The 283,625-nt window shown below is 48.2% G+C and overlaps 2 protein-coding genes, 4 long non-coding RNA genes, 50 other non-coding genes and 5 pseudogenes across 56 annotated transcripts; 26 read left to right on the forward strand and 35 right to left on the reverse strand.

The window, feature by feature from the left end:
* The first annotated feature begins 3,186 nt into the window (after nt 1–3,186).
* trnah-gug (transfer RNA histidin (anticodon GUG)) lies at nt 3,187–3,258 on the forward strand. Its single transcript has one exon. It is a non-coding gene; the product is annotated as a tRNA-His (tRNA).
* A 13,208-nt stretch (nt 3,259–16,466) lies between these two features.
* LOC148664421 (uncharacterized) lies at nt 16,467–17,163 on the reverse strand. Its single transcript, XR_015936488.1, has 2 exons — nt 17,033–17,163; nt 16,467–16,753 (listed from the first exon to the last, which is right to left on the reverse strand). It is a non-coding gene; the product is annotated as an uncharacterized LOC148664421 (long non-coding RNA).
* Nucleotides 17,164–29,771: 12,608 nt separating this feature from the next.
* LOC148664422 (uncharacterized) lies at nt 29,772–32,173 on the forward strand. Its single transcript, XR_015936486.1, has 5 exons — nt 29,772–30,074; nt 30,468–30,530; nt 31,106–31,166; nt 31,452–31,514; nt 32,042–32,173. It is a non-coding gene; the product is annotated as an uncharacterized LOC148664422 (long non-coding RNA).
* LOC148664423 (uncharacterized) lies at nt 31,683–35,132 on the reverse strand. The gene is made up of 3 exons (XR_015936487.1): nt 35,038–35,132; nt 32,984–33,057; nt 31,683–32,135 (listed from the first exon to the last, which is right to left on the reverse strand). It is a non-coding gene; the product is annotated as an uncharacterized LOC148664423 (long non-coding RNA).
* A 13,104-nt stretch (nt 35,133–48,236) lies between these two features.
* LOC148664424 (uncharacterized) lies at nt 48,237–51,254 on the reverse strand. The gene is made up of 3 exons (XR_015936489.1): nt 51,193–51,254; nt 48,872–48,919; nt 48,237–48,299 (listed from the first exon to the last, which is right to left on the reverse strand). It is a non-coding gene; the product is annotated as an uncharacterized LOC148664424 (long non-coding RNA).
* Nucleotides 51,255–81,489: 30,235 nt separating this feature from the next.
* On the reverse strand, nt 81,490–81,561 carry trnah-gug (transfer RNA histidin (anticodon GUG)). The gene has a single exon. It is a non-coding gene; the product is annotated as a tRNA-His (tRNA).
* A 694-nt stretch (nt 81,562–82,255) lies between these two features.
* trnav-cac (transfer RNA valine (anticodon CAC)) lies at nt 82,256–82,328 on the forward strand. The gene has a single exon. It is a non-coding gene; the product is annotated as a tRNA-Val (tRNA).
* Nucleotides 82,329–82,949: 621 nt separating this feature from the next.
* trnad-guc (transfer RNA aspartic acid (anticodon GUC)) lies at nt 82,950–83,021 on the reverse strand. The gene has a single exon. It is a non-coding gene; the product is annotated as a tRNA-Asp (tRNA).
* A 1,024-nt stretch (nt 83,022–84,045) lies between these two features.
* Nucleotides 84,046–84,118, forward strand: trnaf-gaa (transfer RNA phenylalanine (anticodon GAA)). Its single transcript has one exon. It is a non-coding gene; the product is annotated as a tRNA-Phe (tRNA).
* A 109-nt stretch (nt 84,119–84,227) lies between these two features.
* On the forward strand, nt 84,228–84,300 carry trnav-aac (transfer RNA valine (anticodon AAC)). Its single transcript has one exon. It is a non-coding gene; the product is annotated as a tRNA-Val (tRNA).
* Nucleotides 84,301–84,874: 574 nt separating this feature from the next.
* trnah-gug (transfer RNA histidin (anticodon GUG)) lies at nt 84,875–84,946 on the reverse strand. The gene has a single exon. It is a non-coding gene; the product is annotated as a tRNA-His (tRNA).
* Nucleotides 84,947–85,640: 694 nt separating this feature from the next.
* On the forward strand, nt 85,641–85,713 carry trnav-cac (transfer RNA valine (anticodon CAC)). Its single transcript has one exon. It is a non-coding gene; the product is annotated as a tRNA-Val (tRNA).
* A 621-nt stretch (nt 85,714–86,334) lies between these two features.
* trnad-guc (transfer RNA aspartic acid (anticodon GUC)) lies at nt 86,335–86,406 on the reverse strand. Its single transcript has one exon. It is a non-coding gene; the product is annotated as a tRNA-Asp (tRNA).
* A 1,026-nt stretch (nt 86,407–87,432) lies between these two features.
* On the forward strand, nt 87,433–87,505 carry trnaf-gaa (transfer RNA phenylalanine (anticodon GAA)). Its single transcript has one exon. It is a non-coding gene; the product is annotated as a tRNA-Phe (tRNA).
* Nucleotides 87,506–89,681: 2,176 nt separating this feature from the next.
* Nucleotides 89,682–89,755, reverse strand: trnan-guu (transfer RNA asparagine (anticodon GUU)). The gene has a single exon. It is a non-coding gene; the product is annotated as a tRNA-Asn (tRNA).
* A 1,559-nt stretch (nt 89,756–91,314) lies between these two features.
* trnaw-cca (transfer RNA tryptophan (anticodon CCA)) lies at nt 91,315–91,386 on the reverse strand. The gene has a single exon. It is a non-coding gene; the product is annotated as a tRNA-Trp (tRNA).
* A 5,950-nt stretch (nt 91,387–97,336) lies between these two features.
* trnal-uag (transfer RNA leucine (anticodon UAG)) lies at nt 97,337–97,418 on the reverse strand. The gene has a single exon. It is a non-coding gene; the product is annotated as a tRNA-Leu (tRNA).
* Nucleotides 97,419–101,209: 3,791 nt separating this feature from the next.
* trnay-gua (transfer RNA tyrosine (anticodon GUA)) lies at nt 101,210–101,298 on the reverse strand. The gene is given in 2 exon segments: nt 101,210–101,246; nt 101,262–101,298. It is a non-coding gene; the product is annotated as a tRNA-Tyr (tRNA).
* A 750-nt stretch (nt 101,299–102,048) lies between these two features.
* Nucleotides 102,049–102,360, forward strand: LOC148664438 (histone H4-like). Its single transcript, XM_088631500.1, has one exon. The coding sequence runs from the start codon at nt 102,049–102,051 to the stop codon at nt 102,358–102,360; it is 312 nt and encodes a 103-aa protein (XP_088487626.1).
* A 306-nt stretch (nt 102,361–102,666) lies between these two features.
* LOC148664439 (U7 small nuclear RNA) lies at nt 102,667–102,722 on the reverse strand. The gene has a single exon (XR_015938945.1). It is a non-coding gene; the product is annotated as a U7 small nuclear RNA (small nuclear RNA).
* Nucleotides 102,723–116,735: 14,013 nt separating this feature from the next.
* Nucleotides 116,736–116,854, reverse strand: LOC148664440 (5S ribosomal RNA; annotated as a pseudogene).
* Nucleotides 116,855–124,628: 7,774 nt separating this feature from the next.
* trnah-gug (transfer RNA histidin (anticodon GUG)) lies at nt 124,629–124,700 on the reverse strand. The gene has a single exon. It is a non-coding gene; the product is annotated as a tRNA-His (tRNA).
* A 640-nt stretch (nt 124,701–125,340) lies between these two features.
* trnav-cac (transfer RNA valine (anticodon CAC)) lies at nt 125,341–125,413 on the forward strand. Its single transcript has one exon. It is a non-coding gene; the product is annotated as a tRNA-Val (tRNA).
* Nucleotides 125,414–126,029: 616 nt separating this feature from the next.
* trnad-guc (transfer RNA aspartic acid (anticodon GUC)) lies at nt 126,030–126,101 on the reverse strand. Its single transcript has one exon. It is a non-coding gene; the product is annotated as a tRNA-Asp (tRNA).
* A 6,698-nt stretch (nt 126,102–132,799) lies between these two features.
* On the forward strand, nt 132,800–132,918 carry LOC148664444 (5S ribosomal RNA). The gene has a single exon (XR_015938416.1). It is a non-coding gene; the product is annotated as a 5S ribosomal RNA (ribosomal RNA).
* Nucleotides 132,919–134,561: 1,643 nt separating this feature from the next.
* Nucleotides 134,562–134,680, forward strand: LOC148664445 (5S ribosomal RNA; annotated as a pseudogene).
* A 12,106-nt stretch (nt 134,681–146,786) lies between these two features.
* On the forward strand, nt 146,787–146,858 carry trnap-agg (transfer RNA proline (anticodon AGG)). The gene has a single exon. It is a non-coding gene; the product is annotated as a tRNA-Pro (tRNA).
* A 2,117-nt stretch (nt 146,859–148,975) lies between these two features.
* On the forward strand, nt 148,976–149,047 carry trnap-agg (transfer RNA proline (anticodon AGG)). Its single transcript has one exon. It is a non-coding gene; the product is annotated as a tRNA-Pro (tRNA).
* Nucleotides 149,048–151,164: 2,117 nt separating this feature from the next.
* trnap-agg (transfer RNA proline (anticodon AGG)) lies at nt 151,165–151,236 on the forward strand. Its single transcript has one exon. It is a non-coding gene; the product is annotated as a tRNA-Pro (tRNA).
* Nucleotides 151,237–153,351: 2,115 nt separating this feature from the next.
* trnap-agg (transfer RNA proline (anticodon AGG)) lies at nt 153,352–153,423 on the forward strand. Its single transcript has one exon. It is a non-coding gene; the product is annotated as a tRNA-Pro (tRNA).
* A 2,117-nt stretch (nt 153,424–155,540) lies between these two features.
* trnap-agg (transfer RNA proline (anticodon AGG)) lies at nt 155,541–155,612 on the forward strand. The gene has a single exon. It is a non-coding gene; the product is annotated as a tRNA-Pro (tRNA).
* A 2,115-nt stretch (nt 155,613–157,727) lies between these two features.
* On the forward strand, nt 157,728–157,799 carry trnap-agg (transfer RNA proline (anticodon AGG)). Its single transcript has one exon. It is a non-coding gene; the product is annotated as a tRNA-Pro (tRNA).
* Nucleotides 157,800–159,916: 2,117 nt separating this feature from the next.
* On the forward strand, nt 159,917–159,988 carry trnap-agg (transfer RNA proline (anticodon AGG)). The gene has a single exon. It is a non-coding gene; the product is annotated as a tRNA-Pro (tRNA).
* Nucleotides 159,989–162,105: 2,117 nt separating this feature from the next.
* trnap-agg (transfer RNA proline (anticodon AGG)) lies at nt 162,106–162,177 on the forward strand. Its single transcript has one exon. It is a non-coding gene; the product is annotated as a tRNA-Pro (tRNA).
* Nucleotides 162,178–164,292: 2,115 nt separating this feature from the next.
* trnap-agg (transfer RNA proline (anticodon AGG)) lies at nt 164,293–164,364 on the forward strand. The gene has a single exon. It is a non-coding gene; the product is annotated as a tRNA-Pro (tRNA).
* Nucleotides 164,365–170,551: 6,187 nt separating this feature from the next.
* Nucleotides 170,552–170,660, reverse strand: LOC148664455 (5S ribosomal RNA; annotated as a pseudogene).
* Nucleotides 170,661–182,879: 12,219 nt separating this feature from the next.
* Nucleotides 182,880–182,951, reverse strand: trnap-agg (transfer RNA proline (anticodon AGG)). The gene has a single exon. It is a non-coding gene; the product is annotated as a tRNA-Pro (tRNA).
* Nucleotides 182,952–185,068: 2,117 nt separating this feature from the next.
* trnap-agg (transfer RNA proline (anticodon AGG)) lies at nt 185,069–185,140 on the reverse strand. Its single transcript has one exon. It is a non-coding gene; the product is annotated as a tRNA-Pro (tRNA).
* Nucleotides 185,141–187,258: 2,118 nt separating this feature from the next.
* trnap-agg (transfer RNA proline (anticodon AGG)) lies at nt 187,259–187,330 on the reverse strand. Its single transcript has one exon. It is a non-coding gene; the product is annotated as a tRNA-Pro (tRNA).
* A 2,117-nt stretch (nt 187,331–189,447) lies between these two features.
* On the reverse strand, nt 189,448–189,519 carry trnap-agg (transfer RNA proline (anticodon AGG)). Its single transcript has one exon. It is a non-coding gene; the product is annotated as a tRNA-Pro (tRNA).
* Nucleotides 189,520–191,636: 2,117 nt separating this feature from the next.
* On the reverse strand, nt 191,637–191,708 carry trnap-ugg (transfer RNA proline (anticodon UGG)). Its single transcript has one exon. It is a non-coding gene; the product is annotated as a tRNA-Pro (tRNA).
* A 2,117-nt stretch (nt 191,709–193,825) lies between these two features.
* trnap-agg (transfer RNA proline (anticodon AGG)) lies at nt 193,826–193,897 on the reverse strand. Its single transcript has one exon. It is a non-coding gene; the product is annotated as a tRNA-Pro (tRNA).
* Nucleotides 193,898–196,014: 2,117 nt separating this feature from the next.
* On the reverse strand, nt 196,015–196,086 carry trnap-agg (transfer RNA proline (anticodon AGG)). The gene has a single exon. It is a non-coding gene; the product is annotated as a tRNA-Pro (tRNA).
* Nucleotides 196,087–198,203: 2,117 nt separating this feature from the next.
* Nucleotides 198,204–198,275, reverse strand: trnap-agg (transfer RNA proline (anticodon AGG)). Its single transcript has one exon. It is a non-coding gene; the product is annotated as a tRNA-Pro (tRNA).
* Nucleotides 198,276–200,392: 2,117 nt separating this feature from the next.
* trnap-agg (transfer RNA proline (anticodon AGG)) lies at nt 200,393–200,464 on the reverse strand. Its single transcript has one exon. It is a non-coding gene; the product is annotated as a tRNA-Pro (tRNA).
* A 4,302-nt stretch (nt 200,465–204,766) lies between these two features.
* Nucleotides 204,767–204,838, reverse strand: trnap-agg (transfer RNA proline (anticodon AGG)). Its single transcript has one exon. It is a non-coding gene; the product is annotated as a tRNA-Pro (tRNA).
* Nucleotides 204,839–206,955: 2,117 nt separating this feature from the next.
* On the reverse strand, nt 206,956–207,027 carry trnap-agg (transfer RNA proline (anticodon AGG)). Its single transcript has one exon. It is a non-coding gene; the product is annotated as a tRNA-Pro (tRNA).
* A 2,117-nt stretch (nt 207,028–209,144) lies between these two features.
* Nucleotides 209,145–209,216, reverse strand: trnap-agg (transfer RNA proline (anticodon AGG)). Its single transcript has one exon. It is a non-coding gene; the product is annotated as a tRNA-Pro (tRNA).
* A 2,117-nt stretch (nt 209,217–211,333) lies between these two features.
* trnap-agg (transfer RNA proline (anticodon AGG)) lies at nt 211,334–211,405 on the reverse strand. The gene has a single exon. It is a non-coding gene; the product is annotated as a tRNA-Pro (tRNA).
* A 2,117-nt stretch (nt 211,406–213,522) lies between these two features.
* trnap-agg (transfer RNA proline (anticodon AGG)) lies at nt 213,523–213,594 on the reverse strand. The gene has a single exon. It is a non-coding gene; the product is annotated as a tRNA-Pro (tRNA).
* Nucleotides 213,595–215,711: 2,117 nt separating this feature from the next.
* Nucleotides 215,712–215,783, reverse strand: trnap-agg (transfer RNA proline (anticodon AGG)). Its single transcript has one exon. It is a non-coding gene; the product is annotated as a tRNA-Pro (tRNA).
* An 11,833-nt stretch (nt 215,784–227,616) lies between these two features.
* On the reverse strand, nt 227,617–227,735 carry LOC148664471 (5S ribosomal RNA; annotated as a pseudogene).
* A 1,643-nt stretch (nt 227,736–229,378) lies between these two features.
* Nucleotides 229,379–229,497, reverse strand: LOC148664472 (5S ribosomal RNA). Its single transcript, XR_015938417.1, has one exon. It is a non-coding gene; the product is annotated as a 5S ribosomal RNA (ribosomal RNA).
* Nucleotides 229,498–236,178: 6,681 nt separating this feature from the next.
* On the forward strand, nt 236,179–236,250 carry trnad-guc (transfer RNA aspartic acid (anticodon GUC)). The gene has a single exon. It is a non-coding gene; the product is annotated as a tRNA-Asp (tRNA).
* Nucleotides 236,251–236,866: 616 nt separating this feature from the next.
* Nucleotides 236,867–236,939, reverse strand: trnav-cac (transfer RNA valine (anticodon CAC)). Its single transcript has one exon. It is a non-coding gene; the product is annotated as a tRNA-Val (tRNA).
* Nucleotides 236,940–237,579: 640 nt separating this feature from the next.
* trnah-gug (transfer RNA histidin (anticodon GUG)) lies at nt 237,580–237,651 on the forward strand. Its single transcript has one exon. It is a non-coding gene; the product is annotated as a tRNA-His (tRNA).
* Nucleotides 237,652–245,383: 7,732 nt separating this feature from the next.
* Nucleotides 245,384–245,502, forward strand: LOC148664476 (5S ribosomal RNA; annotated as a pseudogene).
* Nucleotides 245,503–259,521: 14,019 nt separating this feature from the next.
* Nucleotides 259,522–259,577, forward strand: LOC148664477 (U7 small nuclear RNA). The gene has a single exon (XR_015938946.1). It is a non-coding gene; the product is annotated as a U7 small nuclear RNA (small nuclear RNA).
* Nucleotides 259,578–259,883: 306 nt separating this feature from the next.
* On the reverse strand, nt 259,884–260,196 carry LOC148664478 (histone H4-like). The gene has a single exon (XM_088631498.1). It carries the CDS (start codon nt 260,193–260,195, stop codon nt 259,884–259,886), a length of 312 nt encoding a protein of 103 aa, XP_088487624.1. The 5' UTR covers nt 260,196.
* A 776-nt stretch (nt 260,197–260,972) lies between these two features.
* trnay-gua (transfer RNA tyrosine (anticodon GUA)) lies at nt 260,973–261,060 on the forward strand. The gene is given in 2 exon segments: nt 260,973–261,009; nt 261,025–261,060. It is a non-coding gene; the product is annotated as a tRNA-Tyr (tRNA).
* A 2,641-nt stretch (nt 261,061–263,701) lies between these two features.
* On the forward strand, nt 263,702–263,775 carry trnan-guu (transfer RNA asparagine (anticodon GUU)). Its single transcript has one exon. It is a non-coding gene; the product is annotated as a tRNA-Asn (tRNA).
* Nucleotides 263,776–283,625: the final 19,850 nt, after the last annotated feature.

The raw sequence follows: 283,625 nt of genomic DNA on the forward strand, positions 1-283,625 counted from the left end.
CACTCTGACCTTGGGGTTGTAAACCACTTGGGATGAGACTCTCCCTTGGAATCTCCCAGACAGTGAGATTACCGTGGTTCAACAACGACATTCGCAATAAAATAAAAGATAGATCCATCGCATTCAAATCGGGGGACAAAGAGCTGTACAAGAAATCACGGTATGCATTACAGGAAGCCATAAAACGCGCCAAACGGAGCTACAGAGTGCGGCTTGAAACGCAGTGCGCTGACACCCGGAGGCTGTGGCAGGGATTACAGTCAATCACAGGCTACAAGGGCTGCAGCCAGGAGATTGACACGAACAACGCATCCCTGCCTGACAAGCTGAACCACTTCTATGCCCGCTTTGACGCTCTGAACACGGGCAATGCTGAGAAGACCCCAAGTGTGCAGGGCGAGTTTGTTCTGAAACTCTCAGAGCAGGACATGCAGAAGACTCTGAGCAGGGTGAAAATCCGTAAGGCTGCAGGGCCTGATGGGATACCACCTCGAGTCCTAAGGACATGTGCAGCCCAGCTGACCACAGTGTTTACGGACATCTTTAACTCCTCCCTGTCACAGTCCATGGTCCCCTTCTTCTTCTTCTTCTTTTTCACAGCCTTAGTCCCAGACTGTCCTGGGGTCAGCTGCTTTGGTTGCTCTTCTCCATTTGTCTCTGTCGAGCACATCTTCCTCACTCACTTCACATACCTCCATATCTTTTCTCACACAATCTATCCATCTCTTTCTAGGCCTGCCTCTTCCTCTGTTACCTTCCACCTCAAATTCCATTACCCTCTTTGTTACTTCCTCAACGTCCCTCCTCATGATATGTCCATACCACCGTAACCTCGCTTCTCGCATCTTCTCAACCACATCCACCACCCTACATCGTCTACGGATTTCTTCATTTCTGATCTTATCCTTCATTGAAATCTGCAGAATCCATCTCAACATCCTCATTTCAGTTCTTCTCATCAAGAGTCCATGGTCCCCACCTGCTTTAAAAAAAACACTATTGTTCCAACCCCCAAAAAGACAAAAGTGACATGCCTGAATGATTACCGCCCAGTAGCATTAACATCTGTGGTGATGAAATGCCTGGAGAAGCTGGTGTTGTCACACATCAACTCCTCCATCACAGAGTCCCTGGACCCCTTGCAGTTCGCCTACCAGAACAACAGATCAGTGGATGATGCTGTCTTCCTGGCTCTGCATACAGCCTTGGAACACCTGGACACTAAGAACTCGTATGTGAGAATGCTGTTTGTGGACTACAGTTCAGCATTCAATTCCATCATACCCAGTCAACTGGTGACAAAGCTCAGGGGATTAGGTCTGTGCAACTCTGTCTGCAACTGGCTGCTGGACTTTCTTATCGAGAAACCACAGGTGGTGCGGATAGGCAATAAAACATCAACTCCACTCACCCTGAGCACTGGAACCCCACAAGGCTGCTGTCTGAGTCCAAGGTTGTACTCCCTATTTACTCACGACTGCACAGCAAGACACAGCAACAACCGCATCATTAAGTTTGCCGATGACACCACTATAATAGGACTGATCAGTGATGATGATGAGTCCACTTACAGGGATGAAGATGTACAGCTGCTTAGGTGGTGTCATAGCAATAACCTGGACTTGAACATAAAGAAAACGAAAGAGCTAATAGTGGACTTTCGGAGACACAGGCCACACACTCACAGCCCACTCAGTATTGATGGAACGGAAGTGGAAACAATCACCAGCTTTAGGTTTTTGGGAATTCACATCTCTAAAGATCTAACCTGGACTGTGAACACTGACTCTATCATGAAGAAGGCTCAGCAGCGCCTTTATTTCTTGAGGTGCCTCAAGCGATGGGGGATGCCAATACATGTGTTGGTGAACTTCTACCGCTGCACTATCGAGAGCGTCCTCACCAATGGGATCACCATGTGGTATGGCAACACCTCTTCGGGAGAAAAAAAGGCACTGCAGAGAATGGTCAAGATGGCCCAGAAGATCATCGGCTGCAGTCTCACCGAGATTAAACAGCTCTATGAGGACCGCTGCCGTGGTAGAATTCTGGCCATCACAGAGGACAGTCACCACCCCGGGCATGAGCTCTTCACCCCACTGCCCTCAGGCAAGAGATATAAGAGCATACGGTCACTTACCACTAGATTCTTCAATAGCTTCTATCCACAAGCAGTGAGACTGGCGAACACATTTAGCCTTCCCCCTCGGACCACACCCACACCATCACCATCTACCTCATTGTAATTTATTTATTGTACGTCTCCAGTCATTGTTTACACGTCTGTATTGTTTACATTCAAACTGTCTGCATGTTTACTTGCACATTGTCTATTGTTTGTTTGTACATTGTCTTGATGCACTGTTTGCACTTTGTTTTGTTTTTTACACTTGTTTTACAAACGAGAGACTTTCTGTAAGTAAGAATTCCATTGTACCAGTACCAGTTACATATGGCAATAAAGTTCAAGTTCAACCACTACACTACGGAAACGGTGGTAAGATGTGCCCAGCGGCCCAGCGCTGAGCTTCGCCAATGCGATTCAGCTGCTTCCAGTGCCTTTATTGGAGTGCGCTGATGGACCGTGCTCTCTCTCCAGAGACCAGCACGCCTGTCATGGACGGAGCAGGAAAGGCGGCGCCACATTCTACAGCCCTCTCCACGCAATCGACGAAATCGGGCTACTGAAGTGGAGAAAATCGCCTCTCCAGAAAGTGCAAATATCATCTTGGAGACTATAAATCCTATTGCCGAAGGTCAGCCCTGTCTACCAGAGTAACCCTCCCACAGCGATGATCAGCTCGTCTCACACGCGAGAAGTTTCGGTTGGAAACAAGCGCCCCCTCTTCTCGCACGTTTTGCATGTTCGAGTAGTTTTAATGCGGCTCTTTCGTACACGGTGCTGATCTTTTGGAAAGCAGGAGGAAAAACCGAGTCAACCGCCTGGGTGAAATCCAGGAACCCTAACCGCTAGACTATGTGGCAGCGAACAACCATGCTGTTCCCGGCATCATGCAAGCAAACTACATAACTATGAGAAAACACGCAAGAGAGTTGTCACTCAGAGTGTCGAAGGGTCGATGTATAATGGGGCTCAGTTGAAATGCAACGTCAGGACTTTTCCGAATTATGTCACACGAAGAGAGCACAGCCCTTTCCGCCCTGCCGCGTGTGTCTCGGTAGCTCGCTGTGATCGTATAGTGGTCAGTACTTTGCGTTGTGGCCGCAACGACCCCGGTTCGAATCCGGGTCACGGCAGAATAGGGGCGTCTGCTTTTACTACTCGCACGAATGAAGGCAAAAAAAAGCCAATCGATGTGAACGAACGGCGCTTTACAGAGGAGTACTGCCTGACTGGATCGTTGATGAACGACAGAGGCCACTCCGACCTCTTCTCGGTTTTCTTCAATTACTTACTAAGGATCTTCTTCACATTCACCCATGCAGGGGAAGCCAGTTACACCAAAGCAAACGCAGGAAAGTGCATTTCAAGCAGAGACCAGGAGGGACTTGTTTACACTGAGAGTGGGCGGAGAATGGAACAATGCGCCCAGCCCTGTTGCTGGAGCCGATTCTTGATGAGCTCTTGGGCTCACTAAGAGGCCCCCGCTGGATGCTAATCTTTCTGTTGTTCTTGCAGGTCCTGCCCTGCTTTTGAGCCGACAGAGCTCGTCCTGGTCTTTCGGCACAGCCCAATTGCAAATGATCGGCTCCGCGTACAGAAGGAACGTGCGTTTGGTACAAGAGTGCACGAAGGCACCGGAAATACATTGGGAACAAATGACCGGTCGCTCAAGACCTCTGTGAAGTACAGGAGCGTGCAAAACGAGGCTGTTTCCGCCCGGTCTCGAACCGGGGACCTTTCGCGTGTTAGGCAAACGTGATAGCCGCTACACTACGGAAACCTGCAGGGAGTCTCGCTTGCGTTTCGGGCTGAGAAAGGGAAGCGACACTTTAGGCAGGGGGCGCTGGAGAGAGGAACAAAGGGCGCGATGAAACAAAATGCCGAAACCCGGGATCAAACCAGGGACCTTCAGAGCTTCAGTCTAACGCTCTCCCAGCTGAGCTATTTCGGCAGTGCGCAAAGCCCACAGCCACCTGCTCCAGCCTTCCTGTGTTGCGGCATGAGCGCACCAAGAGGAGCGGGAGAGTGTTGCAGGAACGTCACTCAGAAGGAAAGGAACATGTGACCGGTCGCTCAAGACCTCTGTGAAGTACAGGAGCGTACAGAAAGAGGCTGTTCCCGTCCGGTTTCGAACCGGGGATTTTTCGCGTGTGAGGCAAACGTGATAACCGCTGCACTACGGAAACGGTGAGAAAAGGGACCCACTGGCAGTGAGTATTGAACCTTATTGCATTACTGCTCCCAACCAGTTGATATCAATTTAATTCCTAAGGGTTATGTTCTTGTTTTGAGTATCTCATGTAGACGTTGTAAACAAGTTCAATTACGAAACGGTCTAAATGAATGATATACTTATGTCCTCTTGATATGTGTAACTCTTTGTAACTGAATGAATTTATATCTTTTGTATTCTGTTAAGCCTTACGATAAGATCTGTTAGGTTTGCATGCATATTATATATATTAACAAATGTATCCTCGTGTATTAGTACCTGTGTGTGCATTGTTTGAGTTATGTCGCATGGTTGGATTCTAAACCATTAAAATAATCAATTTTGTGATTTACTGCCACAAAAATAATTGTCCCAGTAAATGCCCAAACCCCTACAGAACTACAGGAGCAGACAGCGAGCCTGTCTCTTAATAATGCTAATAATACAGTGTGTGATTCCCTCCCCCAGCCAGAGGAACAGACAGTGAGCCTGTCTCTCAATAATAATACAGTGTGTGATCTCCTGTCCCAGCCTGAGGAACAGACAGTGAGCCTGTCTCTCAATAATAATAATAAAGTGTGTGATTCCCTGCCCCAGCCAGAGGAACAGACAGTGAGCCTGTCTCTCAATAATAATACAGTGTGTGATCCCCTGTCCCAGCTTGGGAAACAGTGAGTCAGCCTCTCAATAATTATAATACAGTGTGATCTACTGTCCCAGCCAGAGGAACACACAGTGAGCCTGTATCTAAATAATAATAATACAGTGCGTGATCTCCTGTACTAGCCTGAGGAACAGACAGCGAGCCTGTCTCTCAATAATGATAACCTAGTATGGAATGTCCTGTCCCAGTCTGAAGGACAAACAGTGAGCATGTCCCTCAGTTATAATAGAACAGTGTGTGTTCTCCAGTCCCAGCAGGAGGAACAGACAGTGAGTCTGTATCTCAATACTAATAATACAGTGTGTGATATCCTGCCCCAGCCTGAGGAACAGACAGTGAGCCTGTCTCTCAATAATAATAATACAGTGTGTGATTTCCTGTCCCAGCCTGGGGAACAGTGAACCAGATACTCAATAATAATAATACAGTGTGTGATCTCCTGTCTCAGCCTGGGGAACACTGAGCCTGTCTCTCAATACTAATTATACAGTGTGTCATTTCCTGCCCCAGTCAGAGGAACAGACAGTGAGCCCGTCTCTCAATAATAATAATACAGTGTGTGATCTCCTGTCCCAGCCTGAGGAACAGACAGGAGTGAGCCAGTCTCTCAATAATAATAAAGCAGATTATGATCTGCTGTCCCAGCCTAAGGAACAGTCAGGAAAGAGCAGGTCTCTCTATAATAATAATACAGTTTGTGATCTCCTGTCCCAGCCTGAGGAACAGACAGTGAGCCTGTCTCTCAATAATAATAATACAGTGTGGGATCTCCTGTCCCAGCCTGAGGAACAGTGAGCCTGTCTCTCAATAATAAAAATACAATGTGTTATCTCCTTTCCCGGCCTGGGGAACACTGAGGCTTTCTCTCAATACTAATAATACAGTGTGTGATATCCTACCCTAGCCTGAGGAACAGACAGTGAGCCTGTCTCTCAATAATAATAATAGAGTGTGTGATTTACTGTCCCAGCCTGAGGAACAGACTGTGAGCCTGTCTCTCAATAATAATAATAGAGTGTGTGATCTCCTGTCCCAGCCTGAGGAACAGACTGTGAGCCTGTCTCTCAGTAATAATAATAGTGTGTGATTTCCTGTCTCAGCCTGAGGAACAGACTGTGAGCCTCTCTCAATAATAATAATCCAGTGTGTGATCTCCTGTTCAAGCCCAAGTGAAGACACAGTGAGCCTATCTGTCAATAATAGTAATACAGTGTGTGATCTCCTGTCCCAGCCTGAGAAACAGTGAGCCTGTCTCTCAATAATAATAATACAGCGTGTGATCTCCTGTCCCAGCCTGAGGAACAGACAGTGAGCCTGCCTCTCAATAACAAGCCAATGTGTGATCTCCTGTCCCAGCCTGAGGAACAGAGAGTGAGCCTGTCTCTCAATAATAATACAGTGTGTGATCCTCTGTCCCAGCCTGAGAAACAGACAGTGAGCCTGTCTCTCAATAATAATACAGTGTGTGATCCTCTGTCCCAGCCTGAGGAACAGACAGTGAGCCTGTCTCTCAATAATAATAATACAGTGTGAATTCCTGTCTCAGCTTGTGGAACATACAGTGAGCCTGTCTCTCTATAATAATAATATAATGTATGACCTCCTGTCCCAGCCTGGGGAATATACAGTGAGCCTGTCTCACTATAATAATAATACAGTGTCTGATCTCCTGTCCCAGCCTGAGGAACAATGAGCCTGTCAATAAATAATAATACAGTATGTGATGTCCTGTCTTCGCCTGAGGAACAGAGAGTAAGCCTGTCTCTCAATAATAATAATTCAGTGTGGGATCTCCTGTCCCAGTCTGATGAACAGACAGTGAGCCTCTCTCTCAATAAAAATAATACAGTGTGTGATCTCCTGTCCCAGCCTGAGGAACAAACAGTGAGCCTGTCTCAAAATAATAATAATACAGTGTGGGATCTCCTGTCCCAGCCTGGGGAACAGTGTGCCAGACTCTCAATAATATTAATAATAATAATACAATGTGATCTACTGTCCCAGATTGAGGAACAGACAGTGAGCCTGTCTCAATAATTATACAGTGTGTGACCATCTGTCCCAGACCGAGGAAAAGACAGTGAGTCTGTCTCTAAATAATAATAATACAGTGTGGGATCTCTTGTCCCAGCCTGGGGAACAGTGAGCCAGACTCTCAATAATAATAATACAGTGTGATCTACTGTCCCAGCCTGAGGAACAGACAGTGAGTTTGTCTCTCAATAATAATACAGTGTTATCTCCTGTCCCAGCCTGGGGAACAGACAGTGAGCCTGTCTCTCAATAATAATAATACAGTGTGTGATCTCCTGTCCCAGACTGAGGAACAGACAGTGAGACTGTCTCTCAATAATTATAATAATACTGTGTGAGCTCCTGACCCAGCCTGGGGAACATACAGTGAGCCTGTCTCTCTAAAATAATAATATAATGTATGACCTCCTGTCCCAGCCTGGGGAATATACAGTGAGCCTGTCTCACTATAATAATAATACAGTGTCTGATCTCCTGTCCCAGCCTGAGGAACAATGAGCCTGTCAATCAATAATAATACAGTATGTGATGTCCTGTCTTCGCCTGAGGAACAGAGAGTAAGCCTGTCTCTCAATAATAATAATTCAGTGTGGGATCTCCTGTCCCAGTCTGATGAACAGACAGTGAGCCTCTCTCTCAATAAAAATAATACAGTGTGTGATCTCCTGTCCCAGCCTGAGGAACAAACAGTGAGCCTGTCTCAAAATAATAATAATACAGTGTGGGATCTCCTGTCCCAGCCTGGGGAACAGTGTGCCAGACTCTCAATAATATTAATAATAATAATACAATGTGATCTACTGTCCCAGATTGAGGAACAGACAGTGAGCCTGTCTCAATAATTATACAGTGTGTGACCATCTGTCCCAGACCGAGGAAAAGACAGTGAGTCTGTCTCTAAATAATAATAATACAGTGTGGGATCTCTTGTCCCAGCCTGGGGAACAGTGAGCCAGACTCTCAATAATAATAATACAGTGTGATCTACTGTCCCAGCCTGAGGAACAGACAGTGAGTTTGTCTCTCAATAATAATACAGTGTTATCTCCTGTCCCAGCCTGGGGAACAGACAGTGAGCCTGTCTCTCAATAATAATAATACAGTGTGTGATCTCCTGTCCCAGACTGAGGAACAGACAGTGAGACTGTCTCTCAATAATTATAATAATACTGTGTGAGCTCCTGACCCAGCCTGGGGAACATACAGTGAGCCTGTCTCTCTAAAATAATAATTCAGTGTGGGATCTCCTGTCCAACTCTGAGGAACAGACAGTGAGCCTGTCTCTAAATAATAATAATACAGTGTGTGATCTCCTGTCCCAGCCTGAGGAACAGTGAGCCTGTCAATCAATAATAATACAGTATGTGATGTCCTGTCTGAGCTTGAGGAACAGAGAGTAAGCCTGTCTCTCAATAATAATAATACAGTGTGGGATCTCCTGTCCCAGCCTGGGGAACAGTGAGCCAGACTCTCAATAATCTTAATAATAATAATACAGTGTGATCTACTGTCCCAGCCTGAGGTACAGTGAGCCTGTCTCTCAATAATAATATAGTGTGTGACCATCTTCTGTGGTCTGTTTCAAATCCGCCCGCGATGAGACACCGAGGAGAAATGAAGAGCCCCAGTCGCGCTAGAAAATCACCCGGGAAAGAGACTTTCAATGTAGGAAAAAAAAGTCGTTAGTAACAGACATAATATGTTTGTTTTGTTTTTTTAATCGCTGCGATGTGTGACTAAGCTCATACGACTAAGAGTTGCCCCCTTTGTCTAGATCTGGTAACCTGCTCGTCGCTGGTGGGCCAGATCGTGTCCCCCGTCACTACACTGGGGCATTAAGACCCACACAGAGCGCAGGGTGAGTGCCCCCTGCTGGCCCCACTGAGAGGTTGTATCCAACCTCCTCCGCTCTCTGCGAAAAGCAGTATCTTCAGGCCCTGACATCCCACCCCTGCCACTCTCTGCGTAAATAAGTATCGTCAGGCCCTGACATCCCACCCCCGCCACTGTCTACGTAAAGTAGTATCGTCAGGGCCTGACATCCCACTCCCGCCACTCTCTGTGTAAAGTAGTGTCATATGGCCCTGACACCAATCCCTCCACTCTCTGCATAAAGCAGTGTCTTATGGCCCTGAAACCCTCCCCTCCACTCTCTACATAAAGCAGTGTTGTCAAGCCCTGACATCCCTCCCCCACCACTCTCTGCGTAAAGCACTGCCGTATAACCCTGACACCCACCCCTCCACACTCTGCGTTAAGCTGTGTTGTCAGGCCCTGATATCCCACCCCCGCCACTCTCTGTGTAAAGCAGTGTCATATGGCCCTGACATCCCACCCCCACCACTCTCTGTGTAAAGCACTGCTGTATGGCCCTGACATCACACCGCCACCACTCTCTTCGGAAAGCACTGTCATATAGCCCTGACACCCACCCCTCCATTTTTTGCATAAAGCAGTGTCGTCAAGCCCTGCCACTCTCTGCGTAAAGAAGTGTCGTATGGCCCTGAAATCCCACCCCCACCACTAACTGTGTAAAGTAGTATCGTCAGGCCCTGACATCCCACCCCTGCCACTCCCTGCGTAAAGAAGTGTCATATGGCCCTGACATCACACCCCCACCACTCTCTGTCGAAAGCACTGTCGTATAGCCCTGACATCCCACCCCTCCACTCTCTGCATAAAGCAGTGTCGTCAAGCTCTGACATCCCACCCCCACCACTCTCTGTGTAAAGCAGTGTCATATGGCCCTGACATCCTAGCCCCGCCACTCTCTGTGTAAAGCAGTGTCATATGGCCCTGACATCCCACCCCCACCACTCTCTGTGTAAAGCACTGTTGTATGGCCCTGACATCACACCCCCACCACTCTCTGTGGAAAGCACTGTCGTATAGCCTTGACACCCACCTCTCCACTCTCTGTGTAAAGCAGTGTCATCTAGCCCTGACATCCCACCCCCTCCACTCTCTGAATAAAGAAGTGTCGTATGGCCCTGACATCCCACCCCTCCACTCTCTGCGTAATACGGTATCGTCAGGCCTTGACATCCAACCCCCGCCACTCTCTGCGTAAAGCAGACACGTTACAGACATTTACAACAAAGACATATTATAAAATATTGACATATACTGTAGGCGGCTGGAGCATTATTGGGAGACAGACTCACTGTTCCTCAGGCTGTGACAGGAGATCACATACTGGGCTGCCAGATCAACTGAGTTCACTCCTCCCTCTCCCAGTAGGATTGGGACCCGTTGTGATTCTGGCAGGTGTGGGAACTCTGGGATTAGATTTCTGAATTTCGGGAAGAATGTTTCTCTAATCCCAGAGTATCTGTCACAGTGCAGTAGGAAGTGCACCTCTGTCTCTATTTCTCCCCGCTGGCAGTGGGAGCACAGCCTGTCCTCTCTGGGCAGCCAGGTCTGCCTGTGTCGCCCAGTTTCTATGGCCAGGTTGTGGTCACTGAGCCTGTACTTCGTCAGGGTCTGTTTCTGTTTGTTATTTTTTATTTTGGTCAAATATTCACCTAGTGTGTATTGTCTGTTTAAGGTTCTGTAGCATTCCAGTTTATGTTGTGTTTGTGTGTGTGTGTCCCAGTGTGTGAGATATTGCTGTTTGATCTGTGCTGTGATGTGGTTGAGTCTGGGTTGTGGTGCTCTAGCAGTGCTGTCCTGAGGCTGGTTAGTGTCGGTGTCACTCACTGCGAGTGTGATCTCAGCAGAGTCTCTGTACTCTTGGGACACTTGACTCACCTGTCTCTCTCTTTCTCTCCCTGTGCTGTCCCTCTCCTGCCCCCTCTCTCCCTCCTCGGACTCCAGCTGGAGGAGGTCCAATCACCACCTCCTGTGAGACAGAAGAAAAATAAGGTGGGTAATGCTCTGATCCTCTCTTTACATCTGTCCAGTGTCCAGTCAGTATCCAGTCAGTGTGTCTGTATGAACCCCTCTCTCTCTCTCAGTGCAGTGTTCATGTACTGGAGTGTCCAGTCAGTGTGTCTGTATGAACCCCTCTCTCTCTCAGTGCAGTGTTCATGTACTGGAGTGTCCAGTCATGTGTCTGTATGAACCCCTCTCTCTCTCTCAGTGCAGTGTTCATGTCCTGGAGTGTCCAGTCCGACTCTTAACGTGACTCTCCTGTCTCTGCTTCAGAAGCACTGGTGCGTCTTTTTAAAGTCCCTGAGCTGCGTGTCGGTGGAGACAGATGATCAGGACGAGCTGATGGAGGCGGCGGAGACCGTGGGTCAGGAGAGGAAGAGCGAGGGAGAGGAGGAGCAGGATGCCGGGAAGGACAAGTAGAGGAAGAGGAGGTGCAGGTGAGCAGACAGGGGGGCGCCGCCCGGTCATGTCTGTGATTCAAGGAGGAGTCTCCTCTTGCTGTTTGATGTCATGGTGACGTCTGTGTCTGTGTCCCTCACACCTGCAATAACAATATTCTTTCCAGGTTCCTTTCCTGGTTCTGTGCCAGCTAAGATCTGGACTGGACTGGACTGGACTGGACTGGAGTGGAGCTGAGGGACGCCAGACTGGACTGCACTGAAGCTGAGGGGCCCCAGACTGAACTGGACAGGAGCTGAGGGACACCAGACTGGACTGGACTGGAGCCTAGGGACACCAGACTGGACTGGACCGGAGCTGAGAGACACCAGACTGGACTGCACCGGAGCTGAGAGACACCAGACTGGACTGGACTGGAGCTGAGGGACCCCAGACTGTGCTGGACCGAAGCTGAGGGACACCAGACTGTGCTGGACCGAAGCTGAGGGAACCCAGTCTGTGCTGGACCGAAGCTGAGGGACCCCAGTCTGGACTGCACTGGAGCTGAGGGGCCCCAGACTGGACTGGACTGAAGCTGAGGGGCCCCAAACTGGACTGGACTGAAGCTGAGGGACCCCAGACCCCAGTCTGGACTGAAGCTTGTAATTTTTGTTCTTTTGTTAAGCATCAATAAATTTTTTTTTAAAAAAATCTATTTAGCTTTTGGTTTTTTCCCTCCCCCCCCCCCAAAGTTGCTGCTGGGAGAGGTGTGAGTGGGGCCAGCAGGGGGCGCTCTCACCCTGCGGTCTGTGTGGGTCCTGATGCCCCAGTATAGTGACGGGTGACACTGGACTGTAAACAGGCGCCGTCCTTCGGATGGGAGGTCAAACCAAGGTCCTGACTGTGCTCATTAACAATCCCGGGGTGTCTCTGGAGAAGAGTAGGGGTGTTACCCCAGTGTCCTGGCCTGATTCCCCCCCTGGTCTTGACCCATCATGGCCTCCTACTCACCCCCCTCTCTGAACTGGCTCCATCCCTCTGTTCCCTCTGCTGTGTGCTGAGCGGACTGGAGCATCATCCAGGTGGGGGCTGCACACTGGGGGGGCTGGAGGGGATCCCCCTGACCTGGGAAGAGCTCTGAGTGGAGAGTCCAGACGAATTAATTATTATTATTATTCGTGCTGCACTGGGCTTCAGTCCTGGCAGTGAGAGGGGGACTCTGTGATCAGTACAGATACTTATGACTGTATAATAATACACGATAGAAATGGAAAACAGGGTAGCGCTGTAGTCTCTTCGAAACGTTTTGAACTGTCAGAAGAAGTTTTCAGAACCCGGACTCGTGAAAGTACAGGTCTTCTCCCTTCGTCCGGAGCAAGGTGTATCGTGTCCTGGTGATTTCTCCCGTTTCGAACGGAGTTTAATGTCGCATTTCTACTTTATTAGAGAGAGGCACTGAACATCCTGTGATGGACTGGTGTCCTGTCCAGGGTGTGTGAGGGTGTGTGTGTCCAGTGATGGACTGCTGTCCTGTCCAGGGTGTGTGTGTGTCCTGTGATGGACTGGTGGATCACAATATTAATTCTCCTCCTTGATTCCCTCCTTCATCGCCAGAGTGAAAGCGGGACACGGCAGTAAAAGCTCAGCCCTGCGGGTGGTGGTCCTCTCGGCCACACGGGGGCACTGTGGCTCCACGGGGGGGGGTTATGTTCAAGTCCCGCTGGGAATCGCACCGACGCGGCGGAGTTTGTGAACGTCCCAGACACCAAGAAAACGAGAGAGAGAGAAAAAAGGTCGTTTTCGGGGTTCAAGAAGCAACCCCGAGATTCAGGGAGTTTCCCCGCTGAGCTTACTCTGCCGAAAACACGCAGGTTTTATTTTTTTCCCGTGCCCCCCCCTCACACAGGCCGTTTCTGTAGCGTGAAGTTGTGTTTTTTTGCGCGGCGGTCGGTGAAGGGCGAAATTTAATTTATTTTTTTCTCACGGTTTGAAACAGAAACAGCCGGGTGGTGTTGTAGAGAGGTCGACGTGCCTGGGTTTCCTCGTCTGCGAAGCCCGTTTTTTTTTTTTGGGGGGGGGGGGGTCGTGAGGTCCCACGCAGCGCTCGGAAAAGAAAATGGCGTCTCTTTTCCCCGCAGGACGGGGGGAACCCGTGTTTTTTGGACGTGGCGTGGCCCGAAATTTCCGCCCTTGGGCGCTAGAGGGGAGTGGAGGTTGGTCTTTCTTTGATTTGGGGGTCGGCGGGGGGGGTCTAATTTCACTGAACCAAACCCCACGGAAACCCGTGTTGGACGTGGGGGTGCTGAATGCGCCCTCGACGTGATTTTGTCTTTAAATTCAAGTGCAGCTTTTGTAACCCTTGGGCCGGAAACAGCTGGACCCGTTTCCCCTGCCTGTCCGAGGTGGCGACTACCGGGGTGGTACAGGGACACCCGGCTGGCCGCTGAGAGTTGGATAAATAACATTTCCACCCCAAAAAAAATGTGGACCCGGCGGCCATTTTTGTTTCACGGCGACGTCACGGGGGCGTCACAGTGAGCCGCCTGACGTCACAGAGCGGCGGATTCTAGCGGGGGGCGGAGCTGGAGCCCCGTGAGCTCAGAGGAGTGAAGAGAGAGGAGGAGGAAAGGACTATATAGCGCTTAATAAACACGTGTTTCTTCAAAAAAAGATTTGCGGGTTACTTCGATCAAATCACAGTTTCAGCTTCAGATTCGCTCTGAAGTATCCCTGTGAAATCGGTAAGTCGCTCAAAAGCGCCGCTGGGGAAAAATAACAAAATAAGTTGAGAAATAAGTTGTTTTTTTTACCGTTACTCCACTCTTATGGGTGTGATCGTGCTGTAAAAAGATATTGAGAGGAGGTGCACCTCTACACAGAGAGTGGCGGAGGTGTGGAACAAAGCCGATACCCTGGCTTCTCTCCAGACACAGCTGGGTGAGCTCCTCCAGTCAGGACAGGAGGCTCTACTGTACACAGAGGGGGGCGGGGTTGGGGAACAAGCCGCCCAGCTGTGTGGCTCCGCCCCCTCCCCTCCCCACTGTGACTCTGCTTGTCTCGGCAGGACGATGCACCAACAGAGATGCCGCACGGCCGTGCGCGGTCGCAGCAGGACCTGGGCCCGGCGAGGCGTCGTAAGTCCACCCCTCCCGCCCGCCGTCCTGCGTCCAGCGTCCAGCCCTCCACCGACTGACCTCTCCGCCCCCAGCAGCGCTCGCTGTATTATAATAATAATAATAAAGCTCCACACTCTGACCCCTAAACTTCCGATACCCTACAGCTCCCCACACTGACCCCTAAACTCCCGATACCCTACAGCTCCCTACACTGAACCCCACAGTCCTGATGGCCGAAAGGTCTCTGCTTGCTGTAGTGATTGAGTGAGCTCTGTGGACCTGACCTCTGTCTTGTGTCCTCGTTTCCAGCGTCTCCTTGTGGTCCGTCACTTCACCAGACCTGAAGGTGAGATCTGGGGAGGAGACAGAGCACCCCCTAACACCCCTGAGCTGGGTTACAGGGTAAGACAGCTTCTTACTGTTGGACACACCTGTCCACACTCTTTCTGGACACACTCGCCTGTCCGGACTCTTACTGGACACACTGTACACACTCGCCTGTCCAGACTCTTACTGGACACACTGTACACACTCACCTGTCCAGACTCTCACTGGACACACTGTACACACACACCTGTCCACACTCTCACTGGACACACTGTAGAGACTCACCTGTCCGGACTCTTACTGGACACACTGGACATACTCACCTGTCTAGGCATAGTCTCTGCTCCTCATCCCCCCTGCGTTGTGTCTCCCCCGCTCCCCGCTGGACAGAATCCTGTGGTGTCTTCCTGTTTCCCCGAGCTCGTCCAGAAGCTGGAGAGGGCGGCCGAGCTGCAGCTGGAGCTCCCGGGGTCGCCTGGCTCGTCCCGCTCGGGCTCGCCCGGCTCGTTCCGCTCGGTGTCCCCCCCCTCCGCTCCCCGCCCCCCGGCCCCCCCCCTCCGGCCCCTGCCCGCCCCGCCCCGCCGCCCCCCCTTCCTCCCCGCCATGCCCCTCGAGCCCCCACCTGTCCTGCCCCCCATCGCCCGCCTGGCCCCGCCAGGCCCCGCCTGGGGCTCCCTGGTGCGGAGGGCAAGGAGAGAGGCTGAGATGTCTGACAAGGCCAGTGGGGCAGAGTCTGTCCGTCTGTCCTTTTCTCCTTCTATCCGTCTGTCCTTCTGTCCTTTTCTCTGTCCATCTGTCCCTCTGTCTTTCTTTCTTTTTCTCTGTCCTGTCCTTCTGTCCATCTGGCCTTCTGTTTTTCTGTCCTTTTCTGTCCTTCTGTCTTTCTGTTCTTTTCTGTCCTTCTGACTTTCTGTTCTTTTCTCTGTCCATCTGTCCTTTTCTGTCTTTCTGTCCATCAGTCCATCTGTCCTTTTCTCTGTCTTTTTGTCCGTCTGTACTTCTCTCTTTCTGTCTTTCTGTCTGAGTCTCTCTTTTTCTCTGTGTCTGTCCCTCTCTCCCTGTCTCTCTCCCTGTGTCTTTCCATGTCTCCCTGCTCTCTGTCTGTCCTCCATTGTCCCAGCTGGGTCTCTCTCTCTGTGTCTCTCCGTGTGTCTCCCTGTCTGTTTCTCTGTCTGTCCTGCGTTGTCCCAGCTGGGCCTTTCTCCCCGGCTCTCTGCCTTCAGCTCTGTTCCCCGATGTCCCGCTAGCCCGTCTCTCTCTCAGCCTGTCTCTTGACTTGCAGGAGGAAGAGGAGGTGGAGACAGCTCCTCCGGCAGGAGAGAGGAAGGAGGTCAGTGCTGGTCCCACCCTGCCTCCTGTCCTGTATGTCCCTGGGTCTCAGTGTCTCTCTCTCTTTCAGCCCTGTCTGTCAGTCTGTCTGTTCCTCGATCTCAGTGTCTCTCTCTCGGCCTGCTGTTTGTCTGTCCCTACCTCTCTGTCTCTCTCTCTTTCAGCCCCGTCTGTCAGTCTGTCTGTCCCTCGATCTCAGTGTCTCTCTCTCGGCCTGCTGTCTGCCTGTCCCTGCCTCTCTGTCTCTCTCTCTTTCAGCCCTGTCTGTCAGTCTGTCTGTCCCTTTGATCTCAGTGTCTCTCTCTCGGCCTGCTGTCTGTCTTTCCCTGCCTCTGTGTCTCTCTCTTTCACTCTCTCTCTCTCGGTTTGTTTGTCCCTCAATCTCAATCTTTCTCTTTGCCTGCTGTCTTTCTGTGCCATCATCTTTGTCTCTCTCTCTCCTTCCTTTCTGTCTCTCTCTGTCCTGTGGTGTCCAGGCAGTGTGTCTCTCTCCTCCTCCTCTCTGTCCTGTGGTGTCCAGTGGGTCAGTATTAGTGGGCTACACCCAGGTCACTCACTGCGAGTGTGATCTCAGCAGAGTCTCTGTGCTCTTGGGACACTTTACTCAGCTATCTCTCTCTTTCTCTCCCTGTGCTGTCCCTCTCCTGCCCCCTCTCTCCCTCCTCGGACTCCAGCTGGAGGAGGTCCAATCATCACTTCCTGTGAGACAGAAGAAAAAGAAGGTGGGTAATGCTCTGATCCTCTCTTTACTCCTGTCCAGTGTCCAGTCAGTGTGTCTGTATGTACCCCTCTCTCTCAGTGCAGTGTTCATGTACTGGAGTGTCCAGTCAGTGTGTATGTATGAACCCCCCCTCTCTCTCTCTCAGTGCAGTGTTCATGTACTGGAGTGTCCAGTCAGTGTGTCTGTATGAACCCCTCTCTCTCTCAGTGCAGTGTTCATGTACTGGAGTGTCCAGTCCGACTCTTAACGTGACTCTCCTGTCTCTGCTTCAGAAGCGCTGGTGGGTCTTTTTAAACTCCCTGAGCTGCGTGTCGGTGGAGACAGAAGATCAGGACGAGCCGATGGAGGCGGTGGAGACCGTGGGTCAGGAGAGGAAGAGCGAGGGAGAGGAGGAGCAGGCTGCCGGGAAGGACAAGAAGAAGAAGAGGAGGTGCAGGTGAGCAGACAGGGGGGCGCCGCCCGGTCATGTCTGTGATTCAAGGAGGAGTCTCCTCTTGCTGTTTGATGTCATGGTGATGTCTGTGTCTGTGTCCCTCATACCTGCAATAACAATATTCTTTCCAGGTTCCTTTCCTGGTTCTGTGCCAGCTAAGATCTGGACTGGACTAGACTGGACTAGACTGGACTGGAGCTGAGGGACACCAGACTGGACTGGACAGGAGCTGAGGGACACCAGACTGGACTGGAGCTGAGGGGCCCCAGACTGGACTGGAGCTGAGGGGCCCCAGACTGGACTGGACCGGAGCTGAGGGACCCCAGTCTGTGCTGGACCGAAGCTGAGGGACCCCAGACTGTGCTGGACCGAAGCTGAGGGACCCCAGTCTGGACTGCACTGAAGCTGAGGGGCCCCAGACCCCAGTCTGGACTGCACTGATGCTGAGGGACCCCAGACTGGACTGTGGAAAACTTTCACATTATCTCCACCTGAGTCCTCAGACCGTCTGCATGACCTTGTATTATTAAGTATTATTTTAAGGTCCTGTGATGATCGTAAGATGGGGGGGGGGGGGGGGGGTCACTAAATAAACCCTTGACATTGATCTGTATTGTAATTTTTGTTCTTTTGTTAAGCATCAATAAAAAATTTAAAAAAAAAATCTGTTTAGCTTTTGTTTTTTCCCTCCCCCCCCCCCGGAACAACGAACAGAGTCTGTCCTTCTCTTTCATCCCGGAGAGTTTGTGGTTGATGGATTGAGGCCGAGAGCCCTCGTCTTCGGCGTGCCACCAGTTGGCGGGGATATAGCAGAGGGGGCATCGTGTCCAATACTCCTTGAAACGAGACAGATTTCAAGCCACCTCCGTCTGAAGAGCAGGAAGTCGACCACGAAGTCCAGGGTGTCCTAGGAAGCTCTTTAGCCATCTTTTGCCCAGCAGCCATCTCACCCTGCAGCTCCCAGCTGGCAGCCCCCTCCCCACTGGAGCCCAGCAGGTGGGAGCTTGGTCAGTACCTGGAGGGGAGACTCCTGGGAAAAACTAAGGTTGCTGCTGGGAGAGGTGTGAGTGGGGCCAGCAGGGGGCGCTCTCACCCTGCGGTCTGTGTGGGTCCTGATGCCCCAGTATAGTGACGGGGGACACTGGACTGTAAACAGGCGCCATCCTTCGGATGAGACGTCAAACCGAGGTCCTGACTCTCTGTGCTCATTTACAATCCCGGGGTGTTTCTGGAGAAGAGTAGGGGTGTTACCCCAGTGTCCTGGCCTGATTCCCCCCCTGGTCTTGTCCCATGATGGCCTCCTAATCACCCCTCCTCTCTGAACTGGCTCCATCCCTCTGCTCTCCTCCCCACTGAGAGCTGCTGTGTGCTGAGCGGACTGGAGCATCATCCAGGTGGGGCTGCACACTGGGGGGTCGGGAGGGGATCCCCCTGACCTGGGAAGAGCTCTGAGTGGAGTGTCCAGAACTGGACCGGGGACACATACCCCTGGACTGACTGGACCGGGGACACAGACCTCTGGACTGACTGGACCGGGGACATAGACCTCTGGACTGACTGGACCGGGGACACAGACCTCTGGACTGACTGGACCGGGGACACAGACCCCGTGGACTGACTGGACCAGAGTCACAGACCCCGTGAACTGACTGGACCAGAGTCACAGACCCCCGGACTGACTGGATCAGAGTCACAGACCCCCGGACTGACTGGACCAGGAACAGCCTGGGATAAATCAGTGAATCGATCTGTGAGATCAGCCAACCCTCTGACAACCCAGCAAGCAATTAGATCAGTCAAAAATCGAGTTAGTTAATGAACAAGTTAGTTGAGTTAGTTAATGATCAATTAATCAGTCTGGGCTGTCAAATGATTTTTTAAAAGCTCTCCCTGCAAAACCAAAGTCAGCTCTCCCACTGGTTTCTGGAGCTGGTGCTGAACTAATGTCTTTCATTCATTGCCAGACTTAACAACATCCAGCACCACCACTCCTGCTCCCACAAGTCACAGTGAGTATGGCTGGAACACCACTTCAAGGGTGTGCACTGGGAACACTGGGTATCCTCTGAACACTGGGCGTGCACTGGGAACACTGGGTATCCACTGAACACTAGGCACTAGGGAACACTGGGCCAGGATGGCTTTGCTGTACCTAATCAAACTCTGTTTCTCTTTCAGATTTTAATAAAAGCAGCGCTAATTGTTCAGGTGAGAAAGTATATAACTTCATTAAGGGTCTCTGACCTCTATATGAATTAAAAATAAATTATATGCTGTTTAAAGGGGACAGCGGGGGCTGAAGTAGACAGGATGGCTGTGCAGGGCATCATCAAACTCTGTTTCTCTTTCAGATTGTGATGCATGTTGCACTGATTGTTCAGGTGAAAAAGTATATAACTTCATTAAGGGTCTCCAGCCTCTACATAAATGAGGAATAAAAGATACGTTGTTTGCACATTGGTTAAAGGGGACAGAAGGGATGCCTTTGTTGTTCCCTGATGTCGTGGGCAGAGCCCAGACACAATTATCCCTGATACTCACAATACTACATCATGCTTGTGTTACATAACGCTCATATTACATTACATTTGTATTTCCTTCAGAAAAACGCAGGATATGTTGGTGGAGACCTATTAAGGGTTTCTGAAGTCTACACTGGGCAGGTCAAACTCTTGCTCAAGATGTCCTCTTCGACAGGAAGCAGGCCTGTGCAAACTGCAATGACCCAAAAGTACGACCTTTATTAAAAATGGCTAATGACGGTAGCTAGCGATTGTTAAACAAGGTAACAGATATAGAAGACAGACAAAAAAAAAACACCATAGATCAGAGAAGGACTGTTTTCCCCTCTGGGTAAGAAAGGCCGACTGCATTTCCGGGGGAGGAAAGCTGCTTTAGAGGAAACACCGGAGAAGCAGAACTCAAACACTGGGAACACTGGGTATCCTCTGAACACTGGGCATGCACTGGGAACACTGGGTATCCTCTGAACACTAGGCGTGCACTGGGAACACTGGGTATCCTCTGAACACTAGGCGTGCACTGGGAACACTGGGTATCCTCTGAACACTAGGTGTGCACTGGGAACACTGGGTATCCTCTGAACACTGGGTGTGCACTGTGAACACTGGGTATCCTCTGAACACTAGGTGTGCACTGGGAACACTGGGTATCCTCTGAACACTGGGTGTGCACTGGGAACACTGGGTGTGCACTGGGAACACTGGGTGTGCACTGGGAACACTGGGTATCCTCTGAACACTGGGAGTGCACTGGGAACACTGGGTATCCTCTGAACACTAGGTGTGCACTGGGAACACTGGGTATCCTCTGAACACTGGGTGTGCACTGGGAACACTGGGTGTGCACTGGGAACACTGGGTATCCTCTGAACACTAGGTGTGCACTGGGAACACTGGGTGTGCACTGGGAACACTGGGTATCCTCTGAACACTGGGTGTGCACTGGGAACACTGGGTATCCTCTGAACACTGGGAGTGCACCGAGAACACTAGGTATCGGTGTACAGATGCAGCCATTCAAAATGGGTGAGGTATTTCGCGGCATACCGCGACACGCCCACCGGGGTATCACGCGGTTCACGTGTGTCACGTGACTAACTATCCGGCGTCGCCTTGTAAAACCGCCAGGGGGAGCTTAACCTCTCATGTACAGCATTTGAGCCTTTAATTTTGAACTGTGTATTACAGCATGTTAATCATCAGTCATTAAAATGTTGGTATATTTTATGAAAGCAAGATTGCTCAGTTGGACAAAAGTACACAACCTACCTTTATCAGAAATATTTATGCATCAAAGCCTTTACTGAAGATATTACTAATAGTATTAATAATGGATGACTTTGGACAAGCTGTATACTCAAAGTATAATTTCTTTAGCACATTTGTACAAGCACTTGGAATCTGTCCAAGCCATACTTTGTCAGGCTTTTTGTTTTACTTCAACGGGCATAAAACCTTCCTTGCTTTTAACAGGGCGTTTCATAATTTCTAACTACGAAAATGATTTAAAATGCGACACCTATCATTCAACTAGAGCTTAAAATATCACAAGGATCCTCAAGAGCACAGCAAAGAGTGTATTAAAAGACACTTGTATTTATCAACGCTTTCTTTTCTTATGGAACCACTTCAGAGGGGTGTTCCAGGAATCGGCACTTTAAAGAAAAAAATACACACCAGTAATCCATTTCTCCCTAAACATTGTAAGCTTCGAAGTCTTTAACTAACGTGATACCGGAGTCAACAAGCATACTTTTAGAATTTGATTAAAAGGGAATATAATATGGAATCGCGTATCTCAAGAATTTAATAACGGTATGATTATATCCGTGTACTGCGGCAGGGCTGTGTAGGGCTGTTTCCCCTGCCTGTTCATGCGAGCTGTCTTGTAGCCTACTGGTCTATGTGCGTGACTACCAACTGGCAGGTTGTGTGTTTGAATCCAGCTGGTGCTGGACTTTTCATTTTTATTTATTTATTTTTTAATCGCATAACATAAACATATTACCGTATGCAAACTGTACTGTATACAGTATGTATATGTATATTTAATGTCTTAACTGTGCCCGTTTAAGTATTGAATATTCATATCTAATTTTACCACTGAAGGGAAATCTTAGTAGCTGAGCATAAAAAAATAGGAGCATACTGTAACGCGTGTGAAGGCCATAAACGGTATTAATTTTGGAACATAAACATACAGTATATGGCTGGTCTCGGTACTTTAAAGAAAACATACACGAAACATGGTTTCATTATGAGCAGAATCGGTCTTGAGATATTTTTAACTTGATTTACAGTATTTGAGAGGTATGTCTTAACACCGATACTACAGTGCTTAAGTACTGCTCACGTATATGTTTCTAGGTTTATATTATGCATTTCATACGGTCAAATTACTTTTGAGCAACTAATAAGAACCGCGAAACGGTATGCGTTTTAGTTTCGTTTTGTGCTGGGACCCGTGGATTGATTAGAGATATCAAGTACATACAAGTCATTTTTTAAATGTTGTAGTTCGTCTTGAAAAAATGTTACGAGTACATAATCTATCAACAATTACACAGGTTATGTTTCCATATTGCGGATTTTGGTTAAATAATATTATTTTCTAGATTTCACGTTGTGAATATGATGGGATGTCTGATGGGATGTTTCTAAAAATCCATCCTCTGTAAAACGTCTTCTCTAGTTGTCCTGCATATGTATTCGCTAATGAAGCTGTGTGTTCTGAGCCTGGATCTCTACATTTCTGTATGAACCAGCTTAGAGGGCTAAAGATAGCTTGTGTTTAAATTGAGTGTAAGGCAATTTATGCTTCTAAAGTCATGGTCAGCATTTATTTTTGTACTGTGCTGTAAACTTGTTCTGTGCTAAGTCACATTATTTTATAGCGTTTTTATAGCGTTATCAAATACGGTGTTACTGTAGTTTACTGAGTCCCATGTCACATGGTCTGTGATTGAAACCTGTAAAACCGGTTTAATTCGTCACAGCCAGCACTCTTCAGGTGTGAGGGTCTTCTGCTCAGAATGAAACGCTAAAATGTTTGTGTATATTCTAATGGTAGTGGGGGCAGGGTGTGTGGGAACAGGTTTGGTTGAAATTGCATTGGAGATCTATGTTCTTCACACCTGAAACATTTTCTCTGAAAGCATTTTCTTCGCAGTTTAACCGATCTCGTTACAGCATATTTCAGTTTACTATTATTAACCATATTAATTTTTAGTGCTTAATGTAAAATCTTGTAAAAATATATTTTCATTGTTCAAATATACATTAAGTCTGACTATCATATAATAAGTTAAATACAAAACTAAAGAAAAAATATGGTTAAATATAATTCAAAATATTTTGCTAACAATGTTAACTGTTTTTGAATAATAAAATGTATTAACTAAGGAGTAGGATGGCACAGTTGTTTGTATGTTTTTTGTTTTGTTTCTTTTTCATAAATACAACAGTAGTACCTGATGTTTAAGTGGCTTTCAAAATTAAATTATGCATGCAAACCTGTGAACTAGAAAGATAACTAAGATATCCATCCATTATATTCCATAATATCCATGAAATATATGGCGCTGAAATATGTGTGACGCAGTGGTGGCCTGACACGGTGAGGTGCGCTGGCAGCTGTATGATGCAGTGGTGGCCTGGCACGGTGAGGTGCGCTTGCAGCTATGTGACGCAGTGGTGGCCTGGCACGGTGAGGTGCGCTGGCAGCTGTGTGATGCAGTGGTGGCTGGGTATGTAGAGGTGCACTGGCAGCTGTGTGTTGTGACGCAGTGGTGGCCTGGCACTGTGAGGTGCGCTGGCAGCTGTGTGATGCAGTGGTGGCCTGGCACGGTGAGGTGCGCTGGCAGCTGTGTGATGCAGTGGTGGTCGGGTATGTAGAGGTGCACTGGCAGCTGTGTGTTGTGATGCAGTGGTGGCCTGGCACTGTGAGGTGCGCTGGCAGCTGTGTGATGCAGTGGTGGCCTGGCACAGTGAGGTGCGCTGGCAGCTGTGTGGTGTGACGCAGTGGTGGCCTGGCACGGTGAAGTGCGCTGGCAGCTGTGTGGTGTGACGCAGTGGTGGCCTGGTACGGTGAGGTGCGCTGGCAGCTGTGTGGTGTGACACTGTGGTGGCCTGGCACGGTGAAGTGCGCTGGCAGCTTTGTGATGCAGTGGTGGCCGGGCACGGTGAGTTGCGCTGGCAGCTGTGTGGTTTGACGCAGCTGGTGGCCTGGCATGGTGAGGTGCGCTGGCATCTGTGTGATGCAGTAGTGGCCTGGCACGGTGAGGTGCGCTGGCAGCTGTGTGATGCAGTGGTGGTCGGGTATGTAGAGGTGCACTGGCAGCTGTGTGGTGTGACGCTGTGGTGGCCTGGCACGGTGAGGTGCGCTGGCAGCTGTGTGGTGTGACGCAGTGGTGGCCTGGCACGGTGAGGTGCGCTGGCAGCTGGGTGATGCAGTGGTGGCCTGGCACGGTGAGGTGCGCTGGCAGCTGTGTGTTGTGACGCAGTGGTGGCCTGGCACGGTGAGGTGCGCTGGCAGCTGTGTGGTGTGACGCAGTGGTGGCCTGGCACGGTGAGGTGCGCTGGCAGCTGGGTGATGCAGTGGTGGCCTGGCACGGTGAGGTGCGCTGGCAGCTGTGTGGTGTGACGCAGTGGTGGCCTGGCACGGTGAGGTGCGCTGGCAGCTGCGTGGTGTGACGCAGTGGTGGAAATGTTCACCATGTTTCACCATGCTGAAAATGTTTGTACCAGACTTTTTTGAGGCCTGTTTAATTGTGTTTGAAGTCTGATGTTGTAAATTTTATTGTTAAAAAGATCCATGAAAATGTCACTACTGAAGTTAGCTGGTACTGTTGGTATTGTAAGTGGCAAGTAGAGCTCATATTTTAGATTTTGTGTAGTTGTTAGCTGAACTGTGTGTTGGATGCACATGAATATATTCATTATATGCCAGCGCACCTCACCGTGCCAGGCCACCACTGCGTCACAACAAACAGCTGCCAGTGCACCTCTACATACCCAACCACCACTGCATCACACAGCTGCCAGCGCACCTCACCGTGCCAGGCCACCACTGCGTCACACAGATGCCAGCGCACCTCACCGTGCCAGGCCACCAGCTGCGTCACACAGCTGCCAGCGCACCTCAGCGTGCCCGGCCACCACTGCGTCACACAGCTGCCAGCGCACCTCAGCGTGCCCGGCCACCACTGCGTCACACCACACAGCTGCCAGCGCACCTCACCGTGCCAGGCCACCACTGCATCACACAGCTGCCAGCGCACCTCAGCGTGCCCGGCCACCACTGCGTCACACCACACAGCTGCCAGCGCACCTCACCGTGCCAGGCCACCACTGCGTCACACAGCTGCCAGCGCACCTCAGCGTGCCCGGCCACCACTGCGTCACACCACACAGCTGCCAGCGCACCTCACCGTGCCAGGCCACCACTGCATCACCCAGCTGCCAGCGCACTTCACCGTGGCAGGCCACCACTGCGTCACAACACACAGCTCCCAGTGCACCTCTACATACCACACCACCACTGCATCACACAGCTGCCAGCGCACCTCACCGTGCCAGGCCACCACTGCATCACACAGCTGCCAGTGCACCTCACCGTGCCAGGCCACCACAGCGTCACACCACACAGCTGCCAGCGCACCTCACCGTACCAGGCCACCACTGCATCACACAGCTGCCAGCGCACCTCACCGTGCCAGGCCACCACTGCATCACACAGCTGCCAGCGCACCTCACCGTGCCAGGCCACAACTGCGCCACACCACACAGCTGTCAGCGCACCTCACCGTACCAGGCCACCACTGCATCACACAGCTGCCAGCGCACCTCACCGTGCCAGGCCACCACTGCGTCACAACACACAGCTGCCAGTGCACCTCTACATACCCGACCACCACTGCATCACACAGCTGCCAGCGCACCTCACCGTGTCAGGCCACCACTGCGTAACACCACATAGCTGCCAGCGCACCTCACCATGCCAGGCCATCACTGAGTCAGAGATTAAATAAAACCTCACTCGCACCAAACAAATTTATATTTCTAAATATCACAACATGATCGAATTTAAGTCACTTTAATAACAATGAATAGTCACCTAGGCGTTACAATATAAACATTTATATTGATTTAAATAACGTTTTGATTTAAATCGCAAATGCGGGTTTAAATATATGTGTTTTTTGATTCACAATCAGACAAATGCAACATAAATTGATATCTTTGTCTTCTAAGTATCTTAATAAACTTTCAGCATAGCTTTCTCCCTGTTTAGATTTATTTTGGGATCAAACGTGGAAAGATTAGATTGTAATCGTTTTTATTTTTTAAATACATTTTAGAAAAGTGTAATCTATACTAAAAAGCTGTAGTATAGAGCTGCTATAAAGATACATATTGTAATACTTTCGGGTTCGGATAGGACAGACACAAGAACTCAGACTTGCGGAGTTAAAGCAAGTTAAAGCTTTGATTTTATATATCACCTTTAAAAGTGGCATCTCAAAGCAAAGTAAATACCCAACACTGATTGTACCCATCTGTCATGCTAATAAAGCAGCTTGAATTGAATTGAGAGGGGGGGGGGTATATTTGCTTTGTGTATAAAGTACATTGTGAATGTTTTCACAGCCTTCACTTTGTCGTTTTTATGCCATTTTTTGACCACGCACGAATATTCCTATGTCCGTATCTTCGCAAGGGAATCAGTGTGAATTTTAATACTAATTAAATGACCGCGGGCACTTTCCACCCCCTCTACATTCTCAGAGTAGAACAGACTAACCTTCTAATGAAAGACGGTCCACCCCCCACGGACAGGAAAGTGCCCACAGGCACTTAAACTTAATATGGTCAGTAACAGTAAACAGTAACATGGTCAGAAGGAGCACGTACAAACGTTTCCCAAATAACCATATGTAAGACTCTAATGCTTAAAATGTTTAGGGAGAAAGTGGAATACTGGTGTGTATATTTTCTTTAAACTACCAATACCAGCCATATACAGTCTGTAACGTAGGGATTTCTATATGTCTTTATTTAGTGGTTACATTAGTGACAAAGGCTAAACTTTTAGCTTCAGTAATGTGTACATATCTCCCCTTTTTATAAAACGACATGGTTGAAAACTGTTCCAGAGCCACTGTTGTTTCATCAGTGAAAAGTACATCATGAAATGCCTCTCCCTGTTCAATCCACTGGAAAAAAGAAAAGGAGCATAAAGCTTCTGATGGTCATAAACGATATTCATTTAGGAGCAGCATCAGAGGTATGTTTTTAACTGCACTCCATTGGAGAGAATACCATAGTGTGTTTTTTTTTTTACTCCCTGGCGGAAACTGGCTTCCAGAAGAATCAGTATGGCTCAGAGATTAAATAAAACTTCACTCGCACCAAACAAATGTATATTTCTAAATATCACAACATGATCGAATTTTAGTCATTTTAATAACAATGAATAGTCACCTATGCGTTACAATATAAACATTTATATTGATTTAAATCGCGTTTAAATCACCTTTATTTAAAACCCATAAATAAAGCTGATACTGTTTAGACTTTTAATTATTTAAAACTGTATTAAAGCAGCACGATACACAATGCAACGTAAATTGCTATCTTTGTCTTCTGTGTAATAATGTTCACCTCTCTGTCCAGCAAATTTACAATAGTAATAATAATGAACTTTATTGTATATGGCGCCTTTAAAGGTGGCTCCTCAAAGCGCTTTACAGGTTAAAAACAATACTGTTAGGCTGGGAAAACGATTTTTTTTTAAGAAATACAAAATTAGATTTAATGATATGTTCCGGCTTAGACATTAACGAAGAGCATAACGCGTGTACTGTATACACTGCAAGTACAACCCCCCTCTCTGCAGGAGTGCTGGCTGTGACGAATTGAACCGGTTTCACGGGTATTTTCAAAGTAGGAGGCGAGATTTCCAGCGAAAGACACCTCCCCCCCCCTCAAAAACCCAGTAAGTACAGTACTTACTAGTTAAAGGCTAGGCTCCCGACTACGGCGAAAGGAACCCTTCTTTCATTAGAAGACAATGAACATATTTTAGCCCTGAATGAATTAATAGCAAACATGGTTTACATAAAAGACATTTTTCCAAGAAAGTTTAGCCTTTGTCACTAATGAAACCACTAAATAAAGACATAAATATAAAAATCTTAAGATTTTTAAAATACATGACTTTGCTAAAATTTATTTGAAAATAAAAACAATTACAACCGCCAGGGGAGAGAGAGAACAGGGGAGGGATGTTGGTTTTGCATAAGGGGCGGGGCTATGGAAATTAGGTCTGTTTGGGAATGTGTAGTTACATGTTCTGGCTGTTTGTGAATTATCGTTGTTGAGTATGGAGTGTTGAGGTATTGATTTTGTGTAATGCTTTATGTTGAAAATTGAGGTGAATTTTGTTTATGAGAAACAGGATAAACTGGGATGGGAGGAAGGTTTGGTTTGCATAAGGGGCGGGATTATGATAATTGGAGGACTTTGCGAGAGTAAAATGGTTTGATTATTTGATTTTGTATTGTGGTTGTTATCTATGTTTTTGGTTGGTATTATATTTATATGGTTGTTTTTGTTGGTTGGTTGTTATTATGGTTATTAATAATACGATCTATAGTTGAAATCTGAGCCTAAATAAAAAGAAAAAGCAAGTGATTAGGTTTATGAGCAATCTAATTACTTATTCGTTTAAAACGCTATATAAAATAAAGTTTATTATTAATTTGCTGGACAGAGCGGTGAACATTATTATGCATAAGACAAAGATAACGATCCTGATCAGTTTAGAAATCTGTGTACGCTGTAAGGTTTTTACTTCTTAAACTTTTAAAATACACGTTTTGAATAGAAAGAAATCCTCTTCCTGGTACAGTATGTATAGCAAACCAGCATGTCTTTTTTCTCCAATCAGAGGGGTGTCAGATGGTGTCAGCCAATCACCATTCTGAAGCCCTACCATAATCTCTGGTATGGGGAGACCCCAGAATTCTGTCCCACAGTTTAGACAGATGATAGATACTTTTATTGATCCCGTGAGGGAAATAAAGTAAATATTTTCATTTTAGGAAATTATTAAACGCTCGGTTAAAAGCAAAGGAGATTGTCTGTTATAGTGGACATAAAAACAAGAGTTCGCTGGCATTATATCCTGGAAGACACAGACCGGCGCCAGACCGGTAAATGCTTGATGAACTAGGTATTGGACAGTTTCCAACTGCTTGTACAATCGATGGAAATGTTCAAATAAATGTGCAAAAGAAATAAACAAAATAATCATTTATTTCTTTATCATATTGGGTAGCTAATGTCCTCTCTTTGCTAGGTAGTGGCTGTGTTTCTGCGTTGGGTAGCAACGGGTGACTGTTCTCAGGCGGAAGATGTAAACAGCTTAATGTTCGTGTTAAATAATTTTTTAAATTAAAATTCATTCTATACAGCAATCGCATATTTGGGTACCGTTTCATAAAACTTTCATGCTTAAAATGTTTAGGGAGAAATGGAAGACTGGTGTGTATTTTTTCTTTAAACTACCAAGACCAGCCATACACAGTACAGTTTACATACATACAGTAATGTTTATGTTCCTAAATTAATATCGTTTATGACCTTCAGATGCGTTATGCTCCTCTTCTTTTTATGCTCAGCTACTAAAATTTCCCTTTAGTGGTAAAATCCATATAAATATTCAAAACGGATTAAAATGTGCACAGTAAAGACATTAAATGATTAAATCTTTGCACTACCAACCAATGCACCACGAGTGCCCCTGTCGGTCATTTTGGCCAGCCAATCACTTGCCCTGCGGTGCCCTCCGGTGCCCCGCGGTGGCTTGTGGGTAGGTTACTGTACCGCGGGTTTTTACCGCGCATTTTGAATGGCTGCATCTGTATCTGATCTCCTCCATGAGGACTCCTTCACCGTCCTGACTCTCCCCTGTGTCTCTGATCCTGTCTCTGTCTGACTGTGGCTCTTCTGTGAGTTTGACCTTGAGAGATCTGTAATGCGGAGTTCTCACTGGAGCAGTCCGATATGATGGTCAATAAAAGGTCCAGCAAAGTCAAAGCTGGTCGCTCCCAGAACAGGACAACGCAAGCTCAAGTATCAATTCATGAAGTTTGTGGGTTTTAATGGATCCGGCCTGAGCAAGCCTGGTTCAGTTAGCAAACGGGCGGCCAACAATCGGCTTTTAACTCATTTCACAACTGCGGTCTCACACCCTGTGTTTTGGGTTTTTTCAGAATGCCTGGAGAAAACGGACTCCGACTACTGCCTAGCGCAAACCCCACTCCCAGCCGGTAACGGTGAGATCCGAAGACCTTTTAGAACAGGACTTGTAAATATTCCCATTCCATCGTCGTCAGAAGTATGAAGTGGCTCTGCGGGTTTTTTTAAAAAACCCAGCGACGCCGACTTTGTCTTCACCCGCAGAGGAGCAGGTCAAGGTTTATCCCTGAAAGGACAGGAAAAGAGACGCGGCGTTTCGGCCGCGGAGCCTCCTTCGGGCGCGTGAAGCCGGAAAAGACCACAGTCGAAATGTCGCGTCTCTTTCCCCTCTCTCTCGGCCGCGTGGAACGATCCCGTACCTGCTGCCTCTGCGGCCTGCGGGTGGCCAACACGGCCCCCTCCCTGACCGTTATCCCTACCTGCCGCGCGTCTTCAGCAACGCTTCCCTGACCGTTATCTCTCTCTTTCAGGAACTGCAGCACCGCAGGAATGCCATTACTCCGTGATCCAGGATCCCGGGCCCGCGGGCGGAAGTAGGTTTTGCCTTCTCGCGTGTAAGGGCTCGCAGGGCTCAAACGGCAGCGGCGGGGGGCGGCGAGACGCCTGTGGTGCACGGGCTTGCTAGGTCAGTGCGAGGTGAAGTCGGGGCAGAGCCCCTGGACCACAGCCCCACCACCGGGAGCTCTGCTAAGTGGTGGGTTGGGCAATCAGTGCTGGATACGAGTGTCAAGTGTCGACACGAGTGTGAGCAGCGTCGATTCGAGTGTGAACGGTGTCGACACGAGTCCTGTTGGTCAGTACAGTGTCAATACGAGTGCGAACAGTGTCGACAGGAGTGTGAACAGTGAGTCCTGTTGATCAAAAAAGTATCAATAAAAGTGTGAACGGTGAGTCCTGTTGTTCAGTATAGTGTCAATACGAGTGTGAACAGCGAGTCCTGTTGTTCATTACAGTGTCAATACGAGTGTGAACAATGAGTCCTGTTGTTCAGTACAGCGTCAATATGAGTGTGAACAGTGAGTCCTGTTCTGTACAGTGTTAACTCATTGAATTCCCTCTTGCTCTGCACAGTGTTAACGGGTGAGAACATGTGTTTTATTCTTTGCAGAATTAACACAGACAGATATTGCTGTTGAATACTCCAGTCAACAAACCCCGAGCCGCACAAAGTGAGGATCTTTTACTTCTATCTATTAAACTAGCAGAAATAAAACATCATGATAACTTCTTGCTGCTCTGTCCAGTTTTAACACAAGTGTGAACATTTGTAATAATAGTGAGTCCTGCTGTTGTGTACAGCGTGAATACAAGCGTGAACAGTGAGTCCTGTCGTCTGAACAGTGTCAATACGCGTGTGAACAGTGAGTCCTGTTGTTCAGTATGGTGTTAATGTAAGTCTTATCCTGTATAGTATAAGTTAACATAAGTATTGACCCGTATCCTGTTCTCTACAGACATCACACTACCCAACAGTGATGTGGAGTACGCCATCGTCAACAAACCGAGAGCAGCACAAAGTGAGGACTTTTTTAACTCTTTACCACAGTATAAAACCCACAGGAGTAATGAGAATGACACTAAAAACAACAACACTGATAGTGAACAAGAGATTTTGAACAATACACATTCTAGTCAGATTTAAATACCCACAGACCTGACCGTTGGAAGTAGTCAAAAAATGCAAATTATTTTTTTTTCTGCGTGCAGGTTTTCTAAGAACTGAAGAAAGGTTAATAATGAGAGAACGCCATTCGGTTTTTCAAGCCTGTCTGGTAGTTAGTGATTAATTGGACCCATGATTTAATCCACCTGTATCTGGAGAGAAGCCAGGGTACGGGCATCACCAACAAGGCTGGGCAGCTTGTTCCCCACCCGCCTCTGTGTAAAGACGCGTCACCCATTCTTGGTTTTATTTTCACCTTTCACTATACGTGAAGAATTCCAAAAGGTGCACAAATGCTCTGGAGCTATTCTGTGGTTCGGCGATGTCTCTGGAGCCTTTTGTCACAGTGTGCGACTTCCCTGTGTGTCTCCCCGAACACAGGGTCTGACTGAAGGGGCACTGACCTGCAGGAATGGGAGGAGACCGAGCTGGGACGGTTCTGCCACGTCAGCGAAACTCTGGACCCCGACTTCATCTGCCAAAGAAACAGCAGCGTCAATTAACTCCGCCAGCGAGTTCAACTGTCGCCTCCCTTCTCTCCATCTCTGTGTGTCCCATCTCTTCATAACCCGTCTCCTATCAATCCTACTGTGTTTCATTTACTCTTCCTCACTCTGTCTCCTGTCCGGTTGTCTGCACTTAAAACTGAGGTATTTCCTGTGATCTCCTCTCTCTCGCTGTATCTCCTGTCCTGTGGGTTTGTTACTGAGGGATTCTCTGTGATCTCCTCTCTCTCGCTGTGTCTCCTGTCCTGTGTGTTAGTATGTTTGTTACTGAGGTATTTCCTGTGATCTCCTCTCTCTCACTGTGTCTCCTGTTCTTCAGTGTTTTAATCCTCTTAAATAATTTAGCTCATTCCTCTCTCACTCACTGCGACTCCTATCCATTCTGTGTTCAGTTCCTCTGACTTGCCTCTTGCATCAGCGCTAGCAATATCATGCATCTATTTAATTTAAAATTATTGATCTGTCACCTTGATAGTTCGATCTTGGCTACAGTTAGCATAGATGGCACAATTAAAAGGACGATGAGCTCAACATCTGTGCGCGTCTAATTAACTGAACCGTACAGAACATCCTGCCTCAGCTAGTCTCTCGCTGGCGGGGTCGCCCATCGGCGAGACCACGTCTCCAGGAAATTCTGCGGACTGGACACTGCGGGAGGGTGGGGCTGTGTTTCCGCACGAACGCCGGAAATCACTCAGGATCTCCAGAGAGACTCCTGTAGCCTTACAGCATCACAGTCACAGGCCTCAGCATTGCAACTGTATAATATCAAACGCCCAGTCACCCTGAGGTGAGGCCGACCAGTCTGAAGTATTACCTGTAAACACCAGGCACACTGGAACCTGACTTCATCGTCCACTTAGCGCAGAGGTGGGGTGGACAGTCAGTTTTCTGGGGAGAAAAAAAACAACACCAGGAATTTAGCATACTGAAAGGATCATGGAGTGATGATCTGGCTGAACCCACTTGGCTGAGGGCTCCTGGCCAGAGGACGAGGTGGCTGGGACCCCCCCTGCACAGCGAGGAGGAGTGACCAGGGGGGGCAGCTACACAGGTGGAGACGGGGTGGGAGAGGGACGCGAGGGAGAGAGGGGGATCACGTGCAGTATTGACAGTGTTTCAGGAGAGGAGTCAGGAGTGATTGCTAAAATATCGACAGCCGAGTCAGACCGAACTAGGGTGTGGCCATCCCTCTCGAACTTTCATCACAAACTCCTGTCTTCCTGCGGTGTCTCTGAGGAAGCTACCATTTTTCATTGGCTAATAAGAGGTGGAAGAGGTGTTAGTGGGACAGCAGGGGGGCGCTGCTGTGTGGGGAGCGTTCTGGCGCACTATGGCTGCCGTCGCATCATCCAGGTGGGGGCTGTACATTGGTGGCGGTAGTGGGATTCCCCATTCCCTGTGCAGCGCTTTGAGTGGAGTGTCCAGAAAAGTGCTATATAAGTGTAAGCAATTATTAATAAAGCCCCTCTGTTATACCCATCTAGAAACATGCAATCAGCATGTTATTGATGAAGCAATAGTCACAACATTATTCCACACCTCTAACCCTGCACTAGGGGGCATGCTTCAGGCTCGGGCCAGGGTGAGAGGCGGGTTATGATGACAGTCATGCTTTCTACACCTTATACTGAGCTCAGAAATGGACCGAGCGGACATCTCACGAGCAGATCCCTCCGCGTATAAGAAAGGCAACTTGTCTCAGGAAAAATACCACGGATTCACATCCAAAATATGATAAAAAGGCAAAAACCCCACACTTGGAATGCAAACGTACCCTAAAAAGGAAACACAGTTTTAAAACCAACTTGATTTTCCCCTGGAGAAACCGTTTTATGGACACACATCGCATCTATTACACATGTATAACTAAATATAAAGATAAAACTTAATATAAGAAGTCATGACATATCACACATGACGAAGTCTGATCCAGAATAAACAGTTTACACTGACCCACCTTTATTTACCCTGGTCACTCACTTCTATTAACTGTTTTAATAAGGGTAACAAATGAATATTTGTTTCAATTTGGGATCTACATCTGGGAGCCCTGAAATGTTGGCCAGAGGGGAGAAGCTGATATTCAGACGTGAGAATATATTATGATGTTGTTTTTCACCTGTCTAATCAAAGCTTGTTCAAAAATGATCTGATTATAGGACACACGAGTTTATAATCATACTCATTCCACTTTTTAACCCCGTATATATGCACAATATGAAACGTATATACACTAAATCTCACGTGTGACTCCCATAATATACATTTCTTTACGAAAATTAGGAACACTTATTACAATTCTCAACCCCCCATGACGAGGCAATATTTCATACCTTTGTTTCTTTGTGGGTTCAAAGTTCTGTCCTGTTGTTTCACACGTAATGTTTTGGTAGTTATCTCAATTTTCCTTTGCAATTATCTCCAAGATCATCATCAACTTTTTGTAAAACTATGCACAACTGATATATAAAGAAAGTCCTGTACCAAAAGGTCTTCGTAGGGAAAGACAACTTTTTTTTTCCTTACGTCAGTCGCTACACGGTTACTCTTAAAATCCATTCATCGCCTTTAAAAAAAAGTTTCGTTTTTTATTGTGTTTCACTGACATTTCTGTCACAATTCTGAGGGACCCCAAATAAAATTCACTTGCCGGTATAAAGACGCCGGCGAGGTTAAGACAGGTATCGAGCCACCTGCGTATCTAACGGACGTTTAAAATAAAAAAAATGGCGTGTAATGTTGCGAAGGCCTACTGTTTTTTTATAGTTTGTCGATTGTAAGGGACGTGGGCCGCGACAGAAATACTGGTCGGGGTGGGAAAAGGTTTATTGATGGTTTATTGTACCGCAACGGTCACAATTGACTCACCAGCAAAGATGGCGCCGAGGCCACATCGACTCCCTCCCGCCCTGCCTCGCACCGAAGCTCGAGCTGCGGAGCGCGACGCCGAACCGCCAGTCCGCGGGCGCGGGCGCCGGACATAGACGTCATAACCCCTTCCGAGGCGCAGGAATTTTAGATCACTGTAGTTTCTTCTGGACCCGGGTTAGGGACAGTGTGCCCTCCGTGAGAGTCTTCTGAGGAAGCCAGTGTCTCATGGGTGTCCAGGCTGGGTACCATCTGTCCATCACAGGACACACAGACACACACACTCACACATCCTGGACAGGACACCAGTCCATCACAGGACACACACACACTCACTCACACACCCTGGACAGGACACCAGTCCATCACAGGACACACACACACTCACACACCCTGGACAGGACACCAGTCACTCACAGGACACACACACACAACCTGGATAGGACACCAGTCCCGGTGTCCCGGTTTTCCCGGTGTACGCTTCTCTTTCGGAGACCGTTTCTCTCTGGTGTTGTTTTGCTGTTGGAATAAATGCCGAGGTGACCCTTCTGTGTGGAGTCTGCGTGTTCTCTCCAGCGGGTCGTTTCCTCCACCGCAGGGGCTGGTCGAACCATGGTCTCCCAATCGTCACAGAAGTGTGTGTCGTTTTGGGTGGTGGGGGGTGGGGGGTGCATCGGGGATACTGCGCCCCGAGGGGGTGGCCTCTCACCTTGCTCCGGACGATGGGAGAAGACCTGTACCTTCACGAGTCCGGGTTGTGAAAACTTCTTCTGGCAGTTCAAAACGTTTCGAAGAGACTACAGCGCTACCCTGTTTTCCATTTGTATCGTGTATTATTATACAGTCATAAGTATCTGTCCTGATCACAGAGTCCCCCTCTCACTGCCAGGACAGGAGCCCAGTGCAGCACGAATAATAATAATAATTAATAAGTCTGGACCCTCCCCTCAGAGCTCTTCCCAGGTCAGGGGGATCCCCTCCAGCCCCCCTCAGTGTGCAGCCCCCACCTGGATGATGCTCCAGTACGCTCAGCACACAGCAGCTCTCAGTGGGGAGGAGAGCAGAGGGATGGAGCCAGTTCAGAGAGGGGGGGTGATTGGGAGGCCATGATGGGTCAAGACCAGGGGGGGAATCAGGCCAGGACACTGGGGTAACACCCCTACTCTTCTCCAGAGACACCCCGGGATTGTTAATGAGCACAGAGAGTCAGGACCTCGGTTTGACGTCTCATCCGAAGGACAGCGCCTGTTTACAGTCCAGTGTCCCCCGTCACTATACTGGGGCATCAGGACTCACACAGACCGCAGGGTGAGAGCGCCCCCTGCTGGCCCCACTCACACCTCTCCCAGCAGCAACCTTGGGGGGGGGGAGGGAAAAAACCAAAAGCTAAATAGATTTTTTTTAAAAACATTTTATTGATGCTTTACAAAAGTCCAGTCCAGTCTGGTGTCCCTCAGCTCCAGTCCAGTCCAGTCTGGGGCCCCTCAGCTCCAGTCCAGTCTGGTGTCCCTCAGCTCCAGTGCAGTCCAGACTGGGGTCCCTCAGCTTCGGTCCAGTCCAGTCTGGGGTCCCTCAGCTTCGGTCCAGCACAGACTGGGGTCCCTCAGCTTCGGTCCAGCACAGTCTGGGGTCCCTCAGCTTCAGTCCAGTCCAGTCTGGGGCCCCTTAGCTCCAGTCCAGTCCAGTCTGGTGTCCCTCAGCTCCAGTCCAGCACAGACTGGGGTCCCTCAGCTTCGGTCCAGCACAGTCTGGTGTCCCTCAGCTTCGGTCCAGACTGGGGTCCCTCAGCTTCGGTCCAGCACAGTCTGGGGTCCCTCAGCTTCGGTCCAGCACAGACTGGGGTCCCTCAGCTTCGGTCCAGCACAGTCTGGTGTCCCTCAGCTTCAGTCCAGACTGGGGTCCCTCAGCTTCGGTCCAGCACAGTCTGGGGTCCCTCAGCTCCAGTCCAGTCCAGTCTGGTGTCTCTCAGCTCCGGTCCAGTCCAGTCTGGTGTCCCTAGGCTCCTGTCCAGTCCCGTCTGGTGTCCCTCAGCTCCAGTCCAGTCCAGTCCAGTCCAGTCCAGTCCAGTCCAGTCCAGTCCAGATCTTAGCCGGCACAGAACCAGGAAAGGAACCTGGAAAGAATATTGTTATTGCAGGTGTGAGGGACACAGACACAGACGTCACCATGACATCAAACAGCAAGAGGAGACTCCTCCTTGAATCACAGACACGACCAGGCGGCGCCCCCCTGTCTGCTCACCTGCACCTCCTCTTCCTCCTCTTGTCCTTCCCGGCAGCCAGCTCCTCCTCTCCCTCGCTCTTCCTCTCCTGAGCTACGGTCGCCACCTCCATCGGCTCGTCCTGGTCTTCTGTCTCCACCGACACGCAGCTCAGGGAGTTAAGAAGGGCGCACCAGCGCTTCTGAAGCAGAGACAGGAGAGTCACGTTAAGAGTCGGACTGGACACTCCAGTACATGAACACTGCACTGAGAGAGAGAGGGGTTCATACAGACACACTGACTGGACACTCCAGGACATGAACACTGCACAGAGAGAGAGAGAGGGGTTCACACAGACACACTGACTGGACACTCCAGTACATGAACACTGCACTGAGAGAGAGAGGGGTTCATACAGACACACTGACTGGACACTCCAGTACATGAACACTGCACTGAGAGAGAGAGAGGGGTTCATACAGACACACTGACTGGACACTCCAGGACATGAACACTGCACTGAGAGAGAGAGAGAGGGGTTCATACAGACACACTGACTGGACACTCCAGTACATGAACACTGCACTGAGAGAGAGAGGGGTTCATACAGACACACTGACTGGACACTCCAGTACATGAACACTGCACTGAGAGAGAGGGGTTCACACAGACACACTGACTGACTGGACACTCCAGTACATGAACACTGCACTGAGAGAGAGAGGGGTTCATACAGACACACTGACTGGACACTCCAGTACATGAACACTGCACTGAGAGAGAGAGGGGTTCATACACACACACTGACTGGACACTCCAGTACATGAACACTGCACTGAGAGAGAGAGAGAGAGAGGGGTTCACACAGACACACTGACTGGACACTCCAGGACATGAACACTGCACTGAGAGAAAGAGGGGTTCATACACACACACTGACTGGACACTCCAGGACATGAACACTGCACTGAGAGAGAGAGAGGGGTTCATACAGACACACTGACTGGACACTCCAGTACATGAACACTGCACTGAGAGAGAGAGAGGGGTTCATACAGACACACTGACTGGACACTCCAGGACATGAACACTGCACTGAGAGAGAGAGGGGTTCATACAGACACACTGACTGGACACTAGACAGGAGTAAAGAGAGGATCAGAGCATCACCCACCTTCTTTTTCTTCTGTCTCACAGGAGGTGGTGATTGGACCTCCTCCAGCTGGAGTCCGAGGAGGGAGAGAGGGGGCAGGAGAGGGACAGCACAGGGAGAGAAAGACAGAGACAGGTGAGTCAAGTGTCCCAAGAGTACAGAGACTCTGCTGAGATCACACTCGCAGGGAGTGAGCCTGGGTGTAGCCCACTAATACCGACCCACTGGACACCATAGGACAGAGAGGAGGATGAAAGAGACACACTGAGGACGGAGAGGAGGAGGAGAGAGACACTGACAGACAGGGCTGAAAGAGAGAGAGACAGAGAGGCAGGGACAGACAGACAGCAGGCCGAGAGAGAGACACTGAGATCGAGGGACAGACAGACTGACAGACAGGGCTGAAAGAGAGAGAGACAGAGAGGCAGGGACAGGCAGACAGCAGGCCGAGAGAGACACTGACAGACAGGGCTGAAAGAGAGAGAGACAGAGAGGCAGGGACAGACAGAAAGCAGGCCGAGAGAGAGACACTGACAGACAGGGCTGAAAGAGAGAGAGACACTGAGACCCAGGGACAGACAAGACGGCGAAACTCCACCACAGACAGGACAGGGGGCAGGGTGGGACCAGCACTGACCTCCTTCCTCTCTCCTGTCGGAGGAGCTGTCTCCACCTCCTCTTCCTCCTGCAAGTCAAGAGACAGGCTGAGAGAGAGACGGGCTGGCTGGACATCGGCGAACAGAGCTGAAGGCAGAGAGCCGTGGAGACAGGCCCAGCTGGGACAACGCAGGACAGACAGAGAGACAGCCAGGGAGACACACGAAGAGACACAGGGAGAGAGACCCAGCTGGTACAACGCAGGACAGATAGAGAGCAGGGAGACACACGGAGAGACACAGGGAGACAGGCCCAGCTGGGACAACGCAGGACAGACAGAGAGCAGGGAGACACACGGAGAGACACAGGGAGACAGGCCCAGCTGGGACAACGCAGGACAGACAGAGAGCAGGGAGACACACGGAGAGACACAGGGAGAGAGACAGGGAGAGAGGGACAAACACAGAGACTCAGACAGAAGGACAGAAAGACAGAAAGAGAGAAGTACAGACGGACAAAAAGACAGAGAAAAGGACAGATGGACTGATGGACAGAAAGAGAGAAAAGGACAGAAAGACAGATGGACTGAAGGACAGATGGACAGAGAAAAGAACAGAAAGTCAGAAGGACAGATGGACAGAGAAAAGAACAGAAAGACAGAAGGACAGTGAAAGGGACAGATGGACAGAAGGAAAGATGGACAGAGAAAAGGACAGAAGGACAGAGGGACAGATGGACAGACAGACAGATGGACGGACAGACAGATGGACAGAGAAAAGAACAGAAAGTCAGAAGGACAGATGGAAAGAGAAAAGAACAGAAAGACAGAAGGACAGTGAAAGGGACAGATGGACAGAAGGAAAGATGGACAGAGAAAAGGACAGAAGGACAGATGGATAGAAAGATAGAAGGATAGACGGACAGACGGACAGAAAGACAGAAGGACAGATGGACAGAGAAAAGAACAGAAAGTCAGAAGGACAGATGGAAAGAGAAAAGAACAGAAAGACAGAAGGACAGTGAAAGGGACAGATGGACAGAAGGAAAGATGGACAGAGAAAAGGACAGAAGGACAGATGGATAGAAAGATAGAAGGATAGAAGGACAGACAGACAGAAAGACAGACGGACAGATGGACAGAGAAAAGAACAGAAAGTCAGAAGGACAGATGGACAGAGAAAAGAACAGAAAGACAGAAGGACAGTGAAAGGGACAGATGGACAGAAGGAAAGATGGACAGAGAAAAGGACAGCAGGACAGATGGACAGAAGGACAGACAGACAGACAGACAGACGGATGGACAGACAGACAGACAGACGGACAGACGGACAGACGGACAGACGGACGGACAGACAGATGGACAGACAGACAGACAGACGGACAGACAGACGGACAGATGGACAGATGGACAGACGGACAGACAGACAGACAGACAGATGGACGGACAGACAGACGGACAGAAGGACAGACGGACAGACTCTCCCCCACTTGCCTCGTCAGACATCTCCGCCTCTCTCCTTGCCCTCCGCACCGGGGAGCCCCAGGCGGGGCCTGGCGGGGCCGGGCGGGCGATGGGGGGCAGGACGGGTGGGGGCAGGGGCAGGGGCACCGCCCCGGGCAGCAGGGGGGGCTCGAGGGGCATGGCGGCGAGGAAGGGGGGGCGGCGGGGCGGGGCGGTCAGGGGCCGGAGGGGGCCGGAGGGGGGGGGCGGGGGCGGGGAGCGGAGGGGGCTCTCGGGCGAGGAGGGGGGGGACACCGAGCGGAACGAGCCGGGCGAGCCCGAGCGGGACGAGCCGGGCGACCCCGGGAGCTCCAGATGCAGCTCGGCCGCCCTCTCCAGCTTCTGGACGAGCTCGGGGAGACACGAAGACACCTCGGGATTCTGTCCAGCGGGGAGAGGGGGAGACACAACGCAGGGGGGATGAGACTACGCCTGGACAGGTGAGTGTGGACAGTGAGAGTGTGGACAGGTGAGTGTGGACAGTGTGTCCAGTGAGAGTCTGGACAGGTGAGTGTGGACAGTGTGTCCAGTGAGAGTCTGGACAGGTGAGTGTGTCCAGTGTGTCCAGTGAGAGTCTGGACAGGTGGGTGTGTCTCTACAGTGTGTCCATTAAGAGTCTGGACAGGCGAGTGTGTCCAGTGTGTCCAGTAAGAGTGTGGACAGGTGTGTCCAACAGTAAGAAGCTGTCTTACCCTGTAACCCAGCTCAGGGGTGTTAGGGGGTGCTCTGTCTCCTCCCCAGATCTCACCTTCAGGCCTGCTGAAATGCCGGACCACTAGGAGACGCTGGAAACGAGGACACAAGACAGAGGTCAGGTCCACAGAGCTCACTCAATCACTACAGCAAGCAGAGACCTCTCGGCCATCAGGACTGTGGGGGTCAGTGTGGGGAGCTGTAGGGTATCGGGAGTTTAGGGGTCAGTGTGGGGAGCTGTAGGGTATCGGGAGTTTAGGGGTCAGAGTGGGGAGCTGTAGGGTATCGGGAGTTTAGGGGTCAGTGTGGGGAGCTGTAGGGTATCGGGAGTTTAGGGGTCAGTGTGGGGAGCTGTAGGGTATCGGGAGTTTAGGGGTCAGTGTGGGGAGCTGTAGGGTATCGGGAGTTTAGGGGTCAGTGTGGGGAGCTGTAGGGTAGATGTGGGGCACCGGGCCCACCACAGGGCGGCCGGTCCAGTCTCGCGGAAGGCGACCGGGTCAGACTTACGGAAAAGCACCGGGACTTGGGCCGGGACCTCTCCCGCTGCCAGTCCGGGTTCGGCCTGACCGGTGTGACCTGTGAAGACGCCAGACAGCCCATCTCTGAGACAGCTCTAACCACACAGCCCAGCCCAGTCGTGTCGAGACTAGGGGCCTTGGGCAGTCTCTACAGTGTGTCCAGTGAGAGTGTGGACAGGTGAGTGTGTACAGTGTGTCCAGTGAGAGTGTGGACAGGTGAGTGTGTACAGTGTGTCCAGTGAGAGTCTGGACAGATGAGTGTGTCTCTACAGTGTGTACAGTAAGAGTCTGGACAGGTGAGTGTGTACAGTGTGTCCAGTGAGAGTCTGGACAGGTGAGTCTCTACAGTGTGTCCAGTGAGAGTCTGGACAGGTGAGTGTGTCCAGTGTGTCCAGTGAGAGTCTGGACAGGCGAGTGTGTCCAGTGTGTCCAGTAAAAGTCTGGACAGGCGAGTGTGTCCAGTGTGTCCAGTAAGAGTCTGGACAGGTGAGTCTCTACAGTGTGTCCAGTGAGAGTCTGGACAGGTGAGTGTGTCCAGTGTGTCCAGTGAGAGTCTGGACAGGTGAGTGTGTCCAGTGAGAGTCTGGACAGGTGAGTGTGTACAGTGTGTCCAGTAAGAGTCTGGACAGGCGAGTGTGTCCAGTGTGTCCAGTGAGAGTCTGGACAGGTGAGTGTGTCCAGTGTGTCCAGTGAGAGTCTGGACAGGTGAGTGTGTACAGTGTGTCCAGTAAGAGTCTGGACAGGCGAGTGTGTCCAGTGTGTCCAGTGAGAGTCTGGACAGGTGAGTGTGTACAGTGTGTCCAGTGAGAGTCATGACAGGTGAGTGTGTACAGTGTGTCCAGTGAAAGTCTGGACAGGTGAGTCTCTACAGTGTGTCCAGGAAGAGTCTGGACAGGTGAGTGTGTACAGTGTGTCCAGTAAGAGTCCGGACAGGTGAGTGTGTACAGTGTGTCCAGTAAGAGTCTGGACAGGTGAGTGTGTCCAGTGTGTCCAGTGAGAGTGAGGACAGGTGAGTGTGTACAGTGTGTCCAGTGAGAGTCTGGACAGGTGAGTGTGTCCAGTGTGTCCAGGAAGAGTCTGGGACGTCCAGAGGCAATCTGTACTCTCAGAAGGGCCATAATGGACCCGCGACCCTGTCTCTTGAGCCGAGGCGTGTCCTCAGTCAAGATCACCACTGGAAGTGTCTCTCCTCGTCTGGAGGTGTTACCGTGAGACCTGGTCTGTCAAGCGCTTTGCGCTGCTATGTGTGTGAAAGGTGCTCTATCAGTGAAGTTTATTATTATTATTATTATAATACAGCGAGCGCTGCTGGGGGCGGAGAGGCCAGTCGGAGGAGGGCTGGACGCTGGACGCTGGACGGTGGGCGGGAGGGGTGGACTTACGACGCCTCGCCGGGCCCGGGTCCTGCTGCGACCGCGCACGGCCGTGCGGCATCTCTGTCGGTCCATCATCCTGCCGAGACAAGCAGAGTCACAGAGGGGAGGGGAGGGGGCGGAGCCACACCGCTGGGCGGCTTGTTCCCCACCCCCGCCCCCCTCTGTGTACAGAAGAGCCCCCTGTCCTGACTGGAGGACCTCACCCAGCTGTGTCCTGAGAGAAGCCAGGGTATCGGCTTCAACCACACGGACTGGGCGGCCTGTTCCCCACCCCCACCACCCTCTGTGTAGAGGTGCAGCTCCTCTCAATATCTTTTTACAGCACGATCACACCCATAAGAGTGGAGTAACGGTAAAAAAAAAACAACTTATTTCTCCACTTATTTTGTTATTTCTTGCCAGCGGTGCTTTTGACTGACTTACCGATTTCACGGGGATACTGAAGAGCGATTCTGTTTATTACTATATAGTTCTTTCCTCCTCCTCTCTCTTCACTCCTCTGAGCTCACGGGGCTCCGGCGCCGCCCCCCGCTAGAATCCGCCGCTCTGTGACGTCAGGCGGCTCATTGTGACGCCCCCGTGACGTCGCCCCCGACGCGCTCACGGCTCGGCCGCGAAACACAAATGGCCGCCATTTTTCGCGGTTGTTTTTTTTGGGGGGGCGGACATTTTATTTTTCCAACTCTCGGCGGCCAGCCGGGTGTCCCTGTACGACCCCGGTAGTCGCCACCTCGGACAGGCAGGGGAAACGGGTTCAGCTGTTTCCGGCCCAAGGGTGACAAAAGCTGCACTTGAATTTAAAGACAAAATCACGTCGAGGGCGCATTCAGCACCCCCACGTCCAACACGGGTTTCCGTGGGGTGGGGTTCAGTGAAAGTAGCACCCCCCCCGACCCCCAAGTCAAAGAAAGACCAACCTCCACCCCCCTCTAGCGCCCAAGGGCGGACATTTCGGGCCACGCCACGTCCAAAAAACACGGGTCCCCCCCCCCGTCCTGCGGGGAAAAGAGACGCCATTTTCTTTTCCGAGCGCTGCGTGGGACCTCACGACCGCCCCCCCCAAAAAAAAACGGGCTTCGCAGACGAGGAAACCCAGACACGTCGACCTCTCTACAACACCACCCGGCTGTTTCTGTTTCAGACCGTGGGAAAAAAATAAATAAATAAAATTTCGCCCCTCACCGACCGCCGCGCAAAAAAACAACTTCACGCTACAGAAACGGCCTGTGTGAGGGGGGGCACGGGAAAAAAATAAAACCTGCGTGTTTTCGGCAGAGTAAGCTCAGCGGGGAAACTCCCTGAATCTCGGGGTTGCTTCTTGAACCCCGAAAACGACCTTTTTTCTCTCTCTCCCTCTCTCGTTTTCTTGGTGTCTGGGACGTTCACGAACTCCGCTGCGTCGGTGCGATTCCAAGCGGGACTTGAACATAACCCCCCCCCCCCGTGGGGCCACAGCGCCCCCGTGTGGCCGAGAGGACCACCACCCGCAGGGCTGAGCTTTTACTGCCGTGTCCCGCTTTCACTCTGGCGATGAAGGAGGGAATCAAGGAGGAGAATTAATATTGTGATCCACCAGTCCATCACAGGACACACACACACCCTGGACAGGACACCAGTCTTTCACAGGACACCAGTCCATCACAGGACACACACACACCCTGGACAGGACACCAGTCCATCACAGGACACACACACCCTGGACAGAACACCAGTCCATCAAAGGACACACATACAAACCCTGGACAGGACAGCAGTCCATCACAGGACACACACACACTCACACACCCTGGACAGGACACCAGTCCATCACAGGACACACACACACTCACACATCCTGGACAGGACACCAGTCCATCACAGGACACACACACCCTGGAAAGAACACCAGTCCATCACAGGACACCAGTCCATCACAGGACACACACACCCTGGACAGGACACCAGTACATCACAGGACACACACACCCTGGATAGAACACCAGTCCATCACAGGACACCAGTCCATCACAGGACACACATACAAACCCTGGACAGGACAGCAGTCCATCACAGGACACACACACACTCACCCACCCTGGACAGGACACCAGTCCATCACAGGACACACACACACACTCACACACCCTGGACAGGGCAGCAGTCCATCACAGGACACACACACACACTCACCCACCCTGGACAGGACACCAGTCCATCACAGGACACACACACACACTCACACACCCTGGACAGGACACCAGTCCATCACAGGACACACACACACTCACACACCCTGGACAGGCCACCAGTCCATCACAGGACACACACACCCTGGAAAGAACACCAGTCCATCACAGGACACCAGTCCATCACAGGACACACACACCCTGGACAGGACACCAGTACATCACAGGACACACACACCCTGGATAGAACACCAGTCCATCACAGGACACCAGTCCATCACAGGACACACATACAAACCCTGGACAGGACAGCAGTCCATCACAGGACACACACACACTCACCCACCCTGGACAGGACACCAGTCCATCACAGGACACACACACACACTCACACACCCTGGACAGGGCAGCAGTCCATCACAGGACACACACACACACTCACCCACCCTGGACAGGACACCAGTCCATCACAGGACACACACACACACTCACACACCCTGGACAGGACACCAGTCCATCACAGGACACACACACACTCACACACCCTGGACAGGCCACCAGTCCATCACAGGACACACACACACTCACACAACCTGGACAGGACACCAGTCCATCACAGGATGTTCAGTGCCTCTCTCTAATAAAGTAGAAACGCGACATTGGACTCCGTTCGAAACGGGAGAAATCACCAGGACACGATACACCTTGCTCCGGACGATGGGAGAAGACCTGTACCTTCACGAGTCCGGGTTGTGAAAACTTCTTCTGGCAGTTCAAAACGTTTCGAAGAGACTACAGCGCTACCCTGTTTTCCATTTCTATCGTGTGTTATTATACAGTCATAAGTATCTGTCCTGATCACAGAGTCCCCCTCTCACTGCCAGGACTGAAGCCCAGTGCAGCACGAATAATAATAATAATAATGAATAAGTCTGGACCCTCCACTCAGAGCTCTTCCCAGGTCAGGGGGATCCCCTCCAGTCCCCCCCAGTGTGCAGCCCCCACCTGGATGATGCTCCAGTCCGCTCAGCACACAGCAGCTCTCAGTGGGGAGGAGAGCAGAGGGATGGAGCCAGTTCAGAGAGGGGGGGTGATAAGGAGGCCATGATGGGTCAAGACCAGGGGGGGAATCAGGCCAGGACACTGGGGTAACACCCCTACTCTTCTCCAGAGACACCCCGGGATTGTTAATGAGCACAGAGAGTCAGGACCTCGGTTTGACGGCGCCTGTTTACAGTCCAGTGTCCCCCGTCACTATACTGGGGCATCAGGACCCACACAGACCGCAGGGTGAGAGCGCCCCCTGCTGGCCCCACTCACACCTCTCCCAGCAGCAGCCTTGGGGGGGGGGGGGGGAGGGAAAAAACCAAAAGCTAAACAGATTTTTTTTTATTTTTTTTTTATTGATCCTTAACAAAAGAATAAAAATTACAAGCTTCAGTCCAGTCCAGTCTGGTGTCTCTCAGCTGCGGTCCAGTCCAGTCTGGGGCCCCTCAGCTCCAGTCCAGTCTGGTGTCTCTCAGCTCCAGTCCAGTCCAGACTGGGGTCCCTCAGCTCCAGTGCAGTCCAGACTGGGGTCCCTCAGCTTCGGTCCAGCACAGTCTGGGGTCCCTCAGCTTTGGTCCTGTCCAGTCTGGTGTCTCTCAGCTCCAGTCCAGTCTGGTGTCTCTCAGCTCCGGTCCAGTCCAGTCTGGGGCCCCTCAGCTCCAGTCCAGTCTGGTGTCTCTCAGCTCCAGTCCAGTCTGGTGTCCCTCAGCTCCAGTGCAGTCCAGACTGGGGTCCCTCAGCTTCGGTCCAGCACAGACTGGGGTCCCTCAGCTTCGGTCCAGACTGGGGTCCCTCAGCTTTGGTCCAGCACAGTCTGGGGTCCGTCAGCTTCGGTCCAGCACAGACTGGGGTCCCTCAGCTTCGGTCCAGCACAGTCTGGTGTCCCTAAGCTTCGGCCCAGCACAGACTGGGGTCCCTCAGCTTCGGTCCAGCACAGTCTGGGGTCCCTCAGCTTCGGCCCAGACTGGGGTCCCTCAGCTTCGGTCCAGCACAGTCTGGGGTCCCTCAGCTCCAGTCCAGTCCAGTCTGGTGTCTCTCAGCTCCGGTCCAGTCCAGTCTGGTGTCCCTAGGCTCCTGTCCAGTTCCGTCTGGTATCCCTCAGCTCCAGTCCAGTCCAGTCCAGTCCAGATCTTAGCCGGCACAGAACCAGGAAAGGAACCTGGAAAGAATATTGTTATTGCAGGTGTGAGGGACACAGACACAGACGTCACCATGACATCAAACAGCAAGAGGAGACTCCTCCTTGAATCACAGACACGACCAGGCGGCGCCCCCCTGTCTGCTCACCTGCACCTCCTCTTCCTCCTCTTGTCCTTCCCGGCAGCCAGCTCCTCCTCTCCCTCGCTCTTCCTCTCCTGAGCTACGGTCTCCATCGGCTCGTCCTGGTCTTCTGGCTCCACCGACACGCAGCTCAGGGAGTTAAGAAGGGCGCACCAGCGCTTCTGAAGCAGAGACAGGAGAGTCACGTTAAGAGTCGGACTGGACACTCCAGTACATGAACACTGCACTGAGAGAGAGAGGGGTTCACACAGACACACTGACTGGACACTCCAGTACATGAACACTGCACTGAGAGAGAGAGGGGTTCACACAGACACACTGACTGGACACTCCAGTACATGAACACTGCACTGAGAGAGAGAGGGGTTCATACAGACACACTGACTGGACACTCCAGGACATGAACACTGCACTGAGAGAGAGAGAGAGAGGGGTTCATACAGACACACTGACTGGACACTCCAGGACATGAACACTGCACTGAGAGAGAGAGGGGTTCATACAGACACACTGACTGGACACTCCAGGACATGAACACTGCACTGAGAGAGAGAGGGGTTCATACAGACACACTGACTGGACACTCCAGGACATGAACACTGCACTGAGAGAGAGAGGGGTTCATACACACACACTGATTGGACACTGGACAGGAGTAAAGAGAGGATCAGAGCATCACCCACCTTCTTTTTCTTCTGTCTCACAGGAGGTGGTGATTGGACCTCCTCCAGCTGGAGTCCGAGGAGGGAGAGAGGGGGCAGGAGAGGGACAGCACAGGGAGAGAAAGAGAGAGACAGGTGAGTCAAGTGTCCCAAGAGCACAGAGACTCTGCTGAGATCACACTCGCAGGGAGTGAGCCTGGGTGTAGCCCACTAATACTGACCCACTGGACACCACAGGACAGAGAGGAGGAGGAGGAGAGAGACACACTGCCTGGACACCACAGGACAGAGAGGAGGAGGAGGAGAGAGACACACTGCCTGGACACCACAGGACAGAGAGGAGGAGGAGAGAGACACACTGAGGACAGAGAGGAGGAGGAGAGAGACACTGACAGACAGGGCTGAAAGAGAGAGAGACACTGAGACCCAGGGACAGGGAGACAGCAGGCCGAGAGAGAGACACTGACAGACAGGGCTGAAAGAGAGAGAGACAGAGAGGCAGGGACAGACAGACAGCAGGCCGAGAGAGAGACACTGACAGACAGGGCTGAAAGAGAGAGAGACACTGAGACCCAGGGACAGACAAGACGGCGAAACTCCACCACAGACAGGACTGGGGGCAGGGTGGGACCAGCACTGACCTCCTTCCTCTCTCCTGCCGGAAGAGCTGTCTCCACCTCCTCTTCCTCCTGCAAGTCAAGAGACAGGCTGAGAGAGAGACGGGCTGGCGGGACATCGGCGAACAGAGCTGAAGGCAGAGAGCCGGGGAGACGGGCCCAGCTGGGACAACGCAGGACAGACAGAGAGCAGGGAGACACAGGGAGAGAGACCCAGCTGGGACAACGCAGGACAGACAGAGAGCAGGGAGACACAGGGAGAGAGACAGGGAGAGAGGGACAAACACAGAGACTCAGACAGAAGGACAGAAAGACAGAAAGAGCGAAGTACAGACGGACAAAAAGACAGAGAAAAGGACAGATGGACTGATGGACAGAAAGAGAGAAAAGGACAGAAAGACAGATGGACTGAAGGACAGATGGACAGAGAAAAGAACAGAAAGTCAGAAGGACAGATGGACAGAGAAAAGAACAGAAAGACAGAAGGACAGTGAAAGGGACAGATGGACAGAAGGAAAGATGGACAGAGAAAAGGACAGAAGGACAGACGGACAGAAAGACAGACAGACAGAAAGAGATGGACAGAAGGACAGATGGACAGAGAAAAGAACAGAAAGTCAGAAGGACAGATGGACAGAGAAAAGAACAGAAAGACAGAAGGACAGTGAAAGGGACAGATGGACAGAAGGAAAGATGGACAGAGAAAAGGACAGAAGGACAGATGGACAGACAGACAGATGGACGGACAGACAGATGGACAGAGAAAAGAACAGAAAGTCAGAAGGACAGATGGAAAGAGAAAAGAACAGAAAGACAGAAGGACAGTGAAAGGGACAGATGGACAGAAGGAAAGATAGACAGAGAAAAGGACAGCAGGACAGATGGACAGACAGACAGACAGATGGACAGACGGACAGACAGACAGAGAGACAGACAGACAGACGGATGGACAGACAGACAGACAGACAGACAGACGGACGGACAGACGGACAGACGGACAGACAGACAGACAGACAGACAGACGGACAGACGGACAGACGGACAGACGGACAAACAGACAGACAGACGGATGGACAGACAGACGGACAGACAGACAGACGGACGGACAGAAGGACAGACGGACGGACAGACAGACAGACAGACGGACAGACGGACAGACGGACAGACGGACAGACGGACGGACAGACGGACAGACGGACAGACGGACGGACAGACTCTGCCCCACTTGCCTCGTCAGACATCTCCGCCTCTCTCCTTGCCCTCCGCACCGGGGAGCCCCAGGCGGGGCCTGGCGGGGCCGGGCGGGTGGGGGCAGGGGCAGGGGCACCGCCCCGGGCAGCAGGGGGGGCTCGAGGGGCATGGCGGCGAGGAAGGGGGGGCGGCGGGGCGGGGCGGTCAGGGGCCGGAGGGGGCCGGAGGGGGGGGCCGGGGGCGGGGGGCGGAGGGGGCTCTCGGGCGAGGACGGGGGGGACACCGAGCGGAACGAGCCGGGCGAGCCCGAGCGGGACGAGCCGGGCGACTCTGGGAGCTCCAGATGCAGCTCGGCCGCCCTCTCCAGCTTCTGGACGAGCTCGGGGAGACACGAAGACACCTCGGGATTCTGTCCAGCGGGGAGAGGGGGAGACACAACGCAGGGGGGATGAGACTACGCCTGGACAGGTGAGTGTGGACAGTGAGAGTGTGGACAGGTGAGTGTAGACAGTGTGTCCAGTGAGAGTGTGGACAGGTGAGTGTGTACAGTGTGTCCAGTAAGAGTCTGGACAGGTGAGTGTGTCCAGTGTGTCCAGTGAGAGTCTGGACAGGTGAGTGTGTCCAGTAAGAGTCTGGACAGGTGAGTGTGTCCAGTGTGTCCAGTGAGAGTCTGGACAGGTGAGAGTGTACAGTGTGTCCAGTGAGAGTGTGGACAGGTGAGTCTCTACAGTGTGTCCAGTGAGAGTCTGGACAGGTGAGTGTGTCCAGTGTGTCCAGTGAGAGTCTGGACAGGTGAGTGTGTACAGTGTGTCCAGAAAGAGTCTGGACAGGTGAGTGTGTACAGTGTGTCCAGTGAGAGTCTGGACAGGTGAGTGTGTCCAGTGTGTCCAGTGAGAGTCTGGACAGGTGAGTGTGTACAGTGTGTCCAGTGAGAGTGTGGACAGGCGAGTCTGTACAGTGTGTCCAGTGAGAGTGTGGACAGGTGAGTGTGGACAGTAAGAGTCTGGACAGGTGAGTGTGTACAGTGTGTCCAGCAAGAGTCTGGACAGGTGAGTGTGTCCAGTGTGTCCAGTAAGAGTCCGGACAGGCGAGTGTGGACAGTGTGTCCAGTAAGAGTGTGGACAGGTGTGTCCAACAGTAAGAAGCTGTCTTACCCTGTAACCCAGCTCAGGGGTGTTAGGGGGTGCTCTGTCTCCTCCCCAGATCTCACCTTCAGGTCTTGAGAAATGACGGACCACTAGGAGACGCTGGAAACGAGGACACAAGACAGAGGTCAGGTCCACAGAGCTCACTCAATCACTACAGCAAGCAGAGACCTCTCGGCCATCAGGACTGTGGGGGTCAGAGTGTGGAGCTGTAGGGTATCGGGAGTTTAGGGGTCAGTGTGGGGAGCTGTAGGGTATCGGGAGTTTAGGGGTCAGTGTGGGGAGCTGTAGGGTATCGGGAGTTTAGGGGTCAGAGTGGGGAGCTGTAGGGTATCGGGAGTTTAGGGGTCAGAGTGTGGAGCTGTAGGGTATCGGGAGTTTAGGGGTCAGTGTGGGGAGCTGTAGGGTATCGGGAGTTTAGGGGTCAGTGTGGGGAGCTGTAGGGTATCGGGAGTTTAGGGGTCAGTGTGGGGAGCTGTAGGGTATCGGGAGTTTAGGGGTCAGTGTGGGGAGCTGTAGGGTATCGGGAGTTTAGGGGTCAGAGTGGGGAGCTGTAGGGTATCGGGAGTTTAGGGGTCAGTGTGGGGAGCTGTAGGGTATCGGGAGTTTAGGGGTCAGTGTGGGGAGCTGTAGGGTATCGGGAGTTTAGGGGTCAGTGTGGGGAGCTGTAGGGTAGATGTGGGGCACCGGGCCCACCACAGGGCGGCCGGTCCAGTCTCGCGGAAGGCGACCGGGTCAGACTTACGGAAAAGCACCGGGATTTGGGCCGGGACCTCTCCCGCTGCCAGTCCGGGTTCGGCCTGACCGGTGTGACCTGTGAAGACGCCAAACAGCCCATCTCCGAGACAGCTCTGACCACATAGCCCAGCCCAGTCGTGTCGAGACTAGAGGCCTTGGGCAGTCTCTACAGTGTGTCCAGTGAGAGTGTGGACAGGTGAGTCTCTACAGTCTGTCCAGTGAGAGTCTGGACAGGTGAGTGTGTACAGTGTGTCCAGTGAGAGTGTGGACAGGTGAGTGTGTACAGTGTGTCCAGTGAGAGTCTGGACAGGTGAGTGTGTACAGTGTGTCCAGTGAGAGTGTGGACAGGTGAGTGTGTACAGTGTGTCCAGTGAGAGTCTGGACAGGTGAGTGTGTCCAGTGTGTCCAGAAAGAGTCTGGACAGGTGAGTCTCTACAGTCTGTCCAGTGAGAGTCTGGACAGGTGAGTGTGTACAGTGTGTCCAGTGAAAGTGTGGACAGGTGAGTGTGTACAGTGTGTCCAGTGAGAGTGTGGACAGGTGAGTGTGTACAGTGTGTCCAGTGAGAGTCTGGACAGGTGAGTCTCTACAGTGTGTCCAGGAAGAGTGTGGGACGTCCAGAGGCAATCTGTGCTCTCAGAAGGCCATAATGGACCTGCAGCTTGGTTTTCCTCGGACCCGCGACCCTGTCTCTTGAGCCGAGACGTGTCCTCAGTCAAGATCACCACTGGAAGTGTCTCTCCTCGTCTAGAGGTGTTACCGTGAGACCTGGTCTGTCAAGCGCTTTGCGCTGCTATGTGTGTGAAAGGTGCTCTATCAGTGAAGTTTATTATTATTATTATTATTATAATACAGTGAGCACTGCTGGGGGCGGAGAGGCCAGTCGGAGGAGGGCTGGACGCTGGACGGCGGGCGGGAGGGGTGGACTTACGACGCCTCGCCGGGCCCGGGTCCTGCTGCGACCGCGCACGGCCGTGCGGCATCTCTGTCGGTCCATCATCCTGCCGAGACAAGCACAGTCACAGAGGGGAGGGGAGGGGGCGGAGCCACACAGCTGGGCGGCTTGTTCCCCACCCCCGCCCCCCTCTGTGTATAGAAGAGCCTCCTGTCCTGACTGGAGGACCTCACCCAGCTGTGGCTGGAGAGAAGCCAGGGTATCGGCTTCAACCACAGGGCTGGGCGGCTTGTTCCCCACCCCCACCACCCTCTGTGTACAGTAGAGCCTCCTGTCCTGACAGGAGGAGCTCACCCAGCTGTGTCTGGAGAGGAGCCAGGTTATCAGCTTTGTTCCACAGCCCCGCCACCCTCTGTGTAGAGAAGAGCCTCCTGTCCTGACTGGAGGAGCTCACCCAGCTCTGTCTGGAGAGGAGCCAGGGTATCAGCTTTGTTCCACACCCCCGCCACCCTCTGTGTACAGAAGAGCCTCCTGTCCTGACTGGAGGAGCTCACCCAGCTGTGTCTGGAGAGAAGCCAGGGTATCGGCTTCAACCACAGGGCTGGGCAGCTTGTTCCCCACCCCCACCACTCTCTGAGTAGAGGTGCACCTCCTCTCAATATCTTTTTACAGCACGATCACACCCATAAGAGTTGAGTAACGGTAAAAAAAACAACGTATTTCTCCACTTATTTTGTTATTTCTCACTTTTGACTGACTTACCGATTTCACGGGGATTCTGAAGAGCGTTTCTGAAGTTGAAACTAACGATCTAAGTCGAAGTAACTTTATTGGAAGAAACACGTGTTTAGAAAGGACTATATAGCGCTTTCCTCCTCCTCTTCTCTCTTCACTCCTCTGAGCTCATGGGGCTCCGGCGCCGCCACCCGCTAGAATCCGCCGCTCTGTGACGTCAGGCGGCTCATTGTGACGCCACCGTGACGTCACCCCCGACGCGCTCACGGCTCGGCCGCGAAATAAAAATGGCCGTCATTTTTCACGGTTGTTGTTTTTTTTGGGTGGACATTTTATTTTTCCCAACTCTCGGCGGCCAGCCGGGTGTCCCTGTACGACCCCGGTAGTCGCCACCTCGGACAGGCAGGGGAAACGGGTCCAGCTGTTTCCGGCCCAAGGGTTACAAAAGCTGCACTTGAATTTAAAGACAAAATCACGTCGAGGGCGCATTCAGCACCCCCACGTCCAACACGGGTTTCCGTGGGGTTTGGTTCAGTGAAATTAGACCCCCCCCGCCGACCCCCAAATCAAAGAAAGACCAAACTCCACCCCCCTCTAGCGCCCAAGGGCGGAAATTTCGGGCCACGCCACGTCCAAAAAACACGGGTTCCCCCCCCCCCCCCGTCCTGCGGGGAAAAGAAACGTCATTTTCTTTTCCGAGCGCTGCGTGGGACCTCACGACCCCCCCCCCCCCCCCCCCAAAAAAAAACGGGCTTCGCAGACGAGGAAAACCGGGCACGTCGACCTCTCTACAACACCACCCGGCTGTTTCTGTTTCAGACCGTGAGAAAAAAATAAATTAAATTTCGCCCTTCACCGACCGCCGCGCAAAAAAACACAACTTCACGCTACAGAAACGGCCTGTGTGAGGGGGGGGCACGGGAAAAAAATAAAACCTGCGTGTTTTCGGCAGAGTAAGCTCAGCGGGGAAACTCCCTGAATCTCGGGGTTGCTTCTTGAACCCCGAAAACGACCTTTTTTCTCTCGTTTTCTTGGTGTCTGGGACGTTCACGAACCCCGCCGCGTCGGTGCGATTCCCAGCGGGACTTGAACATAGCCCCCCCCCGTGGGGACACAGTGCCCCCGTGTGGCCAAGAGGACCACCACCTGCAGGGCTGAGCTTTTACTGCCGTGTCCCGCTTTCACTCTGGCGATGAAGGAGGGAATCAAGGAGGAGAATTAATATTGTGATCCACCAGTCCATCACAGGACACACACACACCCTGGACAGGACAGCATTCCTTCACAGGATACCAGTCCATCACAGTACACACACACACCCTGGACAGGACAGCAGTCCATCACAGTACACACACACACTCACACACCCTGGACAGGACAGCAGTCCATCACAGGACACACACACTCACACACCCTGGACAGGACACCAGTCCATCACAGGACACACACACTCACACACCCTGGACAGGACAGCAGTCCATCACAGGACACACACACACTCACACCCTGGACAGTACACCAGTCCATCACAGGATGTTCAGTGCCTCTCTCTAATAAAGTAGAAATGCGACATTAAACTCCGTTCGAAACGGGAGAAATCACCAGGACACGATACACCTTGCTCCGGACGATGGGAGAAGACCTGTACCTTCACGAGTCCGGGTTGTGAAAACTTCTTCTGGCAGTTCAAAACGTTTCGAAGAGACTACAGCGCTACCCTGTGTTCCATTTCTATCGTGTATTATTATACAGTCATAAGTATCTGTACTGATCACAGAGTCCCCCTCTCACTGCCAGGACTGAAGCCCAGTGCAGCACGAATAATAATAATAATAATAATAATAATAATAATAATAATAATTATTATTATTATTAATAAGTCTGGACCCTCCAGTCATGGCTCTTCCCAGGTCAGGGGGATCCCCTCCAGCCCCCCCAGTGTGCAGCCCCCACCTGGATGATGCTCCAGTCCGCTCAGCACACAGCAGCTCTCAGTGGGGAGGAGAGCAGAGGGATGGAGCCAGTTCAGAGAGGGGGGGTGATTGGGAGGCCATGATGGGTCAAGACCAGGGGGGGAATCAGGCCAGGACACTGGGGTAACACCCCTACTTTTCTCCAGAAACACCCCGGGATTGTTAATGAGCACAGAGAGTCAGGACCTCGGTTTGACGTCTCATCCGAAGGACGGCGCCTGTTTACAGTCCAGTGTCCTCCGTCACTATACTGGGGCATCAGGACCCACACAGACCGCAGGGTGAGAGAACCCCCTGCCGGCCCCACTAACACCTCTCCCAGCAGCAACCTTAGTTCTTATTGTCAAGAAGGAAAGAATATTAGGAACATGAAAAGGCTGAATGTCTTAAATGCATTTTTTTATACTGAAACAGAGGAGCACACACACGTCATTACAAACGCACACCCGCACAGAGACGTTCTCAAGTGCCTTGTTCATATTTATGGGCTCCAACAGGAACAAAAAACGCCAGCCTGACAACTCGAGCATTCAAACCAAGAACCCAACACGTACTCACGTTGGCAGCCTGTGCATCCAGAACGTATCATTTCTTGAAAGGGATTGCTGTCCGAATGCACATCTGAATCCCAAACAGAATCTCTAGTAAAATACGATCATTTGTGAAACAGGCAAATGACTGTCTCAGGGGCCCATTCCTCATTCTCAAGACACATGTATGCAGTACGTACACCATGCATTGAGCAATAGGGACTGAAGACACCACAGGTAAGGTTAGAAGTCATTCTGAGGTGCCACATGTGAGGGATACAGCTAGGCATCTGAAATGCAGGGTTTGAGAGCCCCTCCAGGAGCACTGCATCCTTTGAGACAGACCCGTGCATATTAAACAAATGATTATTTCTTTCAGCATTAGGGACTAAATATACTAAACGTATGATGCTAAAATGTTATTTTCACATATATTAATGTAATAAATGATTGTTTATGCTTAATAAACAAATCTAATTAAAATAAAAGCTTAAGTTTTGTATTCATCTTGTACCATAGAACATGATTTTCTTTGTATTTCAAGCCCACAAAGTGTCCAAATGACACACTACATGATATAAGGAAGATTATCACATGCATATCGGTATTATCTTTCTTATGAAAATGCATTCCTATCATTACCTTTTACTTTTTAAAATGAACTCAAATTGTGTATAATGTAATAATTTAAGTAGAGGACGCCTTCACTGTCCTGACTCTCCGCTGTGTCTCTGATCCTGTCTCTGTCTGTGGCTCTTCTCTCTGTGTATCTGATCTCCTCCATGAGGACGCCTTCACTGTCCTGACTCTCCCCTGTGTCTCTGATCCTGTCTCTGTCTGTGGTTCTTCTCTCAGTGTATCTGATCTCCTCCATGAGGACTCCTTCACTGTCCTGACTCTCCCCTGTGTCTCTGATCCTGTCTCTGTCTGTGGCTCTTCTCTCAGTGTATCTGATCTCCTCCATGAGGACTCCTTCACTGTCCTGACTCTCCGCTGTGTCTCTGATCCTGTCTCTGTCTGTGGCTCTTCTCTCAGTGTATCTGATCTCCTCCACGAGGACGCCTTCACTGTCCTGACTCTCCACTGTGTCTCTGATCCTGTCTCTGTCTGTGGCTCTTCTCTCAGTGTATCTGATCTCCTCGATGAGGACGCCTTCACTGTACTGACTCTCTCCTGTGTCTCTGATCCTGTCTCTGTCTGTCTGTGGCTCTTCTGTGAGTTTGACCTTGAGAGATCTGTAATGCTGAGTTCTCACTGGAGCAGTCCGATATGATGGTCAATAAAAGGTCCAGCAAAGTCAAAGCTGGTCACTCCCAGAACAGGACAACGCAAGCTCAAGTATCAATTCATGAAGTTTGTGGGTTTTAATGGATCCGGCCTGAGCAAGCCTGGTTCAGTTAGCAAACGGGCGGCCCACGATCGGCTTTCAACTCATTTCACAACTGCGGTCTCTCATCCTGTGTTTTGGGTTGTTTCAGAACGCCTGGAGAAAACGGACTCCGACTACTGCCTGGCGCAAACCCCACTCCCAGCCGGTCACGGTGAGATCCGAAGACCTTTTAGAACAGGACTTGTAAATATTCCCCTTCCATCGTCGTCAGAAGTATGAAGTGGCTCTGCGGGTTTTTTTTAAAAACCCAGCGACGCCGACTTTGTCTTCACCCGCAGCGGAGCAGGTCAAGGTTTATCCCTGCGCTGGAAGGACAGGAAAAGAGACGCGGCTTTTCATCCGCGGAGCCTCCTTCGGGCGCGTGAAGCCGGAAAAGACCACAGTCGAAATGTCGCGTCTCTTTCCCCTCTCTCTCGGCCGCGTGGAACGATCCCGTACCTGCTGCCTCTGCGGCCTGCGGGTGGCCGACACGGCCCCCTCCCTGACCGTTATCCCTACCTGCCGCGCGTCTTCAGCGACGCTTCCCTGACCGTTATCTCTCTTTCAGGAACCGCGGCACCGCAGGAATTCCACTACTCTGTGATCCAGGATCCCGGGCCCGCGGGCAGAAGTAGGTTTTGCCTTCTCGCGTGTAAGGGCTCGCAGGGCTCAAACGGCAGCGGCGGGGGGCGGCGAGACGCCTGTGGTGCGCAGGCTTGCTAGGTCAGTGCGAGGTGAAGTCGGGGCAGAGCCCCTGGACCACAGCCCCACCACCGGGAGCTCTGCTAAGTGGTGGGTTGGGCAATCATTACTGGATACGAGTGTCAAGTGTCAACACGAGTGTGAGCAGCGTCGATTCGAGTGTGAACGGTGTCGACACGAGTCCTGTTGGTTAGTACAGTGTCAATGCGAGTGTGAACAGTGAGTCCGGTTCTGTACAGTGTTAACTCATTGAATTCCCTCTTGCTCTGCACAGTGTTACAGGTGAGAACACGTGTTTTATTCTTTGCAGAATTAACACAGACAGATACTGCTGTTGAATACTCCACAGTCAACAAACCCTGAGCCGCACAAAGTGAGGATCTTTTACTTCTATCTATTAAACTAGCAGAAATAAAACATCATGATAACTTCTTGCTGCTCTGTCCAGTTTTAACACAAGTGTGAACATTTGTAATAATAGTGAGTCCTGCTGTTGTGTACAGCGTGAATACAAGCGTGAACAGTGAATCCTGTCGTCTGTACAGTGTCAATACGTGTGTGAACAGTGAGTCCTGTTGTTCAGTACAGTGTCAATACGCGTGTGAACAGTGAGTCCTGTCGTCTGAACAGTGTCAATACGCGTGTGAACAGTGAGCCCTGTTGTTCAGTATGGTGTTAATGTGAGTCTTATCCTGTATAGTATAAGTTAACATAAGTATTGACCCGTAACCTGTTCTCTACAGACATCACACTACACAACAGTGATGTGGAGTATGCCACCGTTAACAAACCGAGAGCAGCACAAAGTGAGGACTTTTTTAACTCTTTACCACAGTATAAAACCCACAGGAGTAATGAGAATGACACTGAAAACAACAACACTGATAGTGAACAAGAGATTTTGAACAATACACATTCTAGTCAGATTTAAATACCCACAGACCTGACCGTTGGAAGTAGTAAAAAAAATGCAAATTATTTTTTTTCTGCGTGCAGGTTTTCTAAGAATTGAAGAAAGGTTAAAAACGAGAGAACGCCATTCGGTTTTTCAAGCCTGTCTGGTAGTTAGTGATTAATTGGACCCATGATTTAATCCACCTGTATCTGGAGAGAAGCCAGGGTATCGGCATCAACAACAAGGCTGGGCAGCTTGTTCCCCATCCGCCTCTGTGTAAAGACGCGTCACCCATTCTTGGTTTTATTTTCACCTTTCACTATACGTGAAGAATTCCAAAAGGTGCACAAATGCTCCGGAGCTATTCTGTGGTTCGGCGATGTCTCTGGAGCCTTTTGTCACAGTGTGCGACTTCCCTGTGTGTCTCCCCGAACACAGGGTCTGACTGAAGGGGCACTGACCTGCAGGAATGGGAGGGGACCGAGCTGGGACGGTTCTGCCACGTCAGCGAAACTCTGGATCCCGACTTCATCTGCCAAAGAAACAGCAGCGTCAATTAACTCAGCCAGCGAGTTCAACTGTTGCCTCCCTTCTCTCCATCTCTGTGTGTCCCATCTCTTCATAACCCGTCTCCTATCAATCCTACTGTGTTTCATTTACTCTTCCTCACTCTGTCTCCTGTCCGGTTGTCTGCACTTAAAACTGAGCTATTTCCTGCGATCTCCTCTCTCTCGCTGTGTCTCCTGTCCTGTGTGTTTGTTACTGAGGGATTCTCTGTGATCTCCTCTCTCTCGCTGTGTCTCCTGTCCTGTGTGTTAGTATGTTTGTTACTGAGGTATTTCCTGTGATCTCCTCTCTCTCACTGTGTCTCCTGTTCTTCAGTGTTTTAATCCTCTTAAATAATTTAGCTCATTCCTCTCTCACTCACTGCGACTCCTATCCATTCTGTGTTCAGTTCCTCTGACTTGCCTCTTGCATCAGCGCTAGCAATATCATGCATCTATTTAATTAAAAATTATTGATCTGTCACCTTGATAGTTCGATCTCGGCTACAGTTAGCATAGATGGCACAATTAAAAGGACGATGAGCTCAACATCTGTGCGCGTCTAATTAACTGAACCGTACAGAACATCGTGCCTCAGCTAGTCTCTCGCTGGCGGGGTCGCCCATCGGCGAGACCACGTCTCCGGGAAATTCTGCGGACTGGACACTGCGGGAGGGTTGGGCTGTGTTTCCACACGAACGCCGGAAATCACTCAGGATCTCCAGAGAGACTCCTGTAGCCTTACAGCATCACAGTCACAGGCCTCAGCATTGCAACTGTATAATATCAAACGCCCAGACACCCCGAGGTGAGGCCGACCAGTCTGAAGTATTACCTGTAAACACCAGGCAAACTGGAACCTGACTTCATCGTCCACTTAGCGCAGAGGTGGGGCGGACAGTCAGTTTTCTGGGGAGAAAAAAAACAACACCAGGAATTTAGCATACTGAAAGGATCATGAAGTGATGATCTGGCTGAACCCGCTTGGCTGAGGGCTCCTGGCCAGAGGACAAGGAGGCTGGGACCCCCCCTGCACAGCGAGGAGGAGTGACCAGGGGGGGCAGCTACACAGGTGGAGACGGGGTGGGAGAGGGACGCGAGGGAGAGAGGGGGATCACGTGCAGTATTGACAGTGTTTCAGGAGAGGAGTCAGGAGTGATTGCTAAAATATCGACAGCCGAGTCTGACCGAACTAGGGTGTGGCCATCCCTCTCAAACTTTCATCACAAACTCCTGTCTTCCTGCGGTGTCTCTGAGGAAGCTACCATTTTTCACTGGCTAATAAGAGGTTGAAGAGGTGTTAGTGGGACAGCAGGAGGGCGCTCACCCTGCGGTCTGATACCCCAGTATAGTGGCAGGGGACACCATACTGTAAAGAGGCGCCGTCCTTCGGATGAGACGTAAAACCGAGGTCCTGACTCTCTGTGGTCATTAAAAATCCCAGGGCGTCTCTCGAAAAGAGTAGGGGTGTAACCCAGGCGTCCTGGCCAAATTTCCCATTGGCCCTTACCAATCATGGCCTCCTAATAACCCCCCTCTCTGAACTGGCTTCATCCCTCTGCTCTCCTCCACACTGAGAGCTGCTGTGTGGGGAGCGTTCTGGCGCACTATGGCTGCCGTCGCATCATCCAGGTGGGGGCTGTACATTGGTGGCGGTAGTGGGATTCCCCATTCCCTGTGCAGCGCTTTGAGTGGAGTGTCCAGAAAAGCGCTATATAAGTGTAAGCAATTATTAGTAAGGCCCCTCAGTAGTTGAGATCTCTGTTATACCCATCTAGAAACATGCAATCAGCATGTTATTGATGAAGCAATAGTCACAACATTATTCCACACCTTTAACCCTGCACTAGGGGGCATGCTTCAGGCTCGGGCCAGGGTGAGAGGTGGGTTATGATGACAGTCATGCTTTCTACACCTTATACTGAGCTCAGAAATGGACCGAGCGGACATCTCACGAGCAGATCCCTCCGCGTATAAAAAGGAAACTTGTCTCGGCAAAAATACCACGGATTCACATCCGAAACATGATAAAAAGGCAAAAACACCACACTTGGAATGCAAACGTACCCTACAAAGGAAACACGGTTTTAAAACCAACTTGATTTTCCCCTGGAGAAACCTTTTTATGGACACATCGCATCTATTACACATGTATAACTAAATATAAAGATAAAACTTAATATAAGAAGTCATGACATATCACACATGACGAAGTCTGGTCCAGAATAAACAGTTTACACTGACCCACCTTTATTTACCCTGGTCACTCACTTCTATTAACTGTTTTAATAAGGGTAAAAAATGAATATTTGTTTCAATTTGGGATCTACACCTGGGAGCCCTGAAATGTTGGCCAGAGGGGAGAAGCTGATATTCAGACGTGAGAATATATTATGATGTTGTTTTTCACCTGTCTAATCAAAGCTTGTTCAAAAATTATCTGATTATAGGACACACGAGTTTATAATCATACTCATTCCACTTTTTAACCCCGTATATATGCACAATATGAAACGTATATACACTAAATCTCACGTGTGACTCCCATAATATACATTTCTTTACGAAAATTAGGAACACTTATTACAATTATCAACCCCCCATGAAGAGGCAATATTTCATACCTTTGTTTCTTTGTGGGTTCAAAGTTCTATCCTGTCGTTTCACACGTAATGTTTTGGTAGTTATCTCAATTTTCCTTTGCAATCATCAACTTTTTGTAAAACGCTATGCCCAACTGATATTTAAAGAAAGTCCTGTACCAAAAGGTCTTCGTAGGGAAAGACAACTTTTTTTTCCTTACGTCAGTCGCTACACGGTTACTCTTAAAATCCATTCATCACCTTTAAAAAAAGGTTTCGTTTTTTATTGTGGTTCACTGACATTTCTGTCACAATTCTGAGGGACCCCAAATAAAATTCACTTGCCGGTATAAAGACGCCGGCGAGGTTAAGACAGGTATCGAGCCACCTGCGTATCTAACGGACGTTTAAAATAAAAAAATGGCGTGTAATGTTGCGAAGGGCTACTGTTTTTTTATAGTTTGTCGATTGTAAGGGACGTGGGCCGCAACAGAAATACTGGTCGGAGTAGGAAAAGGTTTATTGATGGTTTATTGTACCGCAACGGTCACAATTGACTCACCAGCAAAGATGGCGCCGAGGCCACATCGACTCCCTCCCGCCCTGCCTCGCACCGAAGCTCGAGCTGCGGAGCGCGACGCCGAACCGCCGGTCCGCGGGCGCGGGCGCCGGACATAGACGTCATAACCCCTTCCGAGGCGCAGGAATTATAGATCACTGTAGTTTCTTCTGGACCCGGGTTAGGGACAGTGTGAGAGTCTTCTGAGGAAGCCAGTGTACCATCTGTCCATCACAGGACACACAGACACACACACTCACACACCCTGGACAGGACACCAGTCCATCACAGGACACACACACACACCCTGGATAGGACACCAGTCCATCACAGGACACACACACACTCACACACCCTGGACAGGCCACCAGTCACTCACAGGACACACACACACTCACACACCCTGGACAGGACACCAGTCCCTCACAGGACACACACACACAACCTGGATAGGACACCAGTCCCTCACAGGACACACACACACACACACTCACACACCCAGGACAGGACACCAGTCCATCACAGGACACACACACACTCACTCACACACCCTGGACAGGACAGCAGTCCATCACAGGACACACACACACCAGGGCCAGTTTTCCCAGAAGCCAATTAGCCCAAAAGCCTGTGTTTGGACCCGGAGAACACAGGGAGACCATGCAGACTCCACACAGACAGTCCCCCCCCGGGTCCAGACCCCAGAGCCCCCCCGCGCTGAACCCCTCCGTACAGACGGCCGCACACAGCTCCGTTGTTCCCGATTCCCTAGGTGATCTGTTAAAAGAAGCCGGTGTGTTGCCTCCAGGTGAGGCCCGCGGCCCGACGCCGGTGGTGGCGGTGGTGGCGGTGGCAGAGAACGCGGCGCCGGTGCCGACGACGAGCGGGGTGCCCCCCCCCCGAAAGCCCCTCGACGTAGGGGGCCGCGGCCCGCCCCGGCGACAGCGCCCCCCGATCCGGCAGGCGGCCGGTCTCCCGCAGGGAGAAGACGATGAAGCAGCTGGGGAAAGTGTCTTCCATCCGAGGTAGGAGCAGCAGGGCTGGGCGTTTTGTTGGAGAGAAATCCCCCTCCAGATAACCCATGAACCCCGTCTCTACTGTCACTCCAGTCAGGACAGGAGGCTCTTCTGTACACAGAAGGGGGTGGGGGTGGGGAACAAGCTGCCCAGCCCTGTGGTTGAAGCCGATACCCTGGCTTCTCTCCAGACACAGCTGGGTGAGCTCCTCCAGTCAGGACAGGAGGCTCTACTGTACACAGAGGGTGGTGGAAGTGGGGAACAAGCCGCCCAGCCCTGTGGTTGAAGCCGATACCCCGGCTTCTCTCCAGACACAGCTGGGTGAGCTCCTCCAGTCAGGACAGGGGGGCTCTACTGTACACAGAGGGTGGCGGGGGTGTGGAACAACTCCTTTGTTCGGGGCCTTGGGGCATTCTTGTTGTGAAAGGCGCTATATAAAAAAAACTGAATTGAAATTGAATCTTACAGGTTTGGGTTTCAAAAACGTAACGACACTCCTCACGTCTGAGCGCCGCCAGTCTGTGACGTAACGTATCCTTACACAACCATGACGGTTTCATCATGGACAGCACGAAAGCCCGAAAAGTGGTTGACGTTTTAATTTGGCAACGCCACGATGGATCCCAGTTTCTTTTTTTATTTTGGAGGCCAAAGAGGACAAAAAAGGAAACGTCCGGAGTGGATCGATGGTCATCTCTGCAGTTGTTCTGATGTTCTGAAAAAAACAAAACAAAAAAAAACCGTCTCGCTTGCCCGGTCGTGTAGTGTTTCCACACCCCACGCAAATCAGCTTCTCTTCGCCCCCGGGGGCTCGTCGCCCGCCGCACCCCTCTCACGTGATAGGGGCTTCCCCCGGCTGTGACGTATTACCCTACCCCCTTCGGCCAACGTCATACCGAAGGTCGCGCTTCGGGCCGCGGCGATGTTGACGGACTGTCTTGTAGCGTGAGAAGGGTTTAAATTTCGACTTAAGGAGTTGGCCATCGTTATATTTCGCGAGGTATAATACAGGGGGATAAAGAACATTTATATTTATCAACCTACTAGTAATACTGGGTGGATGTCACGTTCCCCAAAGTTCGGTGCCTCTCTCTAATAAAGTAGAAACGCGACATTAAACTCCGATCGAAACGGGAGAAATCACCAGGACACGATACAACTGACGTCCAGAAAAGAAAAAAAGAACTCCTATTCCCATTTGTAATGACCCCGTCGTGTTTTTCCCGGTGTACGCTTCTCTTTCGGAGACCGTTTCTCTCTGGTGTTGTTTTGCTGTTGGAATAAATGCCGAGGTGACCCTTCTGTGTGGAGTCTGCGTGTTCTCTCCAGCGGGTTGTTTCCTCCACCGCAGGGGCTGGTCGAACCGATCTCCCTGCAGGGGCTGGTCTCCCAATCGTCACAGAAGTGTGTGTCGTTTTGGGTGGTGGGGGGGGGTGCATCGGGGATACTGCGCCCCGAGGGGGTGGCCTCTCACCTTGCTCCGGACGATGGGAGAAGACCTGTACCTTCACGAGTCCGGGTTGTGAAAACTTCTTCTGGCAGTTCAAAACGTTTCGAAGAGACTACAGCGCTACCCTGTTTTCCATTTGTATCGTGTATTATTATACAGTCATAAGTATCTGTACTGATCACAGAGTCCCCCTCTCACTGCCAGGACTGAAGCCCAGTGCAGCACGAATAATAATAATAATTAATAAGTCTTGACTCTCCACTCAGAGCTCTTCCCAGGTCAGGGTGATCCCCTCCAGCCCCCCCAGTGTGCAGCCCCCACCTGGATGATGCTCCAGTCCGCTCAGCACACAGCAGCTCTCAGTGGGGAGGAGAGCAGAGGGATGGAGCCAGTTCAGAGAGGGGGGTGATAAGGAGGCCATGATGGGTCAAGACCAGGGGGGGAATCAGGCCAGGACACTGGGGTAACACCCCTACTCTTCTCCAGAGACACCCCGGGATTGTTAATGAGCACAGAGAGTCAGGACCTCGGTTTGACGTCTCATCCGAAGGACAGCGCCTGTTTACAGTCCAGTGTCCCCCGTCACTATACTGGGGCATCAGGACTCACACAGACCACAGGGTGAGAGCGCCCCCTGCTGGCCCCACTCACACCTCTCCCAGCAGCAGCCTTGGGGGGGGGGGGGAGGGAAAAAACCAAAAGCTAAACAGATTTTTTTTTAAAACATTTTATTGATGCTTTACAAAAGTCCAGTCCAGTCTGGTGTCCCTCAGCTCCAGTCCAATCCAGTCTGGTGTCCCTCAGATCCAGTCCAGTCCAGTCTGGGGCCCCTCAGCTCCAGTCCAGTCTGGTGTCCCTCTACTCCAGTGCAGTCCAGACTGGGGTCCCTCAGCTTCGGTCCAGTCCAGTCTGGGGTCCCTCAGCTTCAGTCCAGCACATTCTGGGGTCCCTCAGCTTCGGTCCAGCACAGTCTGGGGTCCCTCAGCTTCGGTCCAGCACAGACTGGGGTCCCTCAGCTTCGGTCCAGCACAGTCTGGTGTCCCTCAGCTTCGGCCCAGCACAGACTGGGGTCCCTCAGCTTCAGTCCAGTCCAGTCTGGGGTCCCTCAGCTTCAGTCCAGCACAGTCTGGGGTCCCTCAGCTTCAGTCCAGCACAGTCTGGGGTCCCTCAGCTTCGGTCCAGCACAGTCTGGTGTCCCTCAGCTTCGGTCCAGCACAGACTGGGGTCCCTCAGCTTCAGTCCAGCACAGTCTGGGGTCCCTCAGCTTCGGTCCAGCACAGTCTGGTGTCCCTCAGCTTCGGTCCAGCACAGACTGGGATCCCTCAGCTTCGGTCCAGCACAGACTGGGGTCCCTCAGCTTCGGTCCAGCACAGACTGGTGTCCCTCAGCTTCGGCCCAGCACAGACTGGGGTCCCTCAGCTTCAGTCCAGTCCAGTCTGGGGTCAGTCAGCTTCAGTCCAGCACAGTCTGGGGTCCCTCAGCTTCGGTCCAGCACAGTCTGGTGTCCCTCAGCTTCGGCCCAGCACAGACTGGGGTCCCTCAGCTTCGGTCCAGCACAGACTGGTGTCCCTCAGCTTCGGCCCAGCACAGACTGGGGTCCCTCAGCTTCAGTCCAGTCCAGTCTGGGGTCCCTCAGCTTCGGTCCAGCACAGACTGGGGTCCCTCAGCTTTGGTCCAGCACAGTCTGGTGTCCCTCAGCTTCGGCCCAGCACAGACTGGGGTCCCTCAGCTTCGGTCCAGCACAGACTGGGGTCCCTCAGCTTCGGTCCAGCACAGTCTGGGGTCCCTCAGCTTCAGTCCAGACTGGGGTCCCTCAGCTTCGGTCCAGCACAGTCTGGGGTCCCTCAGCTCCAGTCCAGTCCAGTCTGGTGTCTCTCAGCTCCGGTCCAGTCCAGCCTATTGTCCCTAGGCTCCAGTCCAGTCGTCTGGTGTCCCTCAGCTCTGGTCCAGTCCACTCCGGTCTAGTCCAGTCCAGATCTTATCAGGCACAGAACCAGGAAAGGAATCTGGAAAGAATATTGTTATTGCAGGTGTGAGGGACATAGACACAGACGTCACCATGACATCAAACAGCAAGAGGAGACTCCTCCTTGAATCACAGACACGACCGGGCGGCGCCCCCCTGTCTGCTCACCTGCACCTCCTCTTCCTCTTCTTGTCCTTCCCGGCAGCCTCCTCCTCCTCTCCCTCGCTCTTCCTCTCCTGAGCTACGGTCTCCGCCGCCTCCATCGGCTCGTCCTGATCTTCTGTCTCCACCGACACGCAGCTCAGGGACTTTAAAAAGGCGCATCGGCGCTTCTGAAGCAGAGACAGGAGAGTCACGTTAAGAGTCGGACTGGACACTCCAGTACATGAACACTGCACTGAGAGAGAGAGGGGTTCATACAGACACACTGACTAGACACTCCAGGACATGAACACTGCACTGAGAGAGAGAGGGGTTCATACAGACACACTGACTGGACACTCCAGGACATGAACACTGCACTGAGAGAGAGAGGGGTTCATACAAACACACTGACTGGACACTCCAGTACATGAACACTGCACTGAGAGAGAGAGGAGTTCATACAGACACACTGACTGGACACTCCAGTACATGAACACTGCACTGAGAGAGAGAGGGGTTCATACAGACACACTGACTGGACACTGACTGGACACTGGACAGGAGTAAAGAGAGGATCAGAGCATTACCCACCTTATTTTTCTTCTGTCTCACAGGAGGTGGTGATTGGACCTCCTCCAGCTGGAGTCCGAGGAGGGAGAGAGGGGGCAGGAGAGGGACAGCACAGGGAGAGAAAGAGAGAGACAGGTGAGTCAAGTGTCCCAAGAGCACAGAGACTCTGCTGAGATCACACTCGCAGTGAGTGAGCCTGGGTGTAGCCCACTAATACTGACCCACTGGACACCATAGGACAGAGAGGAGGAGGAGAGAGACACACTGAGGACGGAGAGGAGGAGGAGAGAGACACTGACAGACAGGGCTGAAAGAGAGAGAGACAGAGAGGCAGGGACAGACAGACAGCAGGCCGAGAGAGAGACACTGAGATCGAGGGACAGACAGACTGACAGACAGGGCTGAAAGAGAGAGAGACAGAGAGGCAGGGACAGACAGACAGCAGGCCGAGAGAGACACTGACAGACAGGGCTGAAAGAGAGAGAGACACTGAGACCCAGGGACAGACGAGACGGCGAAACTCCACCACAGACAGGACAGGAGGCAGGGTGGGACCAGCACTGACCTCCTTCCTCTCTCCTGCCGGAGGAGCTGTCTCCACCTCCTCTTCCTCCTGCAAGTTAAGAGACAGGCTGAGAGAGAGACGGGCTGGCGGGAAATCGGCGAACAGAGCTGAAGGCAGAGAGCCGGGGAGACAGGCCCAGCTGGGACAACGCAGGACAGACAGAGAGGCAGCCAGGGAGACACACGAAGAGACACAGGGAGAGAGACCCAGCTGGGACAATGCAGGACAGACAGAGAGCAGGGAGACACACGGAGAGACACAGGGAGAGAGACCCAGCTGGGACAACGCAGGACAGATAGAGAGCAGGGAGACACACGGAGAGACACAGGGAGACAGACCCAGCTGGGACAACGCAGGACAGACAGAGAGCAGGGAGACATGGAAAGACACAGGGAGAGAGACAGGGAGAGAGGGACAGACACAGAGACTCAGACAGAAGGACAGAAAGACAGAAAGAGAGAAGTGCAGATGGACAGATGACAGAGACAGAGAAAAGGACATATGGACTGATGGACAGAAAGACAGAAAAGGACAGAAAGACAGATGGCCAGAAGGACAGATGGACAGATGGACTGAAGGATAGACGGACATAAGGACAGATGGAAGCACAGACAGATGGACGGATAGACGGACAGACTCTGCCCCACTTGCCTCGTCAGACATCTCCGCCTCTCTCCTTGCCCTCCGCACCGGGGAGCCCCAGGCGGGGCCTGGCGGGGCCGGGCGGGCGATGGGGGGCAGGACGGGCGGGGGCAGGGGCAGGGGCACCGCCCCGGGCAGCAGGGGGGGCTCGAGGGGCATGTCGGGGAGGAAGGGGGGGCGGCGGGGCGGGGCGGGCAGGGGCCTGAGGGGGCCGGAGGGGGGGGCCGGGGGCGGGGAGTGGAGAGCGGAGGGGGCTCTCGGGCGAGGAGGGGGGGGACACCGAGCGGAACGAGCCGGGCGAGCCCGAGCGGGACGAGCAGGGCGACCCCGGGAGCTCCAGCTGCAGCTCGGCCGCCCTCTCCAGCTTCTGGATGAGCTCAGGGAAGCACGAAGACACCACAGGATTCTGTCCAGCTGGGAGAGGGGGAGACACAACGCAGGGGGGATGAGGAGCAGAGACTACGCCTGGACAGGTGAGTATGTCCAGTGTGTCCAGTAAGAGTCTGGACAGGTGAGTGTGTACAGTGTGTCCACTGAGAGTTTGGACAGGTGAGTGTGTACAGTGTGTCCAGTAAGAGTCTGGACAGGTGAGTGTGTACAGTGTGTCCACTGAGAGTGTGGACAGGTGAGAGTGGACAGTGTGTCCAGTGAGTGTGGACAGGTGAGTGTGTACAGTGTGTCCAGTGAGAGTCTGGACAGGTGAGTGTGGACAGTAAGAGTCTGGACAGGTGAGTGTGTCCAGTGCGTCCAGTAAGAGTCTGGACAGGCGAGTGTGTCCAGTGTGTCCAATAAGAGCCCGGACAGGTGAGTGTGGACAGTGTGTCCAGTAAGAGTCTGGACAGGTGGGTGTGTACAGTGTGCCCAGTGAGAGTGTGGACAGGTGAGTGTGTACAGTGTGTCCAGTGAGAGTGTGGACAGGTGAGTCTGTACAGTGTGTCCAGTAAGAGTCTGGACAGGCGAGTGTGTCCAGTGTGTCCAGTAAGAGTCCGGACAGGCGAGTGTGTCCAGTGTGTCCAGAAAGAGTGTGGACAGGTGTGTCCAACAGTAAGAAGCTGTCTTACCCTGTAACCTAGCTCAGGGGTGTTAGGGGGTGCTCTGTCTCCTCCCCAGATCTCACCTTCAGGCCTGCTGAAATGCCGGACCACTAGGAGACGCTGGAAACGAGGACACAAGACAGAGGTCAGGTCCACAGAGCTCACTCAATCACTACAGCAAGCAGAGACCTCTCGGCCATCAGGACTGTGGGGGTCAGAGTGGGGAGCTGTAGGGTATCGGGAGTTTAGGGGTCAGTGTGGGGAGCTGTAGGGTATCGGGAGTTCGGTGGTCAGTGTGGGGAGCTGTAGGGTATCGGGAGTTTAGGGGTCAGTGTGGGGAGCTGTAGGGTATCGGGAGTTTAGTGGTCAGTGTGGGGAGCTGTAGGGTATCGGGAGTTTAGGGGTCAGTGTGGGGAGCTGTAGGGTATCGGGAGTTTAGGGGTCAGTGTGGGGAGCTGTAGGGTATCGGGAGTTTAGTGGTCAGTGTGGGGAGCTGTAGGGTATCGGGAGTTTAGTGGTCAGTGTGGGGAGCTGTAGGGTATCGGGAGTTTAGGGGTCAGAGTGGGGAGCTGTAGGGTATCGGGAGTTTAGGGGTCAGAGTGGGGAGCTGTAGGGTATCGGGAGTTTAGGGGTCAGTGGGGGGAGCTGTAGGGTAGATGTGGGGCACCAGGCCCACCACAGGGCGGCCGGTCCAGTTTCGCGGAAGGCGACTGGGTCAGACTTACGGAAAAGCACCGGGACTTGGGCCGGGACCTCTCCCGCTGCCAGTCCGGGTTCGGCCTGACCGGTGTGACCTGTGAAAACGCCAAACAGCCCATCTCCGAGCCAGCTCTGACCACATAGCCCAGCCCAGTCGTGTCGAGACTAGGGGCCTTGGGCAGTCTCTACAGTGTGTCCAGTGAGAGTGTGGACAGGTGAGTGTGTACAGTGTGTCCAGTGAGAGTCTGGACAGGTGAGTCTCTACAGTGTGTCCAGGAAGAGTCTGGGACATCCAGAGGCAATCTGTGCTCTCAGAAGGCCATAATGGACCCGCGACCCTGTCTCTTGAGCCGAGGCGTGTCCTCAGTCAAGATCACCACTGGAAGTGTCTCTCCTCGTCTGGAGGTGTTACCGTGAGACCTGGTCTGTCAAGTGCTTTGCGCTGCTATGTGTGTGAAAGGTGCTCTATCAGTGAAGTTTATTATTATTATTATTATAATACAGCGAGCGCTGCTAGGGGCGGAGAGGCCAGTCGGAGGAGGGCTGGACACTGGACGCTGGACGGCGGGCGGGAGGGGTGGACTTACGACGCCTCACTGGGCCCAGGTCCTGCTGCGACCGCGCACGGCCGTGCGGCATCTCTGTCGGTCCATCGTCCTGCCGAGACAAGCAAAGTCACAGAGGGGAGGGGAGGGGGCGGAGCCACACAGCTGGGCGGCTTGTTCCCCACCCCCACCACCCTCTGTGTACAGTAGAGCCTCCTGTCCTGACTGGAGGAGCTCACCCAGCTGTGGCTGGAGAGAAGCCAGGGTATCGGCTTCAACCACAGGGCTGGGCGGCTTGTTCCCCACCCCCACCACCCTCTGTGTACAGTAGAGCCTCCTGTCCTGACTGGAGGAGCTCACCCAGCTGTCTGGAGAGGAGCCAGGGTATCAGCTTTGTTCCACACCCCCGCCACCCTCTGTGTACAGAAGAGCCTCCTGTCCTGACTGGAGGAGCTCACCCAGCTGTGTCTGGAGAGAAGCCAGGGTATCGGCTTCAACCACAGGGCTGGGCGGCTTGTTCCCCACCCCCACCACCCTCTGTGTACAGTAGAGCCTCCTGTCCTGACTGGAGGAGCTCACCCAGCTGTGTCTGGAGAGAAGCCAGGGTATCGGCTTCAACCACAGGGCTGGGCAGCTTGTTCCCCACCCCCACCACTCTCTGTGTAGAGGTGCACCTCCTCTCAATATCTTTTTACAGCACGATCACACCCATAAGAGTTGAGTAACGGTAAAAAAAACAACGTATTTCTCCACTTATTTTGTTATTTCTCGCCAGCAGCACTTTTGACTGACTTACCGATTTCACGGGGATACTGAAGAGCGATTTTGAAGCTGAAACTAACGATCTAAGTCGAAGTAACTTTATTGGAAGAAACACGTGTTCAGAAAAGACTATATAGCGCTTTCCTCCTCTTCTCTCTTCACTCCTCTGAGCTCACGGGGCTCCGGCGCCGCCCCCCGCTAGAATCCGCCGCTCTGTGACGTCAGGCGGCTCATTGTGACGCCTCCGTGACGTCGCCCCTGACGCGCTCACGGCTAGGCCGCGAAACAAAAATGGCCGACATTTTTCACGGTTGTTGTTTTTTTTTGGGTGGACATTTTATGTTTCCAACTCTCGCCGGCCAGCCGGGTGTCCCTGTACGATCCCGGTAGTCTAGACAGGCAGGGGAAACGGGTCCAGGTGTTTCCGGCCCAAGGGTTACAAAAGCTGCACTTGAATTTAAAGACAAAATCACGTCGAGGGCGCATTCAGCACCCCCACGTCCAACACGGGTTTCCGTGGGGTTTGGTTCAGTGAAATTAGCACCCCCCCCCCCCCCCGACCCCCAAATCAAAGAAAGACCAACCTCCACCCCCCTCTAGCGCCCAAGGGCGGAAATTTCGGGCCACGCCACGTCCAAAAAACACGGGTACCCCCGGGTAACCTGCGTGTTTTCGGCAGAGTAAGCTCAGCGGGGAAACTCCCTGAATCTCGGGGTTGCTTCTTGAACCCCGAAAACGACCTTTTTTCTCTCTCTCGTTTTCTTGGTGTCTGGGACGTTCACGAACTCCACCGCGTCGGTGCGATTCCCAGCGAGACTTGAACATAACCCCCCCCCCCCCGTGGGGCCACAGCGCCCCCGTGTGGCCAAGAGGACCACCAGCCGCAGGGCTGAGCTTTTACTGCCGTGTCCCGCTTTCACTCTGGCGATGAAGGAGGGAATCAAGGAGGAGAATTAATATTGTGATCCACCAGTCCATCACAGGACACACACACACCCTGGACAGGACAGCAGTCCATCACTGGACACACACACCCTCACACACCCTGGACAGGACACCAGTCCATCACAGGATGTTCAGTGCCTCTCTCTAATAAAGTAGAAACGCGACATTGGACTCCGTTCGAAACGGGAGAAATCACCAGGACACGATACACCTTGCTCCGGACGATGGGAGAAGACCTGTACCTTCACGAGTCCGGGTTCTGAAAACTTCTTCTGACAGTTCAAAACGTTTCGAAGAGACTACAGCGCTACCCTGTTTTCCATTTCTATCGTGTATTATTATACAGTCATAAGTATCTGTACTGATCACAGAGTCCCCCTCTCACTGCCAGGACTGAAGCCCAGTGCAGCACGAATAATAATAATAATTAATTCGTCTGGACTCTCCACTCAGAGCTCTTCCCAGGTCAGGGGGATCCCCTCCAGCCCCCCCAGTGTGCAGCCCCCACCTGGATGATGCTCCAGTCCGCTCAGCACACAGCAGAGGGAACAGAGGGATGGAGCCAGTTCAGAGAGGGGGGTGAGTAGGAGGCCATGATGGGTCAAGACCAGGGGGGGAATCAGGCCAGGACACTGGGGTAACACCCCTACTCTTCTCCAGAGACACCCCGGGATTGTTAATGAGCACAGAGAGTCAGGACCTCGGTTTGACGTCTCATCCGAAGGACGGCGCCTGTTTACAGTCCAGTGTCCCCCGTCACTATACTGGGGCATCAGGACTCACACAGACCGCAGGGTGAGAGCGCCCCCTGCTGGCCCCACTCACACCTCTTCCAGCAGCAACTTTGGGGGGGGGGGGGAGGGAAAAAACCAAAAGCTAAATAGATTTAAAAAAAAAAAAATTTATTGATGCTTAACAAAAGAACAAAAATTACAAGCTTCAGTCCAGACTGGGGTCTGGGGTCCCTCAGCTTCAGTCCAGTCCAGTTTGGGGCCCCTCAGCTTCAGTCCAGTCCAGTCTGGGGCCCCTCAGCTCCAGTGCAGTCCAGACTGGGGTCCCTCAGCTTCGGTCCAGCACAGACTGGGGTCCCTCAGCTTCGGTCCAGCACAGACTGGGTTCCCTCAGCTTCGGTCCAGCACAGTCTGGGGTCCCTCAGCTTCAGTCCAGACTGGGGTCCCTCAGCTTAGGTCCAGCACAGTCTGGGGTCCCTCAGCTCCAGTCCAGTCCAGTCTGGTGTCTCTCAGCTCCGGTGCAGTCCAGTCTGGTGTCTCTCAGCTCCGGTCCAGTCCAGTCTGGTGTCCCTAGGCTCCAGTCCAGTCCAGTCTGGTGTCCCTCAGCTCCTGTCCAGTTCAGTCTGGGGCCCCTCAGCTTCAGTGCAGTCCAGTCTGGCGTCCCTCAGCTCCAGTCCAGTCCAGTCCAGCCCAGTCCAGTCCAGATCTTAGCTGGCACAGAACCAGGAAAGGAACCTGGAAAGAATATTGTTATTGCAGGTGTGAGGGACACAGACACAGACGTCACCATGACATCAAACAGCAAGAGGAGACTCCTCCTTGAATCACAGACATGACCGGGCGGCGCCCCCCTGTCTGCTCACCTGCACCTCCTCTTCCTCTACTTGTCCTTCCCGGCATCCTGCTCCTCCTCTCCCTCGCTCTTCCTCTCCTGACCCACGGTCTCCGCCGCCTCCATCAGCTCATCCTGATCATCTGTCTCCACTGACACGCAGCTCAGGGACTTTAAAAAGACGCACCAGTGCTTCTGAAGCAGAGACAGGAGAGTCACGTTAAGAGTCGGACTGGACACTCCAGGACATGAACACTGCACTGAGAGAGAGAGAGGGGTTCATACAGACACATGACTGGACACTCCAGTACATTAACACTGCACTGAGAGAGAGGGTGGTTCATACAGACACACTGACTGGACACTCCAGTACATGAACACTGCACTGAGAGAGAGAGGGGTTCATACAGACACACTGACTGGACACTCCAGTACATGAACACTGCACTGAGAGAGAGAGAGGGGTTCATACAGACACACTGACTGGATACTGACTGGACACTGGACAGATGTAAAGAGAGGATCAGAGCATTACCCACCTTATTTTTCTTCTGTCTCACAGGAGGTGGTGATTGGACCTCCTCCAGCTGGAGTCCGAGGAGGGAGAGAGGGGGCAGGAGAGGGACAGCACAGGGAGAGAAAGAGAGAGACAGGTGAGTCAAGTGTCCCAAGAGTACAGAGACTCTGCTGAGATCACACTCGCAGTGAGTGACACCGACACTAACCAGCCTCAGGACAGCACTGCTAGAGCACCACAACCCAGACTCAACCACATCACAGCACAGATCAAACAGCAATATCTCACACACTGGGACACACACACACAAACACAACATAAACTGGAATGCTACAGAACCTTAAACAGACAATACACACTAGCTGAATATTTGACCAAAATAAAAAATAACAAACAGAAACAGACCCTGACGAAGTACAGGCTCAGTGACCACAACCTGGCCATAGAAACTGGGCGACACAGGCAGACCTGGCTGCCCAGAGAGGACAGGCTGTGCTCCCACTGCCAGCGGGGAGAAATAGAGACAGAGGTGCACTTCCTACTGCACTGTGACAGATACTCTGGGATTAGAGAAACATTCTTCCCGAAATTCAGAAATCTAATCCCAGAGTTCCCACACCTGCCAGAATCACAACGGGTCCCAATCCTACTGGGAGAGGGAGGAGTGAACTCAGTTGATCTGGCAGCCCAGTATGTGATCTCCTGTCACAGCCTGAGGAACAGTGAGTCTGTCTCCCAATAATGCTCCAGCCGCCTACAGTATATGTCAATATTTTATAATATGTCTTTGTTGTAAATGTCTGTAACGTGTCTGCTTTACGCAGAGAGTGGCGGGGGTTGGATGTCAAGGCCTGACGATACCGTATTACGCAGAGAGTGGAGGGGTGGGATGTCAGGGCCATACGACACTTCTTTACACAGAGAGTGGAGAGGTGGGTGTCAAGGCTATACGACAGTGCTTTCCGCAGAGAGTGGTGGGGGTGTGATGTCAGGGCCACACAACAGTGCTTTACACAGAGAGTGGTGGGGGTGGGATGTCAGGGCCATATGACACTGCTTTACACAGAGAGTGGCGGGGCTAGGATGTCAGGGCCATATGACACTGCTTTACACAGAGAGTGGTGGGGGTGGGATGTCAGAGCTTGACGACACTGCTTTATGCAGAGAGTGGAGGGGTGGGATGTCAGGGCTATACGACAGTGCTTTCGACAGAGAGTGGTGGGGGTGTGATGTCAGGGCCATATGACACTTCTTTACGCAGGGATTGGCAGGGGTGGGATGTCAGGGCCTGACGACACAGCTTAACGCAGAGTGTGGAGGGGTGGGTGTCAGGGTTATACGGCAGTGCTTTACGCAGAGAGTGGTGGGGGAGGGATGTCAGGGCTTGACAAAACTGCTTTATGTAGAGAGTGGAGGGGAGGGTTTCAGGGCCATAAGACACTGCTTTATGCAGAGAGTGGAGGGATTGGTGTCAGGGCCATATGACACTACTTTACACAGAGAGTGGCGGGAGTGGGATGTCAGGCCCTGACGATACTACTTTACGTAGACAGTGGCGGGGGTGGGATGTCAGGGCCTGACGATACTTATTTACGCAGAGAGTGGCAGGGGTGGGATGTCAGGGCCTGAAGATACTGCTTTTCGCAGAGAGCGGAGGAGGTGGGATACAACCTCTCAGTGGGGCCAGCAGGGGGCACTCACCCTGCGCTCTGTGTGGGTCTTAATGCCCCAGTGTAGTGACGGGGGACACGATCTGGCCCACCAGTGACGAGCAGGTTACCAGATCTAGACAAAGGGGGCAACTCTTAGTCGTATGAGCTTAGTCACACATCGCAGCGATTAAAAAAACAAAACAAACATATTATGTCTGTTACTAACGACTTTTTTTTCCTACATTGAAAGTCTCTTTCCCGGGTGATTTTCTAGCGCGACTGGGGCTCTTCATTTCTCCTCGGTGTCTCATCGCGGGCGGATTTGAAACAGACCACAGAAGATGGTCACACACTATATTATTATTGAGAGACAGGCTCACTGTACCTCAGGCTGGGACAGTAGATCACACTGTATTATTATTATTAAGATTATTGAGAGTCTGGCTCACTGTTTCCCAGGCTGGGACAGGAGATCCCACACTGTATTATTATTATTGAGAGACAGGCTTACTCTCTGTTCCTCAAGCTCAGACAGGACATCACATACTGTATTATTATTGATTGACAGGCTCACTGTTCCTCAGGCTGGGACAGGAGATCACACACTGTATTATTATTTTAGAGAGACAGGCTCACTGTATGTTCCCCAGGCTGGGTCAGGAGCTCACACAGTATTATTATAATTATTGAGAGACAGTCTCACTGTCTGTTCCTCAGTCTGGGACAGGAGATCACACACTGTATTATTATTATTGAGAGACAGGCTCACTGTCTGTTCCCCAGGCTGGGACAGGAGATAACACTGTATTATTATTGAGAGACAAACTCACTGTCTGTTCCTCAGGCTGGGACAGTAGATCACACTGTATTATTATTATTGAGAGTCTGGCTCACTGTTCCCCAGGCTGGGACAGGAGATCCCACACTATATTATTATTATTTAGAGACAGACTCACTGTCTTTTCCTCGGTCTGGGACAGATGGTCACACACTGTATAATTATTGAGACAGGCTCACTGTCTGTTCCTCAATCTGGGACAGTAGATCACATTGTATTATTATTATTAATATTATTGAGAGTCTGGCACACTGTTCCCCAGGCTGGGACAGGAGATCCCACACTGTATTATTATTATTTTGAGACAGGCTCACTGTTTGTTCCTCAGGCTGGGACAGGAGATCACACACTGTATTATTTTTATTGAGAGAGAGGCTTACTCTCTGTTCCTCAGGCGAAGACAGGACATCACATACTGTATTATTATTGATTGACAGGCTCATTGTTCCTCAGGCTGGGACAGGAGATCAGACACTGTATTATTATTATAGTGAGACAGGCTCACTGTATATTCCCCAGGCTGGGACAGGAGGTCATACATTATATTATTATTATAGAGAGACAGGCTCACTGTATGTTCCACAAGCTGAGACAGGAATTCACACTGTATTATTATTATTGAGAGACAGGCTCACTGTCTGTTCCTCAGGCTGGGACAGAGGATCACACACTGTATTATTATTGAGAGACAGGCTCACTGTCTGTTTCTCAGGCTGGGACAGAGGATCACACACTGTATTATTATTGAGAGACAGGCTCACTCTCTGTTCCTCAGGCTGGGACAGGAGATCACACATTGGCTTGTTATTGAGAGGCAGGCTCACTGTCTGTTCCTCAGGCTGGGACAGGAGATCACACGCTGTATTATTATTATTGAGAGACAGGCTCACTGTCTGTTTCTCAGGCTGGGACAGGAGATCACACACTGTATTACTATTATTGACAGATAGGCTCACTGTGTCTTCACTTGGGCTTGAACAGGAGATCACACACTGGATTATTATTATTGAGAGAGGCTCACAGTCTGTTCCTCAGGCTGAGACAGGAAATCACACACTATTATTATTACTGAGAGACAGGCTCACAGTCTGTTCCTCAGGCTGGGACAGGAGATCACACACTCTATTATTATTATTGAGAGACAGGCTCACAGTCTGTTCCTCAGGCTGGGACAGTAAATCACACACTCTATTATTATTATTGAGAGACAGGCTCACTGTCTGTTCCTCAGGCTAGGGTAGGATATCACACACTGTATTATTAGTATTGAGAGAAAGCCTCAGTGTTCCCCAGGCCGGGAAAGGAGATAACACATTGTATTTTTATTATTGAGAGACAGGCTCACTGTTCCTCAGGCTGGGACAGGAGATCCCACACTGTATTATTATTATTGAGAGACAGGCTCACTGTCTGTTCCTCAGGCTGGGACAGGAGATCACAAACTGTATTATTATTATAGAGAGACCTGCTCTTTCCTGACTGTTCCTTAGGCTGGGACAGCAGATCATAATCTGCTTTATTATTATTGAGAGACTGGCTCACTCCTGTCTGTTCCTCAGGCTGGGACAGGAGATCACACACTGTATTATTATTATTGAGAGACGGGCTCACTGTCTGTTCCTCTGACTGGGGCAGGAAATGATACACTGTATAATTAGTATTGAGAGACAGGCTCAGTGTTCCCCAGGCTGAGACAGGAGATCACACACTGTATTATTATTATTGAGTATCTGGTTCACTGTTCCCCAGGCTGGGACAGGAAATCACACACTGTATTATTATTATTGAGAGACAGGCTCACTGTCTGTTCCTCAGGCTGGGGCAGGATATCACACACTGTATTATTAGTATTGAGATACAGACTCACTGTCTGTTCCTCCTGCTGGGACTGGAGAACACACACTGTTCTATTATAACTGAGGGACATGCTCACTGTTTGTCCTTCAGACTGGGACAGGACATTCCACACTAGGTTATCATTATTGAGAGACAGGCTCGCTGTCTGTTCCTCAGGCTAGTACAGGAGATCACGCACTGTATTATTATTATTTAGATACAGGCTCACTGTGTGTTCCTCTGGCTGGGACAGTAGATCACACTGTATTATAATTATTGAGAGGCTGACTCACTGTTTCCCAAGCTGGGACAGGGGATCACACACTGTATTATTATTGAGAGACAGGCTCACTGTCTGTTCCTCTGGCTGGGGCAGGGAATCACACACTGTATTATTATTATTGAGAGACAGGCTCACTGTCTGTTCCTCAGGCTGGGACAGGAGATCACACACTGTATTATTAGCATTATTAAGAGACAGGCTCGCTGTCTGCTCCTCAGGCTGGGACAGGATATCACACACTGTTGTAGTGTTCTCTCACGAGGCACCAGTTCTGTAGGGGTTTGGGCATTTACTGGGACAATTATTTTTGTGGCAGTAAATCACAAAATTGATTATTTTAATGGTTTAGAATCCAACCATGCGACATAACTCAAACAATGCACACACAGGTATTAATACACGAGGATACATTTGTTAATATATAGAATATGCATGCAAACCTAACAGATCTTATCGTAAGGCTTAACAGAATACAAAAGATATAAATTCATTCAGTTACAAAGAGTTACACATATCAAGAGGACATAAGTATATCATTCATTTAGACCGTTTCGTAATTGAACTTGTTTACAACGTCTACATGAGATACTCAAAACAAGAACATAACCCTTAGGAATTAAATTGATATCAACTGGTTGGGAGCAGTAATGCAATAAGGTTCAATACTCACTGCCAGTGGGTCCCTTTTCTCACCGTTTCCGTAGTGCAGCGGTTATCACGTTTGCCTCACACGCGAAAAATCCCCGGTTCGAAACCGGACGGGAACAGCCTCTTTCTGTACGCTCCTGTACTTCACAGAGGTCTTGAGCGACCGGTCACATGTTCCTTTCCTTCTGAGTGACGTTTCTGCAACACTCTCCCGCTCCTCTTGGTGCGCTCATGCCGCAACACAGGAAGGCTGGAGCAGGTGGCTGTGGGCTTTGCGCACTGCCGAAATAGCTCAGCTGGGAGAGCGCTAGACTGAAGCTCTGAAGGTCCCTGGTTTGATCCCAGGTTTCGGCATTTTGTTTCATCGCGCCCTTTGTTCCTCTCTCCAGCGCCCCCTGCCTACAGTGACGCGTCCCTTTCTCAGCCCGAAACGCAAGCGAGACACCAGCAGCGGTCCCTGCAGGTTTCCGTAGTGTAGAGGCTATCACGTTCACCTAACACGCGAAAGGTCCCCGGTTCGAGACCGGGCGGCAACAGCCTCGTTTTGCACGCTCCTGTACTTCACAGAGGTCTTGAGCGACCGGTCATTTGTTCCCAATGTATTTCCGGTGCCTTCGTGCACTCTTGTACCAAACGCACGTTCCTTCTGTACGCGGAGCCGATCATTTGCAATTGGGCTGTGCCGACAGACCAGGTCGAGCTCTGTCGGCTCAAAAGCAGCGCAGGACCTGCAAGAACAACAGAAAGATTAGCATCCAGCGGGGGCCTCTTAGTGAGCCCAAGAGCTCATCAAGAATCGGCTCCAGCAACAGGGCTGGGCGCATTGTTCCATTCTCCGCCCACTCTCGGTGTAAACAAGTCCCTCCTGGTCTCTGCTTGAAATGCACTTTCCTGCGTTTGCTTTGGTGTAACTGGCTTCCCCTGCATGGGCGAATGTGAAGAAGATCCTTAGTAAGTCATTGAAGAAAACCGAGAAGAGGTCGGAGTGGCCTCTGTCGTTCATCAACGATCCAGTCAGGCAGTACTCCTCTGTAAAGCGCCGTTCGTTCACGTCGATTGGCTTTTTTTTGCCTTCATTCGTGCGAGTAGTAAAAGCAGACGCCCCTATTCTGCCGTGACCCGGATTCGAACCGGGGTTGTTGCGGCCACAACGCAAAGTACTGACCACTATACGATCACAGCGAGTTACCGAGACACACGCGGCAGGGCGGAAAGGGCTGTGCTCTCTTCGTGTGACATAATTCCGAAAAGTCCTGACGTTGCATTTCAACTGAGCCCCAGTATACATCGACCCTTCGACACTCTGAGTGACAACTCTCTTGCGTGTTTTCTCATATTTATGTAGTTTGCTTGCTTGATGCCGTGAACAGCATGGTTGTTCGCTGCCATATAGTCTAGCGGTTAGGGTTCCTGGTTTTCACCCAGGCGGTTCGACTCGGTTTTGCCTCCTGCTTTCCAAAAGATCAGCACCGTGTACGAAAGAGCCGCATTAAAACTACTCGAACGTGCAAAACGTGCGAGAAGAGGGGGCGCTTGTTTCCAACCGAAACTTCTCGCGTGTGAGACGAGCTGATCATCGCTGTGGGAGGGTTACTCTGGTAGACAGGGCTGACCTTCGGCAATAGGATTTATAGTCTCCAAGATGATATTTGCACTTTCTGGAGAGGCGATTTTCTCCACTTCAGTAGCCCGATTTCGTCGATTGCGTGGAGAGGGCTGTAGAATGTGGCGCCGCCTTTCCTGCTCCGTCCATGACAGGCGTGCTGGTCTCTGGAGAGAGAGCACGGTCCATCAGCGCACTCCAATAAAGGCACTGGAAGCAGCTGAATCGCATTGGCGAAGCTCAGCGCTGGGCCGCTGGGCACGTCTTACCACCGTTTCCGTAGTGTAGTGGTTATCACGTTCGCCTCACACGCGAAAGGTCCCCGGTTCGAAACCGGGCGGAAACAGACATCTTTTGTCGCCAGGCACAAAAGGGGATTGGGGATTCGCCTAGCGCTGTGATCGAACAGACCCACTGGACCCACCTCTTAGTGTGGCGGGATCTGCACAGTGCATGTCACAGCGCATCCTGCTTTCACTTCAAGGCGCGTCCTGATGCACCCCAGTCTCCCGCGTGACAGGTGGGGACAGGTGACAGGTCCTATACTAACGAGGAAGACATCGCTCTCTCCGACCCCCGGCATCGTGTCCCGACCCACCGTGCTGGAAGCCGACGCGTGCTGTGATCCCTTTACGGAGCAGAAATGACAACCGAGGAGCCGAGAGATCATTTCAGCATTTCGCGTCTGAACGGAAAACACAAACGACCAACTCGGAATGACTTGCCTTTGACGCTTCTCAAAGCGTTCTTTGTGCATCGAACAGACCCACTCACCTCTTAGTGTGGCGGGATCTGCACAGTGCATGTCGCAGCGCTTCCTGCTTTCACTTCAATGTGCTTCCTGATGTCGAGTCGACTGCCGTGCGGAGGCTCTGAAAGCGAGAGCAATGAAAAGGTGCACGACGCTGTGAAAGAAAACAGAGAAGTGAAAGGCAGTCATTTCTCTAAGGAGGTGAAAGAAAAGCTACTCCCCGTCGGGGAATCGAACCCCGGTCTCCCGCGTGACAGGCGGGGATACTTGCCACTATACTAACGAGGAAGACATCGCTCTCTCCAACCCCCGGCATCGTGTCCCGACCCAGCATGCTGGAAGCCGACGCGTGCTGTGATCCCTTTACGGAGCAGAAATGACAACCGAGGAGCCGAGAGATCATGTCAGCATTTCGCGTCTGAACGGAAAACACAAACGACCAACTCGGAATGACTTGCCTTTGACGCTTTTCAAAGTGTTCTTTGTGCACGACGACTGCGCCGCCTAGCAGATACAAAGGGGTTGTACAACTTTGAACTAGCAAATGGAAGAGGGCTAAGCCCCCTCTCTTTTAGCCCAGGTTCGATCTGTCTCCCAGAATCACCAGGGCGCACACACACACACACCCGTGCCGTTGAAGTGCTCTGCTTCATTTCTAAGGGCAACTCAACATTCACTCCTACCCCGAGTGCAGAAAAGACAGCATCCACAGCAACAACAGCTCAGGTCTCTGCACAGGAGCTAAGCTGCCCTCATCTCCTCTGCTCTGCGGCTCCTGCGGAGTGGAGTCCTGCCTGGAGCCGTGTTTGCAGGCGGCGGCTCCCCGCGCCCTGTCTGGGCGTCGTGTCCAAGAGCTCCTGGGAGGAAGAGCGAGCCCTCCCACTCGGGGGCTTTTCCACGGTCTGTGTGAGGAGGGGCGGGTGTGTCCAGTAGCTTATCGAGCGGAAGCCTGGGGCGGCGGAGAGCTGTGATCGTGCAGACCTTGAGGTGTCACCTCTTTGTCTGCTTTCCCGCCCCCCCTCCGCCCAAGCTCTGCTCCAAAGTAGCCCGGCAACCCCTCACACCTGCACGTGTCACAACCTAAGGTGCGGTCATGAGACACCCATGGCGTGTCGTTCTGTTCTTGCTAATTGTTTCCTGCCCGTCGCAGGCAGGAGTCCATGCGAGGAAGATGCGCTGGACAGAGCTCAGAGGGCGCAGCTGGGTGGCTTTCCTTCTGAGTGACGTTCCTGCAACACTCTCCCGCTACTCTTGGTGCGCTCATGCCACAACACAGGAAGGCTGGAGCAGGTGGCTGTGGGCTTTGCGCACTGCCGAAATAGCTCAGTTGGGAGAGCGTTAGACTGAAGATCTAAAGGTCCCTGGTTCGATCCCGGGTTTCGGCATTTTGTTTCATCGCGCCCTTTGTTCCTCTCTCCAGCGCCACCTGCCTAAAGTGACGCGTCCCTTTCTCAGCCCGAAACGCAAGCGAGACACCAGCAGCAGTCCTTACAGGTTTCCGTAGTGTAGCGGCTATCACGTTCGCCTAACACGCGAAAGGTCCCCGGTTCGAGACCGGGCGGAAACAGCCTCGTTTTGCACGCTCCTGTACTTCACAGAGGTCTTGAGCGACCGGTCATTTGTTCCCAATGTATTTCCGGTGCCTTCGTGCACTCTTGTACCAAACGCACGTTCCTTCTGTACGTGGAGCCGATCATTTGCAATTGGGCTGTGCCGACAGACCAGGTCGAGCTCTGTCGGCTCAAAAGCAGCGCAGGACCTGCAAGAACAACAGAAAGATTAGCATCCAGCGGGGGCCTCTTAGTGAGCCCAAGAGCTCATCAAGAATCGGCTCCAGCAACAGGGCTGGGCGCATTGTTCCATTCTCCGCCCACTCTCGGTGTAAACAAGTCCCTCCTGGTCTCTGCTTGAAATGCACTTTCCTGCGTTTGCTTTGGTGTAACTGGCTTCCCCTGCATGGGCGAATGTGAAGAAGATCCTTAGTAAGTCATTGAAGAAAACCGAGAAGAGGTCGGAGTGGCCTCTGTCGTTCATCAACGATCCAGTCAGGCAGTACTCCTCTGTAAAGCGCCGTTCGTTCACGTCGATTGGCTTTTTTTTGCCTTCATTCGTGCGAGTAGTAAAAGCAGACGCCCCTATTCTGCCGTGACCCGGATTCGAACCGGGGTTGTTGCGGCCACAACGCAAAGTACTGACCACTATACGATCACAGCGAGTTACCGAGACACACGCGGCAGGGCGGAAAGGGCTGTGCTCTCTTCGTGTGACATAATTCGGAAAAGTCCTGACGTTGCATTTCAACTGAGCCCCAGTATACATCGACCCTTCGACACTCTGAGTGACAACTCTCTTGCGTGTTTTCTCATATTTATGTAGTTTGCTTGCTTGATGCCGTGAACAGCATGGTTGTTCGCTGCCATATAGTCTAGCGGTTAGGGTTCCTGGTTTTCACCCAGGCGGTTCGACTCGGTTTTGCCTCCTGCTTTCCAAAAGATCAGCACCGTGTACGAAAGAGCCGCATTAAAACTACTCGAACGTGCAAAACGTGCGAGAAGAGGGGGCGCTTGTTTCCAACCGAAACTTCTCGCGTGTGAGACGAGCTGATCATCGCTGTGGGAGGGTTACTCTGGTAGACAGGGCTGACCTTCGGCAATAGGATTTATAGTCTCCAAGATGATATTTGCACTTTCTGGAGAGGCGATTTTCTCCACTTCAGTAGCCCGATTTCGTCGATTGCGTGGAGAGGGCTGTAGAATGTGGCGCCGCCTTTCCTGCTCCGTCCATGACAGGCGTGCTGGTCTCTGGAGAGAGAGCACGGTCCATCAGCGCACTCCAATAAAGGCACTGGAAGCAGCTAAATCGCATTGGCGAAGCTCAGCGCTGGGCCGCTGGGCACGTCTTACCACCGTTTCCGTAGTGTAGTGGTTATCACGTTCGCCTCACACGCGAAAGGTCCCCGGTTCGAAACCGGGCGGGAACAGACATCTTTTGTCGCCAGGCACAAAAGGGGATTGGGGATTCGCCTAGCGCTGTGATCGAACAGACCCACTGGACCCACCTCTTAGTGTGGCGGGATCTGCACAGTGCATGTCACAGCGCATCCTGCTTTCACTTCAAGGCGCGTCCTGATGCACCCCAGTCTCCCGCGTGACAGGTGGGGACAGGTGACAGGTCCTATACTAACGAGGAAGACATCGCTCTCTCCGACCCCCGGCATCGTGTCCCGACCCACCGTGCTGGAAGCCGACGCGTGCTGTGATTCCTTTACGGAGCAGAAATGACAACCGAGGAGCCGAGAGATCATTTCAGCATTTCGCGTCTGAACGGAAAACACAAACGACCAACTCGGAATGACTTGCCTTTGACGCTTCTCAAAGCGTTCTTTGTGCATCGAACAGACCCACTCACCTCTTAGTGTGGCGGGATCTGCACAGTGCATGTCGCAGCGCTTCCTGCTTTCACTTCAATGTGCTTCCTGATGTCGAGTCGTGTGCCGTGCGGAGGCTCTGAAAGCGAGAGCAATGAAAAGGTGCACGACGCTGTGAAAGAAAACAGAGAAGTGAAAGGCAGTCATTTCTCTAAGGAGGTGAAAGAAAAGCTACTCCCCGTCGGGGAATCGAACCCCGGTCTCCCGCGTGACAGGCGGGGATACTTGCCACTATACTAACGAGGAAGACATCGCTCTCTCCAACCCCCGGCATCGTGTCCCGACCCAGCATGCTGGAAGCCGACGCGTGCTGTGATCCCTTTACGGAGCAGAAATGACAACCGAGGAGCCGAGAGATCATCTCAGCATTTCGCGTCTGAACGGAAAACACAAACGACCAACTCGGAATGACTTGCCTTTGACGCTTTTCAAAGCGTTCTTTGTGCACGACGACTGCGCCGCCTAGCAGATACAAATGGTTTGTACAACTTTGAACTAGCAAATGGAAGAGGGCTTAGCCCCCTCTCTTTTAGCCCAGGTTCGATCTGTCTCCCAGAATCACCAGGGCGCACACACACACACACACCCGTGCCGTTGAAGTGCTCTGCTTCATTTCTAAGGGCAACTCAACATTCACTCCTACCCCGAGTGCAGAAAAGACAGCATCCACAGCAACAACAGCTCAGGTCTCTGCACAGGAGCTAAGCTGCCCTCATCTCCTCTGCTCTGCGGCTCCTGCGGAGTGGAGTCCTGCCTGGAGCCGTGTTTGCAGGCGGCGGCTCCCCGCGCCCTGTCTGTGCGTCGTGTCCAAGAGCTCCTGGGAGGAAGAGAGAGCCCTCCCACTCGGGGGCTTTTCCACGGTCTGTGTGAGGAGGGGCGGGTGTGTCCAGTAGCTTATCGAGCGGAAGCCTGGGGCGGCGGAGAGCTGTGATCGTGCAGACCTTGAGGTGTCACCTCTTTGTCTGCTTTCCCGCCCCCCCTCCGCCCAAGCTCTGCTCCAAAGTAGCCCGGCAACCCCTCACACCTGCACGTGTCACAACCTAAGGTGCGGTCATGAGACACCCATGGGGTGTCGTTCTGTTCTTGCTAATTGTTTCCTGCCCGTCGCAGGCAGGAGTCCATGCGAGGAAGATGCGCTGGACAGAGCTCAGAGGGCGCAGCTGGGTGGCTTTCCTTCTGAGTGACGTTCCTGCAACACTCTCCCGCTACTCTTGGTGCGCTCATGCCACAACACAGGAAGGCTGGAGCAGGTGGCTGGGGGCGCTGCACACTGTCGAAATAGCTCAGTTGGGAGAGCGTTAGACTGAAGTTCTAAAGGTCCCTGGTTCGATCCCGGGTTTCGGCATTTTGTTTCATCGCGCCCTTTGTTCCTCTCTCCAGCGCCCCCTGCCTACAGTGACGCGTCCCTTTCTCAGCCCGAAACGCAAGCGAGAAACCAGCAGCGGTCCCTGCAGGTTTCCGTAGTGTAGCGGCTATCACGTTCGCCTAACACGTGAAAGGTCCCCGGTTCGAGACCGGGCGGAAACAGCCAGCCTCGTTTTGCACGCTCCTGTACTTCACAGAGGTCTTGAGCGACCGGTCATTTGTTCCCAATGTATTTCCGGTGCCTTCGTGCACTCTTGTACCAAACGCACGTTCCTTCTGTACGCGGAGCCGATCATTTGCAATTGGGCTGTGCCGACAGACCAGGACGAGCTCTGTCGGCTCAAAAGCAGCGCAGGACCTGCAAGAACAACAGAAAGATTAGCATCCAGCGGGGGCCTCTTAGTGAGCCCAAGAGCTCATCAAGAATCGGCTCCAGCAACAGGGCTGGGCGCATTGTTCCATTCCCCGCCCACTCTCGGTGTAAACAAGTCCCTCCTGGTCTCTGCTTGAAATGCACTTTCCTGCGTTTGCTTTGGTGTAACTGGCTTTCCCTGCATGGGCGAATGTGAAGAAGATCCTTAGTAAGTCATTGAAGAAAACCGAGAAGAGGTCGGAGTGGCCTCTGTCGTTCATGAACGATCCAGTCAGGCAGTACTCCTCTGTAAAGCGCCGTTCGTTCACATCGATTGGCTTTTTTTTGCCTTCATTCGTGCGAGTGGTAAAAGCAGACGCCCCTATTCTGCCGTGACCCGGATTCGAACCGGAGTTGTTGCGGCCACAACGCAAAGTACTGACCACTATACGATCACAGCGAGTTACCGAGACACACGCGGCAGGGCGGAAAGGGCTGTGCTCTCTTCGTGTGACATAATTCGAAAAAGTCCTGACGTTGCATTTCAACTGAGCCCCAGTATACATCGACCCTTCGACACTCTGAGTGACAACTCTCTTGCGTGTTTTCTCATATTTATGTAGTTTGCTTGCATGATGCCGGTGAAGTGGAAATCTAATAAGTAAATTGATTCTTAAAAATGTAGAGAGCTTTGAAAAAATATATTGGTGCTTTTAGATAATATATTTCAAGGATGTAACTGCTGTGCTACAGTGCGTGCAGAATTTTAGAAAACAGTTCGTCAACAAAGTACACTGTTTAGGTTAGTTTAGAAGACAATGTACCAAAACAATATATGCTGTCTGGGTCATTAGAATTAGCTGAAAGTAACTGATAAGCTTTGAATAACAAATCTAGTTTTTCTTCTCTCGCTCTATGATGTAATCTGTTTTCTCTTAGAGAAAGGGGAAGTTTTAGAAGGGACCAAGTGCTGAATTTTTTTACAGCGCAACGTCTTATAAAAACCCTGTACTGCTTGTAACAAATTGAGTCTCTGGTTGCACTTTGCAGGGCTCCCAATATTGCAATATTGAAATAAAGACCTTACTCAGGTGAGAACTCTCTCTTGTGGCTTCCTTGATAGTTATATTTCCATGACAATTTGGGGGCTCGTCCGGGATCACAAACCTGAGCGCGAACGGCTGCTGAAACTCCATCCGGACCCGGACAATTTTAGCAAATTGGACGAACCTCGGAGGATAAACTGTTTATCCTTCCAGAGACGCGTCTGGAGAATTGGCAGCTGTCTGACGTCAGTAAGTGATCCTTTAAAATTAATAGTTATATTTCCATGACAAGAGAAAAACCATCAACACCCCTACCACCTCCACCAATCCTAACCTCGTTTTTACTATACCCTTTGACCTTTCCCTTTCAAGCCTTTGCATCCTCAGCTAACATATTTTAAAATTACAATAGACTGTATAGTATTTATGTTTAAAATTAAGGTAAATATGTCAAAATATCAAAATCCAACTGCACAGTGCTATTGTAAGAATGCTTGTCAAGTTCTCAAACAAACCTGCATTGTATTTTTAAAATATTTCAGCAGAGGATTCAACTGGAGTATAAATGAAGATTCGACGATAATTTTTTTTGAGTGAATATGGTTTTCTGGGGAGTTGCAATGTTGGGCATTATTGGACATTTCCCGGTGACCCTGACACGTGTTAAACACTCGCATTTCCTGCAAATATTAAAATGGTTAAGGTTTCGCTGAGAAATCCAACCGACTGACGACAACGTTTACATCGCAGAAGAACCCCGTCCCTGGGTGGACTCGAACCACCAACCTTTCGGTTAACAGCCGAACGCGCTAACCGATTGCGCCACAGAGACTGACTGGTAAGGTCATTTCTCGAATCACAAGTTTTCGGTTAAAAAAAAATCTCTTCCCGTTTATTTTGCCAGCCTGTAATATTTCTTCTGCACTGATAACCAAGAATTGAATTTCATTTTTCGCAAGCTGTGTGAATTTCATCAAAAACAAGTTTTCCAGAAAGGAAATGAACACATGCATTTAACGAAATCAAGCCCTTTGTGATTGCCCGAAATGATACGTTCTGTACTACAAGATAGGAAGAAAGACACGGCTGGGATTTGAATCTCGGTTCTTTTGTTTAATAGAGAAGCGCTTTAACCAACTAGGCTACGGTGACAGGACAATCTTCACCTTTTACAGCCGCTTGGACACACCGCTCTGAGACATCTGCGTTCAGTAAGCGCTGAACCTGCGCTCAGAGCAAATTGCCTCTTTTACATAGCAGCCCCGACACTGAGAAACGAAGAGAACTGGCTTTTATCTGCCATTTTCATGTCCAATGCGTTTGACATCTCCCAAGGGCGACAGAGTTCTTTTGCAACACTATTTCTTCTTCTTTTTTTTTTCTGTACGCTTTGATAAAAAACGAGAAATCGTGCAACGGAAAAATGTCTTTTTTTCATAGAGAAAACGTGCACCAGGAAATGTTGTGTTGAGAAGAAATGATTTAACATGATACGTGACCTAATTTATCGGAGCAATTGCTCGACCAGCAAGATCTGGAGAGGTTGGAGAGTCTGGTGGATGTGATAATTATACGGTGTTGTGGAAGAAAACAGTCTTTCTTTGAATTCTCAGTCAATCGGAATTTCAGTGCGAAACATAAACCCCTTGTCTGATTTAAAGAGATTATATTTTAAAACTCATAAAAAATCAGAAAACACATGTTTCTCACTTTGAAATTTTAGACGGAGCGGTGCATTACTAGTAGCGGCGCTGAGCACACTATGGGGGAATTCAGGTCATGTGAAATGCCAGCGGTTTAATAAACAACGCGTCTGATTTCGGATCATAAGATTGTAGGTTCGACTTCTACCTGGCTCGTGTAAATTTTATTCAAGCTCCTCAGTAATAGATGTATATTATGTAATGAACCGCACCTGAAAGCAAACGTTGGGTCTGTTTCCTTTGTTTTCCAGCATGAAATAGCAAATCGTTACAAAAAGCACCTGCTAATGTCCAATAGCGGGTTTTGTTTTCAAATTACAGTTTCAGGCTTCAGACACTTTTTAATAAAACAAAAGTGTCCGGAAACTCATTAACTTTCAGGTTTGCTTGAACCTGTATTAAAAAAAAGTTATCTGAAACTTCCGGGATTCCATTATCTGATGTAGCTGTCTCTAAAGTTGGACGTGATGTTAAGCAGATGTGAACTGTGCCTTTTCTCTTAAAAAAAAACAAAGTTCTTTTTTCCCCTCCACTCCAATGCTGGAGACTGTAAGCCTGTGTGAGCTCCACACTGCGTGTCCTGTACTGCTCTATTTTGTTTTGATTATCTATGTGGTGTACAGATAGAACTCAACTGCATGGGGTGAATTCCGTGTTCAGGACCAGCAGAACCTGAAAAAGTAACAGCTGACCTCGACATGATTTGAACACACAGCCTTCTGATCTGGAGTCAGGCGCGCTACCGTTGCGCCACGAAGTCACGGTTGTCAGTGCTGTTGAATTTCCCAAAGGAGACAAATTAGCTTCACAAAAAAAAAAATCTCCTGTGAAGAGCGCAGCTCTCCGAAGAGAGTCTCTTCTTCACAGACCACATTTTATTCTTCCTGCGCAGCTCTTGTGCAGGTGTTGTTCTCAATTACAGATCCAGGAACACTGATTTTTTTTCTATTTTTTTTAATTAAGTACTCCATGGTGCAACGGTAGCACGTCTGACTCTAAATCCCCAAGTTCATTTTCAAAGTATATCGGAGTCAACTGATACTGATCAGGTTCTGCTGCTACTGAACCCGCAGTCTTCACCTTAAGGTTCAATTCCTCAAGCCTTTTGACCTTATATGTCCATCCCTTCTCGTCAAAACTCGTATTTTCACAGAGTACCCTTCAGAAATCGCAGTGTAGAATGAAAAAACTCCAGTAGATCTTGGCCGCTGTTGGTGATTTTCCTTTAAAAATAAATGAATCTCTGGAAATTTTACGGAGTGTATCACTTTCACTGAGACCGAGAAGTGTTAAGCTGTACATGAGTCTTTGTGGTTCGGTTGTTAACCAAAAGGGTGGTGGTTTGAGCCCTCCCAGGGACACTATGAGCCTTTTAATGTACACACCCGTCTCACTTTATCTCCACGGCCGGTCTTGTACCGCAATCAAATACAGAGCCCGTAGGAGGCAGTAAGCTCGCATATATAGCTCACTGTGTATATAATGAAGAAGCAGAGGTTAGTTTCTCATCTGCGCGTTACAGAGCCTTACGCAACTCGTACTGTACCAACAGCTAGGGTTTGATCCCTGCACGGGCTATTAGTTGAAAAGCCATTGTAAATGACGTGTAAGAGATTTATAGATACTGTAGATCAGTGGTTCTCAAACTGTGGTACGCGTACCGGCAGTGGTACGTGGAGTGCCACCAGGTGGTACGCCAAATGACCCTGGAACTGTGTAGTGTGCACTGAAAAATCGGGACGGGTTTTCATATTTTGTATTTTAATACTTGTCGAATACGCAGCCTACATACTACGATACAGTGCGTGCTAATACTTCAGTGGACACAAGAGATACTCTGTAATTCTATACCACTCTATAGGAATGCGTGCTACGGATGCAAGTGACCAATTGTATTTAAAAAAAGCTATTGTATCTCCAGCAAATAGGGAGAAAGGAGAATGTGCGTGATTTTGGAACAATGCCAACATTGTAAACACAGGAATGCATAGAAATACATGCTACGAACGCAGGCAATCTTGTGAGCACACGAAAGCGTGATAGAAAAATATTTAAGAACTGTTCGAATTTGAGAAAAATACACCGAGCGTCTCTGTGTTTCGCTCCCATGCGCATGAAATAAAACTTTAAATAAATACGGAAATAAAAACGGAAACGCGGAAAAAGCTTGCGGATTGCTAAAGCAGGTAAGCTACACTATTTTTGAAGAACCTTATTTACCGTTGGCAAAAGAGCTGACACGTATTATGTGTGGAAAAAAAGCTGCTAAACAGCTCGACCTGCTGCCCCCCTCCCCCTGAAAGACACAGTCATTCATAGAATTATTGAAATGAAGGATTATATCAAAAGTACACTGATAGAGCGCGTTAAGATGAGCAGATGTTTTTCACTGCAATTAGATGAGTCTGTAGTCGATTTGGCCAATTTGCTCGTTTACGTTAGATACGAGTTTGAGGGTATGTCCCATGAAGACCTTCTGTTCTGTAAACCGCTACCAACAGGAACTACAGGAGAGCACATATTTCAGCTTCAGAATGAATTTATCGAAGAGAATGACCTCGACTTGATAAAATGCATCTGAGTTTGTATAGACGGTGCTAGAGCAATGACAAGCCGACATAACGGTGCAGTTGCACGAATTAGAGAGGTTGCTCCAGAAATTAATGTACGCATTACAACATCCACCGCGAGACCTTTGCCGTCAAGAAAATGCCTGATAATTTAATATCTGTTAGACTCTGTTGTGAATTGTATCAAGGCTCGAAAAATTAATTCACATCTCCTTTGCTCAACTAAATAGGCTCACCCCTCTCACTGAAATGGTGCTTTTTTATTAGTTGTTGTTAATGTTTTTTTTTCTGTAAAATACTTTGAGAAGCCACCTTTAAAGGCGCTATATCAAATAAAGTTCATTATTATAATATTTATTATATGTATGTGTGAGTATGTGCACGTACACTCATGTTGGTCATTGAGAATTTCTGGGGTTCCTATGAGATGATGACTTGTAGGTGGTACTTGGATGCTTTGGTTGGATTAGGGGTGGTACTTGGTCCAAAAAGTTTGAGAACCACTGCTGTAGATACTTTATTGATCCCATGAGGGAAATTAATAAAGCTTATTCAGCTGGCTTTTATGTTTCACACTAAATTGCGATCTTGAAACCAAAATAATTAGAAATATGGAACACAACCATTGTTCTCCAAGAAGGAAAGCTGTTTAACACTGACGTCACTCCTTTTTATTTAACCCAGATTGTGAAGACAACTCCACCCTATCAAAGGAAAATGTTGCACAAAAGTTGGAAAGCACACTCTGAATCCATCTGTACTGTATATTTGATTTCCGCGATCCGTTCAAGGCTGCTTGGTGCTTCGCAAGCAAGTCATGTTCAGGGAAGAAACTCAGCTTAGAGAACTACTGGTGCATTTTCACTCATTGAATTTGATCTTTGTACTCTCTTTTCATTCTCAGCTATAATATTTCAAAATTACAGTTCGGATTTGTTGGAAAACTTCACAGGCATTATTAAGTTAGGACTGTACAATTGTATTTTAATATCTTGGTATATTTACCTTCATTTTAATATGGATGTAACCATAAATGTTGTACTTTTGTCGTACATTTTAACTGAGGACGCACGACGACTATTATACCTTGTGATACATGCAAGACATCTGTAAACGAAGATGTAATTAGTCAAATTGGCAATTAACAGAAAACCACAATTGTATAATATTATTTCTCTATGTCGATGATCAGTTGAAGGATTTGAAGAAACTATATATTATTCCTCGATATCGATGATCAGTTGAAGGATTTGAAGAAACAGCAGCGATAGCAGGTGATTTTGGTTTTGAACCCATCTTTACACCTCAATAATCCATTTGTCCTCGAAAAAAGAAAAGACAGGCATGTTTTGAGTCTCATAATGATCATCTTCTCGATCCAAAGAAACATATAAATTTGATTCCTTCCGTAGTATTTTGGATTTTCTTACGAAGATCTCACGAAGTATTGCCAGGATCTATATTTAGCATTCGGTAGCGATAACACTGCTGATATTGATTGAGTAGAAATCTATGATGTATTGACAACTTTATCTGAAGCGAGAAGTCCTAGAACGCTGTCTATGAAGTGTTAGGATTCATACCAAGATATACTTTTTGTTTTCAACCCAAAATGCTGCTATTGCATTACACATTATATGAACATTACCAGTTTTGGTAGCTTCTCTGCATGATTTTTCAAAACTGAAACTAATTACAAAATTATTTAAGATCAACCATGACAAAAAAATTATAAATCAGGACTAATATTAATATCAACTGATGTTACTACAGAAAAAAAGATTTAACTGAAATATTAATAAGACTATGCAAGCCTAAAAAGTAGAACAATTCAATTTATATAACTTTTTTTTTTTAGAAATGGGCTCACACACCGGAAGACACTAACGTTTCTCTTCGTTAGAGTATGTGAATAACAGTTTAACCCAAAATATTTGGAGTCCAGAGGGAGGACTTGCTCGCTGAATGATCTCTCAAGAAATCCCTGGTGAGATTCAACAGGTGTTTTCTTCAACAGCCACTAAAAGTCTGATGACCTTCTCTGGATTTCCTGAATATGACGTAAAATTAGTTCAAATCATTTGGTAGTTAACACAACGAAATGCTTTGGAGGTACATTTAAAACAGCAGAGCAAGACTGTAGCACTTCGTGTGTGACTGAATTTAATTGTGTAAACCTGGCTCTCTATGAACACGAGCAAAGAGTTCTTACTCAACAGAAGATTGCGATGTGAGCACAATAATATAAGACCTCTGGAGACGCCAGAGATTGAACTCAGGACTTCATACATGAAAAGCATGCACGCTACCACTGAGCTACATCCCCTATGGCACAGATGGTGGAACTGACTTAAAGATGTGCATATGTTTACTGACCACAATCCACCCTTCATGAATAATTGAAATGAATAATTTATTTTTATATCCAGTCACATGGGCGACGGTGGTTGATTCTTCAATGGGGGAGTGCGTTTTTCTACCTCCTTACTCGACTGTCTTTCAATTATGTTTTCTTTGAAACCTTTTTGCATCTTTTAAGTGCTTGCAATTAAATTACGCATAGAAAAACAGCAGTACAGTTGATGTTCATGGACTGATGCACACAACTCCAGTGATAAAGCCCTTTTGTAAATATTGTAGAAGAATGTTAAAGGGCGAAACAACGCTCCAACCACGTGAATGGTAACAAGAAGGATCGTGTTCTTATTTAATATGTGCTTTTGAATTGCCTTGTCAATACACACAGGCTTTAGAGATGGACAAATAATTGAGTGAATCAAATTAGTTTTTGTTGGTCGTCTGTGTCTTCATAACTTTGTAGGTGAGAGAGAGGATTGCGAAAATGTGCAGGTGCTTCTCAGAAGTGCGTTGGTGGTATAGGTTCCTTCAAATAACTGAGCCAGTGCATCCCAAATCTTTTCAAGATGATCTGTGATCTGGTAACACATCTCCTGAAACTAACATTCGAGGTAGGAAGTGTGCTCTTAAACACCAAAACACTCAAAAAGGAAGAAGCAGATCTCTGTACACAAGACGGTAGTGCGATATTAGAATTTCAGAGTTCTTGACGGATTCAGGCTCCTTCTCAGAGGTCCTTGCTCGCCAAATAACTTTGCATCTGAGGAAGAGCACCACGGAAAAAACCCAACTCAACAAGAGAGCGCGTTGGTTGCTCTTGCTCTTAATGCAAGGAGCTGTTTTTTTTTCCTCGCAATAATAATTATTAACCAGAAACAGCAGCACAGGTAGGTCGCATTTGTGATTATGTCATTTCTCTGCTTCAGCAAGGTCAATAAAAGACTCTGAAAGTAGTAAAGCAAAACTGAACTCAAAATCATATTAGGAATTCTGAGCGATATCTCCATACAGGTAATCCAATAAGAACGTTGAAATATTTGAATATCATCTCTCTGTAGATTGCGCTGCTTTTAACCCAGAGTAAAACTATTGGATTGAAGGAATGCTAACCGCTGGGTTAAAATGTATAGTTGTTATTTGGAGAAATCTGTAAACTCGTGATCTTATATGTTTTAAAAGACAGCACAGGAAAAAACAGTGCTGATTATTTTCCGGAGACGGAGCACTGATGACCTATCCGAGCTAATCGATAAAGCCCACCCAGTGGATACTCTAGCAGAACGTCAAAGAACATTCACCTTTGTATCCAAAGAAACCACAGGAACAACATCAGGAAGCACAATCAATTCCCCTTTTAAATCTTTCCTGTAAGGTATGCTATGTGAATTCATGAAGTTAATCCTCTGATCTCTTTTGATCACGAACAAAGTACTTCTGATGGAGCGCTATGTTCAAAGATTTAATAAGCTTTACCCCTGCCAACGATTCGGCGTGAAGAATTAAAAGTTTCACAGACAAAAGCAGCTCACCACCACAGCCAATATTGAATGTACTGTACTTGCCGGTACACTATCATGTGCACTGCCTCAAAAGTGATCTTGGCAGATGTTGTTCCCTACATAAAGCTGAACGTGCCAAAGAGAATTTCTGTTGAGAAAACAAAATATTTTTTCTGCCTTGATGTTAAGCCTGTCTTTTAGAAAGTCTATCTCTTAACACCTCCTGCAGCCTAACAAAAAGCACTTTTACTGATCGTATTGCAGGTCTTAAAACATTAACATTTGGCAGCGGTGGGATTCGAACCCACGCCCCCAGAGAGACTGGAGCCTAAATCCAGCGCCTTAGACCGCTCGGCCACGCTACCTTCCTCCATGTCCATCTTCCTCACATTGCTGGCTTGGACTGGGGGGCTTCAGCTCTTGTCGTCGGATCTAATGATATCATGACATGTGGAAGTGACTGCACCTTCATCTTCCGAGATGCTTTCAATAGCACAAACGCTACTTTCACCGGCACAAACATAGCAATAACGAAGGAGGTGGGTTTCATCCTTTGTGCTGTTTGTAGGGGCGCAACTCTACGTCAATCTACTGACTTGAAGAGCAAAAATCAAAATCCTCTCCTACTACAATTTTTTTTAATAGTTTCTTCAAATCCTTCATTTGAACGTCGATTTTGAAGGATATTGATGATAATACCACATAAATTGTGGTTTTCTTGTGATCGCAAATTTTATTCAAATATCAGCCTTTTTTACGGTTCCTTGCGTGTTTCACAAGGTATAATAGCCCCCCTCGCATCCTCAGCTAACATATTTTAAAATTACAATAGCTTATACAGCATGCATGTTTACATTTATATTAAAATTAAAGTAAATATACAAGAATACATACAGTACTAACCCAATAATTCTTGTCAGGTTCTCCAACAAATCTGCGTTGTTATTTTAACATGTTTCAGCTGAGGGTGCAAAAGGAGTATAAATGAATTTTCCCGCCAGCCATTCAAAGACCAAATTCCATGAGTGAACATTATTTTCTCAGAAGTTGCCGGCATTGGACTTTGCCGGTGGTATTGAATTATGTCCAAACTGTTGTAGTAGTTCCTTCTTGAAATTCGACACGTGCAAAGCACTCGTAATATCATAGGTGTTAAAGTTCGCTGAGTCTATTCGAGTCATGGTGTGTATCCCTGCCTATCATTGGGAGACAGGTAGCTTTTTTACACTCAGATTCCAATCTTCAATGCTTTGTGTGAGAGCTTACATAACTTTCATTTTCTCACATTTTCTGACGACTGTTCCAAAGGGGCACCCTGTCAATTCCGAATACTTTTCAAAAATCTGCCTGCATGTTTGATTATTGTCATTTCATTTAAAAAAAGTTCAATATTGATCATAACTAAAGAAAATAATGATCATGAACAAAAAAGGGATAAAGATGCGAGTCGATCTTGAATCACAGCTGGGTGACACGGGCTTCTGTTCTGATATGGTTGTATGAGAAACAGGAGGAATCGCCAATCTCCTATAGAACATGAGTTGAATCAGGAGTGAGACATTTCGTATACTCGTGCATATGTCAACGCCTGACCTACATCGTAAAACTAACATTAAGTTGTCAGAGACATTCATTTATATACAAACAAGAGACAGACCAAGTAATAATTCTACATTAGTTCAGGTGGGTAAACCTGAACTAACTAACTAATAAACCTATTAATAATTCTACATTAACGTAGACTGATCAGACTAATTGACATGGTCTGATTCAGAGCCTGTGCAGTTCGTGCTAATTACAACAACGACAGTTCTGAACCCTCATCACCGAACTGAGCACAAGTTCAGCTGTTCTCCAGTTTTGTTACGCATGGTTTTTCATTGCAATTGAGTTCAGAGCTGGAGCTGATCTCCAGACAGTACAGTGTTTTGGGTAAGTTGTCGACGCAGGAGGCTGCAGACAACTTACCCAAAGTGTTTTCTATAGCTTTCAGGTGCAGTTCATTTATATAAAAGAATGTAAGTGGTATAAACTCAACAAGCCAGATGGCAGTCGAACCTATAATTTTCTGACACGAGGCCTAATGCGTTATTCATTACGCCACTGACCCTGCTATTATAGTGTTAAAAAAACGCGTTTTCTACGTCTGTTTAAAAATCACTAAAAAAGACAAAGGGCTTGTGTGTTGCGCTAAAATTCCGCTTCATTTCGAATGCAAATAAAAACCGTTTTGTTCCGTGAAATCATACATTTGTCACATCCTTCATACTATACTTCTCTCTTGTATTAGTAAAGCATTTTGATTTAAACTGAACAATATATTGTAACGCAACAAGGGCTCAGGCGGGCGCCGTCGCCGCATTAGGTCGGCCCCCCACCGCCGGGGGCTCGAACCCGGGACTCCCATGTCTCTCTGCAGCGACCCAGCCCGGTGAGCTAAAGAGAGATCTCCCCACAACCCACGGGCTGTGGTCCTGCTATCACAGGGAAGGGCAGTGACGTCACCTGCTCTGGTACACCGGCTCTTACACAGTGCCTGTCGGCCGTAAGCGTTACACTATGAAAGGTTTCATCTATACACTTACACATAATAAGTATACGAATAAATACTCGGAAGAAGCCGCAGCTTAGGTATTAGAGAGATTTAAAATCGGATCGGAGGATTTAGAGTCCAGACTGCAAACCAACAGCTGACACAGGTCTTTTATAGAACCGTTTTGATTTCCTCTACTTTGTCCCCGTGACGTCATTGTCCTGCTCGCAGCCGAGCCCGACACACGTCTGGTTTCTGTCGCTGGGCGCATACCCTGCGGTCCATGCGGGTCCTGATACCCCAGTACAATGACGGGGACGCTAAACTGTAAACAGGTGCCGTCCTTTGGCTGAGACGTAAAACCAAGGTCCTGACTCTCTGTGATCATTCAAGAGAATGGTGGTGGTGGCGGGGAGACCCCATTACCTGTAAAGCGCATTGAGTGGAGTATCCAGAACAGCGCTATATAAGTGTAAGCAATAATGATTATTATTATTATGTAAAATGCAATAAAAAATAAAACAAAATATCAAACTTTGATTCAAAATAGATTAATATAAAACTGATAAAGCTAATGCTTTTTTCAGGGCTATATCTACTTTTTTTAAAAAAAAGCGAAGTCTGTCGCGACTGAAAGTTAGAGAAGGTATACCAGCGGGTGCCTTCATATCGTGAGCGTCAGTCTCGCCCGTAGCTGCGAGAAGGTTAAAAGCGCACAAGTGATTTGTCTTTCGTCAAAGTAACTGCCGGAGCAGTAAGATGCAGAGCACAATCCAGCAGCTGTAGACGATGTTCGGGGAAGAGCTAATTCTGTTTTCAGCACAGGGAGTGAGAATGAGCTCAGTCCGGCTCCCAGCAGAATCCATCCTGGTTTGGTTACAGTGAGTCTGAGGCTCTTTGGATCGTAACGTAAAAAAAACAATTGCTCACATCGTGTGACTTCCACGACAGGAAGGAAAGATATCACTTAAAAAAATCAGAACTGAAGATTTGGATCCGGGGCCTCATACTTATAAAATTATTAAAATAATAATTATTAAAATATCAGATTGTGTTTCTGCAAAATTTCGTGCACAGTACGCCATTTTTATCTAAAACAGTCACAACGAGGGCTTTACACGCAGTCTGGGGTATTTTCCCCTTTTATATTTTTGCCACTTTATATCGAACCTGTTATACTCCCAGAAGTGCACAGTAGCTTGTACTTAATAAAAATGTACAATTCACCGCTGGTATAAACAGATGTGTGCCGTGTTTGCCTTTGTAAGCATTTGTTTAAAAAATAAGTTCACAATACGATAAAAACACAGAAAGCACAAACTTTATAATACAACGATACAAAATCAATACCAAATCATTATGCCAATTAAGTAACTATCCTTTGAAAACAGAGAACACCTTTATATCTACAAAAACTTGACATTTGTATGTATTTTTGAATTACAAAGCAGACAGTGTAGTCCCTTAATTCAAAGATCAGATCTTGGCAAAAAAAAGACAATCAGACGTGGGCTGAATTCGGAACAGGAGCCTTTGCTTTGTCGATTATTGAGCTTTTGATCAATGTCTGAATAAAACAGAGTCGCTTTTTTAACTCTTTGATTAAATTACATGAAAAGCACCTTCCTTCGAGCCGGAATCAAACCAGCGACCTAAGAATTCCCTGTTGACTCCACTACAGTCCTCCGCTCTACCAACTGAGCTATCGAAGAGATCCTGTGACGTTGCTCTCTGGCACATACTGCCCAATGAAGTAAAATGTGAACTGGGTGATTTAAATCCCACTTCGACATCAAGTTTCCAACTCGTTTCCTTAGTCTCATTTACCTTGAATTTAAGCCACGAACCAGGATTCTACTGTATAAACTTCCAGGGATATTACAAAATGTTTGATGGGGCATCAATCATTCCAGGCGGAAATTGATTCCTTTTTTTTCTCGAGGGATCATATTAAACATTTCATTAGTCTCGAGAGGAGGATCACCAGTAGACACAAAACAAACAGTTTCTTTCTGTCTTTATTAGAAAGTAGCGTTTGTGCTACATTAATAATATTTTCGTGGAAATAAAGAAGTTGTAAATTTTAAAAATTTATATTTGAATCGAAATGTGGTTTTGAGTTAAATATTAGCGTGTTCATGTAATTAGTTTGTGTTTGTCATTACTATATATATTGCCATGTTACTAGAATTTGTAACTGAAGTTTACTAGTTGTGTTTTTTATGATGATTAGATATTTGAATACTATATTGTATATAATGTATAATTTGAACTACATATTGTTCAGGTGTGAATAATTGTATATTTTAAGAATACGTTTCTAAAACAAATCATTGGCTTTATTTACTAGTTTCTACACCTATAAAAATCTTTCTTTGATGTATAATAGACATCAAAGAAAGATGTCTATTATACATCAAAGATGAGCAGTGTGTGTCGTGTTCACAGCTGATAACTAGAAGATGTCTGGAAGAGGCAAAGGCGGAAAGGGACCCGGGAAAGGAGGCGCTAAGCGTCACCGTAAGGTTCTCCGTGACAACATCCAGGGAATCACCAAGCCCGCCATCCGCCGCCTGGCTCGCCGTGGGGGAGTGAAGCGGATCTCCGGGCTGATCTACGAGGAGACCCGCGGGGTGCTGAAGGTGTTCCTGGAGAACGTCATCCGCGACGCCGTCACCTACAACGAGCATGCCAAGAGGAAGACCGTCACCGCCATGGACGTGGTGTACTTGCTGAAGCGCCATGGCCGCACCCTGTACGGCTTCGGAGGCTAAACAGGAGCGGAGCTTCACTACTGGACCCCGACGTATAAACCCAAGTGACCCAGTGACATTTGTCACTGCTGAGGTTGCTTTATGGGTCTATTTTCTATACCGTGCTGATCAATTGGAAATCAAATTGCAAAAAAGACCCGTTCCCACACCTAAGGTCAAATATTAGGAATCAAAACTGCTAGAGTGTATGGAAGCACACAGCTTTATCAAGATTTCCAAGTGCAAGATCTTTTTATTCATAAAAGACCCTATTTATGTTGTATGAGAAATATTAATATTAATACAGAATCTTTTTTCACCAAATAAATGGGCTTCCTGACTTCAGAAAGCCTTCTAGACAAATACTAAAAGAGCAAAAATTCAATTTGGTAAATGAAATGAAAACACATACCCTACCAAACCTTGAGTACAGGCCATTCAGGATGATAATACAAAACCATTTATAATTCAACAAATAAAACCTGTCAACTGGTAATCACCACTTATCATAAAAAAATAAGTAGCAATACACAGTAGGGGACTCTTGGGTGCAAGTTAAATCCATGCAAGAAGGGGGTTTAGTGTTATATTTCCAAATCAGATATGCAAATGAGAGATCTGCCCCAGCCACTCCCAAAGCTCCCTTGGTCTGGAATGGAGCTGCTCCCCTCTTCTAGTTATTCACACTGGAGTTAGGTTACATATTAGCACATTTCATCTAACAGTTGCTGCAGAAACAAAAACGTAAACAAATGACCTGGAATGTGACCACACCTATTAGAATGTAGTTCAACAGATAACTTGTAAACCTTGTCATAAGATTTTTTTTGTTCTACAAAATATACTTTATTCCGCAAAAAAAAAACATCTCAAAAGGAACATCTCACACATATTAGCACTCCATGTAATAAAAAACAACGGCGGAACGGAGATTGATTGTTCATTATCAATCTTTGCAAGTGGGGGCGGATTTGCGCAATTAAGAGAGTCCCTCCAAACCTACCACTTGCTATTGTCCTTTAATCCCTGTATAGGGCCCAAAGTCCTTTCCAGCGCTCCCTCGCCGTGGGGTAACCCCATTTGGTGACGTGGTGCTTCGTCTTCCTCCTGAGGTCCGCCAGGATCCTCTCCTCCAGCTCCCTCGCCCCCCACTTTATGTTGTGCCGGATGAGAGTGTTCCTCGCCTTCCACAGTCCTTGTTTTGTGAGGGACAGCAGCAGCCCCCGCAGGTCCTGTGTCCCCTTGTCCAGTCCGGTGGGTGCCAGCCCCCAGCAGAATGTACTGGTAACTGAGCACTGCATCCGTTCCCAGGAGTTGCATAATGTTGTCCATTCTGCCCCACACCGCCTTGGCGAAGAGGCAGCTCCAGAACACGTGCTCCTGAGTCTCCTCGACAAAACACGCGTACCGGGGGCAATGCGGATTCCTGGAGATCGAGTGTCTGTAGAGGACCTTTCTGGTAGCCAGTCTCTTGTGTACAGCCATCCAGTTGAGGTCCTTCAGTTGGTTTCCAAGTTCTTTGGGCTGCGTCCTTTCCCAGACTTGTCTTTGTACAAGTCTCTGTGGTTGGTGCAGAGCTCTGGCTGTCTCGTGGCCTCGTACCTCCTGCTCCACTTGACAGCGCGGATGTAGAACTTCGGTCGCCTTCTGCCTTGGGCCCAGTGTTTGACCACTGGACCAAGTGCCTCATTGGGACGGAGAGCCACAGCCTGACAAAGTACTCGTACTTGTGGCCGATGGGCTCCCGCTGCGCCCGACAGAAGTTGCAGAAAAAGATGCAGTCGAGTTTCAGGGGGAAATGTGGGACATCTCGACCCCCTTTCTCGATCGGCTGACACATCCGGTTTCTCGTGATGTACTCGTACTTGCCGCCCCAGACGAAGCCAAAGATCATCCCTTGCAGCTCTCGTCTGAGTCTGGCCAGCAGCGGGTACACCGCAGACCCAGCATCGCATTCACCTTGGCGATCCTCTCGGTCCGGTTGATGGTCTCGTTGTCCTAGCTCTTGAAGGAAACCCCCAGTATTTTGAGAGGCTCCGTGCAGAGCTCGAGACCCTCCGGCTCCGTCGTCCTGTGCTTTCAGGGCCCGGAGAACTTCAGTTTGCTCTTTCGGCGGTTGAGCTTCGACCCCAAGGCTCTGGAGTATTGCTCCATGACCTGCAGGGCTCTTCTTAGCCCCCTGTCCGACCTCAGGAACAGCATCGTGTCGTCAGCGTGCTGGGAGATCTTCAGGGCTTCCCCCGCACCTCCCGGTATCTCCAGGCGGTTGATGACAGGGTCCCGTCTCACCGCCTCTGCTAGGGGCTCTGTGAAAAGAACATAGAGAAGGGGTGAAAGGGAGCAGCCTTGTCATACTCCGGATTCCTGGGGAATGAAATCCCCCAGGTTTCCTTTCACGTTGACTCTGCTGCCTATGTCAGAGTACAGTATATTAATCCAGTGGCTGAAACTCTCTCCGAAACCGAAGCGTTCCAGCACCCTAAACAGATAGCTATGGTTCACTCTGTCGAAGGCTTTCTCCTGGTCCAGTCATGGGCATATTCCGGTCCTCGCCCCAGGCGCTGGTGTCTCTGGTCAGCTGGAGGTTCCAGCTGACGGATCGCCCTTCCACCCACACGTCTGGTTGCTGTGGATGATGTGGGGAAGGGCGGTTCTCAGTCTGGCGGTCAGAAGCTTGGACGGGATCTTTACGTCCATGCAGAGCATCGTGATCGGCCTCCAGTTTTTGAGGTCGTCGGCATCTCCTCCCTTAAAGAGCTGGGAGGTGATGCCCTTCCTCATGGTGTTTCCGAGTTTCCCCCGCGGAAGATCTCCTGCACCACTTCCACCAGATCTGCCGCCAGGGTGTCCCAGAAGCATGTGTAGAATTCCTTGGGGAGTCCATCCGGTCCCGGCACCTTGCCATTCTCCATGGACAAGAGCGCAGCCTTCAGCTCCTCGGCCGTGATTGGACCCTCCAAGTCCTCCCTCACCTCCTCTGGTACTCGTGCCTTCAGCCCCTCCAGAAAAGCATCACCTGCCTTCACCTCTGTCTGCTTTTCTGAAAAGAGCTCCTTGTAGAAAGTGGTGGTCGCTTCTACCTTGTCACTCTCGTCCAGCACTTCCTCTCCATCTCCCCGTCTCAGGCTGTAGATCACCCTCTTTTTCTGGGCTTCTCGGACCTGATTGAAGAAATAAGAGGAATAGGTTTTATTATTTTCATAATGCTCCCTTTGTGCCTTGACCAGGAAAGCCTTGGCTTTCTTGGTGTGCAGCTTGCGGATCCTTTCCTTCAGGTCCCATGCCCACGCTGAATTGAAGGCTCCTCCCCTGTTAGCCAAGCTGTACTCCTCCTCTAGTTGTTTCGGGAGTTGCGCAGCTTCCTTCCTCTCCCTGGCCACCTTCCGTCTGCAGTACGTCTGTGCCAGCGTTCGGGTCCTGTCCTTCATGAACTCCCACCATTCCACCACGGAGCTGTAGCCATCCTTCATGTCGACCCAGCTTGCGTAGTCTTTACTGAACAGTGCCCTGAAGTCGTCTTCCTCCAATATCTCCCGGTTCAGCTTCCAATACCGACGACCGAATGCCGGCAGGTTGGTGTTAGCCACCACTGTCACGCACTCATGGTCGGAATACCACTCCGGGGACACCGTCGCCGACTCCAGGGAGCAGGTCGTGTGCAGAAAGATGTAGTCCAAGGCGGCTGCACACTCCCCGGGAGTTTTTCCCGTCGTTAGGGCGGCACCGTCTGAAACCGTCTACCAGGGAGAACTGCTTGAGTAGCGACTCCAGCTCTGCTGAGCTAGCGTCGCTCCCCTTCTCCCGGTCGACGTTGAAGTCCCCGCCAAGCACCACCTGTCTGTTGGTGGTGCAGCAGCTGGCCAGGTCAGCAAACACTTCCTTCCGGAGAGAGGGTTCCATCGGAGCATAGACGTTAATTGCTCTCAATTTCTGCCCCCTCCAGTCGATGTCTACGACCAGGATCCGGCCCTGCACCACCGAGAAGGAGGAAACCAGCGTCATCTCTGGGTTTCCGAGGAGGATTCCCACTCCGGAAGAATGGACCCCTCCTACGCTCCAGCATGATTCTCCCTTCGTCCATTCCCTGCTGAATGTCAGCTTGTCGCTTTCATCCTTCAGGTGGACCTCCTGTAAGAAACAAACTGAGAAAGACTTTGAGGCCAGATCATGAAAGACTCCCCGTCTTTTCACCGGGTCTCTTAGCCCTCTCACGTTAGTTGTTAGAAAGATAAGTTTCACAGTCATGATTAAACAAGTGAAAGTTGAACCTCCTCTCTTTGTGCTTACAGTGGGGAAAACTTGGGATTCTACATCTGGGCACTGTTTAGCCTAGATGTAACTCCTCTTGTTTGGGTCCTGGGGGGAATATGCTGGGCTCCCTCCAGGTCTCGCTGGGGACTGAAAGGTAAACATGCTGGACAGGTCCAGCCCTACCATCAGTCCCGGCTCCAGGGCGGCTTCAAAGTAATCCTCGTCTTCCTTGAGGATACTCTCCACCACCATTTCGGGAAGGCTTTTTTCTTCCCTTTCTCCAGGAGTTTCGGGGACCTCCAGTTGCTCCTGGGCCTTGGGGGAGGGGGTTCCGACTTCCTGGGCTGCCTCTTCCTGTTGTTCCTGGGCCTCAGGGGAGGGGGTTCCGACTTCCTGGGCTGCCTCTTCCTGTTGTCCCTGGGCCTCGGGGGAGGGGGTAACCTCTTCCTGGGCTGCTTCTTCCTGTTGTCCCTGGGCCTCGGGGGAGGGGGTAACCTCTTCCTGGGCTGCCTCCTCCTGTTGTCCGTGGGCCCTGGGGGGGGAGGGTTTCCATTTCCTGGGCTGCCTCCTCCGGTTGTTCCTGGGCCTCGGGGGAAGAAAGTTCCGTTTCCTCTAGGAGGAGGAAACAGTTCTCCCTTACCACTCTTTTCTTTTGTCCTTCCGAAGGTGGATCCTCTTTCCCTTCTTGCTGGGAGTTATCCAGGGCCCTTCCTCCGGTCAGCCATTTTGTCCGTTGTCCTGGCGGCCATCTTGAGGCACTGGTGCGGCTGGGGGTGTGGCCTCGGCAGTTTCGGTTCTCTGCGGGGGAGGTGCGGGTTCTTTGTTCTCACCTCTCTCCCTTTGTCTTGAGACCGGTTTCTGCCGGTCGGCTTCCACCACCTGCGCAAAGGAAGGTTTGCTTACCTTGCATTAGTGAAGGAGGTGTCCCTCGGCGCCGCATCCATCGCACTTTTTGGCTGCCCGGCAGGTTTTTGCCAGGTGCCCCTCTTTGTTACAGTTGTGACATCTGACGATGTCACACGTGTTCTCTTTGTGGCTGGACTGTCTGCACTTCTTGCAGAAATCCGGCATCCTGGGGTAGTAAAGCTACCCCCTGTCGGCTCCGATGTTGAAGTGGGCCGGGGGGTGCTGGAAACCGTCTACGCCCTCTAGGTCCTCTTTCAGGAGGACTCGGTACAGGTGTTTGCTGTACCAGACGCCACAACTGTCCCTGATCTCCGTCGGTTTGTCCACCACAGTTACATACCTCCCTAGGTACGCTGTTACCAGTTCCATTGGTACGTAGGGGTTGTATGTGAGGACTTTTAATGGTCCTCTGGTTTGTCTTCCTCATAGGCTCCGGCCTGAAATCAGAGAAACCGGGGTGCTTACCTTTTTCATTTGATCATTTTCGTTGCCTTTTCATATGAGGCGTCCGTGGCCATGTAGGCCTCCATGTATCTCTCTGCCTTGTTGTCTTGCAGGCAGTAGAGATCTCCGGCCACCAACTGCAGGATCCCTCTTAGGAAGGTAATGAAAATGGATTTCGCAGTTAGCATCGTCTCTGTTTTCTTGGTCCAGTGGAACCGGATCAGTGTCTTCTTGTCTGCCATCTGGAAAGGAGAAAAAAGAAAAAAGGAGAGAAAGAGAGAGAGCAAGGTCCTGTGGAGAGGAGGGTTTAGCTGCTAAAGGAGCAGTGAGGGAGCCCTGGCCTTTGTCCTTGTGGGCAAAGCCCAGCTAGGTGCAGGCGCAGGAGGAGAGAGAGAGAGGGAGAACATTGCTGCCGGATCCCTCCCAGCTCAGCTGCTGCTTGGCCTTAACCCCCTGGGCTCAACCTAGGGTGATACCAGCTCAAGCGCTCTTCAGGATCTTCGATCGCCTTCTAGAACTTTGGAAAGACAAGAACTGCGGGCATGCCACTTGAACTTGATCTTAGCCAAAAGGCCAATAAAATTGGATTCCAGCTCACTGGCCCTGCAAAACTTAGTTCAAGACTTTAAACTCTCAGACACATATAGATGTATATATCCCACAACAGCAGGATATACATGGTCAGGGAGGAATAGCAGCTCCAGAATTGACTATTGCTTTGTCTCAGAGAGAGAGTGAAAGTTGTTGGGGTCACTCTTCAGCCTGTCTTCTTCTCAGATCATCAGGCTTTAGGTACGCTGGGCAAACGTTCCGAGGTCAAATTCTTCCAGCACGGGGTACCTTTAAAGCGGAGACGACGGCACCGAAATTTTTTGGCGCGCCTTCTCTTTAAAGCCCTGGCCAAATATGAAGACAGTACGTACAGTTATAATTCAAACGGAATTAAAAACTACACATCCCAGTAACCATGGTGGTGCTTGTGATCATTGCGTTTAACCAACGAAACAGGGCGAAAAATCAGTCACATGACTTTGGGGCAGAGTTTCGAAAGCTTAACCTATCAGCAACAAAGCGAAATTTACACGATAGGCTACCTCAAACTGTCAGTTACACGACTGCGTATGTCGCTTAAGCCACTCCTATTTGGCATTTTAGTTATGGAGGCGAGAAGACGCCCCCCCCCCCCTCTTTGGGTGCCTGATTTGCCGCCATCTTTAACCGCTTCGTGTCCAAATCGCAGTAGCTACGCATACGAAATAACGTTCATCCCAGCTACAAAACATATATATTTTTGTGGTAAGAGGGAGCAAAACATCAGTATTTACTGCTTTTAATTAGTGTACGATTTATAGTTGAAATCTGAGCCTAAATATAAAGTTAAAATCTCGACAAAGCAATGTAGGAAATACAGAGAAAATAAATCCTTTCTGACATCTAAAATCAGTTTCGATCAAGGTCTCTAAAACGAACAAGAAAAAGAGGATTTTCGGAGGGCAATTACGCTGTATTTATAGAGAATAAGTGATTTATGATCAATCTAATTTCTTGTTCGTTTAAAACAGTGAAATGTCAGCTGCAAAAGATCGCACCAGAAACAGCACTCTCTCTGCCTGTCATAGACGTTCAGGAAAGGCTGAATGAAGTCATGGTGATCAATAATAACAGTTGTAGGACAAGAAACAAAAGATAGTGAAAACTTAAGATTTTTAAGGCTAAAACTCAAATTCATTCTACAAATTAAGGCAAATGAAAATTCAGGACGTGAAAGTGCTAGAGGTGTAAAAAAATACAAAAATGCACATGAGCAAAACGTTTTAGAAATGGAGCAAACAGAATAAAAGCCATGCCTATAGTACAGAAGAGGGATGCAGGAACACTTGCTTAGATATACAGAAAAATCACAAAAAGGTGTATGTTACAAAAGAACATGTAAACATGTACATCAATTTCCCTTCGCGATCAATAGTCTTATCTATAAACATGAAACAGAGTGAGGAATCAGAAATTAGCATGCATAAAAAACAGCAATTCTGTCAGTGAGCCCTAAATAAATTAATAGCAACTATGGTTTCATGGAGGGCTTCTCAGATAGTTGGGCATTTAGGTAAACTGCCAGGTGAAAGGACTTGTAAACATATTTTGTTAAAGCAAGTCAGTTTTTTCCGCAACACATAAAAGACATTTTTCCAAGAAAGTTTAGCCTTTGTCACTAATGAAACCACTAAATAAAGACATAAATATAGAAATCTTAAGATTCGTTTTATTTAATGTTGGTAGCAGGATGAACTGTCAGGTTGAGCTAAGTGTATATTTTGTCGCAGAGTTGCTATAAGATGTTAACAGTGAAAAGGGTATTTAGAATTGAGTTATTTCAAGATGAAAATTTTCAGAATAATTGCAAATCTAGCAGGATAGAGAAAGCACAGAAAACTGGCAGTTAGATTGATCAGATTAGTATGAAAAGTCATTTAGCAAAGGGAATGAGAAGAGTGACAAACTAGTATACTTTAGATCTTTTTTTCTGAACCAGGGAAAATCTGATCATGTTTCCCTATAACAATAATAAAAAAACTTTATTTTATATATTACCATTAAAGGTGGCATCTCAAAGCAATACAGTAGATGTAAAAACAGATAAAAGGACCTCAGATTACAAAGTAAATACATATAAGAAAGACAAGCAGTTAGAGGTGCTACCAAAATTAGAAAATGAAGCAGATACAGACACTAAGTCTTCTGAAAAGAAAGGTTCTGAGGTTAGATTTAAATGCACTCAGGGTACGTGACTGATATCACTGGGAATACAAATTGAGAGCTCTGGGGTGCAGCTAGAGAAGACCCTGTCACCCACAGAATGTAGATGTTCTTGAGGACAGCTAGAAGACCAGAGTCAAAAGGACAAAGGTGGGGGAGTAGACAGATAATAAGCCATATACTGTAGGTACAGAATGAGGATGAGGAATTTGAAGTTGACTCGAAACCTGATAGGTAACCAGTGCAAGGACTTGAAAACAGGTGTAATGCATCCCTGATAGGATTCTTGCTGTCATATTCTGAACATATTGAAGATTGCTCAGTGTGGATTTAATTTCCCCAGTGAACAGGATGTGCATTTATTAATTCTAGGAAAAAAAGCCTTTCTTAATTTCTCTAGTTCCCTTTAAAATAAACTATTATCCCACAATGCAGAGTATTAAATGGCCAGTATTTACACATGATATTTGTGATTTAAAGAAATTAACACAAGCAGCTTTTGGGGATTTAAGTGTTGGCTGAGTTATTGCAGGATAAAAGACTAGAGATGTTGGTAAGAAGAAGATAATTTTGGGAAAGCTAAGGAATACACTGATAACAGGAACACTTCCTAATGGGGTTAGGCATACTTTTGATGAAGAGGATGAAGTTAACAGACTGTATGTTTACATAGATACTGAAATGAGGATTGTATTTTAGATTTTGTGCAGTTACTAGTATTGAACTGTGTGTTGGATGCACATGAATTGAAGGAATTGGCAAACATAGCTGATGCGGATCCACAGAGCCAGCATATTAAGATGTTTTTAATTAGAGGTAATTTGTTTAAATAACTAGGTATGGATACTGATGTGCATGAGAGGTGAAAGGCCAGCACTATAAAATATTTTATTCTCAGTGAGATGCTGCCATTTCATAGTGGGTTTCTAACACTGTGTATAGTTCCATCTATTTCTAATCTCTTTATCCAGTACAGAGGATTTGGAGCCTATCCCATTAAGCAAAGGACACAAGGCAGAATACACCCTGGACATAGCGCCAGTCCATCACAGGACAGACAGACACAAACACACACACACCAGGGCCAGTTTTCCCATAAACCAATTAACTTACCAGTATGTTTTGGAGTGCGAGAGGGAGTCATATCACACATATGGAGAAAAACCATGTAACCCAGAGAGAACATGCAAACCCCACACACACAGGATGGGAGGAATTGAATCTAGGACCCCAGTGCTCCAAGATAGCAATGCTAACCACTTTGCCACCATTATAAATGGATGGATATCTTAGTTATCTTTCTAGTTCACAGGTTTGCATGCATAATTTAATTTTGAAAGGCGCTGAGACATCAAGTACTACTGTTGTATTTATGAAAAAGAAACAAAACAAAAAGCATACTAACAACTGTGCCATCCTACTCTTTAGTTAATACAATTTATAATTTATAAACAGTTAACATTGTTAGCAAAATATTTTGAATTATATTTAACCCTATTTCTTCTTCAGTTTTGTATTTAACTTATTATATGATATATGACTTATTAGTCAGATTTAATGTATATTTGAACAATGAAAATATATTTTTACAAGATGCGGGGGAAAGTGCAACAACTTATTACAGTGCTAAATTTAATATTGATTGTAATTAAAACAGTGAACTAAGTGTAACATACCATTCAGAAATACAATCGAGAATAGTTTTGTGGTGTTTGTATGGATGAAACGTTTCTAAAATGTATAACATAACAAAAATAAAGACGAATGTAATCTGTAATCTTTCCAATTGTAATGTCATTAGACAGAACAAGAAGTTTCTGCTTTGTCTAAGGATGGTATCAAAAAGTAGTCTAGGTGGTGAGAAAGCTGTGCTTGATAATTAAGTTACTTAAAAGTAAAAAGAGATGCTTCATATTGCTTGATTAATTTTAAAAACTAAGTTATAAATGCAGACGCGATCGCTGCCATAAGCGCTCCAGGCAGTAGAACGTTCATTCTGTGCTGCTGAGCTCCGCGCCTCCTCCCTCTCTCTGTGCCGCGCCCCTCTCTGACGGAGCGCAGTGGGCGGTACGCTATTTTCAGAGCCTCTGATTGGGAAAAAAAGACCTGCTGATGAGTTTCACACAACAGGAAGAGAAAAGAATGGGATTTTTTCTCTTCGAAACGTGTGTTGTCTTTATGAAATTCGTGAATTTTAAACGTTTAATTAAGAAGTAAAAACCTTACAGCGTACACAGAGATTCTGAGCTGATCACGAGGAAGAAAAATCACCCATTTTTCGCGCATAAAAAGTGGTTTTTAACTCTCGAAACCCATTTTTATAGGTTTTAAAGTCGTGCAATGTCTAAGTTGAGCAGGAACACATCATTATATCTCGTTTTTTATTTCTTTTTTAAAAATTTTAAAAATCGTTTGCCCAGCCTACTTTAGGGTGTAGAGTGGAACTCAAGGGCGGGACTGTCTTTGGCCCAGGCCTCTGGAAACTCAACACAAAGCTGCTAGAGAACGAGGGGGTAGTATCCCGCTACAAGGAGAAACTATCACAGTGGCTGTCCTTGCAGTGTCTGTATGGGTCAGTAGGAGAGTGGTGGGAGGAGGTGAAGGTGAGGACAAAGGCCTTTTTCATGGCTGAGGGAAGGAAGGCTGCTGCCAGACGGAGAGGAGTGCTAGCCAGGAAACAGAGGCAGCTGCAGCGTCTCTACACGATGCTGCACAGTGGCTTCGATGTGCTCGAGGATATCACCCTCTTAAAAAAGGACATCCGGAGCATAGCGAAAGAAAGTAGTCGAGGAGTGCTGTTAAGAAGCAGAGTGCAGTTCTTGGAAGAAAATGAGAAGTGTACTCGCTTCTTTTTCAGGAAAGTGGTAGGCTCCAAGTCTGTCATGGAAAGTGTAGTTGATGAGGAGGGACGAGAGAGAACAGAGCCGAGTGCTATCCTCTCCTGCACCGAGGCCTTCTACTCAAGACTGTACAGCTCTACAGAGGTAAAGGATGAAGAAATTCATTTTTTTAAATCAAAGTTAGAAAACGTTTTGAGTGAAGAAGATAAGGAAGTACTTGAGAGGAATTTGACAGTAGAAATGCTGAGACAGGCTATGGAGAGCTTACAAAAGGGGAAAACTCCGGGTGCTGACGGGCTCCCTAAAGACTTTTACTGCACCTTTTGGGATCTGCTTCAGGATCCGCTACTGCTCCTATTCGAGGAAAGCTATAAGACAGAATTGCTGCCTGACTCCTTAAGAGAAGGCACTATCTCTCTCTTGTTTAAGAAAGGAGCAAAGAATGACATAAAGAACTGGAGACCCTTCAACCTGTTAGGCATGGACACTAAGATCCTGTCCAAAGCCCTTTTCCTGCTCCTACAAAATGTAGTGGCCTCACTGGTAGGGAAAGAACAGACTTGTGGGATAGCAGGATGCCTGATGAGCGACAACCTGGCCTTGTTGAGGGATGTCTGTCTGTACTCAGAGGATCGCTCCCTCCCTCTGTGCATTTTAGGTGTAGACCTAGAAAAGGCCTTTGACCGCCTAAACCGGCAGTACTTAACATCGGTACTTGAGCACATGAAGTTTGGCCCCATCATGAGAAAGTGGATTAACCTGCTGTACACAGGTAGCAACAGCAGAGTAATGGTTTATGGCAATAGATCAGGCCCCTTTGAAGTCTGTTCAGGGGTGAGGCAGGGCTCCCCATTACCCCCCTTGTTATTCGTTTTGGCTATGGAGCCCTTAGCCTGTGCCTTGCGCCAGGATCAGGCCATTAATGGTATACCAGTGCCTGGAAGTGGGGCAGGAGAGGTAAAGACATCTCTATACATGGATGATGTCACCCTGCTCCTCTCTGGCAATGCCTCAATTAGCAGAGCTCTGCAGTGCTGTGATCGTTTCTCTTTGGCTTCCTCTGCAAAAATTAACAAATCTAAGAGTGAGATTTTTTATCAGAACTGGAGGGAGCCAAAAGAAGGACATGATCTCAGGCTGCAAGAGAAGAGAATTAAGGTCCTGGGGGTGTATTTTGGAGAAGAGATGGGAACAGTAAATTGGCAGAACAAATTGCCAATCTTAAACAAAAAACTGATGCAATGGAAGGACCGAGACCTCACTAGACAGGGAAGGTGCTGGTCATCAAAGCTGAGCTCTTGCCTGTCTTGAATTTTCTGGCTTCTACCTTCCCAATCCCACACCGTGTTGCGGCGGTGCTGAGGAGATTGATGTTTCAATTTCTATGGGGTGGGAAGCAGGAAAGACTCAGAAAGGAAATACTGTACAGGCCGCTACCCTCAGGGGGGAAGTCTGTCCCAGATGTTGCTACGAAGCTGCTGTCCATTTTCCTGGCCTCTGTGCTGTGCGTACCTGGACTTATTTTTCCAGGCTCTGGGTAGGTAGGGAGGTGTTCAGAGTGTGGGCTGTCAGACCCAAGCTGGATGTCCCACTCTCTGACACATGCCCCGCAATTTATGGGACAGTTAAAAGTTTTCTAAGATCTCGCCCAATTGGCCATATTCCCCTCCGAGATGTCAGCGTCCAAAAACTGGAAGATTTCGTTACACCCCTGTGGGCATTTTAACATCAGCCCAAACAAGGAAGGTGTGGAAACACACATCCTCTAAGTTTCTGTGTAACATTCACAGAGATTTAGCCTGGAGTGTCGTCCACCAGTGCTTACAGGTACGAACTTTCTTGAACCGTAGGGGCCTCACCCCCAGCCCTCGCTGCGTTAGGGTGGGCTGCGGCGAGGAGGAGACTGTGACCCATCTCCTGTGGTCCTGCTTTTTGCTAAGGCCTTCTGGGCACAGTTTGAAGATTGGTTGCAAGCTCTCTCGCCCCAATTTACCCTGACCGCTGCTTTTGTCAAACACGTCAGGAGGAAGTTTGACAGGATCTGGGCCGTGGTGAACAGTGGGAAAGACGCCCTGTGGAGAGTGAGGAACATGGGGCTGTTCAAAGGCATCGAGGTCCCAGTCAAGGCAGCAGGTAGCCTGGCCCTGTTCATCACCCGAGAGAACTATTACCTCAGAGATCTGTGGAGAGAAGGGAGGGAGGAAGCAGAAAATCTGGGGGAAATAGAGAGCATAGGTCAATATCTCAAGAAACTGTGAAAAACATTATCATGTTTAAGTAAAGAATGTGATTTGCACCAGCAAAAAATATATTGTTGCTATGTAACTGGTACCGTGTCAAAATGTAATGAGATGTGATCATATATACTGTTTTAAATATGTATATTAATGTAAAGCTTTCTAATTTGTGATGTCCTGTATTTTTTTGTGAAAAGAAAATAAAGTTCTTAAAAATCGAAATCGGTTCACCCAGAGCGAGACTCGGCCATTGCTGTGCTGACCCCTGCGAATTCCCCAAATGTGGGAATCTCGACTGCATAATTTCTGGTAGTGGGGGACTGCGTTCACGCTCTCCCCTGATGTGCTTGGTCCAATATCAGATACGGAAGAGTTACAACACCACGAGCTGCGATAGGATCCCAGTTCGAAAGGAGTCGATGCCACTGCTGGTTCCCGGTTTCTTTTAGTTAGAGGTCCGGAGAAGCATTTCAAGCTGGTTACACTACTCCTTCCGGACATTCATTCCCTTTTCAAAGTCAGTCGTTTTGCTGTAGTCTGCATTATTTAGGCTGATTATCGAGGTTAGCCTTTATTTGGTCATGGGGGCCTCGGTACTGTATGCTAATTCTCAAGGCAGTTTCACCCGTTTTCTGATTGCTAGGTTCTGTACCAGTGCAGACATGTCAAACAGTGAATGGCTGTACCTCTATTGGATCTGTGCTCAATGAATGAAATCAGTAATAAATGAATATATGTATAGTTATACGAAAAACAAGTGGTTTATCGACTCATCTTCATTTGCAGATTTAGAGGCAGCTTCGATATTCGTTTTACAAACGGGTTTTTTTTTATATGGGTCACACACATGCCATAGCAACAAAACACCTCTAGAGCTGAGGCTATAGATCAACTTTCCATCCTCCAAATTTTCCTCCCAAAGTCTACGGCACCAATGGCAACCTCTGCTGGCTGAGAGAGTAAGAGCTTGCAGCACCTGGTATTCCCAGGTGGTCTCTCACCCAAGTACTAACCAGGCCCAACCATGCTTAGCTTCCGACATCAGACAAGATCGGGCACATTAAGGGTGGTGTGGCTGCAATCGAAAGCCATGGCGCCTGACTCGCCTGACTGGGAGAGGAGGTCACACACTGTATTATTATTTTTGAGAGACAGACTCACTGTCTGTTCCTCAGGCTGGGACAGGAGATCATAATCTGCTTTATTATTATTGAGAGACTGGCTCACTCCTGTCTGTTCCTCAGGTTGGGACAAGAGATCACACACTGTATTATTATTGAGAGACGGGCTCACTCCTGTCTGTTCCTCAGGCTGGGACAGTGGATCACATACTATATTATTATAACTGAGAGACAGGCTCACTTTCTATTCCCCAGACTGGGACAGAAGATCACACACTGTATTATTATTGAGAGACAAGCTCACTGTCTGTTCCTCATGCTGGGACAGGAGATCACATAGTTTATTAATATTATTGTTGAGAGACATGCTCACTGTCTATTCCTCTGGCGGGGGCAGGAAATGACACACTGTATTATTAGTTTTGAGAGACAGGCTCAGTGTTCCCCAGGCTGGGACAGGAGATCACACACTGTATTATTATTATTATTATTATTATTATTATTATTATTATTATTATTATTATTATTATTATTGAGATACAGGCTCACTGTCTGTTCCTCTGGCTGGGACTTGAGATCACACACTGTTCTATTATTATTGAGAGACAGGATCACTGTCTGTTCCTCAGGCTGGGACAGGAAATGACACACTGTATTATTATTATTGAGAGACAGGCTCGCTGTCTGCTCCTCAGGCTGGGACAGGAGGTCACACACTGTATTATTATTATTGAGAGACAGGCTCGCTGTCTGCTCCTCAGGCTGGGACAGGAAGACACACACTGTATTATTATTATTGAGAGACAGGCTCACTGTCTTTTCCTCAGGCTGGGAAAGGAAGTCACACACTGTATTATTATTATTGAGAGACTGGCTCACTCCTGTCTGATCCTCAGGTTGGGACAGGAGATCACACATCGTATATGTTACGGATTCGGTAAGAGAAACCGAAACCAGTGAGAGAACCCACTTGCAGGAGCTGACAAAGCCAAGCCGTGATCCAAAGAAAGCCGTAGTCGAAGGAACGAGCCGAGAGTCCAGGGGAAGCCAGAGATCCAAAAGGGAACGAGTTACCGAAGTCAAAGCGTGATCCGAAATCGTAGACAATAGAGCAATCCGATAGTCCAGGGGTAGCCAGAGATCCAAAACAGAGCGTGAGTAACGAAGCCAAGCCGTGATCCGAAAAGCTGTAGTCAAAAGGGGAAAAACCATAAACGGAAAGCCAAGAAGAACACTAGGTAGAAGAAGGAGTAGGGCAACCAGGAAGCTCGAAAGGGAAACCAATACTGAGCAAGGAGGTAGGGAAAGACATGTGCTTAAGTAGGATGAGACGGGGGTGTGGTGGTGAATAGGAAAACTGATAGGAAAACTTATTATTATTAGGATTATTATTGAGAGACGGGCTGACTGTTCCTCAGGCTGGGACAGGAGATCACACAGTTTATTCATATTATTGTTGAGAGACATGCTCACTGTCTGTTCCTCTGGTTGGGGCAGGAAATGACACACTGTATTATTATTATTGAGAGACAGGCTCGCTGTCTGCTCCTCAGGCTGGGACAGGAGATCACACACTGTTGTAGTGTGCTCTCACGAGGCACCAGTTCTGTAGGGGTTTGGGCATTTACTGGGACAATTATTAATTGTGGCAGTAAATCACAAAATTGATTCTTTTAATGGTCTTAGAATCCAACCATGCGATATAACTCAAAAAACGCACACACAGGTACTAATACACGAGGATACATTTATCAATATATGGAATATGCATGTAAACTTAACAGATCTTTTCGTAAAGGTTATCAGAATACAAAAGATATATATTCATTCAGTTACAGTTACACATATCAAGAGGACATACGTTCAGTATATCATTCATTTAGAATCGTAATTGAACTTGTTTAAAACTTCTACATTAGATACTCAAAACAAGAACATAACTCTTAGGAATTAAATTGATATCAACTGGTTGGGATAACAATTGAATTATCGAGCAGTAATGCAGTGAAGTGGAATACTCATCCAATCTCTGGGGATTTAGGTCTCTTGCGGGCTCAATGGCTCCGTGCATGGCTGTGCTGTGTGGCTTGAGACGTTGCGCTGCTGATGCTCTCTGAAGACCGGCTAGTTAGTTTTGGCTGAAACTAGCGAAGTTTGTGCACAGGAGAAAAGATGACTGTGGGTCCCAGCAAGTCAGGAAGAAGACCAGTTCGTTCCTGATGAAGCGATAGTTCTGAATAGTGATTCAGCTGTCCACAGTTCCGACCTGTTCACGAGGCTTGCTGCTGGTGCTAACCTCGGGTGGATCCTTTGGTTACTCTCTGGCTACCTCCGCTCTCGACACTTAGAACAAAGCAAAGTTCTGGCACTCGGACACACTGGCCGTTCCGTGGTTGTCCAGGCTGAGTCTCAGGATGGTCAGGAGGCGCGCTGCGAGAATGTTCTGCCCTTGGGAGCCTTTCTGCTCCTAGGCCGTCCCGCCCTGGAATTATCTCACAGCCCTGGAATTCTCCTTTGAATTCCCTTTAGAATAGTCTTGGAGCTTTGTGTTGCCTGTTTTTACCTGGAGGAACTTCAGCTCGTTTATTGGATGAAAGTTTCATGGGCATCAGAGACCCACGTGGGTTACTCTGCCCTACCAGTCCCTGATTGGTTGATCAAGGTGAGATATGAGTCACTTACTCCTGACACTTAGGAATGCAGTCCAGATGTCCATCTGGCACTCCCTAGACAGATAGGCGCCAATGGATGCCCATTGATCATGATAGCCAGGCTAAGCTAAATGCATTCCCATTTGGGAGCTGTCCCTTATCAAAAGAAAACATCTTTAAATCAGCCTGCCTGAATAGCTTCTCTGTGGCTGCACCACAGAGATGAAGAGAGAGATGGGGCCTCATTTGGGAAAGCACAGCAACACTTAATTCTGTCTTATTAACAAGCATTGCCGCTACAATTAGTAGGAAGAAAGATACAATGTTTTGAAAATGTCATATGTTTTAAAGGATTAAAGGGAAAATAAATACTTTATATACGCAAACTAATTCAACTGAGCTCCTCTAAACAATATTGCCTGAAGAATTGCCAAAGCACAGTGTATCAATTTGGGTGACACTGGGGGAAAAGGATCACAACATTGAAAACCACAAGGCTTATTTTCAACAGCAAAATTTGTGCTTGAAAATATTTGACAAAAAAAGGAATATTACACGCACGGAAACCAATATTTACCACTAGGATAGAATGCAGCATAGAACAGTTGGATAGAAGGTTAGTGTAACTCTATAGTGCATCACAGAGGTCAGTCTCTTCCCCCTCATTATGCAGGCTGACTTCACTGTCCTCCAGCGATAGTCAGCTGTAATCACTGATGCAGACATGATGTTAATACTCTGACAGCATCTTGGCTGATTTGGTTAAAGTGTTTTCCTATTAAACAGGAGATTCTGCGTTCAAATCCCAGCAGTGTCTTTCTTCCTGTCTTGTCTTACAAAATGTATCACTATGGATGATTACATGCAGCTTGATTTTGTTTAATGCAAGTTTTCATTCCCTTTCTGATGGCTCTCTACAGTAATTTTTAAAAGTACTAATCGGGATGGATTACTGTACATATCCTCAGTAAAGGGGAATATATAAGTAGTGACTATCCAAATTGCATTTTTGTGTGAAACACATTTCAGAAAATCGAAAACCAATTTTCAAAACTCACAATAACAAGACAAAGGCAAAACATAAGTTCACTTGCACTTTATGCATATTTACCACAACCTTGCCTTCTGATCATAAAAAGTCTTAATTTTAATATAGCAGTTTTAAATGGGACATTCAGAACATGGCATATGAGAATATATGGTTAACCGAGGATGAGCAAAGGATGATCGCACTTTCTGCTTATTGCTATGAACCTACCCCTGGTTATAAAAATGTCTCAAAATTCTGACACTGAGGTGTGAGACACAATGTAACAGGCTCTCATAATCCCGAAATACAAGAAATTTTACTGTAGCGTTTTATAAATTTGACCCTGTGAACATTGCATGTCCCTCCTTCCTCATTACCAAAACATCTCAATGTCCCGGCACTATGTACATTTGTAATTACAACACTTCACTGTTTCATTTATGAGTTGTGACATTGTGAACATGGCATGTTAAAGTATATAGAAAATCTAGATCAGAATAGGCTAAATGCAATTCCTAGTGATTTATCATTTTCTTACTTTCTAAATGAAAACAATATTTTTTCAGTGATTATGACACTTCAGTATGACATAAAATATGCTTCAATGACAGAATAAATAATAATAATAAATAATCATGGAAAAAATACCCAAAGTGGACATTCATAGTTGTGATTATAGAATGTTAGATATCGGGTGGGTAGCTGCGTCAGCATGCGTAGGCTGCAAAGGAACAAGTAAAGGACTATTCCTGCTGAAAAGAGAAGAAAAGAATCACAATGTTTCGGCTGTGGAGCCTTCTTCAGGTGTGAGAAAGACAGGGCAGTAAGCAAAGATAATTTTCTTTTTATCTTTGCTGAATGCAGTTTATCGCTGATGACAACATCAAAGACATTAAGGACATTAAGGAGTTTTTACGGCTAACAGCTCCACATCAACTTCCTTTCATAACTTTCATAACTAACCTCATCAGATCCTTCAACTCTTTTCTTGGGTGAATATGGTTTTCTGGGGAGTTGCGATGTTGGGCATACAGTAACTGGACATTTCCCGGTAATTCTGACACCTGTTAAGCACTCGCATTTCCTGCAAATATTAAAATGGTAAAGGTTTCGCTGAGAAATCCAATCGACCTTTGCGAAGACAATGTTTACATCGCAACAGAAACCTATCCTTTGGTGGACTCAAACCACCGACTTTTCAGTTAACAACCGAATGCGCCACACAGACGGAATGGTGGGTTCGTGTCTCACATCACAACTTTCCGGTTAAAAAAAAATATTTTTTTGCCAGCTGGCAATATTTCTTCTGCACTGATAATCAAGAATTGAATTTAATTTCTCGCAAGCTGTGTGAATTTCTTGAAATACAAGTTTTCCAGAAAGGAAATGAATACATGCATTTAACGAAATCAAGCCCTTTGTGATAGTCCGAAATGGTACGTTATGTACCACAAGATAGAAAAAAAAACATGACTGGGATTTTAAGCTACTGTACGTGACCTATGGTACCAGACCGGGGTAAAGTTAGCTTGAAGTTCGAAAACGATTTTGGCACGCCTGTAGCGTTTACACGAAACCTCTTAGAATCGCGAGAATACTTGCTTTGTGCATAAAATACATTGTGAATGCTTTCTCAGCCTTTACTTTTTCGTTTATATTACATTTTTTGGACCAAGCACGAATATTCTTTTGTCCATATCTTCGCAACGGAAGCACAGAACGCCTTCAAACCAAATGCATTTTAAAGACCACGACGTGGATATTTCCACAGCCTCTACATCAAAGTATCAGTGAGCTAATTATCTTTTTTTAAACCTCCGGTTTTTCATCGATGAGTAATTACGCACTAACTGGAACCCGGGGGACCGCTGTATACACAAGTTCACAACGCGAGAAATACTGTTCAATACGGCTTCATGCGAAAAACCCGTATATGACCATAGGAAGCATAACTGTGCAGTCTCCAATTACCCAGACTGTAAGCACGGGAATAAAGCTTTGTCTGAATTCTGAAACCCTTCCTTTACGTCCTGTTTTCATTCAGGTAAGAGTCAACTATATGCAAAATACTACTGACAGCAAGAAGATTAAAATATTCTTTACTCAGCAGCTTATTAAAAACAGCTCCCATGATGTTCAAACCGATTTTTTACACAGAACACTGACACAGCTTTGCGTTCTGAATCTCTTTTTCTCGTGTGTTTATTTAATGTGGCACAATGTACTGGGATAGGGGTATTCTGTTCACAAACCAATAGCATTTAAACCACAGCACCCACAATGCTGCAAGTAAGTGTTTTGCACACTAAGCAGAGAGCGATGTCTTCCTCGTTAGTATAGTGGCAAGTATCCCCACCTGTCACGCGGGAGACCAGGGTTCATCAGGACATGCATTGAAGTGAAAGCAGGATGCGCTGTGACATGCACTGTGCAGACCCGCCACACTAAGAGGTGAGTGGGTCTGTTCGATCACAGCGCTAGGCGAATCCCTAAACAGTGTGCGTGCAACAAACGAAACGGGCCTGTTTCCGCCCGGTTTCGATCCGGGGAAATCGGGCCCAGTAGTGGCGGGATCTGTACAGTGCATGTCGCAGCGCTTCAATGTGCTTCCTGATGTCCTACCCCGAGTGCAGAAAAGACAGCATCCACAGCAACAACAGCTCAGGTCTCTGCACAGGAGCTAAGCTGCCCTCATCTCCTCTGCTCTGCGGCTCCTGCGGAGTGGAGTCCTGCCTGGAGCCGTGTTTGCAGGCTGTGGCTCCCCGCGCCCTGTCTGTGCGTCATGTCCAAGAGCTCCTGGGAGGAAGAGAGAGCCCTCCCACTCGGGGGCTTTTCCACGGTCTGTGTGAGGAGGGGCGGGTGTGTCCAGTAGCTTATCGAGCGGAAGCCTGGGGCGGCGGAGAGCTCTGATCGTGCAGACCTTGAGGTGTCACCTCTTTGTCTGCTTTCCCGCCCCCCCTCCGCCCAAGCTCTGCTCCAAAGTAGCCCGTCAACCCCTCACACCTGCACTTGTCACAACCTAAGGTGCGGTCATGAGACACCCATGGGGTGTCGTTCTGTTCTTGCTAATTGTTTCCTGCCTTTCGCAGGCAGGAGTCAATGCGAGGAAGATGCGCTGGACAGAGCTCAGAGGGCGCAGCTGGGTGGCTTTCCTTCTGAGTGACGTTCCTGCAACACTCTCCCGCTACTCTTGGTGCGCTCATGCCACAACACAGGAAGGCTGGAGCAGGTGGCTGTGGGCTTTGCGCACCGCTGAAATAGCTCAGTTGGGAGAGCATTAGACTGAAGATCTAAAGATCCCGGGTTTCGGTATTTTGTTTCATCGCGCCCTTTGTTCCTCTCTCCAGCACCCCCTGCCTAAAGTGACGCGTCCCTTTCTCAGCCCGAAACGCAAGCGAGACACCAGCAGCGGTCCCTTCAGGTTTCCGTAGTATAGCGGCTAACACGCGAAAGGTCCCCGGTTCGAGACCGGGTGGAAACAGCCTCGTTTTGCACGCTCCTGTACTTCACAGAGGTCTTGAGCGACCGCTCATTTGTTCCCAATGTATTTCCGGTGCCTTCGTGCACTCTTGTACCAAACGCACGTTCCTTCTGTACGCGGAGCCGATCATTTGCAATTGGGCTGTGCCGACAGACCAGGACGAGCTCTGTCGGCTCAAAAGCAGCGCAGGACCTGCAAGAACAACAGAAAGATTAGCATCCAGCGGGGGCCTCTTAGTGAGCCCAAGAGCTCATCAAGAATCGGCTCCAGCAACAGGGCTGGGCGCATTGTTCCATTCTCCGCCCACTCTCGGTGTAAACAAGTCCCTCCTGGTCTCTGCTTGAAATGCACTTTCCTGCGTTTGCTTTGGTGTAACTGGCTTCCCCTGCATGGGCGAATGTGAAGAAGATCCTTAGTAAGTCATTGAAGAAAACCGAGAAGAGGTCGGAGTGGCCTCTGTCGTTCATCAACGATCCAGTCAGGCAGTACTCCTCTGTAAAGCGCCGTTCGTTCACATCGATTGGCTTTTTTTTGCCTTCATTCGTGCGAGTAGTAAAAGCAGACGCCCCTATTCTGCCGTGACCCGGATTCGAACCAGGGTTGTTGCGGCCACAACGCAAAGTACTGACCACTATACTATCACAGCGAGTTACCGAGACACACGCGGCAGGGCGGAAAGGGCTGTGCTCTCTTCGTGTGACATAATTCGGAAAAGTCCTGACAACTCTCTTGCGTGTTTTCTCATATTTATGTAGTTTGCTTGCATGATGCCGGGAACAGCATGGTTGTTCGCTGCCATATGGTCTAGCGGTTAGGGTTCCTGGTTTTCACCCAGGCGGTTCGACTCGGTTTTGCCTCCTGCTTTCCAAAAGATCAGCACCGTGTACGAAAGAGCCGCATTAAAACTACTCGAACGTGCAAAACGTGCGAGAAGAGGGGGAGCTTGTTTCCAACCGAAACTTCTCGCGTGTGAGACGAGCTGATCATCGCTGTGGGAGGGTTACTCTGGTAGACAGGGCTGACCTTCGGCAATAGGATTTATAGTCTCCAAGATGATATTTGCACTTTCTGGAGAGGCGATTTTCTCCACTTCAGTAGCCCGATTTCGTCGATTGCGTGGAGAGGGCTGTAGAATGTGGCGCCGCCTTTCCTGCTCCGTCCATGACAGGCGTGCTGGTCTCTGGAGAGAGAGCACGGTCCATCAGCGCACTCCAATAAAGGCACTGGAAGCAGCTGAATCGCATTGGTGAAGCTCAGCGCTGGGCCGCTGGGCACGTCTTACCACCGTTTCCGTAGTGTAGTGGTTATCACGTTCGCCTCACACGCGAAAGGTCCCCGGTTCAAAACCGGGTGGAAACAGACATCTTTTGTCGCCAGGCACAAAAGGGGATTGGGGGTTCGCCTAGCGTTGTAATCGAACAGACCCACTCACCTCTTAGTGTGGCGGGATCTGCACAGTGCATGTCACAGCGCATCCTGCTTTCACTTCAATGCGCGTCCTGATGTACCCCAGTCTCCCGCGTGACAGGTGGGGACAGGTGACAGGTCCTATACTAACGAGGAAGACATCGCTCTCTCCGACCCCCGGCATCGTGTCCCGACCCACCGTGCTGGAAGCCGACGCGTGCTGTGATTCCTTTACGGAGCAGAAATGACAACCGAGGAGCCGAGAGATCATTTCAGCATTTCGCGTCTGAACGGAAAACATAAACGACCAACTCGGAATGACTTGCCTTTGACGCTTCTCAAAGCGTTCTTTGTGCATCGAACAGACCCACTCACCTCTTAGTGTGGCGGGATCTGCACAGTGCATGTCGCAGCGCTTCCTGCTTTCACTTCAATGTGCTTCCTGATGTCGAGTCGTGTGCCGTGCGGAGGCTCTGAAAGCGAGAGCAATGAAAAGGTGCACGACGCTGTGAAAGAAAACAGAGAAGTGAAAGGCAGTCATTTCTCTAAGGAGGTGAAAGAAAAGCTACTCCCCGTCGGGGAATCGAACCCCGGTCTCCCGCGTGACAGGCGGGGATACTTACCACTATACTAACGAGGAAGACATCGCTCTTTCCAACCCCCGGCATCGTGTCACGACCCAGCATGCTGGAAGCCGACGCGTGCTGTGATTCCTTTACGGAGCAGAAAAGACAACCGAGGAGCCGAGAGATCATTTCAGCATTTCGCGTCTGAACGGAAAACACAAACGACCAACTAGGAATGACTTGCCTTAGACGCTTTTCAAAGCGTTCTTTGTGCACGACGACTGCGCCGACTAGCAGATACAAATGGGTTGTACAACTTTGAACTAGCAAATGGAAGAGGGCTAAGCCCCCTCTCTTTTAGCCCAGGTTCGATCTGTCTCCCAGAATCACCAGGGTGCACGCACACACACCCGTGCCGTTGAAGTGCTCTGCTTCATTTCTAAGGGCATCTCAACATTCACTCCTACCCCGAGTGCAGAAAAGACAGCGTTCGCAGCAACAACAGCTCAGGTCTCTGCACAGGAGCTAAGCTGCCCCCATCTCCTCTGCTTTGCGGCTCCTGCGGAGCGGAGTCCTGCCTGGAGCCGTGTTTGCAGGCGGCGGCTCCCCGCGCCCTGTCTGTGCGTTGTGTCCAAGAGCTCCTGGGAGGAAGAGAGAGCCCTCCCACTCGGGGGCTTTTCCACGGTCTGTGTGAGGAGGGGCGGGTGTGTCCAGTAGCTTATCGAGCGGAAGCCTGGGGCGGCGGAGAGCTGTGATCGTGCAGACCTTGAGGTGTCACCTCTTTGTCTGCTTTCCCGCCCCCCCTCCGCCCAAGCTCTGCTCCAAAGTAGCCCGGCAACCCCTCACACCTGCACGTGTCACAACCTAAGGTGCGGTCATGAGACACCCATGGGGTGTCGTTCTGTTCTTGCTAATTGTTTCCTGCCCGTCGCAGGCAGGAGTCCATGCGAGGAAGATGCGCTGGACAGAGCTCAGAGGGCGCAGCTGGGTGGCTTTCCTTCTGAGTGACATTCCTGCAACACTCTCCCGCTACTCTTGGTGCGCTCATGCCACAACACAGGAAGGCTGGAGCAGGTGGCTGTGTGCTCTTTGCACCGCCGAAATAGCTCAGTTGGGAGAGCGTTAGACTGAAGATCTAAAGATCCCGGGTTTCGGCATTTTGTTTCATCGCGCCCTTTGTTCCTCTCTCCAGCGCCCCCTTCCTAAAGTGACGCGTCCCTTTCTCAGCCCGAAACGCAAGCGAGACACCAGCAGCAGTCCCTGCAGGTTTCCGTAGTGTAGCGGCTATCACGTTCGCCTAACACGTGAGAGGTCCCCGGTTCGAGACCGGGCGGAAACAGCCTCGTGTTGCACGCTCCTGTACTTCACAGAGGTCTTGAGCAACCGGTCATTTGTTCCCAATGTATTTACGGTGCCTTCGTGCACTCTTGTACCAAATGCACGTTCCTTCTGTACGCGGAGCCGATCATTTGCAATTGGGCTGTGCCGGCAAACCAGGACGAGCTCTGTCGGCTCAAAAGCAGCGCAGGACCTGCAAGAACAACAGAAAGATTAGCATCCAGCGGGGGCCTCTTAGTGAGCCCAAGAGCTCATCAAGAATCGGCTCCAGCAACAGGGCTGGGCGCATTGTTCCATTCTCCGCCCACTGTCGGTGTAAACAAGTCCCTCCTGGTCTCTGCTTCAAATGCACTTTCCTGCGTTTGCTTTGGTGTAACTGGCTTCCCCTGCATGGGCGAATGTGAAGAAGATCCTTATTAAGTCATTGAAGAAAACCGAGAAGAGGTCGGAGTGGCCTCTGTCGTTCATCAACGATCCAGTCAGGCAGTACTCCTCTGTAAAGCGCCATTCGTTCACATCGATTGGCTTTTTTTTTGCCTTCATTCGTGCAAGTAGTAAAAGCAGACACCCCTTTAGGGAGCCTGTCAGCACCCGGCGTTTTCCCCTTCTGTAAGCTCTCCATAGCCTCTCAGCTCTTCTACTGTCAAATCCCCCTCAAGTACTTCCCTATCTTCTTCACTCAAAACGTTTTCTAGCTTTGAGGTAAAAAAATGAATTTCTTCATCCTTTACCTCTGTAGAGCTGTACAGTCTTGAGTAGAAGTGTCACGCCCTCTGCAGCCAGAGGGCGGTCCTTCTATGTCCTATCCCTAGTTTCTGGTCTGCTGTCCTTCCTGTCCCTCTCTTTCCCTTGGCTAAATATTTCAGGGTCTTGCACTCTGTCCTCGCTCAGCACTGACGTTCGGATGTCCTGAGACCCGCCTAGCACCAGGGCGCCCCACGTCCGCTCCCTGAGGGCACAGGTTTCTATACGGCATTCCTGAACTCTTTGCACTAATGAGCCCGGGCCTTTTTCCCGTATCGCCGCTAAGCATATGGGTCTTTTTCCGCCCTCCTGCTCCCCACGGTTAGTCCCCTTGGACGTCCGTGACAAGAAGGCCTCGATGCAGGAGAGGATAGCACTAGGCTCTGTTCTCTCTCTTCCCTCCTCATCAACTACACTTTCCATGACAGAAATGGAGCCTACCACTTTCCTGAAAAAGAAGCAAGTACACTTCTCATTTTCTTCCAAGAACTGCACTCTGCTTCTTAACAGCACTCCTCGACTACTTTCTTCCGCTATGCTCCGGACATCCTTTTTTAAAAGGGTGATATCCTCGAGCACATCGAAGCCACTGTCTTGTGTAGAGACGCTGCAGCTGCCTCTGTTTCCTGGCTAGCACTCTTCTCCGTCTGGCAGCAGCCTTCCTTCCCTCAGCCATGAAAAAGGCCTTTGTCCTCACCTTCACCTCCTCCCACCACTCTCCTACTGACTCGTACAGACACTGCAAGGACAGCCACTGTGATAGTTTCTCCTTGTAGCGGGATACTACCCCCTCATTCTCTAGCAGCTTTGTGTTGAGTTTCCAGAGGCCTGGGCCAAAGACAGTCCCGCCCTGGAGTTCCACTCTACACCCTAAAGCCTGATGATCTGAGAAGAAGACAGGCTGAAGAGTGACCCCAACAACTTTCACTCTCTCTGAGACAAAGCAATAGTCAATTCTGGAGCTGCTATTCCTCCCTGACCATGTATATCCTGCTATTGTGGGATATATACATCTATATGTGTCTGAGAGTTTAAAGTCTTGAACTAAGTTTTGCAGGGCCAGTGAGCTGGAATCCAATTTTATCGGAGAGCTAGACTGCCTATCTGTGTGCTCTAAGATACAATTAAAATCCCCTCCCACTATCACGTCTGTGCTACATAACAATAGGGGAGAGAGTGCTTTGAGTAGCTCCACCCTTCCTCCAACGTCAGTAGGACAATACACATTGATTAGACGCAGGTTAACGGTCCCCCATTCCACATCCACACACAGCAACCTGCCATCTATGACCCTCTGAATACTTTTCAATTTGAATGCCCATCCTTTGAAAAGAATGGCCACGCCAGAGGTTCTGTTGTTATTGTCCCCTGACCAATCAGAAGGCCCTTTATCCCACCTATCTTCAAAGCTTTTATACCTCTCTTGATTTACTTCTTTTTCTTTTTCTTCTTACCAATTTCCTGCCAGCCATCCTCTGAATGAGCCTTCATCAGGGTGGCAGCAGTAATAGCGTTCACGGAGTCCATTTCAGGGAAGGGGGTAGAGGGAGGGGTGGAGGGGTTCCAGCTGTCCCCATCACCATGCTCTCCTTCCTCCTCGCTCGGGCAGAAAACAGAGTCATTTTTCCTTTTCCTCAAGTCCAGCTCCTGGGAGCACTGAGGGGAAAGGGGTGCAGCCGATGCACCAGTCTCCTCTTCCCCCTCACCCACCAGCTGCTGCAGATCCTCCGTGATGGACTGGCTGGACCCGCTCCACCGGGAGGCCCCACACTGGCCCTCGTTCTGAGGAGCAGGAGTGGGGGAGGGGTCCTCGCTGTTCTCGGGGGTTTTCAAACCCTCGTGCTTGTCTGGTGCAGTCTGCAGTTGTGGGGGCGTAGTGGATTTCTCTTCCACCGGCCCCGGAGCCACAGCAGGACTGATCCTGGCTGGAGGCTGAGAGTCTTTGTCCAACAAGGGTTCTTTGTTTGACTTGTTATTTGCTTTGGATTTTCAGGCCGGTTTGGCTGAAACAAGCACTGCCTCATCCTTTCTCATTTTGAGTTTATTGGCGTAGGCGTGAGGGCAGTTCTTAAAAACGTGTCCTTCCAAGCCACATAAATTGCAATTTGGCAGCATTGAACAGTCAGAGGCTAAATGTCCCTGTTTGCCACAGGTCATGCAGCATTTCACAGTGCAGGACGATGCCAGGTGTCCCACAGCACCACAGCGCTGACACACCTTTGGTTGTCCCACATAAAAAACATAGCCATTGCAGGCGCCCAGCCGGATTGTAGAGGGCAGGTGCCTTAAGCCTCCATTTACATTGTCCGGTAGCAAACGAACCTCGAATTTCCTTGCTCCTGTTTTTATACTGTCAACATCTCTAACCTCAGTTCCATGGTGGACAGTGCAGTACTGGTTAAGCCAGGTGTGAATGTCCTCCGTCTTTGCCAGATCCGAGAACATAACAACATGCACCGTTTTCCTCTCTCTCTGTGTCAGAGGCTGCAAGTTGATCTTCTCAAGGGCAGGAACTTTCCCTCTTTTTGCCTCAAACACATCCACACATCGTTCAAACAGAGAATAGGTAGCAAAAACAACCTCAAATGCTTTCTGACCTGGGAGAGCGAAGATGAAATCCAAGTGCCGAGGTTCAAAGCCAAGTTCCTTCTGCAACACTTTTCTGCTGAACTGCATGCGATCCATGAAGAGGTCATCCAAAAGCTCAAAACGCACAGCATTCTTGCGGGATCCAAAAGTTGCCATTTCGTAAACTGCAAAACAAACACTGCTTCCACAAAACAAGAAAACAATCCAACTACTCCACCTACAGGATGATCAAGGTATCTCCCCTGCCAGGTAAGTATAAGTTATATAAGGCCCTGCAAGCGGCCCACAGCCACAGCACAAAGCGCGCAGCCTAGGCCAGCTACTCGCCCCGCAAGCCACTGCCTCCTGCTGGGCCCACTCTTTCGCACACTCACACGCCACACTAACACTCAAAAGGGTGGGCAAAACGAGAAAACGAGCGCGCCGTTTCCTACACATCTGCAGTCGCCAATGCGCATTCGCAGCATGTCCCGGGATGCAATTTGGCCTCATTTGCATAACACCAGACCCACAAATCGCTACGCAAGCTTGCGTCGTGTGCCTGCCACACACCGAACAAACACCGGAGCCTTTTAAGCAATTTCCAAAAAATGGGCCTGCTCGCCTGCCCACAAGGCTCCGTCTCTTACCCGCTCTCCAGAGACTGCTGCCTTCTGTGCTGTTCTCTCGGCACCGCTGCAGCGCACACAACTCCTGCAGCGCGGGGAGAAAGTTTCCACGCTCCGCCGCAGGGAAGGCTCGCTCCGTGCGCACATGTCCTTTCAATGCCAGTTCAACAAGTGCTCCGCATTAGCAGCGTCGGGGCTCCGGCGTGTCGCACCTCACCTCACCTCGCACAGCCCCCTCCTTGAATGTCTGGCGCTGGGCATGCCCCGCTCTCCTCCACCTTATCTTATCGCGTGTGACCACCGACAATGGCCACAATGCCGGGGAATGGCACCTGTAAAGTGTTAATTGGGGCACAGGAACAGCCCGTCTCGTCTCGGGGGCCAGCTTCTAAGACAATACAGCAAACACAGCGGGGCGGGGGAAGTAGACGACACGACACATGCAGGTACATTCAGCTCCGGCGGGAACGAGTCATTTGTCGGTCTTTTCAAGTGCTGGGAGCCGAGTAATCCTTCGCTTGTATCGTTTCTCCCCGGTGACTAGATCTCACCCTGCGACTCTCGACTGGGCTCACCCACGGCAACCCAGCAGGTGTGAGCCTAGCCGGCACCCGGATGGGAGATTCCCCCCAGAAAAGCTCAGGTTGCTGCTGCTCCTACAAGAGGTGTGACTGGGACCAGTAGGGAGCACTCACCCTGCGGTCTGTGTGGCTTTCTTATGCCCCAGCATCCTGATGGCGACACTCTGCTGCACAAACAGGCGCCGTCCTTCGGGGGAGGCATAAAACCCAGGTCCCGACCCTCCTTGGCCATTAAGAAATACCAGGGCGTCTCTCAAAAAGAGACTCCGGGGGTGTCTCTCTGGTGTTAGTGTTCCCCTTTACCAATCAGTCGGGGTCTCCTCCTAATCCCCGTCTCATATGTAACAATCAATGACGAGGCCCCCCTGTCCCGCGATATTGTACTTGTCTCCTGGCTGCTGGCTGGCGCCGTGAGATTTAGTACTCGCGCAAGAGACAGGGGGCAGAGCGCGAACGCGGTCCCCCGCCCCCCACAAAGTGTGCGCTCCAGGTTCCCTCTCGGGGCTCTGCAACACAGCGGAAAGGCAGCGAGAAGGAGCCTCTTGCTCTGACGCCGCAAGGCCACAAGAGTGCGGAGGCGCCATGTGCCCGGCCGACGTGTTGGACTGGTGCGCTTTATGTGCTGAAATAAACACGCGACAGCCCAGAAATGTTTTCAGAGTGCTGTGCACTGGAGGTTTTTGTCTTGTGAAGACTTGCCTTGTGCTCCTCCGTGCAGTTTGTTTGTTCTCCTCAAGTGCGGGACAAGCCAACACAAGGGAGCACATTCGCCAACATCCAGGTACGCAATGCGATTTGGAAAGAGGCTCCTTTCCAAAGAGTTGCACACGAACGATCCTTCAGTCCTGCTCGGGGGGCACAGAGCCCCAGCCACACACAGCTTCAAGTAGCGAGTTAGGCACGATGGCTTTTCCTTGTGGCCACACCACCCTGAATGTGCCTGATCTCATCTGATCTTGGAAGCTAAGCAGGGTTGGGCCTGGTTAGTACTTGGATGGGAGACTTCCTGGGAATACCAGGTGCTGCAAGCTTTTGCTCTCTTGGCCAGCAGGGATCGCCGTTGGTGCCGTAGGCTTTGGGAGGAAAACCTGGAGGATGGAAAGGTGATCTATAGCCTCATCTCTAGAAATGTTTTGTTGCTATGGCATGTGTGTGACCCATATAAAAAAAAACCCGTTTGTAAAACGAATATCGAAGCTGCCTCTAAATCTGCAAATGAAGATGAGTCGATAAACCACTTGTTTTTCGTATAACTATACATATATTCATTTATTACTGATTTCATTCATTGAGCACAGATACAATAGAGGTACAGCCATTCACTGTTTGACATGTCTGCACTGGTACAGAACCTAGCAATCAGAAAATGGGTGAAACTGTCTTGAGAATTAGCATACAGTACCGAGGCCCCCATGACCAAATAAATTGGCCTTAATAATGCAGACTACAGCAAAACAACTGACTTTGAAAAGGGAATGAATGTCCGGAAGAAGTAGTGTAACCAGCTTGAAATGCTTCTCTGGACCTCTAACTAAAAGAAACCGGGAACCAGCAGTGGCTTTCGAACTGGGATCCTATCGCAGCACGTGGTGTCGTAACTCTTCCGTATCTGATATTGGACCAAGCACATCAGGGGAGAGCGCGAACGCAGTCCCCCACTACCAGAAATTATGCAGTAGAGCCTCGCCCTGGGTGAATCGATTTTTTAAGAACTTTTAAAAGTTCACAAAAAAATACAGGACATCACAAATTAGAAAGCTTTACATTAATATACATACTTAAAACAGTATATATGATCACATCTCATTACATTTTGACATGGTACCAGTTACATAGCAACAATTTCTTTTTTTCTGGTGTAAATCACATTCTTTACTTAAACATGATAATGTTTTTCACAGTTTCTTGAGATATTGACCTATGCTCTCTATTTCCCACAGATTTTCTGCTTCCTCCCTCCTTTCTCTCCACAGATCTCTGAGGTAATAGTTCTCTCGGGTGATGAACAGGGCCAGGCTACCTGCTGCCTTGACTGGGACCTCGATGCCTTTGAACAGCCCCATGGTCCTCACTCTCCACAGGGCGTCTTTCCCACTGTTCACCACGGCCCAGATCCTGTCAAACACGTCAGGAGGAAGTTTGACAGGAGAGATGCCGTTGTAGCGGCAATGCTTGTTAATAAGACAGAATTAAGCGGTGGTATGCTGTCCTAAATGAGGCCCCATCTCACCCTCCATCTCTGTGGTGCTTGTGTATTAGCGTGAGCGTTTTTTATTCTGATCAGGAACAGTTTTACAAGTCCGCAAAGGATCGAGGAAAGGTTTATCGCCAGCTGAAAAGAGACACAGCGCTTCGGCTGTGGAGACTTGTTCGGCTGGCGTTCTGGGAGTCGCGTTTTTCAGAATTGTATTGAGATCGTTTTCCACAGAGCTCAGATGTCAAAGCACAGCAGCAGCTCTCCACAGCGATCCTCTATAGCGCCCTTTCTCCCGCAGCTCCGTCCTCATTGGAAGGAAGCAAGAGTGAAAGGCTGAAGTGAAATAGAGCGGAACGAAGGCAGTGAAGAGAGAGAACGTGGTAAGAAGAGAAAAACGCAAGGGAAAAAAAGATGCGTCGTAAAAGAGGTGACAGAGCTGTCCTCTCTATAAGAAGGGTGCCAGCGAGCCTTGCTCTCGCTTACGGCCACATCCCCTTGAGCACGCCTGATCTCGTCTGATCTCGGAAGCTAAACAGGGATGGGCCTGGTTAGTACTTGGATGGGAGATCTCCTGGGAATACCAGGTGCTGTAAGCTTTTAAGCACAGGAGGCGCCCTATCCCCGTTCGCTCGCTCATTCCCCTGTTCACACGTGCAGTGCGGCTTGTCGGTCTGTTTATTTGTCAGCTTTGGCGAGATACTGGTGCTTGTGTATTAGCGTGAGCGTTTTTTATTCTGATCATGAACAATTTTACAAGTCCGCAAAGGATCGAGGAAAGGTTTATCGCCAGCTGAAAAGAGACACAGCGCTTCGTCTGTGGAGACTTGTTCGGGTGGCGTTCGGGGAGTCACGTTTTTCAGAATTGTATTGAGATCATTTTCCACAGAGCTCAGATGTCAAAGCACAGCAGCAGCTCTCCACAGCGATCCTCTATAGCGCCCTTTCTCCCGCAGCTCCGTCCTCATTGGAAGGAAGCAAGAGTGAAAGGCTGAAGTGAAATACAGATGCAGCCATTCAAAATGAGCGTTAAAAACCCGCGGTTCAGTAACCAACCCGCAGGGCACCGTAGGGCACCGCGGTAAGTGATTGGCTGGCCAAAATGACCGACAGGGGCACTCGTGGTGCATTGGTTGGTAGTGAAAAGATTTAATCATTTAATGTCTTTACTGTGCACGTTTCAATACGCTTAGTTTTGAATATTTATATGGAATTTTACCACTAAAGGGAAATTTTAGTAGCTGAGCATAAAAAGAAGAGGAGCATAACGCATCTGAAGGTCATAAACGATATTAATTTAGGAACATAAACATTACTGTATGTACATAAACTGTACTGTGTATGGCTGGTCTTGATAGTTTAAAGAAAAAATACACACCAGTCTTCCATTTCTCCCTAAACATTTTAAGCATGAAAGTTTTATGAAACGGTACCCAAACATGTGATTGCTGTATAGAATGAATTTTAATTTTTAAAAATTATTTAACACGAAAATTAAGCTGTTTACATCTTCCGCCTGAGAACAGTCAACCGTTGCTACCCAACGCAGAAACACAGCCACTAACTAGCAAAGAGAGGACATTAGCTAGCCAATATGATAAAGAAATAAATGATTATTTTGTATATTTCTTTTGCACATTTATTTGAACATTTCCATCGATTGTACAAGCACTTGGAAACTGTCCAATCCCTAGTTCATCAAGCATTTACCGGTCTGGCGCCGGTCTGTGTCTTCTAGGATATAATGCCAGCGAACTCTTGTTTTTATGTCCATTATAACTACGCTGGGCAAACATTCCAAGGTCAAATTCTTCCAGCACGGGGGTACCTTTAAAGCGGAGACGACGGCACCAAATTTTTTTGGCGCGCCTTCTCTTTTAAGCCCTGGCCAAATATGAAGACAGTACGTACAGTTATAATTCAAATGGAATTAAAAACTACACATCCCAGTTACCATGGTGGTGCTTGTGATCATTGCGTTTAACCAACGAAACAGGGCGAAAAATTAGTCACATGACTTTGGGGCAGAGTTTCGAAAGCTTAACCTATCAGCAACAAAGTGAAATTTACACGATAGGCTACCTCAAACTGTCAGTTACACGACTGTGTATGTCGCTTAAGACACTCCTATTTGGCATTTTAGTTATGGAGGCGAGAAGACGCCCCCCCCCCCTTCTCTGGGTGTCTGATTTGCCGCCATCTTTAACTGTTCGGTGTCCGAATCGGAGTAGCTACGCGTACGAAATAAAGTTAATCCCAACTACAAAACATATATTTTTGTGGTAAGAGGGCGCAAAACATCAGTATTTACTGCTATTAATTACTGTACGATTTATAGTTGAAATTTGAGCCTAGATATAAAGTTAGATATAAAGTTAAAATCTCGACAAAGCAATGTAGGAAATACAGAGAAAATAAATCCTTTCTGACATCTAAAATCAGTTTCGATCAAGGTCTCTAAAACGAGAAAAGAAAAAGAGGATTTTCGGATGGCAATTACGCTGTGTTTATATAGAATAACTGATTTATGAGCAATCTAATTTCTTGTTCGTTTAAAATAGTGAAATGTCAGCTGCAAAAGATCGCACCAGAAACAGCACTCTCTCTGCCTGTCATAGACGTTCAGGAAAGGCTGAATGAAGTCATGTCAAGTACAATAATTCGGTGATCAATAATAACAATTGTAGGACAGTATATAAGGAGGATAAGGATTTTGAAGTTGACTCGAAATCTGATAGGTAACCAGTGCAAGGACTTGAAAACAGGTATAATGCATCCCTGATAGGATTCTTGCTGTCATATTCTGAACATATTGAAGATTGCTCAGTGTGGATTTAATTTCCCCAGTGAACAGGATGTGCATTTATTAATTCTAGAAAAAAAGCCTTTCTTGATTTCTCTAGTTCTTAGTTTCTCTAGTTCCCTTTAAAATAAACTATGATCCCACAATGCAGAGTATTACATGGCCAGTATTTACACATGATATTTGTGATTTAAATAAATTAACACAAGCAGCTTTTGGAGATTTAAGTGTTGGCTGAGTTATTGCAGGATAAAAGACTAGAGATGTTGGCAAGAAGAAGATAATTTGGGGAAAGCTGAGGAATACACTTATAACAAGAACACTTCCTAATGGGGTTAGGCATACTTTTGATGAAGATGATGAAGTTAACAGACTATATGTTTACATAGATACTGAAATAAGGATTGTATTTTAGATGATGTGTAGTTGCTGGCATTGAACTGTGTGTTGGATGCACATGAATTGAAGGAATGGGCAAACATAGCTGATGCGGATCCACAGAGCCAGCATATTAAGATGTTTATAATCAGAGGCAATTTGTTTAAATAACTAGGTATGGATACTGATGTGCAAGAGAGGTGGAAAGGCTGTTTCCTTAAGCCAGCACTATAAGATATTTTATTCCCAGTGAGATTCTGCCATTTCATAGTGGGTTTCTAACACTGTGTATAGTTCCATCCACACAGTGCCTTTACTTCCATCCATTTCTAATCTCTTTATCCAGTACAGAGGATTTGGAGCCTATCCCAGTAAGCAACGGACACAAGGCAGAATACACCCTGGACATAGCGCCAGTCCATCACAGGACAGACAGACACAAACACACACACACCAGGGCCAGTTTTCCCATAAACCAATTAACTTACCAGTATGTTTTGGAGTGCGAGAGGGAGTCATATCACACATATGGAGAAAAACCATGTAACCCGGAGAGAACATGTAAACCCCCCACACACAGGATGGCAGGAATTGAACCTAGGACCCCAGTGCTGCAAGATAGCAATGCTAACCACTTCGCCACCATTATAAATGGATGGATATCTTAGTTATCTTTCTAGTTCACAGGTTTGCATGCATAATTTAATTTTGAAAGCCACTGAGACATCAGGTACTACTGTTGTATTTATGAAAAAGAAACAAAACAAAAAACATACTAACAACTGTGCCATCCTACTCCTTAGTTAATACATTTTATTTTAACATTGTTAGAAAAATATTTTGAATTATATTTAACCCTATTTTTTCTTTAGTTTTGTTTTTAACATATTATATGATAGTCAGACTTAATGTACATTTGAACAATGAAAATATATTTTTACAAGATGCGGGGGAAAGTGCAACAGCTTATTACAGTGCTAAATTTAATATTATTGATTGCTAATAGTTTATGCTAACACCTAACTTTCTTAATTAGATGTATTTAAAACAGTGAACTAAGTGTAACATACTATTCAGAAATACAATCGAAAATAGTTTTGTGGTGTTTGTATGGATGAAACGTTTCTAAAATGTATAACGTAACAAAATTAAAGACGATTAAAATCTGTAATCTTTCCACTTGTAATGTCATTAGACAGAACAACACGTTTCTGGTTTGTTTTAATTAGCTAGTATTAGTTAGTAGTTAGTAGTTTTAATTTAATTAGTATTGCAATTCGCACTGATTCCCTTGCGAAGATATGGACTTAAGAATATTCGTGCCTGGTCAAAAAATGGCATTAAGCACTTAAAATTTATATGGTTAATAATAGTAAACTGTAACATGCTGTAACAAGATCGGTTAAACTGCGAAGAAAATGCTTTCAGAGAAAATGTTTCAGGTGTGAAGAACATAGATCTCCAATGCAATTTCAACCAAACCTGTTCCCACACACCCTGCCCCCACTACCATTAGAATATACACAAAGCACTGAAATCTTTCGAGCTAATGATCAAGTGACCCGAGAGAGAGCGAGAGAAACACCAAGGGGTGCGGAACCAGGGAACTATTTACATGGAAAACGGGCGATCTCCCCAGACTCCCCAGTCCGCCCGTTTCACTGTTACCTGGATACCTCTTTATTTAGAACTCACTAACACTGATTTTTAGTTTAGAAGGATTCAAGTAGGGTTTTAGATGAAAGGCAGCGACCTTAATCAAGCCCAAATCATAATTGAACCCATTCAGAGCCTACATTACATTTTAGCGTTTCATTCTGAGCAGAAGACCCTCACACCTGAAGAAGGCTTGCGTTTTCTCTCTTCTCTTTTAAGCATGTGTACGATGTGTAATACAATTACAATGTGTAATTACAATGCTGTAATACAATTTGAATCGTATGAGGGTGGGGGGGGAGGGGGAGGTGTCTTTCGCTGGAAATCTCGCCTGCTTCTACTTTACGAGTACAACCCCCTCTCTGCCGGAGTGCTGGCTGTGACGAATTAAACCGGTTTCACAGGTTTCAATCACAGACCATGTGACATGGGAGTCAAGAAACTAACACACAGCGCCACCGGATTTGATAACGCTATAAAAACGCTATAAAATAATGTGACTAGGCACAGAACAAGTTTACAGCACAGTACAACATCACTGAAGTCAACTCCTAGGTACTGTAACTGTCGTGTGGATATTTTCACAATAATCAGACAAAGGTTTAAGCATCGCTTGTTCTAGATAAAACTGCAAAAAAAAAAAAACAACAACCCATAATGTACTTCTTTGCGGCTCTGTTTGCCCAAATCATATATTCACAACGTGAAATTTAGAAAATAATATTACGTAACCAAAATCTGCAATATGGAAACAGAACCTGTGTAATTGTTGATAGATGATGTACTTGTAACATTTTTACAAGACGAACTACAACATTTAAAAAATGACTTGTATGTACTTGATATCTCTAATCAATCCACGGCGACATTGTTAAAGCAGAGTCCCAGTAAAACGAAACTAAAACGCCCTGGGCATACCGTTTCGCGCTTCTTATTAGTTGCTCAAAAGTAATTTGACCGTATGAAATGCATAATATAAACCTAGAAACATATACGTGAGCAGTATTTACGTACTGTAGTATCGGTGTTAAGACATACCTCTCAAATACTGTAAATCGAGTTAAAAATATCTCAAGACCGATTCTGGTCATTATGAAACCATGTTTCGTGTATGTTTTCTTTAAAGTACCGAGACCAGCCATATACTGTATGTTTATGTTCCAAAATTAATATCGTTTATGGCCTTCACACGCGTTGCAGTATGCTCCTATTCTTTTTATGCTCAGCTACTAAGATTTCCCTTCAGTGGTAAAATTAGATATGAATATTCAATACTTAAACGGGCACAGTTAAGACATTAAATATACATATACATACTGTATACAGTACAGTTTTCATACAGTAATATGTCTATGTTCCTAAATCAATCTCTTTTATGAGCATGTGAAAGGCATGGTGAATCGATTCTCAAAAATTACTGTACTTTGCATGATTGGAAACAAATGCGTGATTGCGAAATGCTGTGGTGTTACTTTTACAAAGACGGTCAATGAAAAAAAGAATGTTGACCAGGGCAATACTTTGAGTTTACACTTACAGCTTGTCCAAGGTCATTCATTATTAGTACTATTAGTAATATCTTCGTTAAAGACTTTGATGGCCACAGCTCAAACATGAGAGGTTGAGCTTTATTAGCTCCACCTTGCCGAAATTCAGGATACTATTATTTTGCTTGTCATATTATAGGAGAATTTATGGTAACTAGCGGTATTTACCGGTAACTTGCGGTAGACTGCGTACAGAGTACCGGAAAATAATGCGGTATCATCCACGCATTTTGAATGGCTGCATCTGTATGTCCCCCAGCTCTGAGCCCATTGGGCCTGCTGGTGTGACCAGAGCTGCAGCGTCGCCATGCTGGTGGGGGTCAGTTCGGCTTTTCTGTTGGAATGAACAGGGGGGTTACATGATGGTGCTGTCTGTGGTCTGGCTGTCCTGCTGGTCTGGATGAGGGGTGCGTAGTGTGGTGCAGGTACTTGTCCCATCCTGCTCTTGGTCCAGGTTGGAGGGTTGCACTGATTCTGAGTCTTGTTAGCTGGTATGGATGGGTTTGGGGGTGTTGATACCAGAGTGGTCCAGGGGGGGTGAAGGTGTCTCGGGGGCATTCTTGTTTTTCTGTGAGTTCAGGTTGATTCTGTTGGTTTTGCCACGAATCTCCCTCACGCAGGCAAGCGCTCCCGCAATCCTACGAGCTCTCCCCGTACCAAACGTGCACGTGTCAATCAGTCCTCTGCTTAAACCCTCATCTGCCCCCCGGTCATTGCTCACGATTGAGATTCTCTCCCTGAGCTTATGTACTAACTACACCTTTGCCTTACTACGACTTCTCCCCTGGACCTCGACCCCGCTTTTCCGACTACCGCTTTAGCCACTCGATTTTGTACCTTCGCCTGTTTTACGCTTTCTCGGATCCTGACCCAAGCCTGTCTCTTCGTTTACACCTCTGTCTACCGACGCAACTTCTACGCCTTCCCGGACTCTGACCCCTGCCAGTACCTCGACTACGCCTTCGCCTGTCGATTCTGTGCCTATGCCTGTACTACGCCTTCCCGGACTCGGACCCCTGCCTGTTTACTCCGATTATGCCTGTGTCTCACGCCAACCCTACCAAGGGCACCGCATTGGATCCCTATCCTCAGCAGTCAGCCCCTGCGTGACAGGTTCTGAGTGTCTTGGTTACATCCATTTGTGTGTATAGATGAAAAAGCTATTGAAGAGCACCCCAACACCCCCCACCCATCTCGGTGGAAGTTGCCATGTTCAAAAAATCCTAAAAAGATAATTAAAGTTGCACACAACAAAGCATGACTGTGAAAGGTCAGGAGGCCTGACTAGTGAGCACAACACTTGATTACAGTAAAAAAAAATAAAGAAATGTTCTACAACTCAAAGCGAGGTTGTATAAGGTTAGGTGAAATGTCTGGTGTAAAACACCTGGTTGCAGCACTGTGGCTGTTGTGCTTGAAGAGCTATTGACTCGTGAATAGCACCCCCCTATCCCCATGTACCGCCTGTCTAATGGTGCCATATTGAAAACCTCATAAAAAAATAAAGAAAGGGGCCACAGCCACAGCAAGGTTGCATAAGGTTAGGGGGCCTGTGTGGTGTGTAAAACACTTAGTTTCAGCAGTGTGGCTGTTGTATTTGAAATTCTATTGAGCCATGAAGACGACCCACCTGTCCCAGTGTATTACCTGTAGTGTTATCTTCAAAAAATCATAAAAAAATAAAGAAAGGTGCCACAGCCACAGCAAGGTTGTATAAGGTTAGGGGGCTAGACTGGTGTGTAAAACACTTGGTTTCAGCAGTGTGGCTGTTGTATTTGAAATGCTATTGAGCCATGAAGACGACCCCCCTATCCCAGTGTCTTACCTGTACTGTTATCTTAAAAAAACCAAAACAAAGCTGGGAAAAGTCAGAGGACCTGCTTAGTGTGCAAAACACTTACTTGCAGCATTGTGGGTGCTGTGGTTTAAATGCTATTGGTTTGTTAACAAAATACCCCTATACCAGTGCATTGTGCCACATTAAATAAAAGCACGAGAAAAAGAGATTCAGAACACAAAGCTGTGTCAGTGTTCTGTGTAAAAAGTCGGTTTGAACATCATGGGAGCTGTTTTTAATAAGCTGCTGAGAAAAGAATATTTTAAACTTCCTGCTGTCAGTAGTATTGTCAATATAGTTGAACCACACCTGAATGAAAATAGAACGTAAAGGAAGGGTTTCAGAAATCAAACAAAGCTTTATTCCCGTGCTTACAGTCTGGCTAATTGGAGACTGCGCTGTTCTGCTTCCTATGGTCATATATGGGTTTTTCGCACGAAACCGTATTGAACAGTATTTCTCGCGTTGTGAACGTGTGCACACAGCAGTCCCCGGGTTCCAGTTAGTGTGTAATTACGCATCGATGAAAAACTGGAGGTTTTAAAAAAGATGATTAGCTCACTGATAGTTTGGTGTAGAGGCTGTTGAAATATCCACAAGTTGTGGTCTTTAAAATGCATTTGGTTCGAAGCCGTTCTGTGCTTCTATTGCAAAGATATGGACAAGAGAAAATGTGAGCATGGTCAAAAAAATGTCATAAAAATGACAAAGTGAAGGCTGAGAAAGCATTCACAATGTATTTTATACACAAAGCATGTGTTTTTGTAACTCTAAGAGATTTCGCGAAAGCGCTACAGGCATGCCAAAATCGTTTTCGAACTTCAAGCTAACTTTACCCCGGTACAGGCGTACTGGTCTCTGGAGAGAGAGCACGGTCCATCAGCGCACTCCAATAAAGGCAATGGAAGCAGCTGAATCTCATTGGCGAAGCTCAGCACTGGGCCGCTGGGCACGGTTTACAACCGTTTCCGTAGTGTAGTGGTTATCACGTTCGCCTCACATGCGAATGGTCCCCAGTTCGAGACCGGGCGGAAACAGCTGCTTCTTGCAAGCTCCTGTACTTCACAGAGATCTTGAGCGACCGGTCATTTGTTCCCAATGTATTTCCGGTGCCTTCATGCACTCTTGTACCAAATGCACGTTCCTTCTGTATGCGGAGCTGATCATTTGCAATTGGGCTGTGCCGACAGACCAGGACGAGCTCTGTCGGCTCAAAAGCAGCGCAGGACCTGCAAGAACAACAGAAAGAATAGCATCCAGAGGGGGCCTCTTAGTGAGCCCAAAATCTCATCAAGAATCGGCTCCAGCAACAGGGCTGGGCGCATTGTTCCATTCTCCACCCACTCTCAGTGTAAACAAGTCCCTCCTGGTCTCTGCTTGAAATGCACTTTCCTGCGTTTGCTTTGGTGTAACTGGCTTCCCCTGCATGGGCGAATGTGAAGAAGATCCTTAGTAAGTCATTAAAGAAAACCGAGAAGAGGTCGGAGTGGCCTCTGTCGTTCATCAACGATCCAGTCAGGCAGTACTCCTCTGTAAAGCGCCGTTCGTTCACATCGATTGGCTTTTTTTTGCCTTCATTCGTGCAAGTAGTAAAAGCAGACGCCCCTATTCTGCCGTGACCTGGATTCGAACCGGGGTTGTTGCGGCCACAACGCAAAGTACTGACCACTATACGATCACGGGGAGTTACCGATACACGCATGGCAGGGTGGAAAAGGCTGTGCTCTCTTCGTGTGACATAATTTGGAAAAGTCCTGACGTTGCATTTCAACTGAGCCCCAGTATACATCGACCCTTCGACACTCTGAGTGACAACTCTCTTGCGTGTTTTCTCATATTTACGTAGTTTGCTCGGATGATGCCGGGAACAGCATGGCTGTTCGCTGCCATATGGTCTAGCGGTTAGGGTTCCTGGTTTTTACCCAGGCGGCCCGGGTTCGACTCGGTTTTGCCTCCTGCTTTCCAAAAGATCAGCACCGTGTACGAAAGAGCCGCATTAAAACTACTCGAACGTGCAAAACGTGCGAGAAGAGGGGGCGCTTGTTTCCAACCGAAACTTCTCGCGTGTGAGACGAGCTGATCATCGCTGTGGGAGGGTTACTCTGGTAGACAGGGCTGACCTTCGGCAATAGGATTTATAGTCTCCAAGATGATATTTGCACTTTCTGGAGAGGCGATTTTCTCCACTTCAGTAGCCCGATTTCATCGATTGCGTGGAGAGGGCTGTAGAATGTGGCGCCGCCTTTCCTGCTCCGTCCATGACAGGCGTGCTGGTCTCTGGAGAGAGAGCACGGTCCATCAGCGCACTCCAATAAAGGCACTGGAAGCAGCTGAATCACATTGGCGAAGCTCAGTGCTGGGCCGCTGCACCACAGAGATGAACAGAGATGGGGCCTCATTTGGGAAGGCTCAGAACACTTAATTCTTTCTTATTAATAAGCCTCGCTGCTACAACACATATGCAGTTTGAGCACACATAAGACGATAACCAAGTACCACAAACTACCAGGCATCTAGTATCATTAGCAGTTCAGGTGGGGAGCTGCATCACCATGTGTAGGCTGCAAAGGAACAAGTAATAGGTCTATTCCATGCTTAAAAGAAAAGAAAGAAAATACAACATTTCAGCCGTGGAGCCCTCACACCTGAAGAAGCCTCCACGGCTGAAACGTTGTGTTTTCTTTTTTCTCTTTTCATCTAGTGTCATTAGCCTTTTAACAGTTCCTGTCAAAATAAAATAGAAATGGATAACATTCTAGAGAGAGTTTGAAATACCAAGGTACAATTTAAAACATATCTCTTCCACTACAACCACAATATTTTGGAGAGATCGTTGAACCTCACTGTTCTGACATGTCCGTTAGCCTCCGTCCTGCTTCAGCAATGAATGTGGCGGGGCACATTCTGAGGGAGATGAGGTCAATCAGGTGGCAGGAAAACCAAGCTAAGCTTTTTTTTGAGATCCTGAAAACGAAAGAAGGGCCATGTATATGTGTGCAGCTGGATATGTAATTGCAGGTGGCGTAGCAAATTCTGCTGAAGCCCCACTGCCTGGTGTGGACGGTAGCTGTGCATGTTGCAGCACGTGAGATCAAGGGGGCATGTCATGTGTTTCAGCACTTCACTCCATTCAGTAGCACATGATTCCCTGAGTTCTTTGGATGACCTGTGGACCGATCTTTCACGATGAAGAATTCCTTAAGAAGAATAGATCTCGGCCCACCATCCCAATGCCTCCGTCTCAAAACAGCAACCTCCAACTGCCCTTAGTCTGCAAGGCAGTCCTTTCAAATGCGATGACAACGCCGGGACCTTCGTTGCCTATTGTACGAGCTGAACTTTTGTGCTCATCAATTCAACGCTCTTTCCATCAACTCATCTTGTCTTTTGACGCTTCGTGTTTTGCGCTCCTTTGACTATCGGCATATCGGGTGACTGCAAACACTGAAGTTCTTGCTTACGGAGTGTGGAACATTGTTTTCAAGTGATCGCTGTTCTGTCATGTTGACGCCGAGTGAATCTTTCTTTGGCAACATGGGCAGGCTGACAGCAGTGCGAGCGAAAGTAATGGCAAATTTCTTGACTTATTTCTGAATGTGAATGTTCTTTAGAAAAGGGATGCGGCGTTGCTTCTCGCCCGTGTAAAGGTCACGCATTCCAGACGTGGTTATGAGCGAACAGTTGCCGCAAGTGTTTGAAAAGAGCAAGAGAGGAAGCAGCCCTGCCCCGTGTGAGGATCAAACTCAGGCCCTTCAGATGACGAGACTGACGCACTACCAATTACGCCAACAAGCCCAGCTGCAGTACACACACCGGAAAGTTTGCCTCACATGGATTTCAGTCGCCCGTTCCCTAATCTTTAGACGCCCTCTGCTGAATGTTGCATTTGCCTTTTGATCTCACCGATACATTTTTGGTCTGTTTCTGTTGCGAGTCCGTCTTTCAGATCTCACCTAGCACAAGTCTCTGTGGCTGAAGTGGCCTCTCTGCTTCAGCATCGTGCCCTCACTCAGCCATTAAAAATGTCACTCGGACTTCTGACATGCTGACATGAAATGTCAAGAGAGAGGGGCGGAGTGACGCTTAAGCCAGAGAGAAGATGAAAAGGGGGCGTGGCTGCGAAACGCTTGACAGCTGCACGATGCTCTCCATGTAAGGCGGGACCACAGGCTAAAGGACGCCTTTCGGCACATCAAGCTCTAAGCACACACCTGGAGGATGCGGGAATTGATCCTGCTATCTCCCACATGCAAAGCAAGCGCTGTACCATACAAGCCAACCCCCCTCGCTGGGACTTATGCCTCGGCGTCACCTAGTGCCGCTTGTTCCCCTCTTACCGGGCACAGTTCACTGCTCTTCGTCTGCAAGGCAGTCGTGTAATTGCAGCTTTCTTGACTTATTGATGAAGGTCTGACTGGACGAGCGAATGGCGCCTCTCCCCATCCTCAAGCTCGCTGACAGATTGAAATGGAAAGTGCTGCTGTGGCTCGTTGGTCTAGTGGTATGATTCTCGCTTAGGGTGCGAGAGGTCCCGGGTTCAACTCCCGGACGAGCCCTCGTGTGCTCTTTTCCTCCTCTTCCACAAGACTGGGAACTGATATCCACATCACTTCGCAGCGTCTGCTTATGGCAAACGATGGAATGTGACTAATGACTGAACGAGCCTGGTGAATTCTCATCACGTGGCACAATGAGAGCGTGCAGTCAGCTGTCCAAGGCGGCAACCTCATTGCTCGTTCAAAAGAACACGTACTGAAAACTCATCACCACTGTGTCGTAGATGAGCACCGCGATCGCTTGTTGTCATGCGTCCTTACTTGGGAAATGCAGAAGCAAAAACTGCCCTCTCTCAGCCACCGAAACGTGTGCGGCTCGCCTTGCGCTCTCTGCGCCTCACATATTTGTCGAGCTGTCTGCTCTTCTTTCTGTTGAAGTAATCAAGTTACGGGGCGTCCTGCAGCCTATGATGTTCTCACTGAGAGCTTTCAAGATTTGAAGGAAAACTACGAGCTTGATGGCTCAAGTCGAACGAATGTGATTGTTAAGCAATCGATGATCAAAAGCACGTCTTCTAACAATTCGTGAGAGTATTATCAGCACTGTTTTAACTCGGATATACTTTTCACTTGCTAAGCTGACAAATTGGACGAGAAAATGCCGGAGACGCACTCAGTGCAGACTGAGGTTGGGAAGGAGGTGTGGCCCTTCAACGCTTGACAACTGAAGGACATTCTCTCCGCAACGGAGGAGCACCTGTCAGAAGTCGCAGAAGCTAAACAAGAGCACCGGGCTTCCGGAGATCCAAACTCAGACCTGGAGGATGCGGGCATCGATCCCGCTACCTCTTGCATGCTAAGCGAGCGCTCTACCATTTGAGCTAATCCCCCTCGCTTCATGCGTCTCGGCATCATGTCTTACCGCCTCTGCCCCTCTTACCGGGCACCGCCCACTGCCCTTGGTCTGCAAGGCAGTCCTTTCAAGTGCGATGACGACGCTGAGACCTTCGTTGCCTATTGTACGAGCTGAACTTTTGTGCTCATCAATTCAACGCTCTTTCCATCAACTCATCTTGTCTTTTGACGCTTCGTGTTTTGCGCTCCTTTGACTATCGGCATATCGGGTGACTGCAAACACTGAAGTTCTTGCTTACGGAGTGTGGAACATTGTTTTCAAGTGATCGCTGTTCTGTCATGTTGACGCCGAGTGAATCTTTCTTTGGCAACATGGGCAGGCTGACAGCAGTGCGAGCGAAAGTAATGGCAAATTTCTTGACTTATTTCTGAATGTGAATGTTCTTTAGAAAAGGGATGCGGCGTTGCTTCTCGCCCGTGTAAAGGTCACGCATTCCAGACGTGGTTATGAGCGAACAGTTGCCGCAAGTGTTTGAAAAGAGCAAGAGAGGAAGCAGCCCTGCCCCGTGTGAGGATCAAACTCAGGCCCTTCAGATGACGAGACTGACGCACTACCAATTACGCCAACAAGCCCAGCTGCAGTACACACACCGGAAAGTTTGCCTCACATGGATTTCAGTCGCCCGTTCCCTAATCTTTAGACGCCCTCTGCTGAATGTTGCATTTGCCTTTTGATCTCACCGATACATTTTTGGTCTGTTTCTGTTGCGAGTCCGTCTTTCAGATCTCACCTAGCACAAGTCTCTGTGGCTGAAGTGGCCTCTCTGCTTCAGCATCGTGCCCTCACTCAGCCATTAAAAATGTCACTCGGACTTCTGACATGCTGACATGAAATGTCAAGAGAGAGGGGCGGAGTGACGCTTAAGCCAGAGAGAAGATGAAAAGGGGGCGTGGCTGCGAAACGCTTGACAGCTGCACGATGCTCTCCATGTAAGGCGGGACCACAGGCTAAAGGACGCCTTTCGGCACATCAAGCTCTAAGCACAGACCTGGAGGATGCGGGAATTGATCCTGCTATCTCCCACATGCAAAGCAAGCGCTGTACCATACAAGCCAACCCCCCTCGCTGGGACTTATGCCTCGGCGTCACCTAGTGCCGCTTGTTCCCCTCTTACCGGGCACAGTTCACTGCCCTTCGTCTGCAAGGCAGTCGTGTAATTGCAGCTTTCTTGACTTATTGATGAAGGTCTGACTGGACGAGCGAATGGCGCCTCTCCCCATCCTCAAGCTCGCTGACAGATTGAAATGGAAAGTGCTGCTGTGGCTCGTTGGTCTAGTGGTATGATTCTCGCTTAGGGTGCGAGAGGTCCCGGGTTCAACTCCCGGACGAGCCCTCGTGTGCTCTTTTCCTCCTCTTCCACAAGACTGGGAACTGATATCCACATCACTTCGCAGCGTCTGCTTATGGCAAACGATGGAATGTGACTAATGACTGAACGAGCCTGGTGAATTCTCATCACGTGGCACAATGAGAGCGTGCAGTCAGCTGTCCAAGGCGGCAACCTCATTGCTCGTTCAAAAGAACACGTACTGAAAACTCATCACCACTGTGTCGTAGATGAGCACCGCGATCGCTTGTTGTCATGCGTCCTTACTTGGGAAATGCAGAAGCAAAAACTGCCCTCTCTCAGCCACCGAAACGTGTGCGGCTCGCCTTGCGCTCTCTGCGCCTCACATATTTGTCGAGCTGTCTGCTCTTCTTTCTGTTGAAGTAATCAAGTTACGGGGCGTCCTGCAGCCTATGATGTTCTCACTGAGAGCTTTCAAGATTTGAAGGAAAACTACGAGCTTGATGGCTCAAGTCGAACGAATGTGATTGTTAAGCAATCGATGATCAAAAGCACGTCTTCTAACAATTCGTGAGAGTATTATCAGCACTGTTTTCACTCGGATATACTTTTCACTTGCTAAGCTGACAAATTGGATGAGAAAATGCCGGAGACGCACTCAGTGCAGACTGAGGTTGGGAAGGAGGTGTGGCCCTTCAACGCTTGACAACTGAAGGACATTCTCTCCGCAACGGAGGAGCACCTGTCAGAAGTCGCAGAAGCTAAACAAGAGCACCGGGCTTCCGGAGATCCAAACTCAGACCTGGAGGATGCGGGCATCGATCCCGCTACCTCTTGCATGCTAAGCGAGCGCTCTACCATTTGAGCTAATCCCCCTCGCTTCATGCGTCTCGGCATCATGTCTTACCGCCTCTGCCCCTCTTACCGGGCACCGCCCACTGCCCTTGGTCTGCAAGGCAGTCCTTTCAAGTGCGATGACGACGCTGAGACCTTCGTTGCCTATTGTACGAGCTGAACTTTTGTGCTCATCAATTCAACGCTCTTTCCATCAACTCATCTTGTCTTTTGACGCTTCGTGTTTTGCGCTCCTTTGACTATCGGCATATCGGGTGACTGCAAACACTGAAGTTCTTGCTTACGGAGTGTGGAACATTGTTTTCAAGTGATCGCTGTTCTGTCATGTTGACGCCGAGTGAATCTTTCTTTGGCAACATGGGCAGGCTGACAGCAGTGCGAGCGAAAGTAATGGCAAATTTCTTGACTTATTTCTGAATGTGAATGTTCTTTAGAAAAGGGATGCGGCGTTGCTTCTCGCCCGTGTAAAGGTCACGCATTCCAGACGTGGTTATGAGCGAACAGTTGCCGCAAGTGTTTGAAAAGAGCAAGAGAGGAAGCAGCCCTGCCCCGTGTGAGGATCAAACTCAGGCCCTTCAGATGACGAGACTGACGCACTACCAATTACGCCAACAAGCCCAGCTGCAGTACACACACCGGAAAGTTTGCCTCACATGGATTTCAGTCGCCCGTTCCCTAATCTTTAGACGCCCTCTGCTGAATGTTGCATTTGCCTTTTGATCTCACCGATACATTTTTGGTCTGTTTCTGTTGCGAGTCCGTCTTTCAGATCTCACCTAGCACAAGTCTCTGTGGCTGAAGTGGCCTCTCTGCTTCAGCATCGTGCCCTCACTCAGCCATTAAAAATGTCACTCGGACTTCTGACATGCTGACATGAAATGTCAAGAGAGAGGGGCGGAGTGACGCTTAAGCCAGAGAGAAGATGAAAAGGGGGCGTGGCTGCGAAACGCTTGACAGCTGCACGATGCTCTCCATGTAAGGCGGGACCACAGGCTAAAGGACGCCTTTCGGCACATCAAGCTCTAAGCACAGACCTGGAGGATGCGGGAATTGATCCTGCTATCTCCCACATGCAAAGCAAGCGCTGTACCATACAAGCCAACCCCCCTCGCTGGGACTTATGCCTCGGCGTCACCTAGTGCCGCTTGTTCCCCTCTTACCGGGCACAGTTCACTGCCCTTCGTCTGCAAGGCAGTCGTGTAATTGCAGCTTTCTTGACTTATTGATGAAGGTCTGACTGGACGAGCGAATGGCGCCTCTCCCCATCCTCAAGCTCGCTGACAGATTGAAATGGAAAGTGCTGCTGTGGCTCGTTGGTCTAGTGGTATGATTCTCGCTTAGGGTGCGAGAAGTCCCGGGTTCAACTCCCGGACGAGCCCTCGTGTGCTCTTTTCCTCCTCTTCCACAAGACTGGGAACTGATATCCACATCACTTCGCAGCGTCTGCTTATGGCAAACGATGGAATGTGACTAATGACTGAACGAGCCTGGTGAATTCTCATCACGTGGCACAATGAGAGCGTGCAGTCAGCTGTCCAAGGCGGCAACCTCATTGCTCGTTCAAAAGAACACGTACTGAAAACTCATCACCACTGTGTCGTAGATGAGCACCGCGATCGCTTGTTGTCATGCGTCCTTTCCTTGGAAATGCAGAAGCAAAAACTGCCCTCTCTCAGCCACCGAAACGTGTGCGGCTCGCCTTGCGCTCTCTGCGCCTCACATATTTGTCGAGCTGTCTGCTCTTCTTTCTGTTGAAGTAATCAAGTTACGGGGCGTCCTGCAGCCTATGATGTTCTCACTGAGAGCTTTCAAGATTTGAAGGAAAACTACGAGCTTGATGGCTCAAGTCGAACGAATGTGATTGTTAAGCAATCGATGATCAAAAGCACGTCTTCTAACAATTCGTGAGAGTATTATCAGCACTGTTTTCACTCGGATATACTTTTCACTTGCTAAGCTGACAAATTGGACGAGAAAATGCCGGAGACGCACTCAGTGCAGACTGAGGTTGGGAAGGAGGTGTGGCCCTTCAACGCTTGACAACTGAAGGACATTCTCCGCAACGGAGGAGCACCTGTCAGAAGTCGCAGAAGCTAAACAAGAGCACCGGGCTTCCGGAGATCCAAACTCAGACCTGGAGGATGCGGGCATCGATCCCGCTACCTCTTGCATGCTAAGCGAGCGCTCTACCATTTGAGCTAATCCCCCTCGCTTCATGCGTCTCGGCATCATGTCTTACCGCCTCTGCCCCTCTTACCGGGCACCGCCCACTGCCCTTGGTCTGCAAGGCAGTCCTTTCAAGTGCGATGACGACGCTGAGACCTTCGTTGCCTATTGTACGAGCTGAACTTTTGTGCTCATCAATTCAACGCTCTTTCCATCAACTCATCTTGTCTTTTGACGCTTCGTGTTTTGCGCTCCTTTGACTATCGGCATATCGGGTGACTGCAAACACTGAAGTTCTTGCTTACGGAGTGTGGAACATTGTTTTCAAGTGATCGCTGTTCTGTCATGTTGACGCCGAGTGAATCTTTCTTTGGCAACATGGGCAGGCTGACAGCAGTGCGAGCGAAAGTAATGGCAAATTTCTTGACTTATTTCTGAATGTGAATGTTCTTTAGAAAAGGGATGCGGCGTTGCTTCTCGCCCGTGTAAAGGTCACGCATTCCAGACGTGGTTATGAGCGAACAGTTGCCGCAAGTGTTTGAAAAGAGCAAGAGAGGAAGCAGCCCTGCCCCGTGTGAGGATCAAACTCAGGCCCTTCAGATGACGAGACTGACGCACTACCAATTACGCCAACAAGCCCAGCTGCAGTACACACACCGGAAAGTTTGCCTCACATGGATTTCAGTCGCCCGTTCCCTAATCTTTAGACGCCCTCTGCTGAATGTTGCATTTGCCTTTTGATCTCACCGATACATTTTTGGTCTGTTTCTGTTGCGAGTCCGTCTTTCAGATCTCACCTAGCACAAGTCTCTGTGGCTGAAGTGGCCTCTCTGCTTCAGCATCGTGCCCTCACTCAGCCATTAAAAATGTCACTCGGACTTCTGACATGCTGACATGAAATGTCAAGAGAGAGGGGCGGAGTGACGCTTAAGCCAGAGAGAAGATGAAAAGGGGGCGTGGCTGCGAAACGCTTGACAGCTGCACGATGCTCTCCATGTAAGGCGGGACCACAGGCTAAAGGACGCCTTTCGGCACATCAAGCTCTAAGCACACACCTGGAGGATGCGGGAATTGATCCTGCTATCTCCCACATGCAAAGCAAGCGCTGTACCATACAAGCCAACCCCCCTCGCTGGGACTTATGCCTCGGCGTCACCTAGTGCCGCTTGTTCCCCTCTTACCGGGCACAGTTCACTGCCCTTCATCTGCAAGGCAGTCGTGTAATTGCAGCTTTCTTGACTTATTGATGAAGGTCTGACTGGACGAACGAATGGCGCCTCTCCCCATCCTCAAGCTCGCTGACAGATTGAAATGGAAAGTGCTGCTGTGGCTCGTTGGTCTAGTGGTATGATTCTCGCTTAGGGTGCGAGAGATCCCGGGTTCAACTCCCGGACGAGCCCTCGTGTGCTCTTTTCCTCCTCTTCCACAAGACTGGGAACTGATATCCACATCACTTCGCAGCGTCTGCTTATGGCAAACGATGGAATGTGACTAATGACTGAACGAGCCTGGTGAATTCTCATCACGTGGCACAATGAGAGCGTGCAGTCAGCTGTCCAAGGCGGCAACCTCATTGCTCGTTCAAAAGAACACGTACTGAAAACTCATCACCACTGTGTCGTAGATGAGCACCGCGATCGCTTGTTGTCATGCGTCCTTACTTGGGAAATGCAGAAGCAAAAACTGCCCTCTCTCAGCCACCGAAACGTGTGCGGCTCGCCTTGCGCTCTCTGCGCCTCACATATTTGTCGAGCTGTCTGCTCTTCTTTCTGTTGAAGTAATCAAGTTACGGGGCGTCCTGCAGCCTATGATGTTCTCACTGAGAGCTTTCAAGATTTGAAGGAAAACTACGAGCTTGATGGCTCAAGTCGAACGAATGTGATTGTTAAGCAATCGATGATCAAAAGCACGTCTTCTAACAATTCGTGAGAGTATTATCAGCACTGTTTTCACTCGGATATACTTTTTACTTGCTAAGCTGACAAATTGGACGAGAAAATGCCGGAGACGCACTCAGTGCAGACTGAGGTTGGGAAGGAGGTGTGGCCCTTCAACGCTTGACAACTGAAGGACATTCTCTCCGCAACGGAGGAGCACCTGTCAGAAGTCGCAGAAGCTAAACAAGAGCACCAGGCTTCCGGAGATCCAAACTCAGACCTGGAGGATGCGGGCATCGATCCCGCTACCTCTTGCATGCTAAGCGAGCGCTCTACCATTTGAGCTAATCCCCCTCGCTTCATGCGTCTTGGCATCATGTCTTACCGCCTCTGCCCCTCTTACCGGGCACCGCCCACTGCCCTTGGTCTGCAAGGCAGTCCTTTCAAGTGCGATGACGACGCTGAGACCTTCGTTGCCTATTGTACGAGCTGAACTTTTGTGCTCATCAATTCAACGCTCTTTCCATCAACTCATCTTGTCTTTTGACGCTTCGTGTTTTGCGCTCCTTTGACTATCGGCATATCGGGTGACTGCAAACACTGAAGTTCTTGCTTACGGAGTGTGGAACATTGTTTTCAAGTGATCGCTGTTCTGTCATGTTGACGCCGAGTGAATCTTTCTTTGGCAACATGGGCAGGCTGACAGCAGTGCGAGCGAAAGTAATGGCAAATTTCTTGACTTATTTCTGAATGTGAATGTTCTTTAGAAAAGGGATGCGGCGTTGCTTCTCGCCCGTGTAAAGGTCACGCATTCCAGACGTGGTTATGAGCGAACAGTTGCCGCAATTGTTTGAAAAGAGCAAGAGAGGAAGCAGCCCTGCCCCGTGTGAGGATCAAACTCAGGCCCTTCAGATGACGAGACTGACGCACTACCAATTACGCCAACAAGCCCAGCTGCAGTACACACACCGGAAAGTTTGCCTCACATGGATTTCAGTCACCCGTTCCCTAATCTTTAGACGCCCTCTGCTGAATGTTGCATTTGCCTTTTGATCTCACCGATACATTTTTGGTCTGTTTCTGTTGCGAGTCCGTCTTTCAGATCTCACCTAGCACAAGTCTCTGTGGCTGAAGTGGCCTCTCTGCTTCAGCATCGTGCCCTCACTCAGCCATTAAAAATGTCACTCGGACTTCTGACATGCTGACATGAAATGTCAAGAGAGAGGGGCGGAGTGACGCTTAAGCCAGAGAGAAGATGAAAAGGGGGCGTGGCTGCGAAACGCTTGATAGCTGCACGATGCTCTCCATGTAAGGCGGGACCACAGGCTAAAGGACGCCTTTCGGCACATCAAGCTCTAGGCACACACCTGGAGGATGCGGGAATTGATCCTGCTATCTCCCACATGCAAAGCAAGCGCTGTACCATACAAGCCAACCCCCCTCGCTGGGACTTATGCCTCGGCGTCACCTAGTGCCGCTTGTTCCCCTCTTACCGGGCACAGTTCACTGCCCTTCGTCTGCAAGGCAGTCGTGTAATTGCAGCTTTCTTGACTTATTGATGAAGGTCTGACTGGACGAGCGAATGGCGCCTCTCCCCATCCTCAAGCTCGCTGACAGATTGAAATGGAAAGTGCTGCTTTGGCTCGTTGGTCTAGTGGTATGATTCTCGCTTAGGGTGCGAGAGGTCCCGGGTTCAACTCCCGGACGAGCCCTCGTGTGCTCTTTTCCTCCTCTTCCACAAGACTGGGAACTGATATCCACATCACTTCGCAGCGTCTGCTTATGGCAAACGATGGAATGTGACTAATGACTGAACGAGCCTGGTGAATTCTCATCACGTGGCACAATGAGAGCGTGCAGTCAGCTGTCCAAGGCGGCAACCTCATTGCTCGTTCAAAAGAACACGTACTGAAAACTCATCACCACTGTGTCGTAGATGAGCACCGCGATCGCTTGTTGTCATGCGTCCTTTCCTTGGAAATGCAGAAGCAAAAACTGCCCTCTCTCAGCCACCGAAACGTGTGCGGCTCGCCTTGCGCTCTCTGCGCCTCACATATTTGTCGAGCTGTCTGCTCTTCTTTCTGTTGAAGTAATCAAGTTACGGGGCGTCCTGCAGCCTATGATGTTCTCACTGAGAGCTTTCAAGATTTGAAGGAAAACTACGAGCTTGATGGCTCAAGTCGAACGAATGTGATTGTTAAGCAATCGATGATCAAAAGCACGTCTTCTAACAATTCGTGAGAGTATTATCAGCACTGTTTTCACTCGGATATACTTTTCACTTGCTAAGCTGACAAATTGGACGAGAAAATGCCGGAGACGCACTCAGTGCAGACTGAGGTTGGGAAGGAGGTGTGGCCCTTCAACGCTTGACAACTGAAGGACATTCTCCGCAACGGAGGAGCACCTGTCAGAAGTCGCAGAAGCTAAACAAGAGCACCGGGCTTCCGGAGATCCAAACTCAGACCTGGAGGATGCGGGCATCGATCCCGCTACCTCTTGCATGCTAAGCGAGCGCTCTACCATTTGAGCTAATCCCCCTCGCTTCATGCGTCTCGGCATCATGTCTTACCGCCTCTGCCCCTCTTACCGGGCACCGCCCACTGCCCTTGGTCTGCAAGGCAGTCCTTTCAAGTGCGATGACGACGCTGAGACCTTCGTTGCCTATTGTACGAGCTGAACTTTTGTGCTCATCAATTCAACGCTCTTTCCATCAACTCATCTTGTCTTTTGACGCTTCGTGTTTTGCGCTCCTTTGACTATCAGCATATCGGGTGACTGCAAACACTGAAGTTCTTGCTTACGGAGTGTGGAACATTGTTTTCAAGTGATCGCTGTTCTGTCATGTTGACGCCGAGTGAATCTTTCTTTGGCAACATGGGCAGGCTGACAGCAGTGCGAGCGAAAGTAATGGCAAATTTCTTGACTTATTTCTGAATGTGAATGTTCTTTAGAAAAGGGATGCGGCGTTGCTTCTCGCCCGTGTAAAGGTCACGCATTCCAGACGTGGTTATGAGCGAACAGTTGCCGCAAGTGTTTGAAAAGAGCAAGAGAGGAAGCAGCCCTGCCCCGTGTGAGGATCAAACTCAGGCCCTTCAGATGACGAGACTGACGCACTACCAATTACGCCAACAAGCCCAGCTGCAGTACACACACCGGAAAGTTTGCCTCACATGGATTTCAGTCGCCCGTTCCCTAATCTTTAGACGCCCTCTGCTGAATGTTGCATTTGCCTTTTGATCTCACCGATACATTTTTGGTCTGTTTCTGTTGCGAGTCCGTCTTTCAGATCTCACCTAGCACAAGTCTCTGTGGCTGAAGTGGCCTCTCTGCTTCAGCATCGTGCCCTCACTCAGCCATTAAAAATGTCACTCGGACTTCTGACATGCTGACATGAAATGTCAAGAGAGAGGGGCGGAGTGACGCTTAAGCCAGAGAGAAGATGAAAAGGGGGCGTGGCTGCGAAACGCTTGACAGCTGCACGATGCTCTCCATGTAAGGCGGGACCACAGGCTAAAGGACGCCTTTCGGCACATCAAGCTCTAAGCACACACCTGGAGGATGCGGGAATTGATCCTGCTATCTCCCACATGCAAAGCAAGCGCTGTACCATACAAGCCAACCCCCCTCGCTGGGACTTATGCCTCGGCGTCACCTAGTGCCGCTTGTTCCCCTCTTACCGGGCACAGTTCACTGCCCTTCGTCTGCAAGGCAGTCGTGTAATTGCAGCTTTCTTGACTTATTGATGAAGGTCTGACTGGACGAACGAATGGCGCCTCTCCCCATCCTCAAGCTCGCTGACAGATTGAAATGGAAAGTGCTGCTGTGGCTCGTTGGTCTAGTGGTATGATTCTCGCTTAGGGTGCGAGAGGTCCCGGGTTCAACTCCCGGACGAGCCCTCGTGTGCTCTTTTCCTCCTCTTCCACAAGACTGGGAACTGATATCCACATCACTTCGCAGCGTCTGCTTATGGCAAACGATGGAATGTGACTAATGACTGAACGAGCCTGGTGAATTCTCATCACGTGGCACAATGAGAGCGTGCAGTCAGCTGTCCAAGGCGGCAACCTCATTGCTCGTTCAAAAGAACACGTACTGAAAACTCATCACCACTGTGTCGTAGATGAGCACCGCGATCGCTTGTTGTCATGCGTCCTTACTTGGGAAATGCAGAAGCAAAAACTGCCCTCTCTCAGCCACCGAAACGTGTGCGGCTCGCCTTGCGCTCTCTGCGCCTCACATATTTGTCGAGCTGTCTGCTCTTCTTTCTGTTGAAGTAATCAAGTTACGGGGCGTCCTGCAGCCTATGATGTTCTCACTGAGAGCTTTCAAGATTTGAAGGAAAACTACGAGCTTGATGGCTCAAGTCGAACGAATGTGATTGTTAAGCAATCGATGATCAAAAGCACGTCTTCTAACAATTCGTGAGAGTATTATCAGCACTGTTTTCACTCGGATATACTTTTCACTTGCTAAGCTGACAAATTGGACGAGAAAATGCCGGAGACGCACTCAGTGCAGACTGAGGTTGGGAAGGAGGTGTGGCCCTTCAACGCTTGACAACTGAAGGACATTCTCTCCGCAACGGAGGAGCACCTGTCAGAAGTCGCAGAAGCTAAACAAGAGCACCGGGCTTCCGGAGATCCAAACTCAGACCTGGAGGATGCGGGCATCGATCCCGCTACCTCTTGCATGCTAAGCGAGCGCTCTACCATTTGAGCTAATCCCCCTCGCTTCATGCGTCTCGGCATCATGTCTTACCGCCTCTGCCCCTCTTACCGGGCACCGCCCACTGCCCTTGGTCTGCAAGGCAGTCCTTTCAAGTGCGATGTCGACGCTGAGACCTTCGTTGCCTATTGTACGAGCTGAACTTTTGTGCTCATCAATTCAACGCTCTTTCCATCAACTCATCTTGTCTTTTGACGCTTCGTGTTTTGCGCTCCTTTGACTATCGGCATATCGGGTGACTGCAAACACTGAAGTTCTTGCTTACGGAGTGTGGAACATTGTTTTCAAGTGATCGCTGTTCTGTCATGTTGACGCCGAGTGAATCTTTCTTTGGCAACATGGGCAGGCTGACAGCAGTGCGAGCGAAAGTAATGGCAAATTTCTTGACTTATTTCTGAATGTGAATGTTCTTTAGAAAAGGGATGCGGCGTTGCTTCTCGCCCGTGTAAAGGTCACGCATTCCAGACGTGGTTATGAGCGAACAGTTGCCGCAAGTGTTTGAAAAGAGCAAGAGAGGAAGCAGCCCTGCCCCGTGTGAGGATCAAACTCAGGCCCTTCAGATGACGAGACTGACGCACTACCAATTACGCCAACAAGCCCAGCTGCAGTACACACACCGGAAAGTTTGCCTCACATGGATTTCAGTCGCCCGTTCCCTAATCTTTAGACGCCCTCTGCTGAATGTTGCATTTGCCTTTTGATCTCACCGATACATTTTTGGTCTGTTTCTGTTGCGAGTCCGTCTTTCAGATCTCACCTAGCACAAGTCTCTGTGGCTGAAGTGGCCTCTCTGCTTCAGCATCGTGCCCTCACTCAGCCATTAAAAATGTCACTCGGACTTCTGACATGCTGACATGAAATGTCAAGAGAGAGGGGCGGAGTGACGCTTAAGCCAGAGAGAAGATGAAAAGGGGGCGTGGCTGCGAAACGCTTGACAGCTGCACGATGCTCTCCATGTAAGGCGGGACCACAGGCTAAAGGACGCCTTTCGGCACATCAAGCTCTAAGCACACACCTGGAGGATGCGGGAATTGATCCTGCTATCTCCCACATGCAAAGCAAGCGCTGTACCATACAAGCCAACCCCCCTCGCTGGGACTTATGCCTCGGCGTCACCTAGTGCCGCTTGTTCCCCTCTTACCGGGCACAGTTCACTGCCCTTCGTCTGCAAGGCAGTCGTGTAATTGCAGCTTTCTTGACTTATTGATGAAGGTCTGACTGGACGAGCGAATGGCGCCTCTCCCCATCCTCAAGCTCGCTGACAGATTGAAATGGAAAGTGCTGCTGTGGCTCGTTGGTCTAGTGGTATGATTCTCGCTTAGGGTGCGAGAGGTCCCGGGTTCAACTCCCGGACGAGCCCTCGTGTGCTCTTTTCCTCCTCTTCCACAAGACTGGGAAGTGATATCCACATCACTTCGCAGCGTCTGCTTATGGCAAACGATGGAATGTGACTAATGACTGAACGAGCCTGGTGAATTCTCATCACGTGGCACAATGAGAGCGTGCAGTCAGCTGTCCAAGGCGGCAACCTCATTGCTCGTTCAAAAGAACACGTACTGAAAACTCATCACCACTGTGTCGTAGATGAGCACCGCGATCGCTTGTTGTCATGCGTCCTTACTTGGGAAATGCAGAAGCAAAAACTGCCCTCTCTCAGCCACCGAAACGTGTGCGGCTCGCCTTGCGCTCTCTGCGCCTCACATATTTGTCGAGCTGTCTGCTCTTCTTTCTGTTGAAGTAATCAAGTTACGGGGCGTCCTGCAGCCTATGATGTTCTCACTGAGAGCTTTCAAGATTTGAAGGAAAACTACGAGCTTGATGGCTCAAGTCGAACGAATGTGATTGTTAAGCAATCGATGATCAAAAGCACGTCTTCTAACAATTCGTGAGAGTATTATCAGCACTGTTTTCACTCGGATATACTTTTCACTTGCTAAGCTGACAAATTGGACGAGAAAATGCCGGAGACGCACTCAGTGCAGACTGAGGTTGGGAAGGAGGTGTGGCCCTTCAACGCTTGACAACTGAAGGACATTCTCTCCGCAACGGAGGAGCACCTGTCAGAAGTCGCAGAAGCTAAACAAGAGCACCGGGCTTCCGGAGATCCAAACTCAGACCTGGAGGATGCGGGCATCGATCCCGCTACCTCTTGCATGCTAAGCGAGCGCTCTACCATTTGAGCTAATCCCCCTCGCTTCATGCGTCTCGGCATCATGTCTTACCGCCTCTGCCCCTCTTACCGGGCACCGCCCACTGCCCTTGGTCTGCAAGGCAGTCCTTTCAAGTGCGATGACGACGCTGAGACCTTCGTTGCCTATTGTACGAGCTGAACTTTTGTGCTCATCAATTCAACGCTCTTTCCATCAACTCATCTTGTCTTTTGACGCTTCGTGTTTTGCGCTCCTTTGACTATCGGCATATCGGGTGACTGCAAACACTGAAGTTCTTGCTTACGGAGTGTGGAACATTGTTTTCAAGTGATCGCTGTTCTGTCATGTTGACGCCGAGTGAATCTTTCTTTGGCAACATGGGCAGGCTGACAGCAGTGCGAGCGAAAGTAATGGCAAATTTCTTGACTTATTTCTGAATGTGAATGTTCTTTAGAAAAGGGATGCGGCGTTGCTTCTCGCCCGTGTAAAGGTCACGCATTCCAGACGTGGTTATGAGCGAACAGTTGCCGCAAGTGTTTGAAAAGAGCAAGAGAGGAAGCAGCCCTGCCCCGTGTGAGGATCAAACTCAGGCCCTTCAGATGACGAGACTGACGCACTACCAATTACGCCAACAAGCCCAGCTGCAGTACACACACCGGAAAGTTTGCCTCACATGGATTTCAGTCGCCCGTTCCCTAATCTTTAGACGCCCTCTGCTGAATGTTGCATTTGCCTTTTGATCTCACCGATACATTTTTGGTCTGTTTCTGTTGCGAGTCCGTCTTTCAGATCTCACCTAGCACAAGTCTCTGTGGCTGAAGTGGCCTCTCTGCTTCAGCATCGTGCCCTCACTCAGCCATTAAAAATGTCACTCGGACTTCTGACATGCTGACATGAAATGTCAAGAGAGAGGGGCGGAGTGACGCTTAAGCCAGAGAGAAGATGAAAAGGGGGCGTGGCTGCGAAACGCTTGACAGCTGCACGATGCTCTCCATGTAAGGCGGGACCACAGGCTAAAGGACGCCTTTCGGCACATCAAGCTCTAAGCACACACCTGGAGGATGCGGGAATTGATCCTGCTATCTCCCACATGCAAAGCAAGCGCTGTACCATACAAGCCAACCCCCCTCGCTGGGACTTATGCCTCGGCGTCACCTAGTGCCGCTTGTTCCCCTCTTACCGGGCACAGTTCACTGCCCTTCGTCTGCAAGGCAGTCGTGTAATTGCAGCTTTCTTGACTTATTGATGAAGGTCTGACTGGACGAGCGAATGGCGCCTCTCCCCATCCTCAAGCTCGCTGACAGATTGAAATGGAAAGTGCTGCTGTGGCTCGTTGGTCTAGTGGTATGATTTTCGCTTAGGGTGCGAGAGGTCCCGGGTTCAACTCCCGGACGAGCCCTCGTGTGCTCTTTTCCTCCTCTTCCACAAGACTGGGAACTGATATCCACATCACTTCGCAGCGTCTGCTTATGGCAAACGATGGAATGTGACTAATGACTGAACGAGCCTGGTGAATTCTCATCACGTGGCACAATGAGAGCGTGCAGTCAGCTGTCCAAGGCGGCAACCTCATTGCTCGTTCAAAAGAACACGTACTGAAAACTCATCACCACTGTGTCGTAGATGAGCACCGCGATCGCTTGTTGTCATGCGTCCTTACTTGGGAAATGCAGAAGCAAAAACTGCCCTCTCTCAGCCACCGAAACGTGTGCGGCTCGCCTTGCGCTCTCTGGGCCTCACATATTTGTCGAGCTGTCTGCTCTTCTTTCTGTTGAAGTAATCAAGTTACGGGGCGTCCTGCAGCCTATGATGTTCTCACTGAGAGCTTTCAAGATTTGAAGGAAAACTACGAGCTTGATGGCTCAAGTCGAACGAATGTGATTGTTAAGCAATCGATGATCAAAAGCACGTCTTCTAACAATTCGTGAGAGTATTATCAGCACTGTTTTCACTCGGATATACTTTTCACTTGCTAAGCTGACAAATTGGACGAGAAAATGCCGGAGACGCACTCAGTGCAGACTGAGGTTGGGAAGGAGGTGTGGCCCTTCAACGCTTGACAACTGAAGGACATTCTCCGCAACGGAGGAGCACCTGTCAGAAGTCGCAGAAGCTAAACAAGAGCACCGGGCTTCCGGAGATCCAAACTCAGACCTGGAGGATGCGGGCATCGATCCCGCTACCTCTTGCATGCTAAGCGAGCGCTCTACCATTTGAGCTAATCCCCCTCGCTTCATGCATCTCGGCATCATGTCTTACCGCCTCTGCCCCTCTTACCGGGCACCGCCCACTGCCCTTGGTCTGCAAGGCAGTCCTTTCAAGTGCGATGACGACGCTGAGACCTTCGTTGCCTATTGTACGAGCTGAACTTTTGTGCTCATCAATTCAACGCTCTTTCCATCCACTCATCTTGTCTTTTGACGCTTCGTGTTTTGCGCTCCTTTGACTATCGGCATATCGGGTGACTGCAAACACTGAAGTTCTTGCTTACGGAGTGTGGAACATTGTTTTCAAGTGATCGCTGTTCTGTCATGTTGACGCCGAGTGAATCTTTCTTTGGCAACATGGGCAGGCTGACAGCAGTGCGAGCGAAAGTAATGGCAAATTTCTTGACTTATTTCTGAATGTGAATGTTCTTTAGAAAAGGGATGCGGCGTTGCTTCTCGCCCGTGTAAAGGTCACGCATTCCAGACGTGGTTATGAGCGAACAGTTGCCGCAAGTGTTTGAAAAGAGCAAGAGAGGAAGCAGCCCTGCCCCGTGTGAGGATCAAACTCAGGCCCTTCAGATGACGAGACTGACGCACTACCAATTACGCCAACAAGCCCAGCTGCAGTACACACACCGGAAAGTTTGCCTCACATGGATTTCAGTCGCCCGTTCCCTAATCTTTAGACGCCCTCTGCTGAATGTTGCATTTGCCTTTTGATCTCACCGATACATTTTTGGTCTGTTTCTGTTGCGAGTCCGTCTTTCAGATCTCACCTAGCACAAGTCTCTGTGGCTGAAGTGGCCTCTCTGCTTCAGCATCGTGCCCTCACTCAGCCATTAAAAATGTCACTCGGACTTCTGACATGCTGACATGAAATGTCAAGAGAGAGGGGCGGAGTGACGCTTAAGCCAGAGAGAAGATGAAAAGGGGGCGTGGCTGCGAAACGCTTGACAGCTGCACGATGCTCTCCATGTAAGGCGGGACCACAGGCTAAAGGACGCCTTTCGGCACATCAAGCTCTAAGCACACACCTGGAGGATGCGGGAATTGATCCTGCTATCTCCCACATGCAAAGCAAGCGCTGTACCATACAAGCCAACCCCCCTCGCTGGGACTTATGCCTCGGCGTCACCTAGTGCCGCTTGTTCCCCTCTTACCGGGCACAGTTCACTGCCCTTCGTCTGCAAGGCAGTCGTGTAATTGCAGCTTTCTTGACTTATTGATGAAGGTCTGACTGGACGAGCGAATGGCGCCTCTCCCCATCCTCAAGCTCGCTGACAGATTGAAATGGAAAGTGCTGCTGTGGCTCGTTGGTCTAGTGGTATGATTCTCGCTTAGGGTGCGAGAGGTCCCGGGTTCAACTCCCGGACGAGCCCTCGTGTGCTCTTTTCCTCCTCTTCCACAAGACTGGGAACTGATATCCACATCACTTCGCAGCGTCTGCTTATGGCAAACGATGGAATGTGACTAATGACTGAACGAGCCTGGTGAATTGTCATCACGTGGCACAATGAGAGCGTGCAGTCAGCTGTCCAAGGCGGCAACCTCATTGCTCGTTCAAAAGAACACGTACTGAAAACTCATCACCACTGTGTCGTAGATGAGCACCGCGATCGCTTGTTGTCATGCGTCCTTACTTGGGAAATGCAGAAGCAAAAACTGCCCTCTCTCAGCCACCGAAACGTGTGCAGCTCGCCTTGCGCTCTCTGGGCCTCACATATTTGTCGAGCTGTCTGCTCTTCTTTCTGTTGAAGTAATCAAGTTACGGGGCGTCCTGCAGCCTATGATGTTCTCACTGAGAGCTTTCAAGATTTGAAGGAAAACTACGAGCTTGATAAAAGAATCAATTTAAATGTTTCTTGAAAAACGGATCCTTCTAAATATCGGAAGTCCAACGTCTCATGGAAACTGTCTGTGTAACGGTCTAACGTGATAACGTGATAACCACTACACTCTGGAAACGGTGGGAAATTGTGCCCAGTGGCCCAGTGCTGAGCTACGCAAATGCTATTCAGGGGCTATTCAGGGGCCAATGCTATTCGATGTGAATTGAATGCTATTCAACTCGCCAATGCTATTCAGGGGTGGAAAAGGGTGGAGCCGTGTGTGTCTTTTGTTCAAAGACACCCCCATCTCAGAGCCGGAAGTACAGGCCTTCCTCCCGCAGGTCCACAAAGATGTTATTTTTTAAGAAGATTCTGCGAAAGTCGGCCATCCGCCTCTCAGCCCTGCAGTAGGCCAGGCTGAGAGAGAAGCAGTCCTTCACCCTGGCAATGCACAGCCTGACAAGGTCTGGCTTCAGGCCATTGTACATCATGAGGTTCCTCCTCTCCCAGACAGCTGTCCTCGTTAGGCTGAGGAGGAGGTTCACTAAAATGGCGTTAACCCCCCTCTCAGACCCGCGGTACCCAAAGAGGAACAGCTCTTTCCAGGGCACCCCGTCAAGAACAGCTCCTCGAACAGAGCGAAACAGGCCATCCAGCAGATCCGTCAAGTATGCCCTGGCTCGAGCTGGGGGAAGATCTTACCCCAGAACACCTCTGAGACCGGCACTCTGAAGCGTTTCGCCACCATCAGCCTGTAGAACATGCTGGTGGTGAACCCCAGGAGGTCCACCCCACGGTCCCCCCACTTCACCCTCAGCTCCGGCCAGGCTGGGCCTGCTGCCCCGTCTTGTAGATGGAGCTTCTCCAGCCAACTGTCCGGGAGACCGAGTTTGAGCTGCTCGTAATCCTGACGGATCTTACTGACAGGCAGCTCGTCGTCGACCTCTCGCACAGCGTCGACAATAGCCTGGGTGGGCAGAAATCCGTCCTTTACTTCATAAAGAAGATCCTTGACCTTGGATATGCCAGCCTCGTAGAGCTGCCTGTTCCATCGAGACACCAGCAGGGGGTCGAGGAACAGAGGCTGTTCCAGAATCTGGGCCCGGGTCTCCGGCGTGTAGGAGACATGCTGGGACATGAACTACCCCCTCGCCAGCAGGACCTCCCTGTAAAAGGAGGGCAGATGTTTTATCAACCCCGGAGTCAGCCTCACCAGGAGAGTCTCCTGCCCCAAGCCCCCGCAAGTCTCGAGGTAGCTTCCCATACCAATCTTCCAAATGCTGACATTATCCAGGTCAAGGAACTTCTTCACTACTTTCAGCCTAAAGCTTTTCAGCTTCAGGCCTACATCACACAGCTTCAGCCCACCCCTGGAGATTTTCCCAATGAGGGTGTCATGAGTGACCCGCGGAGGCTTCCCCTCCCACACGAATCCCACCACCAGTTGCCTAATCTCATTCTCTACCCGTTCAGGAAGAGGCATCACAGACAGTGGGTACCACAAGAGGGACAGGCACAGTGTGTTAACGAGCAGGACCCTTCCCTTTAGGGTCAGGGACCTGTGTCTCCACCGATTTAATTTGCCCTCATCTTAATGAGCTTCTCCTTCCACAGGAGAAGCCCAGTGGCCTGCTCATCAGCGTTAATGTAGATGCCAAGGACCTTCAGGTGACCCGTCTCAACCCTGAAAGGGTAACCGAAGAGCGGGGCAAGGTCTGCCCTCCCCACCGGCATGACCTCAGACTTCTCCAAGTTTACCTTGGCGCCCGAGGCAGCGCAGTAGGCCTGCACCACCTCTAAAATGGCCGAGATCTCCGCCACCTCTGCCAACGTCAGTCTGGTGTCGTCAGCATATTGGTAGATCAACGAGGTGGCGGTGCCCCCAGGCAAGGTCACTGGAAAGAAGCTCGTGAGGGAACCATTCACCTTGACACAGCTCACGATCCCCTTGTACACGAGCCTCACCCAGGAGATGAAGGCCTCGCCGAAGCCAAAGCTCTTCAAGACCTCAAACAGGAAGGAATGCTCCACCCTGTCGAAGGCCTTCTCCTGGTCCAGTTTCAGGACGTATCCACCCCTCGGCTGCTCCCGCATAAGGTCCACAACATCTCTGATGGAGCACACCGTGTCCGCGATGTCTCTCCACTTGACGCAGTAGGTCTGCGAAGGCGACAGGATCCTGGGCAGAACCTTCCCGAGCCTGAGGGAGAGAACACGAGTTAGTATCTTATAGTCTGTGTTCAACAGACTGATCGGGCGAAAGTTTTTCAAAAGGGAGGGATCCCCCTGCTTTTTGTAGACAAGAGAGATCACCCCCCTTCTCATAGATGGGGTCAGAGCGCCGGTCCTGGCAATCTCCTGGAACACCTCCAGAAGGAGGGGCCCCAGGGACTGCTGAAAGTGTCTGTAGAGCTTGGAGGAGAGCCCGTCCCACCCAGGGCTCTTGTTAGGAGACGAGCCCCGAAGTGCTTCAAGCACTTCCTCCAAGCTCAGCGCACTGTCACAGAGCTCACGATCGCTCTGTGACAGGCGGGTACTCACCCAAGCCAGCATGGCCCAGGTCTGCTGCTCATCCACCACTTCGGCCAGAACAAGGCGCTATAAAAAGAAAACACCTCATTCCTAACGGCCTCGGGGGCAGAGAGCCGCACACCGTCCTCTCCCACCAGCTCCTTGATGAAGGAGCTGCGCTGCCTCTCCTGCTCCAGGCCGAAAAAGAACATCGTGCTCTTATCGCCCTTGGCAAGATACTGGGCTCTGCTGCGCACCCTGGCTCCTCTCCACTTCTCCTCCTCCAGGGCTTGTAGCTCACCCCTCAGCTCCAGCAAGAGCTCGCAGCCCCCGCCGTGATCTGCCAGGAGCCCGAGCTCTGAGGTGATCCGAGCCCGAAGCTGTCTCTCCCGCCTGGCCTTCTCCCGCCCCCGGGACAGGCCATACTAGATACTGAACTCTTTGATGGCGTACTTGAGATTATCCCACCAGACCAGCTTTTCTGACCTATACAGGGGACACTGCAGCTGCTGCCGGATAAGGTCTTCTATGCCCTGACAGAATGAAGCCTCCCCAGGAGCGCCTTATTAAAGCACCAGAGGCCGGGGCACCGGTCCTCCTGTGCCCCTGCTAGAGAAAAGTGAAGCACAGCATGGTCGCTCAGGGTCATGAACACATAGCGCATCTGGCTCAGGCACGGGAAGAGACTCATGTGCCCCTGCAACAGGTTGATCCGGCTCTGTCTCAAGACACCTTCGACGACCTGCCGCCGAGAAAAGTCCCTCCGCGCACACTAAGCCTGACGCCACGCATCCACGAACCAGTGAGCTTCCGCACTGCGCTCCAGGAAGCTGCGAGCAGCACTGCTCTTAAAGGTCATCCCAACCGCGACATCGAGCGCACTCAGTGCACAGTTAAAATCTCCGACGACCAGCCCTGGCTGCTGAAAGCAGCTCGCCTCCAGCTGCTTGAAGAAGGCGAGCCGCTCAGCTTCCCCATTGGGGGCGTAGATGTTGCTCAGCAGCACGGACTGTCCAGGAAACCCAAGACAGACCTGCAGGAGCTGGCCCTACGTGTGGCGGTGCAGGAGCCTTACGCTCTCGTACACTCCCCTCCTCACCAGCACAGCCACCCCCCTCCTGCACAGGCTGGAGGTGTTGCTGTAAAACAGCTCCCCGTCCCACTGTGCTCGCACCTTCCGGACACACTCCTCGTCCCAGAAGGTCTCCTGGAGGCAGACAACATCCGTCCGCCCCAGCAGAGCTAACACTGCCCCCAGCTTTGCTCAGTCCCTCAGCCCGTTGGCGTTTAAAGAGGCGAAAGTTGCCATCACGCATATGGCCATAAGAGTGAAATTAATTCTCCGGCCCGCGCGACAGTTCCCCCGCCCTTTCTGCCACATTCTCATTGCCAACACTTGCCGCTTCCTCCCCACCTCCTGTCTCCGCCACCGCAGAGACATCAGGGATGGGTCTGCGGACAACTCTTGAACTGGGCTTCAGGTTGGGCTGAGGCCTGACGTGGTGCCACTGGATTCCAGCCTTCGAGGGCCCAGGCGGTTGTACCCCGGCTTGCCCACAGCTGGGGAACCGCTGACGGTGATGGTGGTGGTGGTGCTGGTGCCGTCGCCTCCTCCCTCTGCCTCTCTCCCTGCACAGGCTTGGGTGTCAAAAGCCCACTGGTACGCTGAGGGGCAGCCTCTGGTGGTGGTGGTGCCCGTAGGATCTCAGCTGCACCACGCTGCACCGCCGCATGTTGTGGAGCAACCTCCCTCTGCTTCTCTTGCGGCACAGAGTGGGATGCAGCAGGATTGTTAGGGCAACGGGGCGCCTCTGCTGGTGGAGATGCTGGCTGGTCCCCGGCTCCTTTCTGCTGCGCTGTACCCAGGATTGGAGGGGCCTCCTCTGCCTCTCTCCCATCACCGGCTGGGGCGTTGCTGGCTCACTGGGGTCCTGGGGCGCCGCTGCTAGCAACTCTCCATGCTCAGCTGCAGTGGCCACTCGTAGTCCATCTTCAACCCCCTCAGCGTTGCGGGCAGCTGCTCCTGCGGCGGCTGGATCTTCCGGCTCTGGCTCGCAGTTGCAGCTCATGAGCGCATGGAGGCAGTCCGGGCACTTGGCAGCGGTGCATTTCCTGGCGCGATGGCCGGGCTGTCTGCACTCATAGAAGAGGAACTCAGGGCAGTCCTTGGCGATGTGCCCCAAGTCCAGGCAGACATGACACACCCTTTGTTGCTGGTCGTGGAGGACCCTGAAGTACTGCCCCCCCTCTGCCGTGGCGAAGCGGGTGCTGTATGGCAACGAGGCTACATGATCGGGAAAGCGAATCCGAACAAACCTCGTGCCATCAGCAATGGTGGTCCCGGGGTAGTGGCGCATCCTGATGTCCGAAATGACTCTCACCCCCCAGCTACTCAGCTTCTCCTTGATAGTCTAATCTGAGATATATGCCGGGAGGTGGAGGAAGGACACCACTACCTCCTTCCGCTCCAGCCAGCGGCAGTAGCAGGGTGTGCCCTGCACATCCAGCCCCACAGCCACCGCGTCCGCATGTTCTTTTGAGTCCAGAGTCAGTTCAAACTCTTTTGGCGTCTGGGGGCGGCAGGCAAAAAGAGAGCCCTCCCCACAGACGCCGTACACAGCTGCGATAATAGCACCCGCAGACGGTTTCTCCACGCCGCTCACATCCACCACAACAGTATGCGCCCTTGCAAAAACCCGCCAGGGGGGTCGGTCCAAATTCCTCATCTTTCTCTTACCTACACTACAATAACATTCTCTGCCTCCATGTTTTTTCCTTCCATTAAAACACAAACAGGACTCAGAAAGCAACAAAAAAGCAACAAAAAAACCCCAAAAGTCTCTCCCCTCCCCAAACAGAGCTAGGCTGAAGGGGAGGGCTTCAAAAATCAACCAAAAACACCAAAAAAACACAAAAAAACAAAGTCTAACTTAAGACAAACAAATCCTCTGTTCCTCTTCTTCTTCTCCTTCTTATAGAGAGAACAGCTCCGTCACCTCTTTTACGACGCTGCTTTTTTGAGAGCTGCTGCTGTGCTTTGACATCTGAGCTCTGTGGAAAACGATCTCAATACAATTCTGAAAAACGCGACTCCCCGAACGCCAGCCGAACAAGTCTCCACAGCGGAAGCGCTGTGTCTCTTTTCACCTGGCGATAAACCTTTCCTCGATCCTTTGCGGACTTGTAAAACTGTTCATGATCAGTTTTACAAGCTCCTGCGCTTAAAAGCTTACAGCACCTGGTATTCCCAGGCGGTCTCCCATCCAAGTACTAACCAGGCCCATCTCTGTTTATCTTCCGAGATCAGGCATGCTCAAGGGGGTGTGGCCGTAAGCAAGAGCAAGGATCGCTGGCACCCTTCTTATAGAGAGGACAGCTCCATCACCTCTTTTACAACGCTGCTTTTTTCCCTTGCGTTTTTCTCTTCTTCCCACGTTCTCTCTCTTCACTGCCTTCGTCCCCGCTCTATTTCACTTCAACCTTTCACTCTTGCTTCCTTCCAATGAGGACGGAGCTGCGGGAGAAAGGGCGCTATAGAGGATCGCTGTGGAGAGCTGCTGCGGTGCTTTGACATCTGAGCTCTGTGGAAAACGATCTCAATACAATTCTGAAAAACGCGACTCCCCGAACGCCAGCCGAGCAAGTCTCCACAGCCGAAGCGCTGTGTCTCTTTTCAGCTGGCGATAAACCTTTCCTCGATCCTTTGCGGACTTGTAAAACTGTTCATGATCAGAATAAAAAAAACGCTCACGCTAATACACAAGCACCCGTGTCTCGCCAGAGCTGACAAATAAACAGACGGACAAGCCGCACTGCACTTGTGAACAGGGGAATGAGCGAGCGAGCGGGGATAGGGCACCTCCTGCGCTTAAAAGCACCTGGTATTCCCAGGCTGTCTCCCATCCAAGTACTAACCAGGCCCATCCCTGTTCAGCTTTCAAGATCAGGCATGCTCAAGGGGGTGTGGCCGTAAGCTAGAGCAAAGCTCGCTGGCACCCCACTTATAGAGAGGACAGCTCTGTCACCTCTTTTACGACGCTGCTTTTTTTCCCCTGCGTTTTTCTCTTCTTCCCACGTTCTCTCTCTTCACTGCCTTCGTCCCCGCTCAATTTCACTTCAGCCTTTCACTCTTGCTTCCTTCCAATGAGGACGGAGCTGCGGGAGAAAGGGCGCTATAGAGGATCGCTGTGGAGAGCTGCTGCTGTGCTTTGACATCTGAGCTCTGTGGGAAACGATTTCAATACAATTCTGATAAACGCGACTCCCAGAACGCCAGCCGAACAAGTCTTGAAGTGGAAATCTAATAAGTAAATTGATTCTTAAAATGTAGAGAGCTTTGCAAGAAATATATTGGTGCTTTAAGATGTAGCGGTGAGGCTTAAATAATAAGGCAGAATTAAGTGTTTCTGAGCTTCCCAAATGAGGCCCCATTTCTCTGTTCATCTCTGTGGTGCAGCCACAGAGAAACTATTCATGCAAGATGTTTTCTTTTGATAAGGACAGCTCCCACAGGGGGATGCACTTAGCTAAGCCTGGCTATCATGATCAATGGTCATCCATTGGCGCCTATCTGTTTAGGGAGTGCCAGTTGGACATCTGGACTGCATTACTAAGTGTCAGGACTAAGTGACTCATATCTCACCTTGATCAACCAATCAGGGACTGGTAGGGCCGAGTAACCCACGTGGGACTCTGATGCCCATGGAACTTTCAGCCAATCAATGAGCTGAAGTTCCTCCAGGTAAAACAGGCAACACAGAGAGCCTGGGAGATTGAGATTGAGATTCAGATTCAGACAAGATTCAACAATTCTAAAGGGAATTCAAAGGAGAATCCCAAGGGCAGGACATTCTCACAGCGCGCCTCCTGACCATCCTGAGACTCAGCCCGGACAACCACGGAACGGCCAGTGTGTCCGAGTGCCAGAACTTTCCTTTGTTCTAAGAGTCTAGAGTGGAGGTTGCCAGAGAGTAACCAGCAGCAGGCCTCGTGAACAGGTCGGAACTGTGGACAGCTGAATCACTATTCAGAACTAGCTCTTCATCAGGAACGAACCAGTCCTCTTCCTGACTTGCTGGGACCCACAGTCATCTTTTCTCCTGTGCACAAACTTTGCTAGTTAAGCCAACAGTGAGCATCAGCAGCGCACCGTCGCAAGCCGCACAGCACAGCCTGGCACGGAGCCAGAGAGCGCGGATTGGACAGCAACAGCCTGCAACTGTTTCTTTGTGCCCGCAGGAGATCTGAATCCCCAAAGATTGGATGAGTATTCAACTTCAATGCATTACAGCTCGAGAATTCAATTGTTATCCAAACCAGTTGATATCAATTTAATTCCTAAGAGTTATGTACTTGTTTGAGTATCTAATGTAGAAGTTGTAACCAAGTTCACTTTACGAAACGGTCTTAATGAATGATATACTGAATGTATGTCCTCTTGATATGTGTAACACTTTGTAACTGATTGAATATATACCTTTTGTATTCTGATAACCCTCTCGATAAGATCTGTTAGGTTTACATGCATATTCTATGTATTAATAAATGTATCCTCGTGTGTTAGTACCTGTGTGTGTGCGTTGTTTGAGTTATGTCGCATGGTTGGATTCTAAAGCCATCAAAAGAATCAACTTTGTGATTTACTGCTACAATTAATAATTGTCTCAGTAAATGCCCAAACCCTACAGAACTGGTGCCTTCAGAGACCCACTATGATTACATATTTGGCGTCCCTGGACCGGTTTTCCCTACATTATTTGGCGTCCCTGGGTCAGCTTAATCTACAAAGATAATATATTTCAAGGATGTAAATGCTGTGCTACAGTACGTGCAGAATTTTAGAAAACAGTGTATCAACAAAGTACACTGTTTAGGTTACTTTAGAAGACAATGTACCAAAACAATATATGCTTTCTGGGTCGTTAGAATTAGCTGAAAGTAACTGATTAGCTTTGAATAACAAATCTAGTGCTTCTTCTCTCGCTTTTTGATGTAATCAGTTTTCTCTTAGGGAAAGGGGAACTTTTAGAAAGGACAAAGCGCTGAGCTTTTTTACAGCGCAACATCTTTTAAAAACCCTGTACTGCTTGTAACAAATTGAGTCTCTGGTTGCACTTTGCGAAGTGGCAGCAGGGCTTGCAATATTGAAATAAAGACCTCACTCAGGTGAGAACTCTCTCTTGTGGCTTCCTTGATAGTTCCATGACAATTTGGGGGCTCGTCCGGGATCAGAAACCTGAACGCGAACGGCTGCTGAAACTCCATCTGGACCCTGACAATTTTAGCAAAATTGGACGAACCTCAGAGGATAAATTGTTTATCCTTCCAGAGACGCGTCTGGAGAATTGGCAGCTGTCTGACGCCAGTAAGTGATCCTTAAAAATTAATAGTTTGAGAAGCGAGCCACAGGGGTGTTCTCACGTGGGTTTGATTAGTCTGGGACTCATATAAAGAACTTATCTTAACACAGACGTGTGGTTTTTGCTCTGCGGAGTAGTTGATGTGATAAGGTTCTAAGTAAGGCACCGATTGGTAAAAATGGGAAATTAAAATTCAAAGATGAAAATGGGACCGAGCAGTCCAGCAAAAGTACATGTACGACAAATTCAGAGAAACAATTATAGCCTGGGTTAGAGTAAAAAAAATGTTTTATGTTCATGAACTGTAAAGCTAGGGTAATAGGTGTAAGGGAACTTGCACATAATTTATATATGATAATTAGGGGCCCATAACTATGAAGGATCTTTGTAAGTGAATCAGAATGGACAGAGGAAAGTTGAATTAGGAAAAATAAGTTTTCTGAAGAAGGGGAAACTAAGAAGAGAAGGAGAAGAACGGAAAGAAAGTGAATTGGAAAGCTTATGTAATGGAAAGAGAAATCACAGAAATAATGGGAAGCTTCAAAAAAGACTAGTCTTGAAACTAAAGAACAGCAAGCTGCAGCTAAAGTCATGACCATGCCTTCTAAAAAGAAAAAGTCTCCACCAAAACTAGAAAGCGGTCCGGAGCCAAAGCCTTTTCACTTGTTCGTGAAATGCCAATGTGCACTTTAACAGGTCCAGAAGGAACTCCAGCATATGTACATTGACATTGGTCTCCTAGTGAATTATTTGCATTAGTTAAGTCTTTTCCTAAATTGCCTGATGACCGTAAAGAATTTCGAAGAAAGGCAAGCCTTGTTCTTGATTGTCTTAAGCCTAATTACAGTGACATAACCTTGTTGCTAGATTATATTGTTCCTAAAGGTTTACAACGTCCTCTAAAAAGGAGGAGGCAGATTGGCGGATATGTAACCCAAATGATGAAGAAGTATCCATCTAAATTAAACCACACGGACATGGAGAGGAAAAGTTAGGCGACCGCTTCTAAAAAGAGGTAAGGACTCCTCTTTTCTAAAAAGTCCCTTGTCCTCTCCATGTTGCTGTGGTGCTGAAGCAAGTATTACAGAAAAATGAGTTAATGGTGTATGTGTTTTTAGATGCCTGTTTTGTGAAGGTGGGGTAGAAAAAAGGGATTGCTGAAGGAATAGCGTCTCGCCCTGCCCGTGCGAAACAATCCAGGTGTTGCATCCTGGTACACGACTGCAGTATGGCTGAAGGTAGTAACTAGAACTGTACTCGCAGAAGAGCCGAAAATGGTAACTCGATTCAACTGTGTGTTTAAAGCCAGGATTTGGAACCTGGTCCGTGATCCTGAATTGTGATAGTTCGTCAGTTTGTCTCGACTGGGGGGTTCCGCGGGGCGCGTGGGAGAAGTGAAAATGGTTTGGTGTGAAGAAAAAAAAAAGTTTGATTAATCCAAAGTGAAACAAAGAAATATGTCGGACGGAATTTAGGCTGAACAGGAATGTAGAAAAGTGCATGAACATTTGGATAAAAATAAACAATATTTAGAGGAATATTTGAGAATTCAACAGAATATCATAGATGAGACACAAAAATCTCTGATGGAAAAGCTAAAAGCAATGGCTGAACGAAACGAAGTTATATATGCAGAAAAAGAAACAGCAAAAGAAGAAATAGAACGCCTTAAGAGAGAATCTAGGAGAAGGGTGGGAATTAGTGTGGAGATTTTTGAAAGCGCATTACCCACCGAAAACTGATTAGACAGCATGTCAGCAGAAGGAAGTGAGGATGTTTCAGATTTTACAGAAAGGTTTATAGCTTTATGGATATTATACTCGGGGTTAGCCGATGAGAAGGAAGTGAATGAAGATACTTCCACAGTAATAAAACAAATTTACTTGAGTGGGTTGATGTTGCTGATGATAAAACCTGATGTTGCCAAGAATGTACAACTATGCTTTCCTGATATTACGGACAGCGGAGACAGATTTGATTTAATAACTCGTGAAGCATGCATGCAGAAGTGCGAGCGCTGCAAATGGGGTAAAAAGACTCCCAAGGAGGAGAAAAGGGAGCTGCCAGTTTGTTGAAATTATTGTGCGACTTTAATGTTATACCGAGATATAAAACCCCAAAGACAAAACTACTAATAAGCTGGTGTACAGTTACTAAAAAAAAGGTGTTTTTTGGAGAAATTGTAAGAAAGAGGCTTGATTTCACAATTAAAGAACATGTCAGAAGCTGAAACGAGAGCCGTGCGTGAACTAACAGTTTTAATCTAGTAAACCCCTCTGTAGCCTTCCTAAATTTATCTCAGGATTTAAATAAAAGTGAAATAATCTTACAGTGTGCAGTAACTGGGGGACACAGGAGCACAGCTGTCCTGTTTTTAGACTAAAACAGCATAAAGATGTGATATAAAGTTTTCTAACGGGTAACAGGAGGCTACAGGAGAAGGGGTGCAAGGGTTGTGTTTAAAGCAAATATAAGCTGTCACAGTCTGCTTGGGAAAAGATGTACAGTTTCAACTACTGATGTGGGTGGGGGACACCCCAGACCTATTTTAGGCCCAGACCGCAGCATTTTATAAGGAATTACTGCATGAAATAGCATTTATGTAAACTAACTCAATAGAGTTATGTGATATTGTGATTGTTTTACCTAATTACGGAATCCATAAGGCCGGGCTACTCCAAGTATTGGATCTAAAGAGGAAAAAAAGGAGTATAAAACCAACTACATGATAAAGCCAGGGTGAATGCCTTCTCAGAACGAGCTTGTCCAGTGACGTATTGGTTTAAGGGGGGTAGTGCAGTCTAAAGACAAAATTGCCTTGACCCCTGCAGCACAAACTGTTTTTGATGTTTTGAAACAAGCTTTCTTGCAGACACTGGCCCTGGACTGTATTCCCTCAGACTGATCATCTGCATGTAATCTGTCTGTAAGTGAAAGAAATGGGTTGTGAGCCGTTGTGCTGGTGCAGGAGCATGGAGATAGGCATCGTCTGGTGGGTTATTATTATTCAGGACCCCTTGATGCGGTGGCCAAGGGGCCGTGTTTATGTGTTGTGCAGGCTACCTGCCTGGCTGTATAAACTGTGAATAATCTGGTGTAGAACTAGCAGACCGAATGAAAATATTTAATTGAAACTTGTAAATATGCTAAATGGAAAATTGTAGCAATTTATATAGACTGTATATATACATTTGGTGTATGCCACAATTTTGGATGGCAGTGAAGGAATAGGGATTTCCCCAACATGGAAGGGACTCCAATCAAGAATGCTGGGTTTGTCTCTGAACTGTTAGAAGCTTTGCAGCTACTGACTGAAGTAGCTGTGGTAAAGTATAAATCACATAATAAAGAAATGTTTCCAGTACCTCGAGGGAACAACTTTGCAGATGTAGCTGTCAGGTGCACAGTCCTGGTAGAACAGGAGTCTGAGACCCCTGTGAGACCTCTGTTGGTGAAAAGGGGACAGCTACAGGATATTCAGGCTGAGGCCTCTAAAGCAGAGAAAAGGACATGGTTAGAAAAGAGTGTGGTGCTGCCAGCACACTGGACGCTCTGCATGCCCTCACAGCCTAATGCCCTTTGTAGCTCGACTAATGCACTGTGTCGGACACCTGGGTGTGAGTCAAATGGTGTGCTGGTTACCCAAACCTGGGTGGGGACCGTGTTTGAAGCAGTAGCCACTTATGTGGCATCTCAATGTGATGCTTATCAAAGGAACTCAACTACAGTTCAGGTGCAGGTGCTACAGCTCAAAAGGCCTGCTCCTGAGAAACCTTTCATGCAGTACCAAATGTTTACAACCTTGGCTCTTATAATCTGTTTTCCCAGTGGGTTGTTGTCACTGCCCCTGTGTCTACCAAACACTTGATGATGGAGATAAGCCCTTGGTGGGCACTGCCCTACCGCATGTATTATGATCAAGGGACAGGCTGTGGCTGGATTATTCGGGGTGAGATGGACTGAGATCACCCTCAGTCTGCTAGAACAGTGGAATGAAGGAACAGAAAAGATTGACTAGACATCAGACTGAAGGAACACCATGGGATGCGGGCTGGATCAAACAGAACTGTGTAATAGAGCCTGTTTGATATCATCACAGGCCAATCAACGAAACTTCCTAGAGGGATGAATTTGGCTAATGGATTGTTGAATTTGCTAATTCTCTATTGTAGTATTGTAGGTTGTTAATTGAAGTGGTGCACGGGGCTGGTGAACAGGTGCTGGACACTTGGAGACCTCCAGTAGAGGGAAGACACGACCTGATACCTGGCGAGTGGGTGTGGGTGAGGAAGATATACCCTGCCAGATGTTGCAACCCTGCTGGGAAGGACCATATCAAGTGCAACTGACTACCGACTCTGCCATCTGAGTGACAGGATGAGATCGCTGGATCTACGCATTGCGCTGACACCGAACCACTGCACCAGAGACTGAGTGAACATTATTGTATTGTCACTGTTTCTGTGTTTGTTGAGCTTCCTGAGGGGGGGTGACAGTGTACCTGTTAAGTGTAAGGAGTTTTACTTTAATAAATGGGGATATGGAATCAATACTTTTTCAGTCAGCCACAAATAATAATCAGAGCTCCTGTTGGGATTGTATTGCTATAAAAGATGCTCATGGGAGTAATCCCCTTTGGTAGAGGTGATTATTTAGGTTAATTGGCATGGGTAAATAGCCCTGCTTTTAGTCTGAGTGTAACTCAGATGTATTAGAATGGAAATAACTGTATGCTCCTCGCTATAATCACAGTTTTAGGCCATTCTCTATTAGGGTGATAGACAGCTGTTTAGGTGAGCAAAGACTAAACAGTACTTGTATTCTAGACAATTATTAGCAAATTAATGACTTAGCAAAGCACATCTATGATGAAGAAAAATATATATCATAATTATAATCCAGATGATTGGGGCATTGGTGCATGGCTACAGTCTGTGCTAGGATCCTGGAGAGGGTCTCTGGTTCAATACATATTTGTGTGTCTGGTATTATTCGTTATAATCATACTGTTAATATCCTGCTGGAAAAACATGTGGACTAAAGCTGCTGCTTCTGTGCTAATTGTACGCCCTGAAGGGATCATGAAGGTCAAAAAATGATTTCATGGGAAAGGTTCTCTTATCTAGTGGCAGAACCTGATGGGTAGAACAATATAGTTTTAAGGGGGGGTTACCCTTGGGAGTGATTCCCCTAGATGCACATTATTATTATGATTTGTTTGTTCATAATAAGATGTTTTGCAGGAACGGGCCAATGAGAAATTTTACAACTTCAGCTACAATTGTTCTGCAAAATGGCACAGCTGAGGCAGTGGAACAATGTGTAGATTTTTCTAAGAGTTATTACTCTTCTGGTGAAAGACTTCAGGAAAAAGAAGTGGTGTTCACTCAGGTGGAGGGGGCCGTACCAAGGCTGCTGACCACTGCGACTGCTGTGAAAGTCACGGAAAGGGTGCCCTGAATTCATGCCTCCCACTGTAAAAGGGTCACAAACGAACTGAGCAAAGCGCAGGAGTGATGTCTCCACAGGGATAGATGGGGATCACATGCTTGGGACTGATGTGCCCAGCCTTTTTCCTTTTTATGTGGAAGCCTGTCACCACCCAGAAAGAGGAAGAATCTAAATGCGAAGCCTCTTTGTATACAAACTGGCTGAATGAAACTGATAATGAGGGGGATATGAGTAATTTGTGGTATAAACTTATAAATCATACTGTAAAGTTAAAGAAATTTAATGCATCTTGTTATGTATGTGCTTTAATGCCTCATTCTACAGCTTCACCCATTTCTCTCCTGGTTAGAATCACTGTTTGGGCCAGGGGGAATGTTTTTCTTTAAGTTACTAACACCGATTATAGTAGCTGTGATACTTGTCTTCCTGTTTTTGTGTTGCTGTACGACATATTATTCCAATGCTTTGAAATATGGTAATGAATATGTTTGCGTATCAGTATGTTCTGATAAGAACGCAAGAATCCGAAGTATGGGAGCCCCCTGGGAGTCCATATTGTAACGCCCTCGCCTGGTGGTGAGGAGGAAGCGCCCCTAGGCGCTCGTAGTACCGCTGGGCATGCTGGGAGTGGTAGCCGGGGAGAGTCTGAGGGTCAGCACGATGACCAGCGGCTGACCCTACCTGTGTAAATAATGTCCTAGTAATTCTAGTGCCCTGTGTAGTCCTGTAAAAGTATAGTGTGTTGTTAGGTAATTACCACCCTAAATATGTGTACGTGTTCCGTCAGTCTCCTCATGTGTGTGTAGATCCTGTGTTTGGTTTTGTGTGGTTGTAAATGAATAAAGCTAATGTTTGTTTGGGTGGGACGGGCTCTCCTCCAAGCTCTACAGACACTTTCAGCAGTCCCTGGGGCCCCTCCTTCTGGAGGTGTTCCAGGAGATTGCCAGGACCGGCGCTCTGACCCCATCTATGAGAAGGGGGGTGATCTCTCTTGTCTACAAAAAGCAGGGGGATCCCTCCCTTTTGAAAAACTTTCGCCCGATCAGTCTGTTGAACACAGACTATAAGATACTAACTCGTGTTCTCTCCCTCAGGCTCGGGAAGGTTCTGCCCAGGATCCTGTCGCCTTCGCAGACCTACTGCGTCAAGTGGAGAGACATCGCGGACACGGTGTGCTCCATCAGAGATGTTGTGGACCTTATGCGGGAGCAGCCGAGGGGTGGATACGTCCTGAAACTGGACCAGGAGAAGGCCTTCGACAGGGTGGAGCATTCCTTCCTGTTTGAGGTCTTGAAGAGCTTTGGCTTCGGCGAGGCCTTCATCTCCTGGGTGAGGCTCGTGTACAAGGGGATCGTGAGCTGTGTCAAGGTGAATGGTTCCCTCACGAGCTTCTTTCCAGTGACCTTGCCTGGGGGCACCGCCACCTCGTTGATCTACCAATATGCTGACGACACCAGACTGACGTTGGCAGAGGTGGCGGAGATCTCGGCCATTTTAGAGGTGGTGCAGGCCTACTGCGCTGCCTCGGGCGCCAAGGTAAACTTGGAGAAGTCTGAGGTCATGCCGGTGGGGAGGGCAGACCTTGCCCCGCTCTTCGGTTACCCTTTCAGGGTTGAGACGGGTCACCTGAAGGTCCTTGGCATCTACATTAACGCTGATGAGCAGGCCACTGGGCTTCTCCTGTGGAAGGAGAAGCTCATTAAGATGAGGGCAAATTAAATCGGTGGAGACACAGGTCCCTGACCCTAAAGGGAAGGGTCCTGCTCGTTAACACACTGTGCCTGTCCCTCTTGTGGTACCCACTGTCTGTGATGCCTCTTCCTGAACGGGTAGAGAATGAGATTAGGCAACTGGTGGTGGGATTCGTGTGGGAGGGGAAGCCTCCGCGGGTCACTCATGACACCCTCATTGGGAAAATCTCCAGGGGTGGGCTGAAGCTGTGTGATGTAGGCCTGAAGCTGAAAAGCTTTAGGCTGAAAGTAGTGAAGAAGTTCCTTGACCTGGATAATGTCAGCATTTGGAAGATTGGTATGGGAAGCTACCTCGAGACTTGCGGGGGCTTGGGGCAGGAGACTCTCCTGGTGAGGCTGACTCCGGGGTTGATAAAACATCTGCCCTCCTTTTACAGGGAGGTCCTGCTGGCGAGGGGGTAGTTCATGTCCCAGCATGTCTCCTACACGCCGGAGACCCGGGCCCAGATTCTGGAACAGCCTCTGTTCCTCGACCCCCTGCTGGTGTCTCGATGGAACAGGCAGCTCTACGAGGCTGGCATATCCAAGGTCAAGGATCTTCTTTATGAAGTAAAGGACGGATTTCTGCCCACCCAGGCTATTGTCGACGCTGTGCGAGAGGTCGACGACGAGCTGCCTGTCAGTAAGATCCGTCAGGATTACGAGCAGCTCAAACTCGGTCTCCCGGACAGTTGGCTGGAGAAGCTCCATCTACAAGACGGGGCAGCAGGCCCAGCCTGGCCGGAGCTGAGGGTGAAGTGGGGGGACCGTGGGGTGGACCTCCTGGGGTTCACCACCAGCATGTTCTACAGGCTGATGGTGGCGAAACGCTTCAGAGTGCCGGTCTCAGAGGTGTTCTGGGGTAAGATCTTCCCCCAGCTCGAGCCAGGGCATACTTGACGGATCTGCTGGATGGCCTGTTTCGCTCTGTTCGAGGAGCTGTTCTTGACGGGGTGCCCTGGAAAGAGCTGTTCCTCTTTGGGTACCGCGGGTCTGAGAGGGGGGTTAACGCCATTTTAGTGAACCTCCTCCTCAGCCTAACGAGGACAGCTGTCTGGGAGAGGAGGAACCTCATGATGTACAATGGCCTGAAGCCAGACCTTGTCAGGCTGTGCATTGCCAGGGTGAAGGACTGCTTCTCTCTCAGCCTGGCCTACTGCAGGGCTGAGAGGCGGATGGCCGACTTTCGCAGAATCTTCTTAAAAAATAACATCTTTGTGGACCTGCGGGAGGAAGGCCTGTACTTCCGGCTCTGAGATGGGGGTGTCTTTGAACAAAAGACACACACGGCTCCACCCTTTTCCACCCCTGAATAGCATTGGCGAGTTGAATAGCATTCAATTCACATCGAATAGCATTGGCCCCTGAATAGCCCCTGAATAGCATTTGCGTAGCTCAGCACTGGGCCACTGGGCACAATTTCCCACCGTTTCCAGAGTGTAGTGGTTATCACGTTATCACGTTAGACCGTTACACAGACAGTTTCCATGAGACGTTGGACTTCCGATATTTAGAAGGATCCGTTTTTCAAGAAACATTTAAATTGATTCTTTTATCAAGCTCGTAGTTTTCCTTCAAATCTTGAAAGCTCTCAGTGAGAACATCATAGGCTGCAGGACGCCCCGTAACTTGATTACTTCAACAGAAAGAAGAGCAGACAGCTCGACAAATATGTGAGGCCCAGAGAGCGCAAGGCGAGCTGCACACGTTTCGGTGGCTGAGAGAGGGCAGTTTTTGCTTCTGCATTTCCCAAGTAAGGACGCATGACAACAAGCGATCGCGGTGCTCATCTACGACACAGTGGTGATGAGTTTTCAGTACGTGTTCTTTTGAACGAGCAATGAGGTTGCCGCCTTGGACAGCTGACTGCACGCTCTCATTGTGCCACGTGATGAGAATTCACCAGGCTCGTTCAGTCATTAGTCACATTCCATCGTTTGCCATAAGCAGACGCTGCGAAGTGATGTGGATATCAGTTCCCAGTCTTGTGGAAGAGGAGGAAAAGAGCACACGAGGGCTCGTCCGGGAGTTGAACCCGGGACCTCTCGCACCCTAAGCGAGAATCATACCACTAGACCAACGAGCCACAGCAGCACTTTCCATTTCAATCTGTCAGCGAGCTTGAGGATGGGGAGAGGCGCCATTCGCTCGTCCAGTCAGACCTTCATCAATAAGTCAAGAAAGCTGCAATTACACGACTGCCTTGCAGACGAAGGGCAGTGAACTGTGCCCGGTAAGAGGGGAACAAGCGGCACTAGGTGACGCCGAGGCATAAGTCCCAGCGAGGGGGGTTGGCTTGTATGGTACAGCGCTTGCTTTGCATGTGGGAGATAGCAGGATCAATTCCCGCATCCTCCAGGTGTGTGCTTAGAGCTTGATGTGCCGAAAGGCGTCCTTTAGCCTGTGGTCCCGCCTTACATGGAGAGCATCGTGCAGCTGTCAAGCGTTTCACAGCCACGCCCCCTTTTCATCTTCTCTCTGGCTTAAGCGTCACTCCGCCCCTCTCTCTTGACATTTCATGTCAGCATGTCAGAAGTCCGAGTGACATTTTTAATGGCTGAGTGAGGGCACGATGCTGAAGCAGAGAGGCCACCTCAGCCACAGAGACTTGTGCTAGGTGAGATCTGAAAGACGGACTCGCAACAGAAACAGACCAAAAATGTATCGGTGAGATCAAAAGGCAAATGCAACATTCAGCAGAGGGCGTCTAAAGATTAGGGAACGGGCGACTGAAATCCATGTGAGGCAAACTTTCCGGTGTGTGTACTGCAGCTGGGCTTGTTGGCGTAATTGGTAGTGCGTCAGTCTCGTCATCTGAAGGGCCTGAGTTTGATCCTCACACGGGGCAGGGCTGCTTCCTCTCTTGCTCTTTTCAAACACTTGCGGCAACTGTTCGCTCATAACCACGTCTGGAATGCGTGACCTTTACACGGGCGAGAAGCAACGCCGCATCCCTTTTCTAAAGAACATTCACATTCAGAAATAAGTCAAGAAATTTGCCATTACTTTCGCTCGCACTGCTGTCAGCCTGCCCATGTTGCCAAAGAAAGATTCACTCGGCGTCAACATGACAGAACAGCGATCACTTGAAAACAATGTTCCACACTCCGTAAGCAAGAACTTCAGTGTTTGCAGTCACCCGATATGCCGATAGTCAAAGGAGCGCAAAACACGAAGCGTCAAAAGACAAGATGAGTTGATGGAAAGAGCGTTGAATTGATGAGCACAAAAGTTCAGCTCGTACAATAGGCAACGAAGGTCTCAGCGTCGTCATCGCACTTGAAAGGACTGCCTTGCAGACCAAGGGCAGTGGGCGGTGCCCGGTAAGAGGGGCAGAGGCGGTAAGACATGATGCCGAGACGCATGAAGCGAGGGGGATTAGCTCAAATGGTAGAGCGCTCGCTTAGCATGCAAGAGGTAGCGGGATCGATGCCCGCATCCTCCAGGTCTGAGTTTGGATCTCCGGAAGCCCGGTGCTCTTGTTTAGCTTCTGCGACTTCTGACAGGTGCTCCTCCGTTGCGGAGAGAATGTCCTTCAGTTGTCAAGCGTTGAAGGGCCACACCTCCTTCCCAACCTCAGTCTGCACTGAGTGCGTCTCCGGCATTTTCTCGTCCAATTTGTCAGCTTAGCAAGTGAAAAGTATATCCGAGTGAAAACAGTGCTGATAATACTCTCACGAATTGTTAGAAGACGTGCTTTTGATCATCGATTGCTTAACAATCACATTCGTTCGACTTGAGCCATCAAGCTCGTAGTTTTCCTTCAAATCTTGAAAGCTCTCAGTGAGAACATCATAGGCTGCAGGACGCCCCGTAACTTGATTACTTCAACAGAAAGAAGAGCAGACAGCTCGACAAATATGTGAGGCGCAGAGAGCGCAAGGCGAGCCGCACACGTTTCGGTGGCTGAGAGAGGGCAGTTTTTGCTTCTGCATTTCCCAAGTAAGGACGCATGACAACAAGCGATCGCGGTGCTCATCTACGACACAGTGGTGATGAGTTTTCAGTACGTGTTCTTTTGAACGAGCAATGAGGTTGCCGCCTTGGACAGCTGACTGCACGCTCTCATTGTGCCACGTGATGAGAATTCACCAGGCTCGTTCAGTCATTAGTCACATTCCATCGTTTGCCATAAGCAGACGCTGCGAAGTGATGTGGATATCAGTTCCCAGTCTTGTGGAAGAGGAGGAAAAGAGCACACGAGGGCTCGTCCGGGAGTTGAACCCGGGACCTCTCGCACCCTAAGCGAGAATCATACCACTAGACCAACGAGCCACAGCAGCACTTTCCATTTCAATCTGTCAGCGAGCTTGAGGATGGGGAGAGGCGCCATTCGCTCGTCCAGTCAGACCTTCATCAATAAGTCAAGAAAGCTGCAATTACACGACTGCCTTGCAGACGAAGGGCAGTGAACTGTGCCCGGTAAGAGGGGAACAAGCGGCACTAGGTGACGCCGAGGCATAAGTCCCAGCGAGGGGGGTTGGCTTGTATGGTACAGCGCTTGCTTTGCATGTGGGAGATAGCAGGATCAATTCCCGCATCCTCCAGGTGTGTGCTTAGAGCTTGATGTGCCGAAAGGTGTCCTTTAGCCTGTGGTCCCGCCTTACATGGAGAGCATCGTGCAGCTGTCAAGCATTTCGCAGCCACGCCCCCTTTTCATCTTCTCTCTGGCTTAAGCGTCACTCCGCCCCTCTCTCTTGACATTTCATGTCAGCATGTCAGAAGTCCGAGTGACATTTTTAATGGCTGAGTGAGGGCACGATGCTGAAGCAGAGAGGCCACCTCAGCCACAGAGACTTGTGCTAGGTGAGATCTGAAAGACGGACTCGCAACAGAAACAGACCAAAAATGTATCGGTGAGATCAAAAGGCAAATGCAACATTCAGCAGAGGGCGTCTAAAGATTAGGGAACGGGCGACTGAAATCCATGTGAGGCAAACTTTCCGGTGTGTGTACTGCAGCTGGGCTTGTTGGCGTAATTGGTAGTGCGTCAGTCTCGTCATCTGAAGGGCCTGAGTTTGATCCTCACACGGGGCAGGGCTGCTTCCTCTCTTGCTCTTTTCAAACACTTGCGGTAAACTGTTCGCTCATAACCACGTCTGGAATGCGTGACCTTTACACGGGCGAGAAGCAACGCCGCATCCCTTTTCTAAAGAACATTCACATTCAGAAATAAGTCAAGAAATTTGCCATTACTTTCGCTCGCACTGCTGTCAGCCTGCCCATGTTGCCAAAGAAAGATTCACTCGGCGTCAACATGACAGAACAGCGATCACTTGAAAACAATGTTCCACACTCCGTAAGCAAGAACTTCAGTGTTTGCAGTCACCCGATATGCCGATAGTCAAAGGAGCGCAAAACACGAAGCGTCAAAAGACAAGATGAGTTGATGGAAAGAGCGTTGAATTGATGAGCACAAAAGTTCAGCTCGTACAATAGGCAACGAAGGTCTCAGCGTCGTCATCGCACTTGAAAGGACTGCCTTGCAGACCAAGGGCAGTGGGCGGTGCCCGGTAAGAGGGGCAGAGGCGGTAAGACATGATGCCGAGACGCATGAAGCGAGGGGGATTAGCTCAAATGGTAGAGCGCTCGCTTAGCATGCAAGAGGTAGCGGGATCGATGCCCGCATCCTCCAGGTCTGAGTTTGGATCTCCGGAAGCCCGGTGCTCTTGTTTAGCTTCTGCGACTTCTGACAGGTGCTCCTCCGTTGCGGAGAGAATGTCCTTCAGTTGTCAAGCGTTGAAGGGCCACACCTCCTTCCCAACCTCAGTCTGCACTGAGTGCGTCTCCGGCATTTTCTCGTCCAATTTGTCAGCTTAGCAAGTGAAAAGTATATCCGAGTGAAAACAGTGCTGATAATACTCTCACGAATTGTTAGAAGACGTGCTTTTGATCATCGATTGCTTAACAATCACATTCGTTCGACTTGAGCCATCAAGCTCGTAGTTTTCCTTCAAATCTTGAAAGCTCTCAGTGAGAACATCATAGGCTGCAGGACGCCCCGTAACTTGATTACTTCAACAGAAAGAAGAGCAGACAGCTCGACAAATATGTGAGGCGCAGAGAGCGCAAGGTGAGCCGCACACGTTTCGGTGGCTGAGAGAGGGCAGTTTTTGCTTCTGCATTTCCCAAGTAAGGACGCATGACAACAAGCGATCGCGGTGCTCATCTACGACACAGTGGTGATGAGTTTTCAGTACGTGTTCTTTTGAACGAGCAATGAGGTTGCCGCCTTGGACAGCTGACTGCACGCTCTCATTGTGCCACGTGATGAGAATTCACCAGGCTCGTTCAGTCATTAGTCACATTCCATCGTTTGCCATAAGCAGACGCTGCGAAGTGATGTGGATATCAGTTCCCAGTCTTGTGGAAGAGGAGGAAAAGAGCACACGAGGGCTCGTCCGGGAGTTGAACCCGGGACCTCTCGCACCCTAAGCGAGAATCATACCACTAGACCAACGAGCCACAGCAGCACTTTCCATTTCAATCTGTCAGCGAGCTTGAGGATGGGGAGAGGCGCCATTCGCTCGTCCAGTCAGACCTTCATCAATAAGTCAAGAAAGCTGCAATTACACGACTGCCTTGCAGACGAAGGGCAGTGAACTGTGCCCGGTAAGAGGGGAACAAGCGGCACTAGGTGACGCCGAGGCATAAGTCCCAGCGAGGGGGGTTGGCTTGTATGGTACAGCGCTTGCTTTGCATGTGGGAGATAGCAGGATCAATTCCCGCATCCTCCAGGTGTGTGCTTAGAGCTTGATGTGCCGAAAGGCGTCCTTTAGCCTGTGGTCCCGCCTTACATGGAGAGCATCGTGCAGCTGTCAAGCGTTTCGCAGCCACGCCCCCTTTTCATCTTCTCTCTGGCTTAAGCGTCACTCCGCCCCTCTCTCTTGACATTTCATGTCAGCATGTCAGAAGTCCGAGTGACATTTTTAATGGCTGAGTGAGGGCACGATGCTGAAGCAGAGAGGCCACCTCAGCCACAGAGACTTGTGCTAGGTGAGATCTGAAAGACGGACTCGCAACAGAAACAGACCAAAAATGTATCGGTGAGATCAAAAGGCAAATGCAACATTTAGCAGAGGGCGTCTAAAGATTAGGGAACGGGCGACTGAAATCCATGTGAGGCAAACTTTCCGGTGTGTGTACTGCAGCTGGGCTTGTTGGCGTAATTGGTAGTGCGTCAGTCTCGTCATCTGAAGGGCCTGAGTTTGATCCTCACACGGGGCAGGGCTGCTTCCTCTCTTGCTCTTTTCAAACACTTGCGGCAACTGTTCGCTCATAACCACGTCTGGAATGCGTGACCTTTACACGGGCGAGAAGCAACGCCGCATCCCTTTTCTAAAGAACATTCACATTCAGAAATAAGTCAAGAAATTTGCCATTACTTTCGCTCGCACTGCTGTCAGCCTGCCCATGTTGCCAAAGAAAGATTCACTCGGCGTCAACATGACAGAACAGCGATCACTTGAAAACAATGTTCCACACTCCGTAAGCAAGAACTTCAGTGTTTGCAGTCACCCGATATGCCGATAGTCAAAGGAGCGCAAAACACGAAGCGTCAAAAGACAAGATGAGTTGATGGAAAGAGCGTTGAATTGATGAGCACAAAAGTTCAGCTCGTACAATAGGCAACGAAGGTCTCAGCGTCGTCATCGCACTTGAAAGGACTGCCTTGCAGACCAAGGGCAGTGGGCGGTGCCCGGTAAGAGGGGCAGAGGCGGTAAGACATGATGCCGAGACGCATGAAGCGAGGGGGATTAGCTCAAATGGTAGAGCGCTCGCTTAGCATGCAAGAGGTAGCGGGATCGATGCCCGCATCCTCCAGGTCTGAGTTTGGATCTCCGGAAGCCCGGTGCTCTTGTTTAGCTTCTGCGACTTCTGACAGGTGCTCCTCCGTTGCGGAGAGAATGTCCTTCAGTTGTCAAGCGTTGAAGGGCCACACCTCCTTCCCAACCTCAGTCTGCACTGAGTGCGTCTCCGGCATTTTCTCGTCCAATTTGTCAGCTTAGCAAGTGAAAAGTATATCCGAGTGAAAACAGTGCTGATAATACTCTCACGAATTGTTAGAAGACGTGCTTTTGATCATCGATTGCTTAACAATCACATTCGTTCGACTTGAGCCATCAAGCTCGTAGTTTTCCTTCAAATCTTGAAAGCTCTCAGTGAGAACATCATAGGCTGCAGGACGCCCCGTAACTTGATTACTTCAACAGAAAGAAGAGCAGACAGCTCGACAAATATGTGAGGCGCAGAGAGCGCAAGGCGAGCCGCACACGTTTCGGTGGCTGAGAGAGGGCAGTTTTTGCTTCTGCATTTCCCAAGTAAGGACGCATGACAACAAGCGATCGCGGTGCTCATCTACGACACAGTGGTGATGAGTTTTCAGTACGTGTTCTTTTGAACGAGCAATGAGGTTGCCGCCTTGGACAGCTGACTGCACGCTCTCATTGTGCCACGTGATGAGAATTCACCAGGCTCGTTCAGTCATTAGTCACATTCCATCGTTTGCCATAAGCAGACGCTGCGAAGTGATGTGGATATCAGTTCCCAGTCTTGTGGAAGAGGAGGAAAAGAGCACACGAGGGCTCGTCCGGGAGTTGAACCCGGGACCTCTCGCACCCTAAGCGAGAATCATACCACTAGACCAACGAGCCACAGCAGCACTTTCCATTTCAATCTGTCAGCGAGCTTGAGGATGGGGAGAGGCGCCATTCGCTCGTCCAGTCAGACCTTCATCAATAAGTCAAGAAAGCTGCAATTACACGACTGCCTTGCAGACGAAGGGCAGTGAACTGTGCCCGGTAAGAGGGGAACAAGCGGCACTAGGTGACGCCGAGGCATAAGTCCCAGCGAGGGGGGTTGGCTTGTATGGTACAGCGCTTGCTTTGCATGTGGGAGATAGCAGGATCAATTCCCGCATCCTCCAGGTGTGTGCTTAGAGCTTGATGTGCCGAAAGGCGTCCTTTAGCCTGTGGTCCCGCCTTACATGGAGAGCATCGTGCAGCTGTCAAGCGTTTCGCAGCCACGCCCCCTTTTCATCTTCTCTCTGGCTTAAGCGTCACTCCGCCCCTCTCTCTTGACATTTCATGTCAGCATGTCAGAAGTCCGAGTGACATTTTTAATGGCTGAGTGAGGGCACGATGCTGAAGCAGAGAGGCCACCTCAGCCACAGAGACTTGTGCTAGGTGAGATCTGAAAGACGGACTCGCAACAGAAACAGACCAAAAATGTATCGGTGAGATCAAAAGGCAAATGCAACATTCAGCAGAGGGCGTCTAAAGATTAGGGAACGGGCGACTGAAATCCATGTGAGGCAAACTTTCCGGTGTGTGTACTGCAGCTGGGCTTGTTGGCGTAATTGGTAGTGCGTCAGTCTCGTCATCTGAAGGGCCTGAGTTTGATCCTCACACGGGGCAGGGCTGCTTCCTCTCTTGCTCTTTTCAAACACTTGCGGCAACTGTTCGCTCATAACCACGTCTGGAATGCGTGACCTTTACACGGGCGAGAAGCAACGCCGCATCCCTTTTCTAAAGAACATTCACATTCAGAAATAAGTCAAGAAATTTGCCATTACTTTCGCTCGCACTGCTGTCAGCCTGCCCATGTTGCCAAAGAAAGATTCACTCGGCGTCAACATGACAGAACAGCGATCACTTGAAAACAATGTTCCACACTCCGTAAGCAAGAACTTCAGTGTTTGCAGTCACCCGATATGCCGATAGTCAAAGGAGCGCAAAACACGAAGCGTCAAAAGACAAGATGAGTTGATGGAAAGAGCGTTGAATTGATGAGCACAAAAGTTCAGCTCGTACAATAGGCAACGAAGGTCTCAGCGTCGTCATCGCACTTGAAAGGACTGCCTTGCAGACCAAGGGCAGTGGGCGGTGCCCGGTAAGAGGGGCAGAGGCGGTAAGACATGATGCCGAGACGCATGAAGCGAGGGGGATTAGCTCAAATGGTAGAGCGCTCGCTTAGCATGCAAGAGGTAGCGGGATCGATGCCCGCATCCTCCAGGTCTGAGTTTGGATCTCCGGAAGCCCGGTGCTCTTGTTTAGCTTCTGCGACTTCTGACAGGTGCTCCTCCGTTGCGGAGAGAATGTCCTTCAGTTGTCAAGCGTTGAAGGGCCACACCTCCTTCCCAACCTCAGTCTGCACTGAGTGCGTCTCCGGCATTTTCTCGTCCAATTTGTCAGCTTAGCAAGTGAAAAGTATATCCGAGTGAAAACAGTGCTGATAATACTCTCACGAATTGTTAGAAGACGTGCTTTTGATCATCGATTGCTTAACAATCACATTCGTTCGACTTGAGCCATCAAGCTCGTAGTTTTCCTTCAAATCTTGAAAGCTCTCAGTGAGAACATCATAGGCTGCAGGACGCCCCGTAACTTGATTACTTCAACAGAAAGAAGAGCAGACAGCTCGACAAATATGTGAGGCGCAGAGAGCGCAAGGCGAGCTGCACACGTTTCGGTGGCTGAGAGAGGGCAGTTTTTGCTTCTGCATTTCCCAAGTAAGGACGCATGACAACAAGCGATCGCGGTGCTCATCTACGACACAGTGGTGATGAGTTTTCAGTACGTGTTCTTTTGAACGAGCAATGAGGTTGCCGCCTTGGACAGCTGACTGCACGCTCTCATTGTGCCACGTGATGAGAATTCACCAGGCTCGTTCAGTCATTAGTCACATTCCATCGTTTGCCATAAGCAGACGCTGCGAAGTGATGTGGATATCAGTTCCCAGTCTTGTGGAAGAGGAGGAAAAGAGCACACGAGGGCTCGTCCGGGAGTTGAACCCGGGACCTCTCGCATCCAAAGCGAGAATCATACCACTAGACCAACGAGCCACAGCAGCACTTTCCATTTCAATCTGTCAGCGAGCTTGAGGATGGGGAGAGGCGCCATTCGCTCGTCCAGTCAGACCTTCATCAATAAGTCAAGAAAGCTGCAATTACATGACTGCCTTGCAGACGAAGGGCAGTGAACTGTGCCCGGTAAGAGGGGAACAAGCGGCACTAGGTGACGCCGAGGCATAAGTCCCAGCGAGGGGGGTTGGCTTGTATGGTACAGCGCTTGCTTTGCATGTGGGAGATAGCAGGATCAATTCCCGCATCCTCCAGGTCTGTGCTTAGAGCTTGATGTGCCGAAAGGTGTCCTTTAGCCTGTGGTCTCGCCTTACATGGAGAGCATCGTGCAGCTGTCCAGCGTTTCGCAGCCACGCCCCCTTTTCATCTTCTCTCTGGCTTAAGCGTCACTCCGCCCCTCTCTCTTGACATTTCATGTCAGCATGTCAGAAGTCCGAGTGACATTTTTAATGGCTGAGTGAGGGCACGATGCTGAAGCAGAGAGGCCACTTCAGCCACAGAGACTTGTGCTAGGTGAGATCTGAAAGACGGACTCGCAACAGAAACAGACCAAAAATGTATCGGTGAGATCAAAAGGCAAATGCAACATTCAGCAGAGGGCGTCTAAAGATTAGGGAACGGGCGACTGAAATCCATGTGAGGCAAACTTTCCGGTGTGTGTACTGCAGCTGGGCTTGTTGGCGTAATTGGTAGTGCGTCAGTCTCGTCATCTGAAGGGCCTGAGTTTGATCCTCACACGGGGCAGGGCTGCTTCCTCTCTTGCTCTTTTCAAACACTTGCGGCAACTGTTCGCTCATAACCACGTCTGGAATGCGTGACCTTTACACGGGCGAGAAGCAACGCCGCATCCCTTTTCTAAAGAACATTCACATTCAGAAATAAGTCAAGAAATTTGCCATTACTTTCGCTCGCACTGCTGTCAGCCTGCCCATGTTGCCAAAGAAAGATTCACTCGGCGTCAACATGACAGAACAGCGATCACTTGAAAACAATGTTCCACACTCCGTAAGCAAGAACTTCAGTGTTTGCAGTCACCCGATATGCCGATAGTCAAAGGAGCGCAAAACACGAAGCGTCAAAAGACAAGATGAGTTGATGGAAAGAGCGTTGAATTGATGAGCACAAAAGTTCAGCTCGTACAATAGGCAACGAAGGTCTCAGCGTCGTCATCGCACTTGAAAGGACTGCCTTGCAGACCAAGGGCAGTGGGCGGTGCCCGGTAAGAGGGGCAGAGGCGGTAAGACATGATGCCGAGACGCATGAAGCGAGGGGGATTAGCTCAAATGGTAGAGCGCTCGCTTAGCATGCAAGAGGTAGCGGGATCGATGCCCGCATCCTCCAGGTCTGAGTTTGGATCTCCGGAAGCCCGGTGCTCTTGTTTAGCTTCTGCGACTTCTGACAGGTACTCCTCCGTTGCGGAGAGAATGTCCTTCAGTTGTCAAGCGTTGAAGGGCCACACCTCCTTCCCAACCTCAGTCTGCACTGAGTGCGTCTCCGGCATTTTCTCGTCCAATTTGTCAGCTTAGCAAGTGAAAAGTATATCCGAGTGAAAACAGTGCTGATAATACTCTCACGAATTGTTAGAAGACGTGCTTTTGATCATCGATTGCTTAACAATCACATTCGTTCGACTTGAGCCATCAAGCTCGTAGTTTTCCTTCAAATCTTGAAAGCTCTCAGTGAGAACATCATAGGCTGCAGGACGCCCCGTAACTTGATTACTTCAACAGAAAGAAGAGCAGACAGCTCGACAAATATGTGAGGCGCAGAGAGCGCAAGGCGAGCCGCACACGTTTCGGTGGCTGAGAGAGGGCAGTTTTTGCTTCTGCATTTCCCAAGTAAGGACGCATGACAACAAGCGATCGCGGTGCTCATCTACGACACAGTGGTGATGAGTTTTCAGTACGTGTTCTTTTGAACGAGCAATGAGGTTGCCGCCTTGGACAGCTGACTGCACGCTCTCATTGTGCCACGTGATGAGAATTCACCAGGCTCGTTCAGTCATTAGTCACATTCCATCGTTTGCCATAAGCAGACGCTGCGAAGTGATGTGGATATCAGTTCCCAGTCTTGTGGAAGAGGAGGAAAAGAGCACACGAGGGCTCGTCCGGGAGTTGAACCCGGGACCTCTCGCACCCTAAGCGAGAATCATACCACTAGACCAACGAGCCACAGCAGCACTTTCCATTTCAATCTGTCAGCGAGCTTGAGGATGGGGAGAGGCGCCATTCGCTCGTCCAGTCAGACCTTCATCAATAAGTCAAGAAAGCTGCAATTACACGACTGCCTTGCAGACGAAGGGCAGTGAACTGTGCCCGGTAAGAGGGGAACAAGCGGCACTAGGTGACGCCGAGGCATAAGTCCCAGCGAGGGGGGTTGGCTTGTATGGTACAGCGCTTGCTTTGCATGTGGGAGATAGCAGGATCAATTCCCGCATCCTCCAGGTGTGTGCTTAGAGCTTGATGTGCCGAAAGGCGTCCTTTAGCCTGTGGTCCCGCCTTACATGGAGAGCATCGTGCAGCTGTCAAGCGTTTCGCAGCCACGCCCCCTTTTCATCTTCTCTCTGGCTTAAGCGTCACTCCGCCCCTCTCTCTTGACATTTCATGTCAGCATGTCAGAAGTCCGAGTGACATTTTTAATGGCTGAGTGAGGGCACGATGCTGAAGCAGAGAGGCCACCTCAGCCACAGAGACTTGTGCTAGGTGAGATCTGAAAGACGGACTCGCAACAGAAACAGACCAAAAATGTATCGGTGAGATCAAAAGGCAAATGCAACATTCAGCAGAGGGCGTCTAAAGATTAGGGAACGGGCGACTGAAATCCATGTGAGGCAAACTTTCCGGTGTGTGTACTGCAGCTGGGCTTGTTGGCGTAATTGGTAGTGCGTCAGTCTCGTCATCTGAAGGGCCTGAGTTTGATCCTCACACGGGGCAGGGCTGCTTCCTCTCTTGCTCTTTTCAAACACTTGCGGCAACTGTTCGCTCATAACCACGTCTGGAATGCGTGACCTTTACACAGGCGAGAAGCAACGCCGCATCCCTTTTCTAAAGAACATTCACATTCAGAAATAAGTCAAGAAATTTGCCATTACTTTCGCTCGCACTGCTGTCAGCCTGCCCATGTTGCCAAAGAAAGATTCACTCGGCGTCAACATGACAGAACAGCGATCACTTGAAAACAATGTTCCACACTCCGTAAGCAAGAACTTCAGTGTTTGCAGTCACCCGATATGCCGATAGTCAAAGGAGCGCAAAACACGAAGCGTCAAAAGACAAGATGAGTTGATGGAAAGAGCGTTGAATTGATGAGCACAAAAGTTCAGCTCGTACAATAGGCAACGAAGGTCTCAGCGTCGTCATCGCACTTGAAAGGACTGCCTTGCAGACCAAGGGCAGTGGGCGGTGCCCGGTAAGAGGGGCAGAGGCGGTAAGACATGATGCCGAGACGCATGAAGCGAGGGGGATTAGCTCAAATGGTAGAGCGCTCGCTTAGCATGCAAGAGGTAGCGGGATCGATGCCCGCATCCTCCAGGTCTGAGTTTGGATCTCCGGAAGCCCGGTGCTCTTGTTTAGCTTCTGCGACTTCTGACAGGTGCTCCTCCGTTGCGGAGAGAATGTCCTTCAGTTGTCAAGCGTTGAAGGGCCACACCTCCTTCCCAACCTCAGTCTGCACTGAGTGCGTCTCCGGCATTTTCTCGTCCAATTTGTCAGCTTAGCAAGTGAAAAGTATATCCGAGTGAAAACAGTGCTGATAATACTCTCACGAATTGTTAGAAGACGTGCTTTTGATCATCGATTGCTTAACAATCACATTCGTTCGACTTGAGCCATCAAGCTCGTAGTTTTCCTTCAAATCTTGAAAGCTCTCAGTGAGAACATCATAGGCTGCAGGACGCCCCGTAACTTGATTACTTCAACAGAAAGAAGAGCAGACAGCTCGACAAATATGTGAGGCGCAGAGAGCGCAAGGCGAGCCGCACACGTTTCGGTGGCTGAGAGAGGGCAGTTTTTGCTTCTGCATTTCCCAAGTAAGGACGCATGACAACAAGCGATCGCGGTGCTCATCTACGACACAGTGGTGATGAGTTTTCAGTACGTGTTCTTTTGAACGAGCAATGAGGTTGCCGCCTTGGACAGCTGACTACACGCTCTCATTGTGCCACGTGATGAGAATTCACCAGGCTCGTTCAGTCATTAGTCACATTCCATCGTTTGCCATAAGCAGACGCTGCGAAGTGATGTGGATATCAGTTCCCAGTCTTGTGGAAGAGGAGGAAAAGAGCACACGAGGGCTCGTCCGGGAGTTGAACCCGGGACCTCTCGCACCCTAAGCGAGAATCATACCACTAGACCAACGAGCCACAGCAGCACTTTCCATTTCAATCTGTCAGCGAGCTTGAGGATGGGGAGAGGCGCCATTCGCTCGTCCAGTCAGACCTTCATCAATAAGTCAAGAAAGCTGCAATTACACGACTGCCTTGCAGACGAAGGGCAGTGAACTGTGCCCGGTAAGAGGGGAACAAGCGGCACTAGGTGACGCCGAGGCATAAGTCCCAGCGAGGGGGGTTGGCTTGTATGGTACAGCGCTTGCTTTGCATGTGGGAGATAGCAGGATCAATTCCCGCATCCTCCAGGTGTGTGCTTAGAGCTTGATGTGCCGAAAGGCGTCCTTTAGCCTGTGGTCCCGCCTTACATGGAGAGCATCGTGCAGCTGTCAAGCGTTTCGCAGCCACGCCCCCTTTTCATCTTCTCTCTGGCTTAAGCGTCACTCCGCCCCTCTCTCTTGACATTTCATGTCAGCATGTCAGAAGTCCGAGTGACATTTTTAATGGCTGAGTGAGGGCACGATGCTGAAGCAGAGAGGCCACCTCAGCCACAGAGACTTGTGCTAGGTGAGATCTGAAAGACGGACTCGCAACAGAAACAGACCAAAAATGTATCGGTGAGATCAAAAGGCAAATGCAACATTCAGCAGAGGGCGTCTAAAGATTAGGGAACGGGCGACTGAAATCCATGTGAGGCAAACTTTCCGGTGTGTGTACTGCAGCTGGGCTTGTTGGCGTAATTGGTAGTGCGTCAGTCTCGTCATCTGAAGGGCCTGAGTTTGATCCTCACACGGGGCAGGGCTGCTTCCTCTCTTGCTCTTTTCAAACACTTGCGGCAACTGTTCGCTCATAACCACGTCTGGAATGCGTGACCTTTACACGGGCGAGAAGCAACGCCGCATCCCTTTTCTAAAGAACATTCACATTCAGAAATAAGTCAAGAAATTTGCCATTACTTTCGCTCGCACTGCTGTCAGCCTGCCCATGTTGCCAAAGAAAGATTCACTCGGCGTCAACATGACAGAACAGCGATCACTTGAAAACAATGTTCCACACTCCGTAAGCAAGAACTTCAGTGTTTGCAGTCACCCGATATGCCGATAGTCAAAGGAGCGCAAAACACGAAGCGTCAAAAGACAAGATGAGTTGATGGAAAGAGCGTTGAATTGATGAGCACAAAAGTTCAGCTCGTACAATAGGCAACGAAGGTCTCAGCGTCGTCATCGCACTTGAAAGGACTGCCTTGCAGACCAAGGGCAGTGGGCGGTGCCCGGTAAGAGGGGCAGAGGCGGTAAGACATGATGCCGAGACGCATGAAGCGAGGGGGATTAGCTCAAATGGTAGAGCGCTCGCTTAGCATGCAAGAGGTAGCGGGATCGATGCCCGCATCCTCCAGGTCTGAGTTTGGATCTCCGGAAGCCCGGTGCTCTTGTTTAGCTTCTGCGACTTCTGACAGGTGCTCCTCCGTTGCGGAGAGAATGTCCTTCAGTTGTCAAGCGTTGAAGGGCCACACCTCCTTCCCAACCTCAGTCTGCACTGAGTGCGTCTCCGGCATTTTCTCGTCCAATTTGTCAGCTTAGCAAGTGAAAAGTATATCCGAGTGAAAACAGTGCTGATAATACTCTCACGAATTGTTAGAAGACGTGCTTTTGATCATCGATTGCTTAACAATCACATTCGTTCGACTTGAGCCATCAAGCTCGTAGTTTTCCTTCAAATCTTGAAAGCTCTCAGTGAGAACATCATAGGCTGCAGGACGCCCCGTAACTTGATTACTTCAACAGAAAGAAGAGCAGACAGCTCGACAAATATGTGAGGCGCAGAGAGCGCAAGGCGAGCCGCACACGTTTCGGTGGCTGAGAGAGGGCAGTTTTTGCTTCTGCATTTCCCAAGTAAGGACGCATGACAACAAGCGATCGCGGTGCTCATCTACGACACAGTGGTGATGAGTTTTCAGTACGTGTTCTTTTGAACGAGCAATGAGGTTGCCGCCTTGGACAGCTGACTGCACGCTCTCATTGTGCCACGTGATGAGAATTCACCAGGCTCGTTCAGTCATTAGTCACATTCCATCGTTTGCCATAAGCAGACGCTGCGAAGTGATGTGGATATCAGTTCCCAGTCTTGTGGAAGAGGAGGAAAAGAGCACACGAGGGCTCGTCCGGGAGTTGAACCCGGGACCTCTCGCACCCTAAGCGAGAATCATACCACTAGACCAACGAGCCACAGCAGCACTTTCCATTTCAATCTGTCAGCGAGCTTGAGGATGGGGAGAGGCGCCATTCGCTCGTCCAGTCAGACCTTCATCAATAAGTCAAGAAAGCTGCAATTACACGACTGCCTTGCAGACGAAGGGCAGTGAACTGTGCCCGGTAAGAGGGGAACAAGCGGCACTAGGTGACGCCGAGGCATAAGTCCCAGCGAGGGGGGTTGGCTTGTATGGTACAGCGCTTGCTTTGCATGTGGGAGATAGCAGGATCAATTCCCGCATCCTCCAGGTGTGTGCTTAGAGCTTGATGTGCCGAAAGGCGTCCTTTAGCCTGTGGTCCCGCCTTACATGGAGAGCATCGTGCAGCTGTCAAGCGTTTCGCAGCCACGCCCCCTTTTCATCTTCTCTCTGGCTTAAGCGTCACTCCGCCCCTCTCTCTTGACATTTCATGTCAGCATGTCAGAAGTCCGAGTGACATTTTTAATGGCTGAGTGAGGGCACGATGCTGAAGCAGAGAGGCCACCTCAGCCACAGAGACTTGTGCTAGGTGAGATCTGAAAGACGGACTCGCAACAGAAACAGACCAAAAATGTATCGGTGAGATCAAAAGGCAAATGCAACATTCAGCAGAGGGCGTCTAAAGATTAGGGAACGGGCGACTGAAATCCATGTGAGGCAAACTTTCCGGTGTGTGTACTGCAGCTGGGCTTGTTGGCGTAATTGGTAGTGCGTCAGTCTCGTCATCTGAAGGGCCTGAGTTTGATCCTCACACGGGGCAGGGCTGCTTCCTCTCTTGCTCTTTTCAAACACTTGCGGCAACTGTTCGCTCATAACCACGTCTGGAATGCGTGACCTTTACACGGGCGAGAAGCAACGCCGCATCCCTTTTCTAAAGAACATTCACATTCAGAAATAAGTCAAGAAATTTGCCATTACTTTCGCTCGCACTGCTGTCAGCCTGCCCATGTTGCCAAAGAAAGATTCACTCGGCGTCAACATGACAGAACAGCGATCACTTGAAAACAATGTTCCACACTCCGTAAGCAAGAACTTCAGTGTTTGCAGTCACCCGATATGCCGATAGTCAAAGGAGCGCAAAACACGAAGCGTCAAAAGACAAGATGAGTTGATGGAAAGAGCGTTGAATTGATGAGCACAAAAGTTCAGCTCGTACAATAGGCAACGAAGGTCTCAGCGTCGTCATCGCACTTGAAAGGACTGCCTTGCAGACCAAGGGCAGTGGGCGGTGCCCGGTAAGAGGGGCAGAGGCGGTAAGACATGATGCCGAGACGCATGAAGCGAGGGGGATTAGCTCAAATGGTAGAGCGCTCGCTTAGCATGCAAGAGGTAGCGGGATCGATGCCCGCATCCTCCAGGTCTGAGTTTGGATCTCCGGAAGCCCGGTGCTCTTGTTTAGCTTCTGCGACTTCTGACAGGTGCTCCTCCGTTGCGGAGAGAATGTCCTTCAGTTGTCAAGCGTTGAAGGGCCACACCTCCTTCCCAACCTCAGTCTGCACTGAGTGCGTCTCCGGCATTTTCTCGTCCAATTTGTCAGCTTAGCAAGTGAAAAGTATATCCGAGTGAAAACAGTGCTGATAATACTCTCACGAATTGTTAGAAGACGTGCTTTTGATCATCGATTGCTTAACAATCACATTCGTTCGACTTGAGCCATCAAGCTCGTAGTTTTCCTTCAAATCTTGAAAGCTCTCAGTGAGAACATCATAGGCTGCAGGACGCCCCGTAACTTGATTACTTCAACAGAAAGAAGAGCAGACAGCTCGACAAATATGTGAGGCGCAGAGAGCGCAAGGCGAGCCGCACACGTTTCGGTGGCTGAGAGAGGGCAGTTTTTGCTTCTGCATTTCCCAAGTAAGGACGCATGACAACAAGCGATCGCGGTGCTCATCTACGACACAGTGGTGATGAGTTTTCAGTACGTGTTCTTTTGAACGAGCAATGAGGTTGCCGCCTTGGACAGCTGACTGCACGCTCTCATTGTGCCACGTGATGAGAATTCACCAGGCTCGTTCAGTCATTAGTCACATTCCATCGTTTGCCATAAGCAGACGCTGCGAAGTGATGTGGATATCAGTTCCCAGTCTTGTGGAAGAGGAGGAAAAGAGCACACGAGGGCTCGTCCGGGAGTTGAACCCGGGACCTCTCGCACCCTAAGCGAGAATCATACCACTAGACCAACGAGCCACAGCAGCACTTTCCATTTCAATCTGTCAGCGAGCTTGAGGATGGGGAGAGGCGCCATTCGCTCGTCCAGTCAGACCTTCATCAATAAGTCAAGAAAGCTGCAATTACACGACTGCCTTGCAGACGAAGGGCAGTGAACTGTGCCCGGTAAGAGGGGAACAAGCGGCACTAGGTGACGCCGAGGCATAAGTCCCAGCGAGGGGGGTTGGCTTGTATGGTACAGCGCTTGCTTTGCATGTGGGAGATAGCAGGATCAATTCCCGCATCCTCCAGGTGTGTGCTTAGAGCTTGATGTGCCGAAAGGCGTCCTTTAGCCTGTGGTCCCGCCTTACATGGAGAGCATCGTGCAGCTGTCAAGCGTTTCGCAGCCACGCCCCCTTTTCATCTTCTCTCTGGCTTAAGCGTCACTCCGCCCCTCTCTCTTGACATTTCATGTCAGCATGTCAGAAGTCCGAGTGACATTTTTAATGGCTGAGTGAGGGCACGATGCTGAAGCAGAGAGGCCACCTCAGCCACAGAGACTTGTGCTAGGTGAGATCTGAAAGACGGACTCGCAACAGAAACAGACCAAAAATGTATCGGTGAGATCAAAAGGCAAATGCAACATTCAGCAGAGGGCGTCTAAAGATTAGGGAACGGGCGACTGAAATCCATGTGAGGCAAACTTTCCGGTGTGTGTACTGCAGCTGGGCTTGTTGGCGTAATTGGTAGTGCGTCAGTCTCGTCATCTGAAGGGCCTGAGTTTGATCCTCACACGGGGCAGGGCTGCTTCCTCTCTTGCTCTTTTCAAACACTTGCGGCAACTGTTCGCTCATAACCACGTCTGGAATGCGTGACCTTTACATGGGCGAGAAGCAACGCCGCATCCCTTTTCTAAAGAACATTCACATTCAGAAATAAGTCAAGAAATTTGCCATTACTTTCGCTCGCACTGCTGTCAGCCTGCCCATGTTGCCAAAGAAAGATTCACTCGGCGTCAACATGACAGAACAGCGATCACTTGAAAACAATGTTCCACACTCCGTAAGCAAGAACTTCAGTGTTTGCAGTCACCCGATATGCCGATAGTCAAAGGAGCGCAAAACACGAAGCGTCAAAAGACAAGATGAGTTGATGGAAAGAGCGTTGAATTGATGAGCACAAAAGTTCAGCTCGTACAATAGGCAACGAAGGTCTCAGCGTCGTCATCGCACTTGAAAGGACTGCCTTGCAGACCAAGGGCAGTGGGCGGTGCCCGGTAAGAGGGGCAGAGGCGGTAAGACATGATGCCGAGACGCATGAAGCGAGGGGGATTAGCTCAAATGGTAGAGCGCTCGCTTAGCATGCAAGAGGTAGCGGGATCGATGCCCGCATCCTCCAGGTCTGAGTTTGGATCTCCGGAAGCCCGGTGCTCTTGTTTAGCTTCTGCGACTTCTGACAGGTGCTCCTCCGTTGCGGAGAGAATGTCCTTCAGTTGTCAAGCGTTGAAGGGCCACACCTCCTTCCCAACCTCAGTCTGCACTGAGTGCGTCTCCGGCATTTTCTCGTCCAATTTGTCAGCTTAGCAAGTGAAAAGTATATCCGAGTGAAAACAGTGCTGATAATACTCTCACGAATTGTTAGAAGACGTGCTTTTGATCATCGATTGCTTAACAATCACATTCGTTCGACTTGAGCCATCAAGCTCGTAGTTTTCCTTCAAATCTTGAAAGCTCTCAGTGAGAACATCATAGGCTGCAGGACGCCCCGTAACTTGATTACTTCAACAGAAAGAAGAGCAGACAGCTCGACAAATATGTGAGGCGCAGAGAGCGCAAGGCGAGCTGCACACGTTTCGGTGGCTGAGAGAGGGCAGTTTTTGCTTCTGCATTTCCCAAGTAAGGACGCATGACAACAAGCGATCGCGGTGCTCATCTACGACACAGTGGTGATGAGTTTTCAGTACGTGTTCTTTTGAACGAGCAATGAGGTTGCCGCCTTGGACAGCTGACTGCACGCTCTCATTGTGCCACGTGATGAGAATTCACCAGGCTCGTTCAGTCATTAGTCACATTCCATCGTTTGCCATAAGCAGACGCTGCGAAGTGATGTGGATATCAGTTCCCAGTCTTGTGGAAGAGGAGGAAAAGAGCACACGAGGGCTCATCAGTTGAACCCGGGACCTCTCGCACCCTAAGCGAGAATCATACCACTAGACCAACGAGCCACAGCAGCACTTTCCATTTCAATCTGTCAGCGAGCTTGAGGATGGGGAGAGGCGCCATTCGCTCGTCCAGTCAGACCTTCATCAATAAGTCAAGAAAGCTGCAATTACACGACTGCCTTGCAGACGAAGGGCAGTGAACTGTGCCCGGTAAGAGGGGAACAAGCGGCACTAGGTGACGCCGAGGCATAAGTCCCAGCGAGGGGGGTTGGCTTGTATGGTACAGCGCTTGCTTTGCATGTGGGAGATAGCAGGATCAATTCCCGCATCCTCCAGGTGTGTGCTTAGAGCTTGATGTGCCGAAAGGCGTCCTTTAGCCTGTGGTCCCGCCTTACATGGAGAGCATCGTGCAGCTGTCAAGCGTTTCGCAGCCACGCCCCCTTTTCATCTTCTCTCTGGCTTAAGCGTCACTCCGCCCCTCTCTCTTGACATTTCATGTCAGCATGTCAGAAGTCCGAGTGACATTTTTAATGGCTGAGTGAGGGCACGATGCTGAAGCAGAGAGGCCACCTCAGCCACAGAGACTTGTGCTAGGTGAGATCTGAAAGACGGACTCGCAACAGAAACAGACCAAAAATGTATCGGTGAGATCAAAAGGCAAATGCAACATTCAGCAGAGGGCGTCTAAAGATTAGGGAACGGGCGACTGAAATCCATGTGAGGCAAACTTTCCGGTGTGTGTACTGCAGCTGGGCTTGTTGGCGTAATTGGTAGTGCGTCAGTCTCGTCATCTGAAGGGCCTGAGTTTGATCCTCACACGGGGCAGGGCTGCTTCCTCTCTTGCTCTTTTCAAACACTTGCGGCAACTGTTCGCTCATAACCACGTCTGGAATGCGTGACCTTTACACGGGCGAGAAGCAACGCCGCATCCCTTTTCTAAAGAACATTCACATTCAGAAATAAGTCAAGAAATTTGCCATTACTTTCGCTCGCACTGCTGTCAGCCTGCCCATGTTGCCAAAGAAAGATTCACTCGGCGTCAACATGACAGAACAGCGATCACTTGAAAACAATGTTCCACACTCCGTAAGCAAGAACTTCAGTGTTTGCAGTCACCCGATATGCCGATAGTCAAAGGAGCGCAAAACACGAAGCGTCAAAAGACAAGATGAGTTGATGGAAAGAGCGTTGAATTGATGAGCACAAAAGTTCAGCTCGTACAATAGGCAACGAAGGTCTCAGCGTCGTCATCGCACTTGAAAGGACTGCCTTGCAGACCAAGGGCAGTGGGCGGTGCCCGGTAAGAGGGGCAGAGGCGGTAAGACATGATGCCGAGACGCATGAAGCGAGGGGGATTAGCTCAAATGGTAGAGCGCTCGCTTAGCATGCAAGAGATAGCGGGATCGATGCCCGCATCCTCCAGGTCTGAGTTTGGATCTCCGGAAGCCCGGTGCTCTTGTTTAGCTTCTGCGACTTCTGACAGGTGCTCCTCCGTTGCGGAGAGAATGTCCTTCAGTTGTCAAGCGTTGAAGGGCCACACCTCCTTCCCAACCTCAGTCTGCACTGAGTGCGTCTCCGGCATTTTCTCGTCCAATTTGTCAGCTTAGCAAGTGAAAAGTATATCCGAGTGAAAACAGTGCTGATAATACTCTCACGAATTGTTAGAAGACGTGCTTTTGATCATCGATTGCTTAACAATCACATTCGTTCGACTTGAGCCATCAAGCTCGTAGTTTTCCTTCAAATCTTGAAAGCTCTCAGTGAGAACATCATAGGCTGCAGGACGCCCCGTAACTTGATTACTTCAACAGAAAGAAGAGCAGACAGCTCGACAAATATGTGAGGCGCAGAGAGCGCAAGGCGAGCCGCACACGTTTCGGTGGCTGAGAGAGGGCAGTTTTTGCTTCTGCATTTCCCAAGTAAGGACGCATGACAACAAGCGATCGCGGTGCTCATCTACGACACAGTGGTGATGAGTTTTCAGTACGTGTTCTTTTGAACGAGCAATGAGGTTGCCGCCTTGGACAGCTGACTGCACGCTCTCATTGTGCCACGTGATGAGAATTCACCAGGCTCGTTCAGTCATTAGTCACATTCCATCGTTTGCCATAAGCAGACGCTGCGAAGTGATGTGGATATCAGTTCCCAGTCTTGTGGAAGAGGAGGAAAAGAGCACACGAGGGCTCGTCCGGGAGTTGAACCCGGGACCTCTCGCACCCTAAGCGAGAATCATACCACTAGACCAACGAGCCACAGCAGCACTTTCCATTTCAATCTGTCAGCGAGCTTGAGGATGGGGAGAGGCGCCATTCGCTCGTCCAGTCAGACCTTCATCAATAAGTCAAGAAAGCTGCAATTACACGACTGCCTTGCAGACGAAGGGCAGTGAACTGTGCCCGGTAAGAGGGGAACAAGCGGCACTAGGTGACGCCGAGGCATAAGTCCCAGCGAGGGGGGTTGGCTTGTATGGTACAGCGCTTGCTTTGCATGTGGGAGATAGCAGGATCAATTCCCGCATCCTCCAGGTGTGTGCTTAGAGCTTGATGTGCCGAAAGGCGTCCTTTAGCCTGTGGTCCCGCCTTACATGGAGAGCATCGTGCAGCTGTCAAGCGTTTCGCAGCCACGCCCCCTTTTCATCTTCTCTCTGGCTTAAGCGTCACTCCGCCCCTCTCTCTTGACATTTCATGTCAGCATGTCAGAAGTCCGAGTGACATTTTTAATGGCTGAGTGAGGGCACGATGCTGAAGCAGAGAGGCCACTTCAGCCACAGAGACTTGTGCTAGGTGAGATCTGAAAGACGGACTCGCAACAGAAACAGACCAAAAATGTATCGGTGAGATCAAAAGGCAAATGCAACATTCAGCAGAGGGCGTCTAAAGATTAGGGAACGGGCGACTGAAATCCATGTGAGGCAAACTTTCCGGTGTGTGTACTGCAGCTGGGCTTGTTGGCGTAATTGGTAGTGCGTCAGTCTCGTCATCTGAAGGGCCTGAGTTTGATCCTCACACGGGGCAGGGCTGCTTCCTCTCTTGCTCTTTTCAAACACTTGCGGCAACTGTTCGCTCATAACCACGTCTGGAATGCGTGACCTTTACACGGGCGAGAAGCAACGCCGCATCCCTTTTCTAAAGAACATTCACATTCAGAAATAAGTCAAGAAATTTGCCATTACTTTCGCTCGCACTGCTGTCAGCCTGCCCATGTTGCCAAAGAAAGATTCACTCGGCGTCAACATGACAGAACAGCGATCACTTGAAAACAATGTTCCACACTCCGTAAGCAAGAACTTCAGTGTTTGCAGTCACCCGATATGCCGATAGTCAAAGGAGCGCAAAACACGAAGCGTCAAAAGACAAGATGAGTTGATGGAAAGAGCGTTGAATTGATGAGCACAAAAGTTCAGCTCGTACAATAGGCAACGAAGGTCTCAGCGTCGTCATCGCACTTGAAAGGACTGCCTTGCAGACCAAGGGCAGTGGGCGGTGCCCGGTAAGAGGGGCAGAGGCGGTAAGACATGATGCCGAGACGCATGAAGCGAGGGGGATTAGCTCAAATGGTAGAGCGCTCGCTTAGCATGCAAGAGGTAGCGGGATCGATGCCCGCATCCTCCAGGTCTGAGTTTGGATCTCCGGAAGCCCGGTGCTCTTGTTTAGCTTCTGCGACTTCTGACAGGTGCTCCTCCGTTGCGGAGAGAATGTCCTTCAGTTGTCAAGCGTTGAAGGGCCACACCTCCTTCCCAACCTCAGTCTGCACTGAGTGCGTCTCCGGCATTTTCTCGTCCAATTTGTCAGCTTAGCAAGTGAAAAGTATATCCGAGTGAAAACAGTGCTGATAATACTCTCACGAATTGTTAGAAGACGTGCTTTTGATCATCGATTGCTTAACAATCACATTCGTTCGACTTGAGCCATCAAGCTCGTAGTTTTCCTTCAAATCTTGAAAGCTCTCAGTGAGAACATCATAGGCTGCAGGACGCCCCGTAACTTGATTACTTCAACAGAAAGAAGAGCAGACAGCTCGACAAATATGTGAGGCGCAGAGAGCGCAAGGCGAGCCGCACACGTTTCGGTGGCTGAGAGAGGGCAGTTTTTGCTTCTGCATTTCCCAAGTAAGGACGCATGACAACAAGCGATCGCGGTGCTCATCTACGACACAGTGGTGATGAGTTTTCAGTACGTGTTCTTTTGAACGAGCAATGAGGTTGCCGCCTTGGACAGCTGACTGCACGCTCTCATTGTGCCACGTGATGAGAATTCACCAGGCTCGTTCAGTCATTAGTCACATTCCATCGTTTGCCATAAGCAGACGCTGCGAAGTGATGTGGATATCAGTTCCCAGTCTTGTGGAAGAGGAGGAAAAGAGCACACGAGGGCTCGTCCGGGAGTTGAACCCGGGACCTCTCGCACCCTAAGCGAGAATCATACCACTAGACCAACGAGCCACAGCAGCACTTTCCATTTCAATCTGTCAGCGAGCTTGAGGATGGGGAGAGGCGCCATTCGCTCGTCCAGTCAGACCTTCATCAATAAGTCAAGAAAGCTGCAATTACACGACTGCCTTGCAGACGAAGGGCAGTGAACTGTGCCCGGTAAGAGGGGAACAAGCGGCACTAGGTGACGCCGAGGCATAAGTCCCAGCGAGGGGGGTTGGCTTGTATGGTACAGCGCTTGCTTTGCATGTGGGAGATAGCAGGATCAATTCCCGCATCCTCCAGGTGTGTGCTTAGAGCTTGATGTGCCGAAAGGCGTCCTTTAGCCTGTGGTCCCGCCTTACATGGAGAGCATCGTGCAGCTGTCAAGCGTTTCGCAGCCACGCCCCCTTTTCATCTTCTCTCTGGCTTAAGCGTCACTCCGCCCCTCTCTCTTGACATTTCATGTCAGCATGTCAGAAGTCCGAGTGACATTTTTAATGGCTGAGTGAGGGCACGATGCTGAAGCAGAGAGGCCACTTCAGCCACAGAGACTTGTGCTAGGTGAGATCTGAAAGACGGACTCGCAACAGAAACAGACCAAAAATGTATCGGTGAGATCAAAAGGCAAATGCAACATTCAGCAGAGGGCGTCTAAAGATTAGGGAACGGGTGACTGAAATCCATGTGAGGCAAACTTTCCGGTGTGTGTACTGCAGCTGGGCTTGTTGGCGTAATTGGTAGTGCGTCAGTCTCGTCATCTGAAGGGCCTGAGTTTGATCCTCACACGGGGCAGGGCTGCTTCCTCTCTTGCTCTTTTCAAACACTTGCGGCAACTGTTCGCTCATAACCACGTCTGGAATGCGTGACCTTTACACGGGCGAGAAGCAACGCCGCATCCCTTTTCTAAAGAACATTCACATTCAGAAATAAGTCAAGAAATTTGCCATTACTTTCGCTCGCACTGCTGTCAGCCTGCCCATGTTGCCAAAGAAAGATTCACTCGGCGTCAACATGACAGAACAGCGATCACTTGAAAACAATGTTCCACACTCCGTAAGCAAGAACTTCAGTGTTTGCAGTCACCCGATATGCCGATAGTCAAAGGAGCGCAAAACACGAAGCGTCAAAAGACAAGATGAGTTGATGGAAAGAGCGTTGAATTGATGAGCACAAAAGTTCAGCTCGTACAATAGGCAACGAAGGTCTCAGCGTCGTCATCGCACTTGAAAGGACTGCCTTGCAGACCAAGGGCAGTGGGCGGTGCCCGGTAAGAGGGGCAGAGGCGGTAAGACATGATGCCGAGACGCATGAAGCGAGGGGGATTAGCTCAAATGGTAGAGCGCTCGCTTAGCATGCAAGAGGTAGCGGGATCGATGCCCGCATCCTCCAGGTCTGAGTTTGGATCTCCGGAAGCCCGGTGCTCTTGTTTAGCTTCTGCGACTTCTGACAGGTGCTCCTCCGTTGCGGAGAGAATGTCCTTCAGTTGTCAAGCGTTGAAGGGCCACACCTCCTTCCCAACCTCAGTCTGCACTGAGTGCGTCTCCGGCATTTTCTCGTCCAATTTGTCAGCTTAGCAAGTGAAAAGTATATCCGAGTGAAAACAGTGCTGATAATACTCTCACGAATTGTTAGAAGACGTGCTTTTGATCATCGATTGCTTAACAATCACATTCGTTCGACTTGAGCCATCAAGCTCGTAGTTTTCCTTCAAATCTTGAAAGCTCTCAGTGAGAACATCATAGGCTGCAGGACGCCCCGTAACTTGATTACTTCAACAGAAAGAAGAGCAGACAGCTCGACAAATATGTGAGGCGCAGAGAGCGCAAGGCGAGCCGCACACGTTTCGGTGGCTGAGAGAGGGCAGTTTTTGCTTCTGCATTTCCCAAGTAAGGACGCATGACAACAAGCGATCGCGGTGCTCATCTACGACACAGTGGTGATGAGTTTTCAGTACGTGTTCTTTTGAACGAGCAATGAGGTTGCCGCCTTGGACAGCTGACTGCACGCTCTCATTGTGCCACGTGATGAGAATTCACCAGGCTCGTTCAGTCATTAGTCACATTCCATCGTTTGCCATAAGCAGACGCTGCGAAGTGATGTGGATATCAGTTCCCAGTCTTGTGGAAGAGGAGGAAAAGAGCACACGAGGGCTCGTCCGGGAGTTGAACCCGGGACCTCTCGCACCCTAAGCGAGAATCATACCACTAGACCAACGAGCCACAGCAGCACTTTCCATTTCAATCTGTCAGCGAGCTTGAGGATGGGGAGAGGCGCCATTCGCTCGTCCAGTCAGACCTTCATCAATAAGTCAAGAAAGCTGCAATTACACGACTGCCTTGCAGACGAAGGGCAGTGAACTGTGCCCGGTAAGAGGGGAACAAGCGGCACTAGGTGACGCCGAGGCATAAGTCCCAGCGAGGGGGGTTGGCTTGTATGGTACAGCGCTTGCTTTGCATGTGGGAGATAGCAGGATCAATTCCCGCATCCTCCAGGTGTGTGCTTAGAGCTTGATGTGCCGAAAGGCGTCCTTTAGCCTGTGGTCCCGCCTTACATGGAGAGCATCGTGCAGCTGTCAAGCGTTTCGCAGCCACGCCCCCTTTTCATCTTCTCTCTGGCTTAAGCGTCACTCCGCCCCTCTCTCTTGACATTTCATGTCAGCATGTCAGAAGTCCGAGTGACATTTTTAATGGCTGAGTGAGGGCACGATGCTGAAGCAGAGAGGCCACTTCAGCCACAGAGACTTGTGCTAGGTGAGATCTGAAAGACGGACTCGCAACAGAAACAGACCAAAAATGTATCGGTGAGATCAAAAGGCAAATGCAACATTCAGCAGAGGGCGTCTAAAGATTAGGGAACGGGCGACTGAAATCCATGTGAGGCAAACTTTCCGGTGTGTGTACTGCAGCTGGGCTTGTTGGCGTAATTGGTAGTGCGTCAGTCTCGTCATCTGAAGGGCCTGAGTTTGATCCTCACACGGGGCAGGGCTGCTTCCTCTCTTGCTCTTTTCAAACACTTGCGGCAACTGTTCGCTCATAACCACGTCTGGAATGCGTGACCTTTACACGGGCGAGAAGCAACGCCGCATCCCTTTTCTAAAGAACATTCACATTCAGAAATAAGTCAAGAAATTTGCCATTACTTTCGCTCGCACTGCTGTCAGCCTGCCCATGTTGCCAAAGAAAGATTCACTCGGCGTCAACATGACAGAACAGCGATCACTTGAAAACAATGTTCCACACTCCGTAAGCAAGAACTTCAGTGTTTGCAGTCACCCGATATGCCGATAGTCAAAGGAGCGCAAAACACGAAGCGTCAAAAGACAAGATGAGTTGATGGAAAGAGCGTTGAATTGATGAGCACAAAAGTTCAGCTCGTACAATAGGCAACGAAGGTCTCAGCGTCGTCATCGCACTTGAAAGGACTGCCTTGCAGACCAAGGGCAGTGGGCGGTGCCCGGTAAGAGGGGCAGAGGCGGTAAGACATGATGCCGAGACGCATGAAGCGAGGGGGATTAGCTCAAATGGTAGAGCGCTCGCTTAGCATGCAAGAGGTAGCGGGATCGATGCCCGCATCCTCCAGGTCTGAGTTTGGATCTCCGGAAGCCCGGTGCTCTTGTTTAGCTTCTGCGACTTCTGACAGGTGCTCCTCCGTTGCGGAGAGAATGTCCTTCAGTTGTCAAGCGTTGAAGGGCCACACCTCCTTCCCAACCTCAGTCTGCACTGAGTGCGTCTCCGGCATTTTCTCGTCCAATTTGTCAGCTTAGCAAGTGAAAAGTATATCCGAGTGAAAACAGTGCTGATAATACTCTCACGAATTGTTAGAAGACGTGCTTTTGATCATCGATTGCTTAACAATCACATTCGTTCGACTTGAGCCATCAAGCTCGTAGTTTTCCTTCAAATCTTGAAAGCTCTCAGTGAGAACATCATAGGCTGCAGGACGCCCCATAACTTGATTACTTCAACAGAAAGAAGAGCAGACAGCTCGACAAATATGTGAGGCGCAGAGAGCGCAAGGCGAGCCGCACACGTTTCGGTGGCTGAGAGAGGGCAGTTTTTGCTTCTGCATTTCCCAAGTAAGGACGCATGACAACAAGCGATCGCGGTGCTCATCTACGACACAGTGGTGATGAGTTTTCAGTACGTGTTCTTTTGAACGAGCAATGAGGTTGCCGCCTTGGACAGCTGACTGCACGCTCTCATTGTGCCACGTGATGAGAATTCACCAGGCTCGTTCAGTCATTAGTCACATTCCATCGTTTGCCATAAGCAGACGCTGCGAAGTGATGTGGATATCAGTTCCCAGTCTTGTGGAAGAGGAGGAAAAGAGCACACGAGGGCTCGTCCGGGAGTTGAACCCGGGACCTCTCGCACCCTAAGCGAGAATCATACCACTAGACCAACGAGCCACAGCAGCACTTTCCATTTCAATCTGTCAGCGAGCTTGAGGATGGGGAGAGGCGCCATTCGCTCGTCCAGTCAGACCTTCATCAATAAGTCAAGAAAGCTGCAATTACACGACTGCCTTGCAGACGAAGGGCAGTGAACTGTGCCCGGTAAGAGGGGAACAAGCGGCACTAGGTGACGCCGAGGCATAAGTCCCAGCGAGGGGGGTTGGCTTGTATGGTACAGCGCTTGCTTTGCATGTGGGAGATAGCAGGATCAATTCCCGCATCCTCCAGGTGTGTGCTTAGAGCTTGATGTGCCGAAAGGCGTCCTTTAGCCTGTGGTCCCGCCTTACATGGAGAGCATCGTGCAGCTGTCAAGCGTTTCGCAGCCACGCCCCCTTTTCATCTTCTCTCTGGCTTAAGCGTCACTCCGCCCCTCTCTCTTGACATTTCATGTCAGCATGTCAGAAGTCCGAGTGACATTTTTAATGGCTGAGTGAGGGCACGATGCTGAAGCAGAGAGGCCACTTCAGCCACAGAGACTTGTGCTAGGTGAGATCTGAAAGACGGACTCGCAACAGAAACAGACCAAAAATGTATCGGTGAGATCAAAAGGCAAATGCAACATTCAGCAGAGGGCGTCTAAAGATTAGGGAACGGGCGACTGAAATCCATGTGAGGCAAACTTTCCGGTGTGTGTACTGCAGCTGGGCTTGTTGGCGTAATTGGTAGTGCGTCAGTCTCGTCATCTGAAGGGCCTGAGTTTGATCCTCACACGGGGCAGGGCTGCTTCCTCTCTTGCTCTTTTCAAACACTTGCGGCAACTGTTCGCTCATAACCACGTCTGGAATGCGTGACCTTTACACGGGCGAGAAGCAACTCCGCATCCCTTTTCTAAAGAACATTCACATTCAGAAATAAGTCAAGAAATTTGCCATTACTTTCGCTCGCACTGCTGTCAGCCTGCCCATGTTGCCAAAGAAAGATTCACTCGGCGTCAACATGACAGAACAGCGATCACTTGAAAACAATGTTCCACACTCCGTAAGCAAGAACTTCAGTGTTTGCAGTCACCCGATATGCCGATAGTCAAAGGAGCGCAAAACACGAAGCGTCAAAAGACAAGATGAGTTGATGGAAAGAGCGTTGAATTGATGAGCACAAAAGTTCAGCTCGTACAATAGGCAACGAAGGTCTCAGCGTCGTCATCGCACTTGAAAGGACTGCCTTGCAGACCAAGGGCAGTGGGCGGTGCCCGGTAAGAGGGGCAGAGGCGGTAAGACATGATGCCGAGACACATGAAGCGAGGGGGATTAGCTCAAATGGTAGAGCGCTCGCTTAGCATGCAAGAGGTAGCGGGATCGATGCCCGCATCCTCCAGGTCTGAGTTTGGATCTCCGGAAGCCCGGTGCTCTTGTTTAGCTTCTGCGACTTCTGACAGGTGCTCCTCCGTTGCGGAGAGAATGTCCTTCAGTTGTCAAGCGTTGAAGGGCCACACCTCCTTCCCAACCTCAGTCTGCACTGAGTGCGTCTCCGGCATTTTCTCGTCCAATTTGTCAGCTTAGCAAGTGAAAAGTATATCCGAGTGAAAACAGTGCTGATAATACTCTCACGAATTGTTAGAAGACGTGCTTTTGATCATCGATTGCTTAACAATCACATTCGTTCGACTTGAGCCATCAAGCTCGTAGTTTTCCTTCAAATCTTGAAAGCTCTCAGTGAGAACATCATAGGCTGCAGGACGCCCCGTAACTTGATTACTTCAACAGAAAGAAGAGCAGACAGCTCGACAAATATGTGAGGCGCAGAGAGCGCAAGGCGAGCCGCACACGTTTCGGTGGCTGAGAGAGGGCAGTTTTTGCTTCTGCATTTCCCAAGTAAGGACGCATGACAACAAGCGATCGCGGTGCTCATCTACGACACAGTGGTGATGAGTTTTCAGTACGTGTTCTTTTGAACGAGCAATGAGGTTGCCGCCTTGGACAGCTGACTGCACGCTCTCATTGTGCCACGTGATGAGAATTCACCAGGCTCGTTCAGTCATTAGTCACATTCCATCGTTTGCCATAAGCAGACACTGCGAAGTGATGTGGATATCAGTTCCCAGTCTTGTGGAAGAGGAGGGAAAGAGCACACGAGGGCTCGTCCGGGAGTTGAACCCGGGACCTCTCGCACCCTAAGCGAGAATCATACCACTAGACCAACGAGCCACAGCAGCACTTTCCATTTCAATCTGTCAGCGAGCTTGAGGATGGGGAGAGGCGCCATTCGCTCGTCCAGTCAGACCTTCATCAATAAGTCAAGAAAGCTGCAATTACACGACTGCCTTGCAGACGAAGGGCAGTGAACTGTGCCCGGTAAGAGGGGAACAAGCGGCACTAGGTGACGCCGAGGCATAAGTCCCAGCGAGGGGGGTTGGCTTGTATGGTACAGCGCTTGCTTTGCATGTGGGAGATAGCAGGATCAATTCCCGCATCCTCCAGGTGTGTGCTTACAGCTTGATGTGCCGAAAGGCGTCCTTTAGCCTGTGGTCCCGCCTTACATGGAGAGCATCGTGCAGCTGTCAAGCGTTTCGCAGCCACGCCCCCTTTTCATCTTCTCTCTGGCTTAAGCGTCACTCCGCCCCTCTCTCTTGACATTTCATGTCAGCATGTCAGAAGTCCGAGTGACATTTTTAATGGCTGAGTGAGGGCACGATGCTGAAGCAGAGAGGCCACTTCAGCCACAGAGACTTGTGCTAGGTGAGATCTGAAAGACGGACTCGCAACAGAAACAGACCAAAAATGTATCGGTGAGATCAAAAGGCAAATGCAACATTCAGCAGAGGGCGTCTAAAGATTAGGGAACGGGCGACTGAAATCCATGTGAGGCAAACTTTCCGGTGTGTGTACTGCAGCTGGGCTTGTTGGCGTAATTGGTAGTGCGTCAGTCTCGTCATCTGAAGGGCCTGAGTTTGATCCTCACACGGGGCAGGGCTGCTTCCTCTCTTGCTCTTTTCAAACACTTGCGGCAACTGTTCGCTCATAACCACGTCTGGAATGCGTGACCTTTACACGGGCGAGAAGCAACGCCGCATCCCTTTTCTAAAGAACATTCACATTCAGAAATAAGTCAAGAAATTTGCCATTACTTTCGCTCGCACTGCTGTCAGCCTGCCCATGTTGCCAAAGAAAGATTCACTCGGCGTCAACATGACAGAACAGCGATCACTTGAAAACAATGTTCCACACTCCGTAAGCAAGAACTTCAGTGTTTGCAGTCACCCGATATGCCGATAGTCAAAGGAGCGCAAAACACGAAGCGTCAAAAGACAAGATGAGTTGATGGAAAGAGCGTTGAATTGATGAGCACAAAAGTTCAGCTCGTACAATAGGCAACGAAGGTCTCAGCGTCGTCATCGCACTTGAAAGGACTGCCTTGCAGACCAAGGGCAGTGGGCGGTGCCCGGTAAGAGGGGCAGAGGCGGTAAGACATGATGCCGAGACGCATGAAGCGAGGGGGATTAGCTCAAATGGTAGAGCGCTCGCTTAGCATGCAAGAGGTAGCGGGATCGATGCCCGCATCCTCCAGGTCTGAGTTTGGATCTCCGGAAGCCCGGTGCTCTTGTTTAGCTTCTGCGACTTCTGACAGGTGCTCCTCCGTTGCGGAGAGAATGTCCCTCAGTTGTCAAGCGTTGAAGGGCCACACCTCCTTCCCAACCTCAGTCTGCACTGAGTGCGTCTCCGGCATTTTCTCGTCCAATTTGTCAGCTTAGCAAGTGAAAAGTATATCCGAGTGAAAACAGTGCTGATAATACTCTCACGAATTGTTAGAAGACGTGCTTTTGATCATCGATTGCTTAACAATCACATTCGTTCGACTTGAGCCATCAAGCTCGTAGTTTTCCTTCAAATCTTGAAAGCTCTCAGTGAGAACATCATAGGCTGCAGGACGCCCCGTAACTTGATTACTTCAACAGAAAGAAGAGCAGACAGCTCGACAAATATGTGAGGCGCAGAGAGCGCAAGGCGAGCCGCACACGTTTCGGTGGCTGAGAGAGGGCAGTTTTTGCTTCTGCATTTCCCAAGTAAGGACGCATGACAACAAGCGATCGCGGTGCTCATCTACGACACAGTGGTGATGAGTTTTCAGTACGTGTTCTTTTGAACGAGCAATGAGGTTGCCGCCTTGGACAGCTGACTGCACGCTCTCATTGTGCCACGTGATGAGAATTCACCAGGCTCGTTCAGTCATTAGTCACATTCCATCGTTTGCCATAAGCAGACGTTGCGAAGTGATGTGGATATCAGTTCCCAGTCTTGTGGAAGAGGAGGGAAAGAGCACACGAGGGCTCGTCCGGGAGTTGAACCCGGGACCTCTCGCACCCTAAGCGAGAATCATACCACTAGACCAACGAGCCACAGCAGCACTTTCCATTTCAATCTGTCAGCGAGCTTGAGGATGGGGAGAGGCGCCATTCGCTCGTCCAGTCAGACCTTCATCAATAAGTCAAGAAAGCTGCAATTACACGACTGCCTTGCAGACGAAGGGCAGTGAACTGTGCCCGGTAAGAGGGGAACAAGCGGCACTAGGTGACGCCGAGGCATAAGTCCCAGCGAGGGGGGTTGGCTTGTATGGTACAGCGCTTGCTTTGCATGTGGGAGATAGCAGGATCAATTCCCGCATCCTCCAGGTGTGTGCTTAGAGCTTGATGTGCCGAAAGGCGTCCTTTAGCCTGTGGTCCCGCCTTACATGGAGAGCATCGTGCAGCTGTCAAGCGTTTCGCAGCCACGCCCCCTTTTCATCTTCTCTCTGGCTTAAGCGTCACTCCGCCCCTCTCTCTTGACATTTCATGTCAGCATGTCAGAAGTCCGAGTGACATTTTTAATGGCTGAGTGAGGGCACGATGCTGAAGCAGAGAGGCCACTTCAGCCACAGAGACTTGTGCTAGGTGAGATCTGAAAGACGGACTCGCAACAGAAACAGACCAAAAATGTATCGGTGAGATCAAAAGGCAAATGCAACATTCAGCAGAGGGCGTCTAAAGATTAGGGAACGGGCGACTGAAATCCATGTGAGGCAAACTTTCCGGTGTGTGTACTGCAGCTGGGCTTGTTGGCGTAATTGGTAGTGCGTCAGTCTCGTCATCTGAAAACAATGTTCCACACTCCGTAAGCAAGAACTTCAGTGTTTGCAGTCACCCGATATGCCGATAGTCAAAGGAGCGCAAAACACGAAGCGTCAAAAGACAAGATGAGTTGATGGAAAGAGCGATGAATTGATGAGCACAAAAGTTCAGCTCGTACAATAGGCAACGAAGGTCCCGGCGTTGTCATCGCATTTGAAAGGACTGCCTTGCAGACTAAGGGCAGTTGGAGGTTGCTGTTTTGAGACGGAGGCATTGGGATGGTGGGCCGAGATCTATTCTTCTTAAGGAATTCTTCATCGTGAAAGATCGGTCCACAGGTCATCCAAAGAACTCAGGGAATCATGTGCTACTGAATGGAGTGAAGTGCTGAAACACATGACATGCCCCCTTGATCTCACGTGCTGCAACATGCACAGCTACCGTCCACACCAGGCAGTGGGGCTTCAGCAGAATTTGCTACGCCACCTGCAATTACATATCCAGCTGCACACATATACATGGCCCTTCTTTCGTTTTCAGGATCTCAAAAAAAAGCTTAGCTTGGTTTTCCTGCCACCTGATTGACCTCATCTCCCTCAGAATGTGCCCCGCCACATTCATTGCTGAAGCAGGACGGAGGCTAACGGACATGTCAGAACAGTGAGGTTCAACGATCTCTCCAAAATATTGTGGTTGTAGTGGAAGAGATATGTTTTAAATTGTACCTTGGTATTTCAAACTCTCTCTAGAATGTTATCCATTTCTATTTTATTTTGACAGGAACTGTTAAAAGGCTAATGACACTAGATGAAAAGAGAAAAAAGAAAACACAACGTTTCAGCCGTGGAGGCTTCTTCAGGTGTGAGGGCTCCACGGCTGAAATGTTGTATTTTCTTTCTTTTCTTTTAAGCATGGAATAGACCTATTACTTGTTCCTTTGCAGCCTACACATGGTGATGCAGCTCCCCACCTGAACTGCTAATGATACTAGATGCCTGGTAGTTTGTGGTACTTGGTTATCGTCTTATGTGTGCTCAAACTGCATATGTGTTGTAGCAGCGAGGCTTATTAATAAGAAAGAATTAAGTGTTCTGAGCCTTCCCAAATGAGGCCCCATCTCTGTTCATCTCTGTGGTGCAGCGGCCCAGCACTGAGCTTCGCCAATGTGATTCAGCTGCTTCCAGTGCCTTTATTGGAGTGCGCTGATGGACCGTGCTCTCTCTCCAGAGACCAGCACGCCTGTCATGGACGGAGCAGGAAAGGCGGCGCCACATTCTACAGCCCTCTCCACACAATCGATGAAATCGGGCTACTGAAGTGGAGAAAATCGCCTCTCCAGAAAGTGCAAATATCATCTTGGAGACTATAAATCCTATTGCCGAAGGTCAGCCCTGTCTACCAGAGTAACCCTCCCACAGCGATGATCAGCTCGTCTCACACGCGAGAAGTTTCGGTTGGAAACAAGCGCCCCCTCTTCTCGCACGTTTTGCACGTTCGAGTAGTTTTAATGCGGCTCTTTCGTACACGGTGCTGATCTTTTGGAAAGCAGGAGGCAAAACCAAGTCGAACCCGGGCCGCCTGGGTAAAAACCAGGAACCCTAACCGCTAGACCATATGGCAGCGAACAGCCATGCTGTTCCCGGCATCATCCGAGCAAACTACGTAAATATGAGAAAACACGCAAGAGAGTTGTCACTCAGAGTGTCGAAGGGTCGATGTATACTGGGGCTCAGTTGAAATGCAACGTCAGGACTTTTCCAAATTATGTCACACGAAGAGAGCACAGCCTTTTCCACCCTGCCATGCGTGTATCGGTAACTCCCCGTGATCGTATAGTGGTCAGTACTTTGCGTTGTGGCCGCAACAACCCCGGTTCGAATCCAGGTCACGGCAGAATAGGGGCGTCTGCTTTTACTACTTGCACGAATGAAGGCAAAAAAAAGCCAATCGATGTGAACGAACGGCGCTTTATAGAGGAGTACTGCCTGACTGGATCGTTGATGAGCGACAGAGGCCACTCCGACCCCTTCTTGGTTTTCTTCAATGACTTACTAAGGATCTTCTTCACATTCGCCCATGCAGGGGAAGCCAGTTACACCAAAGCAAACGCAGGAAAGTGCATTTCAAGCAGAGACCAGGAGGGACTTGTTTACACTGAGAGTGGGTGGAGAATGGAACAATGCGCCCAGCCCTGTTGCTGGAGCCAATTCTTGATGAGATTTTGGGCTCACTAAGAGGCCCACTCTGGATGCTATTCTTTCTGTTGTTCTTGCAGGTCCTGCGCTTCTTTTGAGCCGACAGAGCTCGTCCTGGTCTGTCGGCACAGCCCAATTGCAAATGATCAGCTCCGCATACAGAAGGAACGTGCATTTGGTACAAGAGTGCATGAAGGCACCGGAAATACATTGGGAACAAATGAGCGGTCGCTCAAGACCTCTGTGAAGTACAGGAGCTTGCAAGAAGCAGCTGTTTCCGCCCGGTCTCGAACTGGGGACCATTCGCATGTGAGGCGAACGTGATAACCACTACACTACGGAAACGGTTGTAAACCGTGCCCAGCGGCCCAGTGCTGAGCTTCGCCAATGAGATTCAGCTGCTTCCATTGCCTTTATTGGAGTGCGCTGATGGACCGTGCTCTCTCTCCAGAGACCAGTACGCCTGTACCGGGGTAAAGTTAGCTTGAAGTTCGAAAACGATTTTGGCATACCTGTAACGCTTTCGCGAAATCTCTTAGAGTTACAAAAACACATGCTTTGTGTATAAAATACATTGTGAATGCTTTCTCAGCCTTCACTTTGTCATTTTTATGACATTTTTTTGACCATGCTCACATTTTCTCTTGTCCATATCTTTGCAATAGAAGCACAGAACGGCTTCGAACCAAATGCATTTTAAAGACCACAACTTGTGGATATTTCAACAGCCTCTACACCAAACTATCAGTGAGCTAATCATCTTTTTTAAAACCTCCAGTTTTTCATCGATGCGTAATTACACACTAACTGGAACCCGGGGACTGCTGTGTGCACACGTTCACAACGCGAGAAATACTGTTCAATACGGTTTCGTGCGAAAAACCCATATATGACCATAGGAAGCAGAACAGCGCAGTCTCCAATTAGCCAGACTGTAAGCACGGGAATAAAGCTTTGTTTGATTTCTGAAACCCTTCCTTTACGTTCTATTTTCATTCAGGTGTGGTTCAACTATATTGACAATACTACTGACAGCAGGAAGTTTAAAATATTCTTTTCTCAGCAGCTTATTAAAAACAGCTCCCATGATGTTCAAACCGACTTTTTACACAGAACACTGACACAGCTTTGTGTTCTGAATCTCTTTTTCTCGTGCTTTTATTTAATGTGGCACAATGCACTGGTATAGGGGTATTTTGTTAACAAACCAATAGCATTTAAACCACAGCACCCACAATGCTGCAAGTAAGTGTTTTGCACACTAAGCAGGTCCTCTGACTTTTCCCAGCTTTGTTTTGGTTTTTTTAAGATAACAGTACAGGTAAGACACTGGGATAGGGGGGTCGTCTTCATGGCTCAATAGCATTTCAAATACAACAGCCACACTGCTGAAACCAAGTGTTTTACACACCAGTCTAGCCCCCTAACCTTATACAACCTTGCTGTGGCTGTGGCACCTTTCTTTATTTTTTTATGATTTTTTGAAGATAACACTACAGGTAATACACTGGGACAGGTGGGTCGTCTTCATGGCTCAATAGAATTTCAAATACAACAGCCACACTGCTGAAACTAAGTGTTTTACACACCACACAGGCCCCCTAACCTTATGCAACCTTGCTGTGGCTGTGGCCCCTTTCTTTATTTTTTTATGAGGTTTTCAATATGGCACCATTAGACAGGCGGTACATGGGGATAGGGGGGTGCTATTCACGAGTCAATAGCTCTTCAAGCACAACAGCCACAGTGCTGCAACCAGGTGTTTTACACCAGACATTTCACCTAACCTTATACAACCTCGCTTTGAGTTGTAGAACATTTCTTTATTTTTTTTTACTGTAATCAAGTGTTGTGCTCACTAGTCAGGCCTCCTGACCTTTCACAGTCATGCTTTGTTGTGTGCAACTTTAATTATCTTTTTAGGATTTTTTGAACATGGCAACTTCCACCGAGATGGGTGGGGGGTGTTGGGGTGCTCTTCAATAGCTTTTTCATCTATACACACAAATGGATGTAACCAAGACACTCAGAACCTGTCACGCAGGGGCTGACTGCTGAGGATAGGGATCCAATGCGGTGCCCTTGGTAGGGTTGGCGTGAGACACAGGCATAATCGGAGTAAACAGGCAGGGGTCCGAGTCCGGGAAGGCGTAGTACAGGCATAGGCACAGAATCGACAGGCGAAGGCGTAGTCGAGGTACTGGCAGGGGTCGGAGTCCGGGAAGGCGTAGAAGTTGCGTCGGTAGACAGAGGTGTAAACGAAGAGACAGGCTTGGGTCAGGATCCGAGAAAGCGTAAAACAGGCGAAGGTACAAAATCGAGTGGCTAAAGCGGTAGTCGGAAAAGCGGGGTCGAGGTCCAGGGGAGAAGTCGTAGTAAGGCAAAGGTGTAGTTAGTACATAAGCTCCGGGAGAGAATCTCAATCGTGAGCAATGACCGGGGGGCAGATGAGGGTTTAAGCAGAGGACTGATTGACACGTGCACGTTTGGTACGGGGAGAGCTCGTAGGAATGAGGGAGCGCTTGCCTGCGTGAGGGAGATTCGTGGCAAAACCAACAGAATCAACCTGAACTCACAGAAAAACAAGAATGCCCCCGAGACACCTGCACCCCCCCTGGACCACTCTGGTATCAACACCCCCAAACCCATCCATACCAGCTAACAAGACTCAGAATCAGTGCAACCCTCCAACCTGGACCAAGAGCAGGATGGGACAAGTACCTGCACCACACTACGCACCCCTCATCCAGACCAGCAGGACAGCCAGACCACAGATAGCACCATCATGTAACCCCCCTGTTCATTCCAACAGAAAAGCCGAACTGACCCCCACCAGCATGGCGACGCTGCAGCTCTGGTCACACCAGCAGGCCCAATGGGCTCAGAGCTGGGGGACATACAGATGCAGCCATTCAAAATGCGTGGGCGATACCGCATTATTTTCCGGTACGCTGTACGCAGTCTACCGCAAGTTACCGGTAAATACCGCTAGTTACCATAAATTCTCCTATAATATGACAAGCAAAATAATAGTATCCTGAATTTCGGCAAGGTGGAGCTAATAAAGCTCAACCTCTCATGTTTGAGCTGTGGCCATCAAAGTCTTTAACGAAGATATTACTAATAGTACTAATAATGAATGACCTTGGACAAGCTGTAAGTGTAAACTCAAAGTATTGCCCTGGTCAACATTCTTTTTTTCATTGACCGTCTTTGTAAAAGTAACACCACAGCATTTCGCAATCACGCATTTGTTTCCAATCATGCAAAGTACAGTAATTTTTGAGAATCGATTCACCATGCCTTTCACATGCTCATAAAAGAGATTGATTTAGGAACATAGACATATTACTGTATGAAAACTGTACTGTATACAGTATGTATATGTATATTTAATGTCTTAACTGTGCCCGTTTAAGTATTGAATATTCATATCTAATTTTACCACTGAAGGGAAATCTTAGTAGCTGAGCATAAAAAGAATAGGAGCATACTGCAACGCGTGTGAAGGTCATAAACGATATTAATTTTGGAACATAAACATACAGTATATGGCTGGTCTCGGTACTTTAAAGAAAACATACACGAAACATGGTTTCATAATGACCAGAATCGGTCTTGAGATATTTTTAACTTGATTTACAGTATTTGAGAGGTATGTCTTAACACCGATACTACAGTACGTAAATACTGCTCACGTATATGTTTCTAGGTTTATATTATGCATTTCATACGGTCAAATTACTTTTGAGCAACTAATAAGAAGCGCGAAACGGTATGCCCAGGGCGTTTTAGTTTCGTTTTACTGGGACTCTGCTTTAACAATGTCGCCGTGGATTGATTCGAGATATCAAGTACATACAAGTCATTTTTTAAATGTTGTAGTTCGTCTTGTAAAAATGTTACGAGTACATCATCTATCAACAATTACACAGGTTCTGTTTCCATATTGCAGATTTTGGTTACGTAATATTATTTTCTAAATTTCACGTTGTGAATATATGATTTGGGCAAACAGAGCCGCAAAGAAGTACATTATGGGTTGTTGTTTTTTTTTTTTGCAGTTTTATCTAGAACAAGCGATGCTTAAACCTTTGTCTGATTATTGTGAAAATATCCACACGGCAGTTACAGTACCTAGGAGTTGACTTCAGTGATGTTGTACTGTGCTGTAAACTTGTTCTGTGCCTAGTCACATTATTTTATAGCGTTTTTATAGCGTTATCAAATCCGGTGGCGCTGTGTGTTAGTTTCCTGACTCCCATGTCACATGGTCTGTGATTGAAACCTGTGAAACCGGTTTAATTCGTCACAGCCAGCACTCCGGCAGAGAGGGGGTTGTACTCGTAAAGTAGAAGCAGGCGAGATTTCCAGCGAAAGACACCTCCCCCTCCCCCCCCACCCTCATACGATTCAAATTGTATTACAGCATTGTAATTACACATTGTAATTGTATTACACATCGTACACATGCTTAAAAGAGAAGAGAGAAAACGCAAGCCTTCTTCAGGTGTGAGGGTCTTCTGCTCAGAATGAAACGCTAAAATGTAATGTAGGCTCTGAATGGGTTCAATTATGATTTGGGCTTGATTAAGGTCGCTGCCTTTCATCTAAAACCCTACTTGAATCCTTCTAAACTAAAAATCAGTGTTAGTGAGCTCTAAATAAAGAGGTATCCAGGTAACAGTGAAACGGGCGGACTGGGGAGTCTGGGGAGATCGCCCGTTTTCCATGTAAATAGTTCCCTGGTTCCGCACCCCTTGGTGTTTCTCTCGCTCTCTCTCGGGTCACTTGATCATTAGCTCGAAAGATTTCAGTGCTTTGTGTATATTCTAATGGTAGTGGGGGCAGGGTGTGTGGGAACAGGTTTGGTTGAAATTGCATTGGAGATCTATGTTCTTCACACCTGAAACATTTTCTCTGAAAGCATTTTCTTCGCAGTTTAACCGATCTTGTTACAGCATGTTACAGTTTACTATTATTAACCATATAAATTTTAAGTGCTTAATGCCATTTTTTGACCAGGCACGAATATTCTTAAGTCCATATCTTCGCAAGGGAATCAGTGCGAATTGCAATACTAATTAAATTAAAACTACTAACTACTAACTATTACTAGCTAATTAAAACAAACCAGAAACGTGTTGTTCTGTCTAATGACATTACAAGTGGAAAGATTACAGATTTTAATCGTCTTTAATTTTGTTACGTTATACATTTTAGAAACGTTTCATCCATACAAACACCAGAAAACTATTTTCGATTGTATTTCTGAATAGTATGTTACACTTAGTTCACTGTTTTAAATACATCTAATTAAGAAAGTTAGGTGTTAGCATAAACTATTAGCAATCAATAATATTAAATTTAGCACTGTAATAAGCTGTTGCACTTTCCCCCGCATCTTGTAAAAATATATTTTCATTGTTCAAATGTACATTAAGTCTGACTATCATATAATATGTTAAATACAAAACTAAAGAAAAAATAGGGTTAAATATAATTCAAAATATTTTTCTAACAATGTTAAAATAAAATGTATTAACTAAGGAGTAGGATGACACAGTTGTTAGTATGTTTTTTGTTTTGTTTCTTTTTCATAAATACAACAGTAGTACCTGATGTCTCAGTGGCTTTCAAAATTAAATTATGCATGCAAACCTGTGAACTAGAAAGATAACTAAGATATCCATCCATTTATAATGGTGGCGAAGTGGTTAGCATTGCTATCTTGCAGCACTGGGGTCCTAGGTTCAATTCCTGCCATCCTGTGTGTGTGGGGTTTACATGTTCTCTCCGGGTTACATGGTTTTTCTCCATATGTGTGATATGACTCCCTCTCGCACTCCAAAACATACTGGTAAGTTAATTGGTTTATGGGAAAACTGGCCCTGGTGTGTGTGTGTTTGTGTCTGTCTGTCCTGTGATGGACTGGCGCTATGTCCAGGGTGTATTCTGCCTTGTGTCCGTTGCTTACTGGGATAGGCTCCAAATCCTCTGTACTGGATAAAGAGATTAGAAATGGATGGAAGTAAAGGCACTGTGTGGATGGAACTATACACAGTGTTAGAAACCCACTATGAAATGGCAGCATCTCATTGGGAATAAAATATCTTATAGTGCTGGCTTAAGGAAACAGCCTTTCCACCTCTCTTGCACATCAGTATCCATACCTAGTTATTTAAACAAATTGCCTCTGATTATAAACATCTTAATATGCTGGCTCTGTGGATCCGCATCAGCTATGTTTGCCCATTCCTTCAATTCATGTGCATCCAACACACAGTTCAATGCCAGCAACTACACATCATCTAAAATACAATCCTTATTTCAGTATCTATGTAAACATATAGTCTGTTAACTTCATCATCTTCATCAAAAGTATGCCTAACCCCATTAGGAAGTGTTCTTGTTATAAGTGTATTCCTCAGCTTTCCCCAAATTATCTTCTTCTTGCCAACATCTCTAGTCTTTTATCCTGCAATAACTCAGCCAACACTTAAATCTCCAAAAGCTGCTTGTGTTAATTTATTTAAATCACAAATATCATGTGTAAATACTGGCCATGTAATACTCTGCATTGTGGAATAATAGTTTATTTTAAAGGGAACTAGAGAAACTAAGAACTAGAGAAATCAAGAAAGGCTTTTTTTCTAGAATTAATAAATGCACATCCTGTTCACTGGGGAAATTAAATCCACACTGAGCAATCTTCAATATGTTCAGAATATGACAGCAAGAATCCTATCAGGGATGCATTATACCTGTTTTCAAGTCCTTGCACTGGTTACCTATCAGATTTCGAGTCAACTTCAAAATCCTTATCCTCCTTATATACTGTCCTACAATTGTTATTATTGATCACCGAATTATTGTACTTGACATGACTTCATTCAGCCTTTCCTGAACGTCTATGACAGGCAGAGAGAGTGCTGTTTCTGGTGCGATCTTTTGCAGCTGACATTTCACTATTTTAAACGAACAAGAAATTAGATTGCTCATAAATCAGTTATTCTATATAAACACAGCGTAATTGCTGTCCGAAAATCCTCTTTTTCTTTTCTCGTTTTAGAGACCTTGATCGAAACTGATTTTAGATGTCAGAAAGGATTTATTTTCTCTGTATTTCCTACATTGCTTTGTCGAGATTTTAACTTTATATCTAACTTTATATCTAGGCTCAAATTTCAACTATAAATCGTACAGTAATTAATAGCAGTAAATACTGATGTTTTGCGCCCTCTTACCACAAAAATATATGTTTTGTAGTTGGGATTAACTTTATTTCGTACGCGTAGCTACTCCGATTCGGACACCGAACAGTTAAAGATGGCGGCAAATCAGACACCCAGAGAAGGGGGGGGGGGCGTCTTCTCGCCTCCATAACTAAAATGCCAAATAGGAGTGTCTTAAGCGACATACACAGTCGTGTAACTGACAGTTTGAGGTAGCCTATCGTGTAAATTTCACTTTGTTGCTGATAGGTTAAGCTTTCGAAACTCTGCCCCAAAGTCATGTGACTAATTTTTCGCCCTGTTTCGTTGGTTAAACGCAATGATCACAAGCACCACCATGGTAACTGGGATGTGTAGTTTTTAATTCCATTTGAATTATAACTGTACGTACTGTCTTCATATTTGGCCAGGGCTTAAAAGAGAAGGCGCGCCAAAAAAATTTGGTGCCGTCGTCTCCGCTTTAAAGGTACCCCCGTGCTGGAAGAATTTGACCTTGGAATGTTTGCCCAGCGTAGTTATAGTGGACATAAAAACAAGAGTTCGCTGGCATTATATCCTAGAAGACACAGACCGGCGCCAGACCGGTAAATGCTTGATGAACTAGGGATTGGACAGTTTCCAAGTGCTTGTACAATCGATGGAAATGTTCAAATAAATGTGCAAAAGAAATATACAAAATAATCATTTATTTCTTTATCATATTGGCTAGCTAATGTCCTCTCTTTGCTAGTTAGTGGCTGTGTTTCTGCGTTGGGTAGCAACGGTTGACTGTTCTCAGGCGGAAGATGTAAACAGCTTAATTTTCGTGTTAAATAATTTTTAAAAATTAAAATTCATTCTATACAGCAATCACATGTTTGGGTACCGTTTCATAAAACTTTCATGCTTAAAATGTTTAGGGAGAAATGGAAGACTGGTGTGTATTTTTTCTTTAAACTATCAAGACCAGCCATACACAGTACAGTTTATGTACATACAGTAATGTTTATGTTCCTAAATTAATATCGTTTATGACCTTCAGATGCGTTATGCTCCTCTTCTTTTTATGCTCAGCTACTAAAATTTCCCTTTAGTGGTAAAATTCCATATAAATATTCAAAACTAAGCGTATTGAAACGTGCACAGTAAAGACATTAAATGATTAAATCTTTTCACTACCAACCAATGCACCACGAGTGCCCCTGTCGGTCATTTTGGCCAGCCAATCACTTACCGCGGTGCCCTACGGTGCCCTGCGGGTTGGTTACTGAACCGCGGGTTTTTAACGCTCATTTTGAATGGCTGCATCTGTATTTCACTTCAGCCTTTCACTCTTGCTTCCTTCCAATGAGGACGGAGCTGCGGGAGAAAGGGCGCTATAGAGGATCGCTGTGGAGAGCTGCTGCTGTGCTTTGACATCTGAGCTCTGTGGAAAATGATCTCAATACAATTCTGAAAAACGTGACTCCCCGAACGCCACCCGAACAAGTCTCCACAGACGAAGCGCTGTGTCTCTTTTCAGCTGGCGATAAACCTTTCCTCGATCCTTTGCGGACTTGTAAAATTGTTCATGATCAGAATAAAAAACGCTCACGCTAATACACAAGCACCAGTATCTCGCCAAAGCTGACAAATAAACAGACCGACAAGCCGCACTGCACGTGTGAACAGGGGAATGAGCGAGCGAACGGGGATAGGGCGCCTCCTGTGCTTAAAAGCTTACAGCACCTGGTATTCCCAGGAGATCTCCCATCCAAGTACTAACCAGGCCCATCCCTGTTTAGCTTCCGAGATCAGACGAGATCAGGCGTGCTCAAGGGGATGTGGCCGTAAGCGAGAGCAAGGCTCGCTGGCACCCTTCTTATAGAGAGGACAGCTCTGTCACCTCTTTTACGACGCATCTTTTTTTCCCTTGCGTTTTTCTCTTCTTACCACGTTCTCTCTCTTCACTGCCTTCGTTCCGCTCTATTTCACTTCAGCCTTTCACTCTTGCTTCCTTCCAATGAGGACGGAGCTGCGGGAGAAAGGGCGCTATAGAGGATCGCTGTGGAGAGCTGCTGCTGTGCTTTGACATCTGAGCTCTGTGGAAAACGATCTCAATACAATTCTGAAAAACGCGACTCCCAGAACGCCAGCCGAACAAGTCTCCACAGCCGAAGCGCTGTGTCTCTTTTCAGCTGGCGATAAACCTTTCCTCGATCCTTTGCGGACTTGTAAAACTGTTCCTGATCAGAATAAAAAACGCTCACGCTAATACACAAGCACCACAGAGATGGAGGGTGAGATGGGGCCTCATTTAGGACAGCATACCACCGCTTAATTCTGTCTTATTAACAAGCATTGCCGCTACAACGGCATCTCTCCTGTCAAACTTCCTCCTGACGTGTTTGACAGGATCTGGGCCGTGGTGAACAGTGGGAAAGACGCCCTGTGGAGAGTGAGGACCATGGGGCTGTTCAAAGGCATCGAGGTCCCAGTCAAGGCAGCAGGTAGCCTGGCCCTGTTCATCACCCGAGAGAACTATTACCTCAGAGATCTGTGGAGAGAAAGGAGGGAGGAAGCAGAAAATCTGTGGGAAATAGAGAGCATAGGTCAATATCTCAAGAAACTGTGAAAAACATTATCATGTTTAAGTAAAGAATGTGATTTACACCAGAAAAAAAGAAATTGTTGCTATGTAACTGGTACCATGTCAAAATGTAATGAGATGTGATCATATATACTGTTTTAAGTATGTATATTAATGTAAAGCTTTCTAATTTGTGATGTCCTGTATTTTTTTGTGAACTTTTAAAAGTTCTTAAAAAATCGATTCACCCAGGGCGAGGCTCTACTGCATAATTTCTGGTAGTGGGGGACTGCGTTCGCGCTCTCCCCTGATGTGCTTGGTCCAATATCAGATACGGAAGAGTTACGACACCACGTGCTGCGATAGGATCCCAGTTCGAAAGCCACTGCTGGTTCCCGGTTTCTTTTAGTTAGAGGTCCAGAGAAGCATTTCAAGCTGGTTACACTACTTCTTCCGGACATTCATTCCCTTTTCAAAGTCAGTTGTTTTGCTGTAGTCTGCATTATTAAGGCCAATTTATTTGGTCATGGGGGCCTCGGTACTGTATGCTAATTCTCAAGACAGTTTCACCCATTTTCTGATTGCTAGGTTCTGTACCAGTGCAGACATGTCAAACAGTGAATGGCTGTACCTCTATTGTATCTGTGCTCAATGAATGAAATCAGTAATAAATGAATATATGTATAGTTATACGAAAAACAAGTGGTTTATCGACTCATCTTCATTTGCAGATTTAGAGGCAGCTTCGATATTCGTTTTACAAACGGGTTTTTTTTTATATGGGTCACACACATGCCATAGCAACAAAACATTTCTAGAGATGAGGCTATAGATCACCTTTCCATCCTCCAGGTTTTCCTCCCAAAGCCTACGGCACCAACGGCGATCCCTGCTGGCCAAGAGAGCAAAAGCTTGCAGCACCTGGTATTCCCAGGAAGTCTCCCATCCAAGTACTAACCAGGCCCAACCCTGCTTAGCTTCCAAGATCAGATGAGATCAGGCACATTCAGGGTGGTGTGGCCACAAGGAAAAGCCATCGTGCCTAACTCGCTACTTGAAGCTGTGTGTGGCTGGGGCTCTGTGCCCCCCGAGCAGGACTGAAGGATCGTTCGTGTGCAACTCTTTGGAAAGGAGCCTCTTTCCAAATCGCATTGCGTACCTGGATGTTGGCGAATGTGCTCCCTTGTGTTGGCTTGTCCCGCACTTGAGGAGAACAAACAAACTGCACGGAGGAGCACAAGGCAAGTCTTCACAAGACAAAAACCTCCAGTGCACAGCACTCTGAAAACATTTCTGGGCTGTCGCGTGTTTATTTCAGCACATAAAGCGCACCAGTCCAACACGTCGGCCGGGCACATGGCGCCTCCGCACTCTTGTGGCCTTGCGGCGTCAGAGCAAGAGGCTCCTTCTCGCTGCCTTTCCGCTGTGTTGCAGAGCCCCGAGAGGGAACCTGGAGCGCACACTTTGTGGGGGGCGGGGGACCGCGTTCGCGCTCTGCCCCCTGTCTCTTGCGCGAGTACTAAATCTCACGGCGCCAGCCAGCAGCCAGGAGACAAGTACAATATCGCGGGACAGGGGGGCCTCGTCATTGATTGTTACATATGAGACGGGGATTAGGAGGAGACCCCGACTGATTGGTAAAGGGGAACACTAACACCAGAGAGACACCCCCGGAGTCTCTTTTTGAGAGACGCCCTGGTATTTCTTAATGGCCAAGGAGGGTCGGGACCTGGGTTTTATGCCTCCCCCGAAGGACGGCGCCTGTTTGTGCAGCAGAGTGTCGCCATCAGGATGCTGGGGCATAAGAAAGCCACACAGACCGCAGGGTGAGTGCTCCCTACTGGTCCCAGTCACACCTCTTGTAGGAGCAGCAGCAACCTGAGCTTTTCTGGGGGGAATCTCCCATCCGGGTGCCGGCTAGGCTCACACCTGCTGGGTTGCCGTGGGTGAGCCCAGTCGAGAGTCGCAGGGTGAGATCTAGTCACCGGGGAGAAACGATACAAGCGAAGGATTACTCGGCTCCCAGCACTTGAAAAGACCGACAAATGACTCGTTCCCGCCGGAGCTGAATGTACCTGCATGTGTCGTGTCGTCTACTTCCCCCGCCCCGCTGTGTTTGCTGTATTGTCTTAGAAGCTGGCCCCCGAGACGAGACGGGCTGTTCCTGTGCCCCAATTAACACTTTACAGGTGCCATTCCCCGGCATTGTGGCCATTGTCGGTGGTCACACGCGATAAGATAAGGTGGAGGAGAGCGGGGCATGCCCAGCGCCAGACATTCAAGGAGGGGGCTGTGCGAGGTGAGGTGAGGTGCGACACGCCGGAGCCCCGACGCTGCTAATGCGGAGCACTTGTTGAACTGGCATTGAAAGGACATGTGCGCACGGAGCGAGCCTTCCCTGCGGCGGAGCGTGGAAACTTTCTCCCCGCGCTGCAGGAGTTGTGTGCGCTGCAGCGGTGCCGAGAGAACAGCACAGAAGGCAGCAGTCTCTGGAGAGCGGGTAAGAGACGGAGCCTTGTGGGCAGGCGAGCAGGCCCATTTTTTGGAAATTGCTTAAAAGGCTCCGGTGTTTGTTCGGTGTGTGGCAGGCACACGACGCAAGCTTGCGTAGCGATTTGTGGGTCTGGTGTTATGCAAATGAGGCCAAATTGCATCCCGGGACATGCTGCGAATGCGCATTGGCGACTGCAGATGTGTAGGAAACGGCGCGCTCGTTTTCTCGTTTTGCCCACCCTTTTGAGTGTTAGTGTGGCGTGTGAGTGTGCAGGAGGCAGTGGCTTGCGGGGCGAGTAGCTGGCCTAGGCTGCGCGCTTTGTGCTGTGGCTGTGGGCCGCTTGCAGGGCCTTATATAACTTATACTTACCTGGCAGGGGAGATACCTTGATCATCCTGTAGGTGGAGTAGTTGGATTGTTTTCTTGTTTTGTGGAAGCAGTGTTTGTTTTGCAGTTTACGAAATGGCAACTTTTGGATCCCGCAAGAATGCTGTGCGTTTTGAGCTTTTGGATGACCTCTTCATGGATCGCATGCAGTTCAGCAGAAAAGTGTTGCAGAAGGAACTTGGCTTTGAACCTCGGCACTTGGATTTCATCTTCGCTCTCCCAGGTCAGAAAGCATTTGAGGTTGTTTTTGCTACCTATTCTCTGTTTGAACGATGTGTGGATGTGTTTGAGGCAAAAAGAGGGAAAGTTCCTGCCCTTGAGAAGATCAACTTGCAGCCTCTGACACAGAGAGAGAGGAAAACGGTGCATGTTGTTATGTTCTCGGATCTGGCAAAGACGGAGGACATTCACACCTGGCTTAACCAGTACTGCACTGTCCACCATGGAACTGAGGTTAGAGATGTTGACAGTATAAAAACAGGAGCAAGGAAATTCGAGGTTCGTTTGCTACCGGACAATGTAAATGGAGGCTTAAGGCACCTGCCCTCTACAATCCGGCTGGGCGCCTGCAATGGCTATGTTTTTTATGTGGGACAACCAAAGGTGTGTCAGCGCTGTGGTGCTGTGGGACACCTGGCATCGTCCTGCACTGTGAAATGCTGCATGACCTGTGGCAAACAGGGACATTTAGCCTCTGACTGTTCAATGCTGCCAAATTGCAATTTATGTGGCTTGGAAGGACACGTTTTTAAGAACTGCCCTCACGCCTACGCCAATAAACTCAAAATGAGAAAGGATGAGGCAGTGCTTGTTTCAGCCAAACCGGCCTGAAAATCCAAAGCAAATAACAAGTCAAACAAAGAACCCTTGTTGGACAAAGACTCTCAGCCTCCAGCCAGGATCAGTCCTGCTGTGGCTCCGGGGCCGGTGGAAGAGAAATCCACTACGCCCCCACAACTGCAGACTGCACCAGACAAGCACGAGGGTTTGAAAACCCCCGAGAACAGCGAGGACCCCTCCCCCACTCCTGCTCCTCAGAACGAGGGCCAGTGTGGGGCCTCCCGGTGGAGCGGGTCCAGCCAGTCCATCACGGAGGATCTGCAGCAGCTGGTGGGTGAGGGCGAAGAGGAGACTGGTGCATCGGCTGCACCCCTTTCCCCTCAGTGCTCCCAGGAGCTGGACTTGAGGAAAAGGAAAAATGACTCTGTTTTCTCCCCGAGCGAGGAGGAAGGAGAGCATGGTGATGGGGACAGCTGGAACCCCTCCACCCCTCCCTCTACCCCCTTCCCTGAAATGGACTCCGTGAACGCTATTACTGCTGCCACCCTGATGAAGGCTCATTCAGAGGATGGCTGGCAGGAAATTGGTAAGAAGAAAAAGAAAAAGAAGTAAATCAAGAGAGGTATAAAAGCTTTGAAGATAGGTGGGATAAAGGGCCTTCTGATTGGTCAGGGGACAATAACAACAGAACCTCTGGCGTGGCCATTCTTTTCAAAGGATGGGCATTCAAATTGAAAAGTATTCAGAGGGTCATAGATGGCAGGTTGCTTTGTGTGGATGTGGAATGGGGGACCGTTAACCTGCGTCTAATCAATGTGTATTGTCCTACTGACGCTGGAGGAAGGGTGGAGCTACTCAAAGCACTCTCTCCCCTATTGTTATGTAGCACAGACGTGATAGTGGGAGGGGATTTTAATTGTATCTTAGAGCACACAGATAGGCAGTCTAGCTCTCCGATAAAATTGGATTCCAGCTCACTGGCCCTGCAAAACTTAGTTCAAGACTTTAAACTCTCAGACACATATAGATGTATATATCCCACAATAGCAGGATATACATGGTCAGGGAGGAATAGCAGCTCCAGAATTGACTATTGCTTTGTCTCAGAGAGAGTGAAAGTTGTTGGGGTCACTCTTCAGCCTGTCTTCTTCTCAGATCATCAGGCTTTAGGGTGTAGAGTGGAACTCCAGGGCGGGACTGTCTTTGGCCCAGGCCTCTGGAAACTCAACACAAAGCTGCTAGAGAATGAGGGGGTAGTATCCCGCTACAAGGAGAAACTATCACAGTGGCTGTCCTTGCAGTGTCTGTACGAGTCAGTAGGAGAGTGGTGGGAGGAGGTGAAGGTGAGGACAAAGGCCTTTTTCATGGCTGAGGGAAGGAAGGCTGCTGCCAGACGGAGAAGAGTGCTAGCCAGGAAACAGAGGCAGCTGCAGCGTCTCTACACGAGACAGTGGCTTCGATGTGCTCGAGGATATCACCCTTTTAAAAAAGGATGTCCGGAGCATAGCGGAAGAAAGTAGTCGAGGAGTGCTGTTAAGAAGCAGAGTGCAGTTCTTGGAAGAAAATGAGAAGTGTACTTGCTTCTTTTTCAGGAAAGTGGTAGGCTCCAATTCTGTCATGGAAAGTGTAGTTGATGAGGAGGGAAGAGAGAGAACAGAGCCGAGTGCTATCCTCTCCTGCATCGAGGCCTTCTTGTCACGGACGTCCAAGGGGACTAACCGTGGGGAGCAGGAGGGCGGAAAAAGACCCATATGCTTAGCGGCGATACGGGAAAAAGGCCCGGGCTCATTAGTGCAAAGAGTTCAGGAATGCCGTATAGAAACCTGTGCCCTCAGGGAGCGGACGTGGGGCGCCCTGGTGCTAGGCGGGTCTCAGGACATCCGAACGTCAGTGCTGAGCGAGGACAGAGTGCAAGACCCTGAAATATTTAGCCAAGGGAAAGAGAGGGACAGGAAGGACAGCAGACCAGAAACTAGGGATAGGACATAGAAGGACCGCCCTCTGGCTGCAGAGGGCGTGACACTTCTACTCAAGACTGTACAGCTCTACAGAGGTAAAGGATGAAGAAATTCATTTTTTTACCTCAAAGCTAGAAAACGTTTTGAGTGAAGAAGATAGGGAAGTACTTGAGGGGGATTTGACAGTAGAAGAGCTGAGAGGCTATGGAGAGCTTACAGAAGGGGAAAACGCCGGGTGCTGACAGGCTCCCTAAAGGGGTGTCTGCTTTTACTACTTGCACGAATGAAGGCAAAAAAAAAGCCAATCGATGTGAACGAACGGCGCTTTACAGAGGAGTACTGCCTGACTGGATCGTTGATGAACGACAGAGGCCACTCCGACCTCTTCTCGGTTTTCTTCAATGACTTAATAAGGATCTTCTTCACATTCGCCCATGCAGGGGAAGCCAGTTACACCAAAGCAAACGCAGGAAAGTGCATTTGAAGCAGAGACCAGGAGGGACTTGTTTACACCGACAGTGGGCGGAGAATGGAACAATGCGCCCAGCCCTGTTGCTGGAGCCGATTCTTGATGAGCTCTTGGGCTCACTAAAAGGCCCCCGCTGGATGCTAATCTTTCTGTTGTTCTTGCAGGTCCTGCGCTGCTTTTGAGCCGACAGAGCTCGTCCTGGTTTGCCGGCACAGCCCAATTGCAAATGATCGGCTCCGCGTACAGAAGGAACGTGCGTTTGGTACAAGAGTGCACGAAGGCACCGTAAATACATTGGGAACAAATGACCGGTTGCTCAAGACCTCTGTGAAGTACAGGAGCGTGCAACACGAGGCTGTTTCCGCCCGGTCTCGAACCGGGGACCTCTCACGTGTTAGGCGAACGTGATAGCCGCTACACTACGGAAACCTGCAGGGACTGCTGCTGGTGTCTCGCTTGCGTTTCGGGCTGAGAAAGGGACGCGTCACTTTAGGAAGGGGGCGCTGGAGAGAGGAACAAAGGGCGCGATGAAACAAAATGCCGAAACCCGGGATCTTTAGATCTTCAGTCTAACGCTCTCCCAACTGAGCTATTTCGGCGGTGCAAAGAGCACACAGCCACCTGCTCCAGCCTTCCTGTGTTGTGGCATGAGCGCACCAAGAGTAGCGGGAGAGTGTTGCAGGAATGTCACTCAGAAGGAAAGCCACCCAGCTGCGCCCTCTGAGCTCTGTCCAGCGCATCTTCCTCGCATGGACTCCTGCCTGCGACGGGCAGGAAACAATTAGCAAGAACAGAACGACACCCCATGGGTGTCTCATGACCGCACCTTAGGTTGTGACACGTGCAGGTGTGAGGGGTTGCCGGGCTACTTTGGAGCAGAGCTTGGGCGGAGGGGGGGCGGGAAAGCAGACAAAGAGGTGACACCTCAAGGTCTGCACGATCACAGCTCTCCGCCGCCCCAGGCTTCCGCTTGATAAGCTACTGGACACACCCGCCCCTCCTCACACAGACCGTGGAAAAGCCCCCGAGTGGGAGGGCTCTCTCTTCCTCCCAGGAGCTCTTGGACACGACGCACAGACAGGGCGCGGGGAGCCGCCGCCTGCAAACACGGCTCCAGGCAGGACTCCGCTCCGCAGGAGCCGCAAAGCAGAGGAGATGGGGGCAGCTTAGCTCCTGTGCAGAGACCTGAGCTGTTGTTGCTGCGGACGCTGTCTTTTCTGCACTCGGGGTAGGAGTGAATGTTGAGATGCCCTTAGAAATGAAGCAGAGCACTTCAACGGCACGGGTGTGTGTGCGTGCACCCTGGTGATTCTGGGAGACAGATCGAACCTGGGCTAAAAGAGAGGGGGCTTAGCCCTCTTCCATTTGCTAGTTCAAAGTTGTACAACCCATTTGTATCTGCTAGGCGGCGCAGTCGTCGTGCACAAAGAACGCTTTGAAAAGCGTCTAAGGCAAGTCATTCCTAGTTGGTCGTTTGTGTTTTCCGTTCAGACGCGAAATGCTGAAATGATCTCTCGGCTCCTCGGTTGTCTTTTCTGCTCCGTAAAGGAATCACAGCACGCGTCGGCTTCCAGCATGCTGGGTCGTGACACGATGCCGGGGGTTGGAAAGAGCGATGTCTTCCTCGTTAGTATAGTGGTAAGTATCCCCGCCTGTCACGCGGGAGACCGGGGTTCGATTCCCCGACGGGGAGTAGCTTTTCTTTCACCTCCTTAGAGAAATGACTGCCTTTCACTTCTCTGTTTTCTTTCACAGCGTCGTGCACCTTTTCATTGCTCTCGCTTTCAGAGCCTCCGCACGGCACACGACTCGACATCAGGAAGCACATTGAAGTGAAAGCAGGAAGCGCTGCGACATGCACTGTGCAGATCCCGCCACACTAAGAGGTGAGTGGGTCTGTTCGATGCACAAAGAACGCTTTGAGAAGCGTCAAAGGCAAGTCATTCCGAGTTGGTCGTTTATGTTTTCCGTTCAGACGCGAAATGCTGAAATGATCTCTCGGCTCCTCGGTTGTCATTTCTGCTCCGTAAAGGAATCACAGCACGCGTCGGCTTCCAGCACGGTGGGTCGGGACACGATGCCGGGGGTCGGAGAGAGCGATGTCTTCCTCGTTAGTATAGGACCTGTCACCTGTCCCCACCTGTCACGCGGGAGACTGGGGTACATCAGGACGCGCATTGAAGTGAAAGCAGGATGCGCTGTGACATGCACTGTGCAGATCCCGCCACACTAAGAGGTGAGTGGGTCTGTTCGATTACAACGCTAGGCGAACCCCCAATCCCCTTTTGTGCCTGGCGACAAAAGATGTCTGTTTCCGCCCGGTTTCGAACCGGGGACCTTTCGCGTGTGAGGCGAACGTGATAACCACTACACTACGGAAACGGTGGTAAGACGTGCCCAGCGGCCCAGCGCTGAGCTTCACCAATGCGATTCAGCTGCTTCCAGTGCCTTTATTGGAGTGCGCTGATGGACCGTGCTCTCTCTCCAGAGACCAGCACGCCTGTCATGGACGGAGCAGGAAAGGCGGCGCCACATTCTACAGCCCTCTCCACGCAATCGACGAAATCGGGCTACTGAAGTGGAGAAAATCGCCTCTCCAGAAAGTGCAAATATCATCTTGGAGACTATAAATCCTATTGCCGAAGGTCAGCCCTGTCTACCAGAGTAACCCTCCCACAGCGATGATCAGCTCGTCTCACACGCGAGAAGTTTCGGTTGGAAACAAGCTCCCCCTCTTCTCGCACGTTTTGCACGCTCGAGTAGTTTTAATGCGGCTCTTTCGTACACGGTGCTGATCTTTTGGAAAGCAGGAGGCAAAACCGAGTCGAACCGCCTGGGTGAAAACCAGGAACCCTAACCGCTAGACTATATGGCAGCGAACAACCATGCTGTTCCCGGCATCATGCAAGCAAACTACATAAATATGAGAAAACACGCAAGAGAGTTGTCAGGACTTTTCCGAATTATGTCACACGAAGAGAGCACAGCCCTTTCCGCCCTGCCGCGTGTGTCTCGGTAACTCGCTGTGATAGTATAGTGGTCAGTACTTTGTGTTGTGGCCGCAACAACCCTGGTTCGAATCCGGGTCACGGCAGAATAGGGGCGTCTGCTTTTACTACTCGCACGAATGAAGGCAAAAAAAAGCCAATCGATGTGAACGAACGGCGCTTTACAGAGGAGTACTGCCTGACTGGATCGTTGATGAACGACAGAGGCCACTCCAACCTCTTCTCGGTTTTCTTCAATGACTTACTAAGGATCTTCTTCACATTCGCCCATGCAGGGGAAGCCAGTTACACCAAAGCAAACGCAGGAAAGTGCATTTGAAGCAGAGACCAGGAGGGACTTGTTTACACCGACAGTGGGCGGAGAATGGAACAATGCGCCCAGCCCTGTTGCTGGAGCCGATTCTTGATGAGCTCTTGGGCTCACTAAGAGGCCCCCGCTGGATGCTAATCTTTCTGTTGTTCTTGCAGGTCCTGCGCTGCTTTTGAGCCGACAGAGCTCGTCCTGGTCTGTCGGCACAGCCCAATTGCAAATGATCGGCTCCGCGTACAGAAGGAACGTGCGTTTGGTACAAGAGTGCACGAAGGCACCGGAAATACATTGGGAACAAATGAGCGGTCGCTCAAGACCTCTGTGAAGTACAGGAGCGTGCAAAACGAGGCTGTTTCCACCCGGTCTCGAACCGGGGACCTTTCGCGTGTTAGCCGCTATACTACGGAAACCTGAAGGGACCGCTGCTGGTGTCTCGCTTGCGTTTCGGGCTGAGAAAGGGACGCGTCACTTTAGGCAGGGGGCGCTGGAGAGAGGAACAAAGGGCGCGATGAAACAAAATACCGAAACCCGGGATCTTTAGATCTTCAGTCTAATGCTCTCCCAACTGAGCTATTTCGGCGGTGCGCAAAGCCCACAGCCACCTGCTCCAGCCTTCCTGTGTTGTGGCATGAGCGCACCAAGAGTAGCGGGAGAGTGTTGCAGGAACGTCACTCAGTAGGAAAGCCACCCAGCTGCGCCCTCTGAGCTCTGTCCAGCGCATCTTCCTCACATTGACTCCTGCCTGCGACGGGCAGGAAACAATTAGCAAGAACAGAACGACACCCCATGGGTGTCTCATGACCGCACCTTAGGTTGTGACAAGTGCAGGTGTGAGGGGTTGACGGGCTACTTTGGAGCAGAGCTTGGGCGGAGGGGGGGCGGGAAAGCAGACAAAGAGGTGACACCTCAAGGTCTGCACGATCACAGCTCTCCGCCGCCCCAGGCTTCCGCTCGATAAGCTACTGGACACACCCGCCCCTCCTCACACAGACCGTGGAAAAGCCCCCGAGTGGGAGGGCTCTCTCTTCCTCCCAGGAGCTCTTGGACATGACGCACAGACAGGGCGCGGGGAGCCACAGCCTGCAAACACGGCTCCAGGCAGGACTCCACTCCGCAGGAGCCGCAGAGCAGAGGAGATGAGGGCAGCTTAGCTCCTGTGCAGAGACCTGAGCTGTTGTTGCTGTGGATGCTGTCTTTTCTGCACTCGGTGTAGGACATCAGGAAGCACATTGAAGCGCTGCGACATGCACTGTACAGATCCCGCCACTACTGGGCCCGATTTCCCCGGATCGAAACCGGGCGGAAACAGGACCGTTTCGTTTGTTGCACGCACACTGTTTAGGGATTCGCCTAGCGCTGTGATCGAACAGACCCACTCACCTCTTAGTGTGGCGGGTCTGCACAGTGCATGTCACAGCGCATCCTGCTTTCACTTCAATGCATGTCCTGATGAACCCTGGTCTCCCGCGTGACAGGTGGGGATACTTGCCACTATACTAACGAGGAAGACATCGCTCTCTGCTTAGTGTGCAAAACACTTACTTGCAGCATTGTGGGTGCTGTGGTTTAAATGCTATTGGTTTGTGAACAGAATACCCCTATCCCAGTACATTGTGCCACATTAAATAAACACACGAGAAAAAGAGATTCAGAACGCAAAGCTGTGTCGGTGTTCTGTGTAAAAAATCGGTTTGAACATCATGGGAGCTGTTTTTAATAAGCTGCTGAGTAAAGAATATTTTAATCTTCTTGCTGTCAGTAGTATTTTGCATATAGTTGACTCTTACCTGAATGAAAACAGGACGTAAAGGAAGGGTTTCAGAATTCAGACAAAGCTTTATTCCCGTGCTTACAGTCTGGGTAATTGGAGACTGCACAGTTATGCTTCCTATGGTCATATACGGGTTTTTCGCATGAAGCCGTATTGAACAGTATTTCTCGCGTTGTGAACTTGTGTATACAGCGGTCCCCCGGGTTCCAGTTAGTGCGTAATTACTCATCGATGAAAAACCGGAGGTTTAAAAAAAGATAATTAGCTCACTGATACTTTGATGTAGAGGCTGTGGAAATATCCACGTCGTGGTCTTTAAAATGCATTTGGTTTGAAGGCGTTCTGTGCTTCCGTTGCGAAGATATGGACAAAAGAATATTCGTGCTTGGTCCAAAAAATGTAATATAAACGAAAAAGTAAAGGCTGAGAAAGCATTCACAATGTATTTTATGCACAAAGCAAGTATTCTCGCGATTCTAAGAGGTTTCGTGTAAACGCTACAGGCGTGCCAAAATCGTTTTCGAACTTCAAGCTAACTTTACCCCGGTCTGGTACCATAGGTCACGTACAGTAGCTTAAAATCCCAGTCATGTTTTTTTTTCTATCTTGTGGTACATAACTTACCATTTCGGACTATCACAAAGGGCTTGATTTCGTTAAATGCATGTATTCATTTCCTTTCTGGAAAACTTGTATTTCAAGAAATTCACACAGCTTGCGAGAAATTAAATTCAATTCTTGATTATCAGTGCAGAAGAAATATTGCCAGCTGGCAAAAAAATATTTTTTTTTAACCGGAAAGTTGTGATGTGAGACACGAACCCACCATTCCGTCTGTGTGGCGCATTCGGTTGTTAACTGAAAAGTCGGTGGTTTGAGTCCACCAAAGGACAGGTTTCTGTTGCGATGTAAACATTGTCTTCGCAAAGGTCGATTGGATTTCTCAGCGAAACCTTTACCATTTTAATATTTGCAGGAAATGCGAGTGCTTAACAGGTGTCAGAATTACCGGGAAATGTCCAGTTACTGTATGCCCAACATCGCAACTCCCCAGAAAACCATATTCACCCAAGAAAAGAGTTGAAGGATCTGATGAGGTTAGTTATGAAAGTTATGAAAGGAAGTTGATGTGGAGCTGTTAGCCGTAAAAACTCCTTAATGTCCTTAATGTCTTTGATAAACTGCATTCAGCAAAGATAAAAAGAAAATTATCTTTGCTTACTGCCCTGTCTTTCTCACACCTGAAGAAGGCTCCACAGCCGAAACATTGTGATTCTTTTCTTCTCTTTTCAGCAGGAATAGTCCTTTACTTGTTCCTTTGCAGCCTACGCATGCTGACACAGCTACCCACCCGATATCTAACATTCTATAATCACAACTATGAATGTCCACTTTGGGTATTTTTTCCATGATTATTTATTATTATTATTTATTCTGTCATTGAAGCATATTTTATGTCATACTGAAGTGTCATAATCACTGAAAAAATATTGTTTTCATTTAGAAAGTAAGAAAATGATAAATCACTAGGAATTGCATTTAGCCTATTCTGATCTAGATTTTCTATATACTTTAACATGCCATGTTCACAATGTCACAACTCATAAATGAAACAGTGAAGTGTTGTAATTACAAATGTACATAGTGCCGGGACATTGAGATGTTTTGGTAATGAGGAAGGAGGGACATGCAATGTTCACAGGGTCAAATTTATAAAACGCTACAGTAAAATTTCTTGTATTTGGGGATTATGAGAGCCTGTTACATTGTGTCTCACACCTCAGTGTCAGAATTTTGAGACATTTTTATAACCAGGGGTAGGTTCATAGCAATAAGCAGAAAGTGCGATCATCCTTTGCTCATCCTCGGTTAACCATATATTCTCATATGCCATGTTCTGAATGTCCCATTTAAAACTGCTATATTAAAATTAAGACTTTTTATGATCAGAAGGCAAGGTTGTGGTAAATATGCATAAAGTGCAAGTGAACTTATGTTTTGCCTTTGTCTTGTTATTGTGAGTTTTGAAAATTGGTTTTCGATTTTCTGAAATGTGTTTCACACAAAAATGCAATTTGGATAGTCACTACTTATATATTCCCCTTTACTGAGGATATGTACAGTAATCCATCCCGATTAGTACTTTTAAAAATTACTGTAGAGAGCCATCAGAAAGGGAATGAAAACTTGCATTAAACAAAATCAAGCTGCATGTAATCATCCATAGTGATACATTTTGTAAGACAAGACAGGAAGAAAGACACTGCTGGGATTTGAACGCAGAATCTCCTGTTTAATAGGAAAACACTTTAACCAAATCAGCCAAGATGCTGTCAGAGTATTAACATCATGTCTGCATCAGTGATTACAGCTGACTATCGCTGGAGGACAGTGAAGTCAGCCTGCATAATGAGGGGGAAGAGACTGACCTCTGTGATGCACTATAGAGTTACACTAACCTTCTATCCAACTGTTCTATGCTGCATTCTATCCTAGTGGTAAATATTGGTTTCCGTGCGTGTAATATTCCTTTTTTTGTCAAATATTTTCAAGCACAAATTTTGCTGTTGAAAATAAGCCTTGTGGTTTTCAATGTTGTGATCCTTTTCCCCCAGTGTCACCCAAATTGATACACTGTGCTTTGGCAATTCTTCAGGCGATATTGTTTAGAGGAGCTCAGTTGAATTAGTTTGCGTATATAAAGTATTTCTTTTCCCTTTAATCCTTTAAAACATATTACATTTTCAAAACATTGTATCTTTCTTCCTACTAATTGTAGCGGCAATGCTTGTTAATAAGACAGAATTAAGTGTTGCTGTGCTTTCCCAAATGAGGCCCCATCTCTCTCTTCATCTCTGTGGTGCAGCCACAGAGAAGCTATTCAGGCAGGCTGATTTAAAGATGTTTTCTTTTGATAAGGGACAGCTCCCAAATGGGAATGCATTTAGCTTAGCCTGGCTATCATGATCAATGGGCATCCATTGGCGCCTATCTGTCTAGGGAGTGCCAGATGGACATCTGGACTGCATTCCTAAGTGTCAGGAGTAAGTGACTCATATCTCACCTTGATCAACCAATCAGGGACTGGTAGGGCAGAGTAACCCACGTGGGTCTCTGATGCCCATGAAACTTTCATCCAATAAACGAGCTGAAGTTCCTCCAGGTAAAAACAGGCAACACAAAGCTCCAAGACTATTCTAAAGGGAATTCAAAGGAGAATTCCAGGGCTGTGAGATAATTCCAGGGCGGGACGGCCTAGGAGCAGAAAGGCTCCCAAGGGCAGAACATTCTCGCAGCGCGCCTCCTGACCATCCTGAGACTCAGCCTGGACAACCACGGAACGGCCAGTGTGTCCGAGTGCCAGAACTTTGCTTTGTTCTAAGTGTCGAGAGCGGAGGTAGCCAGAGAGTAACCAAAGGATCCACCCGAGGTTAGCACCAGCAGCAAGCCTCGTGAACAGGTCGGAACTGTGGACAGCTGAATCACTATTCAGAACTATCGCTTCATCAGGAACGAACTGGTCTTCTTCCTGACTTGCTGGGACCCACAGTCATCTTTTCTCCTGTGCACAAACTTCGCTAGTTTCAGCCAAAACTAACTAGCCGGTCTTCAGAGAGCATCAGCAGCGCAACGTCTCAAGCCACACAGCACAGCCATGCACGGAGCCATTGAGCCCGCAAGAGACCTAAATCCCCAGAGATTGGATGAGTATTCCACTTCACTGCATTACTGCTCGATAATTCAATTGTTATCCCAACCAGTTGATATCAATTTAATTCCTAAGAGTTATGTTCTTGTTTTGAGTATCTAATGTAGAAGTTTTAAACAAGTTCAATTACGATTCTAAATGAATGATATACTGAACGTATGTCCTCTTGATATGTGTAACTGTAACTGAATGAATATATATCTTTTGTATTCTGATAACCTTTACGATAAGATCTGTTAAGTTTACATGCATATTCCATATATTGATAAATGTATCCTCGTGTATTAGTACCTGTGTGTGCGTTTTTTGAGTTATATCGCATGGTTGGATTCTAAGACCATTAAAAGAATCAATTTTGTGATTTACTGCCACAATTAATAATTGTCCCAGTAAATGCCCAAACCCCTACAGAACTGGTGCCTCGTGAGAGCACACTACAACAGTGTGTGATCTCCTGTCCCAGCCTGAGGAGCAGACAGCGAGCCTGTCTCTCAATAATAATAATACAGTGTGTCATTTCCTGCCCCAACCAGAGGAACAGACAGTGAGCATGTCTCTCAACAATAATATGAATAAACTGTGTGATCTCCTGTCCCAGCCTGAGGAACAGTCAGCCCGTCTCTCAATAATAATCCTAATAATAATAAGTTTTCCTATCAGTTTTCCTATTCACCACCACACCCCCGTCTCATCCTACTTAAGCACATGTCTTTCCCTACCTCCTTGCTCAGTATTGGTTTCCCTTTCGAGCTTCCTGGTTGCCCTACTCCTTCTTCTACCTAGTGTTCTTCTTGGCTTTCCGTTTACGGTTTTTCCCCTTTTGACTACAGCTTTTCGGATCACGGCTTGGCTTCGTTACTCACGCTCTGTTTTGGATCTCTGGCTACCCCTGGACTATCGGATTGCTCTATTGTCTACGATTTCGGATCACGCTTTGACTTCGGTAACTCGTTCCCTTTTGGATCTCTGGCTTCCCCTGGATTCTCGGCTCGTTCCTTCGACTACGGCTTTCTTTGGATCACGGCTTGGCTTTGTCAGCTCCTGCAAGTGGGTTCTCTCACTGGTTTCGGTTTCTCTTACCGAATCCGTAACATATACGATGTGTGATCTCCTGTCCCAACCTGAGGATCAGACAGGAGTGAGCCAGTCTCTCAATAATAATAATACAGTGTGTGACTTCCTTTCCCAGCCTGAGGAAAAGACAGTGAGCCTGTCTCTCAATAATAATAATACAGTGTGTGTCTTCCTGTCCCAGCCTGAGGAGCAGACAGCGAGCCTGTCTCTCAATAATAATAATACAGTGTGTGACCTCCTGTCCCAGCCTGAGGAGCAGACAGCGAGCCTGTCTCTCAATAATAATAATACAGTGTGTCATTTCCTGTCCCAGCCTGAGGAACAGACAGTGATCCTGTCTCTCAATAATAATAGAACAGTGTGTGATCTCAAGTCCCAGCCAGAGGAACAGACAGTGAGCCTGTATCTCAATAATAATAATAATAATAATAATAATAATAATACAGTGTGTGATCTCCTGTCCCAGCCTGGGGAACACTGAGCCTGTCTCTCAAAACTAATAATACAGTGTGTCATTTCCTGCCCCCGCCAGAGGAATAGACAGTGAGCATGTCTCTCAACAATAATATTAATAAACTATGTGATCTCCTGTCCCAGCATGAGGAACAGACAGTGAGCTTGTCTCTCAATAATAATACAGTGTGTGATCTTCTGTCCCAGTCTGGGGAATAGAAACTGAGCCTGTCTCTCAGTTATAATAATATAGTATGTGATCCACTGTCCCAGCCTGAGGAACAGACAGGAGTGAGCCCGTCTCTCAATAATAATACAGTGTGTGATCTCTTGTCCCAACCTGAGGAACAGACAGGAGTGAGCCAGTCTCTCAATAATAATAAAGCAGATTATGATCTCCTGTCCCAGCCTGAGGAACAGACAGTGAGCCTGTCTCTCAAAAATAATAATACAGTGTGTGACCTCCTCTCCCAGTCAGGCGAGTCAGGCGCCATGGCTTTCGATTGCGGCCACACCACCCTTAATGTGCCCGATCTTGTCTGATGTCGGAAGCTAAGCATGGTTGGGCCTGGTTAGTACTTGGGTGAGAGACCACCTGGGAATACCAGGTGCTGCAAGCTCTTACTCTCTCAGCCAGCAGAGGTTGCCATTTGGTGCTGTAGACTTTGGGAGGAAAATTTGGAGGATGGAAAGTTGATCTATAGCCTCATCTCTAGAGGTGTTTTGTTGCTATGGCATGTGTGTGACCCATATAAAAAAAAACCCGTTTGTAAAACGAATATCGAAGCTGCCTCTAAATCTGCAAATGAAGATGAGTCGATAAACCACTTGTTTTTCGTATAACTATACATATATTCATTTATTACTGATTTCATTCATTGAGCACAGATCCAATAGAGGTACAGCCATTCACTGTTTGACATGTCTGCACTGGTACAGAACCTAGCAATCAGAAAACGGGTGAAACTGCCTTGAGAATTAGCATACAGTACCGAGGCCCCCATGACCAAATAAAGGCTAACCTCGATAATCAGCCTAAATAATGCAGACTACAGCAAAACGACTGACTTTGAAAAGGGAATGAATGTCCGGAAGGAGTAGTGTAACCAGCTTGAAATGCTTCTCCGGACCTCTAACTAAAAGAAACCGGGAACCAGCAGTGGCATCGACTCCTTTCGAACTGGGATCCTATCGCAGCTCGTGGTGTTGTAACTCTTCCGTATCTGATATTGGACCAAGCACATCAGGGGAGAGCGTGAACGCAGTCCCCCACTACCAGAAATTATGCAGTCGAGATTCCCACATTTGGGGAATTCGCAGGGGTCAGCACAGCAATGGCCGAGTCTCGCTCTGGGTGAACCGATTTCGATTTTTAAGAACTTTATTTTCTTTTCACAAAAAAATACAGGACATCACAAATTAGAAAGCTTTACATTAATATACATATTTAAAACAGTATATATGATCACATCTCATTACATTTTGACACGGTACCAGTTACATAGCAACAATATATTTTTTGCTGGTGCAAATCACTTTACTTAAACATGATAATGTTTTTCACAGTTTCTTGAGATATTGACCTATGCTCTCTATTTCCCCCAGATTTTCTGCTTCCTCCCTCCCTTCTCTCCACAGATCTCTGAGGTAATAGTTCTCTCGGGTGATGAACAGGGCCAGGCTACCTGCTGCCTTGACTGGGACCTCGATGCCTTTGAACAGCCCCATGTTCCTCACTCTCCACAGGGCGTCTTTCCCACTGTTCACCACGGCCCAGATCCTGTCAAACTTCCTCCTGACGTGTTTGACGAAAGCAGCGGTCAGGGTAAATTGGGGCGAGAGAGCTTGCAACCAATCTTCAAACTGTGCCCAGAAGGCCTTAGCAAAAAGCAGGACCACAGGAGATGGGTCACAGTCTCCTCCTCGCCGCAGCCCACCCTAACGCAGCGAGGGCTGGGGGTGAGGCCCCTACGGTTCAAGAAAGTTCGTACCTGTAAGCACTGGTGGACGACACTCCAGGCTAAATCTCTGTGAATGTTACACAGAAACTTAGAGGATGTGTGTTTCCACACCTTCCTTGTTTGGGCTGATGTTAAAATGCCCACAGGGGTGTAACGAAATCTTCCAGTTTTTGGACGCTGACATCTCGGAGGGGAATATGGCCAATTGGGCGAGATCTTAGAAAACTTTTAACTGTCCCATAAATTGCGGGGCATGTGTCAGAGAGTGGGACATCCAGCTTGGGTCTGACAGCCCACACTCTGAACACCTCCCTACCTACCCAGAGCCTGGAAAAATAAGTCCAGGTACGCACAGCACAGAGGCCAGGAAAATGGACAGCAGCTTCGTAGCAACATCTGGGACAGACTTCCCCCCTGAGGGTAGCGGCCTGTACAGTATTTCCTTTCTGAGTCTTTCCTGCTTCCCACCCCATAGAAATTGAAACATCAATCTCCTCAGCACCGCCGCAACACGGTGTGGGATTGGGAAGGTAGAAGCCAGAAAATTCAAGACAGGCAAGAGCTCAGCTTTGATGACCAGCACCTTCCCTGTCTAGTGAGGTCTCGGTCCTTCCATTGCATCAGTTTTTTGTTTAAGATTGGCAATTTGTTCTGCCAATTTACTGTTCCCATCTCTTCTCCAAAATACACCCCCAGGACCTTAATTCTCTTCTCTTGCAGCCTGAGATCATGTCCTTCTTTTGGCTCCCTCCAGTTCTGATAAAAAATCTCACTCTTAGATTTGTTAATTTTTGCAGAGGAAGCCAAAGAGAAACGATCACAGCACTGCAGAGCTCTGCTAATTGAGGCATTGCCAGAGAGGAGCAGGGTGACATCATCCATGTATAGAGATGTCTTTACCTCTCCTGCCCCACTTCCAGGCACTGGTATCCCATTAATGGCCTGATCCTGGCGCAAGGCACAGGCTAAGGGCTCCATAGCCAAAACGAATAACAAGGGGGGTAATGGGCAGCCCTGCCTCACCCCTGAACAGACTTCAAAGGGGCCTGATCTATTGCCATAAACCATTACTCTGCTGTTGCTACCTGTGTACAGCAGGTTAATCCACTTTCTCATGATGGGGCCAAACTTCATGTGCTCAAGTACCGATGTTAAGTACTGCCGGTTTAGGCGGTCAAAGGCCTTTTCTAGGTCTACACCTAAAATGCACAGAGGGAGGGAGCGATCCTCTGAGTACAGACAGACATCCCTCAACAAGGCCAGGTTGTCGCTCATCAGGCATCCTGCTATCCCACAAGTCTGTTCTTTCCCTACCAGTGAGGCCACTACATTTTGTAGGAGCAGGAAAAGGGCTTTGGACAGGATCTTAGTGTCCATGCCTAACAGGTTGAAGGGTCTCCAGTTCTTTATGTCATTCTTTGCTCCTTTCTTAAACAAGAGAGAGATAGTGCCTTCTCTTAAGGAGTCAGGCAGCAATTCTGTCTTATAGCTTTCCTCGAATAGGAGCAGTAGCGGATCCTGAAGCAGATCCCAAAAGGTGCAGTAAAAGTCTTTAGGGAGCCCGTCAGCACCCGGAGTTTTCCCCTTTTGTAAGCTCTCCATAGCCTGTCTCAGCATTTCTACTGTCAAATTCCTCTCAAGTACTTCCTTATCTTCTTCACTCAAAACGTTTTCTAACTTTGATTTAAAAAAATGAATTTCTTCATCCTTTACCTCTGTAGAGCTGTACAGTCTTGAGTAGAAGGCCTCGGTGCAGGAGAGGATAGCACTCGGCTCTGTTCTCTCTCGTCCCTCCTCATCAACTACACTTTCCATGACAGACTTGGAGCCTACCACTTTCCTGAAAAAGAAGCGAGTACACTTCTCATTTTCTTCCAAGAACTGCACTCTGCTTCTTAACAGCACTCCTCGACTACTTTCTTTCGCTATGCTCCGGATGTCCTTTTTTAAGAGGGTGATATCCTCGAGCACATCGAAGCCACTGTGCAGCATCGTGTAGAGACGCTGCAGCTGCCTCTGTTTCCTGGCTAGCACTCCTCTCCGTCTGGCAGCAGCCTTCCTTCCCTCAGCCATGAAAAAGGCCTTTGTCCTCACCTTCACCTCCTCCCACCACTCTCCTACTGACCCATACAGACACTGCAAGGACAGCCACTGTGATAGTTTCTCCTTGTAGCGGGATACTACCCCCTCGTTCTCTAGCAGCTTTGTGTTGAGTTTCCAGAGGCCTGGGCCAAAGACAGTCCCGCCCTTGAGTTCCACTCTACACCCTAAAGTAGGCTGGGCAAACGATTTTTAAAATTTTTAAAAAAGAAATAAAAAACGAGATATAATGATGTGTTCCTGCTCAACTTAGACATTGCACGACTTTAAAACCTATAAAAATGGGTTTCGAGAGTTAAAAACCACTTTTTATGCGCGAAAAATGGGTGATTTTTCTTCCTCGTGATCAGCTCAGAATCTCTGTGTACGCTGTAAGGTTTTTACTTCTTAATTAAACGTTTAAAATTCACGAATTTCATAAAGACAACACACGTTTCGAAGAGAAAAAATCCCATTCTTTTCTCTTCCTGTTGTGTGAAACTCATCAGCAGGTCTTTTTTTCCCAATCAGAGGCTCTGAAAATAGCGTACCGCCCACTGCGCTCCGTCAGAGAGGGGCGCGGCACAGAGAGAGGGAGGAGGCGCGGAGCTCAGCAGCACAGAACGAACGTTCTACTGCCTGGAGCGCTTATGGCAGCGATCGCGTCTGCATTTATAACTTAGTTTTTAAAATTAATCAAGCAATATGAAGCATCTCTTTTTACTTTTAAGTAACTTAATTATCAAGCACAGCTTTCTCACCACCTAGACTACTTTTTGATACCATCCTTAGACAAAGCAGAAACTTCTTGTTCTGTCTAATGACATTACAATTGGAAAGATTACAGATTACATTCGTCTTTATTTTTGTTATGTTATACATTTTAGAAACGTTTCATCCATACAAACACCACAAAACTATTCTCGATTGTATTTCTGAATGGTATGTTACACTTAGTTCACTGTTTTAATTACAATCAATATTAAATTTAGCACTGTAATAAGTTGTTGCACTTTCCCCCGCATCTTGTAAAAATATATTTTCATTGTTCAAATATACATTAAATCTGACTAATAAGTCATATATCATATAATAAGTTAAATACAAAACTGAAGAAGAAATAGGGTTAAATATAATTCAAAATATTTTGCTAACAATGTTAACTGTTTATAAATTATAAATTGTATTAACTAAAGAGTAGGATGGCACAGTTGTTAGTATGCTTTTTGTTTTGTTTCTTTTTCATAAATACAACAGTAGTACTTGATGTCTCAGCGCCTTTCAAAATTAAATTATGCATGCAAACCTGTGAACTAGAAAGATAACTAAGATATCCATCCATTTATAATGGTGGCAAAGTGGTTAGCATTGCTATCTTGGAGCACTGGGGTCCTAGATTCAATTCCTCCCATCCTGTGTGTGTGGGGTTTGCATGTTCTCTCTGGGTTACATGGTTTTTCTCCATATGTGTGATATGACTCCCTCTCGCACTCCAAAACATACTGGTAAGTTAATTGGTTTATGGGAAAACTGGCCCTGGTGTGTGTGTGTTTGTGTCTGTCTGTCCTGTGATGGACTGGCGCTATGTCCAGGGTGTATTCTGCCTTGTGTCCGTTGCTTACTGGGATAGGCTCCAAATCCTCTGTACTGGATAAAGAGATTAGAAATAGATGGAACTATACACAGTGTTAGAAACCCACTATGAAATGGCAGCATCTCACTGAGAATAAAATATTTTATAGTGCTGGCCTTTCACCTCTCATGCACATCAGTATCCATACCTAGTTATTTAAACAAATTACCTCTAATTAAAAACATCTTAATATGCTGGCTCTGTGGATCCGCATCAGCTATGTTTGCCAATTCCTTCAATTCATGTGCATCCAACACACAGTTCAATACTAGTAACTGCACAAAATCTAAAATACAATCCTCATTTCAGTATCTATGTAAACATACAGTCTGTTAACTTCATCCTCTTCATCAAAAGTATGCCTAACCCCATTAGGAAGTGTTCTTGTTATCAGTGTATTCCTTAGCTTTCCCAAAATTATCTTCTTCTTACCAACATCTCTAGTCTTTTATCCTGCAATAACTCAGCCAACACTTAAATCCCCAAAAGCTGCTTGTGTTAATTTCTTTAAATCACAAATATCATGTGTAAATACTGGCCATTTAATACTCTGCATTGTGGGATAATAGTTTATTTTAAAGGGAACTAGAGAAACTAAGAACTAGAGAAATTAAGAAAGGCTTTTTTTCCTAGAATTAATAAATGCACATCCTGTTCACTGGGGAAATTAAATCCACACTGAGCAATCTTCAATATGTTCAGAATATGACAGCAAGAATCCTATCAGGGATGCATTACACCTGTTTTCAAGTCCTTGCACTGGTTACCTATCAGGTTTCGAGTCAACTTCAAATTCCTCATCCTCATTCTGTACCTACAGTATATGGCTTATTATCTGTCTACTCCCCCACCTTTGTACTTTTGACTCTGGTCTTCTAGCTGTCCTCAAGAACATCTACATTCTGTGGGTGACAGGGTCTTCTCTAGCTGCACCCCAGAGCTCTCAATTTGTATTCCCAGTGATATCAGTCACGTACCCTGAGTGCATTTAAATCTAACCTCAGAACCTTTCTTTTCAGAAGACTTAGTGTCTGTATCTGCTTCATTTTCTAATTTTGGTAGCACCTCTAACTGCTTGTCTTTCTTATATGTATTTACTCTGAGGTCCTTTTATCTGTTTTTACATCTACTGTATTGCTTTGAGATGCCACTTTTAATGGTAATATATAAAATAAAGTTTTTTTATTATTGTTATAGGGAAGCATGATCAGATTTTCCCTGGTTCAGAAAAAAAGATCTAAAGTATACTAGTTTGTCACTCTTCTCATTCCCTTTGCTAAATGACTTTTCATACTAATCTGATCAATCTAACTGCCAGTTTTCTGTGCTTTCTCTATCCTGCTAGATTTGCAATTATTCTGAAAATTTTCATCTTGAAATAACTCAATTCTAAATACCCTTTTCACTGTTAACATCTTATAGCAACTCTGCGACAAAATATACACTTAGCTCAACCTGACAGTTCATCCTGCTACCAACATTAAATAAAACGAATCTTAAGATTTCTATATTTATGTCTTTATTTAGTGGTTTCATTAGTGACAAAGGCTAAACTTTCTTGGAAAAATGTCTTTTATGTGTTGCGGAAAAAACTGACTTGCTTTAACAAAATATGTTTACAAGTCCTTTCACCTGGCAGTTTACCTAAATGCCCAACTATCTGAGAAGCCCTCCATGAAACCATAGTTGCTATTAAATTATTTAGGGCTCACTGACAGAATTGCTGTTTTTTATGCATGCTAATTTCTGATTCCTCACTCTGTTTCATGTTTATAGATAAGACTATTGATCGCGAAGGGAAATTGATGTACATGTTTACATGTTCTTTTGTAACATACACCTTTTTGTGATTTTTCTGTATATCTAAGCAAGTGTTCCTGCATCCCTCTTCTGCACTATAGGCATGGCTTTTATTCTGTTTGCTCCATTTCTAAAACGTTTTGCTCATGTGCATTTTTGTATTTTTTTACACCTCTAGCACTTTCACGTCCTGAATTTTCATTTGCCTTAATTTGTAGAATGAATTTGAGTTTTAGCCTTAAAAATCTTAAGTTTTCACTATCTTTTGTTTCTTGTCCTACAACTGTTATTATTGATCACCATGACTTCATTCAGCCTTTCCTGAACGTCTATGACAGGCAGAGAGAGTGCTGTTTCTGGTGCGATCTTTTGCAGCTGACATTTCACTGTTTTAAACGAACAAGAAATTAGATTGATCATAAATCACTTATTCTCTATAAATACAGCGTAATTGCCCTCCGAAAATCCTCTTTTTCTTGTTCGTTTTAGAGACCTTGATCGAAACTGATTTTAGATGTCAGAAAGGATTTATTTTCTCTGTATTTCCTACATTGCTTTGTCGAGATTTTAACTTTATATTTAGGCTCAGATTTCAACTATAAATCGTACACTAATTAAAAGCAGTAAATACTGATGTTTTGCTCCCTCTTACCACAAAAATATATATGTTTTGTAGCTGGGATGAACGTTATTTCGTATGCGTAGCTACTGCGATTTGGACACGAAGCGGTTAAAGATGGCGGCAAATCAGGCACCCAAAGAGGGGGGGGGGGGCGTCTTCTCGCCTCCATAACTAAAATGCCAAATAGGAGTGGCTTAAGCTACATACGCAGTCGTGTAACTGACAGTTTGAGGTAGCCTATCGTGTAAATTTCGCTTTGTTGCTGATAGGTTAAGCTTTCGAAACTCTGCCCCAAAGTCATGTGACTGATTTTTCGCCCTGTTTCGTTGGTTAAACGCAATGATCACAAGCACCACCATGGTTACTGGGATGTGTAGTTTTTAATTCCGTTTGAATTATAACTGTACGTACTGTCTTCATATTTGGCCAGGGCTTTAAAGAGAAGGCGCGCCAAAAAATTTCGGTGCCGTCGTCTCCGCTTTAAAGGTACCCCGTGCTGGAAGAATTTGACCTCGGAACGTTTGCCCAGCGTACCTAAAGCCTGATGATCTGAGAAGAAGACAGGCTGAAGAGTGACCCCAACAACTTTCACTCTCTCTCTGAGACAAAGCAATAGTCAATTCTGGAGCTGCTATTCCTCCCTGACCATGTATATCCTGCTGTTGTGGGATATATACATATATATGTGTCTGAGAGTTTAAAGTCTTGAACTAAGTTTTGCAGGGCCAGTGAGCTGGAATCCAATTTTATTGGCCTTTTGGCTAAGATCAAGTTCAAGTGGCATGCCCGCAGTTCTTGTCTTTCCAAAGTTCTAGAAGGCGATCGAAGATCCTGAAGAGCGCTTGAGCTGGTATCGCCCTAGCTTGAGCCTAGGGGGTTAAGGCCAAGCAGCAGCTGAGCTGGGAGGGATCCGGCAGCAATGTTCTCCCTCTCTCTCTCTCCTCCTGCGCCTGCACCTAGCTGGGCTTTGCCCACAAGGACAAAGGCCAGGGCTCCCTCACTGCTCCTTTAGCAGCTAAACCCTCCTCTCCACAGGACCTTGCTCTCTCTCTTTCTCTCCTTTTTTCTTTTTTCTCCTTTCCAGATGGCAGACAAGAAGACACTGATCCGGTTCCACTGGACCAAGAAAACAGAGACGATGCTAACTGCGAAATCCTTTTTCATTACCTTCCTAAGAGGGATCCTGCAGTTGGTGGCCGGAGATCTCTACTGCCTGCAAGACAACAAGGCAGAGAGATACATGGAGGCCTACATGGCCACGGACGCCTCATATGAAAAGGCAACGAAAATGATCAAATGAAAAAGGTAAGCACCCCGGTTTCTCTGATTTCAGGCCGGAGCCTATGAGGAAGACAAACCAGAGGACCATCACAGTCCTCACATACAACCCCTACGTACCAATGGAACTGGTAACAGCGTACCTAGGGAGGTATGTAACTGTGGTGGACAAACCGACGGAGATCAGGGACAGTTGTGGCGTCTGGTACAGCAAACACCTGTACCGAGTCCTCCTGAAAGAGGACCTAGAGGGCGTAGACGGTTTCCAGCACCCCCCGGCCCACTTCAACATCGGAGCCGACAGGGGGTAGCTTTACTACCCCAGGATGCCGGATTTCTGCAAGAAGTGCAGACAGTCCAGCCACAAAGAGAACACGTGTGACATCGTCAGATGTCACAACTGTAACAAAGAGGGGCACCTGGCAAAAACCTGCCAGGCAGCCAAAAAGTGCGATGGATGCGGCGCCGAGGGACACCTCCTTCACTAATGCAAGGTAAGCAAACCTTCCTTTGCGCAGGTGGTGGAAGCCGACCGGCAGAAACCGGTCTCAAGACAAAGGGAGAGAGGTGAGAACAAAGAACCTGCACCTCCCCCGCAGAGAACCGAAACTGCCAAGGCCACACCCCCAGCCGCACCAGTGCCTCAAGATGGCCGCCAGGACAACGGACAAAATGGCTGACCGGAGGAAGGGCCCTGGATAACTCCCAGCAAGAAGGGAAAGAGGATCCACCTTCGGAAGGACAAAAGAAAAGAGTGGTAAGGGAGAACTGTTTCCTCCTCCTAGAGGAAACGGAACTTTCTTCCCCCGAGGCCCAGGAACAACCGGAGGAGGCAGCCCAGGAAATGGAAACCCTCCCCCCCCAGGGCCCACGGACAACAGGAGGAGGCAGCCCAGGAAGAGGTTACCCCCTCCCCCGAGGCCCAGGGACAACAGGAAGAGGCAGCCCAGGAAGAGGTTACCCCCTCCCCCGAGGCCCAGGGACAACAGGAAGAGGCAGCCCAGGAAGTCGGAACCCCCTCCCCTGAGGCCCAGGAACAACAGGAAGAGGCAGCCCAGGAAGTCGGAACCCCCTCCCCCAAGGCCCAGGAGCAACTGGAGGTCCCCGAAACTCCTGGAGAAAGGGAAGAAAAAAGCCTTCCCGAAATGGTGGTGGAGAGTATCCTCAAGGAAGACGAGGATTACTTTGAAGCCGCCCTGGAGCCGGGACTGATGGTAGGGCTGGACCTGTCCAGCATGTTTACCTTTCAGTCCCCAGCGAGACCTGGAGGGAGCCCAGCATATTCCCCCCAGGACCCAAACAAGAGGAGTTACATCTAGGCTAAACAGTGCCCAGATGTAGAATCCCAAGTTTTCCCCACTGTAAGCACAAAGAGAGGAGGTTCAACTTTCACTTGTTTAATCATGACTGTGAAACTTATCTTTCTAACAACTAACGTGAGAGGGCTAAGAGACCCGGTGAAAAGACGGGGAGTCTTTCATGATCTGGCCTCAAAGTCTTTCTCAGTTTGTTTCTTACAGGAGGTCCACCTGAAGGATGAAAGCGACAAGCTGACATTCAGCAGGGAATGGACGAAGGGAGAATCATGCTGGAGCGTAGGAGGGGTCCATTCTTCCGGAGTGGGAATCCTCCTCGGAAACCCAGAGATGACGCTGGTTTCCTCCTTCTCGGTGGTGCAGGGCCGGATCCTGGTCGTAGACATCGACTGGAGGGGGCAGAAATTGAGAGCAATTAACGTCTATGCTCCGATGGAACCCTCTCTCCGGAAGGAAGTGTTTGCTGACCTGGCCAGCTGCTGCACCACCAACAGACAGGTGGTGCTTGGCGGGGACTTCAACGTCGACCGGGAGAAGGGGAGCGACGCTAGCTCAGCAGAGCTGGAGTCGCTACTCAAGCAGTTCTCCCTGGTAGACGGTTTCAGACGGTGCCGCCCTAACGACGGGAAAAACTCCCGGGGAGTGTGCAGCCGCCTTGGACTACATCTTTCTGCACACTACCTGCTCCCTGGAGTCGGCGACGGTGTCCCCGGAGTGGTATTCCGACCATGAGTGCGTGACAGTGGTGGCTAACACCAACCTGCCGGCATTCGGTCGTCGGTATTGGAAGCTGAACCGGGAGATATTGGAGGAAGACGACTTCAGGGCACTGTTCAGTAAAGACTACGCAAGCTGGGTCGACATGAAGGATGGCTACAGCTCCGTGGTGGAATGGTGGGAGTTCATGAAGGACAGGACCCGAACGCTGGCGCAGACGTACTGCAGACGGAAGGTGGCCAGGGAGAGGAAGGAAGCTGCGCAACTCCCGAAACAACTAGAGGAGGAGTACAGCTTGGCTAACAGGGGAGGAGCCTTCAATTCAGCCTGGGCATGGGACCTGAAGGAAAGGATCCGCAAGCTGCACACCAAGAAAGCCAAGGCTTTCCTGGTCAAGGCACAAAGGGAGCATTATGAAAATAATAAAACCTATTCCTCTTATTTCTTCAATCAGGTCCGAGAAGCCCAGAAAAAGAGGGTGATCTACAGCCTGAGACGGGGAGATGGAGAGGAAGTGCTGGACGAGAGTGACAAGGTAGAAGCGACCACCACTTTCTACAAGGAGCTCTTTTCAGAAAAGCAGACAGAGGTGAAGGCAGGTGATGCTTTTCTGGAGGGGCTGAAGGCACGAGTACCAGAGGAGGTGAGGGAGGACTTGGAGGGTCCAATCACGGCCGAGGAGCTGAAGGCTGCGCTCTTGTCCATGGAGAATGGCAAGGTGCCGGGACCGGATGGACTCCCCAAGGAATTCTACACATGCTTCTGGGACACCCTGGCGGCAGATCTGGTGGAAGTGGTGCAGGAGATCTTCCGCGGGGGAAACTCGGAAACACCATGAGGAAGGGCATCATCTCCCAGCTCTTTAAGGGAGGAGATGCCGACGACCTCAAAAACTGGAGGCCGATCACAATGCTCTGCATGGACGTAAAGATCCCGTCCAAGCTTCTGACCGCCAGACTGAGAACCGCCCTTCCCCACATCATCCACAGCAACCAGACGTGTGGGTGGAAGGGCGATCCGTCAGCTGGAACCTCCAGCTGACCAGAGACACCAGCGCCTGGGGCGAGGACCGGAATATGCCCATGACTGGACCAGGAGAAAGCCTTCGACAGAGTGAACCATAGCTATCTGTTTAGGGTGCTGGAACGCTTCGGTTTCGGAGAGAGTTTCAGCCACTGGATTAATATACTGTACTCTGACATAGGCAGCAGAGTCAACGTGAAAGGAAACCTGGGGGATTTCATTCCCCAGGAATCCGGAGTATGACAAGGCTGCTCCCTTTCACCCCTTCTCTATGTTCTTTTCACAGAGCCCCTAGCAGAGGCGGTGAGACGGGACCCTGTCATCAACCGCCTGGAGATACCGGGAGGTGCGGGGGAAGCCCTGAAGATCTCCCAGCACGCTGACGACACGATGCTGTTCCTGAGGTCGGACAGGGGGCTAAGAAGAGCCCTGCAGGTCATGGAGCAATACTCCAGAGCCTTGGGGTCGAAGCTCAACCGCCGAAAGAGCAAACTGAAGTTCTCCGGGCCCTGAAAGCACAGGACGACGGAGCCAGAGGGTCTCGAGCTCTGCACGGAGCCTCTCAAAATACTGGGGGTTTCCTTCAAGAGCTAGGACAACGAGACCATCAACCGGACCGAGAGGATCGCCAAGGTGAATGCGATGCTGGGTCTGCGGTGTACCCGCTGCTGGCCAGACTCAGACGAGAGCTGCAAGGGATGATCTTTGGCTTCGTCTGGGGCGGCAAGTACGAGTACATCACGAGAAACCGGATGTGTCAGCCGATCGAGAAAGGGGGTCGAGATGTCCCACATTTCCCCCTGAAACTCGACTGCATCTTTTTCTGCAACTTCTGTCGGGCGCAGCGGGAGCCCATCGGCCACAAGTACGAGTACTTTGTCAGGCTGTGGCTCTCCGTCCCAATGAGGCACTTGGTCCAGTGGTCAAACACTGGGCCCAAGGCAGAAGGCGACCGGAGTTCTACATCCGCGCTGTCAAGTGGAGCAGGAGGTACGAGGCCACGAGACAGCCAGAGCTCTGCACCAACCACAGAGACTTGTACAAAGACAAGTCTGGGAAAGGACGCAGCCCAAAGAACTTGGAAACCAACTGAAGGACCTCAACTGGATGGCTGTACACAAGAGACTGGCTACCAGAAAGGTCCTCTACAGACACTCGATCTCCAGGAATCCGCATTGCCCCCGGTACGCGTGTTTTGTCGAGGAGACTCAGGAGCACGTGTTCTGGAGCTGCCTCTTCGCCAAGGCGGTGTGGGGCAGAATGGACAACATTATGCAACTCCTGGGAACGGATGCAGTGCTCAGTTACCAGTACATTCTGCTGGGGGCTGGCACCCACCGGACTGGACAAGGGGACACAGGACCTGCGGGGGCTGCTGCTGTCCCTCACAAAACAAGGACTGTGGAAGGCGAGGAACACTCTCATCCGGCACAACATAAAGTGGGGGGCGAGGGAGCTGGAGGAGAGGATCCTGGCGGACCTCAGGAGGAAGACGAAGCACCACGTCACCAAATGGGGTTACCCCACGGCGAGGGAGCGCTGGAAAGGACTTTGGGCCCTATACAGGGATTAAAGGACAATAGCAAGTGGTAGGTTTGGAGGGACTCTCTTAATTGTGCAAATCCGCCCCCACTTGCAAAGATTGATAACGAACAATCAATCTCCGTTCCGCCGTTGTTTTTTATTACATGGAGTGCTAATATGTGTGAGATGTTCCTTTTGAGATGTTTTTTTTTTTGCGGAATAAAGTATATTTTGTAGAACAAAAAAAATCTTATGACAAGGTTTACAAGTTATCTGTTGAACTACATTCTAATAGGTGTGGTCACATTCCAGGTCATTTGTTTACGTTTTTGTTTCTGCAGCAACTGTTAGATGAAATGTGCTAATATGTAACCTAACTCCAGTGTGAATAACTAGAAGAGGGGAGCAGCTCCATTCCAGACCAAGGGAGCTTTGGGAGTGGCTGGGGCAGATCTCTCATTTGCATATCTGATTTGGAAATATAACACTAAACCCCCTTCTTGCATGGATTTAACTTGCACCCAAGAGTCCCCTACTGTGTATTGCTACTTATTTTTTTATGATAAGTGGTGATTACCAGTTGACAGGTTTTATTTGTTGAATTATAAATGGTTTTGTATTATCATCCTGAATGGCCTGTACTCAAGGTTTGGTAGGGTATGTGTTTTCATTTCATTTACCAAATTGAATTTTTGCTCTTTTAGTATTTGTCTAGAAGGCTTTCTGAAGTCAGGAAGCCCATTTATTTGGTGAAAAAAGATTCTGTATTAATATTAATATTTCTCATACAACATAAATAGGGTCTTTTATGAATAAAAAGATCTTGCACTTGGAAATCTTGATAAAGCTGTGTGCTTCCATACACTCTAGCAGTTTTGATTCCTAATATTTGACCTTAGGTGTGGGAACGGGTCTTTTTTGCAATTTGATTTCCAATTGATCAGCACGCTATAGAAAATAGACCCATAAAGCAACCTCAGCAGTGACAAATGTCACTGGGTCACTTGGGTTTATACGTCGGGGTCCAGTAGTGAAGCTCCGCTCCTGTTTAGCCTCCGAAGCCGTACAGGGTGCGGCCATGGCGCTTCAGCAAGTACACCACGTCCATGGCGGTGACGGTCTTCCTCTTGGCATGCTCGTTGTAGGTGACGGCGTCGCGGATGACGTTCTCCAGGAACACCTTCAGCACCCCGCGGGTCTCCTCGTAGATCAGCCCGGAGATCCGCTTCACTCCCCCACGGCGAGCCAGGCGGCGGATGGCGGGCTTGGTGATTCCCTGGATGTTGTCACGGAGAACCTTACGGTGACGCTTAGCGCCTCCTTTCCCGAGTCCCTTTCCGCCTTTGCCTCTTCCAGACATCTTCTAGTTATCAGCTGTGAACACGACACACACTGCTCATCTTTGATGTATAATAGACATCTTTCTTTGATGTCTATTATACATCAAAGAAAGATTTTTATAGGTGTAGAAACTAGTAAATAAAGCCAATGATTTGTTTTAGAAACGTATTCTTAAAATATACAATTATTCACACCTGAACAATATGTAGTTCAAATTATACATTATATACAATATAGTATTCAAATATCTAATCATCATAAAAAACACAACTAGTAAACTTCAGTTACAAATTCTAGTAACATGGCAATATATATAGTAATGACAAACACAAACTAATTACATGAACACGCTAATATTTAACTCAAAACCACATTTCGATTCAAATATAAATTTTTAAAATTTACAACTTCTTTATTTCCACGAAAATATTATTAATGTAGCACAAACGCTACTTTCTAATAAAGACAGAAAGAAACTGTTTGTTTTGTGTCTACTGGTGATCCTCCTCTCGATACTAATGAAATGTTTAATATGATCCCTCGAGAAAAAAAAGGAATCAATTTCCACCTGGAATGATTGATGCCCCATCAAACATTTTGTAATATCCCTGGAAGTTTATACTGTAGAATCCTGGTTCGTGGCTTAAATTCAAGGTAAATTAGGAACGAGTTAAGGAACTCGGAAACGAGACTAAGGAAACGAGTTGGAAACTTGATGTCGAAGTGGGATTTAAATCACCCATTTCACATTTTACTTCATTGGGCAGTATGTGCCAGAGAGCAATGCCACAGCATCCCTTCGATAGCTCAGTTGGTAGAGCGGAGGACTGTAGTGGGGTCAACAGGGAATCCTTAGGTCGCTGGTTCGATTCCGGCTCGAAGGAAGGTGCTTTTCATGTAATTTAATCAAAGAGTTAAAAAAGCGAATCTTTTTTATTCAGACATTGATCAAAAGCTCAATAATCGACTAAGCAAAGGCTCCTGTTCCGAATTCAGCCCAATTCAATTTTTTTGGCCAAGATCTGATCTTTGAATTAAGGGACTACACTGTCTGCTTTGTAATTCAAAAATACATACAAATGTCAAGTTTTTTGTAGATATAAAGGTGTTCTCTGTTTTCAAAGGATAGTTACTTAATTGGCATAATGATTTGGTATTGATTTTGTATCGTTGTATTATAAAGTTTGTGCTTTCTGTGTTTTTATCGTATTGTGAACTTATTTTTTAAACAAATGCTTGCAAAGGCAAACACGGCACACATCTGTTTATACCAGCGGTGAATTGTACATTTTTATTAAGTACAAGCTACTGTGCACTTCTGGGAGTATAACAGGTTCGATATAAAGTGGCAAAAATATAAAAGGGGAAAATACCCCAGATTGCGTGTAAAGCCCTCGTTGTGATTGTTTTAGATAAAAATGGCGTACTGTGCACGAAATTTTGCAGAAACACAATCTGATATTTTGATAATTATTATTTTAATAATTTTATAAGTATGAGGCCCCGGATCCAAATCTTCAGTTCTGATTTTTTTAAGTGATATCTTTCCTTCCTGTCGTGGAAGTCACACGATGTGAGCAATTGTTTTTTTTTTACGTTACGATCCAAAGAGCCTCAGACTCACTGTAACCAAACCAGGATGGATTGTGCTGGGAGCCGGACTGAGCTCATTCTCACTCCCTGTGCTGAAAACAGAATTAGCTCTTCCCAGAACATCGTCTACAGCTGCTGGATTGTGCTCTGCATCTTACTGCTCCGGCAGTTACTTTGACGAAAGACAAATCACTTGTGCGCTTTTAACCTTCTCGCAGCTACGGGCGAGACTGACGCTCATGATATGAAGGCACCCGCTGGTATACCTTCTCTAACTTTCAGTCGCGACAGACTTCGCTTTTTTAAAAAAAAAGTAGATATTGCCCTGAAAAAAGCATTAGCTTTATCAGTTTTATATTAATCTATTTTGAATCAAAGTTTGATATTTTGTTTTATTTTTTATTGCATTTTACATAATAATAATAATCATTATTGCTTACACTTATATAGCATTGTTCTGGATACTCCACTCAATGCGCTTTACAGGTAATGGGGACTCCCCTCCACCACCACCATTCTCCTGAATGATCACAGAGAGTCAGGACCTCGGTTTTACGTCTCAGCCGAAGGACGGCACCTGTTTACAGTTTAGCGTCCCCGTCATTGTACATTGTACAGCAGTACAGTTGATGTTCATGGACTGATGCACACAACTCCAGTGATAAAGCCCTTTTGTAAATATTGTAGAAGAATGTTAAAGGGCGAAACAACGCTCCAACCACATGAATGGTAACAAGAAGGATCGTGTTCTTATTTAATATGTGCTTTTGAATTGCCTTGTCAATACACACAGGCTTTAGAGATGGACAAATAATTGAGTGAATCAAATTAGTTTTTGTTGGTCGTCTGTGTCTTCATAACTTTGTAGGTAAGAGAGAGGATTGCGAAAATGTGCAGGTGCTTCTCAGAAGTGCGTTGGAGGTATAGGTTCCTTTAAATAACTGAGCCAGTGCATCCCCAAATCTTCTCAAGATGATCTGTGATCTGGTAACACATCTCCTGAAACTAACATTCGAGGTAGGAAGTGTGCTCTTAAACACCAAAACACTCAAAAAGGAAGAAGCAGATCTCTGTACACAAGACGGTAGTGCGATATTAGAATTTCAGAGTTCTTGACGGATTCAGGCTCCTTCTCAGAGGTCCTTGCTCGCCAAATAACTTCGCATCTGAGGAAGAGCACCACGGAAAAAACCCAATTCAACAAGAGAGCGCGTTGGTTGCTCTTGCTCTTAATGCAAGGAGCTGTTTTTTTTTTCCTCGCAATAATAATTATTAACCAGAAACAGCAGCACAGGTAGGTCGCATTTGTGATTATGTTTTCTCTATGAAAAAAAAGACATTTTTCCGTTGCACGATTTCTCGTTTTTTATCAAAGCGTACAGAAATAAAAAAGAAGAAGAAATAGTGTCGCAAAAGAACTCTGTCGCCCTTGGGAGATGTCAAACGCATTGGACATGAAAATGGCAGATAAAAGTCAGTTCTCTTCGTTTCTCAGTGTCGGGGCTGCTATGTAAAAGAGGGAATTTGCTCTGAGCGCAGGTTCAGCGCTTACTGAACGCAGATGTCAGTAGCGGTGTGTCCAAGCGGCTGTAAAAGGTGAAGGTCGTCCTGTCACCGTAGCCTAGTTGGTTAAAGCGCTTCTCTATTAAACAAAAGAACCGAGATTCAAATCCCAGCCGTGTCTTTCTTCCTATCTTGTAGTACAGAACGTATCATTTCGGGCAATCACAAAGGGCTTGATTTCGTTAATTGCATGTGTTCATTTCCTTTCTGGAAAACTTGTTTTTGATGAAATTCACACAGCTTGCGAAAAATGAAATTCAATTATTGGTTATCAGTGCAGAAGAAATATTACAGGCTGGCAAAATAAACGGGAAGAGATTTTTTTTTTTAACCGAAAACTTGTGATTCGAGAAATGACCTTACCAATCAGTCTCTGTGGCGCAATCGGTTAGCGCGTTCGGCTGTTAACCGAAAGGTTGGTGGTTCGAGTCCACCCAGGGACGGGGTTCTCTTGCGATGTAAACGTTGTCTTCAGTCCATTGGATTTCTCAGCGAAACCATAACCATTTTAATATTTGCAGGAAATGCGAGTGTTTAACACGTGTCAGGGTCACCTGGAAATGTCCAATAATGCCCAACATTGCAACTCCCCAGAAAACCATATTCAGTCAAAAGAAATTATCGTCGAATCTTCATTTATACTCCAGTTGAATCCTCTGCTGAAATATTTTAAAAATACAATGCAGGTTTGTTTGAGAACTTGACAAGCATTCTTACAATAGCACCGTGCAGTTGGATTTTGATATTTTGACATATTTACCTTAATTTTAAACATAAATACTATACAGTCTATTGTAATTTTAAAATATGTTAGCTGAGGATGCAAAGGCTTGAAAGGGAAAGGTCAAAGGGTATAGTAAAAACGAGGTTAGGATTGGTGGAGGTGGTAGGGGTGTTGGTGGTTTTTCTCTGAAGAGGATAATTGAGTTTTTTATCTTTCTCTGAAGTGAGAAATTGGAAGAGTTGGGAGTTGAGGGATCTGATGAGGTTAGTTATAAAAGGAAGTTGATGTGGAGCTGTTAGCCATAAAACTTCCTAATGTCTTTGATGTTGTCATCAAAGATAAACTGCAGTAAGCAAAGATAAAAAGAAAATTATCTTTTCTTACTGCCCTGTCTTGCTCACACCTGAAGAAGGCTCCACGGCCAACACGTTGTTTCCTTTCTTCTCTTTTCAGCATGTAATAATCCTTTAATTTTTCCTTTGCAGCCTACGCATGCTGACACAGCTACTCACCTGATATATAACATTCCTATAATCGCACTATGAATGTCCACTGTGGGTATTTTTTCCATTATTATTTATTTTGGCATTGAAGCATATTTTATGTAATACTGAAGTGTCATATTCACTGAAAAACATATTTTTTCATTTAGAAAGAATTAAAAAAATATAAATCACTATGAATTACATTTAACCTGCTCTGATCTAGGTTTTCTATATACTTTAACATGCCATGTTCAGCATGTCACAACACAGAAATGCAACAGTGAAGTTTTGTAATTACAAATGTTCGTGATGAGTGATTTTGTCTCTCTTACCTTAGTGTCGGAATACTAAGATGTTTTGGTAACGAGGAAGGAGGGAAAAAGTAATTCAGCAGAAGGGGTGCTATTTTGTTGACTATAAATCCTCACATGCCATGTTCAGAGGGTCATATTAAAAATAATTTTCTTATACTTCATGATTTTCATAATTTGTTACATTGTGTCTCACACCTTTGTGTCTCACACCAGGAATTGAGAGAATATTTATTGGGATGGGAACCACTGGTTTTAGCTGGGGATTTAAATTCTCTTTTAGAAAGAGAAGGCAGAATGAGGGGTGAGAGACAGGTCCAATTTGATAAATCATCAATATTATTGCAAACGGTATGTTAACGGTATGTAAAGATTTTAAACTGAAAGATGCCCTCAAACTTCATAGTCAGGGGATGGCAGGTTTCACATGGCACAAGTCTAATGGGACCCAAGCCTCACGCATAGATTTTGTTTTGATACGTGATTTTACTTGCACAACTGCAGGCTTAACCCCTGTTTTTTTCTCTGACCATTGTTTACTGTCATGTACACTTGCTATTCCAACGGTTGTTACTGTGGGGAAGGGTGTGTGGAAGCTGAATATTTCACTTCTGGAGGATGAGGAAGTGAGGAGCAGGTTCAGGGAAAGATATAAGGAATGGCAGTCTTTGTATGACCTGTTTGGCACAAGAGCACAGTGGTGGGAGGAGGTGAAGGAGCGTACAAAAGCATTCTTCATAGAGATGGGGAGGAGAAAACAGGCTAGGATACGAAGGGTTGAAAACGGATTCCAAAAGAGAATGCAGAGGTATGTTAAGTTATTAGAAGAGGGGTGGGACTTCAGTGAGGAAATCAAAGAATTAAAGAATGAGCTTTTAAATCTCTCTAGAGAAAAGATTAAAAAAATCATGTTTCAAAGCAAAGTGAAAGAGATTCTTTTTCAAGAAAAGGGTTGCAGGGAGGGGACTAATGTCAGCATTGAAGGGACGAGAGGGGGTTTTGCAAACTTGTATGGAAGACATGTTGACTGTAGCTGAGGATTTCTATGGGGAGTTGTTTGGAAAGAAAGAAGTGTCTAAGGATTTTTTTAGAAACATTTGTGCAAGTCATTCCAAAGAGTGTAAAAGATGATACCGTGTTATCAAAAGGCCTTTCTGTAGAAGAGTTAATGGAAAGTTTGAAGACCTTCAAAACGGGTAAAACTCCAGGGTTGGATGGTCTACCCATTGAGTTTTACAGGGCCTTTTGGGATAATTTAGCATTGGATCTTTTAACCATTTTTAAAGAATTTGAGTTTTTAGAAGAACTGCCGGACAGCTTTAAGACGGGAGTTGTGATCTTACTATTCAAATAGAATGATCGCACAGACCTGGCAAATTGGCGACCGATAACTTTATTGAATTGTGATCTTAAACTGCTTTCCAAGTGTTTAACGCTTCGATTAAAATCTGTCCTGAGTGAAGTCATTCATCCAGATCAAGCTTGTGGTGTGGCAGGGAGGAGGATCACGGACAGCCTAATACTGATTAGAGATACCATAGGTTATGCGAGAGAGAGGAATATTGGATTAGCGGTCTTAAACTTGGATTTTGAGAAAGCTTACGATCGTATCTCTCATGAGTATATGTTTAGAGTACTACCAAAGATGGGGCTTTCAACCAGGTTCCTCACTTGGGTAAGGTTATTATATAAGGGTATAGGAAGTAGAATAATGATTAATGGAAGCATGTCAAATGTGGTTGATGTGAATTGCGGTGTTCGCCAAGGCTGTCCGTTATCCCCACTCCTTTTTGTTTGCTGCATAGAACCACTGGCACAAGCCTTAAGAATGGAGAATGGGATTGAAGGCATTAAAATCCCTGGGAGTGGGGCCCAAGAGGTGAGAACTGTACTATACATGGACGATGTAAATGTTTTTTGTACAGATTATAAGGGAGTCAGAAATAGCTTGGAGGTGACAACCCAGTTTTGCGGCGCATCAGGGGCCAAGCTGAATAAAAATAAATGTGTGCTGATGCAATATGGAAACTGGAGTGAAGAGGAAAATGTGGGAATCACAATTCTGGAGGTCAAAATGGGAGAGAGTAAAGAGGGTGGTTGTAGAAAAAAAGGTGGAAATGGGTGGAAAAGGAATGCCTGAACTGTTCACTTTCCTAATGTACAAATATGTATCATTACATTTGTCTTTAGCGGTAGGGAACAGGGGGAAAGTATCCTTTACGTCTCGCTTTTTGTGTGGTTTTTATTTAAGGACATTGAAAGTTTTAGAGGTCCCTTTAACAGCACCTGTTGCTTTTAACCTCCCATATTCATATTTTATCATAAAGAAATTTTTAAGGGAATGGAATTTGGAAAATGAGGCCCTGGATGTGTTGACAAGTGCAAGAAGGTTGGAACTTGTTGTGCAGGGTAGAGGTGCAGTATGTCATATTCGTGGCCTTGTGGCTGGGGATCCCAGCCATGTTTGGAAAAGGGTTGGCCACACAGTTTTGTTGAACAGACACAGAGACATGTGCTGGTTGATTGCACATGAAGTTTTACCAACGAGGGCTGTGATGTATTCGAGAGGCATGGGGAAGACATCAAGGTGTCCAGTGGAAGGATGCGGACAAGAAGAATCCATCCGGCACGTCCTGTGGGACTGTGGCATCGCAAAAGAGGTGTGGACATTGGCTAACAGCTGGATAAGGTGCTTTCTGGCTTGCGGTATAAGTGACCCCCAGGTAGTGCTCTATGGATATGGACTTGAGAAGCTATCGAAATCGGAAGAAAGAAAAGCCTGGCAGGTCATCTGTTGCCTAAGGGAAGCTTTATGGAAGACTAGAACTACATTGGTATATAGAATGGAAAAAACTCCACCTCTGTCAGTGATACAGAAGGCTGTCTTATTTGAGAGACTACATTTTGATCCACCGGAGAAGATTTGGGGAGAAAGAGACTGATAGGGTCTGGAAGTTTACATTATGGTCCAAGCTTGTTGCAATCAAATGGTGATGGATCACAAGTCATGTTTTAGCAGGTCATGTTGGGAACTTTTTTTGTGATGCCTCTTGCCTTGCACAAAAATTGTCTAGTGTTTTTATTCTTTGCTTTTGTATCTTATTTAATTTTATGTAGAACTTAATAGTGTAAGTTGTTATCGCTTGTGTATCAATAAAAACTTTAAAATTTAAATTTTGTGTTTTTTTTATGCAGAAGCTGGGATTCTTTCGCTTTTATAATAATAATTATTATTATTAGTGGATTATTGGAGTTAGTGGTTACTATGCTAAACTGGCGCGAATGGCGCTTCTATTTCTTCTCTCTGCTCAAACACTGCTGGGCAAAGCTTAAATTAAAACCCTTTTTCTAAAACATTGAGTGTGAGGGGTAACAGGTGGAGTTTAAAGCCAAATAAAGGGCTGTTTTGGATGAAAGCAGTAGATTGGGTCTGATCGAGCTCGTTACTCATCACTCACGCAAACTCCATACGTGCGGTAAAGAGAAGAGTACAGATGCAGCCATTCAAAATGGGTGGGGTATTTCGCGGCATACCCCGGTGGGCGTGTCGCGGTGTCACGCAGTATCACGCGGTTAATCGCGTCATTTGACGTCATTGCCGGAAACTATCCGGCGTCACCTTGTAAAACCGCCAGGGGGAGCATTTTCCTCTCATGTACAGCATTTGAGCTTTTAATTTTAAACTGTGTATTACAGCATATTAATCATCAGTCATTAAAATGTTGGTCTATTTTATGAAAGCAAGATTGCTCAGTTGGACAAAAGTACACAACCTACCTTTATCAGAAATATATATGCATCAAAGCCTTTACCGAAGATATTACTAATAATATTAATAATGAATGACTTTGGACAAGCTGTATACTCAAAGCATAATTTCTTTAGCACATTTGTACAAGCACTTGGAATCTGTCCAAGCCATACTTTGTCAGGCATTTTGTTTTACTTCAACGGGCTTAAAAACTCCCTTGCTTTTAACATGGCGTTTCATAATTTCTAACTACGAAAATGATTTAAAATGCGACACTTATCATTCAACTAGAGCTCAAAATATCACAAGGATCCTCAAGAGCACAGCAAAGACTGTATTAAAAGATACTTGTATGTATCAACGCTTTCTTTTCCGTATACCAGATTTTATGGAATCACTTCAGAAGGGTGTCAGCCAGTCAGATTCCAGGAATCGGTACTTTAAAGGAAAAATACAAACCGGTATTCCATTTCTCCCTGACGATTTTAAGCATCCAAGTATTTAACTAGCATGTGAAATAGCGTGTGAAAAAGTGGTAGTTTTAAGCTTTTCTGCTAATATAATATGGAATCGCGTATCTAAAAAATTGAATAACGATATGATTATATTCGTGTACTGCGACAGAGCTGCGTAGGGCTGTTTCGCCTCTCTCTTCATGTGACTTCCCTTATAGCCTACTGGTCTATGTGCCCGATTACCAACTCACGGGTTGTGTGTTCAAATCCAGCTGGTGCTGGACATTTCTTTTAACAAACATTTCTTCGAAATAATAGAATAGCGATAGTATGGACAATCAATTGACTTTTTTATTTCAAAATATCACAACATGATCGATTCTAAGTCATTTTTGATAACAATGAATAGTCACCTTCTTCCCTTCTGACAACGGTCCCTGCTTCTGCTTCCTGCTTCAATTGTGTGTGTGTAATAGAGTAAATTTTTATAGAGAAATGGAGGCTGGACAGTATGCGTTACAATATACACATTTATATTGATTTAAATCATGTTTTGATTTAAATCGCAAACGTGTGTTTAATTATGTGTTTTTTTATCATAATCAGGCTAATGCAACATAAATTGATACAGTATCTTTGTCTTCTAAGTATCTTAATAAACTTTCAGCATAGCTTTCTACTCGTTTAGATTTATATCTCTTGGGATTTTGGGATCAAACGTGGAAGGATTAGGTTGTAATCGTTTTTATTTTTCAAGTACGTTTTAGAAAAGTGTAATCTATACCTGCCCAGGCTGTACACCTTCCTTAACCTCGCCTTTCACTCCTGTCCTGCTCTTCCCCGCGCACCCCAGCCGGGTGCTCTTCGGCCTCGGCCCGGGACGAATGTATATTTTGATATTTACACCCGGCGCGGCACCGAGGGAGCGTCTGCATTTATAACTTTTTCTTTTTTTTTCAGCATGGAATAAACCTGTTACTTGATTCATATGGATGCCCGGTTCCACCAGGGATTCAAAACATTTTTTATTTTTTTTTATATTTATTTTTATTTTTTATTTTTTTTTTAATCGGGTATCAAAGGGAATAGGCAGTATAACCCTGTTCATGCACAAACTGTGGCATGTTACATTGATTTGGGTGTCTCCTCTTGCCAGAAAGCTCTAAATTGCATTTTGAGCGCGGTTTTTGACTTTTTTTAAATTGCATTTTGGGCACAGACAGCACATACAATGGTTAATGAACTGTGCCAAGAAATTTAAAATGGTATTCTTTAGGTGTGAGGGTAGGAGTGGACCGCAGCAGGCATAATCAGCAAACCAGGAAAACAAAGAACAGGACAGGTGAGATGTGTATCCAGAAAGCGAGTGATCAGAAAAAGGAAATGGTGTTACACCCAGGTTTTCGAACCCAATTGTTTTAACTTGCTAATGCATCAGACACATTTCCTGGCGTATTGTGTTTTAAATAAAATAGGAGTGTCTTTCCCTGGCATTAGCTCATCGGTATGGTGTAAGTTTTATCTGTACCATACCATACAGTATATAGGTACAGAATTCAAGCTGCACCACTGTATCGCTTTGGTAAGGAGACGGACAATGACCAAAATCACGAAGACTCTCTCACACCAAATAATGAAGATGAAAAGAAACGGGAAGTCAACACGGGACAATGTACAGCAGTTGGCTTCGATGGACATCTTCGTTTCTGAAAGCACAGTGAGACGGCATTATAAAGGGGAGAGGAGGCAAAGAGAATCTAAACCGAGGATGATTCAAAGGTAAATAAATTTCTAAAAATACCTTTCTTGCATGTAAATACAACTACGCACATTATTTTTAAAGCTAACTGCTGATCTCTTTTTTTTCAAGTCCTATTGTGCGAGCTATCAACAAACTGACCGATGAAAATGATGAGCTACCGGCGATGCAAGTCCAAAGACGGCTATGGGCTGACCTTGGTGCGAATATTAGCCCGACATCGATAAGAAGAGTACAAAGGAGGCTTGGATGGAGATACAGAAAAACCAACACATGACCCATGATAAGGCTAAAAAACAAAGAGGAAAGACTTAAGCAAGCGCTCCAATGGATTGAACAGGGGGGGGCATTTCAGGATGTACTTTTCACCAACGAAACAACAGTGTCTCTGGAACAGTTTTCAAAAATGGGGAGATATGTGGACAAGCCAAAACCCAAACATCCACTGAAGGTTCACGTCTGCGGGGTATATCTAGAAGAGGCCCGGGACCACTTCTTATTTTCGAAGGAATTATGGACCGTGTATTCTTCGAGGAAGTCGTGGTCCCACAGCATGCTGCCCCACATATCAGGGAGCAGTTTGGATCAAGGCACCGTCTCTTTCAAGACAACGATCCGAAACACACAGCAGCATGGGCGAGGCTCAGAGCAGAAGGAGTGAAATGTGTGAAAACTCCAGCCGAATCCCCAGATCTAAATCCGATAGAGATGGTTTGGCATTCGTTCAAAGACTACGTTCGGAAAACTGCTAAGCCCGTCACAAAGCAGGAACTGATCGATGCAATCTATAAATTCTGGGAGGAAGAACTGACCGAACAAAATTGTAAAAATTTTATTAACAGGCTGTTTCGTGTTCTTCCTAGGATTGTTGACCGGGGCGTGGGACATTTGGGAATGTAAGTCTGAGAAAGACAGTCTCACGTTTGTGGACAATCTGTCCACAAACAAAACATTCCTGTTAGACAAGAGGAATTGAAAAAAAACAAATTTTGTCAAATAATTTTTTTGAATCCCCGGCGGAACACATTCCATAAGAATCAGCGCTTTACTTCGCGCTTTACAACCCTTACTTTGTGCGACTGGAAAAGAATTAGTGATCGGATCAACAAAATGCATTCGTAGAAGGAGGCGCTCTTTTCCTCTGGTCTAACACTCTGTCCACAAACAAAACATTCCTGTTTGACAAGAGGAATTGAAAAAAAACAATTTTGTCAATGGAAACCGGTGTGTGTGTCTCTCTCTGCTGGATGTCCCTCTCACTCTCTGCTGAATGAATAAAAGCATTTTATTAAAAACGCGTTTGTGTTTGTCTGGTATTTACTTTGGTCCCTTTTAACTGTTTTTCGATCTACTGTATTGCTTTGAGATGCCACTTTTAAAGGTGATATGTAAAATAAAGTTTTTTATTATTGTTATAGAGAAACATGATTAGATTTTCCTTGCTTCAGAAAAAAAGATCTAAAGTCCTACACATAACTTTCTTAATTCGATGTATTTAAAGCAGTGAACTACTGTAGGTGTAACATAACATTCAGAAATACAATCGAGAATAGTTTTGTGGTGTTTGTTTAGATGAAACGTTCCTAAAACGTATAACGTAACAAAATTAAAGAGGATTAAAATCTGTAATCTTTCCACTTGTACTGTATGTCATCGGAAAGTTTCTGCTTTGTGTAAGGATGGTATCAAAAAGCAATCTTAAGTGGTGAGTAGCTGTGGTCAATGTATTTAAGGGACTTAAAAGTAAAAGGAGATGCTTCATATTGCTTGACTAATTTTAAAAACGAAGTTATAAATGCAGACGCTCCCTCGGTACTAGTATTTTAGTACTTAGTACTAAAGTACTAAGTATTTATTTTAGTACTAAAAATAAGATACACTCTACAGACATTCACAACGGTGACTGTCAGAAGATAAGACACAGCGGCTCAGGCACCTGCTGAATGGAAAAGGGGCACTTTAATTTTCTGTATGGCTAATACTAAAGCCAATACTAATATTCAATACTTTAATAATCTTTTCTGTATGTTTAACAATAGTGGGTACTGGCCTTATTCGTCCCTGCTCCCGTTGTTAGGTGTTAATGTGTTGTTAAGTGTGAATTTGTACCTGTTTCCCTGAGTTCTGGCTTTTTTTCTGGAAAACCATAACTCTGGTCTTGTCCAGATTGACTGTTGGCGCCCAGGTCTGACAGTGCTGCTCCAGCAGCGCCAGGTTCTGGCGCAGCCTCTGTTCTGTGGGCGACAGCGGGACCAGGTCGTCTGCAAAGAGCAGGAACTCGATTTCCATGATTAATGCAGATCAGTAAATCAAGGGACAAAACAATTATTGCGCCCGGCTCCTCAATGGGGTTTGACGTGCTAATGCGTTGGTTTAACAGTCCGGGTGTGGCAAGCCTCTAATGTCTCCCGACTTCGGCAAGAGGCACCCGCCTTTCATTGGAAGACAATGAACATTCTAGCCGTACATGTGAATATAGCATAAATACACAAAGGGATTGGGTGAGCTCCCATCACAAAAAAAACTGCGAACCTGCACTACAGCGACCACAGTACAGTATGGAGACCAAGACCTTTTACGGGAAGAGACGGGGTGCTTCTGCCGCCCCAGCTTCCAAAGAGCGAAGGGTAAGCAAATACAGCAGACTTCATCTGAAATACGTGATTACAGCGTATATTACAAGGTATTATTGCCGTTTTGAATTTTAAATTCAATTATAATTATTTCTTCGTAGCCTGTTCTTCAAGAAAACACGGCACGGGCGAAATGATCTACCACCAGGACAGTAAAAAAGAAAAGTTTATTTTGACCTCTGTTCCGCGACTGATGAATACTACTGTGTGACTTTATTTCTTACATGAATTATGTTATTTTGCCACAGGCCGTGGGTCTCTGCTCTCGGCCACTGGCCAGGGTGCCAACCTGTAGAAGCAGCATCTGTGTGGAGACATTTCGGCAGCAGCGGGAGCAGTACGATGCATTACTGGGGAGGACTGGGAGGCTAGAGACACTCCTGAAAATGGAGAGGAAGGAGACAGTATGTTCCAGCAGTCAAACAGTTGAGCAGCTGTCTCCCGAAAAGTGCCTCTCCCCGCCGCGCAGATTGCAATGCCTGGCGGAAGCTCTGCCCCCCGCAGAGCACACACCGCCTCAGGACACTCCATCCCGGCCTCTCCGTTCACCACCGCATGGGAATTGGTTGATGCTGTCCCCCCCGTCTATCTCCCCCCAGGAAGCACAGCGGAATTCACAGACGCCAGTGGGACGAATAATTCTCCCAGATGTCCAACTGCTACCCATCACTCAGGAGATGGAGGGGGGGTTGTACTTGCAGTGCATCGGCATAGACGGGAAAGCAAGAGCCGACCGCTACGCCGCCCTCATGTTTCGAAATCTTGTGACTTTTGAAATTTACTGGGGGTGGACCACGTCTGTAAATTTCGATGGGTCCAGAGGCAAAAGTGCCTTGCCTTGCAATCTCCGGGAAACCATTAGTAGCATGGTGAATCGGAGATTCTCAACCCTTACTTTGTGTGACTGGAAAATAATTCGTGATCGGATCAACTAAATGCTTCGTAGAAGGAGGTGCTCTTTTCCTCTCGTCTAACAGTCTGTCCACAAACAAAACATTCCTGTTAGACAAGAGGAATGTAAAAAAACAATTACGTTTGTCAATGGAAACCTGTGTGTGTGTCTCTCTCTGCTGGATGTCCCTCTCACTCTCTGCTGAATGAATAAAAGCATTTCTATTAAAAACGTGTTTGCGTTTGTCTGGTATTTACTTTGGTCCCTTTTAACTGTTTTTACCATCTACTTTTTTGCTTTGAGATGCCACTTTTAAAGGTGATATGTAAAATAATGTTTTTTATTATTGTTATAGAGAAACATGATCAGATTTTCCCTGGTTCAGAAAAAAAGATCTAAAGTGCTACATCTAGCTTTCTTAATTCGATGTATTTAAAGCAGTGAACTACTGTAGATGTAACATAACATTCAGAAATACAATCGAGAATAGTTTTGTGGTGTTTGTTTAGATGAAATGTTCCTAAAACGTATAACGTAACAAAATTAAAGAGGATTAAAATCTGTAATCTTTCCACTTGTACTGTATGTCATCGGAAAGTTCCTGCTTTGTGTAAGGATGGTATCAAAAAGTAATCTTAAGTGGTGAGAAAGCTGTGCTCAATGTATTTAAGGGACTTAAAAGTAAAAGGAGATGCTTCATATTGCTTGACTAATTTTAAAAACTAAGTTATAAATGTAGACGCTCCCTCGGTGCCACGCCGGGTGTAAAGATCAAAATATACATTCGTCCCGGGCAGAGGCCGAAGAGTGCCCGGCTGGGGTGCGCGGGGAAGAGCAGGACAGGAGTGAAAGTGGTCAGGGCGGGGTTTAGGAAGGCGTACAGTCTGGGCAGGTATAGATTACACTTTTCTAAAACGTATTTGAAAAATAAAAACGATTGTACTGTATCATACTGTATCAATTTATGTTGCATTAGTCTGATTATGATTAAAAAAACACATATAATTAAACATGCATTTGCGATTTAAATCAAAACACGATTTAAATCAATCTAAATGTTTATATTGTAACGCATACTGTCCAGCCTCCATTTCTCTATAAAAATTTACTCTATTACACACACACAACAGAAGCAGGAAGCAGAAGCAGGGACTGTTGTCAGAAGGGAAGAAGGTGACTATTCATTGTTATCAAAAATGACTTAGAATCAATCATGTTGTGATATTTTGAAATATAAAAGTCAATTGATTGTCCATAATATTGCTATTCTATTTTTTCGAAGAAATGTTTGTTAAAAGAAAAGTCCAGCACCAGCTGGATTTGAACATACAACCCGTGAGTTGGTAATCGGGCACGTAGACCAGTGGGCTACAAGGGAAGTCGCATGAAGAGAGAGGCGAAACAGCCCTACACAGCCCTGTCGCAGTACACGAATATAATCATATCGTTATTAATTTCTTGAGATACGCGATTCTATATTATATTCCCTTTTAATCAAATTCTAAAAGTATGCTTGTTGACTCCGGTATCACGTTAGTTAAAGACTTCGATGCTTAAAATTTTTAGGGAGAAATGGAATACTGGTGTGTATGTTTTCTTTAAAGTACCGAGACCAGCCATATACTGTATGTTTAAGTTCCAAAATTAATATCGTTTATGGCCTTCACACGCGTTGCAGTATGCTCCTATTCTTTTTATGCTCAGGCACTAAGATTTCCCTTCAGTGGTAAAATTCCATATTCAATACTTAAACGGGCACATATTTAAGACATTAAATATACATATACATACTGTATACAGTACAGTTTGCATACGGTAATATGTTTATGTTCCTAAATCAATCTCTTTTATGAGCATGTGAAAAGCATGGTGGATCGATTCTCAAAAATTACTGTACTTTGCATGATTGGAAACAAATGCGTGATTGCGAAATGCTGTGGTGTTACTTTTACAAAGACGGTCAATAAAAAAAAGAATGTGGACCAGGGCAATACTTTGAGTTTACACTTACAGCTTGTCCAAGGTCATTCATTATTACTACTATTAGTAATATCTTCGTTAAAGACTTTGATGGCGACAGCTCAAACATGAGAGGTTGAGCTTTATTAGCTCCACCTTGCCGAAATTCTGGATACTATTATTTTGCTTGCTGTATTATAGGTGAATTTACGGTAACTAGCAGTATTTACCGGTAACTCGCGGTAGACTGCGTACAGAAAAAAACAAGTGTTCCTCTGACTTAAGCATTTTTTTTTTAAGGCAATACATTTCTTTAGCAGGGTGTGCCTTGTGTTTACTTTTCAGAACTTTGATTTTCTCTCTCTCCTGTATCAGTAGGAGTGTACATTTCAAATTAAGTTATTTTTTAGTCAGTTCCAATGTCTTCCTTTCAGTTCAGCTCCACTTGTGCTTAATAAACATTTGGAACAAAGTTGGAGCTCAGCTCATCTTGTGCTTAATCCAGTTCACAGGGCTCAGCACTGTTGTTGTACTATTTAGCCCGAATTGCAGGGGACTGTGCATCAGAACATTGCATCTGATAAGTAGGTTAATTCATAGGCCATGCTAATTACTTTCTCTTGTTTAAAATTAGTCAGGAAATTTAGTTTAAATATAGTTTTTAAATGTAAGAATTGCATTGAGGCTACAATTCACCAAATGAGGGATACTCAATTGCAATAAGTCACAAAACAAATGAGAACTGCGGCTGTGGGCTTGAGACAGGACACTACTGTATTGATTTGACATTCATTTATTTTTAACAGAACTTAACTGAAAATTAAACTTATAAAACTACCTGAGCAAATATATACAACAATTATTGTTCGTCTGACCTTCTCAGAATCAGTTCCAGCATCTTCCTTTCAAAGTGGGGAAGTGCTTGCTGGCGTGTTGTTTTGCTAACTCATGCTTATCCTTTATAACGGTATCTTCTGACACCTTTGCACTATCCAACTACATTACAATACCAGCACTATAACAGGAGTCATAAAAACACAAGAAGCCACATTGAACGAGTCATTGGATCACAGCCACAGGACAGAAAAGGGACTGTAAACCATCATAAATCACTTTTAAGATGCCGAGTTTTTTCCTTTAACATACTTGGGTGCCACCTATTTCCTCCTCATCCCTGCTTTCCTCCGATAACCACAAATACGGAGACCCATCACTAAAATATTTAACAAATCTATCCAGTTGACTCCTCGATTTTATAGAACACATAAAAGCCTCACGCTACATTTATATAAATAATAGCTTAAGTTCTGTTCTCTTCACTCCCTAGCACCTTAAACTTCACAGCTACTAGTAATGATTAACATTCAACATAATAAGTAAGTGTCACTTTTGTAAATACCCACATTTATTAATAACGAAGTTGATTAATGTGGTATGAGTGTTAAGCAATTTTAATTAAATATTACAATGTTTCCAAGCGACGGACGCATAAATTCAGTACGTGGTAACGATATTATTTCCCCTATATTCTGGAGCCTTCTAATGCGATTCTTCGTTACACCAAGTACGGTACTAAGTTGCTCAAGCCATATTAAGAGGTGGTTTAAAATAATTCACTAGTTTAGTCACTTCTAGAGGGCAACAACTATTACTCTGTGTTCGTTGCAATTGAGAACAGGTTTAGTACGGTGCTGGACTAAGCACAGCAGCAACGTTCGTTGCAATTGGACTTAAGGTGGAGCACAACTTCAGACCACAGCTGCGTACTAAACACGGGTTGAACGCCTGTTAGTACTTCACTTTCAGTTTGTTGCAATTAACCCCTAGACTTTGCACTATGAAGGTGTAAATCAAGCTCAAGCAGAGACAACCCATTAATGGCTTTCATAACTTCCATTAGTCTTCACCTCTGTCTTCCCTAACTCATTCTTGATCTTCCTAAACTAGGCGTTTAACTGAAATTCAGCCCAATGATACTGTTTAGTCTGAGAAAAAAAAATATAATAAGCTCTATTCCTGACAGCCTGAAAAGAAACACAGATTCCTATAGCCTCAACTGAGCAAAAGAGTCCGTTTCTGCACCTTCTGAAGTATTATTTAAAAAAAAAAACACCAGCACTGGCTGGAGAGGCTGTGGGTGTCCGGGCTCAGCGGTTATATAGGACAGGACTCAGCGCGCAGCAGGTGTGACTCATTGCTCTGCGCTGCCCATGCGGAATGCGCGTCTCCTCCCTCCACACGCCACCGCCTCGCTAAACCGCCTTCATACTCCCCAGCGGCAATAACATCTCCATTTATTAAATTTATTCTTCCATCTTAACCCAGAAAACTCCTGGGACGTTTCTGTGAACCGGTAAAGCTCTCTCTGTTGGTGGTCACAAGTAGAAACAATGCACGAGCTGAAAGCAGGAAGTCAAAGCACTCCTCCCTCACTGTATATCTGGGTCCAGACTTCCGAAAACTCCTAAAAGTGAATTTCCAGAAAGCCATATTAAAGTCTCCCATCCGTTCGTTTCAAATACATAAATTAGATGAGTTTGGGTACTTTTCTGATGTATTTTAATTGTTTGGCACTGTGCCTTGTTAAATATGTTACAAGCAAAGTTTATCAACTTCATGCGAGGTTTTGCGTGGATACAAAAACATTATATGATATCTATAACACACGTGAAGAGTGAATCTGAATTAAACAGAATGCCTCGCTGCACCAGAATTATTTACGTATTTTAAAAATACATCTGGTGCATCTGAAGACAGAATAAAACCCAGAACTGTAAAAGGACGACAGACCATTAAACTGCAAAGGAACAAGTAATAGATTTATTCCATGCTGAAAAAATAATTGCAGAATAATTTTAGTTTCGGTGGTCTTTCTGATGTATGAGTTTGGAAAACCATCTTTGAGAACACAACATTCAGTGCTCGGTACCATCGAGGTGTAAGAGGGTCAAGCATGAGCGGGAAACTTTGTTAATAAGGAGATGAACCCACGCCCCTGAGCTTAAGAGTCTCATGCTCTACTGACTGAGCTAGCCGGCCACCAGTGTTTTCAAAGACGGTTTTCCAAACTCATACATCAGAAAGACCACCGAAACTAAAATTATTCTGCAGTTAGGGTCACACATTCTCCCTTCCCTTAACGACAGACTACTGTTCTTTTAAATTTTCTCCATTCATTGGAAGTTTCATTTCACACCTCTCTGCACCCGTTCTGACTTTAAACCTCTTGATTGGCCTTTCTTTCTGTCCCTTGCTCCCGCCTCTCACTCCTCCTCCCTCCCAACCTTTGTTCTCCCGCTACTTTACCTTTGCCTACTACCCTGCCTCTCTCACACCCGAAGAAGGCTCCACGGCCGAAACGTTGTGTTCTCTTTCTTCTTTTTTTTCAGCATGGAATAAACCTATTACTTGTTCCTTTGCAGCCTACGCATGCTGACGCAGCTACCCACCTGAACTAAGACCATTAAACTGTCTGGTGATATTGCTGCACGGGGCGCAAGATCACAATAGAACACGTTATTGTAAAAAATGTTAACATTCATGAATTAGTATTTTTTTATTATACCAAATGTCCGTTAAATAATGAATGATGTTTTTCAGACCATAAACACTATTATATGAAAAAAAACATTTACTATATATCCATTTAACTTGCTTTTAAAAAAAAACATTACAATACGGTAGATGAAAATTGTTGTTCAGCGCTCTTGTATTAAATATGCTCTACCAGCCTTTTAAGTCATGTGTCAGAAATAAAGTGTATAAAATTCGCTAAATCAAACAAAACACAAACGCTACGAAAAAGAAAAAAATGTGTTTATCCTGCAATTTTATCTCGTTGAAACGTTTTTTTTTTTTCTCTGTGGCACTAACGAGCTAACGGTTAGGATTCCTGGTTTCCTGATTACATAGAAATGTGTCTCTCTTGCCTTTCTATGTCAAAATGATCAGTTCAGTGTAGAAAAGAGCAACGTAAAACCCCGTCAGGCGTGCGAAACGTATAAATGAAAGAGATCGCTTTATTTCTGCCCGCTTTCTCACTGAAGCCCTTTGGTGTGTTAATAGAAGGTTATAACCGCTACACTGCGCGATGTGGGGAGTGGTGACTTACAAGCAGAGTTGACCTTTGAGAAAAGACTCGTCTCGGGAATATATTTCCACATTTTGAAGAGATTTTCTCCATTTCTGTAGCCTGATTTCCACTATTGCTAGAGAGCTGTAGAATCTGGAATCACCTATCTGGGAACAGTGTGTAGATGACAGGTTTGTGACTTCTCATGAGCACGGTATATGAATCCATCAGATTAAAGACACTGTGAGCATTTGAATAAAATTAACGATAGTCTGTCCCAGCTCGCCGCGATGGTATAGTGGTCAGTGCTGTGACCGCACTACCCGCGCTTTGAATCCGGGTGACAGCAGCCCAAGACAAGAGAGTTTCCTTCGTCTATGTTATTTCAGTGAAGGGGGGCATGCGTGTACAGCGAGCGATCATCGAGTTGATGTGTTGCCCCATATAAGCAATGTGAACCAACACTGCTTTACAAAGGAGCACGGTCTGATCTTATAGTTGATAATCTGGAGACCAGACCGACCTCTTCTCTGACGAGAAGAAAAGGTCAGGAGCCGCAGTATTTAATGTAAATAAGAGATTTCATTTTTTTCTGTGGCGCAGCTAGTGCCAAACACTTAATCTCGGGGTTGTGAATTCGAGCTCCACGCTGGTAAGAAATCATATAGGTTATGATAAATTTACTTTTTTAAATAAAAAGTAATATTATAAAACTTTCTCGATACCAGTTTGCAGGTGACATGTTCTTTATAAAAATAATCTTTAGTATGGGATCAATAACCGCGCCGGAACAAATATCGGAAAGACTCGCCTGTCACTAAGGTATTTAAGTAAAGTAGAGATATAATCAGAAAACCTACATATAGGAAATGTTAGTTACTTTGTATGTGCTTTAGCGTTTTCTTTTATATACCGAAAAAAAGGTTCAAGGCGTTCTAGTCGCTGTACTCCTCGTAGATAATCTCAACGAAATCACAATACAGTACAGGACACGCAGTGAGGAGCTCACGCAACGAGTAGTCTTGAACATGCCAAGCGTAAAGGCACACTGCACATCTGCGAAACATCACATCCTAGTTTAGTTACAGTGAGATTATAGACTGGAAGCTAGGAAGTCTCAGATCACTTATTTATTAAATGTTCAAGCAAACCCAAATACCTTTGCAAGAGACATTTCAGAATCCCAGTCAAATCCAGTATGATTGCTGGATCCCTCGAATTCGACAATATCACAGATCTGCAGTCCACGTTGTGCAAGACATACCGCACAGAGCATTTCTAAGACAGGAAATACATTTTAGAAGATTGTAGGTTTGACTCCTCCCTGGCTTGTTAAGCTTTTAAACTACACTTCTCAGCGTACACAACCCTTCTATCGACTGGATGAGTCTCCCGTTACGTCTCCAATTCTTTCCGCACATTCTGCTTGTTTCACCACCGTTACTGTTGGACCACACAGCCACAGAATGGAGGAGAGATACGGTTCCGATAAACTGTCTTAAATAATCATGTTGAAAAAGGTGACAACGTTTTTTTTTTCTTTAACATAACCTTACATTTGCCTGTTCAGTTCAAGTTATTTTCTGTACCTGCAAATTCCCCAATTTTTCTGCTGTCTCCTGAGAAAGACATGTGTCAAATCACAATCTATTCAGTTAACACCCAGATGTAACAGAACGCATTTAAGACTTACACCGCCTTTAAATATGTATTTCCTTCATTTCAGTTTTCTTACCTCCCCAAGATACCTGAAAGTTCACTATCCCATATTAAGGACTGTACATGCATTACCGGTAATACAGCTACTAATAAAGATATACATTAATCTTAATTATTAATAAATTACACTTTTATTAATAAAGACATGTATTGATCAAATTCATTGTGAATAGTTGCGGTGTCTAGAAAACAATTTTAGCTACAGTAAATATTTCAAGCGAGTGGTGCGTTTGTTCGTTACTTTGTGACTATATTATTTCCACTACATTCAGAACAGTTCAAATGCGATCAACTGTTCCTCTACTGAGCTACATAAACCCTGTGAAGAGGTGGTTTAAGTTAGTCTCCTACATCGGTTACATCTAATGGGCAGCATATGTTATTTTAGGTTTGTTGCAATTGAGAACAGGTTTAGTATGGAGCTGCTGACAAATTTCAGCAGCCACGTTCGTTGCAATGACCCGTTGTAGGGTCATTGCCAATCAGCTGCAAGAAAAAAAAAACATCATTTGTGCCTTTATTTAAAAAAAAAGAAAAACAGAGTAGTAGTTTATGTGGTAATTTCAGGTACAATGTAAGAACTTAAGTTAACTAGTCCCACAGTAATGCGTGGGGTCCTATCAATAGAAAAAAAATACTTGTAACCCAAAAACACAACAACCACGATGCGAGAAGCCTTCCGGGAACCTAGGTAAATCACTGTAGTAGTCTAACGACTACAGAAAATAAAATAAAAAAAGGAACAACTTCAAAACAAAAAGAACATTAAAAACAAATCTGGGAAACAACAAAAACAGAATCTAATGCGAGAGCTTTTTCAAGTCTTTGGTACCCCATCATGCTCCCTTAGTCCCAGTAGACCTCTCATCTAAGAAGATATCTCTCATCTATCTGTGTAGAGATCAGCTAGGGGGTCCACAGCTGATGGGAATTTAAGTAGTGACCTGCGTCAGCTGCAAAGGAAAAAGTATAGGTTTATTCCATGCTGAAAGGAGAAGGAAACACAACATGGAACCTTCTTCGGGTGTGACGTGGAATAAACCTTTACCTGTTCCTTTGATGTTAATTTAGACCGGATTTCCAGCAAATACCTAACAGGCTACAATCCCGTTAGATAAAGTGTTGAGGACGACCTATAAGTAGCAGTATCTAAAGTGGACAGTTGCTTTTAGTAGCTAAAGACAGGTGAGGCTCGAACTCACAACCTCGGCATGACTCCGCTGTGCACTGCTGTATAAGTACCGCGCGCTGACCGATTGCGCCACTGGAGCCGCGGAAAGTGCTTTCCCTTCACACACTGACGTTGCACAAACACAGGGTGAAAACGATTTCGGCACGTTTTCCGTCTCTCCGTGGGACAAAGGGACAGCAAAAGAGCGAGGAAACTACAAGGGAAGAAAATGAAAAAATAGTGCTCACTGCAAAAGAGGGAGGAGAGAGATGGTCAGACACGTAAATCAGCCCGGCGGATTTACACTACAAATTTGTCATTTGTAGTGACATTTATGAGTCTTCATGTGTCTGAAACTGTCC

Source organism: Lepisosteus platostomus, chromosome 5, assembly GCF_059453375.1.
Source record: "Lepisosteus platostomus isolate fLepPlt1 chromosome 5, fLepPlt1.hap1, whole genome shotgun sequence".
Classification (NCBI taxonomy): Eukaryota; Metazoa; Chordata; class Actinopteri; order Semionotiformes; family Lepisosteidae; genus Lepisosteus; species Lepisosteus platostomus.

Coding starts and splice junctions, on each gene's coding strand:
- LOC148664438 (XM_088631500.1), top strand. CDS start 102,049: ATGTCTGGAAGAGGCAAAGGCGGAAAGGGACCCGGGAAAGGAGGCGCT.
- LOC148664478 (XM_088631498.1), bottom strand. CDS start 260,195: ATGTCTGGAAGAGGCAAAGGCGGAAAGGGACTCGGGAAAGGAGGCGCT.